Source organism: Gopherus flavomarginatus, chromosome 11, assembly GCF_025201925.1.
Source record: "Gopherus flavomarginatus isolate rGopFla2 chromosome 11, rGopFla2.mat.asm, whole genome shotgun sequence".
NCBI lineage: Eukaryota > Metazoa > Chordata > Testudines > Testudinidae > Gopherus > Gopherus flavomarginatus.
The window spans coordinates 33193931-33482288 of record NC_066627.1 but is presented as its reverse complement, the minus strand read 5'-3'; the positions used below and the strand labels follow the sequence as shown (position 1 = coordinate 33482288).

Sequence of the window (288358 nt, the reverse complement as noted above, 5' to 3'; positions counted from 1 at the left end):
GGACTGGAGACACATCCTCCTTGGATGGCCCACTGCAGTGAGATTCACTTCTGCTGCCAGAAACCTAGTGCCATCTGTAGGGCGACAGACAGCTTTTTGTGTGTGCCTTTGCTTAAATGGGTTTCTGAAACCTCTGTACCAATATCCACCTGTACCTGGTCCCTTCTCAAGTCATGGTGACTCTGGCTGACTGAAGGAAGGAGAGGATGTAGCTCCTTTGATGAGATTTTGAAGCATTATTAATTTATGTACTGCACGCCCGGGTACTTAGGATGACATGCTCTGTAGAAATCCAGTGGTGTCATAGAATCATTGAAGTTAGAGCTGAGGAAGTGTATGTGCAACGTGCCTCAGGTGGCATATGACCAGGATTCATCACTGAATTTGGTCCACTGGTTGGATCATTCACCTCCCCGGCTTGGTCTGGGTGCTGACGGAGTGTAACATGAACACTGATTCATGCCCCCTGAGGAAGCACTATTGGGGTTCATTTAGCATATCCCAGGGGACAGTATGCTCTTATGTGCATGCCTGAGTTCAGGCTTCAATGTCTCAAGCAATGGAGCTTGTACAGATCCCACAGGTAAGCCATTTCTCCCTGCACACTATGGGCCAAATTTTCAGTCCCAACTTCTGTTTTGCACACTCATGTCTGCATGTGCACCTGCAAATAGGGGCACTCCCTCCTGTCCTGTCTGTGTGCACAGACCTGTAGGTGTGGGCACGTCATAGCTGTGCAGATGCCAAAGTTATGCAATAAAATGGGCTGCATGTCTAGTTTGGTGGGCCCATTCAACTCTACGTGCAAAGCTGGCTGTGCATGGAGTCCCCATACAATATGTACTGCACTGTCTGATAAAGCCAACACTGTGTGAAATAATAGCAACAAATCTCAACACAGTTCAAAAAATACAGCCTGATTCTGTATTAAAAGAAGGGGAAGAAAGCATGTCAAACTTTCCTGGCCTGTAGTAATTTATTCAGTCACAGGGAACTGTTACCGTTCACTCTGTTATAGGAAAGCATGTGTGAGGCTCTCCGACCTGATTTATGCAGTGGTTTCATCTAACTGAGCTGGAGATCTAAACTTCTGTTAAGCTGCTCTGGATGAATGTAAGGGTTCTGCAGAAAAAGTTCCTTTCCCTTCCACCTGAGACACCGTGATTAGGCCATTGTCACTGGCATGGATTCATTTCCATCCTACCTCAAATCTATAATACGCCGTGATCAATACCTAGGAAGTGGCTGCTCTGAACACCAGGGTGGCCAGAGAACAGCCCAGGAAAGTTGTTCTCCAGCATGGCTCCGTCACTCATAGGGGGAGGTGGTTTGCCAAGGTGGTAGATTGGGATGCCCATTTGCTCAGTTCAAGCTGGAGTGTTGCAGGCTGGAACTCACAGTCTCTTCTGGGCACCCTTCCACAGGAGTGAGGACAGAATGCTTCATTCTGCTCTATTTCACACCAGTTAGGAGGAGCCCTCAGATTCCCAGAGAGCTGTCAACAGGGTCAACTCACCAGGGCAAAATATGTGCCCCCTACGCCTTTCAAAATTAAAGCAAATTTACTACCAAAGTCCTTTAGAGGGAGGTGAGGTCTCTGGAAATGTCTATTATTAGATGTCTCACAAGCACAGTGCAAGGGTCCCACATGCATAGTGCAGCTAAAGAGAAGCTATGTTTGACTCTGATCAAATAGGCTCCAGTAGATTAATTTTATACTGTTTGCAGCCTTACCAGGTTCATAATACACACCACTCACAACAAGCAGAGAACTCGGCAGAGCGGGGCTGTGTGTACACAGGGAAAAGGCCATAAATTGCCTAGCAGAGCATTTTTCAAACTTTAGGACATTCCCCGGAGGAAGAGTTAAGATGTAGATTTTGCGTCAGATGCTATCAAAGGCTCCTATAACTTGGCTAAGTTAAATCTCTCTGCCACATGTGCCTGAGCAGGTTGTTTGCAAAGGTCAAGCTCCCAGACTGTTGCTGCAGCAGCTAACATTTCTCAGCTGTTCTTGGCTCAGTCCTCAAGGTATGTATGTAGTCTGGGAAATGTCATCTCAGCTTCTTTGGGGAATGTCTTTCACTGATGTTAGAAGGTGCATCTACTAAAAAAGAAAAAGATTTTTTTAAAGCTTGGTTTTGAAGTGGTTGATTTTGCTTCCCCAAAGAAAGAGATTATTTAGACTCTCTCAGTGATCCTTTTAGAACTTGCCGTTTGTTTCTTTATCTGAGTAAGATTTCAGGTTTTTTTAGGGATTTGCTCAACGTAACAAAAGTCTGTGAAATCAGAGGGGCTGGAACCTTAAGCTAATGTAACATCATGTAACATAATGTAATTAATTAGCCTGGGTTTGTGAAAAGTGAAAAATTTGAGGAAGTTTTTGCACTCAAATTGAAAAAAAAAACAACTTTCTGCAGATTTCACAGCTGGTCCCAGGGTATTTTCTCTTATATATGAGCAGGAAATCCAGCTGATGAAAGATACCTTCTTTTTTAATTTAGTTTGTTTGTGGGAAAGCATCTGTCGGTGTTTAATTTTTGTTTTGTTTTTCAACCTGGAAAACCTATTTCCAAGATCTTTGAGGAGGTGGAATTTTCATGTGAAATGCAAAAATAAACTGTGCCTCTATTGTCTCCCTTTTTAGATACACAGTCAGAAGGAAGAAGATTTGCCTGATTTTTTCATTTCTTTTTGTTTTGTTTCATTTGAAAGTAGACAGTTGCAAAGAAAATAAAATAAACAAACAACACCTAAAATGACTTTACTGCACATGCACCTGCATTTCACTGGCTTGGTCTTCTGGATGATACCAAAATCGAGCTCTTTTGTGCTGCCCAATGCCACTGAGCTCCTGTACCCCTCCAGCAACATGCAGGCTGGCTTGGTGTCCGGCCTCGGGGTGCCAAGGAGTCGCCGGAAGCGATACATCTCTCCGCGGGACATGAGTGTTCTTTTGGACTACCACAACCAAGTGCGGGCGCAGGTGTCTCCACCAGCGGCCAACATGGAATATATGGTGAGTTTTAGCCATGCTTCCTGAAGGGAGAAGGGATGATAGTGGGGTCAAGGGCAGGTTTAATGCCTTAGCACCATCTGCTGAGGAAGTGGGTACAAAGGCAAAACTGCAGCGCTGCAGAATGGAGCCCAGCTGGACTGGCAGTGCCCGTTACATCAGCACAGCAGCTGCCATGCTCAGGCACTGGCAATGTTATGATTGTGATCTATTATTTCTCAGCTACAAGCTGTGTGCTAAGCACTGTGCAGCAACACGCAGAGTCACAGCCCCAGTCCCAATGCGCGTCCTACCCAAAGTCAAACTTGAGACAAGTGAGGGTCATAAAGAGCCTAACCAGATGTGGGGAGGGGAGAGGGTGCAGGGAAGTTAACGATAAGCCCATGCTGGGTGCTGTTAAGTTAGTTTTCATTTGTTTTCTATGATTACTTCTTGTGAAACAGCAGAGTTTCTGGGAGGGACCTAACTGAGGAAAGGGAAGGGGGATCTAAAGCCCTTTAATGAGTACAGAGCTTTCCTGTATATATGTTACGCCCAGCCAGGCAGTGCCCATAGGTTCAGTACAGTGTATGCCAGCATTAGCCCCCAGTACTAGCAGTGCCCTCTGGGGCAGTTTGTTAATAGAAGTTCCAGCTCTTAATATATTTCTCCCCCGGTCTACACAATGTTGCACCCATTTAACTAAGGGTGTGATGCTAAAGCGATGCAGCTCTGTGTGTGAACACTATGACATTGGTTTATATCAGTTCAGCTTATGTTCGCACAGCTTTATGCCAGGTTAGCATCCTCCTTTTAGTAAAACCAGTGCAACCTCTGTGTTCAGACAAGCCCTAATTAGTCAGCTGTTTCCACCATGCTGCAGACTGTGGGCACCTGGGGGAGGTTTTATGACCTGCAGATAGAGAGGGGCCCACTTGGTTTAGAGCTTATTTCACAAAGGACCAAGTGAAAAGCTAAGGGAGGGATCCCTGTGTGAGTGGCTGAGCTCTGCATCGGCCGGTACCGTGCAGCCTGCAGAGCCCCATGGAGACAGCCTTTCTGAACTCAGTGAGTTCTTTGTTCATGATAATTGTAGTAGCTGCTTTTTGCTGCCAGCAGAGAAGATGTGACAAGATGGAAGCCTGACGCATCACATTGACTTCCCCAGTTAGGAGCTCTGAGTGCAGTGGTTGGGGCTGGGGAGGTGGTGAGTCCAATGAAGGTAACTAATATTTCACAGCATCTTCTGGGAGGCCCTGGCTTCCTTTCCTTATGCAGTTCCTGGCACACTGATTGCTAATTCAGTAGCTAATGCTAACTGCTGAATCTGTTGGGTTTGTGTCTTTTCTTTTCTTATTCATGTGTCCAAAAAAGGTCAGAGTAGAAACCTGTAGTAACTAAAAAGCAGGAATAAAAAATAACCAAGGTTCTGATCCAAAGCCCATTGAAGTCTGTCCAGGGGGCGGCTGTCCACTGACTTCAGCGGGCTTTGGATTAGGCCCTTGAGGAGAAAAATGCAGCTGTGTTTGCTTGGGAAATGCCAGCTGCTGACAGATACTCTGTAGGGAAAGCGCCAAGCCCTAGATTCCATTCAAGGCTCTGGAAATGGGCACTGGGGATCTGCTGGAAAATCGTCAACAACAGACAGAAAAGACACCTCCCTATGGGCCTGATTCTGCAAAGCGCTGACTTCTTTAACCCTCTGAAGTCAGTGGGAGTCAGCTCCTCCCATGATCAGGCCTGTGCTTGGTCCCACTCTAGAATCCTGGCAAAACTAAACGTCATCTGCTGCAGACATATCCCCCTAAGGTGCAAAGAGCAGCCCTGTCTGTGGGCGCCTTGGGAGATCTGCCCAGGCCACTTCCGCCTGCGCTGCCCAAACAACAATGCTGTCTGCTGGGGTGACCTGCCACATGTGGAAATGTACCATCTTCTCCCCGGAGGCCTGGCAAAGCGATTGTTGGTCATTTCTATTCCCACTCGGCTTTGCTACCGTTAATGTTTGTTGAGTGCTAACAGCATGATTGGCGCTGTATGTACACAGAAGAAGACCTGGCCTCAGCCTCCAGGGGCTTGCAATCTAATCCACACTCCATCCATGCAGGTCTGACCCAGCAAGTGATGTCTGGAGATAACTACAGGCCTAATTTGCAAAGGTGCTGAAGCACCTCCAACTCCCATTGACATCAGCACTTCTGAGAATTAGGCCCCATTTTCTGAAGGTGCAATGGGGGTCAGAGTTACAGAGATCAAAGGCATCTCACATCCAGTTCCAGAGCTAGAGCGTCCTGCTGTAAGTGTGTAACAGCATCCATCAGCTACGTACCAGTATTGCAGTCACAGTCCTTTTGTTATTCTAACTGCTTGGAGCAGCTATTTCCTTTGTCCTCACCCACCCTAAACTGCTTTGGAGACAAGCCCCAGTCATGCCTGGGAGAGAAAAGGGAAGGCGCTGGTCTGATTTTGGAAGCTACCCGTTTAGGCCAAGTATGTGTGAAGCACAGACTGCCCCGCAGGCAAATTTGATCCAATCTGAGCACCATGCAAGCAGAACTATTGTGTATCCCTTATGTATCCCTTATGTATCGACATCTAGAAACAATCCATAGTGCACCCTTCCTGGTAGAGCCAACTTATGTCCTTTACCCACTGGCACTGAGAGCTGACCCTTTGTGTGTCACCCATCTAGTGACACCCAGAATCAACCCAGTGAAATCCAGAATTGGCCTATTGGGAATCTGTTGGCCAGTGGTGGCCACAATTGGCTCACTCTGTAGCCTCAGCCCTGTGATCCTGATGGTGATTCTGAGATGTCTGAGGACAATGGGTGAAACAGGAGTCTTCCCTTCTTTTGTCTAGTATAAACTATAAGTTCAGTATTTCCTGTCACTCCCATCTCTTCTCCTTTTGGGGCTGGCTTCCCTGCTTCCAGACAGGAGAACCCATGTACCATAACTTGTAAGCGCCGTACGCTGGGTCCTGGATTTTCAGCTGTCCACACATGTTATGGAAGCAATGACAGGAAGCGAAGCTGGAACCATTGCTACAGCCTGCATCACAGAGCAGAGAGAAGAGCAGGGGTTCCGCTGTTAAAATTGCTAAGTCTCCATTCAGTGCCCATCCAGCAATGGTGGGGGGGCTTTCATGAGCTTATTGCCTCTGAATTAGTGAAATGTTCATAATGGTTCATCAGAGCTGAATTTCCCCTGGGCCAAACTGCAGGTATGAGATGTATTGGGCTGTGGCACGGTCTCCCTGGGACTCTTAAAAGTTGGCTGAACAAGACACTAGAAAATGGCCTGTAGGGCAGAACCCATGAGAAAGGCTGCATGAGCTGGAGTCTCTGAATATGTCAACACTGCAGTGTAAGCCCAGAGTTAGTACAACTTGAGGTTGCGGACCTTAGGGTTGTTAACCAAGTTCTTGAGCATCTACATTCATTTGTAACTCTGGGTTAGGAATAGTTGAATTCTGGGTTCCAACCTGGGGCTCCAGCATCCATACTACATTATGTGGGCCCAAGTCCAACCACCCATATCCCAGACTTCCAAGTGCCTCCCAAAATAAGGCTGTTCTAGCCCTTTGCTCATAGTGTAATGTGGGAAAACTTGACTGTCCAGAGGACAAAGAAAGTTGGCTAGTGGGATTGTGGAATACAGTTGGCAGGCTTCCAGAGCATGAGTCCAGTGTGGCTGTGTCTTCACTACAAAGCAATAGGAATTGAACCCTAGGTGCTGGCTTGACTAATGCTCAGACCCTCCACGGGTGGGGGGCTCCTGGGACCCCGGATCTGAGCCCTGGGTTAGTGTGATTTGTGTGTAGACGGAACGGGGTTGGGCTTGAGCCTGAGTTCGAACCCTGGCCTTACATTGCAGTGTAGACGCACCCTATGACTCTCTGACCAGCTGGTTTTGAGAAAACCTCCGTCCTTTGGTTTTGCCCACAGCTGAACATCAGGCAGGGTTTGCTGAAAAGTACCCCAAACCTGGCCCATTATATAGAAAGAGAGGTGAAATTCAGGGGCTCTGATCCCAAAGCTCAGTGGGGGTGGGAAGGAACCTGGCCTCCTGTCCCATGTGCCACAGAGCCCAGCAGAGCTGAAGGGTCACCAGGCCTCCACATCAGGCCTGATGCAGACACTGCTTGGCCTGTATTTCATGCTCCCAGATAAGACAGGGCATCTGACACTTTGTGATGGATGCTAGGAAACATTTTCAACCTGTGAGATGATTAAGCCTTAGGAGAGACAATAAAGGAGGTGGCTGAAGCAGAAAGGCTGGGAGAGATGGTGATCATAACAATATAAAGATAATACTTTGCCTTCCTACAGTGACGTCCATTTGAGGATCTCAAGGCAACTTCCAAACACTAGTGAGTTTAGTCTCACAGTTGCCCTGCTCAGTATCTCCAGGCCCATTCGACAGATAAAGCAAGTGAGGCACAGAGTGGGAAATGACTCACTCAATGTCACTTGGTGTGTCAATGGCAGAGCAGAGGCCAGGCCTCCTGATGCCTAGTCATGCGCTTTAGTCACGAGACCACTGCTCCTCTCCGAGCGAGAACAAACACAGGTGGGAATGACGTAGGAAAGTGCCCTGCATAATGGAGGAACCTAAGGGTTCCTGGATTCCAAGGCGGTTCTCCTGTACACGTCATGGTTAAATGTTTCCCTTTCATTCTGCTGGGGAATGAGTCATTCTTTCTTGCTCTGGGCTGTAGCCTAATGACATATGTTGTTGCGCCATCTCTTTTTTCCTCAACTAGGTGTGGGATGAGAGACTGGCCAAGTCTGCTGAAGCCTGGGCTGTACAGTGCATATGGGACCATGGGCCGCCCCAGCTGATGAGATACATTGGTCAGAACCTCTCCATTCACTCTGGCAGGTAAGCGATCCACAGCCATGCTCTGATCTTGCATGTTGCATCAAATGAGGTCAAAGTCCTCATTCTTTGCAGATACAGGAGGAACTGGGGAGTCTGGTTAGAACCCTGCCTAGAACAGAATTTGATCTAGTTCAGTGGTTCTAAATTTTTGCACTGGTGACCCCTTTCACATAGCAAGCCTCTGAGTGCAACCCCCCAGTATAAATCAAAAACCACCTTTCTATATTTAACACTATTATAAATGCTGGAGGCAAAGAGGAGTTTGAGGATGGAGACTGACTGCTCGCGACCCCCATATAATAACCTCGCAACCCCCTGAGGGGTCACAATCTTCAGTTTGAGAACCCTGATCTAGTTCCATGGACTTCATTATTAGCAGCTTCATTACTTAGGGCCTGGTTGTCACCCCTAACTCACACTCAGTAGCACCTTGCTCCACTGTGAGCTAAATGAAAGAAAGCAGCAGGACCCCTGGGTGAGTGAGGTGCTGTCCCAAGGGAGCAAGGGACAAGCCCAGGAGAGCCAAAATGAGTCTGGGCTAGGTTCACTGTTGCTCTGAGGAGATGCAGCTGAACCCATCGCACCAGCAGTGAGTCTGAGTCACAGCCTAGAGAAAACACTCCACATTTGTTTGGGGAGGAGTGTGACTTACCACGGATTGGAAGCTGAAGGGCATGTCTCAGCTTGATCTGCAGACCTTGAGCCGCTCAGCTGTCGGTAGCAGGAAGAGACCATTAATATACAGAGAAACCCACTGGACCAGAGCTATGTTCCTGTTGGCGTTAGTGAAGAGGTTTGTATTTAGAGCCACTGCAGGATGCAACTGGAGCAGGGGATGGGTCGTGAAGGAGAAAAGCCCTGGTTCAAAAACAAAACAATTTGGGTAAATTAGCTAATGTGCAAGAAATGGAGATGAAAGCATCTGGAGATAAATGAGTAGATGTGTGAGTTGGATCAGTTGAGAAGATTTCTCCTTGCTGGGAAAAGTCCCCCTTTTTCTTGCACTGACAACACACAGGGGGGTTTAATGGGAGTAAGGAGTGATTTAATGCAGCCAGAGAGGGCCAGATTTATAGAATCACTGTTGTACATGCCCCTGGCATGCACGCACACAGCTCACAATGCAGCAGAGCAAAATTATGCTGCCCCAGAATCCTTAGCACCTGGAGAGACCCAGGGGGAACTTCCACTCACATTTCAAACCCCTGTCACTCTTGCTCTGTTCCCTGTTTCACTCACTATGAGCACAAAGGGACCTCCTCCTCCTCCTCCACTCTCTGATGTCGCCTCCCCCACTTGGGAACTCAGTTCCATTCTTGGTCCTTGAGGGAGCAAGGCAGGCACATGCTCGCATGGTTCCAACATAGCTAAGAGAAAGCACCTTTCTAGCAAACATACATGAGTGCACCTGGGGGCAAGTCTCTCACAGGCCTGCCCTGGCAGTTCTCCTTGGGGTTTGCTTCCTGGTCCTGGGTAGCGTGGAGGAATAACGGGGATAACGTGTGTAATCTTCCACAGGTATCAGTCAGTCGTGGATCTTGTGAAATCTTGGTATTATGAGAAACAGCATTACTCCTTCCCCAACCCCCGTGACTGCAACCCCAGCTGCCCCTCCAAATGCAGTGGTTCTGTCTGCAGCCATTACACCCAGGTACGAAGCCAGAGTCACGTGGGGCCAGGGTAGTGGTATTACTAAGAATGCTGCCCTGCCCAAACCGGGAGCTAGATGGTAATGTACCAGGATCAGAACACTTTCCATTGCACGGTGGGAGGTCTGGGCAATCCTCTTTTGTGTTGGCGGGATAGAATGCCCTGCAACTCTGACACAATGGGGTCCTGGCCCATGGCGAGGGCTCCCAGTCGCTACAATAACACAAAGCATAAATAATAATAATTCTAATTGTGGCAACCAAGGGGATAAAGACTTTCCAGTGGGGCAAGAGGCCAAGCTTCTCTTGAGTCTGATGCAGAGGCACAAGCTGACAAAATGCAGTGAAATTTAGCAAAAAATCCCAGCAGACTTCCTGGGAAGCCAGTCCTTCTGCCTGACCAAGGTTTGTGTTTTGTGGCAGAGGACAAGAGGCCTGGGGAAGGCAGGTTCAGGCGTTGCTGAGCCCTCTGTAGCGCACCTGGACGGGGACTCAGTGAGCATCAGCGGCATTGTCCTGCCGCTGCAGCTTCTTAGGGCAATGAGTCATATCACCTAAAGAAACCAGCAGAGATCCCCCTGATCTGTCACTTGCCAGGGCTGTCAGTCTGGCACCCTTTGCCAGCACTATATTCATTGCAAACAAGCACATTAAAAAAGCACCATCCAAACACCAGCTCTTTTCCTAGCAGCAGTGGCTGCATTTTCCATTGCTCCATCTGCTGGCTGGGGAGCTGTTGTCTGTCATGGCTGAGCTAGCTGGAGGGAAGGAGGAGGACCAACTCTGGGAGGATATCTGGTTTAAATCATAAAGACGAGGCCAAAGGAAGGTAGGAGTTAGCATTCCTGACAGGCTGCCTGCCCTCGGCAAGATCCATTGTCCTGAGATACCTTGCGGAGCATTTGCCAGCATGAGCATGAGAGGCAGCTATTCACAGAGCTGCTGCCCTGTAACACACACATTGCTTTTAGGCGGATCAGTTTGTTTACATCAAAGAGCTGTGGCTGTATCTGCAGAGAGGTTTCTCTCCACATTCTGGAGCACTGATGGAAGATACAACAAAAATGATTAGTGTGCTGGATCACGTGACTTATGAGGAGTGGCTGAGGGAACTGGGATTGTTTAGTCTGCAGAAGAGAAGAGTGAGGGGGAATTTGATAACTGCTTTCAACTACCTGAAGGGGATTCCAAAGAGGATGGATCTAGACTGTTCTCAGTGGTATCAGATGACAGAACAAGGAGTAATGGTCTCAAGTTGCAGTGGGAGAGGTTTAGGTTGGAGATTAGGAAAAACTTTTTCACTAGGAGTGTGGTGAAGCACTGGAATGAGTTACCTAGGGAGGTGGTGGAATCTCCTTCCTTAAAGGTTTTTAAGGTCAGGCTTGACAAAGCCCTGGCTGGGATGATTTAGTTGGGAATTGGTCCTGCTTTGAGCAGGGGGTTGGACTAGATGACCTCCTGAGGTCCCTTTCAACCCTAATATTCTATGATTCTAAGATTTTAGCCAATTGGCTGGAATGCTCCTTTTTTATTTGGCCTCAGTTTCCCCTCTTTACACCAGTAGCACCTCGAAGTCTCCAAAAGGAATGGGGGAAGCCCCTTCCTGCCTTGCTGATCATGAATCAGCTCCTTCACAACAGAGCGGCTATTTAGTGTGCAGAAATGTCTGGCTGCTCATTAAATACAACCCCCTCATCCCCCAGAGCACATCCAGGAGGAGCGCCGCCAGCACAAGGTGGAAAATGTTCCTTTACTTCCATGGTTTGTGGCAAAGCATTTCTACCCTTTAATTAACAGTGTGCTGCATGGCTCCACTGCTCTGCTCAGTCTGCTTGGCCCCTGGCAATCCCCAGGCCAGTATTTCCATGGGCGTCTGCCACTTACATAAACTTTTCATCCCCTTTCCTTCTGACTTGTCTGAGGGCTTGAATATGTCTCAGTCCCAGTGCAGCTGTTGTTATTGTTGTGACTTAAGCACTGTCTGGATAGTGGCTTTAGGGAATCTGGGAGTGAACTAGAAAAATAACAACCGCTTTTTATGAAGAGTTCAATTCAATGACCTGAGCAAGTTGAATGGTTTTCCTAGTTCTGATCAATGTGTGAAGATGTCCACCCCAAGGATCTCCCAATGGAATACATATTTGAAAGAGCTGAGGCCGGTCCCTTTTTTGTGGGTACAATCCTGCAGTGCGGGCATTGCCAAGTCCTTGCTCTTCTGTTCGATGTGTACCCACAATCAGGTAATTCGGGGAGCAAATACTCAGATTTGAGCAGCTCATTTCAACCTAAGGTGTGACAAGGCAGGTATTGATTTTGCAGGCATGAATTGTGCCCACAGAAGGGAAGTCATTTGACTGGAAAACTGGCCTTACAATCGGTCAGCAAAGCACAAGGCAGATGCAGCAGTAGGTATCCACCAAGACAATCAGCGAGGGGTGTTTTTATTCTCTGTCTCCTGGAAGGGGAGATTCCCGACTGGAATAAACAGAGGTCCATTGGCCTCTGCTTGGCAGGCTCCCTGGTTCTCCACCTCTGATGCTTGTGCTTTGGAGTATGCTGCACAATCCTGATAGCTACCGTTTGACTGTCTCTGATGCAGATGGTGTGGGCCTCCTCCAACAGAATTGGCTGTGCCATCAACACCTGCACCAACATGAACGTGTGGGGCAGCACCTGGCAGCAGGCGGTGTATTTAGTGTGCAACTATGCCATCAAGTAAGTGAGCGAAGGAAAGGCTCCCCCTGACCAAAGGCAACTTCAGAGAGAGGATGGGAGCTGGGGGTTAGTGAGTGCCCCCTCCCCACTCCCAACACACCTGCCTGATTTTGCCATTCACATAAGGAACTTGCCCTGTGGACCAGGTTCCATCTCAGCCTGATCTTGGTTTGCCTGAGGGACCCCTGACAGGAGGAGAGGCAAAATGGAAGCTGGGAATTCTCTCAGCCTTACCTGTGTGCTCACAAACACAGCGCATTGAACATCCTGGCTTAGAAGCAATTGAATTGCCCCAGCCCATCCAGGAGATAGTGTATCATAGAATATTAGGATTGGAAGGAACCTTAGGAGGTCATCTAGTCCACCCCCCTGCTCAAAACAGGACCAATTCCCAGACAATTTTTTTCTCCAAATGCCCCCCTCAAACTCACAACCCTGGGTTTAGCAGGCCAATGCTCAAACCACTGAACTATCCCTCCCCCACACACCCTTATTGCTATCAGCCTTTGCTCAGTCTGGCCTCTCCTTTGGTGCCTGGATTAGCCCTAGAGAGTGTTTTCCTTTGCCTCAAAGGGGCTTAGCAAGTAGCTGCATACAGAGTTCCTCTGGGGAGAGGCAGAGCTGCAAGCACTGACCATGATGCAAAACACCCTTGCTAATCAGCCTCAGGTAACTCTTCCCCATGCAGCTGTGGCTCCCTGGGCACCAGGAGGTTGGACATGAGCCATCCTACACTGGTATGCTGCTGGGACAGTGGAGGTACCTTAGCAATTTGATCATGAGTTAAACTCAGTGTGTGTCCAGCTTCACCTTAGTCCAGTGATCCAGGGTTGAAACTCCTTCACCCCCTCATGCCAGTAAACAGATACACACTCCCACCATTGCATGCACACACGTGCAAACACAGAGAGACACGCCAACCAGACTGCATGTGCACAGGGCATTGTGATGCTTGTTTAGGACTCTGTTACAGAGAGAGCCAAGACCGTGCAACATTCAGGTTTTATTCCTTCCTCCATGTGTGTTGTCCTCTCCCATCAAGCATTCCCTGAAAATGGAGTTACCCTACAGATAAGCATTCGATCAGACCATAGCACCCCCAGCTGGGAAGTTATTTATCGTAACAAGTGCTGTTTGCAGTCACTGGTTTTGTCACATACATCACTAGCTGCACAGACTTCCTGGCTGCTCACTGAGGATAAAAAGCCCAGGATTCTTATACTTCAAAAGTACAGACCTCTCCCATTTAAGGTGGTGAAATTTCCCTGGGCTGCAATGGTGTTACAGTTCATCGCACCTGTCATCGGCAGCACTAGAGGGCAACATGGTCAGACACTGTTGAACAGGTGTGATTCTATCCAGTAGGGGCAGTGTGGCATGTGTGCATGCACACACACACACACACACACACACACACACACACACACGTTCTCTGAGCACACACAAGCACAATCCAAAGCGTGCTGCGACTCCCGTGCCGTGTCTTCCTTTCCAGGGGCAACTGGATAGGAGAAGCTCCTTACAAGGTGGGGAAACCGTGCTCGGCCTGCCCACCCAGTTACAGTGGTGTCTGCAGCAACAACATGTGCTTCACCGGACTGAAATCCAACAAAGTGAGCTGGTTCTGAGCCACCTAGAGCTCTTCCTGGCGGCTGGAGAAGCGGAGCTGCGGTTGGTGACAGGAGAGCGTGGGAAGTGCCATGTACAATGTTGTGTAAACTAGGAGAATTATTTATAACAGTGACATTCCAGGCTGCTTCCTCCTACCCCGCCCCCCCCCAGCTGCATTTAGGAAGCGTTAGTCAGTAACTGCTCTAAAGAGCTGGCAGGATCTTTCCCTATGGTTATTCTGTTCTATCCTGGCTGTAGCCCCCTCCTCTAACACTGTGGAGGGAATGGCTGTGCTGTCACTTTGTCTCTGTGGTACACAGCTCCTGAGGCAGTGCAAGGGGTGGTGTTCCTCTGAGAGCAGTAGGTGCGGTTAGGTTCCCAGGGTAGCAGAGTGCCGAGGGAGCAGTCATAGTGGGATGTATGTCCTCTTCCCAGCTCTGTGGTGCCCCTCCCCCCAGCTCACATGTAAGGCAGATGATCGTTGTCAATAATGCTCCTCTGAGCCAGGGCCGGCTCTAGCCATTTCACTGCCCCAAGCACGGAGGTCCACTGAAGCCGCCTGCTGCCCTCCTGGCAACCAGCACAGCGCCCCCTGTGGCATGCCGCCCCAAGCATGCGCTTGGCGTGCTAGGGCCTGGAGCCAGCCCTGCTTGAGCATCCCCCATAACTGATGGTCCAGGGTGGAGCTGGAAGGGCTGAGCAAGCAGTGGGGAGGACTCTGTGCATCCACGGCCTCCCTTGTCAGTGGCTCCACATTCATCCTCCCCCAACGTAACAATAAGCCTCTTTGTCAGAACTTTACAATAAATGTCTTGGGACCAAAGTGTTTGTGCCTGTCTCTGCTGCTGGCCCATCCCCGGGGAACGCGCCGTTGCAACACAGAGCAACCCCTCGGCTTCGTCTTCCTCTTTGGACCGAGACACCATTTATCGTAGTACAGATGGTGCTGGCAGCCCTGGCAGAGATACAGCTGTTCCTCCATGAGGGGAGGGCTGGGGAGCCAGGAGCAGAGAATCTCCAGCCACACACATGAGGGGAACCCAACCACCGATTTCTTTTGCTAACCCCCACCAGCTCTATTTTCAAAGGTGACTGGTGCAGCGCCCAGGTGGAGATGCTTGTGTAATTTACTCCACCTTGTGGGGGAAGGAGGGTATTGCAGCGAGGTCGATTCAGCCGTGTAGCAAAAGTGAGATTCTTTCCTGAAGTCTCTCATTGGGCTACTACAGCTGGATGGGGGAGAGGATAAGGAGCTGCTCTGCTGGGAAGGGGGCTAATTTGAGAGCCCAGGAAGTCCACACAGAGCAGGAGTAGTTTCTTTCAGGCTGGTGTACCTCCCTCTGCCTTGCCAATGAACTTATCTGACCCAAAGGCCAATCTGCCCATTTGGTTGGGTCAGGGAGGTTTCCTTAGTCTTCAGGTGGAACGCAAGCAGAAAACATGTGGTGCGGGAAGGGGCTGCAAGCGCATTGGGGGACAGGATTGGAATTGACAAATCAGCGGATTGGTCTGAACTCAACAAGATGAAATTCAATAAAGACAAGTGCAAAGTACTATGGTTAGGAAGGAAACATCAACTGTACAACTACAAACTGAGGGATAACTGGGCAGGTGGCAGCACTGCTGAAAAGAATCTGTGGGTTACAGTGGATCACATATTGAATATGAGCCAACTATGTTGCCAAAAAGGCGAATATCATTCTGGGGGTGTATTAATAGGAGTGTTGGGTATAAGACCTGGGAGGTAACTGTCCCTCTCTATCCGGCAGTGGTGAGATCTCAGCTGGAATGCTGTGTCCAGTTCTGAGTGCCACACTTCAGGAAAGATATGGACAAATTGAAGAGAGTCCATAGGAGAGAAATGAAAGTGATAAAAGGGTTTAAAAAAACCTGACCTTTGAGGAAAGGTTAAAAAAATTGGGGCATGTTTCGTCTTGAAGGCACTTAGACTGAGTGGGGACTTGATAATAATCTTCCCATATGTTAAGGGCTGTTATAAAGAGGACAGTGATCAATTGTTTTCTGTGTCTGCTGAAGGTAGGACAAGCAGTAATCTGCAGCAAGGGAGGTTTAGGTTAGGTATTAAGAAAAACTTTCTAACTATTCAGATTGTTTAAGCTCTGGAATAGGCTTCCAAGGGAGTTGTGGAATCCCTGTCACAGGAGGTTTTAAGAACAGGATGGACAAACTCCTGTCAGGGATGATCTAGGTTTACTTGGTCCTGCCTCAGCACAGGGGGCTGGACTTGCTGATTTCTCAAGGTCCCTTCCAGCCGTGCATTTCTTTGAGTCTGTGGGTGGGGGTGAGGGAGCCAGTCCAGCACAGGCTAGTAGCTGGAATAGTTCCCTTCAACCAGAAGCAAGAATGGGCTCAAACATCTGAGATCTGGGCATACGGAGGTGTGCTGTGCAGCATGAAGGCCATGGCAGGGCAATGGTAGGAGGGAATCCAGTGGCATATTGCATGAACCCGCTGGGCTATCCACTGGGAATGTGAGAGCAAATCCTAGGTCATGAGTGAAATGAGAGTGGTGGCTCTCAGCCAGCTCAAATCAAGATCTCTCCTCTATGAAGACACACGGCTAATGGCGAGTGAATCGCCTCGGAGTTGCTGCACAACAACTTCAGGCCTAAGGAACAGTGTCTGGGCAGTGGCCACTGAGGGGAAGATAATGCTGATTCCCTGTGCTAAGCTGCAAACAGAGGGCAGTACCTCTCTTATCTGCACTGACAATGGGAGGATTCAGCCCAGCCGCTTGGGCTTGGCGCTCAATAGAGTCTGGCTTACTTTGGAGGCTGTGGGGAAACCCTTCTATCTCATTCTCTGGTGAAAGACAGACAAGCCAGGTCCCATGCAGGGCCGGCTTTAGGGTGATTCAGCGAATTCCCCGGAATCGGGCCCCTAGCCCCTAAGAGGGCCCCGCAACATCCCAAAGGAGCTGCCGCTGAAGTCCTGCCACTGTTGCTGGCAGCAGCTCAATCATTACCGCTGTCTTCGGCGGCATTTCAGCGGAAGGACTTTCCTCTGCAGCAGCAATTGAGCTGCCACCGAAGAAGCAGCGGGACTTCAGCGGCAGCTCCTTCGTATCGGGCCCTGCGGTGCCTAAAGCCAGCCTTGGTCCCATGGATGGAGCAGAGCATCTGCTTTTCCCTTCTCTCCACTGGACCGGGAAAGCCCAGCAAGAGCATTTCTGGCCACACACACCCCCTTTGCCCCCCACAGGCTGCCACCCTGAAGAAAGGGAAGGGGGACAATAATGCAAAGCAAAGAAAGTAAAAGAACTTGGAGTCATTGTATCAGCCCTGTCCCCCTAATCTGAAGTCCCACATCCTCCATATCACACCTCAACCCCATATTGTGGGGGTCTGCATATCACACAGCCTAGCCCCAAGCTGCAGGAGATGCTCTATCCCAGCCCAGCCCAGCCCATAGGGTCTGGGTAGAGCCCTCTCTCCCAATAGCCACTCCACATCACCCGCCCCCACCTGCACAGGCCTCCAGAGTATCAGACACTCCTGCCTCAAACTTAGAAGGCCCCTCTATCCTTCCCCCGGCCTCAAACTTCAGGTGCCCCGACCTCAGACACCCCATCCCCCAAACTGGCAGTCTCGGCCCCTCTCCCACACCTTGCCCCAAGATGCATGGCCCCTCCCAGTCAGCTGGCGCTGGACATGACTATGCTCGGAAAGTGAACAGCCTGTTTCCCCTCTCTGGCCCCTCCTCATCCTGATGGCCCCCTGCTGAACTCTCCGGGTCATCACCATCGGTCAGCTCAAAGCTGTGGCTACCAAAGTGTAGAAGCAGGGAACGAATCCCATGGTGATTCTTGGTGCCTGGCTCCTGGCACGGGGCAGCTGTGGGGCTGTAGCAGTCTGGACTGCAGGGGACACACAGATGAGCAGAAAGATGCTGGCTGTAGGTACAGATCAGAGATCATGCTGTTGTTTTCCGTGGGGCGAGCACTTGCCACTCTGGCCTGCCATTTGACACTTGGGTGGGTATGGACTCAGCCCTTTATTTGCAAGCTGATTGCTTTCTTAACCCAAGCCTGAACTCCCTATCTCTCCAGCATCATCTCACCACCACCACCACCACCACCAGCATCTACCATACAGCAGCACCAAGCCTGGGTGTATTTGTGCAGCAAACACAGCCCTGCCAGGGTGATGCATCCATGCAAGCTAACTTGGGTGCAGAACACTGGACTGCACCTTCCCAGCTGTCAAGCAAGGTCGTCCTGTGTGGGACATATCCCAAGTCTGCTAGGAACCCACAGATACTGCGCACAAGCCAGATGACACAAGGTGCCCAGCAACTGGTTACAAAGTGTAGCCCAAGGTCCAGTGTGTTTCAGCAGCAACAGTGAGAACTACAAACTACTGAAAGCTGGGTGAACTTCCTGGTCCCTGGGGGGATGTATCCACTGCCAGCCCAGCAGGAAGTCTGAGATGCTGGGAGCAGGCTGCAAGGAAAGGGAAGGTGGCTGGGCTTTAACCCTTTTCTGTGATTCCTTCCAGAATCCTACTTTGTGCTGGTGGCTTTTCTGGGGGGAGGGACAGAGGTGAATACCCACGGGCGCCAACTCAGAGCCCATTGAGGAACCCCCACAGTTGTGTAAAAGCCATAGGCTGGCTTACCTTAGCTAGAACCACCCCATACTGGGATGGTGGCCAGCAGAGGGTGTCCCTCTGTCACACTGAGCACACAGTCACTCTTCTCTGGGGTTGAACTGGGATTTTTACCTCCAGTTTCTACTTCTAATTGGTGGTCCCTGATTCTGTAAGTCAGTCTCTCCCCAAATAGAGTTCCACATTTCCCTGCCCTGAGGTAACCGGCTCATGGGATAGTTCTGTGGTAGATGTGATTTGATTTGCACACACCTGCCTATAAACACAGCCATGTTTAAACACACCCTCATACACAGGACACACATAGGACACATGTCTTGCACCCCCCTCCTATAAATGCACTTATGTGCATACACACATTCACCCCTGTACACATGCAAACACACATTTACACACACACCCGTACTCACAGGCATATGCACCCTCTGCCCCAACACATATATGCCTAGGCTTGTGTCCCTGTGCACACATGCGTGTGGCGTGCACCGGTCTCACCCATGTACACAGACACAGAGCCTTTGTTTTCGCTCTTTGTTTGGCAATGGCAATAAAAAGAGCTGTATCTCAGAGCTGGGAGATTGGGTTGGTTCTCCCCGCCTTCCCCTTTCAGAACTCCCAGCCAGCAGGGCTCTGCCATCAGCCCACTTTTCCATCACTGCCAGGGAGAGTGCTGAGAGAATGGCCATGGCGCTGGGGTCAGCCTGGCGGGAGTGGGAGCCCCAAAAGTGAGCAATAAAAGCCATGTTTGAGTTTCTAGCTTGGCAGCAGTTACTATAGCTACAGCGGCAGCACCTTGCAGATTGGTTTCCATAAGAGCTTGGTTACTATTTAACATCTCCACCCACATTAGCCCTGATTAAGTGAATCAATAAGATAACAGGAGAGGCAGGTTTCCTCGCCCTCCCTCTCCACAACCCCTCCTGCCTTCACCTAGCTCCTTGTACATATATTTATTATTTTACACATTCTCTGTTTTCTGCCTTGAGGGTCCTATAGAATTAGTCGGCAAGACATGGTCAATGTAATCGTCCAGCTAAGCGCTAAGATGGAGGCTTTGTACGGTGAGTATGTGGGTTACCATCTTCCTTGCTGTGACTCTTGGCTCCGGGCAGTTGTTGCTCGTGGGAACAAATGTCAGGGAAGGTAGGAGGCTCTGGGCTGGCAGTGTGTGTGTGGCAGTTACACTTCTGGGGCCCGATCCATAGGGCCCTGCTCAGGCAAACTCCCACTGACTTGAGGAGGAGTTTTGCCTGAGTGAGGACCCTCAGGATTTGGGCCTTTGTGAACCAGGATTTAGGGGGTAGGGGAAGGTCTCCGAGCCTGGAACCTGGCAGGGGGAAGAGAAGCAGGGTTCCTTCTGCAAGTCTCTTCACTCTGCTTTGCGTGAGGCAGGAGGAATCTGTGCCATTGTCGCGCTCGGAGCAGTGCAGCGCAGCGCAGCCGGAGGTGTCCCCTCCCTCACAAAACCTTGGTGTGCTTGGGACAGGGACTGGGTTTCTGTCTGCAAGCCCTGTTGATGTGACGTGTTCATTTCACCAGTGGGAGAACAAATCAAAGTGAAAGCCGGGCCCTGTTGTGGGTCGTGCAGCGCTTGGGTGGCATGCGGCAGGTCAGTAACAACACAGGCTTTCGTCACAACAAGGCCTCATTTCCCTGATAACAGGCAGAGATGGCTGACCATTGAGAGGGGCTGGTTTGTTGGTATTGCCTAGTGAACGGATTCCAGGCTGCGGGCTTAGTCCACAAGCAGAAAATGGCCTGAATGAGGCACACACCAGAAGGTGTGTTATTGGTTAGGAACACTTGGGTTCCGTAGGAGGTGCCAAGAAGGCCCCGCACTGTCCCTGCATGGCCGGGAGGGTGTGACCCTACTTGTGCACACAAAACGGTTAGGAATGAGCAATTCCGCACTATCCCCAGCGCCAGAAGACTGTTTTGCTTTGCCAAATGCTAAATGCCAAGAGTTTCACTTTAACTAGAGGGTGATGGTCACTTTCCTCCTTTGGATGCTGGTATCATTATTATTACTACCCGTTTTTGACCCAAGCAGTGTAGCTAAAATTCAGAGTCCTGTGGATTGTTTCCATTAGGAGAAGAAATTGATGACAGAGGCAGGTATTTCTTCGGTGCAAACCTGTTTATTTACAAAGAATGTACAAAGTTCTGTTACCCAGAACACAGCAGGAGCCAAACAAGAGAAGACAGTTTCTTTACTCACAGTTCCAAGCCTCAGGTCCAAGCCAGCACTCTGCCCAAAAGCTCTCCTCTCTCTTAGCTGTTTCTCAGGATCCTGCTCCCAGTGCTTCTCTGGCTGATTGACCGTGTCTTTGGCTTTCTGCTCCTTCTCTCAGCTTCCCTGTTTTTTCTTGCTGCTTCTCTCACATATAGAGACACTCACAGCACTACCAGTCAATGCCCTAGCCCCTGTGTTTTCTATATTCATTTCTGGGGCAACCTCTTAGGCCACATGATTCAGCTTCTACTCAAACCTTGTTTTGGATGGAGGATCCTATTAGCTCAGCTATATACAAAGGAGCTCAATTGATTTTTTACATTTATCCTGAATACAAAACAACTGTTACACTCACCAGCTTCCATGAAGTTTAACATTATTCATTTGTACTGCAGCAGGGCCTAAGGGAACCAATGTTTCTTTGGCAAAGTTGCCAGGACCAAGGAGGCTGAAACAACCAGTCTGACTGCCAGTTGAGCCTGTCCATCCAGCCATCCTGCCTGTTCCTTGTGGTTCCATGCATATACAAGGATCGTGGCACTAAAGGCTGGTCCTCTGGCCTGGCACTAGCTGGACACTGGGTCTGTCACTTTCCAGTTTGTCCCTGTTCTGTGGAAAAACAGAAGCCTCCAGAGCAGTTCAGTCTGACATCTTGTGCCTGCCCTACAGTCACTAGTAGGAACAAAGAACCAGCACACGCCCATATGCCTACAAACACCTGGAAGCTGTTTATCCAGGTGGGATTTCGATCGCACTCTTTTGACCAGCCTGGAACTGGATGAAAAGACGATCACTTAAATATTCTCCAGATAGATTTTCTCTAGACATGCACAGACACCTCTCCAGGACCTTCTTATTGGACCAGGTCCTGAGTCGGTGCAAATCCCTGTCACTCCATTTGCTTCATAGAGCTATGCCAGTTTACATCACCTGAGAATCTGGCCTATTGTTATACTGTTGCTGGAATAAGTTAAACACCCTCAGTGAGATCTGGTGGAGCAGGAGAACTGAAGACATCTCATAAAGTACGTTTAGGGGGGCTGGTCAGCTTGTCCATCTGTGAGTATCCTGTGTGCGCCTTGGTCAGTGTGGCTGCAGTTTTCAATAGCCAAAAAGCCCAGCTGATTTCACAGAGCTATAGAAGTTAGAGGAGGGAAAGGACCTTCTGGGTAAAAGTGAGCGCTAAATTGGATGATCAGTTTTGCACAAACAGTATTTTGCTGGTAAGCCCCGCTTTTGTGTGCCCAGTCCCGCTGCATAGGCGGATAGGGTCGTGGGATGTTCAGTAACCAGGTCTGTTCTGTGAGCAGCTCAAACAAATCCTGAAACCTCCAGAAACAATGTGCACAAAGGGGCTGATCCTGTAAGGATCCTATTGACCTCCAGAGGGGAAGAGGGCACTGAGCACCCTGCAGGATCAGGCCCGAGCTCATGATGATTCTTGCTGGGCATACAGAACACTCAGTGCCCCCCAAACACCTCCGGAGACATGGCCCCTTCTTCCGAGGAGCTTCCACCCCGGCTCTGAAATGCTGGCCCCATAGGGGGATGGCACAGGCCAGGGTCTGTGCTGGAATCTCAGAGGGGTTATCATTGAAAGGCTTGACATGGCTGGTATGTTTGAGGAGGCAGGAGACAGAGGTGCCCGGGGAGAAGCAGGGTGTTTCAGGCACAAGAGCAGCAAGCAGGAAAGCTGCAAAGATGAGAGCGGCTGAAGGAAGCGAAAGGAGCAGCTAGGAGTGAAGAGTGGACGGCACAAAGGAAACAAGGTGATAACATGTCCTGGGTCTGTCTTGTCCATTTAAACCCTTCGGGCAGGGGCAGGTCTGTTACTGTGTACCCACCTCTAGGTCCTACTGCAACGACAATTCATAACATAGGTAGGAAGCGCTGGGGGGGGGGCAAGCTGAGCACGATGACAAAGCTTGTACTAGCTGTAGAAAGTGGCTGCAGTGCTAGAAGCTGGTTGGATGCCCTCCTGGTATGACCATCTCATTGCCCCCCCTCGCTCCCCCTGGCTAATGCATGATCACTCCCCTTGCGCATCTGCCAATGCAGCTTTATCCATGCTAGTTTTCAATGATTCAGGCAATTTTCTCCCGCCACCTGCTCCTCACGAATGGATCCCCCCATCTGTTTTATCTAGCAGGGCTCAAGGTGTGTATGTCTAGCTGCAGAGCAGGAAGGATTAGAGTGATTCTCCCATGAGGGCCTGTCTGGGAAGCTTGGAGGTGCAAGATATCCCCTGTTTGGGTCTTCCTGCATTCAAAATGTTTATGTGTTTGACTTGGGGTGTGGAGCTCTCTCCCACTCCGTAATGAGCAACTCTGTGCCTTCAGCCCTGCTTAGCTGATAGTATTGCAAAAGGCTGAATGAGCTGTTAAATCACTTATTGATAAAGTCACTGTGTCCCCTTGCATCTGGCTTTAACATGGACAGCGGTTTGCCAGCCTCAACATGTAGAAGATTTTCTGAGAACTTTTTATCAAGCTGAGTCAAATATTGCTGTAGCTAATTTTCTCCTAGAATCCATCCCTGATCAAGAGCAAACGGGAGGCCGAGAAGAGCAGGCAGGTTGCATGCAGGACATATGTGGGAGGAGAATGCTGCCATATCAGCTAGACTTGGGAAGAATTGCTCCACATCCCACCTGCAGGGTTGTTCTGCCCATCTGTTTCATGGATAAACAAAGGAGATCTCGCAGCAGACACTTGCTGTTTGAAAGTCTGTCGCGGGAAAGACCTGCCAAGTCTAGCTGAGTCCGAGACCTTTGAAAAAACAACAAAAAAAGGAGCCTCCGAGACCAAAGCAAGAGGAGCCACTGAATGCTGGAAGAAGGAGGGGAGCCCTAGTACACCGTTAGGTTAAAAAGTTATCCAAATACAAGCGGAGGAAGGTTTGGCTGAGAGCAGGGACCCAGGGAGTGTCTGGCGTGAAATGGAGTTTGGGGAAAGGATTCTTCAGATGAAAGCTGGAGTCTTAATCCTGCATGGACACACTTCAAATGAAGTTTCAGGCTAGCCTTTATGATAGCTAGAGAGAGAGAGAGATGTGCACGTGGTGCACTGGCCAGATATAGCCACAGAAGCAGTGCCCCTGGGCAGGGGAACGCCTTCCCACTATAAAACTGATGAAGGTGGCTTAGCTGGTGAGGAAATGGGCATGTTGGAGGGGATGCAACAGAACGGAGTGCGCTACACTGAGTCTGCACTGGCTCAACTTGGCCACTAGTATAAGTTGGGGCTGTTTCTTAGCAGGGTGGCGCAGGGTCTGGGAGCCACAGCCAGCTTTCCGGCAGCCCACCCTCCACGTTATCCTAGGGGAGTTTTCATTCAGTGGAGATCTGGAGATCTTCTTGGAGACATTTTTAGGCTGTTGAAAGATGCCTCATCCACAGCCTTGATCCCGTTCATCCCCCGAACATGGGCAGCATTGACAGCAGCCACATGCACCAATATGCGCCGAATCGCTCCCCACATCTTGAAGCAATGTCCTGCAGGATGAGAGGTAGGTTCAGCCTCCATGGGTCACTCAGGCCCTGTGCTCCCTTTCTTTTGTCAATTGCAATGGAACTGAGGAAAAATCCCAAAGCAAAGTGTTCCGATAACATCAAAACATCTGGTTCAATCTTCTCAAAATGGAGAGTTTTGATTTTTCATTTCAAAATGACATGTCGGACCAAAATTCAATTTAAAAAAAAATGTTTTAAAAGGCCAAAACTGGGACAAAATGTTTTGGTTTTACATAAACAAAATGTTTCAATCAATTCCAAATTATTCTCCCCCCCGCCAGAATTTGATTTCATAGGAGAATTCGAAGGTTAGTTTGTTTTCTTTCCATTTTGCAATGGCAAAAAATTCGAAATTGGAGAATTTCCTGCAAAATGGAAAATCTGGTTTCTGCCTAGCTGTATTTAAAAGACTCCAATGATGCCCTGGTGCATCTGTTTGGGGGCTGTTTGGTGGGGGACTGGCAAGGCATCTCCTGACTTCTCACAGAGCAGAGCACGCTAGTTTTCCACACATGGCAGTAACTGTTATTGCAGCATCTCTCTGTCCTGAGAGTCAGTGTGGGCTAGTGGTTAGAGCAGAGATCTGCAGCAGAAGTCAAGAGGCCTGGGGTCTGTTACTGATATTGCCACTGCTGAACTTGGCCACATCCATCTGTAATCTGTGTGTAATGCTAAGTGAAAGACTGGGAGACCCTTATGGGAGAGGTGCTAGAGAAGTGCTAAGTATTATTAGGATTGACAGTTATGTCAAGGGTTTTCTTTTCCTTGTACCACAGTGGGAGAGAGGAATAACAAAGTACTAATGATGTTGGCAATTACCCCATTTGCAGGTGCTGACTCAGTAACTGTGCACACAGATTAGGCAAACAATCGCACATGAAGTTGAACACCTAAATTAAAAAAAAATGACTACTATGATTATGATTGATTGAGCGCGTGAGTGACATTATAGTAGTGCCCTGAGGTCATGATGAAGTTCTGGACCATCAGGTGCTATACAAATATAGGGGTGGATATGCTTCCTGCCCTAGATTGCTTACGATCAGTTTCTATTTTCATTCCAAAAAGTCAGCTGTCAAACTGGGAATGAGCACCCCAAGGTGTTAGATTTGTGACTGTCTGGGGCAGGATTTACCTGCCAGAAAACAGCTGATCAGGGTGTCTTACTACATCAAGGAATAAGCAAAGCTACTTAAACACTAAACAAAGGATAGTTCTTTACATAGCTACCGTGCTGTCCCTTGGAGCTCAGAGGCTCTTTATTCATGAAAACATCCACACTGTATAAGGAAATGCCTGGGAGATGGAGCTGAAAACATGCAGTGCCTCTGTACAGGGACACAAGGAGAACTCATTTATTGCATTTGTAGGCGGTGTGGAGATCTTGAGATGAAAGGCGGGTTGCGTGCAGTTTTGTAGCAATGCAGTTGACAATAGTGAGACTGCCATGTTCTGAGCTAGTTCTACACAACTCCATGGCATTTTTATAAGGGGTGAAAGAACAAAGTATCCTGTCATAGACGGTAAAATGTACACATGTACTGCATGAGGCCTGTGCAGCATTTAAAGTCCCATTGCAAGCCTACTTTGAGGTCTTCTTGTCTACACTTACTGGGGGTTCGATGTGTAGCGATTGATGCAGTGGTGGTTGATTTAGTGATCAGCTCACTCTCCCGTCAACTCCTATACTTCACCTGAACGAGAAGAATAAGGGGAGTCAACGGGAGAGCATCTCCCTCTGACATAGCGTAGTGTAGACCCTAAATAGATCTAAGCTACATTGACTTGAGTTACACTACTAACATAACTCAAATTGCTTAGATTAGATCGACTTTCCCACATAGCATAGACAAAAGAGGATCTCACCCTGAATCCGAAGCAATATCTTTTATTCCACCAGTGTCTGTTTTTAAGGGCAGGTCTGCACTGCGGGGTTAAATCAACCCAAGGTACGCAACTCCAGCTACATCAAAAATGTAGCTGGAGTCAACGTAGCTTAGGTCAACCTATTGTGGTTCTACACCATGTTGGGTCAACAGGAGAAACTCTCCCATCGACTTATCTTACACTTCTCATTCCGGTGGAGTACCAGAGTCGAGGGGAGAGCGATCTGTGGTCGATTTAGTGTGTCTTCACTAGACCCACTAAATTGACCCTGGTGGATCACTCGCCACAGCATCAATCCATGGTAAGTGTAGACAAGCCTAAGTATCAGTGAGTTTCATTTGGAAACAACAGCAGTAAGTGGGTGGACAACGTGGCATGCTGCTGGAAGTCCTAGTCAAATAGCTTTTTAAATATAAACTGAATAGCTCCCAGCATCATCCAGAATGGTGGTCCCTCAGTGCACTTTATACTCTATACAGAGAGCCCCCATGAAATGCAGCCCACCTCCGGGACACAGGACAGCATTAGGCACAACAGCAGAGCGGAAATTTGTATTTCAAATATTTTTGCCTCCTAACAATAACATTTCCCTATACCCTTGGTGACTGTCTGACTCCCACTGATAGGCCTTGCTTGGACTGTAAGGCCCTGTCTACACTAGGGACTTTCTCTACAAATGCCTTACCACAGGAGACACCTGCTCAGCACCATTCATGTTAGCAATGCTGAGACCTCTAGTACAGCAGGATCCCCACTTGCCACTTTCATGTAACCCTATTCAGAGCAGGCCTAATCAACATGGTGCTAAATGCTGGCAGTAGCCAGCAGCTCATCTATTCTGGGACTCTTATCATTGCTGACACTGGTGGGTGGGTGGATGGAACCCATCTATTCTGTTTCCCTCTGCCTTTAAATGATGAGTCTCTAGTCTGCACTCATATCCAGTATGTAGGAAAGCTCCCTCAGCCTCCATGTGTCCAGGCACTAATGGGGAACAGAATCACACTCTGTAAGTTATTAAGGCGTTTGGGTGGTTCGGGATATTGGGAATTGAGTACAAAGGTCTCCCTCATAAGTCACCAATGTCAGTCCTGATCCAGCCAAGGCTGACAGTGACTGAAAGTCAGTTCAGTGGCCTGTTTGAAATCATCTGGGAGCTCAAGTCCTGCCTCTAGTGGGCATGTGGCTGAAAAAACCCAACAATGCCACTGACGGTGCTTGTGGCCCTACTTGTCACACACAAGCTGGCAGCTAGTCTGCTGCAAGCCCAAGGACTGAATGATCAGGGAGACAAAACTCCCCTCTGGTGGTCCCAGTGGATCCTGGTGGAGGGCACATTCTCAGGGTGGCATAAAGGAAGCTCACACTGCTGCTGCTTAGCCCTGCTTATTTTGTGGCATGACAGAGGACTTCAACCTGCATTACTGGCAGCCCAGCTGTGGTCTGAGGTCTCTAAATAAAGCTCAGCAGCTGGACCAGGTTGTGCTGCTTAGTGTCCTGCCATATCCGCGCTGTCTTTGTGTTGGTGCTGTGAATACTCCGATAGGCACCTCTCAGTGTGTGTCTCTGTCAACCGCTGCCACACTCAGAACTGGGCAAGTACTAAGGAAAAATAGTGAATATTTTTGTTCAGGCTCCTTTTGTGTTTTCTTTCCTCAAATATTCGAGCAAACAAGTTTCCTGGCAGGAATGTCTGTGGAAAGAGTGAATGTTGTAGAATATTCACAGAAGGCAAATTTAAGGTTTGTGATTGCACCAGAAACTTGATTTGAAACAATACCCTGTCACCTACATGTCCAATCAAACCAGCTGAAATTTTGAGTATTAACTCTTCTCAGGGAACTGCTTATGCACAAGCTTCAGATCAAGAATTAGCCACAGAAAGTATTCAGCAAACCACTTCAGTAATGAAGAAACTTAAAAAACCTGTGATCTACTTTTGGATAATTTGCAAAAATTAAGGGAAGTGACTCCATGCAAAATGATTGATTTAGTGCTAGTTGCTATGTAAAGGGCCATCTGCGGGGAATGGACCCAGCAGCTCTGTATATAAAATCATGAGCCTCTGCTGGATTAGGAAACCTCTGTGACTGGTGTAGCCATTAGAGGGGTACAAGGAGCCATGCTGTGCTAGGGTGGGTCAGGTTACATCTAGGAGTAGAAAACAATCCCAGAGAGACAGGAGGAGAGGCTCCTTTCTAATACACACAATCCCCCCATATCCACAGCAGCCAGATCTCTCAGCAGGACCCACTGTTCTTTTGGGGTGGTTATGAACAGCATCTCCTCCCAGCATCGCAACCGGGATGGGGATTAGAAATGTCCTTCTCCCCTCCCACCTGAGCATTGTGTAAGCGAGGTTCTCCTGTGGCAGCTGTAAATATTGTTGCATAGTGCCTGCTTCAGGTTAATCCATAAATACATACACAAATGGCACAGGAAGGACTTACACTTTATAGCACTTGGTAATCCAGTGAGCCTAACACAGTGTCAACAGCAGTGCAAAGAAGCAGGAGGTGACTCTCTTCTAGGGGAGAGGAAAATAACCAAGAGGTTGGTGAGGCCCAGATGTTAAGAATCATGCACGTGCCGGGAAGCACCTGACACGTCTGTGGAAATACCCTGATGGCATGAGCAGCTACACTAAATCCTCACCCCAAAGGCTTGTTACCCAGCCCATCAGCTTGGGTAGTGTCTACAATGAAGTGCTACAGCAGCGCAGCTGTGCTGCTGTAGGGGTTGAAGTGTAGATATACCATAACTATCAGAGGATGAAGTTTGCTAGGAGTTGTGGGTGCAAAAAACTTAATTAGACTTCAGAGATAGCTGGACCAATCTATGAGTGCGACTGCATGACGAGGTTGCTTGGGATGGGAAAGGGATAGAAAAGGGCAGGACTTAGCAGCCATGGGGCTCACTTCCAGTTTATGTCTTATGTTCCTAAAAGCTCACGCAGGGTCTGAAATTGATTTTCCTCCCACCAGTGTATTTTGGGAAGGTTTTTTTTTTAAATCTCCTTCCTCTGAAACATCAGGGACAGAGGTCTTGGAACAATTTTGGTAGTAGGGGGTGCTGAAAGCCACTGAACCAAACTGTAAATCCTGTATATTATGGAAACCACTTTAAGTCAGGGGGTGCGGCAACACCCTCAGCACCCCTAGTTCCAGCACCTCTGATCAGGGATGGCCATCGCTGGAGATGGGACATTGGCCAGGTGGGCCAGAGCTCTGAGGTGGCACCAAGTATTTCCTGTCTGCAGTGCTTGGCTGGCTGGTTCATGCTCACATGCTGAGGGTCTAACCAATCGCTATATAAGGGAAGTAATTTTCCCCCAGGTCAGATGGGCAATGACCTTAGGGGGTATCACCTTCCTCTTCAGTATGCAGGTGCAGGTCACTTGCCAGGATTATCTGGGTGGATCTTTTCATTTCCCTGCCACTGGGGGGACCTTGGACACTGGGGCACCTCAGCCCCACCTATTCTCTGCCTGTGGCACATAACAGTCGAGTTTCCTGAGGGCTGTAATGCTTTGGTCTCATTTCTGTTGTTGGGGTCAGTGTGAGAGTGCTGGGCTTGTGATATTCAGGAGACTAGACTAGACTAGACAGATCTGCTGGTCCCTTCTAGCCTTCACTCTCTGACACTGCCTGCTTGCAGGTGGCAGGTACCTTTCACCTGCCTTCTGCACAGAAAACCTCCTGTGCCTGAAAATGGGTGTGTCACAGATTTTATAGCCTCCAGGCAAGAGGAAGGTGTTGGGAGAGCCACACATTCAGCTTCTGGCATGGCATTGACACTCTGCTCAGCAGAGCCAGTGTCAACAGAAGGCCTGGAGGAAGAAGGCAAAAACCAAACACATGGGCACTTCTCAGAACAAGAGCTGTAAAACCTGTGCAAACCTGAACAAGTGGCACGACACCCTTTTATATGTTCAGAATCAATAGTCAGGCCCACTAAGAGTGTTTACCGACACATAAACTACATCCACCACACAGGGTTTCCTGAGGTTTATGACTCAAGGCCTGGAGTCTTTAATGGAGTTTGCAGAGCCCAGGTACCTACTTCCACATCTTGCTTTACTGCGGCTCTCAAATCACCAGTCTGCAGCCTCTCCACCATATGCTCTTAAAAGCTTAAAAGAGTGTTTGTTCCACTGCAACCCAAGTGCACTGATAAGCAGCCTGGGCTGCCCCCCACTCCCACCCCCATTCATGGGAGGTGTGGTCAGAGCATGGCATGTGAAATTGGGTGTGCCAGTGCTTGCTACCAACAGCAAGCGTCATGCCCCTGGTTTCTGGCTCGCTGAGTGAGATCTGCCCCAAATCAGTAACGTTCCTGGGAATGCATCCCAGCCACCTCCTGAAATAAACGCTCCAGCCCAGGAAGCGGATTCCTTTCAGGTTAACTTCACTTACCCCCACTCAGCTGGTGGGGGCAGGGAGTGTTAATAGTGGAGATCGGAGTTGGCTGCTGGCAACAGTCACCACTCAGGCAGTGGACACGAAAAAGCAGGTGCCCAGCTTGATGCTGGGCCCACAGTGCTGATGGGGGACAGGAGCAAACCCACCAGTGGGACCCTGGGTCTTGGGGTTCTGTGCAGCTGGGTGTGCTGTGAAGGAGAAGTCAGGAGAGCAGTAGACATGCCATTCCATCTCCACCACAGGCAAGGGAGGCCTCAGCTGGAGCTAGGGTGACCAGACAGCAAGTGTGAAAAATCTGGACAGGGGGTTGAGGGTAATAGGAGCCTATTTAAGAAAAAGACTAAAAAATCGGGACTGTCCCTATAAAATCGGGACATCTGGTCACCCTAGCTGGAGCTGTCTGTGATGGTTGGGTAGCTACAACAGGAAGCAACCTGAGATCAGTGGCATAGTGAGAGCAAGGAGGGGAGTGGTGGGTGCTGGAGACAGAGGCAGTGTCAGGGTAGGAGTGGAAGATGAAGCTGGGAGAGGGAGTGACAGCATGAACCCTGGGCACAGATCCCCTGCAACACACACTGAGTGGTGGGGCTCTAATTCCTCTCCGGATGGTGCCTCAGGCTCCACTCTTGTCGTTTCTGAGGTCACTAAGCTCTAGGTGGAATTACAGCCTCATAACTCCCAGCTGCCTGCTCTGCGCTGTCTGTGCACCTGGGAGCAGTTCCACTGGCTCAGGAAATGCTGTGGGTGTGCAGCATTTGAGCCTGTCCAGAGAACTCTCTGTTGATCTAGGGGCCAGGCACTACATTTCAGTGCAGAATATGAGGGGGAAGGCACTTTCACAAAGCTAAGTTAAATTCACATCTGGGCCCCTCCTCCGTGCCGTACAGGAATGCTGATGCATTCGTCCATCCCACCCCAGCAGGACAAGGGAGTGTAACAGAGCAGGGTGTGGCATGATCAGTCCCAGAGCCGAGCAGGGCTCCTGCCTATCCAGGCCCCCTCAGAGTACACAGCCCAGAGCTGAGCTCACAGGGGGGTGCAGGAGAGAACAGTTCTGGGGACTGACAGCAGGGCTGGGCTGGGATTTATCCATGGTCCTTGCTGTTTATCCCAAAGTGCTGCTAGACATTGCAGAACTGGACAAAGCCCTGGACCCTGCCCCAAAGAGCTACGGGTCCAACCAGAGAGACAAGATGAGGGAACACAAAACAGAGGCAGGAGCTAGGGGAGATGGCAGACAAACCCAGGAGCTGGCCTGGGTGCTCCAGGACAGCTCTACGCCAGCTCCTTCTCCTCTCCTTTGCGCAGGTCGTGATCTGGGGCGAGGAGGGGAGTAAAGCAGGAGTGCAACATGCTCCAGGGATCCTAGGGGGCAGACTGGCTCCTAGAGGACCGTTTTAAAGTAGAGAGACTTTACTGCTGCTCCAACAGGCTCCAAGATCCACCTCTGTTTTCCCCTTCAGCTATGCTGAGCATGAGGACGCAGCACATTCTATAGGCACACAAGCAAAATACTTTGCTCAGCCCCAATTCCCCAGGCACATTAGCCCCATATACCATTCCCCTGACATTGTCTCTCTTTCTGGATCACAACATCTGTATTTATCACAGAACCTAGGGAGCTCCTGGGGGCAGGGACTGGCCTGGCCTAGCCCCATGGGGCCCTCCATCAGGAGAGTGACCCCCATGTCTCTTACACATCACCCCTGCCAAAGGCCATTGCATTGGCCCCGTGGGTATGAGCAGGACACTCTTGTGAGGCATTGAAAGACTTGCAAAGGAAGGACCAGCTTACATTGCTGCAGGAGGCAATAGCAATGGGCTGTGCTCCAGGAACAGTGATGCAGGAGCCATGGGAAGCCAGCCCATCTCTGCTAAGCTTTAATCAGCCTGAGTCATGGGGGTGAGGTTGCGCCGGGTCCTGTTCTGCTCCTGGTACAGGTGTCAGGAGCAGAGTAGGTCTTTCACTCCCCAGAGGTTGGTGTGACAAGCGTGTCCTTTGGCTTCTGTCCTGATGGGTACAATTGGCCCCTCCTTGTCCTGTGTTTCTTGTACCTTCCAGATCTCAAAATCCATCTGGTTTCACACTGATACTGTGGATTCTGTCTGATCAGGGCACAGAACTGTCAAACAGCTCCAGGTCTGTGAATCTCAGGGATCCTCTCTGGGAAGCTGCTCTTAGTTTGGCATTTGTGATGAAATCCAGGAGAGCAGGCAAGAGTCCTGTGGGGTGGGGGCTGAGTGGAGAAGGGAGAGGTTTGGAGCTCCTGAGCCTGCAGACTGGGTTTCATGGTTTCTAGTAACAGGGAAGCCTCTTTACCTGGGTTCTGAAATCCCCATGCACAAGGATGTGACCTTTCAGATTCAGTGACTGGCCACCAGGAGATTAGCAGGCTCAGCAAGTGTAGAAGCGAGTGCTCCGGAGACCTCCTGAGAAGGAAGCATGGTCTAGGCTAGTCCTGGAGTGGGGCATTTCCAGCAGCCCCAGCCCCGGGTCATGCTGAATACAGGGACATTACAAAAGCTTTTGGGTATGAGCATTAAATCCATTGCCCTGAAACACCGTCGCCCACCAGGGGTCTGGGTGACTTCACCGAAGAGCTGCCCTGCTGCCTCTCTCTTTTGCATGGTCTCTCCTTCCTCCAGGAGGGGATCAGCAGGGCTGGCTCCAGGTTTTCTGCCACCCCAAGCGGCAAAAAAAGAAAGAAAAAAAGCCGTGACAGCGTGATTGCGCCGCTCCGCAATTCGGCAGCAATTTGGTGGCAGGTCCTTTGTTCCGACAGGGACTGAGGGACCCGCTGCTGAATTGCCACCAAAGACCCGGACGTGCAGCCCTAGTAACGGCCGGAGTGCTGCTCCCCCTTAGTATTTGCCGTCCCAAGCACCTGCTTCCTTAGCTGGAGCCTGGAGCCGGCCCTGGGGATCAGGATCCCCCTACCACACAAACACCTTAGGCGGTGGACTGTCAGAATTCAGCATTTTCTGCTCTGTCCCACTGTGCAAAGCCACCAGCTTGGAAAGGTCATAGGAGCACTGCCGCCAGACAGGAATAGAAAGATCAATAGAGGCCACGGCACCCCAGTTCCTGAGATAAGGCCGGCAACGGCTCTCTCAAGGTCTTGTTCTGCTTTGCCAGCCAGAAAATCCCCTTATTTGCTATCAGACCTGACCATGCCTGTCTCTCCTGCATGCCACACCACAAAGGGTCCCTGGGGCAGGAACAGCCTGTGATCACTCCAGCTGAAAGCTCTTGATTGTGTTGCATGTTGAAGGACCTGGATTTCAGTTCCACCATCACCTCTGAGAGATTCACTAGGGAAGAGGCTGGTGGTTAAACCAATGCACGGAACTTGCCGACAAATGTCAACCCGATAAGAGTCCCAGCCCACAATAAATACACCCCGTCAGCGAGCAGCCTGGGTAAATAAAGGAGCCTTATTCTGTGCACCTGGCAGGTTGTGCTGAAGCAAAGGGCTAATTCCAGAACAAAAGGTGACCCCCCCTCAAAAGCTCCCTGACCCACCCACCTGGAGATGTTTGGATGCAGGGATTCTTAGCCTAGGTTCCCCTGCTGATTTCACCTGTTACAACAGTGCAGGTAGCAACGGCCACGTATGGCTTCGTAGGTCAATATCAGTGCTTCATATTACACTTGCGAGTGAACAAGAGGAAACCCGTTCAGTGAAACATTCCCCATCTGGCTAGCAGCTCTGAGCTGCAGCGTGTGTAGCTTTCTGTAGTAGTCCCATATAGAGTGCACTGCCACTATAATGAGACCAGGACTGTATAGCCCATAGGAGGTCCCAAAAGTGAGCTTATTAGGTACAGCTAAAGATGGAAAGCTGCATATCAAGCATGCTCTAATGCACTGACAGTTATCGGGCTAGTAATACTGCCCATACAGAGAGCACTCTGCAGCCCAGTGCATTCCATTATTACATCACTCCCTATCCTTTTGTAATGGGAACTGGGTAGGGTGACCAGACAGCAAAGGTGAAAAATCAGGACAGGGGTGGGAGGTAATAGGAGCCTATATAAGAAAAAGACCCAAAAATTGGGACTGTCCCTATAAAATAGGGACATCTGGTCACCCTAGGACTGTGGAACTTGTGCCCCTCTATGTAGCACAGGAGATTCAAGCGCAGGTTGTTGTATCAAGGTATTTTATTATGGATGCTTGTACAGACATATTTTCTAATAAAGGCCTTTCGCTTCCCCCTTATCTTGCAGAGACAGACTCACACCGAGTCATTTTGCTAAACGCAATGTGGCATGTTTTCATAAGCAGGCTCTGCATTTGCACACGTGGTTGTGCACCCCCAAAAGCTGCAGCTGCGTGTGTGCAGATATACGGGTGCCAGATCAGAGGCCAGGGTTAGGAGACTTTGAAAAGGTGGCCCAGAAGGCACAAGGCACCCCTAGGGGCATGGTCGCAGGGTGCAGAGCTCGGGCCACCTTATAATTCATGTTGGAGCATTTGTCAGTACTCTTTAAAAGCTGTAACTCCATTGCATGAACTCCTGCTTCCAATCAAATCTCATTGTGACCAGCATTAAGAGATTATCTTATTCCTGCAGCCCACACTCCGGCTGGCCTCCCGGTTACTTGCGCTGAACATGGCTCCTTGTTCACAGCCTTTGTGGTGCTTGCTGGGTAGAAATCCCTGTCTGGGGGTGAGACTTCTCTAGCTTCTTCCTGGGGCTCAACGGATCCTCTGGAAAATGAATGGCAGCAGCTATAACTTGCTCCAGGAGACGCCAGGTACTGATACTAGGTCTTTAACTTTACAGTCAGCCGAGTGGGGAAAGAATGGTATTTTCATAGCAGGTGTTGTGAAAGTTCATCCAGATGAATTCAGCAGAGCTGTGCTAACGACCCTCCCTTACATCTACTGTCCACATGTCTAACTGCTCTGAAACCCCCACCAGAGAGAACAGGAGAGCACCAAGAAAGCTCCAGGGCAGTGGCTTTGGGAAAACATCCCTCGGGGTCAGCGCAGTAAGGGATCCTTCAGGGCTAGGCAGGGGGGTTCTGCATCTCAGGTACCTTGTGTGTAACTATCATGGCACTGTTCTGGTTTAAGACTCTCCCAAACCAACATTTCTCCTCAGCCCACATCTGCCCTTTCTATTTTTTCAGCTGTTTCCGGGTGACCAGAACTGCTGGCAGCCAGCACTGAATTCTCTCTTACCCTGAAGTCTCTGGGGCAGGGCTTGAATCTAGTGCCACAGCCCAGTCACTAGGCTACTGCCTGGAACTTGTATGGAATTGTCTGTCCCCTGGAGGTCCCCCTGCCACCAGCCAGAAGGACTCCACATTTCCTACTCGTCTGGAGTACCTGAGACTAAGGCATTCTCCCTTATGTAAAGTGACTGAAAAATAGATTTAGGACCTCAGAGAATTCACCTCCGTGTTACTGATCCTATCTCAGGCCTGCAAAGGTATGTCTACATTGCAGCTGGACGTGAGCCTGCCAGCCCACATAGACAGACTCATGCTAGCATGCTAGCAGGGTTCGAGCTAGCATGCATTACCACTCCGGCAGTGACTTGGGCTAGGCACCAGATCCCCTAGGCTCAAGCTCTGGTCTTTAGCCCAAGTCTCTGCCGCACACAGCTATTTTTAGCCTGCTATCTCAAGCCCCAATAGTGCAAGTCTGTCTGGCCAGGCTTGGTGATTCAGTGGCAGCTGCAGTGTAGGCAAAGAAGTCCCTGATTACTCTGCGATGCATTTTGCCTCTTGAGGGTGAACTGTGCAGTGAGATCCTGGCCTAAATTGTGGTGACTGTGATGTCTCTGCTCCTCGGTAATGACGGGACTGCTAGGCATAGCAATACAAAGGTATCAAACCACCAAGCATCTTGGTCAGCCAAGAAGGGACATGTTAGGATTCCCTTTCTGCATAGCGGAAATCGGGGACTCTACTTGAACATCACAAGTCCTGCCAAATGGGTCTCCCATTTCAGATGAACATGTATTGTTTCAAGGTGACATACCATGATGTGTATAGTCACAGAATCTCCTCATATAAGGTGGCATTTTCTTAGGAGAATGTATTTTAGTAACAAGCGGCCTCTTCTCCCCGGGTGCATAGGAAAACATCCTCACACCAACCCGAGAGGCACAGAAGTTACAGGAAGCTGCTCGCTTTTCAACCAACCCAAGGCTGCAGAATTCAGTCCCCACTTACTGAGTGGAAAATGCACCTGTGAAGTGGGACTCTTTTTCACAGGTGCGGCAGCTCTACAGCATGCCTTGTTGGGCCAGACCTGGTACTGCAGACTCTCCCTGCCTTCCCCCACGAGTTGTGGCTGCCTGCTCAGAGCAGGGCAGCCTGGGCCATCAATTCAGCGTCAGGCCCTACGCAGTTACAAACACAGAATTTGGCTGCCTGTATGTTCAATAAACAAACATCAAAGGCTTATGCTTGGTTGCAGCACTTGAAAACAAGGATATGACCTGGCCCTGGCATTTTGGGTTAGCACTGAGTGCTCTTCCTCTGTCCCAGTCTTACCCCACGCTTGTCCTGAGAGGCAGCAGGCAAGCCTTCTTAACTAGCCTGCTGGCTCCAGATTTGTCAGCATCTCCTGGCCCTTCTAGGCCACTAGACGACTAAGTTTTGTTGGTAGCCCAGTCTGAGTCCGTGGGTTCATCTTGAGCGGAGTGTTGTTAGGGTGCAAACATCTCCAGCAGGGGGCAGAGAAGGCCTGAGTGACTCCGTCACACTCCCTCTATAACGCCCATGGGCTGGGATGTCCGCTGAAAGGGAGGAAGACGGGAACGTGGTTGAAGTGAAACTCACCTTTGAATTGAGACTTAGCAATCCTCCCGGTCGTTTGCTCAGCTCTCCTCACCTACACACCACCTCTTGTCTCCAGAACATTCTTCCTGTCTACCGATGACTTGGGGTCAGGAACCTTGCACTCACTCTGGGCCAAACCCTACACAGAACTCCAGGCCCAGAAGCTGGTGGGCAGAGGAAGGCAAACAACCCACAGGACTATGAGGGAGGGTCAAATCAATGCAATAAAAGGGGTTACCTCTAGCCAGTCTCCCATGGTATGTGCACCGGGTGGATAAACTTGTGCTAGCAGGGCTTGAGCTAGCTTACTAAAATAGCTGTGTGGCTGCTGTGGCTTGGGCAGGAGGTGGGGAGGTCCAAAGCCCAAGCTGCAGCCTGAGCTGCAACATCCACACTGCTAATTTTAGCATGCTGCCTCGAGCCTCGTTAGCTTGAGTCCATCTACCCGGGCTGGGAGGCTCGCTCCAAGCTGCAAAGTAGACTTACGCCTATAGGCCCAGGATGGAAAGCAGAGGGCACCCAGTTCCAGCCGAGACAGAGGAGAACTCAAGAGCTCAGTCCTCATTTAGGGCCCAAACAAACTCCCACTGAAGCTACTGAGAAACTAACCCTCAACAGAGCCCAGCCCTGTTTTCCTGGCTGATGTACCTTTAATGAAGCCTGGCATCATGTGCTGAGAGACAAAGCTTCAACCCTTCACCTGCAAGTCACTGGGTGGTGTTTAACTCTTTCTGTACCCTGACATCAGTGTAAAGTTCTGCGCCATTCTCAGTGTCTCCCTGCTCTGCTGAGCCATGCCACTACCACCACATGCACTCAAATCCCCTCTAGCTCTGTCCATATGGAGCAGAGACAGACTTTTTAGGAACCAAGTTGGGCGCTCTTAGTCTAGGGAATATCAGACTCTCCAGATGCAAACTTCATAGGCTGAAACTGGCCAAATCCCTTCTGAAGTCAGAAACAAAGTAGCTGATATGGGATTATTTTTATTAGCCCTTTACACCCTATGCAAGCTGCACAGGGACAATCCTACGGTCAGAAAGCCTGGTGAGTGCCACATACACAAAATCCTAGCTAGCCAAGTCTGAACTAACTAGCCTGTGTTTTCACTCATAGCTCACTAAGGAAAAAATAGTTTTCCTCCAGACAGTGCTAGGTAAATCCCAGGCTGGGGCTCTGCACTCCTCCTGCCAACAACACTTCCTAGCAACATCCCGGAATTTAATTCTGACATTTTGTAGACCGCAAGGCGCATGAACCCAAGACGGACACTAGACCAACGCACATGGTGTAAATTCTTAGATTAGGATAGATCGATCGATCTCCACAACATCCGATAAAGATATTGGTTCTGTAGTCACTGCCATCGAATAATTTTTGATGCCTTTGGTGAGATGGGTTGGTAGTCTCCAGTGCAACTCCTGGTTTGTTGGCACCCTCAGAAGAGAGGCTGAGGATTGAATGGGGCATGGAGATTGAACTCCCCACTCTCCACAGAGGCAGTCTCTCAGGTCAGGGTTGCCTGCATTGCCCGCACTGCAGCTGCAGCTCATGTTCAGTTTTGCGCCTGGTCCTTTGGCTAAAGGGTTCCAGTCTGCAGAGCTAGCAGTGTCCCCCTTTTCAGTGGCACTAAAATCCATTTAAATCAAACAAGAGAGAAAGATATTGTGGAGGGATGTGTTTTTGTAAAACAGTCCCATCTTGTTTCTTCTTCTGACACATACTGCTGCTTCCGAGAAGCAGCCAGGTCTGTGCCCTGTCAGCCATCTCTCTAGATAAAGTCATCCTCTGCCAGCGTGTTTTGATTAAACTTGCTTTGGGGGCACTTGTACTGGGAGTTATACCCAGTTAATCATTGCATTTTTTATCTGTTGATGATTGATTTAGAAAAGTTCATGGCTTCGGTGTTTGAAACATTTAGTTGACTCAATTTATGCAGTTTATGGTCATAATATATTTTAATGCTTTTATGACAGAAAAGGCCATTAGCCCAGGGTGCTGGGGGAACCAATTGTGATAAATAATAATGTTATTCTGCCTTTGAGTTCCGGGTTCAGCTTAAAGGGGAATTAATGATTTGTGGTGACGTGCGTTATCTTGGAAGTTAGCCAGATGGCGCTACAGCATCCACATCTGTGTTGTTAATGTGACTGTTTGGATTATAAACCTCTCCTGTGATGGAATTATTGATGAATCTTGTGCCCTAACATTACATAGATGACATCTTTCTTCAATGAGAGAATCATAAATATTAGGAGCAGGAAATTTGAGGTCATCCAGTGAATCTGCCTGTGTGGAAGAGTGCCTGAGGCATTGTCTATTTTTTACCAATTCTAGAAACCAGGATTATACCAGAATCTCACTTCTGAGACTTTTTTTTAATGTTCAGGCTGATTTTCCCTTTTGTTCTAATTCTGTCAATCTACTCCTCCACCTACACAAGTCTGCTCCCTCCTTGCTACTGATACCCTTCAAATATCTCTGAACAGTTCTTAGTTCCCATCAGACCCTTTCTTGCTCTTTTTTGGATCCTTTACAATTTTCCCATCACTATATCTTGTATTGGGATGCCCCAAACTGCACATGAAATCTTCAGGTGTTTTTGGAGTCAAACTAATACAAAGAGGCTTTGAACAGCAAATTGCACAATGTCATTTCTGCTGGGAACGGTTGGGGAAGATGGATGCAGTGGTAAGAGGTGAAATATTGTTCAGTATCATGGTGCTAGTGTAACCTAGGCTTACTCAGTGGGGGATCTGTTCACCTGTAGTCGTGTCTGGGCCACAGACAGAGTTTGACAAGCCTACTACCATCTTGGATAATAGAAAGAGCGGTACAGAACGCCAGAGCACATCTCATAGACACAGGCTACCACAGCATATAAAGCTTTTCTGTCCTCTACTCCTTACACTGGCTTCCCATCAGGGCCGGCTCCAGGCACCAGCCCAGCAAGCAGCTGCTTGGGGCAGCCAACAGTGAGGGGCGGCAGGTCCAAGTCTTCGGCGGTGGGTCCCTTACTCCCTCTGGGAGCAAAGGACCAGCCGCCGAATTGCTGCTGAAGACTGAAGCGGCGGCGGTAGAGCTGCAGATCGCGATCACGGCTTTTGTTTTTTGTTCTGATTTTTTTTCTGCTTGGGGCAGCAAAAACCCTGGAGCCGGCCCTGCTTCCCATAGAATACGACAACAAGTTCCAGGTCTTGGTCCCTATCTTTAAGGTGCTCCATGGCCTGGGCCCAGGATAGCTAAAAGATTGTCTCACATAAACAAGAAGCAACATGAAAACAAATGTGGCAGATGTTACCCAGTACTGGGAGGCCTTCAATAGACTAGAGCTGGGTCTTTTAGTTCAGGCAGAGAAGTTCATACTTATGACCCAGAAGTCACAGGTTTGATCCACATTGCCAACAACCCACCCAGGGCATGGCATTACACTAGCAGGATAAATTATAGTACAAGGCAGAAACTGTAGTTAAGAAAGGCATTTGTGGTTGTGGCCCCATGGAGTCGTGTGGTGGAATGTGTCAGATCGATCTATCCTTCTGAGTGGCCCCACCCCTGCAGTACTTGAGTACCCCACACATTTTAAATGAAGTCTTACAGATGGGGAACTGAGGCACAGAGAGATTAAGTGACTTTCCCAAAGTTACACTGGTGATCCATGCAGTGCCAGGCATTGAACCTAGCTCTCCTGAATCCCTGTCCAGAACACCCACCACCACCACCATCATAAGACCAACCTTCCTCTCGCATGAGCAAAGAGGCTCTTCCAGCTGAAGCCAGTTCATTACAGCTCCTTATTGGCTCAGACAGGGAGAGGCTGATGTTTAGTTCAACTGGGTGAGCTGCTATTGCGGCCGCTGTCTATGAACCATGGAGGTCTCATTTTTTAGTCTCAGTTGTGTGAAGATGTAGGAGGCATCCAAAGCATTTCTGGGCCCCAGATGAGGGACTCCACTAATGGATTAACTCCATTTGACAGGTCTAGAGTGAATGGCCCAATGCCCAGAAGAGGTCTGACATTCTATGCTATGTGGGACATCCATCAGGAAGGCTTTTGTTTCAGGAAGATGCTTTTTGTCCTTTGGGAAATCTACTATCTAAACAGTGACTTTATCTACTCTTTCCTTGTCCATGCTAGGACTGAGATTCTCAGCAGAACATAGTGGTCAGTGGATCCCCTACTTTCCCACACAGCCCCAGCTCCTAATCCATTTGGGTTTCGGAGCTGTCTACCAACTCTTATGGCCCCTTGCAATTAGCCCCATCTGTCCATTTCCCAGTCCTGGCAATGGATGATGCAAATGGTACCAACAGTGACTCAGGCAGGTCATTCTGAGGAATTGTTTTGCAAAAAACACCAAAAAAATTGCTTTGTAACCTTTGTTGATTTTGGCAATTCTCCTCCTCTGACAGCAGCAATTCTGGTTATCGCTCCACTGGCTGGAATTATCCAGGAGTTTTTTCATGTGTGTACAATGAACATGAAGTATAAGCAAATGAAACCTAAATGAACTGCAAATGGCCTGCAGGGACTAGTGGCAAGGCCCTCCCTGTGTCTGCTGAGCTGTATGCTAAGCAGGGATCCCTGCACTGCAGAGCTGCAGGGATTCCCTGAGTCAGAAGGGGTGGCATTTATCTCCCAACAGGAGTCCCACAGCTCACACACCTGCTGTTCAGTGAAGGGTATTACTGCTAGGGTCATTTCAGACCTTGGAACCAGAGCTGTGCTTAATCAGGGGATGCTTTTTTTTGCTGAATTTTGCACAATAAGGACTAGATTTTTGTGCATTCAGCATTCTGTGCTCCCATGGGGAGGAGAAAAGTGTTTTCTGCTGGGTGCAGAGCTCTTGGAAGAATCTGGCTCCAAACTTGCACCACTTTATTCTGGCCCTTTTGTTCTCCTCAAATTTTCTTTTCCACTAAAGGGGATGAAATGGTCATTTTGAAAGTGAAAATCTGCCAAAATGTATATACTGTATTTTGAATGTTTCATTTCGAAACAACCTTTCCCCTCAAGATGGGCCCTTGCTTTGCTCCAGAATCGGTTCATTTTCACTGCAATCGAGTTTTTAATGAAATATTCACAAATGTGGTGCATTTGGGAGCAAAAATAAGCCCATTTGCAATATTAAAATAAAACATGAAATGGAGTCTGCAGTGTTTAGCCAAGCTGGGGTCCTCTGTATAAAGGTAACATAAGAACATAAGAACGGTCGTACCGGGTCAGACCAAAGGTCCATCTAGCCCAGTATCTGTCTACCGACAGTGGCCAATGCCAGGTGCTCCAAAGGGAGTGAAGCTAACAGGCAATGATCAAGTGATCTCTCTCCTGCCATCCATCTCCATCATCTGATGAACAGAGGCTAGGGTCACCATTCTTTACCCTTCCTGGCTAATAGCCTGGCTAATAGCCATAAATTTATCCAGCTCCCTTTTAAACATTGTTATAGTCCTAGCCTTCATAACCTCCTCAGGTAAGGAGTTCCACAAGTTGACTGTGCGCTGTGTGAAGAAGAACTTCCTTTTATTTGTTTTAAACCTGCTACCTATTAATTACATTTGGTGACCCCTAGTTCTTGTATTATGGGAATAAGTAAATAACTTTTCCTTATCCACTTTCTCTACATCACTCATGATTTTATATACCTCTATCATATCCCTCCTTAGTCTCCTCTTTTCCAAGCTGAAGAGGCCTAGCCTCTTTAATCTTTCCTCGTATGGAACCCTCTCCAAACCCCTAATCATTTTAGTTGCCCTTTTCTGAATCTTTCTAGTGCTAGAATATCTTTTTTGAGGTGAGGAGACCACATTCGTACACAGTATTCGAGATGTGGGCGTACCATGGATTTATATAAAAGGGCAATAATATATTATTAGTCTTATTCTCTATCCCCTTTTTAATGATTCCTAACATCCTGTTTGCTTTTTTGACCGCCTCTGCGCACTACGTGGACATCTTCAGAGAACTATCCACAATGACGCCAAGATCTTTTTCCTGACTCGTTGTAGCTAAATTAGCCCCCATCATATTGTATGTATAGTTGAGGTTATTTTTTCCAATGTGCATTACTTTACATTTATCCACATTAAATTTCATTTGTCATTTTGTTGCCCAATCACTACATGGAACTTTTCAGTTCTCTTCCCAGCTGCGCCATTGACTCACTGCATGATCTTGAGTGAATCATTTCAGCCCAGATATTCAAAGGGCCCACATGGAATTGTGTGCACAAACACATAGAACTGATCTTTTGCACATGCAGTTACCACGACTGTGATGCAGACTCAGTGACTGTGCATATAGATTAGATGTGCAGTTGTATGCAATTCTGAAAACCTGGGCCTTAGCCTCTCTGTGTTAACAGTCCTATTAAAAAAATTCAAACCAACCAACCAAACAAAAAAATGGCAGTAACAATAATTACTTCCTGGGGGTGTTTAGAGGCTTTGTCAGCATTAATAAAGCCCTTTGAGATCCTAGGATGAAAGGTACTGTAAGGGTTAATCTTATAGTGGGATATATTTAAACGGTCGGTGTGTCTAAGCGTTGACAGTTCTCTTTCCCTATCTGTTTTGCATTTCAGCTGTTTATTATAGTTCCTTTAATTAGCTCAGGCTGTCTGAGAATGTCTTTTGCAGCTTCCAGTTCAAATATGTGGATGGAGTTATAGTGGAATCTTTTCCCTACTCCCAAGCATGTCTTATTCCACATGTTACAAGTGCTTTGGAATACTCGATACCCTAACCCATTCCATTCCAGTGGATCCTTGGCAGCAGAGCACATTTTGTGGACAAGTCTGACTGATTTTTCCTGGGCTTGGACATTTTCAGAGAACTCCTCTTGTCTGCAGTGGTGAACTAGCCTGAGGTTGATTGAAGCACCTTGCAAAGCCCCAAATTCCTCTGAACATGTCACAAAATGCACAAGTAATGGCATATCTGCCACCATGCGTGGGCCCCCAAGGAGCCCAGCAACCAGTCTGACTTGGCTGCCTTAACGTGCCATATGCCATCCCCAGGCGATGCAGACATGGCATCATCTCCTGTAAACACCAGCCCCCAGAACCAACCGGTCCAGGTTCCAAAATCAGATCTACAGATAATTCCTAGGAATTTAAATACTGGGGCTACTCTAGGAGTTGGAGTCTGTTGTTGTCCTTACTTGTCACTTTCACCACTTCACAGACTATGTAGCTTTCAGATTATGCCTTAGAGGTCATTTTATCCTCCTCATGATGCCATATATATATATATATATATATATATATATATGTCCTAGTGTGAGTTATGTAAGGAGATCAAGGGGACAATAGACCCCTAATTTATTCTGCTGAAACTTACAGCTCCCTGGAGACTTCTCTCACCTGTCAAGAATATTTCCAGGAAATGTTACTGGGCCAGAGCCTCAGCTGCTGTATGTCAGCTGATCTACATAGGATGACCAGATTTTCCTATTTTATAGGGACAGTCCCGATTTTTGGAGCTTTTTCTTATATTTTTACCTATTACCCCCCACCCTCATCCCGATGTTTCACACTTGCTGTCTGGTCACCCTAGATCTACACCAGCTCTTTACCTGATGCTTGTTTCAATTGGCTAGAGAACTATATAGCTCTCTGCGCCCCGGACTGACTCCAGCCAAATTCCTCAGAGCTGCTTATTAACACACAGAAAACTCTGCTCTGTAATTGTTGATGGGACAAATTCCAACAAAAGGCAAATGGGATTTGACAAAGTGGCCAAAATATCCCTGTTTACAAAAAGTATGACAAAATACAAGCCCTTGGCTTTATCTTTCCCATTTGGAAACAGCCAAAGAACAAATATACTCAGGGCACGGAAGGGGGTGGGAATTTATATTGACTTTAGAAAAACTGTTCTTTAAAAAAATAATCTCTCTAGATACCCAGATTCAGCTGTGGACCCCAAAGTCTTGCATAAGGGTTTAAAGCCTGCCTGCTAGCTTGCAGGGTTTGTGTGTGAGCAAGTCATGCAGTAAACTATTCTCTGTTAATTTTTTAATGCAGGATAAACAGGCCGAGAAATGATTAGCATGCAAGTAAGTTCAGCCGAATTGGGGAAATGAGAGAGTGAGGAGGCCAACTGGAGTTATCAGTTAACCACATGAAGTGCTTCTGCTTCCAAGGGCTAATTCTGCCTGTTGCTTTCTGTACCCTTTTAAATAGACTTTTTTAAAATTTAAGTAATGACCTAAAATGGCTAGTATAAGCACAATGGGAGCCCTTGTTTTCTCTTCTCTTTTTCTGTTCGTAATGGCTGCACACAGGAATTGCAGGTGATAAGGGTCCTACCTGGTTTATTACAGATGATCAGCATCTTCTTCCCCATTCCCAACTTTGAAAGGAAGCTGTTAGATTAAGATGAAAATGTGGAAATCCACTTTGTATGTGCGCAACCGTTCTGGTGAGAGTTTCAGTACAATCCCAGCAGATCCAGCAAGTGAACAGAAGAGACTGCGAGGCAGGGAAAAAGCATAACTAGGTAGTTGCTTGGAATGGAGTTTGGTCAGTGGTCGGAGATCTATATTCTCAGATAGACAGGACTTTGTCCACAAACTGGAATTTGAAATTTCAAAGGGAGAAAAGCAGAAGGGACCTTTCCGGGTGTGGAGATGACTATGCTGACGTTATTTCCCCAGGACTTTTGTTCTTTAGCTTGTAACTCAGGCGGTTTGCGCTTCTCCCTCAGCTCATTTGGTGAAAGAGAGACTGAAAGATCAGACAGAGAGAGAGAGATGTTTGTTGATGACATTCAATGTGGCAATATACACATGTCCCAGCTTCACAGTACAAAACTTTCGCAGTACAGATCCAGTACAGAACTTTTCCAAAATTTGGGGTGGGTTCAGAGCCAGCGTTTTGGGTTTGAACCCAGCTTTGGTTTACATACATTCATGACAAAGCCACTTTGGTCACAGTGGAGGCCTGGAGAATGTAGGCCGAAATGTTTAGAAATGGCGTCTACATTTGCACCAGCTATGAATTATTCCTGCAAATTGTAGCAACTAGATATCTAGCTCTAGACCTGAAGGTGTAATTCAGGATCTTAGATATCCAGTTATTGCCATTTGGGCTTGAAATTTGTTGTGGGTACAACATTGTGCATGAAAAACTAGAGGCCAGGGGAGGCCCAGCTGAAAAACAGATCTTGAAGGTGAAGCATGGATGATTACTGGAAACTTGTATGTGTTTGAGATGCAATGTTCCAGGTACTACTTACCCCAAGCTATATGGCTGCAGCCCTACCTGCTGCTTTGGCAAAACTTCACCAGGGATCTTAAGAATGTTTATTCTAGGTCATCGGTTCCCAAACTGGGAGGTGCGCCCCCCTGGGGGGGGGCGTGAAGAAATTCCAAAGGGGGCGCAAGGCTGTGAAATGTTCATAAAATATTTTTTTTATCAGAGTAAAATTTATTTATTTATTTATTTTACTTATTTACTTAATAGACCAACAGACAATAAATTATACATATTCTGTATACATAATAATAACTATTCAGAAAATTGTCCAATTACAGGCCTATATTATTTAACTACAATAAAGTATAAACAATCTTCTCATTTTTGATTATGAATATAAGTAGACAAGAATAAAGGTATAACAAAGTACAATAATAATAAAAATACAACTACAAATAAAAGTATATAACTGCAATGTTTTCAAATTTCATACCATGAAATGCAAATATTTTTTATTTTTTTGCCTTTCGACATGTAGGAGTGCCGTTTCGGTTGGTGGGGAGGCCAAAGAACGATGTAGAAAGCAATGGAACTTTTAAAAACTTCTTAGCTTGCTTGCGAGAGTGTTAGAGACTGTTCTATCATGGGAGTGGTTACCTCCACCACTCACCGCACAAGACAGCTACTTGCCGGACTGGTGGTGGGGTATATATAGGGCAGCACGCATCCGTACGTAATAGTAGTAGTAAATAAATGTTTGCGATAACTCAAATTAACTTGCATCCATTACTATTCACAAATCAGAAAAAATATTTTTATAGATTTTTTTATTAGTATATTATGGCCGCAATTAAGAAAAGGAGGTACGATGAAGACTACATTAAGTACGGTTTCAACGTCATGGAAAAAAACGGGATTGATCATCCTCAATGCATAATATGCCATGCAGTTCTCAGCAGTGATGCCTTGAGACCTAGACATCCTGAGCCACACTTGACAAGGAACCACAATGCTTTGAAAGACAAACCAAAAGAGTTTTTTGCTGCTAAACTTCAAAATTTAAAAAGCATGAAGCTGGATACTACTGGCACTTTTCATCAAGCGTTGGCCAAAGTGATAGAAGCATCTTATGAACTGTCATTGCTCATCACTTAAGCCAAGAAAGCGCACATAATAGGAGAAACTCTTGTGAAACCTTGCTTGCTGAAAGCAGCTGACATTGCACTTGGTGCCAAAAGCAAGAAAAAAATATCAGAAATTTCGCTTTCAGCAATTCCAGGAAACGTCACATCGATGACATGGCGAAAGATCTGAAACTTCAAGTTGTGGAGGCAGTGAAAACTTCTCCTTTTTTCACAATGCAGCGCGACGATACCACTGACGTAGCACAATGCTGTCAGTTGCTTGTCTACATTTGATTCATTAATGATGGAACTGTGAAAGAAGAACCATTTTTTTTGAAGGAATTGATGAGCACATCAAAGGCTTCTGATGTTATGAAAAGGTTTCCAACTTTTTTGAAGAAAATGGACTTTCATGGGAAAAACTGGTTGGTGTATGCACAGAGCTCCAGCGATGTTTGGCTCTCGCTCTGTATTTGTGACATTGGAGAAAGAAAAAAAGTCCAGCCGTAACCACAACTCACTGCGTCATACACAGACAAGCATTGGCTACTAAAACCCTTCCAGATGACCTACATGAATCATTGAATTTGGCCATCAAAGTTATCAATTTTGTGAAGGACAGCACTTTAAATAGGAGACTTTTTGCAGCTCTTTGCACAGATTTGGGAGTGGATCATAAAATTCTTTTGTTTCACATGAAGGTATGATGGCTTTCCAAAGGGAGCATGCTTTCAAGATTATTCGAACTGAAAGACGAAGTGAAAATTTTCCTCAAGCAACAGAAAAAAGAAGAGTTATATCATGCATTTATGGACCAAACGTTTCAATTTTCAATGGCATACCTCATGGACATTTTTTAATCTTTGAACAATCTCAATTTGAAGCTGCAAAAAAACAACACTGCAAACATTATAGTGCACCACGATGCCATCAAAGCATTTACAGAAAAAATCAAGCTTTGGAAACATCAAACACAAGCTCAGACACCTAACTTTTCATCTTTTCCAACATTTTCATCATTCACTGAAAATGAAGGTTCCAAGAATTTTGTAAAGAGGATGCGAAGAACAAAATTGTGTTTCATCTGGACTGCCTTGCTGACGAATTCATCCGCTATTTTCCAAACAACTTTTCTGGCAGCCTCATTCATAAATTAGCATGTAATCTGTTCAACATTGATGTCGATTCATTGCCAGAAGTATTACAAGAACAAGCACTCAAAATGAAATACAATTCAAGTGCAAAAGATATTTTCGAAAACTTAAGCCTGGAGGAATTTTGAATAAAATATTTCCCAATTTACCCGAAAGTTGGGAAGAATCGCTACTTATTATTCTTCCATTTTTGTCAACGTACCTCTGTGAATAAAGCTTTTCAAGTTTAGTCATAATAAAAACGAAACAAAGGAATCGACTGGATGTCGAAAACGATTTGCATTGCGCACTTTCATCTTTCAAAACTAGAATTTCCCAACTATTGAAGAAAATATAGCATCATCCTTCACATTAAAATTGTTTTTTTTATGCTATATGTTATTTTAAATTACACTTTTGTGCCAAGAAAAACTATTTGTGCTTATTTTTCATTTTAAATAAAATATTGTATACCAACTTTCTGCATTTATTTTTTATTTTAAATTATGAAATGAATTAGATAAAAGGGTGGTTGGATGATGGTAAAGGAGAGGTGGGGGGCATGAAGGTTTCTCAAAAATTAAAAAGGGGGCGTGATGCCAAAAAGTTTGGGAACCAGTGTTCTAGGTCTTTCTGATCCAGGGTCTGCTTTAGGTACAAGCAATCAGGGGTGGCTCCAGGCCCCAGCATGTCAAGTGCGTGCCTGAGGCGGCAAGCCACTGGGGGAGCTCTGCTGGTCTCCGCAAGGGTGGCAGGTAGGCTGCCTTCAGTGGCTTGCCTGTGGAGGGTCCGCCGAAGCCGTGGGACCAGTGGACCCTCTGCAGGCAAGTTGCCGAAGGCAGCCTGCCTGCCGTGCTTGGGAAGGCAAAATGCCTAGAGCTGCCCCTGCAAGCAATGCAACTGACAGCTTGAGGACACACTTTTCTGAGGGCTCTTTGGTCCTATGCTGAGTGTTTTCATGGACTCACCCATCTCCCTCTCCAGTTGTGGGACTGGGGATGCAAACACTCATCATGTCTACCACTCCTTCCGGCAGCCCAGAGCCGTAACTCTTGCCTTGGTCCTTTTCTGATGCCTCTTCACCTAGCTCTCCTGAAGCAGCACAAAGCTTCACTTTTTCTGGTCTGCTAATCTGACTCTGCATGGAAACCTTGCAAATGAACAGGGTGCCTTGGGATGGCCATTGGGGTCTGTAGGGAGTGCAGGACAGAGTGTCTGTCTTCTGTTCCTGAGGAATCAAAGATCACCTTGGGAATCCTATTTTCAACAGATTATGGAGCCTCAATGCAGTGCTTTTGAGCCAATATTCCTCACAAAATTATTCTGCCATATCATTTTCTGCTTCCAATCGCTTCTGCTTACTACATGCCTCAGGCTTCCTGGATGTGAGGAAGGCCATCTCCAAGCTGAATGGAAAGAGAGGCCTGAAGAATTGCTTCCCCTGCATTCTTCGCTGTTACTGATAGCGCTTACTGGATAATAAACTGCCTTGCGTGTCTATCAGCAAATACCTTCAATCAGCCAATGGTTTCAAAGACTTTACAAACATTAATTATTTCAGCCTTTGTCTGTTTTACAGATGATAAATCAAAGCACAGAGGTGAAGTGACTTGCTCAAAGTCACAGAGTAAGCCAGCAGAATGGGAGTCCTAATGCCCAATTCGTTGCTCTCACCACAAGGACACTGCTTCTCATGCCTCTCATCTAGCTATGGCTTCTGAATGGTGACTGATTGTGTTTTAAGAAGTCACTGGGGATTTCCTTTCTCCCTGAAGAACAACAATGATTTTTCAACCCACTTTCAATAACTCCATTAACAGGACAATATATGCAAGTGCTGCCAAAGGTCATATCCCTGAATATCTGCACAAAAGAGGTTTCCAAATTAGTCATAGGGCAGTGGGGGTTATACGGCCGGGGCCATGTTCTCTGCTGGTATAACTCCATTGAATTCAATGGGTTGCCACTTCCACTGACTGTGACGATAGTTCTGCATCCCTTTCCCTTCTTCCAAACTTATTCTTCTTGCAATGTAGAAGGGGGTTGTTACATTTATTTGTAATAGAAGTAACAATCTAAAATGGTCAGTCTATGCCTGTTATAGATTTTGGGCTCCGCCACGCCACACATATAAGCAGGCCAAGTGACCCAGTTACAATTTGCAGTGTGGACAGGTATCATCTATGTTCAATGCTTGTCGTGTTCACAGTATAAATTGTAACTGGATCAGCAGATAGCCATGTTATAACTTCAGTGGCTCTGTGCAGGTGGTACAGACAGACCGCTCCTGTGTCTCTCTGAGTGTGTCTCTCTCTGTCTCTATGCACACAGGAGGACTATATCCTTCCCCTGCACTTTTATTAATTGCCCTGTATCCTGCTCCTCATTTAATGAGGCGTGTATCTTATTTGCTGGGAATCTCCTTTCCTCGTAGAGAAATTGCCAAGCTTGTCAGCCTGTATATGGGGCAGGATTAGTCTCATGTCACCCTTCTGTGAGGAAAAACACAGGAGAATTTACTGCTCTCTGATAAAATCAAATGATTGCCCCATGCGCAGGGTACTCCAGTTCCTGGAACTCTAACAGTTTCCTATCACAGCTGTCTCACATAGTATGAAGTGCTGAGAAGCCAGGTGGAGAAAAAGATTGATGAGGTGGTAGGAGGAAGTTTCCCTAACCAACTGGATTCTGTCTGGGGCTCTGCTCAGTGCATGTGGAGCTGCCATTCACCGGGACTCTCATCACCAGGACAGAACATGGAGAGACCCATTGTCCAGCCCAGTTTCCACCCTTAAACCCTCCATAGCTTCTGCCTTCTTTCCTCCAGCTGCTGCTACTTGCTAAAACTGGGCCATATTCTCCTCTCAGCTGCACTGGTGTCAATGGTCCTGATCCTGGACCCATTGAAGTTGATAAGAATATTTCCTGTGACTTCAAAGGGCATTGTGTCAGCCCTAGTGTGGGGTTTCTCCTCTGAAGTCAGTGGATTTGCTCTGGATTTTTACCAGTGAGATCAGAATTTGTCCCTCCCTCTGACTGGTACTAAAAGGGAAACATCTGCTAAGCGGGGCAGAAAAATTCAAATCAGCCTAAAAAGGAAGAGATTGGTCCATTAAATAATGTTTTAAGGAGTCCCCTCTCAGGCCACCCATTCACTGGTCCTGGTCTATGTGCTTAGCCCAGGATGGGTCAGTGTGTCATTCAAAGATGCCATCACACAGGCACCAAGTTACCACTGATTCATCAAGGGAGTCTCTCCTAAATTCCCAATAGAGAAGTTGTCAGTCTCTCAGGGAGAGGAGAATCCTCTCATACTAAACTGGAGCTTGGGTAACTTGACTAATGAGTAGGATGGTTTATTGTTGATGGGAGCAAAATCAAGCATTCTTGGTAGTGTACCCCATCTCTGCTTTGGTGTGACCATCCTCAAGAATGCAGGAAGTGTGTAGTCTCCTTATCCCAGTCAGTCTTTGACCTCTCTGCTAGGATAAGGGTTTTGTGATATGGGAGTTAGGTGTCTTTGAGGATCTGGGTCTTGTACACTAGGAAATGAACTGAAAACACCAGTAATGGTGGATTGCAGTCACCATCAACCTAGAGGTGAAAGGCTTCTATGTCCTGTTGACAGTTCCCAGCCTCCTGTGCCATCTAATTTCCCACAAATCTCCCCCACTCCCCTTCATATACATCTCTTCATTTTCTGTTCCTAGCATTCTGAATCCTCCCTGACATACGTCCTCCAGACCTAATGGGAGTGAACAAGTATTTCAGTCTCATTTAGTCAGCAGCCTAGTTGAACAAAGACTTGTTTTGCTGAACTAAGCAAAACAGGCCATGCTTTTATGATATTTTACTAGACACTATGGCAAGTCCTGCACATATTTGACTTAGTGTCTGCACCATTTATCTAATCAAAGGGATCACTCTGGCCAAGCCTGGATTGGGACTGAGGTCCCAGGAATGAGGCTGTTAAGGGGCTGTATTCCACCCCCCTCCCCCAACCTCACACACATTGTTTCAAACAAATGAATTCCTGGCTCAGAATCCTCCTTGCTGAAGGGGAAGTGATATACCAGCCATGTGAGTTCAGAGGGGGGTCCTTTGTATTTTTAATGATCCTCCTGCTCCCACCCCAGGGAAGGAACACTAGACATCAAACCCAAGAAAGGAATGTGGGGCTTTCCCATACCTCCAGCAACCAAGTGGAATCAAGGTAGCCTATGGAGCATATAGCAGTAGCCTCAGGGTATAGGTGGTGTCTGTGCCTTCAAATATAGAGACTGTCAGTGTCTTGGGGCACAGACTTTGCAAATCACCATGATTTTCCATTCATGTGTCGAATGTCACGGCCCAATGGCATGTACAATTTCGGAATCTGAGGCCCCAGGATTTCAGTGTTGATCTGCCATTCCTATCAATCAAGTCTTTTTGACACAACGTGGCCCAGTCTGTCCTGTGCGCCTGTGAAGAGTGATCAAAACTAGTTCAAGGCCATTAACTCGCAGGGTGTAGACTAAATCGCCCTGCATTGATTGAGAAATAAACTGGGATGTTTTGATTACACAGAGAGCTGACACTAATCGTTAATTACTGGCCCTTCTATGCAATTCAGCTGATGCTGTTAAGTGATAAATTGATTTCCACTTGTTGATCTTGTGGTGTTGTGCAATGGAAATTACAGTGGATTATATAAAACCTTCCCAGTGCAAACCACTGCCACACACTGGATAAACTGGCATCTCATAAAGCCCACACACAGCAGATGAAACCAGGAGCTCAGAAAGAGACAAAGAAAAAGCTCTATTTTCTGACATTTGTAACATACATTCTTACTGTCCTGTATTGTTTGAAGGTCTGATCCAAAGCCCCTGGAAGTTAATAGAAAATCTCCCATTGATTTCAATGGGCTTTGGATCAGGACTTCATTCTACAGCATGTGTTGCATGCTACAGTATATAAGAAAGACACCCTGCAGAATAAAGTTCTGTTGTATTGTAAAATGACTGGGGGGATTTTTAAAATATAAACACACACGGCAGATTTTTCAGATTGGCCCTTGAAAATCAAATACAGGAAAATGAGCTGCTCTTCCGGGGTGAGATTTTTCAAATATGTTGGGCACAAAAAAAAAAAAAAGTCAGTGCAATTTTATGCCTGATCCACCGTGCACTCAAAATGCACCCAGAATCACACTTATGCTCACCTTTGCCATGTACCTTTGCATGCCTGGCTCTTCAGAAAATCTGTCCCTGAAAGTTGTTGGGAAGGGCTGTGGAGTGAGAGGTGTTTATAGTGAGCTCTGACCCTGTAAAACTCGGTTTATAGGGAAGTAAAATGAAAGTCTCACTTTGTTACCATGTGGAAATGGCAATTCTGGTTAGAGTGACCTTCTGTGAAATGAAAGCGCGAGAGAGAAAAGGGTGTGGGGGACGAGAGGGGGAGAAAGCCAGAGGATACTGAAGGGGAGGGAACAGGGCAAGAACTTCGTTCTCCAGGACGGGTTTTTCCAAGTTCTTACACTTCAGCTAAAATTAAGACCAATAATAATAATTAAGCATCAAGATCAATAGCGCAGCGAATGTACTTCACTCATGGAGAATGCTCCTCTCTCTAAGTACTGCCACCCCGGCATGTGCCCAGAAGCTGAAATCAGCAAAGTGCATGGAGATTCAATAATAAACGGTCAACAAAATTGCTGCTGCCCCACCAAAAAAAAAAACAACAAAAAAAAAACCCAACCATCCAGCTTAGCGTTCACCAGTGGGTGAGATGATTAAAGATTAACCCCCCCCACCCCCGCCTCTTGCCTCCACCCCTCTAGGGAGTATAGGCCTTGAAGCTCAGCAAATCCTTTCACAGAAATATCTGAAATAAAAGACAACAGATAGGGGACACAGTGAAGGCAGCCGGAGGCTGAGGGGCCAATAACCTCCGACGAGTGAATCGCTGCAATCTGGCCCGTGTTTGCTGATGATAATGCGTCTCTCCAAAGCCCTGATAGACATGGAGATGGCAGATTATAGCGCAGCTTTGGACCCAGCTTACACCACTCTGGAGTTTGAGAACATGCAGGTGCTGGCCATGGGCAACGGTAAGTCTGCCTCTGCGTTTGCTTTCACCAGTCGAAGGTGGGGTTGGTGGTAGAACCAGCCAGTGCCTTCGGGAGCACAGGTCATCTGGCAACAGGCATGTAGCTGGTGCAGAGGGCACACGGGGAGCTGAAGCACCGAATCGGAGGGGAATTTTTCCTGCTCCTATAGAGAAGGGTTTCTGTTTAACTAACATGCCACTTGAACTGATCAAATGACATTAACTCAGATACCAAGGCAATGGAAAGAACCTGAACAGAACAGAAGTTTCCTGCTCAACATCTGGCCCTAGCAGACACAGCAGAGGGACTACAAGCCCAAGCTGACAGCAACTCTCTCTTACAAGTCCCTAACCCAAGGAAAAGGAGAAGTGTGGTTCTTTAGCTCCTTGCAAGGCAGGGCTTCCGAGTAAGGAGCTTTCCATGGCTTGACAGAAATACTGTGAAGCCCGAAGTTGGGATAGTGACCCTGGACAGAGAGCAGCCCTTCTAGCAGTGAAGTAGAATGAAAGCCCCAGAAGGTTTCAGTGCATCACGCCACACAGATTGTAATACCTCCACATAGAGAGAAGCTGTTCATGTGCACAGGTGGCATGACATTTCTCTTTACAACAGGCTGACCGTAGCTAGCTTGAACCCCATTGCATGGCATAATTGGTGTGAACTGAAACATATGTGGGGCTCTGAGGGAAAGGTTCAGTTCTTTAACTGGAAATAGTGTCTTATAGCTGTGATAAAAGGGCACTTTCACCCACACACCCCAGGGGAGAATCACAATTCTATCAGGATTTGCAACATTTTCCCACTGGTTATATTTTGGAACTTGTGAGGATTCCTTTTTATTAGACCCTCAGAGACACAATCAATGAAAATTCCTCTCCGGGTCCCCCACAAGTCCTCTCTAAATACTGGTTTAATCGCTAAGCCGAGTATGCTGCAGAAAGCAACTAACTAGCTCTCAGGGCTAGCAGAATGACGTCCCCGCACCCAGGTCAGCTCCCTTAACACGAGCCTGCTCTGGAGACAGAAACAACTTTTACTTACAAAAAGAACAGAACAGGAGTACTTGTGGCACCTTGTATCTTTTTGCAGATACAGACTAACACGGCTGCTACTCTGAAAACTTTTACTTACAGAATCCTGTCACTGATCTAGTCTCACTGTGGCTGCAAGAGAGAACTTCTCCTGCCACAAACCATCTCTATAGAGTTGGGCTCCCCCTGTATATTGTCCCTCTGCTCAGCACTCCATGCGGTCAGCATCTCCAGAGCATATGAACCCAGAGGGAGCAGATCTGAGTGGTGGGTGTAATCTGCCTGAAGTGGGGCATAGACTGTAACTACCATTAACTGCATCAAGGCTGTTCAGTGCATCAAGTCTCAGTATGCAGAGCTCCTCTCTCCAGTGCTGTCTCATGCAGCTTGGCTAAGAACGCTGTCAGATTTTCTAGAAGTGGTAAAGTTTTATTAAATCCCCCAGCCTCTGCCAAGGGGCTCGTTAGGGGCAGAATGGGTGAGAGAGAGAACATAATGGGTTATGCTGTGGAAATTAACTCCACAGCCCTGAAACATCCCTCATCTGCTGTAACTCCTCCAGCCCTTGTTTTGCGTCTTGGTCCCACATTTGCATCTTGGCAAGCTGAGCGATTTGGCTTGGAGAGTTCAGGAGACACAGGGTGGTGGGATGCACAGAGAGGCAGCCGCCTTCATACTCCATCTCCTTGAATTCTGTGGAATCAGTTGACTCGCAGAGAGGTCTGTAAGCTGGGCCTAAGCTTTACTACTAAGCTTAAAGCCCCTCACGTGGCCTTTGTGCCATCCATCTAAGCAGGGCCGGCTCCAGGCACCAGCTGAGGAAGCAGAAGCCTGGGGCAGCACATTATAAGTTTGTCTGCCAGCTTTTGGGGGGGGGGAGGGGGGTTTGGGGGCAGCAAAAAAGGTACAGACAGCCCTTCATCTAATGTATTGAACTCTCTCATCTGTGGGGAGTCATCACAACCTCTAAGGCCTAGAAAGCCTGTTGAAGCTTTGTAGGGCCAGAGTAGACACTATCTGTACCGAGTTTGCTTCAATATGTTTTTAGCAGAAATGGCTGACAAATTCTACAGGGACAGTTCTGATTTTATAAGCTGTAGCAAAGGTGATCACCTTGCAACAGGCCCTGCAAGAGTAGAGTATCAGCTTCATTTCCTGCATCTTTTCTCTTCCAAGAAGTTTGTGTGTTCAGGCCCAGTAGGAAAAATGCCCTAGAAACTCTCTGCTAGTAATCCAGCCAATTCATCTGAACAGCTTCCCTCTTCTTGATATGTGATACTTTGGGGCCTTTGAGCTATAATGGAGAAGATTTAAGTGAAAAGTCTACATCAGTGGCTCTCAATCTTTCCAGACTACTGTACCCCTTTCAGCAGTCTGATTTGTGTTGCATAACCCCAAATTTCACCTCATTTAAAAATCAGACATAAAAATACAAAATACAGCACACTATTACTGAAAAATTGCCGACTTTCTCATTTTTACCATATAATTATAAAATAAATCAACTGGAATATAAATATTGTACTTACATTTGAGTGTATAGTATATAGAGCCGCATGAACAAGTCATTGTATGACATTTTAGTTTGCACTGACTTCACTAGTGCTTTTTCTGTAGCCTGTTGTAAAACTAGGCAAATATCTAGATGAGTTGATATACCCCCTGGAAGACCTCTGCGTACACCCAGGAGTACATATATCCCTGGTTGAGAACCAGTGGTCTACATTTTTAGAAAGGATGAGGACATGAGGGTTAACTCCGATTCTGGCAAAATTCCCACTCAGACACCCACAATCTGCCTACCTAAATAACCCATCTCTTTTGTTTTGTTGTTGTTTTATTTTTGCATTGGACGCAGTCCTCTATATTTCTGATCCAAACCTGCTGTGAAATGTTGCTGTGTGCTGTTAAACAGACATTATGTTCCATTCCAGAGGTGGCCACATTTCAATGGTAGATGCATTTCATACCTTTTTATAGTTTTGATGCTTCTAGTTTTGAAAAATGCTTTGGGATTGGTCAGGATAAAAATTGCTATACAAGTGTTAGATCATTTTCACTGTTATTAATTCCCTGGCTTTAAAAGGGAATTAGCTTTTTCATCTTCCTTGTCCTAACTTCTGACTAATCCCCATTAAACAGGCATTGTTGGGACAGCCAGGGAGAGAGAGGACAGTCATTTAAGTTTCTGACACTATACAAACAATAATAGTTTGAAAATTATCCATCAGCAAATAATTCCATTTCTGTTTCCAGCCAGTGAGAACAGGAGACTGGTAGACAGTAAGCTTTTTGGGGTAGGGACTGTCTTTTTGTTATGTGTGTGTGCACAGGCCCAGCACAAAGGGGCCCTCATCCCTGATTGGGGTCTCTGGAGACTACTGTCATTCATGTAATAAATAATGAGGTGATAGTGTGCAGCACTCTCTGATGTTTTTCTTCTCTGATTCCATATCTTTGTTTTATGTTATATATGTTTGGAGGAAATTGACATATACTCATTTTTCTGACATGATTTCATCTCTGACTGTCTGAGACCCTCTGAACTGTCACACCGAGAGGAGGCATGTTTGTAGGCAGCAGCCTTCCTGCAAAGCATCACAGAAGCTACTAGCTGAAAGCTAATGAGACGTGACTCACTCGCTCAGGGGCAGGTGCCAGATGGGGCAACACAACTTTGAAAGCGACCCCTAAAATCCAGAGTATCAATGAGAGGGAACAAAGCCCAGAAGGGCAGAATTCATGAGGACAGGTAGATATGAGCTCAGAGAAGGAGGAAGTTCCTAAGTGGTATCAAAAAGCAGGAGAGTGATCTGGAATTAGAATCAGAGATGGAAGCCTGTAAAGGAGACAAAGGCTGCAGGGAAGGACAGGAAGGGTGTGTAAAAAAACCGCCTCAGGAGAGATCAAACCAGCTGCAAATTTCTCATCATTAACATGGCAGTGCAGGCTGATGCTACAGCCCCCAGCATATACCTTGATCCAGGGGGCAGGGGACATTGCATGCTCCGGACGGTCACCTTTCGCTACTAGAGATTGCGGGAGGGCTGCAATTTACTCTGTTCTGTGTAAATTCAGTACGGTTCTCTCAATCCTGGCAAGATGCAAATACATCTTGCTGGACTGGACAACAGCCACTTAGAAAGCTTACATCCAAACAGAATCCCCCCCCCCACACACACACACACACCCAGCCTCAGCTGCTACTGCTGCTGTTGCAGAAGATGGATTGAGCAGACCCAAGGCCTTAGGGTTTGTCTGCATGGGAGATTTGCCCAGTTATATCAGTATAATTATAGCGATCTAACTAAACCACTCTGGTTATACCAGTATAACTCCCCCATGCAGACACTCTTATTCTGAAATAGGCTTCTGAGTTTGAACAGCTTCCAAAGTGACATAAGCCACACCAGAAAAAGGCCCTCTGGGAGCAGAATAAGAGTGGCCATGTGGGAAGTAGAACTCCAGTGCTTTAAATTCACACCCCAGTTTATACCAGTATAACTTCCCCTCACAGACAAGCCCTTATTCAGAGGCAAGTGAAGAGATGTTTTGGAGCCTGTGTGTATCTCTGTGCAGTGGATCAGGGGGAACAATTTCCTAGTCTGTAGCAGTCCAGTTCTCTAGCCTCTCTGGAGCCTAGTTAAACAAACAGGCAAACAAAAGAAACTTCCCACAAGCAGGGCTTTAAACAAAGGGCTCACGAGGCTCCTTCAGCCTGGCCTCTAAATGAACTCTACAGCAACAGAGCTTTGCCAGCAGCATTGTCCTACCCTCCTCTCCACCCCAGGATTCTGGCTCCTACTGCCAGCCCCAGATCTTCTGTGCACAGCCCTCTTATCATGTGCTGGTGAAAGGCCTAATTTGCCCAGCCTTGCTCCCAGGTGGATCTCTGCACCGAGGCAGCTGTGGCCTATACTGAGAGAGTGTTAACCCTCTTCCTGCCAGAGCCTGTGTGAGGTCTATACATCTTTTCACAACAGGAAAGGAAATGGTGGGTAGAATATTGGGTTTCTTCCTCTCAGATCAGACAGATTCTTCGTGGGGGTTAGAGCAGAGATTCATTCATAGTGCAAGCCTGAGGAAGCCAATGGAGTTACCTCAAGAATGGGTTTGACCCCCAGACCCCATGAGATCCAGTGTCTGTTGTGAGCAAGGCAGAGGTTCATTCAAACCTTTTTTTAGGATTCCAGGTCATTTTTAGCTTACGCCCCCTGAGTTTTTGCTTTGCAGAGACCATGTCACTCACCACGGATGGTTGATGATGGCCTTCTAGAGTTGCATAGAAATTCCAGCTGTCTCCATTAGAATCCTTCAGGTAGCTTTCTAGGGTTTTCTCGTGGTCTCTCCTAATTCCTACTGGCGTCTATCAGTGTCAGTGTCAGTACAGCAGTGGGACCAGTAGAAATCAGAAGACCAGCAGACTCATTTCTCTGTTTCTATGGCCATGTGAAATCAGTCAATAATTTTCATCTGGAATTTCCATTGAGGAAGACAATGGTATCTGTGCTGATACATGACATATGGAGGTGTCAGTCACAGTTACAGGGTTAGCAACATTCGATGCCATCAGCCTTAAGGTTGGTTGGCTCCCATCCTTCCCAGTCAATGTTTATGCAAAGCCCCTGGGGGAGATGATGTCATAAAAATCATAGAGATGTCAGCCTGGAAGGGACCTTGATAGGTCACCTAGTCCAGTCCCTGGCACTGAGGCAGGACTCAGTACTCTCTAGACCAGCCCTGACTAACCTGTTCACAGAAACCTCCAGTGAAGGAGATTTCACAACTAGAGCCCTGCGCGGATACAAATTTATATCTGTCATCTGTGGATATAAATCAGTATCTGGGGAATCGCCGCCACTCCCAGGAGCCAGCGCCGGCAGTTCCTCCTGTGTGGCTGTACTGCCCCTAGCCCCACTCCCATCCCTTCCATGCAGCTGTCTGCATCACTGCATCTCTTTTCTGGGGTCCATACAGCCACGTCGGAGGACAGGGCTGGGGTGGGGTTCAAGGCTGCCCGGGGGGGGCAAGTGGGGCAATTTGCCCCAGGCCCTGGGCCCCGCAGGGGCCCCCATGAGAGTTTTTCAGGGCCCCTGGAGCAGGATCCTTCACTCGCTCCGGGGGCCCTGGAAAACTGTCACAGGGCCTGGGCCCCCGGAGCTTCTTCTGCTCCAGGTCTTCGGCGGCAGGGGGGTCCTTCTGCCCTGGGGCGGAAGGACCCCCCTGTAGCCGAATTATCACTGAAGACCCAGCACTTCGGTGGCGGGTCCCACTTCGGCAGTAATTCGGTGGGGGGGCCCCCTGCCATGAGTCTTTGGGGCACTTCAGCAGCGGGTCCCGGAGAGGAAGGACCCCCCGCCACCGAAGCGGGAACCCTCTGCCGCCAAAGACCCCAGACCCTCTGAATCCTCTGGGCGTCCCTGGTGGGGTTGAGGGGCAGTACAGCTGCAGTGGAGAGGGCACTGGCTCCCGGGAGCAGCAGCTCCACGTCCTGCTCCTTTCACCCATGCAGTTCCCAGGAGAGCCCTACGTTTCCGCGGATACCGATTTATATCAGTGGATATCCACATCTGCAGATATAAATTTGTATCTGCGCAGGGCTCTATCCACAACCTCCCTAGGTAATTTGTTCCAGTGCTTAACTATCCTTACAGCTAAGAAGTTTTTCATAATGTCCAACCTAAATCTCCCTCGCTGCAATTTAAGCCCATTGCTTCTTGTCCTGTCCTCAGTGGACAGGGAGAACAATTGGCCACCCTCCTTTTTATAACAATCTTTCATGAACTTGAAGAATGTAATCATGTCCTGCCTCAATCTTCTCTTCTCCAGACTAAATAACTCCAGTTTTTTCAATCTTTCCTCATAGTTCATGTTTTCTAGATCTTTAATCATTTTTGTTGCTCTCCTCTGGACTTTCTCCAATTTGTCCACATCTTTCCCAAAGTGTAGTGCCCAGAACTGGACACAGTACTCAAGTTGAGGCCTTATCACTGCTGAATAGAGTGTAGAATTACTTCTTTTGTCTTGCTTACAACACTCCAGCTAATACATCCCAGAATGATGTCTGATTTTTTGTAACAGTATTACATTGTTGACACATATTTAGTATGTGATCCACTATAATGCCCCAAATCCTTTTTCCTAGGCAGTTATTTCCTACTTATTATATGTGCAATTCATTGTTCCTTCCTCAGTGGAGTACTTTGCATTTGTCCTTATTGTATTTCATTCTGTTTATTTCAGACAATTTCCCCAGTTTGTCAAGAACATTTTGAATTTCAATCCTGTTCTCCAAAGCACTTACAAACCCTCCCAGCTTGGTATCCTCTTCAAACTTTATAAGTGTACTCTCTCTATTACCATCCAAACCATTTGTGATGATACTGAATTGAACCAGATCCAGAACAGTTCCCTGGAGGACCCCAATCAATATGCCCTTCCAGCTTGACTATGAACCAGTGATAGCTATTCTCTGAGTATGGTTTTCCAGTTAAGCACTGACTTTATAGTAGGTTTGTCTAGGTTATATCTTCCTAGTTTGTTTATGGGAAGGTCATGTAAGATAGTATAAAAAGTTCTACTAAAATTGAGATATATCACATCTACTGCTTCCCCCCTATACACAAGGCTTGTTACTCTGTCAAAGAAGGATATTAGGCTGGTTTGACAAACCCATATTGACGGTTACTTTTCACCTTATTATCTTCTAGGTGCTTACAAATGGATTGTTTGATTATTTGCTCCATTATCTTTCTGGGTACCGAAGCTAAGGTGTCTGGTCTGTAATTCCCTGCGTTGTCCTTATTCCTAGATGATGGCTTGGGGTCTAATGTTCTCAGAGACTCAAGGATGCCCAGATATGTCTCCCAAGTTCTACAGTCTCAGCTCTCTCTTTCTGGGCTGGAGTGTGCAACCCTTGCTCAGATGGAGGGAGCACTGACTCACACAAGTCAATGGGGCTCATCATGTGGGAAAGGGCTCCCTCATCTCAGTAAGGACAGCCCAATCTATGTCTGACTGCGCTAGGGATCATCATGAAAGTGAACTGGCTGCGGTGTATCCTAACAACCCAGGTGTTGTGCCTGTTGACAGGAAAAAGCATTTAGAGCAGTGGCTGACGCTGCATTTGAGGGAGTTTGTCCACACGATCCACCAAGATGGTTGATGCCCTCAGAGACCCTTTGGATTAATTGCTGCTTCGGGATTGCCAGTTGGAAACAGTGGCCCATAAGGTATTTTTCCATCAGCAGCTGGTCAAGAGGCTCTCATGCAAACCTCACAATAACTATCCCTGTGTTTGTCACCACACTCCTCTAATACATTCTACTTAGGGATAGTCTGGGCCAGTGGTCCCCAACCTTTTCGTCTGGTGGGCGCCAGATGAAGGACTGTGGTGCCGGTGGAGCACTCGCCGAAATGCAGCTGAATTTCAGCAGCATTTCGGCGGTGATGCCTCTCGATGACATCACTTGTTGGCAAGCGGAGTTATCAAGAGGTGTCACCGCCGAAATGCTGTAGAAATTCGGTGGCATTTCGGCGGATGCTCCACCGCCAGCCAGGACGCAGGCGCATTTAGATGCCCCCGCAGGCGCCATGGCTCCCACGAGCACCACATTGGGGACCCCTGGTCTGGGCTCTTTGAAGGCTAAAATGAGTTCAGAATGCAGCTGCCTACCTATTAAATTGGGTGGCCCACACTGAGCACATGACACCTGTGCTCCAAGTACTGTCCTGGCTAGCTGTCTGCTTCCAGGGGCAATTCAAGGGGTTGTGGTCAGCACCACAAAACAGAAACTGAAATGTGAAAATCCCCAGTGAATATCGGCTCTGTGCAGTGCTAGCTGTGAGCTGTGTTGCCACAAAGTTTGAGACTGTGTCTGGATTCCAGACTGTTTGAATGCTAATCATAATGTGTGTGCAGTGACTTTCATCACAGGGTCTTCATGCACTTTGCAAACATGAAGTATTTACTGTCCCCCTTAAACTGAGCCATTGGGTGGCCTGATTTTAAGGGGTATTGAGCACCCAACCCCCTAACTGAAGTCCATGGGAGCTGTAAGTGTCCGGCTCCTTAGAAACTCAGGCCACTTATTTGGGTGCCTAAGTTTAGGAATCCAGATTGGAACATTTTGATCCCAGGGCCAGATTTTCCAAGGAGCCGAGCACCCCCAGTATGTGCATGTGTGTGCATGCATGTGTACGTGCTGTAACTAGAGGTACTGCTGCACCCCAAGGCTTGAAGAGTTTTCCATTATCTACAAAGTTTACAGTCTGATTCAATGGCTTTCAGTACTCTCGTGATACAAATTGTTCCAGCGTCCCTGTGTGTGTGTACGTGCATGCCACAGGGTCCCCCTGGTTACCTCTTGCCTCCTTGGGTAAAGAGCAGCTTCTCTGACTCTTCATTGTCTCCTTCTCTTTGTCCTTCCTGACGTAGACACGTCTCCATCAGACGCGACAAACCTCAGCGCCTCCAATAGCATTGGGGTGAGCGCACTGTGCGCCATCTGCGGGGACCGTGCCACGGGGAAGCACTATGGGGCCTCCAGCTGTGATGGCTGTAAAGGCTTCTTCAGGAGGAGTGTCAGGAAGAACCACATGTACTCCTGCAGGTATGGACTGAGGGCACCAGGACATCGTGCTGTGCAAGGCTCCAGCTGGAGCAAGGCATGTGCCATAGACAAGAGGGGGAACGAGTCTACCAGGAACTGCACTGAGAATCCCCCAGAACTTGGGGTCACTATTTCCTGTTGTCTTCTTTACCCCACATCTCACAGTACTGACCTGTCCCTCCAGCTGAGGAAGGCTGGACACAGCTCCCAGCAGAGCTTCTCACCGGCCTCAAGCCAGCGGTCACTTGAGAGTAGCAGGGAATGACGGCCTCATTCTATGGGACTAAGCACACTTTCTCTGCAACACCCTAACCCCTGCTGGGCTGGGGAGAAAGGCTGAGAGGAGCCGTCATTGCAAAGCAAGATAGAATGTTTCCTACTGCTGGGGGCTGAGCACCTCGCCTCCACCACACTCCTAGTCTGGTGGGCAGGTGTGGTGCTGAACTCCCATTCCTCCATGCGAGGCAGTGCAACAGGCCATTGGGATATTACTCCTGCATCAATCCCAGCAGAGTCTGGTCTGGGGTAAAATTTCCAAAAGCACCGAAATAATTGTAGAAGCCTACGGCCTATTTTTAAAAGTAACTTAGGCACTCAGGTGTGGGGGTGTTCAGATTTTTAAAGGGATCTCGGCATTGCTCAGCTGAGCAGAGCTACGCTTAACCTCTTGGCAGGCTGTTCCTGGTGGAATTTTCAGCCTGGAGTGAGGTCGCTCCGTGCCGCTGAGGCTCCCTATAGAGTGCGTGGGGATAGTCAAGCACCTACGAAAGTAGAAGCTGGCCAGCTGAGCAGGGAGCTGCCTAACCAAGCCAGGAGTGAAATGCTGGAGAGAGGAGAGGGACTTAGGGGTCTACAGGGTTGAGCTGGTGCACCTGGCTGAAGAGCCAGAGATAAACACCTCCTTCTGCCTGGGAATCCCAGCTGTGAACTCTCTCCTGGAGTTATGCACCTAAGCCTAGATAGCCCATGGCCTAGCAGCCAGTACCCCCTCTCTCTGGCTCCTGTTCACGTTCAATACCTCACTCACTCTCGCCCTACGTATATCTGTGACCCTGGCTGTCTTGTGTGCAGATGCTGAGCTTCCCCCACCATCTGCAGCCAGCCCTCCTGCTTAGGGGGTAGCAGACATCAGGTCTTAGGCATGCTCAGAGCATGTCTATGGGATGGGGCCCTACTGACAAGTCAGGCATCCCCCCACCAAGTTTGAGAATCCTGCTTTGGGGCCTCTGGGATTTCAGTTTGAGCTGCAGCTCTGAGCAGCTTGTTAGCTGTGGGGCAGCAGCAGCACTTAGGCTGTCTTGAAATGCTGACAAGCAGAAATGTAGGGACCGTGGGGTTGAGGCAGCACCTAAACTGCAGCTTTGAAAATGTCTGTGGTGCCCCCATGGCGACTGTAGGCACCTAAAACCCTTTACAAATCTGGCCCGTGGGTGCCTAAGTTTCACTGAAAGTCAATGAGGCCTCAAAGTCCCTTTTGAAAATGAGACTGAGGTGCTTTTGAAAATGGTATCCTAGATCTCGGAGAAGCTGGCTGGGGAATGTGCATGGCAGTGTAAATGCAGCACCTGAGGAGCAGAGAGGAGCCCCCGATGTATGACAGAGGTGTAATTTGAAGTGTAGCTTGGAGCCTAGGGCTAAGCTTTTCAAAAATGGGTGCCTAATGTTAGACTCCTGCATCCATACAGGGCTGGTGCAAGGATATTTTGTTCCCTAGGCAAAACTTCCACCTTGTGCCCCTCTGCCTTCCCTCCCCTCCCCCTGGAGCATTGCTTATTATAAACTTTCAAAAATGAATACAGTAGTGTAAAAAAAATTGGGGGGCACTGCTTTTTGGTGCCCCCAAATCTTGGCACCCTAGGTGGCGGCCTAGTTCACCTAGTGGTTACACCAGCCCTGCATCCATACTTAGACATCTAAATAAGTGGCCTGATTTTCCAAAGTGCTGAGCATCCTGCAGCTGCCACTGACTCAGGTGGTCATGGTGACACATTCAGCAGTTTGGAAAAGAAGGCCACTTATTTAGGTGCCTAAACATGGACTTAGAAGGCTACCACCAGGCACCTATCCTGGAAAATATTGGCTATGGGCTTTAATGGAACACTATGAAAACAGCACTCTCAAAAGCTAAACAACTGACATGGCGGGGGCCCTGTGTCCCTTGGGTCCCCCTACATGCCATATTCACAGGTTTAGTAAGCTGACGTGATCAACCAGCTGAAAACTATATAGCGAGCATGAGAAGTGCCAATAAAATCTGTACTGCAAACGACTGTTGACACTGTGCTACACACTAGAGCCATAAACAAGGGAAACAAGGGAGTGTCATGGACCTGGATCTAGCATTGGGGAAGGAAGAAATTGCTGTGGTTTGGATCAGTGAAGATTGGGGGTTATACTGGGAGATGGGTCTGTTTGAGCTTTAGTGCAGTGTTGTGTGGTGATAAAGGGTGGGAACCTGGGGGTCAGGATGTCTCGATTCTAAGCCTAGCTCTGGGAGGGACTGTGGTGTAGCGCAATGGTTCTCAACATATTCCATTCCAGACCACCTATCCTCCAGGATCTCCCTCCTACCTAGCTGTGTTCTACTGGGGACCCTCCACCCATTTAGCAGTATAGGGGGCAGGTTGGTTCTGACCCCCCTGTTGCTTGTGTGTGACCCTGCTGGGGGTTGTAACCCCCATCTTGATCAACCCTTGTCTAGTGGTCAGAGAAAAGGGCTAAGGGTCAGGACTCCTGGTTTGTATTCCCACCTCTGCCATTACCTTGCTCTGCAACCTTAGGCAAGTTTCTTGGCTCCCATAGAAATTAATGGGAGTTCTGTGTCCGAATTCCTAAATTTCCCATTATGATCATCTAGTCTGACCTCCTGCACAATGCAGGCCACAGAATCTCACCCACCCACTCCTGTAACAAACCCCTAATCTATGTCTGAGTTATTGAAGTCCTCAAACTGTGGTTTGAAGACCTCAAGGTGCAGAGAATCCTCTGGTTTTGTGTCTCAGAGCACATGGCCCCTGTGGGCTGCTCTCTCCTTAGACTCTAGGCTGTTGCAGCTGCTCACCTCCCTTTCTCCTCCTCAGGTTTAACAGGCAGTGTGTGGTAGATAAGGACAAAAGAAACCAGTGTCGATACTGCAGGCTAAAGAAGTGCTTTCGAGCAGGGATGAAGAAAGAAGGTAGGTGACTGTGTGCTTTATCTGTTCTAATGCCAGTCACTGGTTGGGTGTGACACCAATTACACAGCCGGTTTGGTCGCCTCTACCCTGCCAACCACAGACACCTACACACAACTTCACACAAATACCAATCCAATTATGTACACTTCCAGAGACACGCCTAGATGCTACAGACTCCAACCTGCGCACCAACATCTACTTGCACTCACAAACACAGAAAATATTTACAGGCAGGCACTCCCTCCCTCCCTCTGACATGCACACGTACCTTGCACTTGCACATCCAGTGTAGCTGTATACATGTGTATAGGACCAATATCGCTGAAGCATTTAGAAAAGCTGCATAATGTTGGCAAAAGAACCAAGCTTCAGAGCCCCAGTTAGTTTGGATACCGAGAAGATCACCACATAATTAAGACCCTGAGTGCATGAATCACATCAGGTTTGATCAGTGTGAAATCAGCTGTCTCTCACTTTATAACAATTATTTTTTAGGGGGTCGGGGTTGGCTGCAAGTTCTCTCCCCCGGAGTATCCGATCATTCTGGAGTCCAGTGAGTAGTCACTGGGAATTGAGTAACCACCAGTGCGTCCCACAAGGCCTAGCAGACTTTTTGGCCTTTCCTCATTCGGCCTGTGCCCTAAACTAGAGGATAGGTTACCTAGTTGATTGCCAACTACTTAAGGCCTTCTCTGCAATGGAGAATTGTTTCAGTAGAATACTACAGAGCCTATACTGGCGTAGCCACCTAGTGTAGAGACAGTGTACACCAACAAGAGGAGTTTTGTTGCTTGGGGGTGTGATTTTTTTCACACTCCTGACTGACACATTTATGCCAATATAAGTTTTAAGTTTAAACAAAGCCTAAGGTGTGACTTTAAATCAATATAGTTATACTACTCTAAATCCCTGTGTGGACACTTTTATTCCAGTGTAAGGGGGTCATCTTTGGTTTAGCTTATGTCACTTGGGAAGCTAAACCAAAAAGGGTACTTCTGTAGTGGAATAAAAGTATCCACAAAGGGACTTATACTTGTATAGCTGTAAAAGCAGCAAAGAGTCCTGTGGCACCTTACAGACTAACAGACGTCTGTTAGTCTATACAGCAGATGACACTAACGTCTGCTAGTCTATAAGGTGCCACAGGACTCTTTGCTGCTTTTACAGATCCAGACTAACATGGCTACCCCTCTGATACTTGTATAGCTTTGTCCAGTAAAACTTTCCCGTGTAGACAAGACCTCAGTAGTGTTTTGTATCTGCTTCTTTCTGGGATGAGTCACTAGTCCTTGCTCTTTGGCACTGAACTTATTCTGCTGATGAGGGAACATGAGGATCTCCATTTGGAGGACACCGACATTTTTGTTTTTCAAAACACTGGCTAATAATTTTTTATGTCATGGCAAAGTTTGAAAACTCTTGATCCTCCTGCCCCGAATGGGGATTGGTGCAAAGGGCTATTTTCAATAAAGAGCATTTCTGAATGAATTGCCTGCTATATTTTTTTATCCTGAGCAAGTGCTGGTGGCTTTTACATAGGAACAAATAACCAGGGACATTTTGCACACTGAGAGAAGTGCCTTTTCACAAGTTTACCAAAAAGCAAAACTCCATTCATTTTTGCTCAAAATTTTCATTAGTACCCAGAGAATTATGCACAGTGTGGGGCATACTGAGGGAGCCAGCAAAAGGCCCATGTACCACTTAAGTCCCACTTAATCCCAAGTGGTGCATAGATCTCAAGATGGTCTTCTGCACAGAGATCAATGTCGCTCTATACACAGACAATGGTAAAATGTCCACTCCAAAATGGTGCATTTCCACCTTTAAGAAAGACTCTGGTGGAAAGTGCTGATAATTCACCCCCAGTAAAATGTGTGAATGGTCATCAAAATATCCACTGCCAGGTGTGGCTACTCACCACAGCCTCGCTTTGCTCCACATGCTCCCTGCACAGCTACCTTTGGGGCCTCTGCAGTGTTTCCTGCATCTGTAACACAGACATGATGGGCCAGTCAGTGGCGTAACATCAGAGATGAATTTGGTTCCTCGAATGCACAACTTAAAACCCAAAGTTCTCCTGATTCCAGCTTGTGTCCTCTCTGCCCTCAGCCCGTTGAATAAAGCAACCTCCCGGGATAACAGACACCTCAAGCTGCTGCAGCCAAAACATAGGCCCTTTGAGAACACCCTAACCCTGCCTTCCATGAGGAACATTTCTCCCCATACTAATAGGGACAAGGCATTGCCAAGAGCTTGCCTTAATTTTGCCTGAAGGACAGAGGAATCCTCTCTCTTTAGAGCCTACTCATCTTGTGCTTGAAGCTCTGCTTGTGTCTGTTAATATTCAATAGAAGTTACATTAGGTCCATGACCAGCTAATACTGAGCAAACATTTAGAAAACATCCTGGTGTGACTGAACCCGGGGCCTGGCCACTGATAATGAGCAACGTAACCTTGAGAGCTCCTATTTACAGCTGCTGACTGCAGGGCTTTTATTTCAGCCGAGCCCAGTTATTGCTTTTTATCAGACTGAATTATACATTCAGAAAATATAAATCCAGGGAGCCACAAGCATTGTGCAGTGATTTTGGTGATACAGTGGATCGATAGCCTCTTCTAGCAGATTGCTCGGATGACTGTATCTCTTCCAGCGTAGTTTGCCTACCATGGGTCACAATCAGCACAAGTACCTTTCAGCAGATGCTGGAATTCACCTCCTCAGCATTATTGCTCCAACAGCAGCAGACACCCCTTAGACTTCCAGCCTAAGCCCTTCAGAGGAACAAACCAACCAGGGAGATGTATGAGAGAGAAACATACCTGTCACTGTGACTCTTCAGTCTCAGATATTCTGTGACATACCTAACTGAGAGCTTAGATACTCAAGCAATAGTCTCTGCAAGATGCACAGTAACTATTGTTTCCTTTATCATTCTAGCATACAGGTGGTTCCCCAAAACACGATTGTACATCTCTATGCTGCATGAACGCAAAGCCGTATTGGCCACATTTTCAAAGGCTTCCGAAGTTATGTCCACAAAATACATTTGCACCCAGCTTTTGTGTGTACAGAGTGAATAGCTGGGTGCATGATGGCCAGTTGTCAGAAGTCATGGGTTTGGGGAAGGTTGTGAGGGTTAACAAGGCACATGGACATTTTTCATGCATGGCTTAAGAGCCCAAAACTGGCACTATAGCATGGGACCAAGTCTGCACTTGGGAGCAGATCCACTACCCATGAGTCACTGGGGGGCTTTCCATTGACCTCAATGAGCATTGGCTCAAGCACTTACACACCAAAATAGTTCAGTACCAAGATGTTTTAGGCCCCCAGGAGAGCCCAAATGTTGAATTATGCCCTACATTTTGGTCACCAATGTTTGAAAATCAGGCTCCCCGTGTTTAAAACTTGATTCAGCTGCATCCTGGCCTGCCTCCCACACTGTGTAGCTGTGAAACCTTGGCTAAGGAAAGCTGAGGATTTAGTGTGTAAAGGTAACACCAACGGAGTGGGAGGGCGTTTGGTAAACACATTCCTGACTGAGCTTTAGCTGACCCCAAATCCTTCCTTGCAGCTGTACAGAACGAACGTGATCGAATCAGCACCCGGCGATCCAGTTATGAAGACAGCAGCTTGCCTTCCATCAACATCTTACTGCAGGCAGAAGTCCTTGCACAACAGGTACCTCTTCTTTCCTGGTAGCCTACTGCTAATGCATCAGGTGCAAAGTTTTCAGTAGAGCCAGGTGAATAATCCATCACTGATTCTAGGGTTACCACCTGAGGAGGTGTGGAGGATTGTTACTTATCTGCAGACTGAACACCATTTTTCTCAAAGGTGGTTGTTACTTGAAACCGTTCATGATATAATTGTTGGTCTGGAGCTGATCTGTGAACAGGGTTGCTGCAAGTGCTTGACATTTCAGCTATGTAGACTGGACACAAAAGGCCACATCCTCAGCTGATGTAAGGTGGTGAAGCTTCACTGAAGTCAATGGAGCCATGCTGACACACACTCAACAAGATTAATAGGCAGCAAAATTAAAATAAATAAAAGGGAGCACTTCACACAATGCACCGTCAACCTGTGGAACTCATTGCCAGGGGGTGTTGTGCCAGCAAAAGGTATAACTGGGTTCAAAAAACAATTAGAGAAGTTAGTGGAGGATAGGTCCATCAGTGGCTATTAGTCAAGATTGTCAGGGATGCAACCCCATGCTCAAGTGTCCATAAACCTCCAACTGTGAGAAGCTAGAACTGGACAAAAGGGGAAGGATCTTCAAAATTGCCCTATTTGTTCATGCCCTCTGAAGTATCCGGCCACTGTCAGACACAGGTTACTGGGTTAGATGGTCTGATAGGTTAGATGGTACTGGGTTAGATGGACCCAGTATGGCCATTCTTATGTTCTTACACCATCTGGCATATAGGTCATATGGTATGTTTCTATTCCCTGTTTAGACGAGAATAAATCTTGGAATTAGGCTTCTGGTTCAAATAGTTGTGATTATGAATTCAAAGTTTGCTTTATGTAAATATTTTCGCTAACGTTTGCTTAAAATTCTTTGTGTCTGTAAACATTCCTGCCAGGACACTCATTTGCTAGAATATTCACAGAAAGGGGCCCAGAAAGAGGAAGCAAATTTGTTTAAGAATTTGAATAAATAGCCATAGGCTTAAAAAATTGACTTTGTCTGGGATGAACTGAGCCCCAGAATTCCAAGAAAGGCAAACACTCGGGATGTTCCTATCAGGCCTCCAGGTCAGAAAGCATTTCACACAATCTCCTCGCCATCAGACAACCTGAATCTAAAGCACTGGCAATATCCAGCGGTGCAGCCTTAAATCCAGTGACATAATGCAAGGAAACCATTCAAACCATTACCACTGCAATGCAAGGAAGGTCATCTTACAAGACCATGCATCACCCAGCCCATCTCAGTCTTGGTCACCTTAAGCACACTCCCTGCTCTCCCTGCTCTGCCAGTGATGCCAACCTCAGTCCATCCAGGGTCTTTATCTCCTTTGATAGGTATCACCATGTCTTGTGCGATGTTGCTGCTTATACTTGGAATGAGCTTCCCAAATCTCCAGGCCAAACCACCTCCCTCACCTCATTCAAATCTCTCCTAAGAAGGGCTGGAGGGAGAATAGTTAAGAAAGGAGAAAGGGGGAAATTAACAGAAGCATTAAGGCATTTCCAAGCACAGCGGGATGACAATTTTTGTCCAAAACTTTTTTTTGCTGATAAATGCAGATTTGGGTTGACTGAAATATTTGTGTTAAATTTGCCATATGGTTTCAGGCAAACCAACAAACAAAAACAACCCTGCCAAAACAAAACCAAAAAATTCTGAAAAAATAGAAATTTTATTTAAATTTTTTTAATTTGAAATGACTTTTTGTTTTGAAATTTATTTCAATTTCATTTAAAACACATAAAAACTTTGTAAACACTTGAAAATGAACAAAATGTTTAATTTGAACTGCAGTTATTTTTTTCCTTACTCTTTGATTTACCAAAAAATTTGAAAACTTTTCATTTCAGGTCAGTTTGAAACAATTATTTGATTTTTTTTTCGAAACGGCCAGCAAACTGGAAAATCACATTATTTACACAGCTCCATGTCCAAGCTCTAGGGCTTGATCCTGAGAAGTGCTGAGCATTCCTGGCTTCAAAGGGATTTGAGGGCATTCAGGATCCCAAAGGAGTGCTCAGCAGCCTACAGGATCAAGGCCCTAGTGAGTAACCATGTGATCTTTTAATTGTCCCCCTTGTCCTTCCTTTCCCCGTCCCCAACCTTCTGTCTGCTGATACTCTCTGTGGTGTATTGGGCCTGGTCTACACTACGCTGTTAAACCGATTTTAACAGCGTTAAATCGATTTAACGCTGCACCCGTCCACACTACGCTGCTCTTTATATCAATTTAAAGGGCTTTTTAAATTGATTTCTGTACTCCTACAAAACGAGAGGAGTAACACTAAAATTGATATTACTATATCAGATTAGGGTTAGTGTGGACGCAAATCGACATTATTGGCCTCATTATTTTACAGTAGCTACCCACAGTGCACCGCTCCAGAAATCGACGCTAGCCTTGGACCATGGACGCACACCACTGAATTAATGTGCCTAGTGTGGACGCGCACAATCGACTTTATAATATCTGTTTTATAAAATCGGTTTAAGCTAATTCGAATTTATCCTGTAGTGTAGACGTAGCCTTGGGTAGAATGTCAGGCCAAGATTTTCTAAAGTCACTAGTGATTTGGGATGTCTCTGTCTCAGCTTCCGGGTGCCCAACGGGAGACAATTTTCAGAGTCGGGTGCCCAACTGATTTTTCTTAGCATAAATCCAACACTACTCAAAACACGAGGCCTTTCTGAAAATCTTGGCCCACGCCTTAGCTCATTCTACGAGGCTCCTAGCACATTTATGGGCCCTGTAAAGATAACATCACACTCTGCTGCAAGGTGAAATAAGGGTCCTCTGGCCACGAGGCTTCCAAGGGAAGAGCATTTTACAATGAGACTGGATGTTCTGAAGCAGCATGCTCCTTTGTTGAGTCAGGTCTCCTGATAAAGCCAGCAGCCCCGAAGAAACTCATCGAGACTGCTCCATTCCAGCAGAGCACACACAGACTCATTAAACACTGGGGATCCTAGCATGCTAATCAGTAACTTATACATGCCTCGCTAATTAGAACAAGATATTGCTGAGGAGCCGCTTTCTCTGGGATCTCAGGTCACTCACCCAGAGGTCTGTGTTTATTTGCTAAGCCTTCCGGGCACCCTGATTAGGGTATTACATGGTGAGATTTTTACAATCTTATTTATTCAATAACAGCTCTAGAGCTGGAGAGGTTCCAAGAAATGCAACCTGGAAAAACTGCTGGTGCCTTTCAAACCAGTGAAGCCGTGAAAGAGGGAGCCAGGGCTGGGTGAAAGTGCTGGGATGCAACAGGACAGGAAGTGCAGGATTCCAGAGGGCAGAAGGAAGAGAGTGGTGGGTCTGGTTAATCACTCACAAAGTCATAAGGAAAAACTGGTGATTAAAGCCAGATTTTGAAACAAGCTGAGTATGCAACCGTGCATGCAATATGTGCACGCACTTGCGCATCTCATTGGCATGGAAGTTTGCTGCACTTTTGCATGAAAATGGGGTCCCTGCACATGAAGACGTGCCAGATCAGTCATTTGCAAGTGAAATGGCACCATTTGCCTTTGCAATCATAGTAATTCTGCATGCAAATTGGACGCATGGTGTATTTTTGTGGGCCTATTTGCACATGTACAGTTTGGCAAAATGTTTCTGACTTTAAACTGGGGCTTCAGCATTTCAAATGGGGATTTTAAATTTAAATGCTCTGGTTCTGATCTCACTTAAGCCAGCTTTAAGCCTGGGTAACTGACCTCAGTGGAGAGACTCCTGATTTATGTCAGCAGGAGTGAGAGGAGAATCAGGCACTATATTCAATATCTTATGAAAAAAGCCTGGTAAAGGCAGTGATAGCTCTGTTTGGTTGGGAGCAGGGTATGGCTGGCATGGAGGTAGGGTAGTTCTCTGATCGCTCGCTGGTGGGGAGAAGTCTTTTCTCTAGCACCAGCACTAGCCTTGATGAGCCTCTGCTGAAGGGAAACTGGGTTTATATCAGTGCCCGTAGTACAGAAAGAAGAAATGACAGACTCGTCTGTGGGCCACATTGGGCTCTGGTGTAAATCCACTGAAACCTGACTTACTCAAACAGAGGAAGAACTCTTGACTCTGGACATGTTTCTCACATGCTTTACAGACCACTCAAGTCTGGTCAGGGAACGACACATTGATAATGGGGGTATCTAGGCTTTGCCTCTGTTTTTCATTCCCTTCCTCCTGTGATAAAGAAAGAAAGCAAATCTAGATCCAACTCCCAAGTTTCTGGGGCTCATATGTACTAATCCAGGCTCTCTGTCCAGACCTAGCTTAGAGATAGCTCAGTTGCTAGTACGGAGCATCATTCCTGACATCTCAGCTATACAGAGGAAAAAGCTCCTGACTCCATTGATACCTGCCTGCCTTTTAATCTGTTCTTTAATTAATCTCTGTAGATCCACAAACCTACATCTTATATCAGAGAAGGCAGAAATGCTGCCCCCACTTTTCATGGGTCTTCCCAGCTTCTGGGACTTTCATATCACTGGCTCTTCCAGCTCTGAAATATGAAGATCCTACATGGGTCCCTTCTCATCATTGCAGATATCATCACCAATTTCTGTGATCAACGGAGACATCCGAGGGAAGAAGATTGCAAACATAACAGACGTGTGTGAATCCATGAAGCAGCAGTTGCTGGTGCTGGTGGAGTGGGCCAAGTACATCCCGGCCTTCTGCGAGCTTCCCTTAGATGATCAGGTTAGTGCCATTTGACCTCCTATGGCTCTTTCCCGTGGAGGGTAATCTGTGGCCAAGAGGAATGGCCCGATCTGCAAAGAAGTTGCACATTGTTTACTCAATTATCATGACTGCACAAGCAGATCAGATAACTGCACGCATACAATACTAGCACTGGCCATTTGCATGTGCAGTTAAGCAGACTGTTTGCACAATCGCTGTAACAATGTGCTCAGCTAGACACATGTAGCGCCCCTCTCCAGCAGACAGAGCTCCAGGAATCTATGTAATCTCTTTGGGGGTTACACGCATAATCGTGCACACATTTTACAAGCAAAATTTTTCATGGACAGATGGTTGGTGAATCATTGGTGAATGCTACTGCGGCACTTTGAAAACCTAAAGTGCTATACAATGCTTAGGATAATTAGACTGATTAGGTACAGTATATTGGCTTAATGTTTGAAGGCCTTTCTGTTGCCTAACATTAAAAAAATCTATCTTTAATTATTCACTGGGCCTTTGGTTTCCTGGTGTCAGTGGTAACTGTTATTGATAGTAATTTATAAATTATAATAAAAACGTGTCTAAGATCCCAAACCAACAGCAGCACCTCTGTAGACTGAAAAGTTGCTCATATATTTGTATTTAAAGCAAGATATTAAAGTAATTTACTTACCAAGACCAGCATAGAGTGCTCTGCATTCCCCTTGTAAGAAGTAAACCATAAGATCTAAGGGTATGTCTACACTGCTGGCAGAGTGTGATTTCAGACATACCCTCGCTAGCTTTAATCTAACTAGCTCAGGTCCGTGGCAGCCTGGGCTTCAGCACAGGCTGGCCACCCAAGTAAGAACTCAGGGTCCCAGGAAGGCTTGCATACCGCTATGCTCCCCATACTAGCTAGATTGAAGCTATCTTTGGCATGTCTACACAAGCTGCATTCATACTTTAGACATGCCCTAACACAGCCCCAGTGGCACAAGGAAGTGCTCAGAGTTAAGGACTGCGTTTCAAAGTTGCGTGCAACTGATGGAAGTGGTGAAAATGCACAACTATCTATGTATAGGTGGTACGCATGCTCAAAATACACACATAAAAGTGGGAGTGTGCAGGGAAAACTAATGAGAATCCATTTCTGCAGAAGGCTCACAGTACCTGTAGTGGGGCAGGAGGATGTTTTCAAGTTGTTTTTTGTTCACAAATTTAAAAAGGGTTCTTTTCATCCAGGATCAGGGAGCAGCCCAATGACCTCCGGATCAGAGGGTAGTTTTTACCAAATCAGAAGATTAGGATATTTAGAAAGTGAGAGTGCCCAGCTAGTAAAGAAAACCCACAGTCATCTCACACTGCAGATCACTGGGAAATCTGCAGCCTTTAGGAATGCTCCCATTTCTATCTATTTGGGTGGTAGCTTTGAATTATTTACAGTGATAAACAGCATGCTAAATTCCTAAAGCAAATACACTTAGAAATCACAGAAAACAAAATGGTGTCCAACGGCACATTGTATTTACCTAGCAAACAGGCTGCAGCATATAGAGGGCTAGATGCAGCTACTGTTCTATCAAGTCTTTCACTGCCACTTGGAATGGATGCTGTAAAACCCAGTTAATGCTTTGTAAGATCTATAACAGTTTGCACATGGAACGTCCTCACCAAGTGTCTTTGGCTCAGTCATGGGAATTTTTTAGAAAGGAAATAACCAAGGAGCAGATTGCCTGACCCCTGTGTTCACACTGAAGAGAGGTTTTTTACATGCTTCCTGCCTCGATGTGATTCGTGGTCTGAGTAACTGCTCGTCAGTGTGAGTAAGGGGCTCACAGTCTGGCCCAATATGTCAGGGAAGAATCCAGGAGAAAAATATTTGCATTTTTTTTCTGAAATGCACATTAAAAAACACCAGAACAATTAGACCCACATTTTCAAAGGAAGATGAACCACATGACAGTGTGGGAGCCACAACTAGAAATGGCAGCAAAAATGTGTGAGTCCCTGAGCCAGCTGCATGGTGGACACTAGAGAAGTTTTCCATCAGAAACTGCAGTTTTGTGGAAATCCAAATGTATTGTGGGAATGCCAGTTTCAGTGAAACTTTCCACAGGAAGATGTCAAAACAAATTAATGTTGAAACACTTTAAGGTAAAATACTTCATTTCAGCTTTCTCATTTTGTTTAGACTTTTATATTCAATTAAACTATTAATCTTAATATTATATTGGTATATGTTATATTTAATATTTTAATAGAATATAAAGTCAAAATGAATCAACATTATCGAAACAAAACATTTCAACATTACCAACATAATTTAACATTATTGAAACAAAATGTTTTGATAGTTGTGAATCAAAACATTTTGGCCTTTTCATTTCACAGGAAATTGTGAAACTTTCGATGCAGAACGATTTATTTTTTAAGTTCAGAATTCCCTGAGGAATGGAAATTCCAGTTTTGACCAGCTCCCGCACACACAGATAGCTGTAGTTACACAACAAACTGGGCGACTGCACACATCTGGCCATCTGCACATGCACTTCACATTGTGTTGCACAAATGAGGGTTTCACAACACCTTGAAGCATTCACCCTTTTTGTAGAAGTCCCTGTTCTATTTATTTGCATAATACCTTTGTCCTCTCAAATATCAGCATCTTTTCTAATCAGAGCTTTGTTCTAGCTCATTTGCATTCTCTTGACACTTATGGTGGAGTGAGGCTTCCCTTGGCTTCATCTGATGCTGAAAGATAACACTCAGGAAAACTGTGATATATTCCTGCTCCTTGCTTCATTCTCCTTTTCACCCTCTGTTTGTTCAACACGCAGAGGCTGGACCATCCCTATCAGGACACACTTTTCCAAGTCTCTCCATTAATGTTTAATAGTTGTTTTCTTCGGCCAACATCCCTGCCTGGCTATTAAGAAGCAGCTGGGCCACGCTGTCCAATAGTTAACCTTTGTTTCTACAAAAGCTTTGAAATTGTTAACAGAATGGGGCAAAAGATCCGGGACATTCTCAGGAACCACTGAGGGGTATAACATGAAGAACATCAATTATTAACGTCAGGGCAGAAAAACATCTCTTTGCCTTCATTGGTCTTAACTGTCCACTGCCACTGGGGAGCAAATGACCAGAAGATGAGCCCACCCGCTGGTGGGATATAGCAAGTGGCGTGGTGACCCCACCTGCTGGTGGGACATAGCACGGCATGGTGACCCCATCCACTGGTGGGATGTAGTGTGTGACATGGTGACCACACTCTGGGTGAGATGTAAGGCATGAGATGGTGACCCCACTCCTGGTGGGACAAAGGGGGGACATGGAAATGATCCTACTTATTGTCATGATGTAGAATGTGAAATGGAAACCGCCCTCTCCCCTGGCATGAATGCATTATGCAGGAGTGACTCTGCTCCCCTAGCTCTCTAGCATGGCACGTATCATGCAGAAGCGACTCTACCCCTCTGGTGTGAGTGTCCAATGCCATTCCAGGCAATGCAATATTATTCGTGTGACAAGTTCTGCGAGGGTTACCAAAGTGTGAGAAAAAGACAGACCCCTCAGGTATCTGTCAGAGGCAGGAAGCCCCCCCACCAGGCTGGGTCACAGACTCTGGGGTTTGTTCCCTGCTTGTCACGACTATCCATTCCTGAGCCACTGGCTGGCTGCTCTGTGGGGTAATGCCGTCTCTCTCTTTTCTCCCAGGGTCAGTCACAGTTTCTCCCACTCACTTTTTGATAAGATGTCTTTTATAGATCCCGACAACCTTCTTGCCTTCCTTATACTTGGGACACTGGAGCAGGATGAGTGTGTCTCTGCTGCCATGCTGAGTGCACAGTTGCTCCTCAGACTGGGCTTTGTACCTCCCGATTTCCATCTTTTGTGCAGAGCCACCCAGAGGCGGGGGCAAGTGGGGCAATTTTCCCCAGGCCCTGGGCCCCGCAAGCCCTGGCCTGACAGTGGTCCAGGTTTTCGGTGGCATTTCGGCAGTGGGGGGCCCTTCAGTTGCTCCGGGTCTTTGGCAGCATTTCGGCGGCATGGGCCTCTTCAGTGCTGTCAAAGACGTGGAGCAACTGAAGGTCCCCCCGCCACCAAAATGCTGAAGACCTGGACTGCCACTGGGTGAGTACAAGCACTGCAGCTCCCCCGCTTTGGCCTAGGCCCCCTGAATCCTCTAGGTGGCCTTACTCTTGTGTGTGGTCAGCAGTTGTGAGAATCTGTCTTAGTGTTGCACATGCCAGTGCAGTGAGGTGGGTGAGAATTCTGTGCAGGGATCTGGACCAGCTCAGGTGCTGGGCTAGTATCTTGAGCATCTTTTGGTTTAGATTGTTGGCTCCCTGGCCAAAGGGTTGGCGATGCTGCACCTGAGGAGTGGTGAGATGTAGGAGAACATTGTGTTTGAACCCCCACATATAACCAGAGCAAGGACCTTATTCCTCTGCCCTGACATGAGCAATGCAAGAGTGGGCACTTCCTCTACATTCTACTTATGTGGAATCAAAGCAAAGCACTCACCCTCCTTCTCCCAGTCACCCAGGTAATACGTCTCTGTCCTTGCAGGTGGCATTGCTGAGGGCCCACGCAGGAGAACACCTGCTCCTAGGAGCTGCCAAGAGGTCCATGGTGTTCAAAGACATCTTGCTATTAGGTAAACCACTTCTCCTCTATGCCAGGATGTTGCTGCTTCCTCTAGTAAAGCAGATACACTCACATGGGATCATCCTCTTTATGGATTTGAAAGGGATGGGCATTTTACCTCGTCCTGTGTCATTTTTGGTGAATGGCGCATTGGGTCGGAATTCTCATGTATCCAGGGAACCTAGCACTGCCCTGGGGTTCAGTTGGTGCTTCTGATCTAAGGGCTTGGTTCACATTTCCACCATAAAGCTCCATTACAGTGCTCCATCAGGGTCGAGGGGCCTACAGGTCATTGACCCGCCCCCGATTAAGACCCAATCACACTGCCAGAGAGGTGACAAGAGGCCTTAGTATAAATGAGAAGCAAAGCCTCCATCTTCTTTTCCTTGTTGCAATGATCTTCCTATGCCCAGTAATAGAGTGAGAAGAGGCTGCTTGGGTAACATAGGTCAGGATTTATGGCCAGCACATCCCTTCTGCTACAGGAGAGGAAGGCAGTGGATGTATATAAAGACAGGCCCATTTGCTGCTCGGGGATGGGTGGAAGAGGCAACTTCACTTGTCCCAGGTGGGTTTAGTCCTGTTCTGAGATAGAGAAAAGCCCAATTGCTAAAGCCCAGGACTGTTGTGCTCATTAGGAAACCACTGGCATGTTGCAGCATCCTGTCCCAGAGTAATGATACCTGTCCCATGCATGGCCCACCCATGGGGAGCAGCTTTGTGAAGTCCTTGAAGTCTACAAAAGATCCCGGATGCTTGTTGATTTAAGAGGCCAGAGTGATGTGTCCCCACTTACACTCAGACCCACATACCACACTTAATTCCAGCCTTGGTCATGTGGGGTGAGGAGTGAATGTGTGAAGCCTTGGTCAGCATTGTAAGGCTTGGTGGATGTAATAAAGTCTGAGGCGCTCAGGTGCCTCCTTGTTGCTGGTTTGATCACGAGCAACAGAGAAAGCTCCTGATATAGTTCTATTGTGTTCCTAAAGGAAATGACCACATAATCCCACGGAACTGTCCTGAGCTGGTGGAGGTGATCCGTGTGGCCATCCGAATCCTTGATGAGCTGGTCCTGCCATTCCAGGAGCTGCAGATTGATGACAATGAATATGCCTGCTTGAAAGCCATCATCTTTTTTGACCCAGGTAGGCCCAAACCTTCAACAATTAATCATCAAAAAAGATCTCCTCTTACAAAACCCAGAGTAGCAACCACACAAGAGCTTCGCCCTGCTCTCACGCTAGCCAGTGCCCCAGCAATTTGGTACAGTGTCGGTGGGATGTACCTGGTTTTCTCAAGGTGGTTTCTCCCGTGCTTTCAGAGCCCTTTCAAGTCTCCAAATCCCTTCTGGGACCCTGTGCCTCCTTGCACAGTGCTGGCATTTGGATACAGCGAGATAGTGCTGGGCCTATTATGATAGAGGAATTTGACCCCCTGGATAAAGTTAAAAAGACAGCAACCCTGGCAGGCAAGACAATAGGATTGTTACTAGCAGAGCTTGGAGCTCTAGGAAGGTGCTGGTTCCACAGTGTTCCTGTGGGATCAATGGCCACACTTCATGCTCATGTACCACAGCAATCCCAATGGAACTGGGGCAGAGCTAATGTCATCCCCCACCTGGACCCCACGTGTCAGGGTCAGCGGATGAGGGGGTGGGGGCTGGGAATGCGGTGGGTTTCCTGAGGAATTCTGAAAGGGCAGAACTATGGATCCATGATGAGGCAATGGCTGAACCATCAGTTTAGGAGACAGATTCTCATAGTCAAGCTGGACGGGCATATCAAGTGGGGTCCCATAAGGTTCAGTTCTGGGTCCAGTTCTGTTCAATATCTTCATCAATGATTTAGATAATGACATAGAGAGTACACTTATAAAGTTTGCAGATGATACCAAGCTGGGAGGGGTTGCAAAAGCTTTGGAGGATAGGATTATAATTCAAAATTATCTGGACAAACTGGATAAATGGTCTGAAGTAACTAGGATGAAATTCAATAAGGACAAATGCATAGTTCTCCTCTTAGGAAGGAACAATCAGTTTTACCCATATAAAAGGGGAAATGACTGCCTAGGAAGGAGAACTGCAGAAAGTGATCTGGGGATCATAGTGGATCACAAGCTAAATATGAGTCAACTGTGTAACTGGAGTATTGTGTCCAGTTCTGGATGCCGCTTTTCAGGACAGATGTGGACAGATTGGAGAAAGGTCAGAGAGGAGCAACAAAAATGATGAAAGGTCTAGAAAACATGACCTTTGAGGGAAGATTGAAAAAAAATGGGTTTGTTTAATCTGGAGAAGAGAAGACTGAGAGGGGATGTAAAAATGGTTTTCAAGTACATAAATGGTTGTTACAAAGAGGAGGGAGAAAAATTAGTGGTTAAGCACTGGAATAAATAGCCTAGGGAGGTTGTGGAATCGCCATCGTTGGAGATTTTTAAGAGCAGGTTAGACAAACACTTGTCAGGGAGGGTCTAGATAATACTTAGGCCTGCTGTGAATGCAGAGGACTGGACTAGATGACCTCTCGAGGTCCCTTCCAGTCCTATGATTCTCTAGGATGGTATGGTCACTTTGCGCTGCTCAGGTGGCACAAAGGGACTAGATCCTGCCCTTAAATAGTCAGCAGAGAATTCCCCTTGTGGAAGGGACCTCTCTTTTCACCTAAACCTGGAGAATGGGGCTCCTGTGCCAGTCCACCCTTTCCTCATTCATGGCGGGAGCGTGCCAGGTGAGGAAGGAGATATGTCGAAGCAGGCCTGGGGGTAACAGAGTAGACCTGTGCTACACTAAGCATCTGCTGCTGATAGCTGCATTAGGGACCTTACACTAGTGGTGTTCGTTAGCACAGTCCTTAGGCAGTGCCAGAGGATGCTGGGGAAGGTTGGTGCAGAACAATGGAGGCATAACTGGCTTACTGATGGCTCCCACCTCTGTGCCAAGCCAAGTTTGGATGCAGGGGAGAACTCAGCCCTAGAAAAAAGAACCACAATTGTCTGTAAAACCAGATTGCAGGGAGCCAGAGAGACTGCCCGGGCCAGGCTGAGCCCACAGCTCATGGCACTGGAGAGGGTCTCTCCCTTGGGAAACAGCCCTCCATTTTTTGTTCCATGATTTGTTTCAGACGCCAAAGGGCTGAGCGACCCCACCAAGATCAAGCGGATGCGGTACCAGGTGCAGGTCAGCCTGGAGGATTATATCAACGACCGGCAGTATGACTCGCGGGGCCGCTTTGGCGAGCTGCTGCTCCTGCTGCCCACCCTGCAGAGCATCACCTGGCAGATGATTGAGCAGATTCAGTTTGTCAAACTCTTTGGCATGGCCAAGATTGACAACCTGCTGCAGGAGATGCTGCTAGGGGGTGAGTATTTGTGCTCAGCCTCTGCAACCCTAATCCTCAGCACAACCCCATCACCCTCTCGTCACAGGGAGGGAAAGAGCCAGGATCAGAATGGGGAGTGTCCTTGATTCCCAGTCCTGTGCTCAGACCTCTGATGCAGGGAGCTGAGCACATCAACCCAAGTAGATCATCTATCTTCATTCAGAAGCTGCAGCTTGTGTGAGATGTAATTCTGTCCCCCCTGCAGCTTGCATCGTGTTTCATGTACTTCATGCTGAGTAATAACAGGAGACCACTCCATTCTTATTAAATAAAACTGGCTGTTTATGCCATACGTATTGACTCCATGGGTGCTCCATGGGTGAAATAGGGTGGGAAGAGGCAAGGTGAGATGGAGCCTTGGGGGAAGGGGTGTAGTGGTGGCAGGGCCTGGGGCAGACTGGGGATTGATCACCCCCAGGGAAACCAGAAAGTCGGCACCTCTGGTTTATGCAACTATTTACAGAGTTTCACGTTAGCATTCCTAGCCATGAGCACACAGACTGACTTCCCTGTGCCTCCTCCAAACCCTTCCATCCTGCAACCTGTGCTCTGCCTCCTCCCAAGTTCCATGCAGGTTGCTACATATAGCAAAGGTGCTGCTTCCCAGCAGGAGCAGCTGCTGAAGGGATGACAAGCTGCCCCTCTGTCCTTACATCATCTCTGTGCACATTCAGAGGATGCATCTCCCAAAAGACAGAGTCAGCTACTTACCCAAGTCTTGTTTCCCCCTAGGAGATTCATGGGAGCAATACATGCACTAAAGGGCAATGGAAAGGTTTGGTAAAGCATGGCCCAGCTTTACCACTAGCTGCTGAAAGCTCAGATAACCTCATGTGATGTATGTAGTGGAGCAGCAGTTTCCCCTGTGCGGCTCCTGCACATAGATCGTCCCCTGAAACCCACGAGGAGAGGAGAGTGACACTGCCACAACCGGTGTTGCTGTGGCAGAGGCAGAGCAGCACTGAGGTGTAGTCTCAGTAGAAGACAGGGAGGGAGTGTGTTCTGATCATTTGCACAATAGTGCACCTGGAATTACTGGTCTGGCTGTGAACATTTGGCCCTCTGGGTCTATACTCTTTTAGACTGTCTAGTGCTTTCCCCTTCTGTCCTGCTCACCATTACTGACACTGAAATGGTTCTAGGCTCATCAAGTGAAACACCTCATGCTCACCACCCTCTGCACCCGCATCTGATCCAGGAGAATCTGGGGACGAACGTCATAGTAACGAACACGATGCCTGCTCAGATGCACAATGGGCAGATGTGTAAGTATCCCTAGTAGGACTGACAGCTGCCAAAACAGACCTTGTTTGTTTGGAATAAAGCTAAATGAAATGAGTAAGAATCAGGCTGGCATTCCAGTGACATCTCTGAGCCTCAAAGGCCGCCCCAGTAGTGCCATATTCTACACTGCAAAGCCACAGTGATGCGAGATGGGTATTACGATGCTAGAAATTCCTCCGCAGAAAGGACAGACAGACACACAAGGTGGCGGGGAGGTTAGAGTAGATTAGATTGAATACATGATTCAACTGAATGCTCCCTAGCAGATGATAGTTTTTACAGTAGCTCTAATTTGGGGACTAATACTCCAATCCAATGCATGATTCCTGAGTGCTGATTTGATCAGGCCCCTAAAGACTAGCCTCATATCTCTGGGGGAAAACCAGTAAAACTTTTGTTAATGTTTTCCCTGTCTTGGCCTCCCCATTGTCCTTCTGTCCAAAGAACCCAGCATGAGGGGGTTGAACACTAGGGTATCACGCTTGGCCACAGCACAAAGCTAGATCTCGGAGATGATATTCAAACGCAACCTACCAGTAGGGTTGCCAGCTGTCGAATGGCACAAACCCAAACACTCTTGCCCTGCCCTCTGAACCACCCTTTCCCCAAGGCCCCACCCTTGCCAAGCCCCTTCTCTGAGGCTCCGCCCTCACTCACTCCAGCCACTATGCCTCTGTCACTCCCTCTCCCCCACCCTCATTCACTTTCACTGGACTGGGGCAGGGGGTTGAGATGCAGGAGGGGGTGCAAGCTCTGAGCTGGGGGGTGGGGGCAAGGGTTTAGGAGTGTAGGAGGTGGCTCTGGGATGAGCTTGGGGCAGGGGGTTGGGATGCAGGGGCTCTGGGAGACAGTTTGGTTGCGGGAGGGGGTGCAGGGCTGGGAGGGAGTTTGGGTGCAGGAGGGGGTGAGGGTTTGGATTCTGGGAGGGAGTTTGGGTGTGGGAGGGGGTGCAGGCTCTAGGAGGGAGTTTGGGTGCAGGTGGGGGTGCAGGGTGTGGGCTCTGGGAGGGAGTTTGGGTGCAGGAGAGGGTGTGAGGTCAGGCTCTGGGAGGGAGTTTGGGTGCAGACTCTGGGCTGGAGCAGGGGGTTGGGGTGTGGGAGAGGGTGCAGGGTGCAGGCTCTAAGCTGGGGCAGGGGGCTGGGGTGAAGAAGGGGGCCAGAGGGTTGGCGCTAACCTCAGGCAACTCTCAAAAGCTTCTGGCACATCCATGCAACAGCGGCTTCTAGGTGCGGAGGCCAGAGGGTCTCCACACCCTGCCTCTGCCTGCAGGCACCACCCCCGCAGCTCCCATTGGCCAATGGGAGCTGTGGAGTAAGTGCTCGGGGCAGGGGCAGCATGCAGAGACCCAGGAGCTACAGGGACAGTGCCAACCACTTCCAGGAGTGGCATAGGACCAGGGCAGGCAGGGAGCCTGCCTTAGCCCCGCTGCTGTGCCGGACCTTTAACACCTAAAATCTCCCAGTTTGGCTGCAGTAGCCTCCAGGAGATAGAGCGTTATTCCAGGAGACTCCCGGTGAAACGGGGAGGGTTGGCAACCCTACCTGCCAAGTGAATCTTCAGTGTAGAGTAAAAAGCAGGCACAGAACCCCTGACCCTGTGCTTCTTGCTGCAGACTCCCCCAGCGACTCTAGTGGCTGTCTGCACTGGAGACTGTACTGCAGCCTAAGTAGCAGCATGTGCACAGCCCACTGGAAACCATGTTTTCACTGAAGAGCAATTGGCCTCTCTGTAACCGTTGTGCCAGGGCTAGAAGGATCCAGCCATACCCGGATCCTTAGCCCTTCCCCAAACTCTGGATTATATGGAATTGGGATCCAGATCTGAATGTTGCCTCTTGAGTTCTGGTAGTCCCGTAGCATCTGCTCCTTCTGCCTTTGTAACATAGTGTTTCTTTCTGCAGCCACTCCGGAAACTCCACAGCCTTCTCCCCCTGCAGGCTCAGGATCTGAGCAATACAAGCTACTCCCTGGGGCCATCGCTACTGTAGCAAAACAGCCAGCCTCAATCCCACAACCCACCATCACAAAACAAGAAGTCATCTAGCATCTCCCAGAGGAAAACCAGCCTGTTTTAGAAAGACTGTGCGGGGGAAAACAGACTGACTGTCCCAGTGAAGATGGACACTATTGGTGGATTCACAGGCACAAACGCATCGGCTTGTTTATTGGAATACAGCAAAAGGCTGTCTTTGTGCAGCTAGAGAGAGCATGTGCCATGGTCCAGCTGAGAGTTACATATCTGGGAGTTAAACTGTAGTGAAATCATTAGTCCTAATACGAAGGGCCAGAACTGAAACTCATGCCTGCTGGTGACTCTTTTGAGATTTGCATTGACTGGCTGTGAGGTTGCATCTGACCATTTCTTTATTGCCTCGAAGTGGGTTCAAAGCAAACCAGACACTACTGGAAAAAAGGACTTGTCCCATAAAGACATTGCATTTGAAGGAAGGGTGGAGATGTCTGCTGCTGTCTTTAAAGCTTCTCAGAATAGTCCCAATTTTCAGCCGACATTAATGGAGCTAAAAATTCTCTGGAAAGCATCATTCTGGGTCAGGGGGTATAATAACCTCTTGTGACAATATTTAGGCAAAGACTGGTCCACATGGTGAGTGAGTTGGGCTGGGAAATCATTGCTGCTTCTGGATTCCCTGCCATTTCAGACTTTCCATGTGTTGGAGTGCTGCTGGAGTTCCTTATCCCAGCACCATTATTCCCTCCCCATGGCAGACACTGAAGGATGCAAAGGCAGCAAATTCTTCTATTATGCTACCATGGCATATTTGCAAATAGGAATGGAATGATGGCAGAGTTGTGGGATTCAGCTAATGGGCTTGGGAAGTACAGATACGGGGACGGGTGATGATATTTGCTCAGCACTCTGAGATATTGCACAGATATCGCTAAGATGATTGCTGGGATCCTGTGCATGTCTGTGCCTCCTAGTGGTACTCACACAGGTTAACTATCAGCAAAAGCTTATCTGCAGCCTGGTCATGGGAGATTATGGTAGGAGGAGACCTGAAGGGGAATGGGGAGGATTCAGAGGTGGAGAGATGAGAGATGGACCCAAGACACAAAGGTTGGACCAGGATCGCATGTTCCTCAAGGCTTGGGAGTGGCTGGACCCAGCTGCTTGATCCAGGCTCATCTTTAATCCCAAATGATGCATTATAGCCCGGCTGGTGCCATGTGGACTTCTCCGTCACCACAGTATAGCTGATCGATCACAGATTTATAGGGTTTTATATCGTGGCAGAGATTAGTCATAACAATCCGAAAGATACAGACTGCCAAAGCATGAAGACAATTAGAAAACCAGGGAACCTCAAACTCTGCTGCGAAGTTCTCAAGGGGTCAGGGAGAGATGTTCTATTATGTAAATGTCCTTCCTAGCCCCTGGCCTGTACCCTCGCCATAGAAGCTCCTGGGTTTTACTTTGCTTGTGTTTTTCTTTTGCTCACTGAAGCCTATTGGTGCTATTCCCTGCAGCTCCCCCCCAGCACAGGGAAAGAAGGCCATGAAGCTAGCAATTTCTCTCTCCCCAAGAACTGAAATCACCTCCGGGGGGAAATACTAGCTTTTCCTGACAACACACTGTATTTCTGCAAGGTCTTGGCCTTGTGGGAATATCAAGAAGTGGTGGAGTCACAACTGCCAAACGGTCTTGAGACAAATCCCCAGCTGGTGTAAATGAGAGCTCCTCTGATTTACACCTGCTGCGGATGTGGCCCCTGGATTTCAAATGCAAAAGCCAACACCCCGCCCCTGCATGCGGGTTTCGAAGTATTGTATTGTCTGTCAGACCTGATGGCATTTTGCTGAGTAATTTATTGCAATGATGAATCTAATCATTTTCTATACATTATTTTGTAAATCACATTGATTATTTATGATCAGGAAATTAAATGCGAACAACTTAATAACGAGACCGTCTTTTTCAAACTGTATGCAGATAGTGTGGGGGGAATATGTCTCAGTGCACATTTCATTCGCACCAGACATCCCCGGTACGGTACATTAATTTTTTGCTGGTTACTGCCTTCCAATGGAAATAGAGGAATATTTCTTCACTAGAGTTTGTATTAATAAAAAAAAGAAATAAATGCAAAAATATTTTCTAACTTTTCCTGGAGAGATGGATTTTTTTTTCTTCTGGGAGGATAGTTCTAAACGCCCAAGCCCTGGTTAACTCTAGCAAAAGGGAGCATGCATACCTTTGTTTTTCCAATTACACCTGGGCTGAATTTGACCCATAAACCAAATGGGCCTTCAGCAGTGTTGCCAGCTCTCATGTTATCACAAGTCTCTCAATATTTGGTATTTTTCTTAAAGCCCCAGATGCTGGAAGCATGATTGCATGAGAATTTCATTTAAAAAAGTAACTTTCTAGACATTGTGGTTGTAGAGAAAAGCTTGAACACATGTAAGTTAACAATTACACTGTGGAGGCTCAGACACCAGAGAGTAAAGAAAAAGAAGCCAAAATCTATTTCTCCTAAATCCCAGGATTTTTTAAAGGAAATCACATGATTCTTGGGGAGACTGACTCATGATTTTTGAACATTTTGAGGTGGCAATGCTGCTTTAGTTCTACATCCCATGTCCACTAGTTCCTGGGGGGTGTAAATGAAGGCAGAGTTGGGCCTACAATGCCCAAAAGGATGACAAAGTGAGTTAATTTGTACCATGTCTAGAAAACATGACCTATGAGGGAAGACTGAAAAAAACTGGGTTTGTTTAGTCTGGAGAAGAGAAGACTGAGGGGGGACATGATAACAGTTTTCAAGTACATAAAAAGTTGTTACAAGGAGGAGGGAGAAAAATTGTTCTTCTTAACTTCTGAGATAGGTCAAGAAGCAATGGGCTTAAATTGCAGCAAAGGAGGTTTAGGCTGGACATTAGGAAAAACTTCCTAAGTGTCAGGGTGGTTAAGCACTGGAATAAATTGCCTAGGGAGGTTGTGGAATCTCCATCCTTGGGGATTTTTAAGAGCAGGTTGGACAAACACCTGTCAGGGATGGTCTAGATAATATTTAGTCCTGCCTTGAGTGAGGGGACTGGACTAGATGACCTCTCGAGGTCCCTTCCAGTCCTATGAGTCTATGATTGTGAAGGTGAAGAAGTACATTGACAATTAGGGAAGGCTGTTAATGACCTGCCTTTCTGATCAGATGAGTTTAATCTAAGTCATAGCATGCACCGTAAGACATACATCCCAACATTTCCAGTGGCTAAAGTAGGATGGGTTCTGCTCTCAGTTCATGGGGTTGGGGCAGGGGTCAGATGCTGCCCCTTGGAGGTGGGGGGAGTTGTAGAGTGCGCCCCCTCTGCACTCACCCTGTAGTGGTAGCCCCTGCAGCTCCTATCCCATGGAGCGGGCACTGGGCTCAGCTCTCTGATTCGGGCATTGTGGCTTGGACCCCGATGCATGAGGTTGCAGCAATGCTCAGGTTTGGCCTAGCCCCTCTGATGGAGTGCAACTGGGCCAAATTTGAGTGAGTGGCATTGCAACCACATGCGCCAAGTCGCAACATCAGAGGGGCTGAGCCAAACCTGAGTGGTGCTGCAACCTCCTGCTAGGGTGACCAGATGTCCTGATTTTATAGGGACAGTCCTGATTTTGGGGTCTTTTTCTTATATAGGCTCCTATTACGCCCCGTCCCATCCCAATTTTTCACATTTGCTGTCTGGTCACCCTACCCTCTGCTCCTGGGGCCAGCTCGCAATTCCTGATGTGGGGAGCTGAGCCCAACCAGCCCTACAGAACAGGAGCCACTCAACCAGACCAGGAGGTTTGGGGGAGCAAAGTGGTGCAATCCTGCAAAATTCAGGGCTAGGATTGCCATCTGTCTAATCGCACAAACCCAAACACCCTTGCTCTGCCCCGAGGCCCTGCCCCTTCTCCAAGGCCCCTCCCCCACTCACTCCATGCCCCTTTCCTCCGTCGCTCACTCTCTCCCATCCTCACTCACTTTCACTGGTCTGGGGCAGGGATGTGGATGGGGGGGGCTCTGGGAGGAAGTCTGGGTGTGGGGAGGCTCAGGGCTGTGGAAGGGGATTGGGGTGCAGGAGGCACCACTCCCACAGTTCCCAGCCAATGGGAGTTGCAGAGTCGGCACTCGGGCTGGAGGCATCACACAGAGGTGGCCACCCCTGCCTGCACCTAGGAGCCACAGGGACATGCTACCACTTCCAGGAACTGCACAGCACCAGGGCAGGTAGGGAGCCGGCCTTAGCCCCACTGCACTGCCCCCTTTGACCGGACTTTTGGCCTATTAAAACTTCCCAGATTGCTTTCAGTAGGAACAAGGAGATTGAGGCTAATTCCAGGAGGTCTGGCAAGCCCTATCCAGGGCTATTGGGAGGTCTGGCAAGATAATAGGGGTTGAGAGATAGAGACTTATATTCCTGTAATGACTGAGACTTTGCCGAAGGAAAGACAATCATGCATTGGTGAGGGGTGACTGAGGCTTTCAGTTGTAGAGATCCCACAGGTAGTCACTGCAAACCATGCCCAACAAAGGGCTGCTTGGTGGCCTATGTGAAATGAGTTGTGGGGTTCTCAGTCTATTTCCCAATGGGGACAGGCACTCACCTCACCTCTGGAGTTGCTTTTGTTGTGAGGCCACCTGGAAACCTAATTCTCTTTTAGGTGGAAAGTTGACAGCAGAAATGAGCCCAGGACCCAAATTCAGAGCTAGCTTCCCCAGACTTTAGGGTTGTTCATGTCCAGAGCTTCTACTTGGACCCATCATAGAGCCAGGGCCTGGCCAAAAGTCCAGGTCCAGTTCAACACATCTTCCAACCTTGGGAGCCCAGCTCTAGATGGAAAATAGACAGTCCTGGAACCTGAACTCCGCTGTTCAGTTACAGATGAGGTTCAAGAAAGGAAGTAGCAGGACAAGTTCCCATCTCCCATCTCCCAGTCAGGCACCTGTGTGGTTAGCCTGCTTTGGTACAAGCAAATGGGGTCAGCTTCTTGCCTCTAATAACATGCAGCTAAGCACAGGCCTCACTCAGTCTGGCCCAGCAAAAGCGTAATGCTGCCCTTGTTTTACCTTGGTATGTGTTCCGTAAATCCATAGACAGCATCAAATCTGTGAAGCAATAAATTCTCCTGGACTGCTGCCCACAAATTGCTCCACTGAGGTTACCCTTTGCCTAGTTAATCTATTTTAGATGAGCGTAGTCCCTACTTTACTAGCTTCAGTTTGTGCTGGAAAAAAACCACAACCTCTCTCAGAAACAACTCTGGCCTCAAGTCAGCTCCACTGTCACAACACTCCCTTCTCTTTCACCCCAGACAAGATACGACCAGGGGAGCTTCAGGCTGTCCCAGGCCCGGCAGGACAATGTTTTACCTTTCTAAGGCTCTTGCCACTAAATGGATCCCATGACCATGGTTCATTTTGTTCTCTCTAAAATCATTTTCTTACACTATCTCTGACCAGGAGTGTTCTTTGTTGCCCTTTACTGGCCCTCAGATTTTAAGCATTTTCTGGACAATAGCAGTAATATCTCCAGGAGCAAGGGTTTACCCTGACGGCCAAGTCACGATGTGAGAAAGTGGGATTTTTAGGTGTAAAATGGGATCTTGTTCATTCCTTATGTCAACTGGCTCTGAAATAGCTAATGGGCCTCGGAACTTTTCCCTTTTCCAATTGCTTTCATCTCTCAGTGGAACACAGGAATGGTAAATTGAGTTTTACAGCCCATAGATCACGCCTGACAGAAGTAACTATTGCTGCTATTAAACCCTCAAGTACACACACAGCACCGATAGCCATAAAAGCAAGAGCCTGCAGGGACAACGTGGCACTGCTGAGACAGGCATTTCCGTGTGCCAGGCTGTACGGTCCTTTCAAGGCTGATGACAAGAATTGCAGCTCGATTTTGAGCTACTCTGTTCTGAACCACAAAGACCCTTTCCATACAGAGAAATGGCATATGTGGCCGGAAGCTAGTGCACGGACATTCCAAATCCGCCTCCCAGTTCCTAATTAAACTGCCTACAAAGATGTGACCCTATCGGTAGTAAACACGGTAAGAGAGCTGCAAATCACCAATAAAACACCACTACTCTGTCAGCCAAGGCAGGTATAGAATAAACAGACGAGCACAGTGCGGTCAGGCTTCATAGTCACTTCCTTTAACTCAGCAAGGCCAGCTCCTCAGCTGGGGTAAAGCACCACAGGCCCATTGAAGTCAGTGGAGCTACGCCAATTTACACCAGTTGAGGAGCTGGATCTGAAAGAGGCCTCTTCTGAGCTTGGAAATGAAGGCAAGTTGGGAACTGAACTTCCAGGGTTTGCCTGCCCAGTCTGTGACTCTTTAGTTCAAGCTGCAGCAGCTGCTGCTTTTCCTTCTGGAGCTCCTAAGTTCCCTCTCTGGGGTGTTGGCTAAAATGGCTGCCATCACAGATGCATGATCTGAGGCTGTGTCCTAAGGGGACATGTGCAGGATGGCAGCAGAGTCAGGACACCATGCCCTGCTCGAAGCATTAGACACTGTTCTCCCTCTGGAGAGTGTCAAGAGATGATAGACAAGACATAAACAGGGGCATTTGAGTCCCTCAGTTCCGTACTGTTCTCATCGCTCTGCAAAAATCACCCTGAGCTCTCACTTAGGAATTACCCCTGGAGTCAGATCTATGTGAGTCTGATTCTCTCAGTCCCTTGGGGTTGTAGTCCACTGCTCTCCCAGAGGCTCCAGGGCTGGAGGAGGGCCGGGCAGCTGGTTACAGGTTTGCAGGCTCATACCTTTGCATCTGAGTGTGATTATTTCCTGTATGAAATGTGGCTCTTTGCCCCAAAGTTCTCAGTACTGCGTAGCTCACAGGCAGAGCATTCCTCAACCCTGAGGCCATGTGAGAGCAGAGATCTTCATTCCAGTGTTGGCTTCTCTCTCGGCACTGAGAAACATGGACCATTTGCCGAGCAGAGGCAACGGCCGAGATATTAATTAGCCGAGATGACAAAGAGCCCAGCAAGTTTCTTGCAAGGCTCTGCTGCTCTTCCCTTTCCAGTGAAATTTGGGCTGGTGAAAGCTGCCAGACTGACAGCCTCAAGCCTCTCTTTTTCAAACCAGTGGCTGCAGTATGGGCATCAGCAGGGCAAGCTTCCCCCTACTTTGCCCCTCTTACTGGAACACTCCCCTCTAGGAGTCAAAACAGAGCAGACTCTGTTTCTCTAGTATCCTGGACCTCTTTGCTGAGGCTTCCATCAAGGTACTGGCAAGAAGCATAGATTCCTGAACAGCCTAGTCATTGCCCCCAAGATGACTAATCTTCCAAGGGATCCACAATACCGTGCAGCTAGCTTTGCTTTCATTCCAGGGTGCTGGGGTATTGGGAAAGACTAAGTCTTAGAGAAGAGTAAATTAAGCTACCAGAATCCTGTAATATTTAAGCTGTTTTGGATTTTCCCACCGTTACTCCACTTATATTCTATTCTCGACCTAATTCTTGCAAAATGCAGGAATTGTTGCAGATCTAGAAGCTAGAAAAAAAGGGGGATGATGATTCTTTTAACAGAATACACTACCCTTTGCATATATGTGCATGGCTGTGTTGCATTGTGCCTTTGTGCATCATGTTTGCTTACGTTGCATTTGTGTTTGCTTACATACTTGACTGTGTAGGGTGACCAGATGTCCAGATTTTATAGGGACAGTACTGATTTTTAGGTCTTTTTATATAGGCTCCTATTACCCCTCACCCCATCCCGATTTGTCACACTTGCCCTTATCCATTCCCTATGCCTTGGGCTCTGAGCAGAGCCAGGTTTACACCAAGAGGAGGCCCTCTGCACTGTGGGAATGATCAGGATCTCTTTCCACCTACTTTAAGCCCTCTTTACATTGCCAAAGTGGTTAAATGCGCCCAGGAATACCTGAGAATCAGGACCATGTTGTGCACAGGGGTTTCCTACCCAAACTACATTCCAGGCTCTGCTGCTTGCAAGCTGGCTTTGCAGGTTGACAGGCGAAGCCAAGAATTTCAGGATGGGCAACTCCCTACTCAAATGCTGAGCAAATTCATGGTGCCTGTATCATTTGCAGGCCCCCAAGGCTCAGCCTGCGTACCTTGGGAACCTTTGGCAGGCCCTCATGTGCTAGACACTGCACGTAGATTATCTTTATTACCGGACTGTTATGTTTGCTCAGTTTAGTGATTAAAAATCAGTTTAAAGCTTTCTCCCCTAGCTCTGCTGTTTGAAGTTGTGCTCTATTTTCGACTTCATACAAATCACCCATCTCACCAGGACTGTAAAATGTTTATTGCTAATGGTGGCAAACTTAAAGAAGCCAAGATAACTTTCCCAGGCTGGGCATTCAGATTGCTTGGATAAGTCAATAAGTGAAGATCATTACATGAAACCCATTAAATATAAACCAGCACCAACAGCCATTTAGTTACAACAAATATCCTAGAGCTGGGGAGAAGCCAGGGGCTGCAGAACTGAGAAAGGCATGAACTGTAAGGTACAGTCATGGCAGAGGACCATGAAATGGGTCAGATACACAAGTGGACACAATGTGTGGCCTCCAGAGTCATAAAATGCAGCCCTGAGCATTCTCTCTCTCACCCCCAGAAGCACAAGCAAGGGGAGAGCGGTTTAGCAACAGGATTTAATTGCTTGGGAGCTAGGAGTTCTTGTCCGTCTGCACAGGGAGACAATCCTGACTGGGCACACTTATATTTGTCAGGCAAATTCTATGTGAAAATTAGTCACGGCCCTTAGGTTCCAGGCAAGTTGCAAAATGTGTTTCTCAGATGATATGAAGCTTGGGTAGCCCTGTCTCACATGACTCTGGGTGAGCTTCACTTGGGGGCTTTGTCACTTACGCCACTGTCTGTCTGGACACAGGGCACCTGGCAGTGGATATTCTGCAAGAAGAAGGTGGCCACAGAAGGCAGCTGCTACCTCTCTGTGCTTAGGGACCTGAAGGGGGCAGCACAGTTGGAAAAGTGTGTGTCCATCCCTTCAGCAGACTCTTTAGATGGGGCTCCCCAGGAGACCTTAGTGTGGGGGTTGGAAAGCTGCCCTTTCTTGGCACAAACTCAGAGGGAGGTTGGGAATAGGAACAATTCCCTCTCCCCCATTAGAATGAAGTTTGCAATCTCCCAGCTGGAGTGAATCTAGTCCTCTGAGTCTAGGCTCACCTGTGTCTCGTAGATTTAGAAATCAGTCTGGAAAACTCAGGAGAACAGATCTCCTAGGGAGATTTCTACTACTTACTATTTAAATACCAGCTGGAAATATCATGGGAGCAGGAGAAGTTTTGACATCCTGGGGCTTCCTAGCACAATGGGGCTTCGAACTGCTTGAGATCTCTCTCACTACTACTGCACCATAAAGGATAAATAACAATGATGAACCAGGCAGTGCTGAGGGGTAGGACAATTCATATTTTGAAATTTACCAAACGTTTTCATACATCATGAAATATTTGGGGACTCAGTGTATGAAATGCTGAGACCATCCACGCTGGCCTGTTCTCAGCGTTGCCACCTCTCGCAGTATTATCCTGTCTCGTGACATTTCATCTCTTTCTGTGTGAGATGTGCCACTTTCATTTAAAAGAAAACATAAAATAGCACAGTCTAGGCCTCACTGTTGGAGATAAATGCTTGGAAAGGTGACCCGAGTGCCCCCACGAGGCTCAGAAAGCAACGAAATGTTGGGTTCTTGTTCTTCCTCATTTTTAACTTCATGATTTTAAAGCCAGTTTCATGATTATACGGGCCTGGCCTCATGAGTTTTGAATGCTTGGGACTAGCAAGATTGCTTTTCAAACCCTGATTTGCAAATATACTGCCTTGCTATCCACAAACTGTGACGGCAAACAGTGAGCAGTCACTGCTAGCCCCAAGGTTAGATTTTTTTTCACAGATGCAGAAGAATAAAATTAAGTACTGCTGGTATGTATTCAAATTAGGGGGAGAAATTCTGAGCTGAACTGGGGAACAGTATTCAGATCCAGGTGAGGCTTAGCCTGGGGTTTGGGAATCAGGGTTAGAATTTGCATTCTTATTCAACAGCCCCCAGATCTCATGAGCTGCTCTTGTCAGCTGTCTGCCATCTTGGTGTAAATCTCGTGCAGCCCTTGTGGTATTTCAGCCCTGGAGGCTGTGCTTGACAGCTTTCAGCCCTAGCTGAACTAGAGGTGGCAAGTACACTCTCTTTCCAGGCTGAGAGGTCACCTAGAACCAGTCACAAGCGTGTGTTCAGATCAAGGGATTTGAAAAGCTCCTCCCACGACATTCAAAATGTTTTGGATTCAAGGAACCAGCTTTGGTCCATCTCTTTGAAACAAATGATGAGTTTTCCCAGCTGCATGAAACAAACCTAATCCATAAACTATTTGGGAGGAAATATCTATATCCATTTATTTATCTGATGTTTTATGACATATTATGCTGTGATATAAGAGAGTAAGACATATAGTACATTAAAAGAGGCCCATTCACTGAAACAACCCATAACAAACAATGCAGACAATCTCTATTAACACCCCAGTGCCTCATAAAAAAATCTGGGAGGCCAGCAACCTGGGTCTTCCCTTTATCACTTTACAGTGATGTCTTGCAATTGCATTAACTCTGCACATCTCCAAATGGCAGCACATGCCTCCATTCTGTTGCTGAAATGTGTGTTTCCCTGTGCCGGGATTGTATTGTAATTGTTTGTAAGATTTCCTAGAATGACAGCTGTGAAAGTAGTTTTTTTTTCATAAGTAGCAACCTACAAAGGTATCCTGTGCATTCTGTCCGCAATAATAACGTGGTTTCAATGTGATGTCATTTTCCAGAAGCCAATCTCAGCAGATTAGACTTTAAGCAAATTTCAGCAAACGGCTCCTGGCCCCAAATGTTTGGTTTCACATAAAGGATGTTGCAGAGGCTGCAGATCTTTTCTCAAAAACCAGTTCATCTTTAAACTGTTTGTTGGACCAGAACTTCCATGGGCTGTATCCAGGATAGCATCGCTATTCAGGAAAGTATTTCAGCCCGGAAACTGTGCTTTCCTGAGTGGGGTCCATAAGGATAGAAAGGAAAAGGATCCAGAGATCCAGATGACTTGTAATGAGATTTACTGTAGATCCCTCAAATGGATCCAATGACTTAGATGATGTGATTCCCCACTTTGTATGCCCAGCCTCAGCAGCTGTGCACCTAACTTTTTTCATGATCAGACCTTAATTTTTCATCTTCCTCTCCAGCCTCGGGTGCAGGTCACTTGCTAGGAGCATCTGGGTATATCTCACCAAATCAATTCCCTGCCATTGGCAGGTTCCTCTGCCATTGGTGCACCTTGCTCCCTCCTATTCTCTGCCAGTGGCACACAACAGTTTAGTCTCAAGAAGGTTGTAATACTTTAGTCTAATCCAAGTTATTGGAATCAAAAGTGGGGTAAGCAGGAGGTGATTAGCGGACTGTGATGTGTAGGAGGTCAGAGTAGATGATCTGGTGGTTCCTTCTGACCTTGAACTCTATGACTCTAACTACAGATTATATTATTTTAAAGTTGTTTTTCAAAAGAATGATCAGCAAGAACAATGCTAGTGAAAGCTGCTGGCTTGACTGCTCTGGAGACTGAAATCCAGAGCAGCTACAGCACAGGCCATAGCAGTGCAAGCTTCCTGCACTCTTGCAATGTCCTGAAACCAGAGATCTGCCTTCTAGCTGATAAGCAGGGCCAGATCCTCAGCTTCCATAAATCAGCATAGCTCCATGGTAGCCTCTCTGCATTCCTTAAAATGTCTCCACTTCCTGCTGGAAGACACCAAATCCTGAACTCAGGGCTTGGCCAAGGAGAGGAAAGGGAGCTGACTTTCAAATTCTTCCTCTTTTAAAAGCATTTTCAGTAATCTTTTCAGCACCATGGATTCTTGTTGCTGGTTTGCAATTTTTTTTTATCGGTTATTATTGCTGGAGAGCAGCATGTGGTCACAGAGCTGTGCAAAAAGTGAACAGCTTGAATGTGTTTACAAAGCCTCTTTGGTCCCTTTTAAAAGCTGACTTTGTTCTTAACGTGCTTTCTAAAGGGGGGTAAGGGACAATTTTCTTTCAATCTAAGAGAAAGTCCTAATAATTACATCGACTGTACAAGTGTAAAAAACAACAACAAGAAGAACAAAAGGCAGTTCAAGTCTATTTAGAGGGGTTGCTACCAGAACAGATCCTGGATCTTTGCTGGTGTTTTTGATTAACCTTGTGGTCAGTAAATGAGTCAGAACTGCAGTGTGCTGCTGTCATGCTTTGCAAGGATTTGGAGTTCTGTCTGGTTTCCAGGGCCGTGTCATAGCAGTGCAAGGACACCTTGTGTCACCCCAGACTGGGTCGGTCCTCTGACTCAGGAGGTTAGCAAATCAATATGTGACTGGAAAAACACTATCATGTACATTTCTTCCGAGAAACATCAGGAGAACGGGCACAGAGGATCCCTACTCCCAAAACACCAGCGTCTCATATTCTGCTAACTGGTCCCAAAGTGTGTTCACACTTGTGGCAAAGGGACTGCAATGAAGCCCCTCCAGAACTCACAATCCACCCTCTTTGCCACACCATCTCCAGGACCCAACACTCAGGAAAGGGTCATAATCCATTTCCAAAGAGATTTAGGGGGGTGTATCTTAGAGTGAGGGTGCTGTACAGGAAGAGTGCAGAAAGTGCACAAGGATTATAATGGGTGTAACTGTGTGGTTAAAAGTACATAAAAATGGATCAAAATACCAAAAAAGCCAAACTTGACTCCAGGCTTAACATTGGCCCCCATTTTTCCAGTGAGCAATTTGGAGTGTATTTAGCTGAGTGGGAAGCTACCACTTCTGGATGCCATTAATCACATAAAATCCTCAGTGCAAAATTGGAGGCTGGCTTGAGCATCTTTAAACCTTCTGTCCTCCGAGCCATGCGCCCAAGAGAAGAAGAGGAAAGATGAACACAACATCATTCTTGCTTTTAGGAGCATCTCCCATTAAGAAACAGCAGTGAGCTGTATAGTTCTTTTATGGAGTAGCAAGTTTAGCAAGCTCTGCTTGACCCCTTCGCTTCACCCTGGAATTGACATGCCTGTAGACTGAAGTGTTCTATTATTTAGCCCAAGAACAAACACAGCATGGGCAGCGGCAGTGCAAACACCCCCCAGCTAAGCCGCCAATATACATAAAACCCTGGCCTGGAGGAACTGAGATAGGAGCTCAGTCTCCATTGACCCATCCTTGTCCTCTAGGCTGAGAGAGCCATCAAAATTGCTGATTATGGTGGGGAGGACTTTCAGTTCTGCATCAGAGTCAGACCTTAATGGCCTATAGATTAGAGTTTCCATACACTCTAAGCCAGCTAGTCCTCCACAAGCCAGATATTTCTTTATTTCCACAAGCCAGACAGCTGGTGACTTTTTTTGTTCTTGGGTAAACAAGAGATATTAGATTTATAGGCCAATGAGGCGTTCTGAAATCTATGCTGACTGCTCAGACAAATTGCACTCACTGAGGTAAGAAATGTCTAAGAGGTCTACTCCCCACTCCCCTCCCCGCGTGCAGTAAGTGCCAGATATATGGAGAAATGTGTCTTGGGAAAATTTCCCAATTCCCATTAAAGCTAAGTTTTAATCAGCTGTTAATATGATTGGCATAAGGGACTGATCCATCTCTCACTGAAGATGAGTCTTTCCATTGACAGGAGTTGGTTTAGGCCCTAACAACCAAAGATCCTTATAGCAGGGAGATCTTGAGAGCTTGAAAATAATGATATGTGATAGGGGAAGCCTGCAAAAAGCCATTGTAGAACCTGGGGGTGGGGGGAAGACAGCGGAAATCCACACAAAATTAGAGATGTGTGAATAACAGATTTTTTTGGTTCACTGGCAATTTTAGAAAATGAGTTTGTGTTGACCCAGAAAAGAAATGTTTTGGAATCTTAGATGAATTGATAAAAAAGTTGATAAAAAATTGTTTTAGGCCCAATGATATATTTTGTTTCAATTTTGACCATTTTAAAGGGGTTTTGATTTTATTAAAATAAATTAAAGGACAGTTCAAAAAGAAGTTATTTTGAACTAAAAATATAAAAAGACTTTGTTTTGAAAATATCAGAATGAAACATTTCAACTTTTTCTGATTTTTTTTTGGTTGGGGGGGTGGGGGCATGACCATTTTGCCAAATTCAACATCAATTTTCAAAAAGCCACTGAAGCTACACCCCTCTCCAAAGAAGTTTCAGCCGAAAAATGTTGCCCAGCTCTACACACAACAGAAACCCTTCAGAAAAGTCCACAGCACAAAGCCACTTAGCTAATAGAGAGACTGTTAGTCTGGAGAAACAGGCTCTCTGCTTAGTGAACTATGGGATTAGCTGCTCCAATCACACAGGCTTTGGAACTTCTCTTTGCTGGTAAACTTCTGAGAAACTTGAAAGTTGCAGCCAGCCTACTATGTATGCATCAGTTTGCAGGCATGAGATTTGCAGGGCAGTGTGTCCTTAGGTTGCCAACTCTCCAAGATTGTCCTGGAGTCTCCAGGAATTAAATATTAATTTTAATTAAAGATCATATCATGTTATGAAACCTCTAGGAATAGATCCAACCAAAATTGGCAACACTAGTGTGTCATTTAATGGAATAGTAAACAGAGTATTTTGGAATGATAAAATCTTGAACTGAAATAAAATGAAATTGAACCAGAGAAACTGATTCTAAGGGAAACTAACCCCATCCCTCCATGGAAGGCTTGGAAGGCCTCCTGCTACAGTATTTGTCAAAGAGCCTTTGACTCCCTCCGCTGGCTGCAGGTATGTATTGCCCTAAAGGAATACAGCAAAGCCCAGCAGAAATGACCCTAATTAGCTTATGCTCCAGCTATCCTGATTGGCAGTAGCAGAGATGGTCCCTGGTATTTTAGATAAGTATTCAATTCTTTTGTGCTTTTTCCAATTGAGACTTCACCTTGTCCCCTGTATTGCAGTGCCACAGAAGGGCATGTCTCCTCCCCTAAATGCTCCTAGTTGTAGCTTTCGAACTCTGGCAGGTCTGGAGACTGAACATATATTACTTATTATTATTTGTGTTATTTTAGCACCCTGGAGCCCCAATCAGGGACCAGGACCCAACTGTGCTAGGTGCTGGACAAACACAAAACAAGACAGACCCTGCTGCAAAGAGGTCACAGTCTAGGTAACAAGGTGAGAAGAAATCAGATGGTCTTAAAGGTGACAGCTCCTGACTGATCCAAAATAATCCTCAGGAATAAACTAATCCACCCAAATGCACCAACCCATGTCAGCACTGCTGGGGGCTCTGAGGTGTAGGTCTCTTGCTGGAAAATATTGTAGCCTCTTTATATAAGGAAAAGACACAGGCTTTCTTTCCTCAGGGAAAAAAACAGTGTTTCCTCCCTCCAAATAAAAGATCATAAAATCATATTTACAGTCCAAACCATAAACGAGTTTGTATTATAAGGAAGTAGCTGACTGTTGCTTATTAAGCACCTGTGCTTGTTTCATTGTAACTGGAGCCTGTGTTCAGTTTCAGCCAGCATCTGTGACTCACATGGTATCAATAATAATCCTTGAAGTTTCTATAAAGCCTGTCAGCACAGGTGTCTGTAATTCTCTGGACGAGTCATTGCTCAATAGGAGACCACGCCTAAATGCTGCAGAAATTGGCAATGGTGGCTCAGTATGGGGGGCTCTTCAATCTGAGCCTGTTTGAGTTAGGGGTGTGATTCCCAGCTTGTGTGGATATACTTGTGCTAGCTCTCACTAAACTAGTGCGCTAAAAGTAGCACCAGCAAGCTATCTAGAGGACATACCCACGGGGTCCAGGCAGGTTTGTACTCAAGGCAGCTAGCTAGTGCCGCTGCTCACGCTACCATGGCTACAATTCTATTTTTAGTGCATGAGCTCATGAGAGCGTGCCAGTGCAAGATAGGAATCACGCTCCAAGTCTGGCTGAAACAACACCCCTAGCAGGGTAATAAGAAGCACTGTGCTACTGGAGGTACCACATTTTGAGATAAGCCATGAAAATGACATTCCTGAATACATAAAGTCATGAAAGACCCTATGCCATTGTCCAGTAAAACTAAAGGCTTGTTAATCCAGGGACCTGGCCAAATTCTAGCTCAGGTGATTGCAGTCTGCTGACCTATATTCCCCCTGAAACTTCATGCAGGTCCAAGTCTTCTGTCCTAACAATGAACCTAGAACCACACTTCCTCACTCCCTCTCTTGAACTGCTGTGTAGCTGTGCTGCATGTTGTTAAACAGCTACCATGCTCCACCTCACAGGTAGCTACATTATAGTAGTGCATTAAACAATCTCTACAAACAGGCTGTCCCTTTCCCACCTTGGTGGAAGCCACTCATGAGGCATGAGTAGTTAAGCACTTGAATTTCCTCACATGAAGAGAGTCAATAGGAAAGGACAAGCTAACTATGTCTCTTGGATTCTACTTCTCACCAGCAATGGCTAGATAGGCTTCCCTGGAGCGTGCAGTAATCCTTTCAGGAATAGTTTTGTGGCTCTGAGGCATCCTTTGCCTTTGACTGGATGATTGAGGTGCAGCTCCCAGCTTCAGTGCACTTTAAGGTTAGTTCTTTTAGGAAAGGACGAATGTCTCTCAGGCCCTGCAGTACTGCTGTGTTCCCAGTTCCGCACTCCAGATGCCTGTTGATAATTTTTAACCCAGAGTTCATAACTCAAAGATGTGGTGTGGCCTGTTTAGATATCCATGCTTGCATTGGAAGGTGCTATAGCCAAATCACAGTGGTTCTGTAAGGAACTCCCCAGCCTCAGCAGCCCTCCTAAAAAGTGATCTAACTAAAAGTGTTCCCTCCACCCCCCAGGTCACAATGTGATTGGCCCCTTTAAGAGAGAGTAGATGTCAGTGCACCTGTGACTGATTATCTACAGCCCCACTGGGCATAAGGTAAGGCACTTGTGCCTCATAAAGTGGAGAGTAGAAACTATTCAGGCTGCAGTGGATGGTGGTTTCTCTCTCAGGCTTCAGGTGATTAGCTTGTCCTAACTCAAACACTTTAAGTTTGGGAGTTCTGCACAGGGTCCTGAAGTGAGGCCCTTATGAACGGATTATTGTAATTACTCCTTTCCTGAAACTTCATTAAAGGTCAAATGCTATTCTGTGAATGTATGTTGGCTCGCTTCTCCTGGCACAGATATGTTAAAGCTGAATTTTATTTTCACCCCAACAGAGGGAAATTAAGGTAGGTTACACCTGCTGTGCCACACTAGGCCACAGTGGGGCATGTGGGGACAGACCATGCTTTTATAGCCCATTTCTGGCATCTGATACCCAAGTCCCTGAAGATCAATTCCAGATCAGTTTCAAGCTAAAAATATCGTCCGTCTAGCAACTTTAATGCACAGCAGGAGGAAACACCCTTGCAAAATATAACTACAAAATAGGGTAAGAAGCATTCATCCCTGGGACAATGGGATTTAATATTTCAAATTCCCTTAAGAGGCTGAATCAGAGACACTAGAGATGGGAAAGACTCATAGACTTTAAGGTCAGAAGGGACCATTATGATCATCTAGTCTGACCTCCTGCACAATGCAGGCCACAGAATCTCACCCATCCACTTCAATAACAAACCCCTAACCTATGTCTGAGTTACTGAAGGCCTCAAATTGTGGTTTGAAGACCTCAAGCTGCAGAGAATCCTCCAGCAAGTGACCCGTGCCCCATGCTGCAGAAGAAGGCGAAAAACCTCCCTATTAGTTTTCCTGGACATCACCCAGAGAAGGGTTGTAATTTATGATATACTTACTAGTGTTTTGTCCAATGAATTTAAAAGACCCCAAGCATGAAGGCTTCCACTGCTTTCCTTAGAGACTATCCCATACCCTGATACCTCTCCATCTAGATCTTCCCGATAGTGAGCTAATCTTTTTCTAATGACATTCCCTTTCTCCTAGGGGAACCCCCCAATTTTCATATACACCCACTAATAATTCCTTCTTAGGGTTCACACCCTTCAGATGCTGCCAGACTGTTAATATGTTAATAACATCTCTCAAGCACCCTGATCAATTTTGTTGCTCTTCACCCAACTCACTCCAATTTGTGTCACTACCCTTCTGGAAATAAGGTGTCCAAGACTGAACAAAACATTCCAGGCACAGCCTCATCTGACCCATATAGAGAGCGATAATCCTCTCTCTGTTCCAGGATACCTTAGAGGTGTAGCCGCAAAATTCCACTGGCTTTTTTTGTAGCCATTTCACATTGCAAACACATTTGATTTGTTGTCAGCTGTGTCCACTAAATGATTGTAAACTTCAGGGACTTTGTCTTCATACCTGCTTGCAGAGTGCACAGCACCAAGAGGGTGCTATAGGCATAATAAATCAAATAATAAAACAATGCATCTGTCGGCTTGGTCTCTTTTAGCATTTCTGCTTCTTAGGTTTCTCCCTGTAACTGAGCTGCCTAAATTATTTTTCCTTGGCTCTTTCAGGTGTGTGTTCCCTAGTTGAATCTCCTTGTTTAAGTGTGATTTGCTTTTACATAAAAGTTATTGCCCCCAGCCAGGGCCAGCTCTAGCCATTTCGCTGCCCCAAGCACGGCGGCACGCCGTGGGGGGCGCTCTGCCGCTCGCCAGTCCCGCGGCTCCGGTGGACCTCCCGCAGGCATCCCTGTGGATGCTCCACCGGAGCCGCAGGACCAGCGGACCCTCCGCAGGCATGCCTGTGGGAGGTCCACCAGAGCTGCCTGCCGCCCTCCCGGCAACCGGCAGAGCGCCCCCCACCGCGGCATGCCGCCCCAAGCACGCGCTTGGCGCGCTGGGGCCTGGAGCAAGCCCTGCCCCCAGCTCAAGGTAAGTCTGTTCTGAATCTCATTATGATAGCTAAAGATGAATTAATTACTGGACTGGAAGTTGGTGGTTACCTAGGGACCAGTGATCATGACCTGACTACATTCAATATTGGAAAACAACAGGACAGTCGTAACTAGTAATATCTTTAAAAGGGCTAATTTTCCAAATTTGAGGAAAATTATGAGCAAAATTGATTGGGAAGACAAATTTAGACAGAAAAATGTGAATAAAAATTGAGAATTCTTTAAGAATAGTTTATTATATGGCTAAAAAGCCATCATTCTACTAGCAAAAAGAGAGAACAGCTTTGGCTAAAACCCATCCTGATTCAGAAGTGAAATGAAGACAGCAATTAAAAATAAATTTTTAATATACATATAATAAATGGAAGAAGGACTAGATAACAATCCGTATATATTAGAATTTATTAAGTGCAGCAAATTGATGAGGGAAGCTAAAGATTTCCCCCCCCCCCAAAAAAAACATAGCTGACAGGGCTAAGGATAAGAAGTTTTTTCATATATAATAGGAATAAAAGAAATTCTAGCAATGGTATAGGGTAGATGAATACTCTAAAATTATTAATAATGATACAGAAAAGGCAGAAGTGTTCAATAAATAGTTCTTTTCTGTATATGGAAAAAGTAGGATGAAGTACTTATATCATAGGAGAATGACAAAGTGCTGTCCAGTTCACTAATAACTGAGACCGATGTTAGACATCTGCATCCAGTTATGAACATTTTTAAATCAGCAGTCCGAGATAACTTGCACCCAAGATCCTAAAAGAGTTGGTTGAGGAGAGCTCTGGTCCACTGATGTTAATTTTTAATAAATCTTGGAATACTAGGAAAATTCCAGACAACCAGGAGAGTGCTAATGTTGGACAATATTCAAAAAAGGGCAAGTGGGATGACACAGTTTGACTGACATCAATGTAGGCAAACTAATGGAAAAGCTAATATGGGATTCAACTGATAAAGAATTAAAGGATAGGAATATAATTAACGCCAGTCAACATGGTATTATAGAAAATAGGTCTTGTCAATAAATCCAATTTCATTCTTTGATATTATAAATTTGTCTGATAAGGATAACCGTGTAGATATAATGTCCTTAGACTTTTATATGGTGTTTAACTCAGTACCACACAACTTTTTGATTTAAAACAGGCACTACACAATATCCATAAAGCATGCATTATATATATTAAGAACTAGCTAACAAGCAGATCGCAAAAAATAGTTGTCAATAGGGAAATAATAGTTGAATATGGATGCTCTGACATGGATGAGTTTGTTGTAGCAAGAAGCAGGGCACTGCTGGGACTAGTCACCCTACAGGCAGCCCCAGTGAGGGCTGGGGACTGTGATCTCTGAAGGGGGTTGTATTGTGATATGCACACCCTGCTATGGCAGGACCTGGAGCTGCTTCCCTAGCCCTAGGAGGGTGAAGGGAAGCAGGTATCAAGGTGTGGAGTGCACAAGGACACACGCACCTGGAAGGTACCACACTGTGTGTGTGGGAGGGGCACATCCTCCCCTCCCCTCAGAAGGTACCACATGTGGGGTAGCAAGACATGGCACATCTTGACCGCCTCCGGGTACACCAGTGGGGGCAGCCTCACCCTCCAGAAGACATACCCCTGTGTATGGGGGCAGGGGAGTGATAGCCTCACACACACCACCAAAAGGACCACAATGTGTTGGGGCCCATCCAGCCACCCCCAGAAGGCTCTACATAGGGTGACCAGATGTCCCAATTTTATAGGGGCAGTCCCGATTTTGGGGTCTTTTTCTTATACAGGCTCCTATTACCCCCCACGCTCTGTCCCGATTTTTCACACTTGCTGTCTGGTCACCCTAACACTACAACATGGGGGGGGCACAATCTCACCCCCCCGGAAGGTACCACAACGGCTGTGGGGAGCCACAATCCGTGCGGGGGGGGGCACATCCTGACTCCCAGCGAAAGTACCGCGGAGCGGAGGAATTAATGAGCCCCTCCCCCCGCGCGCCGCAGCGCAGCTATTCAGCGCGTGACCGCTCCCATCGCCTTTGCCTGACTTCCGGCGGGCCGTGGGCGGTGTGTTTCCGGGGTCACGGTGTCTAATCCCCCCGGAACGGTTCCTTCTGCTCGGAGCCGGCGCTCCGGTAATTTGCATGGGGATAGGCCAGGCCTGGCCCGGGCCCGGGGGGTGGGGCGTGGGGCGTGGCGGCCCGGCGTGAGGAGCGAGACAGTGGGGGAGGGGTCGCCTCTCTCGCCGTGGGACCGAGCGCGTGGAGGGGGCCGGGGGCGCCCCTCCCCCTCGGAGTGGAGCGCGCGGGGCCAGGGCTGGGAGCCCGGGACTCTCCGTGTGGGGGAGGGGGGAGTCTGTGACACTGACACAGGACCTGGGAGGCTGCCAGTCTTGCCCCTGTCGCAGGGGCCGGGGCCTGGCCCGTGTATCTGCTGGTGAGGGTGATGCTAGGCCCCTGCTGCTGCTCTCCAGACTACTACCGAGCGTCCCCGGCGTGTGAGGAGAGGAGACACGTCCCAGGAAATAACCCAGATGCCCATCCTGCTCCCTCGCACCAAGTCCCGAGGGGCTGCAGTGGCAGATGAAAAGATCAATTTATTCAGTTGCATCAGGGAGTTGATCCTGTGCGATGTTTATAGAGAGGGTCCCTACTTAACGCTTTAGGGGAAGGCACAGCCCAGCACATCTCTCAGAAGGTCTCTGTGCGGATGAATGTGAATCACAGTAGCCACAAAACTAATCCTATTTTTTTCTAGTGCCAGCTCCAAATCAGGCTCCAAGAAATAACTCAAATACAGTATTTCATTATTCTCTTCCCCTCTCCCCACCCCTTATGCCTCACAATATGTCCCGAATCTCTGTTTGCCAGACACTGGGAATAGGCAACGGGATGGATCACTTGATGATTACCTGTTCTGTTTATTCCTTCTAGGGTGACTAGATGTCCTGATTTTATAGGGACAGTCCCAATTTTTGGGCCTTTTTCTTATATAGGCTCCTATTAACACCCCACCCCATCCCGATTTTTCACATTTGTTGTCTGGTCACCCTAAGTCCCTCTGAGGCACCTGGCATTGGCCACTGTTGGAAGACAGGGTACTGGGCTAGGTGGACCTCTGGTCTGACCCAGTATGCCCATTCTTGTGTTTATGCAGTAAAGGACATTTACAGTTTGAAGGTATCTGCTGTTTAATCTACTATATATTTGAGGAACTGTTGCAGTAAGAATTTGTTTCTGTATCTACTACACTTCTCCAGTCTCTGCACTGCAGTACTTTCCAGTATAATTAAGACATGTACTTGTGAAATGCTACACATTTGACTGTAAAGTATCTAATTGCCCAAATGACATAAATGTCATAAATGCTAATTGGCAGTTACACACAAAGACCACTTTGTAGGGGAACTCAATGAAAACTTCTTGCTGCAAGCTGATAGAAGAATTTCTTAGGGTAGTGATTGTGACTTGACTAATGCTTTATGCAGAGACTTAGAAAACTTCAGTCAGTTGTACTGATACAGATCTGCTGGTGTAAGAGACCCTAAAAATCCCAGTCAGGACAACTTATATCCAGTTAAAAACTGAAAGTCAATGAGCTAATACAAACTTATTTCTCTTAGATTTACTGTTTGCAGTTTATTGGTGGCACAGCTCTATAACTGTCATCATCAACTGACTTATGTGCAAAAGCTTCTTCTAATATTATTTAATACTGTTTTGGGGCATAAAAATATGACATGGTCTAGTAATCTGATTCTAGGATAGAGAGACAGGAACTCCTGAACGCTAATTCTGGCTCTCATACCAATTCCCATTGTGCCTGTGATTGAGCCACTTAGCCTCTCTGTGCCATAATTTTCCCACCTGTTTATTAGGGATAATACATACTATGTAAACACTGATAGTATGGGGATTATTTGTTGTGTGTGTTTTTTTGGACAGACTTCCTGCTAACTAATGTCAGGAGACAGTGATTGTACCCGAACAAGCCCATCCGTGGGGTCTCCATCAGATAATGAGTTCCTGCCAGATCGGCCAAGGTATGTGTGCTCACTGTCTCCTGACCTTATTGCCAAGGCTCGTGAAGAGCTGCAGGAGAAACCTGAATGGAGGCTTCGTGATGTACAAGCCCTCCGAGACATGGTGTGTAAGGATTACCCTACTCTGGGCACGTGTCTGGACGATGCTTTCTTGCTAAGGTTCCTTAGAGCCAGGAAATTTGATTATGACCGAGCGCTTCAGCTTCTGGTGAACTATCACAGCTGCAGGAGGAGCTGGCCCGAGGTCTTCAATAACTTGAAACCATCTGCAATTAAGGCTGTCCTAGCATCTGGCTTTGTCACTGTGCTGCGTTACCTGGACACTGAGGGACGCCACATTGTCTGCATTCGTCCAGGTATTGTAATGCCTGAATTCCCTGGTTGGAACAAGATTCTGTGTGTGTTTGAGGTATCTCTGACTGTGCCAAAATCTGTTTCTTGTTCCCTTGTGGACACTGGTGACTCTTGCAGATTACATGGCATTGCTTCCTTTTGAAATCTGAAAAGTTACTTGTGAAAGGATTCATGTCTGTTGTTTTCCCAATTTAGATCACTTTTTTTTTCCTTTTTAGCAATAGCTGCAGTTGAGTAAAACCAAAAATACAAAGTGGGTTAATGTGGTTGCCTGATGATTTGAGAAAAATATGAATGTGCAGTCAGCGTGAGATAGCAATTGGTCTGCTGTCTTCTAGATGCAAGTTTATAATAAGCCTCTTCAACCACTAGATGGGGATTCAAGGTGGGGCAAAGAGCGTCTGACATCCTAAATCTGCTTTCAGTGCTGCCAGGTTTGCTGTAAACTGTTTTCATACTTTGCTTTCCTGTTTACCTGCTTTCTTTCTGAGATGAAATGATTTCTCTTCTTGTAATCTGTGCTGGGGAAAGTAGGGTTTTCTGAAGACCAAGGCCTTTGATCCTTGAAGTATATATGGCATCTTGCTTGAGAAATGTTGCTGTGAACTAGGACTGTGGGTATTAAAGAATAACTTAGGAGTTCTGGAAAATAGATCATTTTTGGGCATATTTATATTGTCATTTTATATTTACTTTCCAAATAACCATACATGTTTTGTAACCTTAGACAGATGGACACCAAGTAATTATCCAATTACTGAGAACATTCGTGCCATATACTTAACATTAGAAAAACTCATTCAGTCTGAAGAGACCCAAGTGAATGGAATTGTAATCCTTGCAGACTACAAAGGAGTCAGCTTATCTAAGGCATCTCATTTTGGTCCTTTTGTAGCCAAAAAAGTGATTGGAATTCTTCAGGTAAGACCTGATTTGTGTACTGTAAACTGCTTCTATGTCTAGAGTTCTGCTCGGGCTAACAAAAATATTCATATGTTGGCTTTTACCTGAATGCTTTTAAAATGTGTTTCTGCCTTCTTCCAGCTCTTAACTGGTTGGTGCTGGCTGCTCTGGGTCTGACTTTATATTCCCAGCCTCCCAAAACTACTGCGACTTTGGGAATTTGAAGTTTGAGTTGTTGAGCCTGCTTTCCATCTGGTAGGGGGAGGATACATGAAGTAAGACTAGAGAGAAGAGACCCCCTTGCTGATCTTTGAGTGTTGATAATATGCTCTGCTGTTCAAATGGTTTTTACTAAAGAGCTTCCAATCTAGATGGGACATAGGACCATTCACACACTGAGCCTTGGGTGACTGTGCAAATTTCAAGTGGTGCTGCAGGGATTTGGCAGAGTTGGCTTTTGAAAGGCTTCCCTGAAAGGTGTGTTTTTGAGGAAGGATTTCAAAGGGGAAAGAGGTTGAGGAGAGGCTGCTCCAAGCCTAAGGAGGCAGAATAGAAGGAAGTGCAGAGCAGATACTGGTTACCTTGTCTGAGTGGCAGGAGAGGATGATAATTGTAGCTGTAGCATTTTCTATAGTTTAGAGGAGTGCATGGTAATGTACTGTGGGCAAGTTCCTATTGAATGACTTTTTCTTCTTCCCATAAGCTTTAGTCTAGTCTGAGCTGTGCATGCTTTTTTCCTGGGTCTCTGTAGGGAGAATGGGGAGAGTTCTGTGGAGACAGGACTAGACACTTAATTACACACTGGCTAGTATATCTCACTGTTCTTACAGACGTTCCACAATCTGAACATGATTGTTTTGCAAAGTTCTGTCTGAATCCACAATCAAGAAAATTAAATAGAAAAAGCTGTCCAGTGTTTCTAAACTGCTGTAAAAATCTCCTCCTCCCCCAGGATGGTTTTCCCATTAGAATCAAAGCTGTCAATATTATAAACGAGCCTCGCATATTCAAAGGAATTTTTGCCATCCTCAAGCCTTTTCTGAAGGAAAAGATAGCAAACCGGGTAAGTGATTGTGCCTTTTAATATTGGACCTAATGACAAGCTCTTTGCTGGACATGAAATGTAAAGAATATTGAAACAGATAATAGTTGGGAATGGCAGTGTCCTTTACTCGATGTGACTATATCATCCTTTGTTTCCTGGCTTTTGTCTGGCTCTGTCATAACTTCATCGTTTTGAATGTGCTGAGGGTTAGGGAGACTGGTCAGTAGGATTTCTCAGAAGACTGACAGAAGTGGTTGGCTTTCTTTGATAAATACAACTTGGCATTTTACCTAGTTAAATGCACATTTTTAGGACCTACATTGTGTATTCAGTATAGTAACTTTCCTCTGGAGTTGGGATTATTGGGTTAACAGCATCCTATGCATTAATGTTATGTTTGCTAGAGGAAGTCTTCTGAGTTGTCCTTTCTCAAAGGTCCTGTGTTGTTGTAACTTTCTCATCAGCTAAACAGGTTGGATGCCAGTTCCCCCTGCAGTTGGTTGATTCTTCTTTCACATGCAGAAGAAGAATCCTCTCTCCACAAGGCTGAGTGCTGCCTTCTCTGCACTCCCAGTCCTTGTGAATGAGTTTAGACTCAAACTGAACTGGAAACCTAGTTATTGTGATTAAGATTTACTAGCTGGACCGCCTATAAGGCTAGACTTTCAAAAAGGTATCGAACTGGCTTCTACTCTTGCATGCACAATGTTGTGCACTGTCCTTTGCAAAAAGAAAATGATGTTGCTTGCAATTGTGCATGCAGAGCCAGTGGCCTCATCTTGAAATGTGCCCCTTAGAATTATTTAAAGAACAAAATAGACTCTCCCTTCTTGTCATGTGCTGGTCTTGCTGCAGTTTTAAAATGTTTAATTACAAGCTGGAAAAGTATGTGATACATTTTATTAAAGTATTTTGGGATTTTCTTCCTCAGTTTTTTCTTCATGGCTCTGATTTGAATTCTCTTCATCAAAACCTTCCACAAAGGATCCTTCCTGAAGAATATGGTGGAACGTCAGGAAAACTGGACATCGCTGCCTGGAATGAGTTGCTGCTCGCCTCGGAAGAGGATTTTCTGCATGACTTCTCTCAGCTGGTTCTCCCAGGTGACAGCTCACCATCTGAAGCTCTAGTAAGTGGAGATGCTGAGGAGAAGCAGAGTGAAGAGCCTCTGCGAGGCATGAAACCTCAACTCTACTACTGTTATTAACAAAGCAGTTAAAGGAAGCTTCCTTGCACAGTCAGTCTAGATGCCTTCTCCTGTTCTGAAAGGAATAAGAACACAGTGGGGTTATGAACTCTTCCTTACTCCTAAACTTCCAGTTCGTGAGCAGAGTGCTGAGGCATTTTACACTGTGGAACCAAAGCAAGTTAAAGTGGGTGAGATGGGGGCAAGGCAGAGTTCTCTTTGGAATCTAGGCAGGACACACAATTCCCAAGCCACCTCAAGTATTAAGGTTTGTTAATCTCAGTGTGAAAGATGCCATCTAGCAAATTCCTCTTAATAGTAGTGAGAGAAAAAATATCTCATTAGAGTGAATATCATAAGAGTGTCTTTCAGGGTAAAAGTAGCAGAAAAGATTTGCTAGTTTGGCAATCATCAGAAAATAGCATCATCACTGCACCCTGCAAAGTGAAGCTCTGTCAGTGGAGATTGTCAGAAATGTCCAATTCACAGTCCTGGACCTAATACCTGGTCCTGTCTGTGTAGTAGCATGTTCCAGGAGTATCAGAATGCATACTGGAGCTTCTCCCTGATATTTTGCACACTCTGCGTGTGTGGAATTTCTAACAGATTTGCCCTTTGGATTTGAAAGGAGAAAGTTACCATAACTTTGTAAACAAATTCCACTTCAAAAAAATTGAGCCTTTCAGATCATGGATTGCGTAGCGTTTTTTCCAGAAAGATGCATCTTTGAATATTAACAATATAGACCACCTGAGAAGGAATGAGGTCATTCACTCATATTCAGCATGGCTTAGATAGAATCAGTTGCTCTTTCCTTCAGCTGGTCACTTTGATGCCCTGCCTTACTTTTCAACTTCCCCAAGTAACTTAAATAGAACCTATGTGGAAAGAGTGTGTAGCAGATAGCATCCACAGAAGGCAATATTAAGTAAGAGATAGCACGGTAGTTCTTGAGCTACGTTACTTTGGATAGAATTTTTGAATCAGAGTCGTCATAAACCAAATGCAGATGTATATTTTTAAGAATGTTCAGAGTTGTTGTATTGCAGTTGTTCTCTGTTCACGTCTGTCCTGGTTTAAGTAACAGTGTTGCTATTTGTCATCCCCTTCTCTCTGGATGGCAGCTTCTTTTGTAAAGTTTAGACTTTGGTCAGTTCTGTAGGGCTTAACCTAAGCTTATGTGTTCCAGTGCTTTAGATCCTTAGTTCTAATGTCAAATGAGGTTAACATGTCCTGCATCTGTGTAGGCTCTTCCCCAAGTTCATTTGTGTCATGATATTGAATTTTAAATGAACTCTTTGCACATGTCATGCACTATATAAATGGTGCAAAGGCGAAACCTCATTACAGCCAGGAAAGCACACCCCGTTATTTAAAAGGGTATGTCAGTGGACAAGAACACTGATTATAATCACACACCTCATCTTTATAGCACTTTTAAAATGCCTGGAATTTCTTTTTGGCGGGTGGGGGGAAGGAGAGAGGTTGGGAGTGTGAATCTTTTTACTGAGTGCCAAGTGGGAAACAGGGACCGGTTATCTTACTGTAAATATAAAATGTATGGTCTCAAGGAGTTGGACCATCCTTTTCTCTGAGTGCCAAACTGTGCTTGTTTGAATGTCTCTTCCTAGATTACACCATAGCATGACTTTGTTGCCAAAAGAGTTTGGGAAGGAATAGATTAGGGAAGTCACAGCTCCCTGGCCTGGTAAAATTCTAGCTCTTTTATTTAAGCAATAGAAGAGTGGGACTGGGTTTTGAATGGAATAAAGTCTAACGCTTTTTCCACTTAGCAGTTCATACCTCCAGTGAGGACAAGAAGTTCATATCCTGTCACTTGAACAGAAAGACTTTAGCAGACCACTTTTACTGTTGTGTAGGATGCTGGAGAGCTGGCAGGAATCTATTGAGAGAGAATATAGCTTTCTTCTTTCCTTCCCCTTTTTAGGTATGAAGGATAGTAGGAGAAACTCTTCTGCCTCTAACATCAATGCATGACAGCCTATGCCCCTTTTATACTAGTCTTAATTTTCATGAGGGAAAGTATTTTTAGGTGAGAAATATCATTCCTGTCATAAACCATGTCCGCCCCCAACTTTTGTGCAGACCAGGCAAAAATGCAGTGCTGGCTAGTGTCTCTTCATTTGAGCAAAACTTTCCTCTGAGCTACTGTGCCATGCTTAACCTTCATGTTGCTTGCCTTTACTGTGGAGATAAATCCAGCTCTTCTTCCACCTCGCAAAATAATCGGAAGGTGGCATAGCTTTGCTTAAAACCATAATTGTCAACCCACCTAACTGCCGAAAATGTGTTGGGGTGTCTTGGATGGTTTGAGTGATTGCTGACTACTAATTTCCCTCTGTCCCCTACCAAAAATTTAAAAAAACCTCCAGGATACAGCATTTGTCTTTGAACTGGTTGCATGGCAGGCTTTACTCTTCCTCTTTCACTGTTGGGTGGTTTCTCCTTTACGGCTACCTCTACACTGCATTTCTCCCTAGCACTAGTGTAAAAAGCAGCACATCTGATGAATACTCCTTAGGCGAGGAGAGGAAGGACATGCCTAAAGCTGGTGCATATGTATCCTACTTGCCCACATGGTGCCACCCCACTCACTGCTATTTTTAGCAGTGTAGTGTCCTGCTCCTGGAGTCTTTCCCTAAAGCAGTGACAGGCTTTGGCACGGAGGAACTACCATAGCCTATCCTTGGCATGTGTAGCTGCACACCAGCGTGGATGCAGCCTGCTTTTCTCTGTGGCACATAGCTACCTCTGCTCTGCTATGCCACCAGCGTGCAGTGTAGACATAGCCTAAGTGGAGCTGCTCTCAACCAGTTTGGTAACTGCTGAAGAGGAAAAGCTCCATGTTAGAAAACTTAGCTTCCTCTTTAAAAAGGACTTGTGGGTAGGAAGTCTCCAGCAACCAGGGCAACACCTGATTTTTTTTCAATGCTTTTGCACTGTGGCCTGCCTTAAAATATGATAACCAGACTAGATTTCATGTGTAGCCTCAAGCCAGGTCTTCCTTGGAAGAAAAATTGACAGTCTGTTGTACTTTATCCTTAAACAAAATAGCTTTGCTCATCTTACTTGTAGATGGAGACTTAAGTTTTCCTCTCAGCAGAACTTTTGTTTGAGTTGTTAAAGACTCTTTGGAATCTAGCTTTTAAGTTCATTATAGCTCTATCATCAGTAATACAGCACAAGTAGACAAAGCCAGTATGTTATCCATTACTCTCAGCTATAACTTTTCTTAATTCCCTCATGGGGGGCCAATGCTTTCCTTGTCTTCCTAGCGAAAGTGTAGACTTTCACAAGATGAACTACAGCTTAACATCTGGAAGCTGTTAATATTTTGGTACCTAAAGCACTAATTAAAAAACAAACTTTGTAGAAAAGTTGAGCTGTCAAGCTCTTTAATGATTGGCAGCCCTTTTGTCTCAGCGGCAGGTAGCACATTTGACAACAGGCCCGCAGTTCTAGTTACTCCTTATCTTTAAAGTAGAAGGGAAGGAAGAGCAATGGAGTTAGCTCAAAAAAAATCCCTTTCAGTATTAGAATTAACAATCTGGCTGTTTCAACTAAACTTTTCTAAAAATCAGTTCCATGGGAAGCTTGCTGAGTAAGGACAATGTCAGAAGTAACAATTCTGGCTAGGCAGTAACTGAGAGGAAGGTGCTTAAACTGCCTTGGGCGACCTGGACTGTCTCACAGGAAGTGTGACAACAGTTAATTGCATACTGTAAATAAAATACTTGAATTTATACTAGGGCAAATAGGTGTTATATATACAGAGGTCTTTTTTCAGGGAATGAGGGTGTTTTGGCACAAGTTCTGTAATATACATGATTGTTCAAATGATTATTTTGCTTTTTGGTTTAAGTGGACCTAAAGTTGTTGGGTTTAATATACATCTGTTATTTTGATAAAATGTTTATTTTTATATGGCCTTTTATAAAATGGAGTGGTCAAAGTATGTACTTTTATTATGCATGACTGGGTATTAAATAATTCTACCATAACAGCATTGAGTTCATTTTGAGTGTACATGTACAATACCCTTTTCTAAATTAGGTTAGATGTCACTGCATCACTCCTAACTGATACAACTTCAGGCTTATTTCCCTCTGGCAAATCAGACCCCCTCCCGCCGAGGCTGATAGCAGCTCACGCTGTTTAGTACAACTTAAATATTAATGCCAGACAACTTTACTACATGCCTACACAGGCAAATTGGAAATCTTGATTCTTCAGATATCTTGCTTGAAGCATTGGCCTTGTGTCTGTATGTGTACTATGATGGTTAAAGTTTGAATAATCAAACAAAAAGTATTATCAGCTTGAATGTTAACGTTGGCTTAGTTAGCTCAACTGAAATGCCATTTGGCCATTCTAATTAAACAGTGTCTGGGAATCTTCATAAGTGAGAGATGTGACCTGAATCTGCTGATATGCAAGATGACATGTCTATTCTAACTAATTAACTAAGCATAGTTAAAGTACCATTAATAGGAGATAAAAATCCAACCTTAGTAGACAGCATTTAGTAACTGAAAAAAACTCAAGTAGGCTAGTGAGCATGCTGCACACCATGCACCATCCAGGATAGAATATGAAATGAACAGCTGTAGCCTAATATCTACAGCTACATTAAATAAAAAGGGAGTCCTAACAGCAGTCAGATAACCTTTTAATTTATTGATAATTGTATTTTAGCAGTGGCTGTAGGATACAAGATAGTGACGAGACAAAGGCTACCCTAGCTTTTCCATCTTCCCACTCCTCTTCCTTACCAGCGCACACCCAGTTGTATGTAGTGTCCTTTGTTACAACATACTTGTTGACACCATGACCAGGCCAAATTACAAGAAAGTGGACATGCTGAGAAACTTAAACATACACTTAGGCCTGAATTGTCACTTTAATATTGTACGTGCACTAGGATGCAGTAAAAAGCTAAAAATTTAAGATGCAAGCTTGGATACCTTCCTCCTCCTCGTGAAATAACTAGTGTTAGTAATCTAATTGTAATAGTCCGCAGTAAAAAAAAACAAACCAAATCCACTTTGCTATGTGTTTTGTAAGTGTGCTCATCATAGACTCACCATCCAACATGTGATTCAGCATCAGAGGACTGGAATGAAGGTATAATTACAATGTTCGTTCATATGACACACCACTTGTGCCATTAACTTCTAGGTACTACATATCCTACCACATGACTTGTAATTTCAGCAGCTGTATTAGCTACCCTTTAATTCAAAATATGGTGGGAGACTATGAATTTGCTGCCTCAATCCCTGCACCTACCTGGAACAGTTTGAAAGATGCTTTGAACAGTTAATCTATATTTTAATCAAATGCATTCATCATGCAAATATTGACAATTTCATGTGTATTAACTCCTTCAAGCTCAGACAAATTGAGACTTAATAAAAAAAAACTTGTTTTTCCAGCATAACTTTAATTTGAAACAACAGAAGTATCTGATTAGTTTAGAGTTAAATCAAAGTTAAAATATTTGGCAAATATACTAAATCAAGAAGCACAGTTTTCATAAAATCTAAAAGTAGTATTCTGGGAACAGGAATTAGAGTTAACAGCTACACATCTGTAAGATTTTGGTCTTGCAGTGAATGTATAAGTTTCTGCCCACAAACAGGAGGATGCTCCTTTAGACAATGAAAATGTAGAAACTTACGCAGTATGGCTTACACTTCCACATACTGAAGCATTTAGTGCGTTCTGCTGAACACGGCTTGTTCTTTAAAATACATTACTTTGTGTTTAATGGTTCTCTTCAATATTGTGTTGGAACTAATGGATACTACAAGTGTTTTTCTTCTGTGCTGTAACACTACCACCACAGTGGTGGTAGCTTTCAAAAATGCACTAATAACTAACCTCACATATAGGTTAAAATAAAATAGTATCAAAATTCTAGTTTACATACTGCATCAAGCATTACATAATCCAGCAGTTTCTATCCACATGCATGGAACATGAAAAGATGCACTTTCCTTAGTTTTAAGGAATAACCAAAGCAATACATGACGTTTTGGCTTTCAGCAGAGGAACTTCAGGCATTTTCATAATCCCAGACAAGCACAATCATTTAAGTGAAGTCCCGATTGGTAAGGACAAGAGGAGCCATTAGGGTCCAGACATAGAGAAGGAGGCAGACCCAGCTTGAGGTGATCTTCACCCAGACAGCTGGCCACTTGCTTGTCATAGTTTTGAAGTCTGCATCAGGGCTGTAACAATGGAAAAATAGTTGTTAATGACAAGCCTGCTGCTGCTACCCTCTCTGCACTTTTACTGAATTGAAGATGCAGCATGTTTGGAACTCCACCATCATTTCCAAAAAGGCTCCTTGCCTTATAAGTGAAGACCCTAAACTGCAAAGTCCCTCATTTCAGAACTTTAGAGGTGTCCTGCCACCTAGCCTCAGTATGTCCCAGCCTATGTATGTTTATGCATCACCACTCTTAAAACTGACTCCACAGCCAGTTAACCAACTTCAGTTCTTCATTTCAGGCAGCTGTTCCTCCACTAAATGAGAAAATGCAAGACCATCCCATGTAGTAGGTCAGCCAATCAGAAGAAAAAAGGCAGTAAGTAGGTGGTGGGGGCACAGCCTCAAGATGGATAGTCTCAGTGGCGCTGAGGGAACCCTCACCACGTAAGTGGCTTCCATGTCTGTAGCTGCCAACATTCCTTCTCTTGTTTGTCTTTTCAATCTCACACTGGGCAGAACCAAAAACTTTTCAAAAGGACAGAGTCCCTGACTAACTCATTATGCCAACTGGAGGAAAGATGCACAGCCACAGGAATCTCAAGAAAAATCTGCTAGTCAGTCTGGTACCTGCTGCTCTTACAAATTTGGATAATCCTTTATGCAGGCTCACCGACCCCACTTCTACTGTCAATGCCTTTAATGCTTTCTACTGTTTCTTTACTATCCTATTTCATCAACACAAAAAGCTAACCACCACAACTTTGATGCAACTAGCATGAAGGGAAGATCTCAAACCACAGGACAGATGTCCCAGATTTCGGAGTAGCCTTCAGATTTCGAATTCCTAAACTACCAGAGAACTCACTGGGTATAAGGGGGAATGGGGCATAAGAGTTACTCTCCCAGCAGGAATTAAAGCTGCATAGATAGTCAGATCAGCCACGCAGAGTTGAGGTAGCAGATGCACCTTTCATCCACCTTTGTAAATATATTTTATGTTTAAAAATTTAAACCCATTTTGTTCCTACCTGTACCAGTTAGTGAGTGTCATCATGATATAGAGAGAGGCAAGGAGCAACATGAAGTGAAAGAAAGCATAGCTGTACTGAACTGCCCCTTTCTCATTGTCCATGACCCGACGAACTTCTCCATCTTCCACAGACCCACCATCAGTTCCCGCAGCATCATCCAGCATGACACTATCACTCCCAGACAAAGTCAGCTTGTTCACCTGGCTGTTACTGGAAGAGCGGATGCTGCAAAGTGACCCAAAAAAGAAAAGTTAAAAATCCATCCTATAGAACACGGGTGGGTTTCACTAGTGACTATAACTACTAGTCAAATTTTTCCATCCCCAAAATGTGTTGTGATTGACTGAAATTTTTCCAAAGGGCTAAAAAAAGGAATGCTCCTTAGGAGATCCATTTCCATCCATGTTACATATCAGAGACCCAATCTCTGGAGTAGGAACATATTCCCCCCCTTTCCAGAGACACCTGACACTGCTGTGGAGATCACTGCAGGTGACAGTACCACACCAGGAAGTTAACTCCTAGCGCCTGCTAGAGTTGGAAACTCAAGACACAAATTCCAGTTGCTATCAGTGGAAACAGTGTGCTGCTTCTGAACTTCCAGTCCAGGCAAACGCCTTACCCCAATGTGTTTAGTTTTGCTTTTTTTTTTTTTTTTTTAATTGTGATTGGAGGTCAGTTCAGAAACAACTCTCCTACTATTTACCTACTGACTAAGTAACATCCTCCTCCCCACTTCATGTTATTATGTCCTTTTTTAGCTTAAGACTTCAACTAATTAAGAACAAGGTTGGTGAAGCCTCTACCCTCCTCACAGTTTTACTAGTCTTTCAGATTTTTATTTGCCGACATCATGCTAGACAGAGCCTTATGTGCAAGCCAGGTAGATTTCATACACAAACCCACCCAGTGTCCACAAAAGGAAGGTAAGTGCTGCCTGTTTCTGCTTTGAGTGACTCAGATCTTACCTAGAATACAGGAGACAAAGAACAAAGATACCAAGTCCAACAATACTCTGTGCATCCCACCACTGCAAGGACTTTGGTGGAGATGGAGTAGCAGGTATGACAGTTGCATTAGCTGGAGCTGCTGTGGGTGCAGTTATCTGTGTGATGATGTTCAACAAACTTGGGTTGCAGCTTCTATCTGAAAGAGGTTTACAAAAAAGAGATAAAACAGGCACAAACTTTTTAGTAAAACTCATCCCTGTCATCTTATTGGCCAGGTTTGTAGTCTAGAGTTCCTTCTGGACTTCCAATTGCTCTTGGATTCCCCAGTAGCATCAGTGGCAAGAAGTCTTCCCACCTGCACTTGACTAGATTGGAGTGCACTAATCAGGCCCTCTCTCAGATCTTTGCACAGACACCATCCTTCCCACATTCCAATCCCCCCCACTGCTTGATTCTCAATATATTTAGTTCTGTGGTTCACTAGAAAGGAGTTCAGAGAACGCAATACATAAGCCTGGTATAGAGAATTAACTTCAGTCCAGACCTTGTCCATCAACCAGGTCTTTGGGACCTCCAGAATAGATGGCTGCAATATGCGCCACACAAAAGAAAGCCACAGAGAAGCTGAATATGACTATGTAGCATGTCTACACCTTGAGTATGCACATGTTGCATGGATTCGCAAATGCATCATTTGACCAGCAATCTCAGCACAATGGCTTCTGATTACAGTAAACTCCACTGATATGTTTTTGTTTTAAAAATGGAATACATTACTACCAAGGCAGATAGATGCTTACCAGGTTCATTAGACATAGCTGACCAAGTGAGATACATTGTGTAGAGACTAATAACAGAGGACTGGAGGAGGCCAGAGTGAGGCTGATGTTCCTGTTTAAAGACAAAATGCCCTCCAGAGTCAAAAAAGGCATTTCAGATAGAGCTGGATTTAATCCTAATTGCTGCAGATTTGCCTCACATCTAGTAACTACAATCAAACCCTTTAAAAAAAGTCTTGTCTATGAGTATTTAGTGACTAAAACATTTGCTATAACTGTTTAGGGCCATGTATTACATATATGGCAGCAGATAATTCAGGGGTGAGAACACGCTGGGAGCCTATCTTTGAAGGTTGAGAATACTGGTAATAAACAAGCCAGGGACACAGGTTCATCCCTCTTGACCCAAACGCATGCACTGCACACACCATCTTTGATCAGCAGCTCCTGCTTGATTTAATCGGGACATGACTCTGACTGTAGCAGGCTTGCAAAATACAAGTCTAGCAAATAACTGAGCAATATCTAGTAATCCCCCGATACATATTAGCAGCGGTGGTGACTCAAAATAGATTTGGGGGAAGAGAAGCAACTTTAAAACCCAAGACCTACAGATATGCCCAGTATTCTTCAAAGGATGTTTAACCAGGTGAAGCAAGTGTATTCTACCTGATGCAGAACTATTTTTTGTTTAACAGACATCAAAACAGGTCAAAGAATTCGCCTGTTTATAATCACCCAAAATAGAACAATCCAAATTCAACCCTCAATTTACACATGTGCAATCCTTTTCATTTAATGTGGGTTTCCACAATTATCATAAAGGGCAATATTGTTTATGTTGCTGTTGTAAGATACAATCAGAGCAAAGGAAGACTAATCTATCATCATTCATTGTTTGCTAGCTAGGCCAAGGGTTCTTAGAAATTTTCATAGTACACCATATCTCATGAAAGTATTCAAAAGCATCTTAATGACTTAAGCGCCTAAATCCAATTGATGTGATTTAGGTATGCTGAAAGTTTTACCCATCATCTCTTGGATGCCTCCCCTCTGATCCATGGTAGCTGTAGTATCTTTGAGGCAACCACAGAAACTGCTTTCATTAAGTGCACAAAAAAATAGTTTGGCGCATTGTATTTCAGATGTGTCCAATACGATGCTGATTTCCAGCTGTCATTATGTGACATGCCAGCTTTCTGCGGATGGTCAGTAAATGCTCTAAATGTCCACAGTTCAGGAACTATTGCATTAGGTTGTTTTCTGCATATTTCTAGTTATCCCACATAATCATTAGCATGGTCTCATCCTGTGACAATTTTTTTCTGAATGTGTATCATAAAAAACAGCAAATGTATACTTCAAAGGAGATTTAAAGATATTGCTGTCTGTGTACAAAAGGATTTAACCAAAAATAGAAAATGTAGTACCTGAACTTTTGGAAGGATAGAAACGATGGAGATAACAATGCACAGGATCATATTAAAGCTAATGAAGAACTTGTTCTCAGTACAACCATCAGGTTTCGTATAGAATACATAGAAGAGCACAACAGAAATTATCGACAAGATGTAGTTCAAGCTCGCACAAGAAAATAAAGCTGAAAAAGAAGAGACATGTTAACTCAACACAGGGTGGAAACAAGTACTTCTGCAGGCTCCCCATTGGGGCACTTATCAGCCCTGAATTTTAGAGGCAAGATTTTCTCTCTACCCCACAAAGACTGGGTGCTTTTATAGTGCACTTCTTTCAAGTTATTTATAATATAAGGAGCCACAGAGGTTAGTGTTCTCAGCTAAAATAGTTAAGTTAAACTGTTTATTGTTATGGTTGTGTCACTGGAGCCACTTACAATCACATCAACAGCCTACAAGCATGAGGTGCAGCCACTTTATCACCACTATACAGACAGGGTGACTAAGGAATAGAGCTTAGCTGACTTGCCTGAGGATATTAAGGGAGTCAATGGCTGCTAGCCCTATATTCAGACCATGCTTCTCTACTACGTAGCTGGGCAAGAAATTTAAATTTTATTTCTTATGACCATCAAAATGGACAGTGACTGATAGGTCTACTTACCATTTTAATTAATGAGGCTAAAACCAGCATGTACATAGAGCTATAGTGGAGCAACACTGCGGCTTCTAACTCCCCAGGTAACTATGGAGTTTCAGTTGTAGGATGCAGATCAGAGAACAGCACGTACACAGTGGCAGGGCTGTAAGAGGCTATCCCTTATTTACAACTTAGGCTATGTAGGCATTGTTTGTTTCTTCTAGTTATGTTTTGCATTCTCTGATTTAGATACCTACCCACATACCAACACCTGGAGTTTCCTTCCTCCATTCGCCCAACCCAGGACTCATTCCAGGAGTGAGCAAAGTCCACAAGCAGCACCAGCTGGATGAGGATAAAGCAAAAGGCTCCAAGAGTGCCAATAATAAACCATGCTAGAAAAGACATGAAGGGGTATTAAGTTAGTTATTTCTCATAGTTTGTATTTTACTAGGTAGAAAAACTAGCCTCAGGTTAACCTATAAACTGGCTTATCAGCTTTTAAAAGGAATAGTGAAAATATAGCCTGGAAATTCAGTCCCCTAATACTCTGTGGCATCGATCCTGCAAATACTTACACATGTACTTGGCTCTAGAGCATGCAAGTAGTTTCACTTGCCTAATTTGAATCACACTGAAGTACACGCTAAGTATTTGCAAGATTGGGCCTAAAGTGTTTTCAGAGAGAAGAATTCAGTGTTTAATGTAAAACATTATTTTCATGTCCATAAGTGACCACTGAAGTTTATGAAAGGTGATTTAACTCCTCAACAATCCTACAAAAATGGATGCAAATAGTACTAGTCATAGGTAAACACTTCCTTAGAATAGCTGACTGAAGAGGATAGAAATTCCTAAAGGTCTTTGCAGAAGATCCCTTAAATGTCTCAGGAAACGAAGTCTTTCCTGACATCTAATATGAACAGTGACAGAAGAGAAACGAAGATTTAGTCAGTCATACAAACACTTAACAAAATAATTAAGGTATTTAACTACTGTATAAATATGGAGCTCTGCCCTGTTTATGTGAAACAGCACCTGCAGCTATGCCCAAGGACACATACTGCTTACCTCGTAACTAATTACCAGAACATTCCAGGGAAATAGGGTTGCACTGTATGTACTCTACAATAACCATAACTTGGAATGCACCAACTATAAACTCTGGTAATTTGTGAAAAAGTTTGTATTTTCAAAAGCAATTCCATGACTATATATTAACTTTACCTCTTGTGAAAGGCCCTTCAGGAATGTAAAAGGCTCCAACCATGATACCAACTATGGCAGCTATTTTGAAGAACCAGAACCTTTTTAAAATAAAAAGACAAACATGTTTTACAGTGTTGGTCCTCTATCTGTACAATGAACCCTGTTTTAAGTGAACAAAATATGGCTGATTAATAGACGTGATTGTCTAATAACGATGGAACAGAATTGTATTCAGTCTATTTGGGGACGCTCTGAGATGGTCTTTTTCACACAGGAGACTGCCAAATAAGAGTGGTCTTTTGAAACCTGCACATGCTCGGACAGGGTACATATATACCCAAATGGGTTTTTGGTGATGAAATAATATCTATAACATTTCACAACTGAATAGTGTGAAATAGTGCTTTAGCCTGGAGAGAGAATGTTAAATAAGAAAACATTTAACAAAGTCTCAGTTATTTTAAAAGGTTTCTTTTAATTAAGGTATACTAAAAATATTTGTCAAGAGTCTCCCTTTCCACTCCATCTTTATCTCCCTTTTTAAAAAAAAAAAAAGATGGCAGTTTCAAATGAACGCCACACTCCAGAGAATTATACATGTTTGGGAAAATGACAGAACATACGAGTTAGCTGATTTCAAGGCATAATGTTTCAGCTTGTAATTATCAGTACTTTAGAAATGCAGTGCAAGTAGGTGGCTTCCTAGGGATCTTAGTTACTTACACACTTTCAGAAGCAGTGCTCTAAGCAATCAGCAAAGGAACTAAAGGAATCAATCCAGGCTGTTCATCCACACACACCTTATGAATCTATAGTGACAGATTCCTTGATTCTAGGACTGGAAGGGAACTCGAGAGGTCATCAAGTCCAATCCCCTGCCCTCATGGCAGGACCAAATACTGTCCAGACCATCTCTGATAGATATTTATCTAACCTGCTCTTAAATATCTCCAGAGATAGAGATTCCACAACCTCCCTAGGCAATTTATTCCACTGTTTAACCACCCTGACAGTTAGGAACTTTTTCCTAATGACCTATCTGGGGAAGAAATTGGTAAGAGACAGACGAAGCAAGTTAACAGGCAAGTCAATACAATGCCTACATACCCATTGTGCACTGAGGCTCTCGGATCATTACTCGTTTTCACTTGTATCATAAGAAGAGAGAAAATGAAGAAGAACACTGCCATGGCAAAGCTGATTCGATAGACAGCCCTGTATCCAACCAGCACATCACAGTTGACAAAGCCATTCATGTGTGGTAGCCGGGTATGAAGCCCCTCATCACAAAATCCAGGCACCTGGATAAAAAGAGACTTGTAAACTTGCAGTTCTAAGACTGCAGTCACAAATATGACAAATACAACTAACGCAAGGGTCTCAGCCAGCTTTCCTCTGGTGGCCATTGTGAGAAAAGGCTTTGCATCTGGTCCACAGGCAGAGATCAGATTTGTTCCTAGTGTCACCTTTTCCTCCCCATATCACTGCATAACCAAGACATATAGAGAGTAACTAATTTACCCAAAAGGAAAGAATCAGCGTGGAAGGCTTAGAGCAAGGATGTGAATTTGGTATCCTCATTCTCTAGACCTGAGATGCCCAAGTGTGACAAAAGTTAAACAGATATTTCAAACTAGGAGCCAAACAGAATACCATTCCATATATACTGTGGCAAGTCTCCATTATATTCCTTTGCCCACTCTTGCGTGGCAGCCTCAGTAGCAGCTCACTTCTGAACAGACAACTGGACTTTTTGGCAGAACTCAGACCACACTGGTCAGTTAATATTTTTGTTGCCCCAAGTCTTGGAATACTCTTCTCCAACCACCATCCTAACAGGATTCTGTCTCCAGTTAGGAGAAGTGTTCTTCCTATTCAAGGATTTAACTCAACACAGCAGGAGCATCTGAATTAATGGTGTAACATAAATCCCGTTCCCAGCAACATAAAATCTGAATGAACTGCTCTACAGAGAGAATTTGCAGGACAGTGACAGGCACTCTGAACAGTGCTGTGCTGAGGACAAACAAAAAAAAAAAATGTAATTTATTTACCAGTAGTTTACATTTCAATTATGCACATGGGCGACACTCTTGCAATCCAAAAATTTACAACACAGTTAATTTTGTCTCTGTTTGGGAAATTCCCCCCTTTCAACATCTCCAGTTTATTTGGGCATTTGTGTGTGAGGTAGTCCATGGCTAATAAAATGAACTGGGGGTTACTAGCATAGGTCATAGCTTTGTTACAAAAGAGATCACAAATGTCTTATTCATACCTTTTTGAGCTGCTCTTCCATTCCCGGTGCTAGCATGATACAGGCAACAAGCGTACTGAGAAGAAGGAGGAAGGCATAGATAAGACGGGTCACTGTGGAATTCTTGCTGTTTGGACAACATCGACACAGCAAACATGAGGCACCACTGCACAGACATGGAATCTGGAGAACCAACATGGGAACAGTAAGGTTATTTCCCTATAGAGACCTCACTTTCAAAAGGGCTAATCATCATCATTAAACACAGCCCCCTACTCAGCCAAATACCGCTTCCCTGGAAATTAATAGCTCCAGTCACTCACTTCCTGCAGAAGTTACCACAAAAATTAGAGACCAAAGTAATCAATTTAGACATCAAGATTAACCTTGATGGCATTTTTTTCCTATAGTAAATTCTTTATTGTTTTATCATCTTCACTTAAGGTGTCTCAAGTGATGGCACTCCCATCCTTTTACACGTGTGATTATATTTTTAGTTTTATAACCGCACTCCAAGGCATAAAATCACACACGTACAATACAGTTTAGTTTACAAAACAGAAGATTATAGAAATATGGTATGGTCACAGGGCCTGTAATTACATTAGAACAAGTAGTTCTGCACTTCTCAGCACAAACATGCAAGACTTATTTTGCTTTCTTCTTATTACAAATGGCTACCTGGCTGTAGGGACCCACTAATAGGAAGGAAAAACACAGGTGACAGATTTCACAAGCAACACCACTTCCTCTTTTAGGAAAAAAGGGTTTCTATAATTCATAATGTGCACAAAGTTATACTGGGGCAGCAATGAATGACTTGCTGTGGTCAGGAATTCTATTCCTCATGAATTGTGCATGCTCAAATTTGAAGTTCTTGATTACAGAGAAGCTTTAGGAGATGTTATTTATGAAAGGTTGAAAGTGTTTTCATTTCTCTCTACTGCTATCAGCATTTATCTATTATGGAAACAAGTTGTATTTAAAACCAGTTTCTGAATTTCTTATTTAGAAAGTGGTTTCAAGAGCATCGAGCTTAGAAAAAACCCAACCTAACTGGTTCCAGTGTTTTATATGACACTATATAAAACATACACCTCTACTGTGATATAACACTGTCCTCAGGAGCTAAAAATAAACTTACCACGTTATAGGTGAAACTGCGTTATATGGAACTTGCTTTGATCCGCCGGAGTGCGCAGCCCTGTCCCACCCCCTGGAGCACTGCTTTACCATGTTATATCCGAAAATGTTATATCGGGTCGCGTTATATCAGGGTAGAGGTGTACTAACAGGTTTTACAACTATTGAGCTATATCTTAAAAGTATTTCAAAGGTCACTGTCAGTAATTTACACCCACAAACGCAACACAAAAAATGAATTAAATAAATAATTTCCAGGAAAACAGTTCATGTTTACAATTAGACATACCACTGCAGTATTTGCAATCTTCGCACTGGACTAATACAAGAGAACTAGAAAGTGAAGGTAGCAAATACATTTTCATTGTTTTAAGGCTGATGAACTGCAAGTAGTAACAACAAAGACAACATAAGTGGTGTCACTAGATGTGTAAGATTCTTTCTTATAACAGACTAAGTACCCAGCATTTTTCAAATGCTTCCCCCCCACCCATCTCTCCCCTAGTTTATGGGCTTTGCCCTACAATAACCCAAATGAGCCTCTGCTCTGTCCTCATAGTAATTTGTGTGTTGTTGATAACACAATTACTTCCTGTGTTATGCCTTCTGAAGTTACAAACACAAGGAGGGACTTCCCAGAAATAAACAAACAATGTCTGTAGTATTCGAAATGAGGCAGGAAACCCCCGAGCTACAGCAAGAAGTCCCCTGGATCCCTCAGGACATTTGCCAAACACCACTGATCAATGATCACATCCCCTCCTCCCTCCGCCTGCCTATCCAGCTCCTGAGCCTGGCAGCTCCTGGGGGCTGGGCCTGCCTCTCGCTATGTGACAAATGCCCCCCGGACAGCCGCGCTACGTGGCTCAGCGCCAGACACAGCACAGCCCCGCTAGTTGCCAGCGACACTAGCGCGCAGAGCTCGGGGTGGGGGGGTCTCCGGGCCTGGAGACGAGCGTTAGCGGCGGTAATAAAACCCCCCCACGGGCGACCAGGCCTCACAGCCGCATTCCCCCGGTGGCGGGGGGCAAGAGGGCGGCGCCGCATTGTCCCAGCACGGATCATACGGGGGCCCACGCGGTGGGCGGAGCTCGCACCCCCACCAGTGAGGCCGCCCCGCCACTCACCCAGCTAGCCAGCGAACAGACCCCCAGCACGGCCCCCATGGTAACACAGCAGCTACTCCAGCTTCGGCCTCCGCCACCGCTTCCGACTCCGGCTCCCTCCCCGGAGCGACGCCACTTGCGTCATCACCATGCACCCGCCCCGCAGCCCTGCGCTCATTGGTCGCGTCCCGAGCGTGGTGACTTCGTCCACGCACGGAACGATCTGTGTGGAGACGGGAGTGAGGAGGCGGGTCAGCCAAAGAGAAGACAGAGAGCCCCTTGGAGGGCGGGGCTGAGGCAGCGGTGCTGCAGGGCCTCCAAAGCGGTGATCGGTGACGTTTCGGGTAGCAAGGCAGTCATTGGTCGAAGAGACCAAGTGGGTGGTGCCAGTGTTCGAGCCAACCTATGGGGGCACTTAGCTGGGTGGCAGTTGACAGGCAGGGATGAGGCAGTTCAACCGTCCCCTGAATCTTCCACCCCGTGGGCGGGGCCATTGGCGGCTTCTCTCCCCGTCCCACCAACTGCCATGGCAACCGCCAACAGCCTCCTGAGGCACCAGGCCTCAGCCTCCCGTCAGGGTTAAGCCAGCCCGCCCCACCACGAGGGAAATGTACCCAACCCCCAGCAGCCACGGTGAGTGAGTGGAGAGAGAACAGCGATAAGACCGATAGCATCATTGTCATAAACTGCAGGAGCTGGACCGCTGCAGCATCTTGTGCTGGCCACAGACTCTGAACATTAGCTCTCCCAGTGTATTGTGATAATAATGCAAATCCCTACTGGCAACCGGCAAATTCATAACAAACCCCTCCAGGCGGATCGAGCACCTGCGGGGTGATAAACTTAAGAGGTGAGCCATGCCAGTGTGACGTCACAGTGCTATGATGGCAGAGAGGCACGGTCCCATTATGTCAACACGCTATGTCATCATGGTGTTGCATGAGCATGATGTCACGTCCTGGCCAAACAGCATCACCTTGCATCCTGTTTCGGCGACGCGTCGCAAGTGGACATAATGTCATGTTCTGCTATAGGGAGGGGGCACCCCAGTGGGCAAGCTCATGAAGGTGTCCTGTGAGGGGGGGCTGCCTGGGACTTATTATGCGTGGCTTGAAACAGCCATAAATCAAAACCAAATAATGAATGCTGGTCTGTGCAACCAGATGAACCACGTCAGGGGTCATGTTGTGGCCATCGTTTGTCTTGCCTGTTCTGATGTGGAGAGAAAAGAAAATGACCCCATAAAAACTCAGACAGCCTCCTAAAATACGTCTATCTGTTCACACTGTGTTTTACCATGGTAATAATCTAAAATGATTTTTGAATATGGTTGTAACATACTTTAGTCCCATCAGCACAGGTAAAACCAAACTCTGTTGTAGCACAGTTGGGATTACATCACGTTACCCAACAGGCCATTGTTGGATGTCTTTCATTGTAAAAGTTCCCCCAAAGCTTTACAAACAACATACATTCATCACTGATACAGTCATCACTGGTCAGAATCTGGAAAATCTGACTTGGAAAATAAAAGATTATGGTACTTTTCTAAACTTCAACAACTTGACCTGCCAAAACTAGATGCAGCTAACAGTAGATTGTGCAGATATTCAAATATGATCATGCATATTGTCTGGTCTTTGCTGGTCTTGAACTTGGCTTCTTCATGGGGGTTAAGAGTGAGTAAATGATGATGCTCTCTCAAATCCACCTACTCAATGCACTAAAATGAGCTGTCACTGAGCAGACAACGTGATGCTTCCCTCTCCTTTCTTACATGCTTTGATAAGCAATGAAAATTAACAGTGTTGAACTTTATAGTATCACTACTGGCATTTGAGTTAACAGCCAGTAGAATGGGGCAATTCATACCTCTGAGAACTATTGTTTCCAACTTTCTTCAAACTCAAGACATTGATGCATCAGTTACACTTTTACAGTCACAAAGGAAAGGGCAAAATAAATTTCAAAGCTCCCTTCCCTTATTTCCGTGAATACTCTCTATGCTCCGCCTTACCCGATAGGTGAATGAAAAATAGATACTAACTCTACCTTTGTATGTTGTACCTCTACCTCTTCTCATATGAGTAAAACAATGAAAAGTCAATACCCTTCTCTTGTTAACTTGGGAATGAGCTTTGTGCTATCTTTAAATTTAAACATTGTAAGGAAAAAACGCACACATCTGCTTCCCTGAGCTCCCGTCCCCTTCATCAGCAAGCTCCTCCCTGCTTGCCTACCAGGACTGGCTAGACTCCTGAGTTTCAAATAGGTCCTGGCTCTGCATGGTTGGTGTCCCCTGTTGTATCTCCCCCCTCCTCTTTCTCCTTTCTCCCCTCACGATTCACAGTAGGAGTCACTGTCTTAGGCTCCACCTCCACAGTGGTCTGTGGGGTCTCTGCCAAATATGGCCTGCAGCTCGTAAAAGTGGCAGGTCTGCAGGGCAGCACCACATCCACTGTTGCCTTCTCCAGATGTGGTATCTCTGGCAAAGTTCCTTTGCATTCACCTGGAACTGCTGCTTATCCCTCCTGTATCCCTTTTCCTGTGTCCCCTGTGCAATTTGCTCATAGATGTTCACGTTTTTTATGACTGTTCCACAGCTGTGCTTGCATCACCTCTTCTCTCCTCAGGAGATCCAACACTTCCAGTCTACTGTGGGCAGGAACGCATTTATTACTTTTTGTGTACGGAGCCAGCATTGTTGTTTGGGCAGTTATGCACAACAAGGATCAGCTGCTAGGTGTGCTTACCAAGGTGGGCAATCAGGAAAGGCATTTCAAAAACACACAAGGCTTTTAAAGGTGGAGGGAAGGGGAGGTAGGAGCAGAGGTTTTTGGCCTCTGAGACCTCTAGGCACTGGAGTTTAAAGCTGTAATCAGACCATTGTTGGAAAACTGTTAGGATTGACACAGGTCATGCAGTCTCCACAATCGCACTGTAGGAACTTAAGTAAAGCTCTGTGCCCTTCAAGGGAGGTGGTTTTACTGTGTCACTGTGATGAACTGGGACTGTTCTTAATGTGGTCTTTGAATGCTGAGTGGGGAGTGTTGGCCTGGGAGGATGGTCTGCATTGGGGGATGGGAGACGGGCCTTGAGGGAGGATACCTGAGCATGTAATGTGAGAACCCAGGAAGGGGTTAGAGGCCAGGTGGAGGAGGAGATGCTTGGGAGAGAGAGAGTTTCAGGAACTGGCTGGTGTAATGGAAGGGAGCCCAGATGGGACTCTGACCCCCAAATGGGGCTGTGGTGCCCCTGGGACCCCAAAATGGACCTAATTGGGGGGGATCCTGTTGTCTGTGCCTGCAAAACCTGTCTTGGACTGTGTTCCTGTCGTCTAAATAAACCTTCTGCTTTAATGGCTGGCTGAGAGTCATGGTGAATCGCAGGAAGCCGGGGGTGCAGAGCCTTGTGTCCCGCCAAACTCCGTGACAGTCACCATAATGGATTCTTACATTGTCCGGAGACAAAAGTCAGTGTAGTCACATGCACAAATAGGTTGATGCAAGGTGACTGATATCAACTTAACTTTGTAGTGCAGACCAGGCATCAGTTCACATTTCCAAGGTTTACTTCACAGCTGAAACAGCAAGAGACTTACTCCTTTAAAAGAAAGCTGAGACTGCAAGATAAAAAGCAAACTTGAGAGTGTGTCAGCCCAGTTCATGCCCTGCCTCTAGTATATTGCATCTGGGTAACAACACACAGCAACAATCCAGAATTTAGCAAGGGAGAAGCCCATGTCTGGCTACCTAGATTCCCATATCAAAGCCATCCCTGTAGTATGAGCAAATGAAACTGAAAGGGAGTGAGGAAGGGGCTGTAGTGAGGCAGACTAATTAACATCAGTGGTAAATTAGCTAGGGCACCAGAGTTTACATGCCAACTTCGAGGAAAAGAAACTTGGAATTTTTAACAGATACAAATGGTCAGAACCTCGGTTGTACTTCTCATCTAAAAACTGGCTACCAGATAACCAAACATGCAATAAAGAAGACATTTTCAGCATGCAACTTTAATACTTAGACCTTCTAAACCACTTTACAATGTAACAGCACAGTGGAACAAAGCAGGGGAAATCAACAAAGCAAGCTGAAAACCTAAGCATTTTGTCCACACATGTAACCAGAGCACACCCAACACATTAGATTAGGCTTTGTGTCCTGAGACCCATCATCTCTGGGCCCCTCCTCCAGCTGGATATGGGAAATTGCATGTTGGGACTGGTCATCTCCATGGGCCACACTCTTTGCAATCAGGTCATCTGTGAAAATTAAATGTGCTCCCTGGGACAGGACTCTCAGTAAGTCACTGATATGGTCTGTGCCACGAAATACCCAGACCTTTACCCTATTAGAAGCCTAACTTTCTTATCCTTTTTACATGCACCAGAAAAATCTCTAGGCAGGAAAGATCACAGCTGAATCTCAACTGCTTCATTGCGTATGCATGTGTGTGTGCGTGCACAGTGTCAGGAATTCTGCATTCTCTTCCCAGTTGTATCACTCACTGTGTGAGCGAGTAAGTCACAAGCATTCAGATACCATAGTGATGGATGCTATGAAAAAGTTTTAGCTATAACATGGGGATAAAGATGTCTTCACAGGCCATGTGAGGCTTAAATAATGTTTGCAAAGTTCTTTAGTCTCCTCAGGTGGCATGTGCTCAGGAAAGGCAAATGATCATTTTTAACCTAGAAAGCTTTCCCTTTCAACTTTATTCATCACAAGTGATTTCCAAATGCTCGTTCTATTTTCTAGCATGCATCTGGTTCTGCGTAACATCATTTCAAACCACACATGTCTAACGAGATAAGGATGAAGTCATCCTAGTGCTATCAACTGTGGGAAAAGAAGCAGAAAATGCCATGAGGTTATCCTAATCATTTACAAAAATAAACTGCTATGGTATGTGAATTGGTTGCGCCAGACTGAGCCAATGGTGCATCCCGTGTGTATCTTTGTGTTAGTTGAACGAAGAGGCAAGAATTAAGTCCTTGAAATGTAATCTTGCTTGGGCAGTTTCTAAAGCAAAATGTAGCATATCTGGCCAAGCCTTCTTGGAGACAATTCGGTGCAGTTCTTTGTGCAACACTGCTGGCATGAAGCTATCAGGCTTGTGGATTAGTGCTGTCCATATTAATCACAAGGGTCTCCGTAGATAATAGTGAAGATGTGGAACATTCCTCTGTGTTCACTGTAGTAGATGATGATTCACTCTGCTTGTTTCTGTTTTTTCACAAGTGACAGATAGATCCTGAGTAGAATTGAAGAATTTAGAATTTGTTACTTTTTAGCCAGACATTTAACATATTGGAACTTCAGAATTTGAAAATCTGGGTTGTTGACAAGTCAAGCTTATAATTATAAAATTACAGGTAACGTATGTTTTCCTTTGATCACAGCTCTTTTAACCTGTATACATGGCTGGGCACTGGCCTGTCTTGTGGATTGTATGTGTTTCAGAAACACTGAGGTGCTGTAGTTTGCTCTTTAATAAACCCAATTAATCACTTCTCTGCCTGCTAATAATAATCATTGGACTACTGTTTTGTAAAATGTTTAGTCTTCCCCATTATTAATGATTGCCACGTCAATTGGATCTACTGGGCATAATTAATAGTGGAGTTTTCATTTAAGAGAATTGTTTTCCCAATAGTTTAGTTCAGTTCCTGTAGGTATTTTCTTTTAGGCTGAACTGTATTCAGTTATCCAATCCTTACAACCGGCTTTGAAAACATCACTTGAAGTCATTCATCCCTAAGGAATATTAATCATTAAGTATTGGGCCAAGTTCTGCCTTCAGTTACTCATACATGGCTGTCACTACTGTTGACTTCAGTTATTCTTTAATTGGGCACTCAAATAGTTTCCACAAAATCTAGATGTTTTGTCAAGGCCGGAGAACTCTCCAAATACAAACACCATAACAGCTACAGAGTTCCCAAGTTAGTTTCACTGGAACATGGTCTACTAGCATATAGGTATTCTTAACACATATGGTTTGTCCATAATTCCCCAGTGAAGCACCAGTCAGTCTTTTCAGCTGGGTCTCTTTCCTGCTTACTATCTTTTTCTAGTACCTCAAGAAAGCAGTGTTCGGTGGTGAGTGGAAATCTACAAGGTCCAACTCTTTTCTGCTTGCATTGGACCCACAATGTCAAGATCTTTCTTTTCTTTTTATTTTTTCTTCTTCTCTGAAGCACTTGCTCACTATTTAATAATTTCCATCCTTTCTGACTGTATGTACCATTACTGCATTGTAAGCATCCTTGCCCTTCTGAGACTCTCCACTCTTCTGTCATGTCATGTGGATAAATGACTCAATCTATTTGTGATCTGCTGAGCTGATTGATAGCTAGTCAGGGTAGTGTTTTGCGCTCCGTGGCTGTTACTAATGCTGCTAAACATTTTTTAATACATTTTTTCTCTGTTTAAATCCTTAACAGGTTGAGTCACTGTTTTCATTCCCATCCCCTGAATGAGTGTGCAAGCGTGAGTCACTGTTTTTGATAAAGGGGTTATAATCTCTGTGTCTTTCCAGTTTTGTTTGACCAGTTGGTTCTTTCAGAATTTGTTAATTTAGGATCTCATCTAACCCCCTAGAAATGCCTTTCCACTGACTGCCATGGACTTTGGATCAGACCCATTGTTTCCTGAAGCTGCCAGAATACAGGTTATTGGTAAAACAGTTGGAGAGACATATTAGTATATATCTAACATTCAGGAATTCTATTATTGAGCTATTTCTTCTCATTGTTTATGGAGGCAATAGTAAAATGCAAACATATCAAAGAGTACCAAAAATAACAGAAAAAAGAAACTTTTGAAAATACTTTAAAGACAGACATACTAGTATGAATATTATACAGAACTGCAGTGACATCTGTGAATCAACCTCCTAAGGGACCAGCAAAACTAGGTTGCCAAGCAGAGGCGGGTCTTTAATTAAAATGTGAACATTTCACTGGAAATCAGCTGAGGATCTTAGACTCTGACTTTTGGATCCACTGAGCTGCACTGGGTATAGGACCTGAGAAGGAAGGGCCAGCATGTCTCTCCCAACCCTTGGGGCTGCTGGTGCCTGTTAGAGCCTCAAGGCTGTTCTAACTTGCACTGGTAGTAACAGCCCATAAGGGGGTTATTGGAACCCAGGGCCCACTAGCCAGCCCTCCTCACATCCCAGCACATTGCCAATGCGCACTAGTGCCAGAGATACTATGCTATTAGAAAGTAGCATAAAGGCAGTTTTCCCACCTGGTGGTACTAATTAGAGCTGCTTTATGGCCCTTTGTGCTGCCAGAGCATTGTAAAGCATCTATGTGAGGACTGAGGATCTGGCCCTTAATTTAAAGTGACCACTTCAGACATGGGGTTGCTAATGGAATTTAGGGTGTTTAGTGGGTGCTTCTTTGTATTCTGATATCCCTTTAGAAATAAAAATACCAGACAAGCTCTCAAACAGAGCAGAGTACACATCCACCCATGAACATGTTTCAAATGTGAACTCCATTCACTGTTTGAAATGTTTTTCATCTTTTTTTCTGGACTTCTTCATTTTGGTTCAAATGAGGTTTTGCTGCCTCTCGGCCAGTGCTCTCCCATTGGAGCCTGCACTGAAGTCATGCTGTTAAATCTATGACATCAATTATTCCTAGAGCAATAGGAGAGGCAGCATGACCCTAGTGGAGTGATGTTGGGACTGGGAGACCAGAACTCCCAAGATAATCCTGCCTCTGACAGCAAGTTAAAGAAGTACGGGCTGGATGAATGGACTATAAGGTGGATAGAAAGCTGGCTAGATCGTCGGGCTCAATGGGTAGTGATCAATGGCTCCATGTCTAGTTGGCAGCCAGTATCAAGCGGAGTGCCCCAACAGTTGGTCCTGGAGCCGGTTTTGTTCAGTATCTTCATTAATGATCTGGAGGATGGTGTGGACTGCACCCTCAGCGAGTTTGCAGATGACACTAAACTGGGAGGAGTAGTAGATACATTGGAGGGTAAGGATAGGATACAGAGGGACCTAGACAATTAGAGGATTGGGCCAGAAGAAATTTGATGAGGTTCAACAAGGACAAGGGCAGAGTCCTGCACTTAGGATGGAAGAATCCGATGCATTGCTACAGACTAGGGACCGAATGGCTAGGCAGCCGTTCTGCAGAAAAGGACCTAGGGGTTACAGTGGATGAGAAGCTGGATGAGTCGACAGTGTGCCCTTGTTGCCAAGAAGGCTAACAGCATTTTGGGCTGTATAAGTAGGGGCATTGCCAGCAGATCGAGGGACATGAGCATTCCCCTCTATTCAACATTGGTGAGGCCTCATCTGGAGTACTGTGTCCAGTTTTGGGCCCCACACTGCAAGAAGGATGTGGAAAAATTGGAAAGAGTCCAGCGGAGGGCAACAAAAATGATTAGCGGGCTGGAGCACATGACTTATGAGGAGAGGCTGAAGGAACTGGGATTGTTTAGTCTGCAGAAGAGAAGAAGGAGGGGGGATTTGATAGCTGCTTTCAACTACCTGAAAGGGGGTTCCAAAGAGGATGGATCTAGATTGTTCTCAGTGGTACCAGATGACAGAACGAGGAGTAATGGTCTCAAGTTTCAGTGGGGGAGGTTTAGGTTGGATATTAGGAAAAACTTTTTCACTCAGAGAGTGGTGAAGCACTGGAATGTGTTACCTAGGGAGGTGGTAGAATCTCCTTCATTGGAGTTTTTTAAGATCAGGCTAACAAAGCCCTGGTTGGGATGATTTAGTTGGAATTGGTCCTGCTTTGAGCAGGGGGTGGGACTAGATGACCTCCGGAGGTCTCTTCCAACTCTGATATTCTATGATTCTATGATCTGCTGTGTGACCCTGAGTCAGTCACTTAGCCTGTTAACTGCTCTCTCATCTATAAAATGGAATAATAAAATCAATGCAGCCCAAAGGGGTGTTGGTAACCTTAAGTAACTCCTCTTTGCATATAGCCTGGAAGATATAGATTACTACGCAAGTGTTTACTCTTGTATTTATTAATTGATTCTGCTGTTATAAACTCACAATTATGAATGACTTTGCTCCAGGATTTGGAAGAAGTAGCTGCGAGTCGGGGGTGGGGGCTTATAGGTCTTTATGTAAAACATAAACATACTGGATCTTCAGCTGGTATCAACTGGTATAGCTGTGAGAGCGCTGCTGATTTATACTAGCTGGGGCCCTGGTCCAAATATCTTCAGTGATAGCATATATAGCAATATAGAAAACTACAGCGCATGGCCATTTCTCTTTGTTCTTGACGTCCTCTCTCTTTCTTACCATTGTGCTCTAGTCGCAGACTTTCGCTTTCCAAGGGGATGCTCTGAAGGCAGTGAAGGAGTTAATACTTCTCATAAGTCATGTTAATCATGTAAATCCTCCTGGCCTCATCACTGACATTTTAGATGTCAGATTTTTGTCGCACTGCCAGGAAGTGTTTAACATGTTACAGTTGCTCATGTTGTTTTTGCACTGGTTTAAAAAAAGAGGAAAACAGTCCCCTAGTGTCTCCAGTTAGGAGACTGAATTCATTCCTAAAGGAAAAACACATGATCACACAGATGCCTGAGATAAATCCCAGCCCACTGTTGCCTGGCGTGACTTTTCCAAATCTCTTTCTCCTTCTGTCCAGAAACTTTAAGGGAAGAAAAGCAAAAAATGAATTCCTTCAACTTCTTAAAAAGATTTACTTTCTTGACCACATTATCAACACACACATTTCTCCCTGCAGTTTGTTTATTCAAAGCTGGCTGGGGACCTAGGCTGTAAGTCCCAGAAATAGTTTCAAGATAACAAAAGTGGGCAGCAACCCCCAAAAAGGTTTCAAAGAGACTCACATCTGTATTTAAACTCAAAAATACCATTTACCGGGTTTTGCAGAAGTTTGAGATTATCCAAGTTTCAGTTGATCCTGGTGCACAGTAATTAGTAAAGGTGCTATGGCCAAGAGCTTAACAAATGCCAGAATTAGGCTCCTCAATTCATATTCAGGCATCTAAGTAACTATATGTGCTGAGGAGCTGGCACCTTCCACTGACTTCAATAGTCCATCACTATATCTGTCTACCTCAATTATGTTAGCAGTGGCACAAAAACAAAAGAAAACAACCCCTCTCTCCCACAAACCTCCAAACCAACCCAGTCTTTTGCAAAGTGTCCTTGTTATTGTATTGTGTGCAACCCACTAATTAGCATAACCACAGTATTCCCGGTATAAACATGCATTTCAGAGACTTTGACAGAGAACAGGATTGCAGTGTTTACCATTTTCCTTTCTGTTTACTGGGAGGTTTGATCCCAAGTGAAGAGGGTTTGACTTTTGGGACATTCTTCTTTGTGTGATGAGGATTTAGGAAACATTGCTTTTCTGCCTCTCATTTCAAACCTACAGTTGCATTCTTTTTAGCACAGAAAACTCGTATAGTGTTGAGATCAGGCACTTAAGGGATACAGGATGCTTCATAAATTACTATTAATAATTTGGTCTCTCTCTTCCAAGTCTTGTCGCTCAGGGTGTGTCACTGCATTCCAGCATGTGTGAGTGTTTTTTCCATCCTAGACTTTTCTTTTTTAATGCCCCCCTCCCTAAGAGTCTAATAAGATATCCAGCTCCAGGACCCATCATCACATTCACTGGTGTCATTGCTTGGGAGATGCTGAATCAACTGTTTTCCCCTGAGTAATGTTGGGCAAGTTAAACACGTATATTCAGTGCTCATGAAATCAGTACATACTTTATGCAGAAACTGACCACAGTTTGCAGTGCCTCAGGAGTGGGAAAGTGCGGGCATTGTTACAGGCCCCTATAAAGAATAGCTGCTGCAGATCATGCCTGAGACCACTGGGCCAGTCCAGGAAATTCACACGTTAAGACTTAATAACATTTTTGCAGTCACATTTTTGCAGAGTTGAAAGAGCTCACTGACCACAAAAGCAGCACACCCTGTCAGATTTTTCCTCCATTAACATTTCAGTATCTGAAGCGAAGTATTTTTTCAGCCTTATAAATAGCTCTATTATCAGCTTGCTGTTCTTGTGAAATACAGTCACACTTTGTTTTTTAGATTCCAGGGAACAGTTTACATTTTTCATTGCCCCGATGTAACTATATTTGCTACTTCTTTTAGGACACTTCATTGGGCTTTGGATCAGGCTGTAGTGGATGAACAATTGACACTATAAATGATTCTAGTGGGTATTCCTCTCCATAGATGATTCTACTTCTTCTTACAAACATACCTTTCTGAGTTTTCTCATTTCTTGTGTAATCATATGTATCACATACCAATGGAAGTCAGAATATGGCCTGATGGTACGTGCATGGATTTCAGAAGTTTCCCAGTGTGCTGAGAAATACTAAGACTTTGCAAAAATACAGGATCCGTAGCTAGACACAATGGTATCAAATAGACGCTTCCTCTTTACTCCCGTGTATTCCCATGTACTCACTATGTTTTTTAAATCAAAATCTTGCTGGATGTAGCAGGGATCTCTAGGATTCTCATCTCAGAGGGGAAAAAAAATGGTGACCAAAATATGAAACCTCCTTGTCACTAATGGTAACTGGCAGCATAACCTGTGCTCAGTTATCTGTCAGCAGGTACCGAAATTTGGTTGCCATTTTGTGCAAGGCACCTCACACTTTTAACATAAAGCTGAACAGGGGAGGCTTATTGACTCAGGATATGCCCTGAAGCAGGAGGATTAAAGTTCTGTGACTCAATGACAGCTTAGAAAACATGAGTCGGATGCTAAGGCCTGATTCCGATCTTTCACCGGTATATATCATCAGGAATATTGCCATTAAAGTTTGCGACATTACATTGTCTGGGAGCAGAAATCAGGACCTAAATCTCTACAGGGCTTCTTCAGATCCACAGTGAGACTCATTATTTTAGCCGTTAATAGGGAGGGGAGAGGGATCACAGCCTGTAGCCTTTAGCACCTGCTACACCAGTGTTTCTCAAACTAGAGTTGCCGCTTGTGTAGGGAAAGCCCCGGCAGGCTGGGCCGGTTTGTTTACCTGCCCCATCTGCAGGTCTGGCTGATCGCGGCTCCCACTGGCTGCGGTTCGCTGCTGCGGGCCAATGGGAGCTGCTGGAAGCAACACGGGCCGAGGGACATACTGGCTGCCACTTCCAGCAGCTCCCATTGGCCTGCAGCGGCAAACCGCAGCCAGTGGGAGCCGCGATCAGCCGAGCCTGCAGATGGGGCAGGTAAAGAAACCGACCCGGCCCGCCATGGGCTTTCCCTGCACAAGCGACAACCCCAGTCTGAGAAACACTGTGCTACACAGAGAGTGAAGGACCCCATTTACTTCTGTTTTATTAGCGCTTCATTCCACTCTCCAAAAGTGAGAATGTCAAGTAACAATCTATCTTGCTATCTACTTTCCTGTAACTAGGTCAACTGACTTTTTGGAAGGAAAGGGAAAATCAGAGCATAGCACTTTGAGGAACTCCTGAAAGTCTCTCTGTTGTAAACAACTCAGAGAAACTCACTTACCAGATCTTCCTTGATACTACATTATGCAGGCTCTTATTTTCTGCTCCCGTTGTGTGCTTGGCCCCAGCAGGTAATCAGAAGCCTCCAATAGCCAATCCAACCTAACATTTGATAAAGGCACCATATATTTTTTTTCTCGTTCTGAATTAAGCTGAGAGCTACCCACAGCAGATGCTGATACTCATGTCTGTGTCACACAAACAAGACAGCTTTTGCAAGTAGGATGGTTTTCTGATGAATAGATAGCTGGGTGCATGATCTTTGTCGGCTTACACTGAAGAAACCTCTGGATCCTTTTCGACAAACAAACAAGAAGGATTTATGCTTGGTCTCTCTGCTTTGCGCTGTTAAATGATTGCTGCATTTCATCCTATAGGCAGCCGGTAAAGTGAGTCCTATATCATTATATAGCATGTAAGTTAGTTTGTAACATGCTTTGGGATCTGTCTGGATGAAAGGTGCTATATAGATGTATATCAGGGTTCAAATTAATACCAGATTAAAGGCTTGGAATAAAATTAATGCCAGTCAATGTGGGTTTATGGAAAATAGGTCTTATATAAACCTGACTTCATTCTTTGATGAGATTACAAGTTTGGTTGATAAAAGTAACTGAATAGATGTAATATGCTTAGCCTTTAATAAGGCATTTGACTTTGTACTGCATGACATTCTGATTTAAAAAATAGTACTATACACTATCGATACAGCGCACATTAAATGGTTTTAGAATTGGGTAACTGACAGATTTGAAAAAATAATTGTCAATGCGGAATCATCATTGAATGCGGGTTTTCTAGGAGGGTTCCATGGGGGTCAGTTTTAGGCCTAATGCTATTCAATATTTTAATCATGGTCTGGAAGAATCACTGCGGATAAAATTTATGGTTGACACAAATATTGGTGGAGTGGTAAATAACAATGAGAACAGGGAGGTCGTACAAAGCAATCTGGATCACTTGCTAAACTAGGCCCATTCAAAACATGTGTTTTAATGCAGCCAAATGCAAAGTTCTACACCTAGGAACAAGCAATGCAAGGCATACCTACAGAATGGGGAACTGTGTCCTAGAAAGCAGTACCTCTAAAAAGGATCTAGGGGTCATTGTGGACAAGCAACTTACCATGAGATGCCAGTGAAATGCTAGGGCAGAACAGACGAATGTGATCCTTGGATGTATAAGCAGAGCATGGGGTGATCTTTCCTCTGTATAAGGGCATTGGTGAGACCAATACTGGAAAACCGAATCTAGTTCTGGTGTCTGTATTTTAAAAAGAATATTGAAAAACTGGAGGGAAAAAAAAACCCCAAAATGATTCAAGGGCTGGAGAAAATGCTGTATAGTGGGAGACTTAAAGAGCACAGTCTGTTTAGATTACCAAAAGGAAGACTGAGATGTTTCATGATAACAATGTATAAGTACCTTCATGGGGAGAAAATAGTGGGCACTAAAGGGCTCTTTCATCTAGCAGAGAAAGAAAGGCATAACAAGAACCAGTGACTGGAAGCTGAAGCCAGACAAATTCAAATTGAAAATAAGGAACAATGTTTTAACAGTGAGAGTGATTAACCTCTGCAACAAAATCCCCACAGAAGTGGTGGATTCTCCATCTTTTGATGCCTTCAGATCAAGAGTGGATGCCTTTCTGGGTGTGACGAGTTACTGGGCTCAATACAGGGGTAACTGGGTGAAATGTAATGGCCTATGTTACACAGGAGGCCAGGCTAGATGATCTAATGCAGTGGTTCTCAACCAGGGGTTCAGAGCCCTGTGGGGGGCCGCAAGCAGGTTTCAGGGGGGCTGCCAAGCAGGGCCAGCATTAGACTCTCGGGGGCCCATGGAAGAAAGCTGAACCCCCACCACGCAGGGCTGAAGCCCAGGTCCCTGAGCCCTGCCACTCGGGGCTGAAATCGAAGTCTGAACAACTTAGTTTCACGGGGGACCCCTGTGGTGTGGGGCCCCGGGCAACTGCCCTGCTTGCTACCCCCTAATGCCAGCCCTGGGTTTTACATGCAGAAAATCAGTTGTTGTGGCACAGGTGGGCCATGGAGTTTTTATAGCATGTTGGGGGGGCCTCAGAAAAAAAATGGTTGAGAACCTCTGATCTAATGGATCCTTCTGCCCTTAAACTCTGTGAATCATCATCATCATGTGATAGCATAGCTCACTATTAGATCTAAATCTGAGATCTGTTCACATATGCTGCCTCTCTATATATGCATGCAACTGGCAGTGAATTGTTTTGCAAGACGATTCACATGGAAGATTCTATACAAAAAATGAATAATTGGAGCATATTTTTCCACGGGCAGTGACTTATTTTCATAAAGTAAAAGCAAAGCCTGTTTTATTTAATAGAAAAATACACATTCTCTGGAAAGAGTTTGGGATCAGACTCAAGCAACTAAATAGCTGGGCCAAACATTTAAAGAAGTGTTTGGTTAAACAGCAGAGGAGATAAGATGCCCTGGGACCAGTAGCAGGTCAGGGGAATGATATAAACGTGTGGAGTGAAATTGTCCAGAAGCAAAGCCCCACCACTCACTTTGCAACAAAAGTCTTTCGTGTCACCATGCAGATTATTGGCACTATAAATAGTTTCTGCTCAAAGTAAACATGTTTTGAGAGTACTCTGCCCTGCTGGCATGAGATCCCCAGGCTGAGCAGCTCAGCAGCAGCGTCCCAAGTGTCTCTCTCTCTGCCCGTCCACACATTCCCAGTGACACAAAGCTGCTAATGCCTCTCCCCTCACAAATGGTCATCAGACCTCAGCCATTAATACAGACAATCCTGATGTGGCTTGTTAGTGGATTAGGCGCTTTACAAATTCCTCGATTTTTGTATATTTCACAGCCTGCTGTTGAATATATCTGGTTTTATAGCTTTGAAATTGGCCTGGGAGCCCCAGGATGATTTGTATGGGGACATGTCGATGCTCCTGCATTATCTTAGGACACTGACAAACAGGGCCCACTCTTTTAGATTTCAGGCAGAAAGAAAGAGGGTAAATTTGTCACTAAAACTGCTTTCAGCCAATAGTCTTTTTCTCATCCCAACACTGCCAGCTTTCAGTGTTTTACTGGAAGGTTGCAGACTTCCCCACTTTCCTTAACGAGCCCAGCAGCTTGTTGAAATGAGCTCTGCTTTTTATGACCCAAAGTTTGTTTAAAGTGGGGGGTGGAGGTAGGAAGTCTGGCAAAAATCAGAGCCTGCCACATTTTTTTCAGACCTATATTGTGCAACTCCATATTTCTTTGTCTGTCTCATCCAGTAACATTAATGGAGTCCTTAAGTACAGTTTTATGCTAGTGGAAAACCTAATTTATGCAAGGAACCTAGATAATCCCATGTGTATTGCTGTAAAAATGTCAGTTACCTTTTGTGGAGAACTAAATTCAGACTGCACTTAAATCAGAAGCAGGTCAGGTCTTTCTGAAAGTAGAGATTATTTCCTTGCTGTGCAGGAGTTCCTAACAGTCCTTTCTGCTGTTTGTTTTTCTTACTGCAACATCTAGTGGGTGCACAGTTAAGCAGCACTCAGCTGCTGTGGTGATTGTGTCCCAATGTTATCAGCCTTGAGGATCGGTTCACACAGCCCCTTGAGAATGCCATTTCCCCTGTTCCCTTTGATCACAAGCTAAAGAACAACAATCAGCCCCAGGACACCTTGGGGCTCCTCACTGTCACATGCTTTGTTATCCTTTGCTGCACCAGAGTCCAGTGAAGTCCATGGCTGCAAAATCACAGTCCCGGCTGCGAAGCCTGATAGTTCAGTTAATTCCTTGCAGGGCGGCTCTGAAGACTGTTCCCTGCCACATAATACGTGAGTCTCAAGAAACAAATATTGCAATTCCTTGCAGGCCAGCTCTGGTGGCTCCGTAGGAAATAACAGACAGCAGCAGCATGCTACAGCAAAACCAACATTCCTCTTGTCCAAAGTGGCTATGTCACTTCCCACCTGGCCTGGGCCACGCAGATCAGGCAGCTAGAAGGCAAGAAACAGCAAAACGAACACTTTAGAAAGACGCAGTAGCGAACTGGAGTAACAGTGATATGAGAGGCTTCATGCACTGAGCGTTAAGGCTAGTTGTATCTTTTGCTGAACCAGTTTGCCCAACTTTGTGTTAATCTAGTCTATCAATTTCTTCCTAGCTCTCTGGGCCTATTGATACATGTTCACCATTGTGGCCTGGAAGTTTTTTTTATTTTTTAACCCACTACTTCAGAAAGTCTATGAAACAGAAAGTCTCTGCTCCAAAGATCTTACACTCAAATCCAGTAGAACCATGGTTTTCAACCTGTGGTCCCTGAACCCCTGGGGGTCCGCATACTATGTCTAAGGGGTCCACAAAAGGTTGCTGTTACCATAGAACCATAGTTTTCAATCTGGGGTCTGCGGACCCATGTCTAAGATTTCCAAAGGGGTCTGTGCCTCCATATTGACATTTTTTAGGGGTCTGCAAATGAAAAAAGTTTGAAAACCACTGAAATAGAAAAAGGCAGTTCAAGGAGAGGTGGAGATGAGAACTATTAAGAAAATGTGGACGGAGGGAAGTTTCTTTAGACATTTTTTTACTTTCATCAAAATACCAAAAACTACAATTTTTTGGCCAAACTCCCAAAGTTTTCAGTTTTTGGCCACAAAGATTTGGGTTTCCAGTTTTCAATGAAAAGTCAACATTTTGTTGACTTGAAAACCCATTGAAGAAGAGCTTTGATGAAGAATTTTTGACCAGCCCTAGTGGAGGCAGCATCGGTGAGGAGATGCCCTAGGTGTCTTCAGGGAACACGTGGGTTAGTGGAAGCAAAGGAACACAAGGTAAAGGAGGCTGTTCTAAACATTGGAGGCAGGGAGAAAGAAGGACCAAAGCAGAGAATAGGAGGAGACAAAGGGAGCAGTTAGGAGACAGGATTGAAGATCCCTAAGGAGAAAACACAGTGTGCCCATGATACTGCATCTCTATCATGCTTTATTATTATTATTATTATTGAATATTGGCTCTCTGATGGTAGCTTGTAGGAGCCCCAGAAAAGGAATCTAAAAGTCAGTCTCTGCCCCAAAGGCCTTACAGTCTAAGCATTTGTGTGAGACCTCCTAGTTTTGTGGATTTATTTAACATCAGAGCTGGAGCGACTGCAGGAACTCCAGCCCTCGCTGGATCAGCAGAGCAATCTGTTGGTGCTGTTGCTGGATAATGTATCTCTCAGCAGTCATGCTGCAGAGCCTCCCTCTGCCAATTATGTGTCTCTAATACAGGCATCGCTTTGTGTTCAGAATTTCTTACAGTTATTTTTGGGTAAGTAATAATGTGTGACTCAAAAGTACCATAGAGAGATTGGTTGATGTCAACTGATATGTTTTTGGAAATAAAACTCACTTCCTGAAGTTGGCCTCAGAACAAAAGAGAATCGAGTCAAGATGCTCAGAGATTCTAGGCACTCCAGGTTGGTTTGGGCTCAGAGATTACAAAAATAGAGGGCACACCTGGCTTTGCTGACTGGCTTTTTCCTTCTTCAATGACTTACTGGAATCACCATGGCAATTCTCTTGCTGTCTACCTTTTCTTCTGGGTACTGTTCTCTCTTCTGGCACATGTGGCAGGGGCTAATGTGAGTCTATATCAGACTGAATTGTGTGTTCTTTTCTAATTAACATAAAAAGAGAGTCTCTCTGGAGGAGACAGAGTAAAACAGATTCACAGCAGACCTAGTTAAGCTGCCTTTTCTTAGTATGAAGGGGATTTTCCCAGCTGGTGTGAAGGCAGCTAGTGAGGTTGAGGCTGGATGGCACCAATGGCCATCTGGTACCTTATAGAAGTAGCACAGGATGGGAACATCTCCCAGCTACTAGTCTGATTTGATTTCTATCATGTGTATCGCAAAACTGAAGCTGGAGAAACTAAGTTCACTCCGCTCTGGTTATTCTCACCAAATTGCTCACCTTGGCCCCAGTCCAAATCTCTTAAAGTCAGTGGGAAAGCTCTCATTGTCTCTAGTGGGAATTGGATCAGACCCTGTGAGTATGTAGCACATTTTTCATTTATGCCACACACACTGATTATATTTTATCTTAAACCAGATTGTATACTCTTTGGGGAGGGACTATGGCTTCCTAATTGGTCTGTACAGAGCCTAGCACAATGGGGCCCTGATCCTGATTGCACTAATATAATACAAATAAATAATAATAGTATCTATCTGTCATATCTGGATTTTCACACTGCTTGCCACTATGCTGTCTCTGAGCCTTCAGTCCTTAATTGTTGTGTTGTGCTGTCAATAGTTGCTGCTTTTCACCCCAGAGTTGACTACATTTCAGTGATGTTTGAAGTAAAGTGTGCATGGACTTCAGATAATTTTTTAAAGTATTGTATGCACTTTGAGATCCTTTGAAGCAAAAGGTGCTCTATAAAATTTAAGGCTGTTACTCCACTGGGTTTTTCCTTTTGCTGTCTCCCATAAAATTGTTCTCACTGTGTTGGTTGTTACGGCACATCATACCAAAACACTTAGGAAAAAGGAAAAACACCAAGGTGCAGCTGAGAAGTGAATCTGAACAATATGCAAAGGGAACCTAGAATAGCTGTCCACACAAGGCACTAAACAGGTGGGAGACCTTTAGTAGTTGTTACAGTAAGCAGGAGACCTCTGTGACAAAGGCAACAGTGTTCAAAATTGAAGGAAGGATGTTAAGCCACATGCAGCTGCTGGGAGATGAGGTTACAATGCAAATCTAAACAAAGCTTTTGCTAAAAGGAAATAGATCCTCCTATGTGCAGGGAGGTTGAAACTGAGCAAGTAGCTGCTTGACATCATCAAGCTGAGCATTGGATTACAACAAACAGGGACTTGGAAAGAGAGATAGGACACGCCTCCCAAACCCTTGAAGTGCAACTTCATTTAGCATCTATTAGTACAAGGAAACTGTAAGTCTGAAACTGACTGTGATAAGCTGGCCAGCTTGGCTGCTTGCCATACCAGGCAGGTATGCTGCGGGGGTTAACTGAGCCTGGATTTGGTCGTTAACGGCTTGATTTCTTAACTTGGAGAGCAGTGGGAGCTGTGTTCCGTAAGTACAGTTTTACATGCTGCTAAGAGAATGGGCTGCAGTGAATACAAACGTTAGCAATTTACAGTGCATCAGATAGAAGAGTAGTTATTTTTACACAGTGATACGTATGCGATTACAAGGAAGAGCTGATCTGGTCCAAAGCTCTCAGCATTGTTGTGTGGGAGCCAGAACTGTGACTCCGATGGATTATTTATCTACAGATATATTAAACTTTTGTCTAAACTACTGGGAATGGCAGAATCAAGCTGCCCACAAACCATAGACTAAATAGAATCCCATTTTTCTACATAGTGTTTGTAGGTTGGTTGGTAGGAATGTGGCTACCATTCCACTTGAAAGGAATGCCATTCAGTACTTGCTCCAAAGGGCAAGTGGAGAGAGTGTATTCAGTATTTAGAACTCAAAACGCAACGTGTCTCTGTGACACCAATGGGAACCTCTAGCCTGATTTCTGTAGTCAGTCTGTTTATATCTAGAAAGTGACCAGGCACAGAATATCCTACAGCATTGGTTTACAAATGAAAAAATAATACAAATCCACAAGCTGTCCTGAGGGATTCTGTGAATGGAGCATATACTGTACCAGGCACATAGTGCTGTGATAAGGGTGATCATGTTATAACATGAAATATTATTAAGGACTGCGAGGAATGGCATGTGTAATAAAGGTTCAGTCTGCACCATTGATTTGAATGTGAATTTTGTCACTAGCTTCAATGGAAGCAGAATCAGAGATGCTATAGGGTCAAGCCTCATAAGCAAATGCAAAAAACTCACTGTTTTAAAATGAAGAGCCTTAAATAAAGCCACAGCGAGGTGGGATCAGCAAAACACTTTATAAGCTGTATTGAAAAATCCTCCCTTGTGGATCAGGGCTTTGTGCCCGGAGCAACAGATATGGCTTATGGAGGTGCAGATCGTATGAATCTCACAACAGGTGAAAAGGGGTGGAGGAAGGGAAATGTTTCCATTTGCTCAGGTCCACAAAATGTGAACCAAATCCAGCTTGCCTTACTCACAGGAGCAGTCTCACTGGTGCCTAGATTCTTCTGGGATGGATGAGTTCACAAGTGCACATCAGATAAGACGTAGACCTAGACAGTATGTTGCACCACTGAAATAGCATTTAAGTGAGTCCTTTAGAGAGGGGAAAACTCCAAGCTCAGCCTGCAAGCCAGATGCAGCCTATGGAGTTCTGCACTAAGAATTGAAAGAACCCTCCTGTTTAATAAAGAGATGCTGCTAGTAATGTAGTATGCAGTCCATTCCATGACTGCTGAATGCAGGCCAAGACAGACCTTATGTGGCAACTGTGAAGCACAAGCTACATTTCCCAATCTGTGAACTAGAAAGAGCTACAGAATTATGAGTAACCAGCATCCTGAAGACTCCTCAAGCCTCTTCTCTCTAGTGAGGGACACTACTTTGGTGACAAGGACATATGGGTTGAGGCGCAACACCTGGTCTCATTCATGCTGCAAATGCAGTTTCACTGAAGGTTTCTAGAGCAGTGTTTCTCAAACTGGGGTCGTGGCTTGTGCAGGGAAAGCCCCTGGTGGGTCGGGCCGCTTTGTTTACCTGCGACATCCGCAGGTTCGGCTGATCGCGGCTCCCAGTGGCTGCAGTTCACTGCTCCAGGCCAATGGGAGACAGGGCCGCCCAGAGGATTCAGGGGGCCTGGGGCAAAGCAGGGGAGCAGACATAAAAAAAGGTGCCACCTGCTGTGGCGCTTGTACTCACCGGGCGGCACTCCAAGTCTTTGGCGGCGGCAGGTCCTTCACTCACTTTGCGTCTTCGGCAGTACTGAAGGACCCGCTGCCGAAGTGCCGCCGAAGACCTGGAGCAAGTGAAGGGCCCGCCACTGAAGTGCTGCCGAAGACCCGGACCGCCGCCGGGTGAGTAAAAATTAAAAAGGCACCTCTAGCCAAGGAAGGGATTCTCAGCCAGGGCTCGCAGGGCCTGGGGCAAATTGCCCCACTTCCCCCCCCCCTCCATGGGAGCTGCTGGAAGCGGCCCAGGCTGAGGGATGTACTGGCCACCACTTCCAGCAGCTCCCATTGGCCTGGAGCAGCGAACTGCGGCCACTGGGAGCCACGATCGGCCGAACCTGCGGATGCAGCAGATAAACAAACTAGCCTGGCCCACCAGGGGCTTTCCCTGCACAAGCGGTGGAACAAGTTTGGGAACCACTGCTCTAGAGACACCAGTCATCTATCTCTGTGATACTCAGCCATCTCAAGCACAACAGGAAACGCCAAGTATCCCAGGCAAAGCTCCACGCTGGCACTAATGAGCCAGGCACCCAGTTCTTAATGTTCATTGAGAGATCCCATTTTACATATGAAAGAGTACAGTGAAAGCTCAAGTACCTACGGAAATGGGTATCATGGGTAAGGTAGATGGACTCCAACCATGGAGATCTCTGATAATGAAGGCACCAAAACCCAACAACCCAGATCAAATCAGAATATGAATCTCCCCAAAACTGTGCTCCCCTGGGAATGGCACGACGCACCCAACATTGATGCCACCATTGGTGATTTTGAGGAAACCACAACTTTCTTCTTGTCGATGTCAGTGCTAGATGTCATCAGCTTGAACTTACACTAGAACTGAGCTCTCTCATCATCAGAACTGCTTAGAGTTTTTCAGTTTCAGTGAAATCTGGCTTTTTTAAAAAAAAAAAACCAGACTTTTACACAAAGATTTTCTGGTTTTAATTTTTTATGGTTTTGGAAATTTTTCAAAAAAAATTTCAACAGAATTTTTAAACAAAAAAATTAAGCTTTTGTTTATTCTGAAAAAATGCTTTCTTTTCAGTTTCCATATTGACATGTTCCATTTGAAAATTTTTGATTGGTCATTTTAGTCACATGGTGAGTTGGAATGTTTCAATTTTCAAAATGCGCATATTTCAAATCAGAAAAATTCTGAGTATAATTCCATAGAACATTCTGAACATTAAAACTGGACCATCCTAAAACATAAAATGAAAAATGCGTTCAAATTTCCTGAAATTTCCTGTGTATCTATAGTACTTATATAGTCCTGGTTCTATTCTGAGCACTTAACTGTCTTTAATGTATTTATCCTCAAAACTCTCTTGTGAGTTAGGGCAGAGATATTATCCCCTTTTGCAAGTGGGAAACTGAGGCACAGAGAAACTATGTGACTTGCTCAAGTCATGCAGGAAACCTGTGGAAGAAAGAGAAAATTGAGCCTGAGTCCCAGACTCTTCCTAACTACTGGACCATCCTTCCAATTTCTGTGGAGCTGTGCCCCCCCACCTTTTTCACACAGATCTGATACAATCTCAGCACCCCTTAGACTTCAGCAGTTCACAAGACTCAAACCCCCCAATCCAGCAGTTTCTACAAGAGTGCCTTAGCACCAAATTCAGCAATCAGATCTGATTCATGGGACTCATGGCAAATCAGTCAAAGCCGTCTGGGTATTTGAAAGACTTCACGAGAGGAACCTCACTGTCAATTGGGCTAAGTGGAAATTCCACAAATCCCCAGAATATTTTGTCTGTGTCATTTCTGCGACTGGACTAGTCCCAGATCCTAACAAGGTAGCAGTTATCAGAAGTTCGTCAGTTCCACAGCAAGCCAGTGAGATACACTGCCTCCTAGGGATGCTTAAGAATTGTGTATACAACTACTGAGGAGCATTTCTATACCTGGGTAGTAACATTATTCCAGAAATCAACCAGTCTAGGGCCAGTGGTTTAAGTGCAGGGAAACTTTCCTCCCCCGCTTTAAACTATTTATTCCTTGGCTGAAAACATTTCACTGTGTCTCACCCTAGGGGGGGTGTATTTGTCTGCTTCTCCCCTATACAGTTCCATGGCTTGCACTATGATTTGCTAAATTCCTTATAACACAACCCAGCATTTACATTGGGATGAGGCTTTGAGACCTTTGTGTCACTTCTCTGTGCCCACTCTCCTCTAGAAATGTTACAAATCATAAGTCACTGCGTGAGGGCATTCCCATAAGAGCTCTGTAATACTTGAGATTTGTTGGTGATGGCAGTGCAGGCACAACTTATCCCTGGTGTAGCTCCATTGACTTTGGGAAAGTTGCTTTTTATACGGAGCATAACTAAGCTGTGGAACTCGTGCCACAAAATATCACCGAGACTAAGAGTTTAGTCGATTTTAAAAACGGATCAGGCATATATATGGAGATGAATATCCACAGTTATAATCAGAGGAGGAGCCGTGTTAGTCTGGATCTGTAAAAAGCAACAAAGAGTCCTGTGGCACCTTAAAGACTAACAGATGTATTGGAGCATAAGCTTTTGTGGGTGGCGAAGTGGGTATTCACCCATGGAAGCTTATGCTCCAATACATCTGTTAGTCTTTAAGGTGCCACAGGACGCTTTGTTGCTTTTCACATTTATAATGAATAGGATACACTTTTTGCTTCAGGACAATGACTAACTGTGGGAGGATGGGGATATTCCACAACTGTCCATTGCAAGATTTCTTGCACTTTTATCTGAAGCAGCTGGTGCTGACTATTATTGAAAGCAGGATATAGGACTAGCTGGGTCACTGGTCTGAGCTGATAAGGCAATTACTATGTACATCAGGCTGAATTCAGTCCATTGTTTGCCCATGAATCAAAAAGTGTGAGGCTGACCTTTTCCAAGCGGCTGTCACATGGACTTAACCAAAAGGGATTTCCTTTCTGGATCAGAAGTGATACTAAAGCAACTGTTGTGCAAAATAATGCTGAATTATGGCAGAATAGTTCCAGGACTTTTGGAACATCTGTTCATTTTGAAACTGTGCTGAGATCACTGCATTAATTCCACATGTTCAGCTACCACCCAATAATGTCAGAGAATGGGGCACAAAAAAGATGTGTATTTTGCTGAAGGAAATGCTAGTGTAATTCATTCACAATCGGGTTCAGAAAATCAGATACACTGGAGATGTTCCTCCAGGTGTCCTGAAATAGCTGCCCATTAAATTCACTAGATAAAGGTACACCTCTACCCCGATATAACGCGACCCGATATAACACAAATTCAGATATAACGTGGTAAAGCCGCACTCCGGGGGGGCCTGCGCGCTCCAGCTGATCAAAGCAAGTTTGATATAATGCGGTTTCACCTATAATGCGGTAAGATTTTTTTGGCTCCCAACGACAGCATTATATTGGGGTAGAGGTGTACCAGATAAAGATCTGAAATGCCAGTATTCCTGGATCAGTTACTTTAGCTGCTCACACAAAGCCCAGAATGAGACTCCTATGGTTACAAGGGGAACCCATTGTGTGAAAATCACCCCTGCCTGGAAGGCCTTTGCATCATGTTATTCATAAAATCACAGAACTGGAAGGGACCCCGAGAAGTCATCTAGTCCAGTCCTCTGCACTCGTGGCAGTATTCATTATTCTAGACCATTCCTGCCAAGTATTTGTCTAACTCGCTCTTAAAAATCTCCAATGATGGAGATTCCACAACCTCCCTAGGCAATTTATTCCAGTGCTTAACCACCCTGACAGTTAGGAAGTTTTTCCTAATGTCCAACCTAAACCTCCTTTGCTGCAATTTAAGCCCTTGTCCTATCCTCAGAGGTTAAGAAAAACATATTTTTCTTCCTCCTCCTTGTAACAACCTTTCATATACTTGAAAACTGTATTATGTCCCCTCTCAGTCGTCTCTTTTTCCAGACTAAACAAACCCAGTTTTTTCAATCTTCCCTTATAGGTCACGTTTTCTAGACCTTTACTCATTTTTGTCGCTCTTCTCTTCTTCTAATCCAGCGATAGCCCTGGCTGGGAGGATGAATGAGCCGCACAACCCCAGCAAGGGGCCTCTGCGTGCCCACTTGCTCCAGGGGGGTCTACGTGCCAGGTCTATATGGCTCAGTGTGGAGGGAGCCCTTAGGGACTGGCCCTTCCCAAGCCTCATGTATGCATCTGCAATGGTCCAGAATCCTCCTATAGGGGATTGGGGTGGAACAGTGCTCACTGCTCCAGTTCACAGACTGGAATCAAGGCTATCGATGCCTGTGGGTTGGAAAGTTGAATTCCATCCTCCAGCCAACCAATGAGTTGCCCTCTCAAAATCGATTACTTTCCACCCCAGAAGAGCAGGCCTGCACAATCCTACCTCTTGGCTTGCTAGTTCAGGCGAGCATGCCCTTATGGGTCTTTTGTTCTAAGCTCCTCCTGAGGCAGAGCCACACATGTATACGCAGCAAATCTGAAGCACTGGGCTCTGGCTCTTTGGGCTGCACAGCCAGTGAGCCACAGAAGAGCAGGAGGGCAACGAAGCAAAATAAAAGAGCAGAGACTTTCTAGGTGGGCATCCTTCTTTCCTAGATCCGTGTGCCTGGCTGGTGCCCTACTGGGGACAATGTATTATGCCAGACATGTGGGAATGCTGCTTCGTTTCCAGCCTGGCACGTCAATGGAGCTCCTTATTGTCAAAGAAGGAGATGATGCAGTAAATGGGTGTGGTCAAATTTTCCCTTCTTGATCTGGACACTAATAATAATAATTAGTATTTTGCATTTATATAGGCCTTGTCATCTGACCATCTCAAACTGCTTCCCAAACATTAAATAAGCAAGTCTCCCAACTCCCTCTGTGAGAGAAAAAAATATTAATAATAGTGCCATTCTATTGATGAGGAAACTGAGGCACAAGGAAGCAAAGTGACTTGCTCAAAGTTGCACATGAATCAGTGGCAGAGCCAGTGATGGTCCTCATGAATCATAGAATATCAGGGTTGGAAGGGACCTCAGGAAGTCATCTAGTCCAACCCCCTGCTCAAAGCAGGACCAATCCCCAACCATTTTTTTTTGCCCCAGATCCCTAAATGGCTCCCTCAAGGAGTGAGCTCATAATGCTGGGTTTAGTAGGCCAATGCTCAAACCACTGAGCTATCCCTCCCCCCTTGCCTTATGCTCCAATCACTCAATAATTCAGTGGAAAGCCAAAGAAAAAAATAGAAAGAGCCCAGATTTGCACCATGGTTGCAGTGGGGAGGGATTATGCCTGTCGTAGCAGTACAGTGGACTAATGAATTAAACCAGTTAAAGTTGCTGCACCAGCTAGTTCTTGTTTTCCATTCTGCTAATATTTGCTCCTGGGACAAAGGGAAAAAACAGTCCATGATGTTCCAGTTGGTCTGAAAGCTCAAAGAGCTGCTAAAATAAGTGCCTTGGCTGAATTTTGCAGATCAGGAGATTGCAATCCACCAGCAGTTGTTAGGACTACAGAGGAAATTTATTTGACCGGGGTTCAGGGACATAGGGATAAAATTCAGCTGCAGGCAATGGTGAGTAAACCTAAGAAACACAAGATAAACTAAACAAATAATCTAAAAATACAGTACCAAATTTTCCCTCTGGTCATAAAGCATCTAATAGAGAAGTTTCACTGATTTAAACTCCAGTTTGGCTGGTAACTGAATTGTGTTTACATTCTTGAGGAAGCCAGTGAATCCTCTGAGCCTGCTGGGTTCAAGCTGTCAAAAGTGGAGTTGTTGCACTTCTCCACAGCATGTGCAAATCGGTTTTTTTTTAAAAAAAAAAAAGAAGAGAGAAACCACTTTGAGAAGCAGGGCCTCTTCCTAGGCCTTGTCTGCATTGGGACTATAGCCAGCGGGATTGCTGCAACCCCCTGATGTAGACATCATGATTCACACGAGTGGTTAAATCCCAGTGTAGATGAGTTTCCTGCCTTCGTGTCCATCAAGCCAGGCTCTGGAAAGCCAGGTCCCCAGCCTGCTGAGTAAGGCCCTTTCAGCATGTGCTTTTCCTTGGCAGCTGTGGTCACAGGTAGATTTAAAGAGCGGTCCGCACAGTGAACGTACTAATTAAAGCATAGCCAATTTCTGTTATTTTTCCTTTCTCCTGTTCCTCAGAAACATTTGCTCTGATGTGTACACAGCTGAACATCTGAACACATGGGTAGTAGGAAGATCAACTAAATAAGGTAAGATTTTACATTCTAATTGGTTATCTGGAAAGGCAGCTGCAGGGACTTGATTTTTCATTCACAAGGTGACTTAAAATCACACAAACTGGAAGGATTTCCCTCCCTCCATTTTGTAAACAGACACTTGACTGCTTGCTACGTTGAGAATAACTGCTAGAAGGCTGTTGAATGAGAGCTAAAAAGAAGCTTTAGGAAACACCCATACGTTCTACTGACTGGACTATGTTGGCATCTAATTTAGGTCTCTTCTAACTTCTATAAAGGGTTAATTAGGTAGTGAGACCCAAGCAATGGGTTGAAGGTACAGTAGTCTGGGAAGCTGATCTGGAAAAGGAGATAACATACGCCTTGGGAACTCATTGTGAATAATATGCACAAAACCTTTATGGAGTGGCATAGCTGAGCCATGCAATTAAGGGGAACGGTTGCAAATTCCCCATTTATTTGTATGTGATCCCAGTGTCTGTACACAAACCCCAACTCATGTGTTGTTAGCAAGTGATTTGCCCCTGAAAGTCTGAAACTTAAAGTTTGCATGATCCCTCCTAGACATTGCTGGATGTGCAGAGATTGCACTGCTACGGTTAACATGTACCGCTGTACATGACTTCTTTACAGTATTTCCTATACTTACAACATATGCTATGGCACGGTACTTATGCCAGCCCATGGTGAAATGCTGGCTGCCAGAGCACATGCTAATGCAAACTATGTTCTGCTGTCTCTCAGTTGTTGATGTATTTTGTGTAGCATTTGGGGTATATTTTGAAAACAATGCTTCATACACACACACCCTTCCCCATTGTTACACGTTGCACTTACACATTCATTAAACATTTCTTGCCTATATAAATGCATGTCACAGACCTTAACTCTGTGTTTAGATTAAATCTAAAAATCCCTGGTGAGCCACAAATCCTCACCCCTTTGCAAAGTCTTAGTAAATACACATGGAGTTAAGAGATCCAGTGGACAGAATCCTCTGGCTCTGTAGCCACTGCTTCCCCATTGTGGAGGATAGGTGTTAGTGGATAGATCCATGCAAACAGAGTTCCACTGGCTATGCCCTCTAGTCTTCCCAGATTCAATCCCCCACTCTATGGGCGAGCCATGGAGGCATCAGCTATGCTGTTTCTTGGTACATATTGGCCGATAATGTGGAGCTCTCTGCCATCACAATTGCAGTGTTTGCAGCTTCGGTGATAAAGGACCATAATCCAAAAGGATTCTCTGGTGCATCCAGCCTCATTTTTCCTGCAAATCCTCTCCGTGGTTTGCTATGCACCTGCCGTGCACAGCACTCTGCCCCTCAGGGGTTGAGACAGTGTATGTACAGCCATCCCAGCCTAGTGGGAGACGGGGGGGGGGGTGTGTGTGGAATCTCAGTGGATGCATAAAATATGTCTCTTCTACATGCTTGGGAGCTTTCTCTGTTTTTCTGATTAAATCAGTCAAGTCCACTTGGGGGAAGACTGCTGCCCCTGATTCTGCATGTGCATCTGGCTCTAGTTCTGTAGTTTACACAGAGCAGGATTTAACCTGTCTGTAGGGAGAAGCTGCTGTTGCTTAATACATGTCTGAGAAGGAATTCTCCACCTTTCTTTTCCAAAGCACACAGAGGAAGAGTTGTTTCAGTCCAGCCTGGCCATCACACTTTGGGTGGGAAGTTTTAAGGAGTTTCAATGAGTCAGCATAGCAGGTGAAGATAATTCTAGGCAGATAACAAAAGCATTTGGACAGGGCTTGTGGGTCCCCTTGCACCACAGCAGGACTGATTCTATTATGCCTAAATTGTCCCTAATACATGGGTGTCTAGTCTAGTCTTGCCCAAAACCCACTGATGGCAACTTTGCAACTTCCCCTGGGAGATTAATTCCACAGTCTCATTTTCTCTTATGGCCCCAAAGGCAGGGATTTTCGATCATCATTCAAGGCAAACATTGGCACTGCCCTATTATGGATCACATAAGATGTTTTCTCTTAATGAGAGGGAAGACTATATGAGATGGTACCTTGGGAGCAGACTGGAGCCAGTGTTGCTAATCAGTCAGGCTTTTTCCATAGTAACATTCTCTAGGGCTATCTGCTTTATTTTTGTGCTCTTACTGAGAGCTGCTGGGACCTGACCCACCAGTAAGCTTGCTACCTACTCCCCAGGGCCAGGCCCTTCAGATCATTCCTGTTCAAAAGAAATATTTCTTTGGAAAGCTGAATGTGACTCTCCTAGGCTAGTGGAGGTTTGAATAGGAGGAGAAAGATACAGGTGCCCTGGGGTCTGTGCATGTTGTGCTTACATAGTCTCCCTGAGCTCTTTTATAGTGAGAATTGTATACCCTAGTCTGCAAGGCAGCTCTCTCAGTCTGGGCTCTCCCTTCCTAGTGACATGACCAGTATTCTCATAAAACAAGAGCACTCTAGTTCCTCCCCTTCTCAGGATATAAACAGCAGTCACATCAAATTCATTTCCTTCCCTCTCTGGGTACAAACAGCAGGGCCCTCACACTTCCTGAATTAACTCTGCTTACTCCCTACCCCCATTACCCACAGCTTGTATTTTCCTGCTTCCTTTTATACACGGCAACAGCCGCTGGCCCTTGTTGAAAATGAGCCTCAGCTGTATCTGCTCCCCAGCCATTTAACCCCTCCATGCCTGGTTCCACACCCCTCCAGCCCTGCCAGGAGACATGGAAGCATGGCTTTGAATGGAATGCCCTAGGCCAGCGGGATTAGAAGAAGGGAACTGATGCAGTTTGTATCCTGACCGGTCACTCAGAATTCAACAGCCTGGGAAAAATCACATTGCCCTAATGTGCTGTAGGAGTAGGGGGTAGTTTTCAGCCTTAGTGGAAATACACCAGTGATCAGAGTCTATTTTGTGTAGACCCTCCTTTCAGTCTTTTCCATACTCATTGTTTTATTAACATCTTCCACACAAACAACGCAAAAAAAAAAAAAACCAGGGAAAAATAAAAATAAAGAAAAAATATGCCACCATAATACTCCCTGCTGCTCAGTGATACTCCTCCCTTCCAGCGCTCTCTTAAGGGCACACAGACATAGGTTAGAATCAGCAAGTAGAGGCTAACCGCCATGGAACAGCTCACCCCAGAAATACAAGGCTCCATGTGTTACATCTGTTTGGTGTGTGGCAAGTATAGCACCCTGGATTCCTCCCTGCCCTGGTAGAAAACCTGTCACAGGATGGAGAGGGGTGGTAATATGCCTGCCCTAGCCCGAGGCTCTTGGGAGTCGGCTTGGTCCAAGATGCAGGTCACAGCAGGCCTGAAGGCTGCCTTACATTGCAACTGCTGCAATAGCCTTCCAGGGCCATTGCAGCTCTGCAGAATAGCTAGGGGATAGGCATGCTCTATCCATCCCTGACACCACCCTGATATGCTGCCTGTGTCCATACCTGGTGCCCTACCACTGGGGTCTCCCCACAGGGCCTTGTAGCTGCTTGGGTTAGTATAACCAGCCCAAAGGTGCCAAAAGGCACTGATGGTTTCCTTCCAGCAGAGGCATTTTTATCATTATCACTAATGTACTCATTCGGGTGCTGGATCATCCCAGTTCTGTGGGCTCAGCTCTTGTTCTTTTTAAGCTAGATAGTTAACTTTAACGTGCCAAAACTTCCCTTTCCTAGAAAGGGCTCATATGTAGAGATTGGTACCCTGCAGCACTCTGTCTGCACTGACCCCTGCTTTGCAAGTGGAGCCCGGCTCTTCAGTAATGTGCTTCTTCCCCAAAGGATGTAGAAAGAAAGACCCCTGATTTATTAGCACCTAGAAACTATGGGACGCATAAAACAAATTCATCATGAGAACAAAGCAAAAATACAAACACTGTCATAGCAACTGGCTTATGGCTGAGTGAAGGAACCAATTATTTCCATTAATCAACATGCTGAGAAGGTTTAAAATGCAACTTTGAAAAATCAGGCTAGATCTCAGAAAAAAACTTTATAAAAGCTTGGTTGCCAAGGGAGACTGAATCACTGTCACAGGGGATTTTTCAGGACAGACACTAGACCTGCGTTCCTAAGATAGAATGAAATCAACCCTGCCCTCATGCAGGTAGACAGACTGAAACAGTATCTCTTCCCTCCCCAAGCAAGGGCCAGATCCTCAGCAGGTGTCAGTTGGCATAACTCCATTGAACAGAGCTGCAGTGACTCACAGCAACTGAAGAGCTGGCCTCCCAGCTGAAAGGGAAGCTTAGCCTGGTTTGAAACTGACCCTCAGAGAAGTACTCATACCACAGGGAGGCTAGGCAGGATAAATGCCTATCCAGACAGAGAGATGATACTGAGGACAGAGAGAAAATGAGGAGAGAAGAGGACTGTTGTGTTCAGTTGGCCCTTTTCCTTCCCTCTCCCTCAATCTCCATTAGTTCAGACAGGAACCATGACAGTAACTTGAAGGGGCAGTTCCATTCTGAATGGGATAACTGTGTACAAATGTCATCATAGCCTCTATGTCAATGATTTCTCTGACTCAGGTCCAAAATGCTCCCTTTGCAAGCCCTAGCTGCCCATGTCCCAAATTCAGCCTGGGTCCTGAGAGTCAAGCTGGGTTCGTTCTGAGTCAGGCATCCTCATCACCAGTAATAGAGATTCACTGTCTTCCAAGGTAATGCTCAGGGAGGAATATGGAACCGAGTAACAAAGGTTGTCGGTGTTTTGTGAGTCAGAATAGACTCCAGCTCCTCCTACCATAGGTGGTTTCAGTCCCTCTAGTCAGCAGCTCTGACTCTGGATACTCAGAGGGAGCAGTTTAGTGGAGTAAGAAGGTTTCACATTACCTGTATTGCCAACCCCAAACATTCAAACTAATGATCCAGGCCCCCAAGACTTGAGAGATTTTTTATAAATAAATACATCTGGAGTTATTTTCTTTGCCTTCTGGTTTCTGAGCCTTTAGGGGGCACTTGGGTCAGGTTTTCAGACTTTTCCCTGCTCTCAAAAGGGCAATGGAAGCTGCGATTCTCATGTAACCCCTGACCCTAGAGCTGGGGCTGTAAGAAAAACACCCATTATTGCAAGAAGTGGCCCATGTCACACTGGGGAGCAGAAGCAGACTGTCTGGCTTAAAGCTAGCTCACGTATGTCAACACATTACAATCACACCTCCCATTTCAGTGTAGACACACCCACTGTCTCATAGCCAAGTTTCCCTTCACAAGCTGTGTGATGCTGGTCTGTGTCCCTTGAGGATGCAGACAAGGGAGAACTGTAAGTAACTTATTCTAGCCCGTTTTCATCACTCGATTACTCAGACATGCTTTCTACTGCATGCTACTCTTTATTGCCATTACATGGGATTAGATGTAGCCTTTTGTCACCATCATAAACTGACACTCTGGTGCTGCCAGTAACAGGTGGGACAGGGTCAGAGCTGCTACTGGGGCTGAGAGGTTAAAGCTGGCTAATGCATATGCTATTAAGGCTGTTGCCACAGACAAAAGCAGAACAATATACTCCTGGAAGTCCTGCCACAATTACCTCTTTCATGGGCAATAAGGCGGCACAGCCACAAAAGCAGTTGTTCTATTCAACTGTCCGAGGCCTTGTTTGTTACTGTGCCATCTTGCCTGAATAAGTTACATCTGTTGGGATCTGTGCCGGTGCAATACCAGAGGAATGTACAATGTATTGAGTAGCTGGAGTGGCAGGAGATGCAGTGGCTCAGGAATGAGGTCTGTTGGCAGCCTGGGGGAGTGGACAGTTGAAGGTGCTGCAAGCCAGAACTGAGATGCACTGACAGAGTTTCTGAGGTGCACAGAGCTACAGCAGAAGGGGATGCTGCAGGCTAGGACTGAGGTACATTGAGAAAGCTGTATGGGCGCCCCAGAACTGGGATAACAGGAGATGCAACAGCTCAAGTCAGGATTGAAATACATGGGCAGAGCTATGTAGGAGGAACTCATGAGTGGAGCAGTGAGGGATACTACAAGGTCAGTGCTGAGGTGCACCAAGATACATTGGCAGAGCAGTGTGGGGCCCAAGCTTGAAATAGCAGGGAGTGCAAGAGAACAGGTGAGGACTGAGATGTTTAGACGCTATGCAGGGGAAGTTCACTGGGCCCCTACGCACAGTGGGGCTAGCTCAGGTCACCTCAGATAGTTCTTTAATTCCTTGAGCATGAAATGCGTTTATATTTTAAAACAAATAAAATGTAAAAGCGTTAATCTGTTGATGAGCACGGAGGGTTAGACCCTTAGATCCCCTTCATATGTTACTCCTTTGTGCCCTGTCTTTTTGGCAAATCTTAGAGAACCCTTAAATCCCTCCTCCTCTTGCAATAACCTGGAAGCTGAAGAAGGTGACTGCGTTTAACTTGGTGCAGCTGAGTTTACTGAACTTAGCATGAGAGCCAGAGGGTGCAGTGTTATTTACAGTGACTTCCTTCCCAAAACAGCAGTGTGCTTTATATAACACAGTCCAGCCTGACATCTCATTTGTCTGGACTGCTGCTGGGAGATCCTGGAAAAGCTAGTGGAGGGTCCTGGCAAGTCTTTTCCATTAGGTTCTAGTTAATAGGAGTTACATGCGTGGATGGATCCAAGACTAGAGACCTTCCCTCTGATTGATTTTTCCTTTGCCAGCCAAGGAACGTGGAGCCTTTAAGATGCTGTGCTCCCTGCCTCCCACAACATTAAGTGGTAATAAGAGCTGGGAACACTCAGCACTTTGCAGAAGCCAAGCATGCCAGCAAAGCACATTAAAACTGTGAGCTCTTTGGGGCAGGGACTGTCTTTGTTCTGTGTTTGTCCAGTGCCTAGTGCCATGGAGTGCCATGACTGGGGCTCCTACATGCTACTGCAATACAAATAATAAGCAATAAGAATGACAAGTTTGAGACAGTTATATTAGGGGTAGGGAGGCATTTTCTTGCCCTGACCTTGTTTTCAGGGGCTTAAACCACATTCAAAACCCCCTCGCTCTTTGGGATGAAATTTCTTATGCTCATTCACAGGCACAATGTCCTTGGAACGTTGCTAAAATTCCAGCTGGCTGTTACCAGAGTCCTGGTGAAAACCCCTTGACCCTTCGTGCTAGATCTGCCTTGTGGGTGAAGACTGATTCCCCCTCTGGCTGAGGCTGTGCCGCAGGAGTTTTCCCTGCAGACCTGAAGGAAGCAGAGAAATCCTGTCGCTCCCTTTTCTGTGCTCTAGCAGGCCCCCTCAGAAGGAAACCACCTCACTCTATGAATATTTGAAGAGCTCAGCGGGGCTGGTGCGTGTGCTTTGCTGTTGTTATGGATCTTGCCCCAATAGGAGAGTTCTAATAATAGATTCTGTTCTGTGGAATGAGAGGGCAAGGGGCTGATTCTTAGAAGAAAGCTCTTTGTCTGCACAAGAGATTGTACAAATTCACTCATGTTCCCGCAGGGTATTAAAGGGGAAATGAAGTGGGATGTAATGCCTGTTGAGAGCAGCTGATCACAGGCCCCTTTTCCCCTCCAAACCCACAGTGCTATGCTTTTAAGAAAGCTGCACCTTTTATTCAGACAAATCGGCATCACCGGTTCCTTGGGAATCAAAGCTTCAAGACTTCGTAGAATTTCAGGCCCGAGGGGACCATTAGATCATCTTATCTCCCATGTAGCACAGGCCACAGCCAATTACTGAGCCCAATAATGTGGATGCGCCTGCCCCTTCTGCCTTACTGTCCATGCGTTATTAGTCCTGATCACACTTGGCTCTGATGAAAAGTTGGCCCAGACACAGCCTTTGGGGTCGCATTTTCCTATCTGTACATCCTGGAAACCCCATGTTTCCTCAGGGAGCTCTCCCCCTTTCTGACAGAAAAAGGAGTAGGCAGCCATCACGACCAACATCCCATCCCTGCTGCAAAAAGGAACCATGTTGTAACTGGGGCTGGGGACAACTGTGGTGGAACTCGTCCCCACCCCCATCCCCCAAGATAGCTAAAGTTGTAGTGCAGATGGGATTGTGGAGCAATGCTCTGGGCTGCCTGGGTGAAAGGTGCTAGAGAGGCACAACGTAGGGTTGTTACCCAAGTGATGTGTGGCAGCTCGGGGAGGTGGAGGAGGAGAAGCTTTGGCAGGGGACAAAGCACTATTAAGCCTGGTGGGCTGGAAGTTCAGCTGCAATGATGTTGGGGCCTCGTGTCTGCAGGCGCAGACTAAGACTCCGATTCAACAAAGTCCTTTTGCACGTGTAAGTGCTTTGCTGAATCAGGGCCTAAACAGCACAAATATCAGCCATGGTGACAGTACAAATCAAAGCCTCCCAGCCAGCCGATGCCCCATCAGTCTGTGCTCCTGAGCTCAAGGAAGGCAGCCAAGCATCAAAGCGGGGGACCAAGGGGGTGCTGCCACAAGGCACTTAGCTTCCAACTCTCAAGCCACATAGTGATCCCCTTTTAAAACTCCTCTGCTACCTATACAGCGTATCACCACCCCAGAGCTTGCTGGCTCTTTCCCCAGAACCCTAGCAATCACTGCCCCAGGCAACAGCAGCATGCGTGGGGATTCAGAATGGCCTTTCATCTTGGCTTTTCTAGCTGTCCCAAGGACACTGAACTCAGACCACAGACACCAGGAAAAGCATGTAAGGGGAGGGAACAGGATTTTCCCTTCTTGAGAGAAGTCAGATAACTCATATCCAGCATGGTCTCCATTGGCCAATGCAACTGTTTGGGCTGTACCATCTGCCCCAGCAGGCAGGCAAGAGTTCCAGTGAGAACTTTCAGAGCCAGCAGCAGTTCAAGGGTGGGCCAGGCCTGGCTGGGGAGTTAACTCCCAACTGCCAAGTATTTTAAGGTAGGGGGTAGCTATAGCTCCCCATAATGTTTCCCCAGGTGAAATGAGATGGCTGTATTTGCTTCAGCTCCCATTCTTGACCTAGCCCCTGGAGCTCCATTGTAGTGCCAAAGGGCCCAATTCTCAGTGGCACACAACTCTGACAGTGGAGATGAGGCTAAATATAGGTAGGAAGGCTCCCTTTCTCCCCCGGTAACACCTGCTATGCAGAGGGTCTCCCTGGCTGCTGCACAGCTGACATAAGCCTTGCTTTCAACCTCTTGCACATTGAGTGTGTGTGTCAAGGGTGTGCACTGCCCTGTGGCTACTCTCTGGTTCCCAGGGCCCATGAGAAGCAAAGTAGAAACTATAGCAGCCTGGAGGTTGCTCTAATTTACACCTGGGGCCAGGCAGGCTCCTACATAGCCCCAGAATACAGGAAGCACAAAGGCGGTTTAAAGCCACCTTTCCCCCTCATCCACCCTCCATCCCTGCCCCAAGCACAAGAACAGAGCAGCCAGGTTGAAAGTATCTCCCTTTGTAAAGGAAGGTGGGGTTTTTGTGCCTACCTCTGTGGAGAAATCTAGCGTTGTGTTTAGCTTTTGAACTTCCCTCCTTCCAGTCAGCTGAGGAGCAGCCGCTTGATCAGGGTGGAATGTTTAAACCTGAGAAGAGAAAAGGGAACCCTCTCAAAAAATGCTTGAAGTGCCAGGCAGAGCTGGGCAGAGCCTCCTTCAGTATGCAGGGTCTGTGTCCTCACTGCAATGCCAAGGCAGGAGAGGACCAAAAGAATCAGAAAGGCAAGAGGTAAGGAAGTAAGCTTAACAAGGGGGAGAAACACTAGAGTGCAGTATAGCCATTTTATGCACTGCCGTCTGGCAGCAGCACCTAGGGCTGTGCTTGTATTGGTAACATTGATGGAACCTAGACGTGTACGTGGCTGTTCCCTGCCCCAAAGAGCTTCGAGTGGAAATTCCGCAAAAACAATATAGGCCAGGGACAAAGGCCATGGCCACAAGCTTTGGAACAGAGGCTTTCTGAAAGCAGGGAGATTTGAAGAGGGAGGTGAAGGCTGGCTCATGGAGATGGGCATGTGTTTAGCTACCGTGGGCAGCCTGGAGGCAGGGACAAAGCAGAGAGAGGGATTTGGCAAAGGAAGCAGCTGGCTGAGAGAACTGGGAGGAGCGCAGAGGTGCGAGACAGAGTGAAGGATGAAATAATAATAACGTAGATTGTCAGAGCATGGGATCAACATGAACTAATTTATCCTCACATGCCCCTGCTACGCAACGTCCCCATTCACAGAGGGGGAAGCTCGGGAGCAACGGAAGTGACTTGCCCACAGCAAACCACACCCACACTGGGAGCTCCTAGGCCTGTGCTTAATCCACTGGCCCACACTGCTTCTGCAAATGAAAGCGGGGAGGCAGCCAGGGCCGGAGTTGTGAAGAGCCTTGAGGGGGATGCGTGTCTAAATCCAAAGGTGGAGTCTTGCTTCTCACACGACTGAAGGAGATGAAACACCATCTACGTGTGTGGTGGGAAGGCCTTGCTGAAAGTGGACACCTCTGTTTTACTTTAAAGGTGTATATTGGTACAAACCAGATTTTGCTGGAGGAATCTGTACATTAGTGTGTGCAGTTATCTCTTTGGCCTGATCGGTTAGACAGCATTCAGGGTCTTGCAGATTGTCTCCGTTAGGAGAATAAATCAGAGACAGTCAGACATTTCTTTATGTACACTCTTTGTAAATAAACAGGATTAAATTGCAGCAAGGGAGGTTTAGGTTGGACATTAGGAAAAACTTCCTAACTGTCAAGGTGGTTAAGCACTGGAATAAATTGCCTAGGGAGGTTGTGGAATCTCCATCATTGGAAATTTTTAAGAGCAGGTTAGACAAACACCCGTCAGGAATGGTCTAGATAATACTTAGTCCTGCCACAAGTACAGGGATTGGACTAGATGACCTCTCATGGTCCCTTCCAGTTCTATGATTCTATGATTGCCTCAAAGTCCTATTTCCCTGAACACAGCAGGAATCAAACAGGAGGTTCACAGTTCTAAGTCTCTTTCCAGTCAGCACTCTACCCAAAAAGCTCTCCCTCTTGGCTTTTTCTCAGGGCCATAATGCCACTGCTTCTCTTCCTGTCTGCTTGACTTTCCTGCTGCCTGCTCTGTCTGCTTCTGCTCAGAGGCACATCTACCTCCATCAAATAATACACAGGGAAACCTCTCTGCCCACACAGCTCAGTTTCTGCCTAGCTTTGCATATATGTTGGCGACTCCTATGGTTTCAGCTGTCTTACTTGAAAAAGGAGCTTAGCTGCTTCTCACTTTTATCCTAATAGAAGGGCAGCCGTTACATCCACCAGCTTCAGTGAGGTTTCACCCAACTTCCAAAGCTCTGTCCAAATTGCAGAACTACCAGGCTAGATTCCTCTCCTAGCCAAACATCCTGTCACGGGGTGAAGGCTGAGTGCTGCACAGTTGTTTGAATGGTAATTGCTCTGTAAAAAATCCTGCTTAGCCAGTTCTCCTGCGGATCCAGGGGAGGGTAGTGCAAACCCAGCCATTAAAAGGCAGCTTTTCCAGTCTCATGGGGAGGGAGCCCATCCTGGAAGGCTTAGCCCACATCATTGGCGGATTTCCTGAACAGCTCATCCTGGTGCATGCCAGGAGCAGATGAGTTATTCTCCAAAGCCTCCTCTATACTTCCCAAGGGTGAAATTTGCCCTTTGCAGAGGGCCAGCACCAGTCCTAGACATCCAGTAGCACTTCGGCCCTCTGTACAGGGATGAATAGCACCCAGTGCTAGTATCAGCGAGGCTGCAACAGTGCTGGACCACTGTGGGGAGAATGTCTGAAAACCCTCAATGAGGACAGATACATAGCCCTAGGTAGCACCCGTCCATGGGTGTTAGCTGCTCTTGTCTTGGGCAGAAAGTGGCTCCAGGCTGGGGCAGACAAGATCTGCTGCCTGATAGGACCAGGTCCATCACTGAGCATAGCTCTATTGCTGGGATCCGGAAGGCGAGTTAGACCCGGTGTTCTGGTTCAGTTCCATCTCTGAGTGTTAGCTGGTTTTACATTTACTGTGCAGGCTCCTAGACTTTATGCTGAGTTTAGCCACCTCCTGACATCCAGGTAGATCTCCCGCACATTCTGTTACACCTTAATAAAATTCATTATTTGTTTGTTCTACTACTCTCCCCTCCTCAGCCTTCCTGTCCCCCATGGGATTGTTCTGTTTGGGAAAGCGCTGGTAGTTACTGTTCTTGGAGGATGTGTCATTCATCCATCCATAATCCCAGAAGAAGGTATGAGGGAAAGGGAATTACCTGCTGAGTTGCTACTCTGACTCAGAGAAGGAGAGAGGGTCAGAGTGGATCAACCTAGCAGAAATTGCCCCATTTCAGCCGAGTCTGTGTACCAAAAGAGGCATAGACCACAGGGCAAGAACATTTAACCCTTCATTCACATAAACACTTCAGCAGTGGACTTCAGAGTGCATAGGGATAAATTCAGCCCTGATGCAAGTGCCTGGAGTCCATGGGGATAGCGGAGGGCTGGTTTCTTTAAGCCAGAGAAGTTGGATGCCCAAAAGAACAGGTGAGTTTGGGCTAAGGGGCTGCAAATTCTTAGGCTGCTGTCGTATTTAGGAGTGACACTGGCTGAGGCAGAGCAATGAAACTGCTCAAAATGCAGAGGCTGCATCAGTAAAGGCAGGGAATTATTACTCCAGCTCTGTTGTTTCATGAGTGAGGAAAGATAAGCACATGCCAAAGTGTGTGTTTGTCAAATCAAGATGATCCCCACAGAGCTGGTGACTGAAAAAGGTGGAGGTCTTCACCTCAACTCTCTGCCCCTGCAAAGCTTCTGCTGTCAGCAGTGAAGCCAGATTCACAGGCAGGAAATAATGTCTCAGCTCTTCAGGTGAGAGACTCTCTCACATGTGCCTATATCCCCGGCTGGATAACGTCATCTCGCCAGGGTTGAAGGACTCCTCTGTCCTGGGAAGGTGGAGAGAATTGTGAGAGGTGTTGAATGCTTAGTCTGAGAATCATCCAGACTGCTTTGAGCTCTGTTTCCACTGGAAAGTCTTCTGTGCAGACACTTCCCTTTGACACACTGGTGCACCAGCTGTTTATATGTTACTGTAAATGCCAAATGGGGAAAGAGATGCAGGCAGCGACCCTCCTGGGGTAGTCAGAGATATTTCTTTCTCTCAAAAGCCCAGGGATTTCTATGCACTGATGTGGATTAATAAACTGCTGCACTGCATGCACACTTCCTCATGGAGTTCTTGGCAAGAGTCTGTCTTATTTACAAATTCCCTCCTCCGCCTTGACCTGAAATGAATATTGGAAACAGATGGTAAAAGGTCAGGTTATGATGTGAGACTAGATCCCAGTGTTCTTTGGGTTTCTCTAGCGAGACTACGTTGTTGTTTTCCACATTGGTTTTGGTTCCAATCTCTGCGAGGTAGGAAAGGGAAGTTAGTTCCTTCTAGTGACTGACAGACGTTAAGAGACATATTCAGTGACTGAAATTTACCTATACACTCAGTTAGAAACTCATCTGCACCCACCCAGAGATACAATATGCACAGTTTCTATGCTGCCTTTTGAAAATCAGCCCCTAAGAAAAAAAATGAAGGTGATGTCTCATGGCTCCCCCTGCTTCTCTGTACAACAACAGCTTCCCAATGAGAAGAGGGGCTCAGCCTGAGGCCTTTAAACAGCTAGAAACCATGAAAAGTCTCCAGAGGAATCCCACAGCTTTAACAGATCTCCTGGAAGCTTTCCCCAATAGGCCCATTCGCAGTCGGATCCCAAGGAGCAAGCCTGCCATGCAATAGAAAATGAGCCAAGTGAGCCACCTGCTGGTCAAGACCGGGCATGGCCAAGGACTCTAGGTCAGGAGAGCCTCCTCAGCCCAAGCCGACGCCGCCCATGATTTGCACAGTGTCTTCCCCTTTCCCAGAAATGCTCCAAGAGCAAAGTCTCCACACACCGACCCATTACTTTTCCAAACCGGCAGGACACTCCTGCGTACACTATGAAGCATTGCCACAAATAAGCAGAACTATTCTGCCAGGCGCATCAACCAACTAATGCTACATTATCCTGCCCTTTTTTCTCACCAGCGCCTCGATTTGTGGAATCCAGCCATTCACAACGTGCCATGCAGCCCTCAGTGCAAATAAGTGAAGTTCCATGCTAAAATCAGATTTGGCTTTAGTCTCACATCATGGGCAATTTGTTGAGATCAAGATCCTTCTGTGAAGCCCTCCCATTCCACCACAGTGCCAACCCTGCCTCTCCTTCCAGAAACGACTGCATAGGGCATGCGCACATGGAGAAGTTGTATTGGGAAAGAGCTAAGAAACAAATGGAAATGCAAATGTTTGAATGCACTGTGGGGGTGCTGCATTAGGTTCCCCCCCCCAATTCTGTACCTGGGCTGTTTGCATCCTGTCCCTAGATTTTGGACTTTCCAGGTATTTACCTGCCTGCCTGCTCTCCCACTGCTCTTAGACACCCTCACCCCCCCCCCCGACACTTTGCAGGTTAGCCCAGGATGCTGTGTGTTTGCTTCCCCTCCCCCCTTCAATTTTGGTTTCATATGCAAATATGGATCAGGGTTGAATTTACGCCAAAAGAAATTTGCCTGCCAAGAAAAGAAGTGAAGCTGCTACAGAGGGGGCAAAACAGCCCTTGGAAACCCTTCAGGAATCCTTGCCTGGGCTGCAATCTCTGCTTGAACAATGACAGATGCTTCCCCATCGCAACAGAAGCTATTCTGTGCTCACCAAGAACCACTTGTCTAATGCATTTGGACTCAGTGCCTTTACTATGTAAAGCCAATACTCCGACTGGGGTGAGGCAATAGCTGATTGTGCTTTTCCCAGCCCTCCAACTGCTGGAGGTTGAAGAGGCGGAAGGAGAAAGGAAGAGAAAGATGAGAAAAGTGGCAGCTGTGATCCCTTTCCGGGGGAGCAGGAATGCAGCCCGTTACCTTTCCTCTCCCTGCCTGGAGCACTGTTTTAGAATCCTGGGAACGCCGCTAGCCAGGGAAATCCTGAATGGCGAGGAAGTGAGGGATCCTGACAGGAATTGACAATCAGTTTTGTGAATAGCTCTTGAATCATGTGGTTTCTTTCCGATGCTGACCTCCCACTCCTGCCCAACCCTGTTACTAGCACGCTTGGAGCTCTGCCAACGCTCCTGTGCGATGCTGCACAGGACAGCAGGGCTTTGCACTGTGCACTAATGAGCAAGTCACTGGCTTCTGGGGAAGTGTCACTCGCATGGTTGAGGGTAGAAGCTCTTCATAGGTGAGGCCTGCAAACTGATAGCTATGGGATAACATCATGGCAGCATGCTAGGGGAAAGGCCAGAACTTATCCTAGCTGGAGGAGGAACTTCCTTCCCCGACTACTGGCTGCAGGGAAAGCGATGCTGCTGGCACTGGGGAAACCAGGCAGGAGGTAGAGAATAACCAGAAGCATGAAAACAGTGGTTGCAGAGGCTACATCGGCTGGAGGAAGGTGACAGTGGGGAGGTTCAGAAAAGTGAGCTAAGTTAAAAGGCATCGTATTGTCTTCTCTCCCTGTAGGTGGAGGAGCCAACCTTTGGGCCTCAGCTACAAGATCTCCCCATCAATGTAGTGCCAGTGGTGCAGACCAGTTGCTGGTGCTTTACCAGCATGTTGTCTAGACCTTCCGTGAGCAGGGCAGGATGACAGGAAAGTAAAAACACACAAGTCCAGTCTACACTAGCATCCCTTCCATTGCTAGCATCAGTGCTGGAGCGAAGGGAGAAGAATTTCAGTCTTCAGCATAAAAGCCACCATAAACATAACGCTCGCCATCTTCCCACAGAGGAGTTTTCCTTGTCTGAGGCATATTGGGGTTATGAGATTAGCCACTGCACCTCCCGTTATAAGCCATATTCCAGGGCAGGGATAGTGGCTGTTATTTAAGGAATGGCAAAAGAGCACATAGTGCTTTAATGAGGCGAGATTCTTGCCCTGAGGAGCTTACACCCTAGCCTGACACACAGGACAACACCAAGGGAAAGAGCTGTGGCAATATGACAGTCCCGCTCCCAGCCAGTCCCTCTGCATGCCAGAGCTGATCACTGAAGTGAGACTTTCATTAGCAACGATTTCTGTGAAAAGCACAGGGAAAGGTCTGACTGGTCTCATTCCCTTCACTCAATCTCTCCTTCCTCGAGACTTCAGTCCTGCACTCCTGACTCCATACAAGCCAGTGGGAGTTTCGCCTGATCAGGTGACCAGAATGAGGCCCTCCCCAATCTTCTGTGCTGAACTGCGGGCAGTAGCTTGCATTTCCTGTTTGGAGTATTTGCAGTCTAGGATTTTGAGAAGCAGATTCCACTGTGAAGTGTGCAAAGGCCCTTCTTCAAATCTAACATCCAGCCATTGAGCCATCCCCAGCACTTCCTAAAACGACAATAACACCTGGAATTACATCAGCACCTGAAACGTTCCAGTTTTATAAATATTTCCCTTGAGGTTGTTGGGCCTGAGCCATCCAGCTAAAACTCAGGATGAAGGAGTATTTATCTTCAGTTTCTTCTCCAGCTCTCTACCCAACCTCCCCACAACCATCACCTTACCTTCTGAGGTCACATGATGGGCCTGTGTTCAGAGCAGGACCCAAAGAGAAAGGAAAAGTTGGCTTTTATGTACTCTTGGTAGCTCTGCAATTCTTTGTTCAGCCCCTGGAGTCATTTAGGGCAGCGTTAGAGCTCTCCTGACTCACATTGGGTCACCTATGGCCCCAAGCTAGCACTTGGAAATAGCCAGAGCAGAGACTCTCCTGCCAATCCTTTTCACTGGCCACTCCCCTTCTCAGCTGGCCGGGGCTGCTGAGTTTAAGGCCTGTTCGTCAGTGGAGCAGCACAAAGGGGCTGTATCATACTGAAGAAATAGGCCTTGCATTTCCACAGCCTAAGAAGGTCACTGCAGTGGGCCCTTGGAATGAGCTTGGCAGAGCTAACCCCAGCCCTTGACTACATAGGAGGGGCTCCATTTACTTCAGTGGGGAATTTGGCCCTCAGCGGCTCCCTCAGAGCAGATCTGTCCATTGTGGCAGTAGACCCTGCTTTGTTTATTACAAGCAATAGGGAGCTCTATGGCTGACGGGTATTTTTCTGCTGGCAGGATACATGGGTTGGAGAGAAGAATCTCTCTCTACTGCTGAAGTCCTTTTTGGGGCAGTCAGTTTTCAGCCCCAATGGTGTCCCCTTAAACTCATCAGTCATGATTGTTGCAGCTGCTTTTTGGCTCATGTGCCCACGAAATTCTGTTTAATTCCTTTCTGTGGCTGATAGATCTGAGGAGGGACAGGAGTAAGCACGCTGCTGTGGCCAAAGGCTCCCCTATGGCCTGTTTGCTTTAGAACTCGATACCCTGCCTAGCAGGCTGGACAGATCCTCTGCATAGGCAGAGGTCAGCTCAGTCCCTGAGAGATTGCAGTCCAGGCTCCCTTCTGAGCCAGAATGCAGAATAAACAAGATACGAACGGATTTCGGTATATGGCAACTGTCAAAAAGTGAGTTACAAACAATGAGCAGTTGCATCAGGAGGCAGTTCCTTTTCCTGGATGTCATTTCCTGGCACGGGTCCATCTGAATATGGCATCTTTGGCAGCTCGAAAATTCAGTGCTGAGCATAGTCTGTGAGGGAACTAAATCAGTTTCTGCCTCACACGGCACTTCACCTTAGGGGCATTTAACCACAAGTCATAGAAACAGGTGGGTGCTGAGGAACTGAATTTTAGCTTAAGTCACAAAGGCACTGGTAAGCAGGACCTCGCACACAGCATTTGCAGCGTCAGCTAAGTTAAAGCCGTTGCTTTCAGTGGCTCAGAATCAGAGACAGAAATAACTGATAGTTATGCAAATAAACCAAATAAATGCCTACTAAGCATGAACAGGACTCAAGAGTGCCGGATTTCCAAAGCAAAGGCAGAATTCCAAGTGAATTTCACAGTGAGCTCCGTGCTTAAAGACAGTGTGTCTTTTCCATGGTCTCAGAGTCTCTGAACAGGGTGTACTGTACAAACGCTGGCAAGTTACAGACAACTCAAATACAAACCACACCGGAGAAGGAGCTGGCTCACGGAGTTATTGACATGGCTGAGAAGATCTGACCATTCTAAACAGTTCACAGAAGATGATCACAGAAATAAGCCTCAGAGTTAAATGGCCCAGAAAGCTCATAGAAAGTTTGAATTTCACACCTTTAATTCCTTATCGCCAAGCAGTTTAAATGAACACTTCATTATATACATTTCAAAATGAAACTGACAAACAAATGCCAGCTGAGATCAGTATGGACTCAACGACCTAGCACTGCCCCCTCCAAGGGCCTTTCAGAGGAGACAGAAAGCAGATACCCTGACCATTTGTGGGTCCAAAGTCAGCCATGGCATACACAGGCAGAACTCCACTAGTGCAAGAGCTGAATCTGGCCCAGGATCAAAGATCCCATGATGTTTTTTAGGAACAGAGGAAAGTTAGGGACAGAGTTTGGTAACATTGGAGCTCAAGTCATTAAAATCAAACCAGTTTCCATTCCCTCTGCAGACTCAGGATGAAATCTGCTGTCCTCACATGCCTTGCTCTGACATTAGACCAAATGCTAGCAGGACTTTCTCTTTGCTGCTATCTGTTCCATAACTATCAGAGCAAACACAGCCAAGTTGGAGGTCTTCTGTTGTGTGGTGCTCACAGGCAGGTTGTTCAGGTGAAATTCACCCCCAGCATGATGACTGCTGCACCACTTCAGCCCTATAAGTGGAGCTGGGCAGACAAGGCCATGGGTGAAGCAGCCAGGTGGTGGAGGTGGGGACTCTAGACCTGTTCCACATAGACTGATGTGGGAGATAGCAGGGCAGAGGCACTGTAGTGATTTCATCCAAGGGACATCTCTGTCACAACTCATTGCAGAAGGCTCTTCCCTCCCTACAGCCTAAGAACATAGCTGGAAACAGCAAAGATAAAGCTTTTTCTGCAGAAAAGGGCGCAGCCATTTCTCATTATGATAACTCCTAAAGGAGAGGGCTAAAAAGGGAAAGTCAAGTGCCACATCTTCTTTGCTTCCAACTGCAGAGAGTGTAATAATGGCCGGACCCACCAGATGCTGATAAGAGACTGATCTCTATTGTCTGGCCCCACTCACCAGACACAGGTCAGTGTTACAAGAGATGCCCTTCAACACAACAAAGGGTGTTCTGCAAATCTAGTGGCTGATATTAGATGGGCCAAAGCAAAATTAACCAGAACTGGTTTTTTTCATGCCGCAGTTAAACTTCATGTGATCCTTTAACCTGAGGAGTTTGGAAGAGGATGTAGCGAGGTTTCTCTGATGACCTCTCACCTCAGCACTATCTCTTCCCCACAGGGATTCCTATGCATTTGGAAATGCAAGCGAAGTAATGGAGATTGAGCCCTCGTACTCTGACTTTATTTCCTGTGATCGCACTGGGCGGAGGAACGCTATCCACGACATCCAAGGAGACGCAACCTCCATCAGTATGCGGAAGCTGGCAGGTGACATAGGCGAGCTCTCCATTGAAGGAGCAGGTGAGTGTGCAAGGTGAGGAAATGCCATGGGCCCCCCTGAAACATGGCTCCCTAGGCCTAGCCTGAAAGGCCAAGATAATCAACTCCACACAAATTCAGGGGGTCAGGTGTGACCTGAAACGCTCCCAGTTGGGAAACCCAAGCACATTGAAGAGGAATGGCCTGGTCTTTCCTAGTGTCGCTGCCTTCTTATTTAATGGGCACGTCTGTCTGAACTTGGACTTCCTGTCACTGTGAGCTCCTCACAGCGAGTGTGATGGGGATTCAGGTTCTAACTCGTAATGGGTAAAACACTAACATGCTCCTGTCAAAGCTCTAGTTCAAGCACTGATGTTTCTTCTGTGGGGCATGTAATGGCAAATGGCACTGGCAGGACAAACTCACTCCCACTGTGCTTTAGAATAATAGGCTCTTTGAAAACCTAAATAGCAGTTGTGTTTCCATGATTTTTAATATTTGAATTTTTAATGTAATCTTTCCCCTGCAGCCCAAACATTGCAACCATTCTGCTGCTGCTGTCACAGTCTGCTGCTTTCACACATGCTGACCAGCTGGGTGTACTAAGGCCAGGGAGCCTAAAAGTGAAACCCACTCAGAGCAATGGGAGACTGATTAGTCTACCTGCCTGTTGTGTAAAGAGCACAAATGGTGACAGTAAACTTTGTTTTTAACATTCCTTCCATTTTTATCTCCTGAGCATTGATTTGTAACAGGGATAAAAATGTGTTTTCAAACACTTTACCCTGATAATACCCCTTTAAGCATGTTACTAGTGGATTCTACTGTGATCCAGCAGCCATAGAGCAAATATATTGGCAGCCAGCTACCAGGAGTTTCAGAAGACATCCAAAAGAACTCCCACTGCTTCCTTGTGTGACCCCGTAAGTGCAATGTCCCCCACTTAGAAAGCGATCTTTGCTCTAGCACTGCCGTAAGCATTCCAGTTACGTCATCTCAACCCCCTAAAACCCTCTTTCGCACCCAACCTCCTCCCTCTCTCTTGAATAGCCTTTTGCAGTTTGGTGCATGTTAGAGGTTGCATTCAGCAGCATACAGCCTGCTGCTTTTAGGCCAGTGGTTCTCAAACTTTGGTACTGGTGAACCCTTTCAGATAGCAAACCTCTGAGTGCAACCCCTCCCCCCCAATAAATATATAAAAATGTGTTTTTAATTTAACACCATTATAAATGCTAGATGCAAAGTGGGGTTTGGGGTGGAGGCTGACAGCTCACGGCACCCACATAATAACCTTGCAACCCTCTGAGGGTCCCGACCCCCAGTTTGAGAACTCATGTTTTAGGACCAATATCTGGCCACAGTAAAGTCAGTGGTGGCTTTGCCACTGACTTCTGTGCAATCAAGATTTAGTCATTATTGGTCACTCCTTTAAATTTGGGTACATGGCTGTGTACATAAAACACAGCTGGCTATACAAGCACAGCAGAAGTAGTTTGCTGGTGGTGGCTGGGAGTGACGGAAGGGGTATAAGCTTCAACCTAACTCGTGGCTTCTCTTTTAGTGGAAGTCTTATCAATGTTCCTTTTCATTCGTTAGAAAGGAGAAGGGCATCAGTCTCCTGTAGAGGGGACAGATGTACATCATGCTATTTTGGATCATGAAAGAGGGAGGCTAACGTTTTGGGGCACTCCATCTCCTCTTCCCAAAATGTCTTCTGGAAACAACATGCTTAACTGAAAACCATGGTAGAAGACCACTCTCATTCCCTCTAGTGAAGTTCTCAAGCTTCAGGAGGCAAGTACAGTGGGGTCAGAGCCTACAGCCTACTCCACCAACATCCAGCGAGCAAGAGACAGCCCTGGAGTGGTTCAAAATTGCTGATCCAAGTCTCTCCTTGAAAATAACCCAGAAGCTTGCAAATTCCATCCACTTCTCCAGGACCTGCTCTGGCATGAGCTTGGGCCACTAAACCCAGCATGGGGGAGTCTCAGTGCCTAAGCTCCATCCTGAGTGAGAACGTCTACACTTCTATTTTTAACTCAGTAGGGTGAGCCCCTCACGTCAAGTCAGTTGATGTGGGCTCTGAGACTTGCTGCTGCAGGTTTTCATGTGCAGTGTAGATGTACTCTAAAAGCAGTGGCGTTACAGCTGAAGTGAGTAACCTTTTGTTCTCTTAGTCGCAAGTTTAATCCCTCTTTCTTCCTTTTGGTTTACAGGAAACCAAGCTGCTGCTGCTGCTTCTGAGAAGGAACCTGAAGTGAGACTTGAGGGGCAAGATGGCAGCCCCCATCATGAGCACCACAGGAGTGGGGGGGAGGGGGGAAGGAGGAAAGAACTGTAAACACTAAATGAGAACGTTCCATCAAATTTGCTGACAACTGAGAGCCAAACCAGAACAATGAATTCTCCCTTTTAAATGCCTTTGCTGTGACCATTCTGTTCAGATACCTGTAGGAAGCTCATCAGTAAGTGGTACATCCACGAACTCTGCTCCCATCTAGAACAGCTTAGAACACCACTGCACTGGTGGTTGTCATATGACCCACTCTCAAAGTGCCTCAGTAGCAATTTTCCTCTATAGGAAATTTAAAATATACACTTCAGCCTTTACTGGATAAGGTACATTTTTTACTCTGTACATTTAGACTATTTATTTATTTCCTGTTCCCATAGATTAGAGATTTTGGTGCTTCACTTATTTCACCTTCCTTCTGTATCCAGCTTAGAGGTGAATGGATATTTAACGCTGCCTACACAGACACCTGGAGTCATGGGGATCAGCTGGGGAAGGGTGATGGCAGTTCCTGCTACACTAATATTGAACACTATTAACCTGTGCTGCTGCTTTCTGGGAATCAGAAAAGGACCAAAGCTCACAGGTGCGTGAACAAACTCTATCTGCAGGCTCAGCAGCACCACACATGGGCACCATTTGGCACTGTAGGGTTTTAAGATACTGTTAGAAGAAAGGCAGAAGAGGCTTTCTGTATGTTTTGACAGTTGACAAAATTCAGACTAAGCTCTTCCAGCTTCCATACAGCTCCAAGGTATTTATTTCTGGGAAACTTTCACACACTCTCTCTTCGGAGACATTTTTCATGGTAAAAATTGTTTGATAAACTATAAGCTTCCTGTAATAAAGAACACACAACTCTCAGATAAAGTTGAGTGGGTTTTTTTGTGCAATGATCTTTTCCCTGCCCCCCTTTTATCCCCTGAAATGTGGAATCACAAACTCATCACACTAGATCACATCTACGTTGGGAACAGAGGGCAAGGAGCTATTTCAAATGACATTAGTGCAAATATCCAGCTTCATATACTCCCAAGTGCTGGAACAACTTCCAGCTGAGAATGGACTGGAAGCCGGGCTCAGGAAACGCAAATCACTCCCAGTAGTTTGACACTGATGTAATCCTATTTGCTAGAGAGCAGATCCCCTGGCAGTGGTTATTTATTGTCTCTAGGATTTTAATTTGAACTTTGGAGCACAGGTCCTTCAGGGTTCAACCTCATATGCTCAGCATGATTGGGTTGGCTCAGGACTTGGCTGAGAGACCAACATGCTAGAGAAAATGCTGCTGGTGACGTAAAGTGTCCTTTCCGCTCAGAAGCACTGAGCCTCCCCCACAACACACACACACACACACACACACACACACACACACACACACACACACACACACACACACACACACACACCGCGAGTGTATGACCAGAATTCCATGTGCACCATGAAAGAAAGTGGAATCCGGTTAGGCTCCAGAAGAGCCCAGCTAGAATCCAATGCTGTGTTTTCTTCTCATGTCTCCCAAAGATTAATGAATGGCCCCCATGCCACCTCCAGGAATGGAACAAGCACATTGCATCCCCACACCACCCCAATCCCCCTTCCCACAAAACAGGAGTTGTAATCACTGGGCCACACTAACCCACAATGGCATTTCTCCCACTCTGTAGACTATGGCACTAGCACTAAAGCAGCTGTAAAGAGTGCGACTAGGCTGAGGCAGAAAGGGAGAGAAAAACATTCTCACATGGTGACCCAACACCAAAATCTCCTTCTTGGTGAGAGGAAAATTAGAGGAGAACTTAATGTTATGAGTTCAAATCTTATCAAACCAAACAAGGCCATAAATGAGGTCGTAACGTGCTGCCAGACAGAGCAGGAAACCTCCAAGGAGCCCAAGAAATGAGATGGCTGTGGAGCCAGGATATAGACATTTATGGCTCTGAACCTCCTAAAAACAAGGATTTGGGCAGAAGCTGCACCTGCTTTTTTTTTCTTTGACAATCCAACAACCAACTTCTCTGGATCATGCTGCCAACTTTGCTCCAAGATGGCAAGTAAGAGCCTGCTCTTGTTCCCATTGAAGTCAGCGGCAAACTAGCCACATTCACAGTGACGGCAATAAGAGCAGCGTTGGGCTTTAAATCTCCAAGTCTCCTGTTCTCTAAAGCTCTGGCTGAGTAGAATCCATGTCTCATCCTGTCTCTCACATGCTCACACGAAGGGAGCAGCCAGGCAGGGCAGAGGACAGAATAATACACATCTATAAACTCAAGCACTGCAAGGGATGGGCAAATCTTAGGTCTCTCAGCTCACAGAGTGTGCTTTCAAGTGTTATTTTTAGCCAAAATCAGCTGTTTGCAAACTACAATTGGACAGGAAAGACAGGGGGCATCAGGTTTCCCCTGTGAGTAAAAGACCCATGTCAGCTGCCACCACCAATTGTGCTGAAAGAACAAGCACATCATATTGTTCAGTAACATCCTGGCTTTCAGAGATGCTGGGCCCACAGAGCTCCCACTGACTTCAGTGGGAAGTGCAAGTGAAACTCTGATCACAGACACATAGTGGTGGAAGACCCTTGCAAAAGCAGGTCTCCAAAAGTGAGCTGACACAAGGATCTAACTGGCCACAGAGGGAACAGTTCCAAGTTCAGCTTTGCCTCACAGCTCTGATTAATTCTTCACAGCCCAGAAGGAAAAAAACACCAAACAAAACATTGTTTTTGGACTACATGCCAGAAAAATCACAGCCCAGTGGCCAGTAATAACACTGTCACTTCTGGCAGTGACGTGTCTTTCTTTGAGCACAATGGGGGAAATGATGTGTGAAATTGCAACAGCTCATATCGACAGCGCTGAGGAAGTTGTGAGCCTGCAATGTCTGAACAAGAGACACGTTTGCACTTCAAACAGGAGTCTCCTCCCACATCAGTGTAACTCCACTGACTTCGAGGGAGTTAGGCCCAAAAGTTACTGAATGACATCTGCCATGTCTACACCCAGGGCCTGATTCTGATCCAAGATGCATCCATCTATAATGGTGTAACTCCTGTGATTTCAGTGACATTATTCACAATTTGCACTTCTGCCAAATGGGAGAATAGGTTCACCCTGACCTCTGCTTCCACCCATCCCCCACGAATAGTGGGACTCCCTTCAAGCAACCAGAGCCCGTCTTGTGGCACTTAGGATAACTGCATAGATTCCACCACTGGTTGTGATTGACTGCAAAGGCCCTAGGGATATGGAGGTGAGAGGAAATTTCAAGTAACCCATAAAACTACAGTATGGAAGAATTCACGTTTCTTTTGTGTAGGTGTGATGGGGTAGAGGCTGTCTGTGTGGGGAATGGGAGAGCAGGGGAGGACTTTAGGGGATGAACCACACCGGAGCCTGTAACCTGAGCTAGGTAAGGGAGAGGAAAGGTCAACACCTTTGCCAGGGAAGGGGGAACAAAGGAAGGGAGTGGCAGGAGGGAAGCAGTTTGAGTTTGGGCTTGGGGCTGTGTGGGTGGAATTCAGGGTATCCTAGCTAGGATCCAAGCACGCTGAAAGCCCAGATGGACTCGATGGAGGGGTCCTGACTTGTGCCTGCAAGCTCTGCTGTAACCTGTGTTCCTGTTGTCCAATAAACCTTCTGTTTTACTGGCTGGCCGAGAGTCACTGTGGGTCCCAGGAAGAGGGGTGCAGGACTGGACTCCCCACACTCCGTGACAGTAGGTCCTATCAAAATAGCAGCTAGCAATGATAGTCAGTAGGTAGGTAGATGTTTTATCTTTTTTAATATTTTGGCAACATGCTATTAGATACTTATATATATATATATATATATATATATATATATATATCAGAGCCCATTATCCCCCAGGTTCTAACAATGTGGGTCACATTTGGCTAGAACTGTGGTGCAGAATTTGACAGTTTTCTTTTAGCTCTTTAAGCAGAAATTAGAAATAAAATTAAACCAGAATAACATTTCACTCAGGGTCTCCAGAATGCGAAAAGTGCCTCTACAGTCCTCCTACCCCCGATTTCTCCTGCCCAGAGCAGGGCTTACTCTGCTCAGCCTGTGGGAGAGAGGAGGCTTGCTGGTCCCTCTCCTCCACTGAGTATAGCAGCACCTCCAGGACACTGCCTCCTGTGTCCTAGTGCCCATCGTTGGCATCTTCTGTGGGTCCTGGGTCCTGTTTCTGTACAACCGGTGAGTGCCCGTGGAGGGACAGGGCAAGAGGGTTTGGGGGAAGAGGCAGTGGGGAAGGAAGAAGGATGATATAGGGTAGGGGGAAGAGAAGGATATGGGGGAGGGGGACAGTGTGGAGAAGAAAGAGGATGGATTGGGGAGAGGAAGGGGGAAGGGATGGGACTGGGAAATAGATGGGGATGACAAAGTGCCACCACCAGGGGGAGCACTGCCTTCTTGCTTCTGTAGAAATGGGGAGCATGTGCCCTCCCGACTAACCACAGCTACATGTCACCCCTTGGGAGGATGAGCATGCTCCAGGCTGCAGCATGCCCTGGCATGCCCGCAGCAGACAGCAATCGCCTGCCCATCCACTGCTGGCCATTTCCAGACTCTTTTTTTCCAATAAATACATTGGGCTACTTTTGGGCTAGTTTTAAAGTGGCTTTGGGCAAGAGGTTCTCAACCTGCCTCCCCAATCAGCCCAGAGCTGGGCCCATGTGACATCCTCAGAGCCATACAGGTAGTATTGGATGCTACAATGGTAAATAGGTTGTAGTGCAGAGAGGGACTAAGGTAGATCAGCAAGGGAACGAGAGCACCAAAAAAAATCACATAAAAATGTTGTTACCACCACCACAAAGAAAGAGGGCCTTATTTTGCTCTCATTTACACCAGGATGTAAAACCAGCATAAGCCACAATGAAATTATGCCAGAAAACTCCACCTGTACATTTGTGCATCAGAAATATAGGAAATCAGATATGTATTTAGTACGTGGATGCTGTAGGTAGGTATATATGGTGGGAACCATGGAAATACTGATTCATAGTATATGCCTCGGACTGTAAAGGTCAGCATAATAATACCAGTATTATGCGCTGGTGTCATGGCGTCTCCTCCCCCTATGCTCCCACTAAAATAAAGAGGAGTTGAGCACGCATGGGGAGAGGTGAATGCACCTTGCCGGCTGGTAGAAGCAGGATTAGGATGGGTTGTTCGGGACCATCCCGTAGGCTTCATACAGTTTACTGAGAAGCTCCTTCTTTTCTTTCTCAGGCAGGAAGCTGGACTGAGCTGCATTGCTGTTCTGGGAGGGGGGAAAAAACAGACTGATCTAGCTGGGTAATACCCACACGTGTGAGTGTGGGGTTGTGCGTGCACACATCTTTGTGCATCAGTGAGTGTGAGCTAGTGAGTGAGTTGGTGTAAGTCAAATAAGCACTTTTGTTAGCACTGCTACTCTTGAGTTCTTTTCAGCAGCCTCAGTTTTCAAAGGAACCGGTTCCTACCTAGTGTTTGGAAGGGGCTTAAAAAAATGCAAGAGATAAACAATGTGTCATAAATTCCTTTATCAGGTTCCAGGATGTGCAGTTCAGGGGCCTGATCCAAAGCCTATTAAAGTCAAGGGAAAGACTCTCATTGACGTCAATGAGCTTTGGATCAGGCCCTGACTGATATGCTGCTGTTGTAACAAAGTTCACTACTGGCTTCCCTTAACAATTTACAGAAATGTCTCTCTCCCTAATTTATAAGCTTCTTTTCATTAAACAGAAAGGAACGGCTCGTCTTCTGCATGAGCCTGCAGCAAAACTGCCCATGGATTTAACGGTATAAAGATCAGAGCTTTCTACAGCTGGAAGAAAGGACTAAAGCATAAATCTACTCTCCAGGAAGACAGACTCTTGCTCCTTAAATGAGGCCCCTGATTCAGGCCCAGCGCTTTCTTCTGCAAAGCTGCATTCTGCAAATTCAGCTCCAACAAACAGAAAGGAAATCAGCTGGTTTCCAAGATATGGTAGGATGCATGAATGCCTGGACACTACACATCTCCTTTCAACCCAATGCACCTCTAATGGGGAAACAAGAAAGCATCAGAAGTTACCCACAAACAAGTGAAACTCTATCAGACTATTTTTCTGTCCCTTTATTTTAGGTACAAGGCATATGAAAAACAGAATTATTAAGATTTTCAGGACACCACACATGTCAATCTGCACGCAAAAATGTAATGACGGACACGTGACCCTATAAGTAATGGCAAAAGGAAACAGCCACTTTGTAGTCAGTTGGTTTGCAGATCAGTTACACTGGGCTAACTGCACGCTCCTGTTGAAAACTGCTGTTATGCCCCACATTATTCAGCTTTTTCTCCCCAGAGTTTTTACTGCACTGAACTCTCTTCCGCAGGGCCGGCTTTAAGGCGATTCCCCTGATTCTCGGGAACTGGGCCCCGCATCTAAGAGGGCACTGCACCCTCCACTGAAGTGCTGCCAGAAACAGCAGCAACTGATACAGCTGCCGCTGAATTGCCACTGCTATCTTCGGCGGCAGCTCAATTGCTTCCGCTGTCTTCAGCAGCATTTCGCGGGCAGCTCTTTTGAATCGGGTCCCACACGTCCTAAAGCCAGCCCTGTCCTCCGGTTTCATGTTTAAAAATGAGATTTATCTCAGAAATGATGGATCACGTTAGCCTCCAACACGCAGCTTTGCACAGAACATCCCATGACAACCAGGGCCAGTGCAACCATTTAGGCACCCTAGGCGGTTGCCTAGGGCACTAGGATTTGGGAGGCGGCATTTTCTTCGGCAGCAACCGGATCTTCGGCCGCCCCAGTCGCTGCCGGCATTTAGGCGGAGGGAGCTGGGGCAGGGGGGCGCGGGGAGGGCCGGCTGCAGCAAGTGGGGGAGGGCGGCACTCAAGGGAACTCCCTGCCCCAGCTCACCCCTGCCCCGCCTCCTCCCCGAGCACGCCAGGGCTGCTTCACTTCTCCCACCTCCCAGGCTTTCAGCGCCTAAACTGATTGCTTGGGGAGGAGGCGGGGCAGGGGTGAGCTGGGGCGGGGGGGCGCCTCAGGGCGGAGGTGGGGTGAGGAGCTGCCGTGGGGGGGCACCTCAGGGCGGAGGTGGGGTGAGGAGCTGCCGAGGGGGGGAGCCTCAGGGCAAAGGGGGGAGTGCCTCAGGGTAGGGGCTCGGGGACAGGGGGGGCACAAGGTGGAAGTTTCACCTAGGGCGCGAAACATCCTTGCACCGGCCCTGACGACAACTTACCACTCTCTTGAACTCCTCTTCAGTGAAGTCCAGGAACTGCTTAGCTATTCTGTAATCAGTCTCAATTGTAGAGTTCAAAATGAGCGGGCCATCAGAGTTCAGGGAGTAATTAGCTTTATCATTCATAAACCTAGGAAAACAATTTTAAGAGGGACAAATATTAGAGTTTGCATAGTTTGTGTTTTTCCAAGTGTAAAATACACTGAAAAAACCCCACAGCTTTCACCCAGTTTGGCTACTTTGTATCCAGCTAGATAGATAAATTCCTACCAAAGCTGTAGTCTGCATTGCAAAATTTCACGTTGCTGTTCACCACCCTACCTTTTAAATGCAACAACAAACCGTTTGTTGGACAGACGTTCAAAGTGTCTGGTCCTATTACCCACTCCAGAGCCCACAGCAATGCACTGCAATCCGGGGCTTAGCCTCCTGTCTGCTCAGAGCAGGGGCCTGACACAGGTAGAAAGCTCTCTTGAAGGATAAAAATCTATCAGCATATTTGTTACAGCTCCTCTGAACTGGTCCCTTAGCCAATGCACAATAGGCTGACAAATGGTTAGAACTTGCTTCTCATGTAGGGTGACCAGATGTCCTGATTTTATAGGGACAGTCCCAATTTTTGGGTCTTTTTCTTATATAGGCTCCTATTACCCCCCATCCATGTCCTGATTTTTCACATTTGCTGTCTGGTCACCCTATTCTCATGTGAAGCAATAAGGCTGCTATACGTAAGCGAAGCCTGAGTTAATTACTTGAAAATAATATATTTAAATGTCTTACTGAATTACTGGGTGTTTCCTAAAGTCTGGACCACACGCCCCGGTGAGGACACTGCACAAAAGACAGGTCTATATGTGTAGGGGGGAAAGAAAGGCAGAGTCAGTCTCTTCCATAATAACGCTGCACAGAGAGACAAGTTCTGAAGCTCTCCAGGCAGGGGCTGGGCCTGAAAAGCATCAGGAAGATTTACAGCTCTGTGCAAACAATAATGATCATCAAATCCCAGCCTTTGCAATGAGCATTTACTCCCATGCTAGCTGGATATAAACATTTTTGAACGCTTTTTCTTTTTTTGCTATGTGTTTCTGCCCATGTACAGAATCCCCTTGTCATTCCCACCTCATCCCACTCCAGTCATTCTGGTAGAACCCCCATCGGAGGGAGCAGTGACCTGTGATATTGCCATGTGTAAATGAAACCTTGTCTAGGAAAGTGACTACAGCCATCTGCTCAGGATGGTTCTATTGGTTACTTTACACTAAATACTCCTGGGAGAATTCTGCACCACTGCGCAATGCAGAATTTGCACAGAAATTAATGTTGTGCGTGCAGAATTTCCTTCCCTGTGCCCGCCCCACCCCCGCATAGAAATGAGTTGCAGAGCTGCCGGCCACCACTAGGGGCTGCTGGACTTGGCAGAGCCCAGCTCACAAATAGAAGACACTGCTGGAGAGAGCAGGAGGGAGCTGGAGGGTTTCCCACAGCTGCAGTTCTCAGCAGGACCCAAAGGAAGGAGGCAGCGTACAGAATCAGATGGTTTCTCCCTCTGGATCCCTGGGCTCTGAGGGGTAGGGGATGTGGCTGGGCTATGGGGCGGAGGGGATGCAGGTGACTGCACTAAGGGGGCCTTGCAGCTTGGCTCTGGGGGGACACCCCAGGACTGGGCTCTGCGGGCAAAGGGGCAGAGAAACAGGAACTGGGTTGTTGTAGGGGTTTCTTTAATTCTCTGCTCCACAAGGAATTTTTGTGTTGTCTATATTGTTACAGACATACATGCTGACAGGTATTTTGAAATAAATAACTAAAACAATTGAAATTGACATGATTATACAGTGTTATTTTGACAAATATAGCCCAGAGCCCCAGGCCCTTTAAACTGACGCCGGAGCCCCGGGCGGCGCGGGCCGGGCAGCACTGAAGGTCTCGCTGGGGAAGTCTGGCCCAGCCCCACTCCTTCCGCTTGAGGCCCTGCCCCTTCTGGGGGCCCACAGCCACCCACGCCCCACCTTGCCCAGAAGCCCAGCTGCCCTGCATACTCAGTAAGTCTGTTAAGTTACTTTTACCCCTGCCCAACACTCTGCCCCAGCCTGGTGCCCCCTCCTGCACCCAAACTCCCTCCCAGAAAGAAACTAATGTAACACCCTACTTCTTACCTTAGAACAGCTATTTTGAATTAACTTAACTATATTCTACATGCTTTAAGACTGAAATGTAACCACAGAACGGCTTTATGTTAATTACAAGGCAAGTTTAGTATAGCGTTAATAGCCTTGATGCCATAATTGTGATAATTTTGTTTTAAATTAGGAAAAAGACTTGTATACAGGGGCCCCACAAAATCTAATAGCCCCAGGCAGGCCCACAGGAGAGTTAATCCATCCTGGTGACTCCTGTGAGCCTAACACCATGGCCACTCACCCTCTGCCTGGGAAGGGATAAAGGCATCTCTCTACTCAGAGAGCCAGCACTGCTCCAAGCATCAGCTGAAGATGGACTAGATAATACAGGCTCCCTTTCCCCCAGGCTGAGCATGACATGACCTCTGGCATTCAGCACAGAGAGGGATCCCAATTTGTATGCCCTTGGTGACATCACATTTCTGCTCAACAGCCCAGTTAGCCAAATACTAGAGCCTTGTATGTCTGGTTTCCACCAAGAGCCTCAGATAAATTCAAACTCTGGTGTTGCGGGCAGATTTCACTCTACATGCTGTCAGCACTTGGACTCCAGGAGGCAGCAATTTCACCCCTAGATTAAAGTCATTTATGTCCATGCTCTGTATCCAAAGCGCTGACTTGTCATGCAACTCAAACGAGGGCTGATCTCTCACTGTCAGTCAGAACAAGGTGATGGTTACACAACTGCCACCCCTGCAGAATTAGTCATTATCTCAAAATGCATCTTCCTTCTCAACAGCTCCCTATAAAGGGCTGGGTCTTCCAGGACATGGTAGCCGTGGCCGATCCGTTCTGTCTTCAGGACATTGATTGCCTGTAGAGAACAGAAAACATGTAAAGTCTCTCTTAGCTCTGTGCAAGGGTTTGGCTCCTGCTACCCAGATGATCAGGCAGGCTCACAGGAGTTCGTGAGCCCTCCAAACCCCATACCAAGACTCCAATCCACTCCTGCACGCATGACATGGGGGCCCAGCTCCTAGGAGAGCCTGCTCCTTCCGAGCACTATATGAGGCTCGATCTCTGGCTCCCTCTTTGCATGATACACAGATTCTGCTCCCTTAGAGCAATGGGGGGATTTGGCTCTCAGGGGCTACTGAGTGCTGGGCCAGGATTTGGCCCTAGCTACCTTTGTTCCCTGCAATACAATACAGAGTATTTCGCCGCTCTGCTGTAACTTATTCCACGGCCCTGCCCTGGGGTTTCTTACCTCCTTGATGACAGACGGTGGCCCAGCCTCCCCAGCATGGACAGTGCAATGAATGCCACATCTTTCAGCTTCCTGGAAAAACCCACATGAAGCAAAGAGTGAAAATGCTGTGGAGGGTTTGGGGCGGCACAGAGACAAGGGCAGGAGGGAGAGATGAGAACAAATTATCAGGGCAGCAGCCCCACCATCAACTACTCTCTGCCTTCAAGACAGAGCGAATGCTTTCAACTGACCATTAGGCTGAGAGCTCTAGAGCAGCCAACTGCTCCAATCCCAGGAGTAACGACTGTGGAGCAACACAATCAAAACAAGAAGAAAATCAATTACCAATCTCAGACAGCATAGGAGCTGGGTAGGTGAGTGTCTGGGAAGCCCAGCCAGGACTAGGCAATGAAAGCATTCAAAGGCTGGCAGCTATTCATAGCCCACATGCAGCGAGTTTGGTGAGTCTCAGTCCAGTCCCTGGTGTCCACATCACACAAACAGCCCCACAACTACAATACAACTGTCCTTCTTGCTGGCAGTCTCAGCAGACAGGCCAAGGACTAACTGAGCCATGGAGACCAACCTGTCCTCTCCTCCCCTTGAGGCATGCTGGCTGAGGTGACAGGGAAGGGGGGAAGCTCCCACTGCTGTGGCTTGTGCAGTACCTGTTCTAGAGAGGAGGGCCTGCTGTCTCAGAAGCTCTTAGCTTGGCACCTTTCCTCAGTCTCACTCACACACACACAGGTTGCTGTAGCTGTTTTTTATTTCTGAATTTTTCACATGCTTTGTCAATTTTCTACTTTGTTTGCAGCTACTGCATATCCAGGCTTCACTCTGAACTACTGAATAATACACGGCTCCGCTTGGTATGTTAATAAGAAAAGCCCTAGACATGTCTACCTGAAATTAAATCGAGACTCCTTCTGTCTGCAGTGATAGCTCTGTTTTAACACATACTTGTCATATGTCCTGCACAGAACAGGGACTCAGACCGTTACCCAGAAGGCTGACCATTCAGTCAGGACTACGCTTACCCTCCCTTCCCTTCACACTGGCCTTTCACTTGTGTCAGAAACTGTTAATTTGAGGAGTTCCGAGGATGAACAGATTAATCCAACTCCCCCTCCCCCAATATCTATGGAATGACTCCAGTGGGTTTTGGATTGGGCTCTGAACTATCAGAGCTCCTCCTACTGATCCCTATGTTTGATTAAGTAAGAGTCAATGAGAGTTTTGCCATTGACTTCAATGAAGCATGACAGGGCCTTCAGGTTAGGGCTCTGAGCAATGTGTTTCAGAGAACCCAGAGTCAACAATTTAAGGGTATGTCTACACTATGAAATTACTCAAATTTTACAGAAGTAGATTTTTGGGAACAGACTGTATAAAGTCGAGTGCATGCATCCACACTAAGCACATTAATTCGGCAGTGTGTGTCCATAGTACCGTGGCAAGTGTCGACATTAAGAGCGGTGCACTGTGGTAGCTATCCCACAGTTCTTGCACTGCTCGCTGCCCAATGGAATTCTGGGTTGAACTCCCAATGCCTGATGGGGCCAAAAATTTGTCACGGGTGGTTATGGGTAAATGTTATCAATCAACCCTCCCTCTGTGAAAGCAATGGCAGACAATCATTTCGCGCCCTTTTCCCTGGATTGCCTGAGCAGACGCCATAGCACAGCAAGCATGGAGCCTGTTCAGCTCACCGCAGCAGTTATGAGCATTGTAAACACCTCGCGCATTATCATCCAGTTTATGCAGAAACAGAAGCTAAAAAAATAGGCGAGGAGACGACGGCAGCGCAGTGACGAGAGTGATGAGGACATGGACACAGACTTCTCTCAAAGCACCGAGCTGCTGCTATCAAAGGTACTGACTCTGGGAAATGTGCAGGTCGTAGTAGATGGCTTTGCTGCAATGGGAGTCCCTAAACTGTGGTGGAGCAATAGACGGAACCCATATCCCTATCTTGGACTGGACCACCAAAGCAGCCAGTACATAAACCGCAAGGGGTACTTTTCAATGGTGCTGCAAGCACTGGTGGATCACAAGGGACGCTTCAGCAACGTCAACGTGAGATGGCCGGGAAAGGTTCATGACACTTTTGTCTTCAGGAACTCTGGTCTGTTTAAACGGCTACAAGAAGGGATTTACTTCCCAGACCAGAAAATAACTGTTGGGGATGTTGACATGCCTATAGTTATCCTTGGGATCCAGCCTACCCCTTAATGCCCAGGCTCATGAAACCGTACACAGGCAGCCTGGACAGTAGTAAGGAGCTGTTCAACTATAGGCTGAGCAAGTGCAAAATGGTGGTAGAATGTACATTTGGACGTTTGAAGGGTCGCTGGCGCAGTTTACTGACTCGCTCAGACCTCAGCTAAACCAATATCCCCATTGTTATTGCTGCTTTCTGTTTGCTCCACAATTTCAGAGAGTAAGGAGAAGACGTTTATGGCGGGGTGGGAGGTTAAGGCAAATTGCCTGGCCGCTGATTATGCGCAGCCAGACACCAGGGCAATTAGAAGAGCACATCAGGAAGTGCTGAACATCAGAGAAGCTTTGAAAACCAGTTTCTTGACTGGCCAGGGTACCGTGTGACAGTTCTATTTGTTTCTCCTTGATGAAAACCCATCCCTTTAGTTAACTCTAATTCCCTGTAAGGCAACCGCCCTCTCTACTTCGATCACAGCTTGGAAATAAAGTCACTATCATTTAAAATCCATGTATTCTTTATTAAATTGATTATAAAAATAGGGAGATAACTCATAAGGTAGCCCGGGTGGGGTGTGGGAGAAGGAAAGGAAAAGGCCACTTCAATACTTGTTGAATGACAGCCTTCTGTCCACTGGGATGGAGTGGTTGCGTGCCCGGAGCCTCTCCTCCCTACCCTGCTTTCTTGGGCATCTGGGTGAGGAGGCGGCTATGGACCTTGAGGAAGAGGGAGGGCGGCTAAACAGGAGCTACAGCGGCAGTCTCTCCAGCTGACATTCCTAAACCTCCACAAGACGCCGGATCATGTCCATTTGTACCCGTAGTAGCCCCCACATTGCATCCTGCCTTCTCTGATCTTCCTCCTGCCACCTCTCCTCACGTTCACTGGCAGCTTTCCTGTCCTGTGCTATTGTGTCCCTCCACACTTTCTGCTGAGCTCTTTCAGTGTGGGACGGCTGCATGAGCTCAGAGAACATTTCATCGCGCATGCGGTTTTTTTACCACCTTATCGGAGATAGCCTTTGGGACGGAGGAGGGAGGCTTGAAACATTTGCAGCTGCGGGAGGAAAAAAAGGGAGAGAAGTATTTTAAAAGAGACATTTTACAGAACAATGGGTATACTCTTTCACAGTGAACATAGCGCATGTGATTTCAGTACAAGGTCATTTTCTGCATCTTATATTGAGTGCCCGCGGCTTTGGTGTTAGAGATTAAACATGCCGGGCAACAGAATTCAGCTTGCAGGAGGCCATGATAAGCTATAGGCTTTCGGCTTCTTCAACCTTCGTAACAGAAGTGCCCTCCTTTCCCATACCAAGCAAAGCCTGTTGAGTTGTCCATTTAGGGCTGCAGTTTTCATGTTAACGTGCAGCAGCAAAAACCAGACTAACCCCCACCCCCCAATCCGCTTTGACCCTCCCCCCACTGCACCACGTATCTGGTATCAGGGAAGTTCCCTGCTAGCCAAACATGAACAGCACAGCATGAAGCCCCCTCCTCATCCTCTTCTCTGCAATGATCGCTTCAACCCTTCCCCAACCGCGTGGCTGGTATCAGGGAAGATCCCTGCTAGCCAAACACGAACAGCTCAGCTCCAATGCCCTCCCCCCACACACTGCTTGGCTAACTGCGGGGAGGATTTCTTTTCAGCCACAGGCAAACAGCCCATTAGGAACGGCCACCTATGAATGTCCCCTTAATTTAATTCCCGTATTTCAACCAGGTTACCATGAATGATATCACTCTCCTGAGGATAACACAAAGAGATAAAGAACAGATGTTGCTTGAATGGCAGCAAACACCGAGACCATACGCTGCCAGGCTTTGTCATGCAATGATACCAGATTACTTGCTACTAGCATGGCGTGGTCAAGTGTCCTACCATGGAGGATGGAATAAGGCTGTTCTCCCCAGAAACCTTCTGGAAAGGCTTTTGGAGTACCTCCAGGAGAGCGTCATGGAGATGTCTCTGGAGGATTTCTGCTCCATCCCCAGACACGTTAGCACTTTTCCAGTAGCTGTACTGGCCGCGAATGCATCCCAACTCCTCAGGGCAAATTAATCATTAAAAACACTTGCTTTTAAACCATGTTTTATATTTACTAAGGTACACTCACCAGAGCTCCCTTCTACGGTTTCATGGTCCGGGATACCGCCTTGGGAGGGTATTTCAGTCAGGGTGAGAAAAAGATCCTGGCTGTCAGGGAGAACGATGTGCTGTGTGCTCTCCTCAAACTCCTCCTCCTCCTCATCTCCTGCATCTGCAAAATCCTCAGGCATGGCAACTGAGAGTACCCCATCATCAGAGTCCACGACAGGGGTGGGTAGTGGTGGTAGCCCCCCCTAGAATTGCCTGCAGCTCAGTGTAGAAGCGGCATGTCTGCGGCTCTGTCCCAGAGCATCCGTTTGATTCTTTGGCTTTCTGGTACGCTCGTCTCAGCTCCTTAAGTTTCACGCAACACTGTGTTGAGTCCCTGTTGTGGCTTCTGTCCATCATGGCCTTGGAGATTTTTTCAAATGTTTTGGCATTCCATCTTTTGGAATGGAGTTCTGATAGCACGGATTCATCTCCCCATACAGCGATCATATCCAGTACCTCCCGTACGGTCCATGCTGGAGCTCTTTTTCGATTCTGGGACTGCATGGTCTCCTGTGCTGATGAGCTCTGGTCACCTGTGCTGATCAGCTCTCCACACTGGGCAAACAGGAAATGAAATTCAAAAGTTTGCGGGGCTTTTCCTGTTTACCTGGCCACTGCATCCGAGTTCAGATTGCTGTCCAGAGCGGTCACAATGGTACACTGTGGCATAGCTCCCAGAGGCCAATACCATCAAATTGCGTCCACACTAACCCAAATTCGAACCGGTAATGTAGATTTCAGTGCTACTCTCCTCGTCTGGGAGGAGTATAGAAATTGATTTTAAGAGCCCTCTTTGTCGACAAAAATGGCTTTGTTGTGTTCAATTTAACGTTGCTAAATTCGACCTAAACTCGTAGTGTAGACCAGGCCTAAGACAAAGATTCCATGCTCAAGCAAAACTCCTGCTGAAGTCTATGGGAGCCTTGACTGTGTCAGGACTGCAGTTGGTGACTCTGAAGAGGTATTAAAGATAAAGAACATTTTGTTTTAAACACTATTTTGTTTCCAAAGTGTGTTAAATGCACAGGCCAGCTCTCAGGGCAATGACACCCAGAGCGAGTCTCCCTGTCTGCCCAATTCCCATCATTTTGGCAGCTCCCTTACCAAGGTCACGTGCATGAAGCAAATTAACCTGATCTGCAGCTCGCAGGAGGATTTTTCAGAGAAAACAACTATGTTTATCTCCTCTAACGACTGTGATCAAAGAGTGGCATGGTCTGAGACTCAGGGGTGGCGTACTGCACAGAGACAATTGCAGAGACAACTGCTGCTTTCCAAGATTCTACCTCCAACTCCATAAGGCGCCTTCCATTTCATCAGTTCTAGTTACTTGCTCTTTCATTAAGAGACAGTGTGTCTGCTCGCTTTTATTGTTCATTTACGTATCCCCCTTTGGTGCGCTATGCAGATTAGAAAACAGCAAGATGGGCAGAGATTTCTGTGGGCGTCGGGGTGTGCACTGGGGAGGAGGGAAGCCAGGAATATCTCCCCCACCTCCACTCTCAGGGTATGTCTACACCGCAATCACAGGTGCGACTGGAGCTCAGGCAGACACATAGGCGCTAGATTTAATCTAGCTAGCTCTGGTTCCAGGGCGGTGAAGCTGCAGCAGCACATGCTACAGTGTGGGGTAGCTGCCCAAGAATGACACAGGGTTACAGGAGGTCTCTAAAGTCCACACCAAAGCATGCGCTCTCACACCTTCACTGCTCCACGATCTGAGATAGCTGGATTAAAGCTTAGTTCAAATATGTCTACATGAGCTGCAATCACACAGCCCCCCGATTGCTGTAAAGACATCCCTTCCAAACAGCCTCCTCTGGCTCTAAATAACCCAGAACTTCCCAACCAAGGAGACTGTCCATTCCTCTCTGCATGCTTCTTTGGTTTATAACATCACTTACCTAGGACATTAGCACCAGCTAATTATCTAAAGTCACAGCTTTAAGATCTTTACATGGCTTCCCCCCCATTATCTCCCCACGACCTACTACAGGCGATTCACAAACAGAACTCTCCCTACTATTCCCAACTGTAGTGATACTCATTGACTCCTGCCAGACAGAGTTTAAACAGCAACACAACTGAAAACTGGCAACACCGGTCCAAGGACAGACATCTGATCCCTTCACCATAAGCCTCTCATTTCATAAGTCATATTACTCATACTGCTGTTGCAGTATGAAGCTCCAGTGTGAGGGCAATTTAGAAAAGGAGCACTCTACTTTCATGCCTGGTTGAGAAAGCCTGACAAATTGGAACTTTTGTTCCTTTCGTGTTTCTCTGAGTCTGAATGAGAAGCTGACTTTCAGACAAGAACAATTCAGATCCTTCGGTTTGAGAAATGTGGACTTTGAGACCTCACGCATAGCAAGCTAGATATTAATCAATGAACTGTTATTTTCCATCCTGTTTTATCAGCCTTTAAACTACCTCGATGTAACATGATAAGGAACTAATTGATTCATCTTATATAAAGCAGATAAAACAACAATTGCATGAGATGAAGGTACGGCTGCTTGATTAGTGCTCATGACAAGGAACTTCAGCATATTAGAAAGGAAAAGAAACTGCTACATAAGTAATATCTTATCAACAAGTGGTTAATTGAAAGATGATAGCAAGTGAGAAACTGCATGGATTTAAAAAATGGCTTTGGGTATTTAGGCAAGGAGACACCAATTGTGAAAGTACACGTGCTCAAGGCCATGCAAAACAAAGTACATTTCTTCCAAACTCACACCCTCAAGTTTCTGCCTTGGCATTAGGACATTTATAATGATTTCCACGACAACCACAGATGGTAGCTGAACTATTACCTATAACAATATACCCCTGAGATATCCCTGATTTTACCTCAACCAATCACCTGACACCCAAACTATTTTTAAATCAGGTGTCCTCTCAGGCTGTGTTCCTGAGGCCCTTCAGCTCCCACTGATCTATGCCAATCATGTAACTCAGTGGTCTGAAATGCGGCGGGGCATCTATGTGCGCCCGCGTACTGGCCAGCAGACGAGCATCTGCCGAAATGCTGCCGAGAAGCATCCAGCGGCGTTGCTGCCGAAATGCCGTTGATTTTCGGTGGCATTTCAGTGATGACACCTATTGACGTTGCCTTCTTGGCAGCATTTCGATGGATGCTCGTCCGCCAGCCCTGGTCCTCGGTGGCTCATCAACCAGTGCCTGCCAGACGAAAAAGGTTGGGGACCACTGATGTAACTTCTTAAAATACAATAATCACTAGAGTCCTAAAATCCTTATATACAGATGGGAGATATTTGCAGGGGGCTTCTTTTTTAAGCTACAGTAAAGTAACACAGTCTAGTTAAAAAGAAAAGCTCTCTCTTCTAATACCATCATCTTAGTTTATTACAATGGAAAAAACTTTGAACATATGTTTACACTGTTTATCTGATTGATTTAGTTTCTGCATTTTACTCAGCTGGAGACAGTGAAGAGGGACTAGCCAGCTTCATCTTTGGTATTGAGTTCTGATACTGCAAAGCAACATAAGCAGGCAGCCCAATGCAGTCACTGGAGCAGTCACACAGATCTGAATGCAGGATCATTTTACCATCAATTTCACTTTGTGGTTCTGTGCACTAGCCCAGTGCTGCAGGACCAAGATTGTAAATGTATCAGGAACACATTTAAATAAATACATCTCTTTATATTTAAATCATGTATATACTCTACAATTAATTTAAAAATCAAATTCAAAGTAATATTTCTGATATGCCAATAAAACATGTCTAGTAATTTTAAGACATGATTTTTAAGTCCTACAGGCCATTTTCGGTCTGAACTACTTGCCAGAAAGAATTTGATGCAAGATTTTTCGAGAAGCTCATTGAACAAACCTCATAAGCCTTCCTATGCTCTGGGAAGGTCTCAGACACCAACAACTCATCCCCAGCCAGGTCTATAGCTACCACCGTATTGTTCTGGTATTTCTTACACAGCTCCACCACCTCCAGTGACCAGCCTGGAAAGAAGAGCAGCAGGATTCAGGAAAAACCTTCCACCAGGGTCAACCCTGAGCTCTTGTCCAAACCAATGTGGTTGTTCACCTGGCACTGGACACTATTGGAAGACAGGATTTGGGGCTGGATGGACCATTGGTCCAACCCAGTATGGCCGTTATGTTTTTATGAATAGAAAAATTAAGTTCATTTCCAGGATTTCTCCCAAGTTTGAAGCCCTCTAAAAAGCAACAAAATCCTAGAGCCAGGTTTATAGACCAGAGCCAGAGAGAAAGAGCCCCACCAACAAGCAAGCTCACTGCCTGTAAAGCTGGTAGGCATGACAGGTTTTAGCCCTGGTTATTAGGCCTTCCAAGCGGGAGCCCTTCATTATCATTACAGCCCTTGATGAGAGCAAAACTCCATGAGTCAGGTACATGCATTCTAAAGTGCAAAGTCACAGTGTAATATAATCTACTGGGGCTCTCAGCTGCAAACTGCTGCTTTTTCATTATTACAGGTCAAACAAAAGGGTGGGCAGAGGCTGGGGTGGCAGAGAGATGCTGTTTAAAACGGAAGGGTCATGCACTTGATGGATCTACACCCATGCTATCATCATCTGGAGTCATGCTCTGGGCGTTAAGTGCAATGGCAGAAACATAATAATCCTAAGAGTTAGCTGCTATTGCACTCTTTTCATCTACAGATCCCATAGCGTTAATTCTAAAAGAGGGTAAAAGTATTATTCCTGTTTTACCAATGAGGTACAGAGGAGTGAAGTGATTTGCCCAAGATCACAGAGCAGGTCAGGACAAAAACCAGGATTAGAACCCAGTTCTCCCGATCCCCAGTTGGGTGTGCTAGTTATTTATGTAGTGAGGTTTGTACTAACCATGCAAACAAGCACCCATCCCAAACCCTAGGCACCATTTACAAATCCTTAGAAGAACGATCCATACATTGCATGCTAGTTTTCAACTCAGTGAGGACATTAACCTGGCAACAACATGAACATAAAAATAAAAAATTAACCTGACTAAACATCCCTCCTATACGCAGCTGGGAAGACCAAGACCTATATAAAAACAAGACAGCATTTAGCTGGGCACAGAGCAATCATTGCTCAGAGCAGCAGGGACATTCTGTCTTTTAAATATGTAGAGAAAACGCTACTTTCCATACAAAGGGGCAGCATAAGAAAAAGCATCAAGGGACAGGATTCTATTCCCAAGGCCACATTTGACTATGGATAGGGGTGAGGAAGGCCTTTTCTTCCACAGCAATGCATCTGGAGATGAGATCCCTGCCTACCCCTTTGTAAAAATTCCTCTCCAAGTCTAGATTTCTAGGAAGCAATTAAAAAAAAGACTCATATAAACCACTTTCTGAGGACAACACAACCATCCAGATTCCCTGAGTGAAAATGTAAGCCCATGGACAGCCTGCTGTGAAGATAAGCAAGTTTCAATGATGCCAATGGACGGAAACAAGTGGTTCTGCTTTAGAGATGGAAGAAAATGCCACTCTCTCTTATGAGATAATGAAGGAAAAGATGAAAAGTCCAGAGGTAAAGAATTCGGGAGCTCAAGGCATCTGGCTAATTGGCAGATTTAATTTGGTAATGCTGCCAACACCATGACAGAGTACAGCACTTTCCTCTTAAAACCCTTACTCACTATGCTTTGAGTTTGTTTAATTTTTCTTGGGGGAAGGGAAAAATCAGAGAAAACTTCTAAAAATATTAAACTAAAATACAAAATGGGGAGGGCAGACACAAAGGTGTGGTAGGCTCCAAGATTAAATTCAACACAGGGTTAGATACACCGAGGGTGGCAGCAGCAGGAGGGCAGAAGTTAGGAAAATCTGTTCTAAAAAGAGGGAGGTAGAAGCAGTAACTGATTAGGAAACAGGCTTTTCTAGATGTGTCTGTCATCTCATTTAGTCCTTCTGAGGGACCTTCAGAGTTAAGACAGCAGAGGACACACTTTCTGAAGGCCTCTAATAATACACCTGTAGGACAGCCTGGCTTTCAGGGACAAGGGCTCTGTGGCATAGACACTATAGAGCTTGCATGTAGGCAAACAGAGGAGCTAGCAAACCTTGTGGACGGACATTCATTGGCCCTTTAAAAACACAGCCTGGAATGGCACCTGAAAGGCTCTTCTGTAACTATATGCACTTCGTGGCTTGGAAGATACAGGCTGATCACAGTCACAGGCGAGAAGACTAGAGAATGACTGCATCTGCTCAAGAATCAACAATCCATACTTTAACTGCTCAGAGAAGAGTCTACACACTACCACGCTGAGCATGATGTCTATGATGATAGACAGAGAAACTTATGGAAGTGACCACTCACTAGAGAAACACCAGCTGCTAGTCTGGATCTGTTTCCATTCTAAATTTTTTTGGACTGAAAGCTGCCAGTGAAGCCCTTGGGCTGACAATTTTAGACAAACAGCTCTTAGCCAGCAGCATCCTTTCAAAGGGCAGCTGTTTGGCAAGTGCAATTGCCACTGCAGATTGTTGCTGTTAAATACACAACGTTGCACTACCCTTCAGGGAAATCCACTTCGCAGTTCCACCAGCTCTAGCACAGCCTGGGAGAGTTAGAAAGGGGAAGTTCTCTTCCTCCTGAAAATAAAGACAGATGTGGTTTGTGCTGGAAACAAAGCAGCTCCCAGCCCAAATCCTCAATCACCCTTGAAGTTTGAGACTGAGTTGAACTGGACCCCTGAGCTCACAGCAAGGAAGAAAGGACCTTCAGCTTCTCCAATAACTCCGTCAGTGAGCTGGAGAACTGGAACAGGCAAGTGAGGATCAGAGAAACTCTGTACCAGCCAGAAAGTGACATCACAGTACCCGCAGAATGCTTCACTTGGCAGGCAAATGCTTTGTACAGAGCTGAAAGCAGAAGGGGCTTTTCTGGGAACAGGAATCAAGAGGAAACTGAAAGAAGAAGAGGGATAACAATCCAATATCTAATCCAGGGGTCGGCAACCTTTCAGAAGTGCTGTGCTGAGTCTTCATTTATTCACTCTGATTTAAGTTTTTGAGTGCCAGTAATACATTTTAATGGTTTTAGAAGATCTCTTTCTATAAATCTATAATACATAACTAAACTATTGTTGTATGTAAAGTAAATAAGGTTTTAAAATGTTTAAGCAGCTTTATTTAAAATTAAATTAAAATGCAGAGCCCCTGGATAGGTGGCCAGGACCCGGGCACGGTGAGTGCCGCTGAAAATCAGCTCGCGTGCCGCCTTCGGCACCAGTGCCATAGGTTGCCTACCCCTGATCTAATCTCTCATTGACATAACGGATTATTCTCACTCTGCCCTGGCCTGAGAGAGGAAGGGAAATCAAGAATGCTTTCTGCTCTTAAAGGCAAATATTTAATTCAGACCACATGTATCGCAAGCGGCACCACTCTCTGTAGGGTCTTAGATCCACCATATACCCACAGGCAGGTTTCACAACTCCCATGGCCGTACAGGGCTAAGCTACACCAGCTCACAGGAAGTCTGGCAGGGGATATTAGCATGCCATCATGGACTCTCTGTAGTGCAGATAGAACAGCTATATTCTTCCAGCCACTCAGTATTTCGCCATAAGGGAGAAAAGCCTTGGGAACTATTTAGTGACTTCATTTGGTTTAAGATGTGCAGTGAGGATGGGCTGCATTTCTCAAGCAGAACGGGCTACTGGCCTGGTGCTGAGCACCTACAGCTCCCATCCAAATCAATGGGAATGACGGAATGCCAGGCACCTTTGAGGAGGGGACTCAGTCCACATGTAACCAGGGAATATTGGTCTTTAATGTTTGCCAAGTGCTTGCAACAGATAAGTGTAGAATTTTAATTACTGCTATTTTCTCAGCAGATAGAAATCAACAAGACCCCCTAGTTCACAGCCATTCCTGACTAAGGCCCACTATAGTTCCTGAAGGAGGGTATAGCACTGTGGAATTGACACTGCACTCTACCTTAGCAGAAAGGCCATGAAGCAGAGATAAGATATAGAGATAACAATTAACAGGGTACCTATTGGGCATGTTTTATTTGAAGATCATAAGTACTTACAAGTCAGTGATACTCAGAATACAGCTCAACTGCCTAGGATTTAGTCTAGTTGTTTGATTACTTTTTAGATTTGCATAGTTTGGAGCCATTATTTCAAACACAAGTTTAATATGTGCCAGTTCTCAGATTGATATTTCCATCTTCCTCTCAACTGACTGCAAATGTAGGAGGGAACCTCTCATTGCACTAAGTTGCATCTATTTTAAAAAGGCAGACTCTGCATGACTTAGTACAGTGTTCTCAGAACAATGCCAGTGAAAATACTTCCCTGAGTCAAGTCAATGGATAGTCCCAAACTAGAGTCTGTGGAACAGGTTTTGAGACTAACAAAACTGCCCATCAAGCCCTCATTTTCCAAATTATGTGTACATTCAAATTACACACTTACTCGTCTGTCCAATAGGTAAGTGCAATTACCACAGCTTTGCAAGTGCAACACGTGTGCACACAAGTGATCAGTTAGATATTTAGGCCGTCATTTATGCATGCATTTACTGCCACTGTGCATGTAATGACCGACTGCATGCACAATTGTGATAATTAGACATGTATATATTTTGACAGGCACAAAGTTCTGAAAATTTGACCCTTGGATCTTTCAATTTGATTCTGGGAAATTTTTAGAAATATAGGATCATTTCCCACCTTTTTAGATAGAGGCCTGACAGACATTACTAGTACGCCTTTTCACCACCCATCTACTAGCATCCTGAGGCAACTGTTCAGCAAGGATTTCAAAATGTCAGTACATGCCTTTGTTTATGAAAGGTTAAGTTACTGCAAAATTGTTTCCTAGTCTTCCTGATTGTGCTACTTGTAGAATGCAGCAGGTCAAGATAATATAGAAAATTGGCTGATTTACCACATAACCCCTGTTTTAGATAACTGTATCAGCTGTGGATAAGTGCTTTATCTATAGAAGTCAGTAAGTTTAAGGCCAGATTTTAAAAGATATTTAGATGCCTTAAAATGCAGATAGGCACCTAGTGGGATTTTAAAAAACATTTAGGTGCCTTTCAAAATCCCACTAGGCGCCTGTCTGCATTTTCAGACACCTACATACATTTAAAATTTTGGCCTTTAGTGAACGCGGCTTAGTGTATTTCACCTGTTTTTTGGACCTGGTCCTGCATAGAGTATGGAAACAACAGGTTATTTAGTTAGCCCTTATCATAACCAGGCAATGGAAGTGAAGTCATTTTATAAGTGTTCTCCTTGGCCATGGAATGTTTCCAACTTGGGCATCTACTCTGCAACTTTACCTGAAGTACTGGAAGGTACCTTTGTTACTGCTTTTAACTGATTATCATTTTTGTTCTATCAGTTTACACTGTGTTTTGGATGCTGGGAACAGCACTATATGATACACATTTCCAATCCAACCTCCCAAAGGAGTCTAGAAATTTGTTTCATTCTCAACTAGGAGCTCAAGTTTCCTCATCTTTCTCATGGAAGGGGATAATACTGAACGAGGTTCCAGTATGGACTGAAGCAGTGTATTTCAAATGTTTGGTTTGTTTAATACCAGAATTAGAAGAAGGCATATTATACGTGGTATTTCAACATACAACTAATAGTCTCTTCACAAGCAACCTGTCTGCCCTGAATTCCAGGTATAACAAACAATCCCTTAACCAGGCCACATCTCCTGTAACCCCAGCTGGAGCTGTCCTGCATCACTCTACCCAGCTCTTGGTTTTTAATTTAAAGCTATCTGCAGGAAATGGAAATGAATGATACCCACTCCACTTAACCTCTGTTTTGCATTCACAAATTCATCTCTGCAAGGCAGACCCAATGTTTCTCCCTTTTTCACCCTGTATCTTTTCCTAAGGGGCACTAAACACTAGAAGAGAACAGAGCCAGAGGCAGCCATGTAGTAAACTGTAAAGGCCCCCATGGAACATTTCTCAAAATCCACACTGCCACCACCTGCACATGGGGCCCACCAAAGACACTGCTTCCCTCCTGAGGGGCCCTCTCAACACACTAACAAAAGAGTGCATCCTATTGCGCCGGCACCTCTGATGAAGGCGACATTCAAAGCTTCCCGATAGGAGGAGTGGGGCCACAGAGCTAGAATACATTGCTCTCGGGTTTAAACGCCTGACATGGATTGTGTGTATTTATAAAGTGACATGTCAGAAAAGCCAGAAAGCAGTCTCTGCTGCTCTAAGAGATGCTGCTTCCAACTAATATGCCAGAGCATGTACCCTACCCCATAAAGTGGCTTAGACAAACCTGAGCACAACACTAAGCTGGTTAGAAATTGCTTTTTGCAGAAATAGGAAAAACTGAGCTGGCATCCTTCAATCTTGAGCCTGAGGAGATGTCAGATTTACCCTTTCTCTGGAGATAAAAGAGCTGGAAATCACTGAATGGATATGAAGAGTGGCTTCTCCTCCCTCAGTCTCTCTCTTCCACCAGCATTACATGGGAAATAGCCATCACCTTCCCATGGCACTGAGACAACATTCAAACTGGAACTGAGCAACTGATGCTTCCCTAATATTTCCCCAAAGGATCTCAATTCAAGACATTCCACACACATCTCAAAGGGTCAGGAAAGGAGGGAGTGGAGCAGAGCAGCAGGTGAACTGTAATACATTACTTGGCATATGGCGCATGCAGCATAGAATAGACCTGGCTTTGATGTTGAAATCCCTTTCTCCATCCTGTAATCCCTGATTAACAAGGTGAACCACTTCATCCAGAGTGAGGTCGCCCCTGCGGGAAGAAAACTTCGAAGTTAGCTAGCAAGCTTGTGAGGTTCGGCACCCCAGCAATCCCAGAGGAAGAGAAACTGCTTCCTGAATGGTAACATCACTGGATGGTTGTATTATTGCTATGGGCTGTTAAATACAGGAGAATCCAAACACTGCCCAACCAATGTGACCACACTGGCAAAACGCCAGAAAGCTAAGGGCCACATTTATATCAAAAAAGGAGTATACTGCAGCCACCCTCATGTTGAACACCGGACCAGCCCCCTCAGAGGTAGCGGGAGCATGGTCTGCCAGGAACTGTAGTTTCAGGGTCAGATATACAAAGGTATTTAGGCATCTAGTAACATTTATAAGAGTGTCTAAGCAGGTTAGGCCTCTGACTCCCTTAGGTTCATCTGTGAATCTCCCTTTGTGCCTACATGCAACACTAGCCTCCTCTGTAACTAAAGTCCTCAGTGACTCACATCTGTTTGGAGGATGAAGGAGGTGGCACTGCAGAGCTGCGTGGGATGCAAGTTGGCCAGAGAGACACTTTTACAAACCCCACACTAGATCACCGTATTTCTTTAAGTAAATGAACCAGTTTGCCAAAAGAGGAACCTTTTTTCTTTGGCCAAAACGTCTTAAGATGCAGAGCTTTGCACTATCCTGGCAGCAGTGAGCAGAGTGACATAAAAAGCAGCAAATGCCTCACACCATGTTTTGTGAGAAATCCCAGAGGTCTCCTTGCAAAGCTCAGTGCTGGTTTAATTAGCAACATGCTGTTCTAAAGAGCACAGATGACACCGAAAGATAGACTGAGAGCTACAAGGGCTGCTCCCAAAGGCTCAGCCCACTAACTTTCCTGGCAGAAAATGTTACATTTTGGATGGAGGGTTGGGGTGGGATGTGTATCTGAACTCCGGTGACTTCTTGAAGGGGGAGCAGCTTAAGCCAAAAATCTAACAGCTGTTTCCCACACAGATGGGACAATGCCCTTGGGGCAAGTTACCAGAGGAAGAACATTTTTGGGGGGCGAAGGGGGGGAGAAAAAGTGTATACATGACTAATACTGCATTCCAGATAGAAATAAAAGATGTGCTGTCTCCCTCTGGTCCTGGGAGCAAAACTAAGTTCTTCATTTGCTGGTCAGTGGCTTTCGCGCAGATATCTGCATGCTGTGTTGGCACAGTCTTACACTTTATGGATTTACTCACTCTTTTCGGCCCCATGGAACAGGATGAACTTTGCAGTTGGCTAGGAGATGAGGGCTGTATCTGACCTCAACATAGATGACACCTTCTTTTGCTTTCATTTCTACAAACTCATAGGCTATTCTTCTCACAGCATCACGGTCCCCCCTGTAAGGAAAAGAACAGGATTAATCTGATTTATGGGCTACTGATCAAAACGACCGAGGAGAGTGGACCTGCTGTGGGTCTGAAAACCATACATGCCCCAAATTGACAATTCTAGCTTGCAGGTGCCTGAGACCGATGAGAAACTTGGAGCAGTTACCAGGAAGTAAGTTACTTACGCAATGGCAGACATGTAGAGAGCAAACTTTTCTAGAAACTGGGTGAGAGTGAGTGGCTTCCAGTAACTGATGAGCTCCAAGAGGTCTTCCACAGTGTCATCAGGGGGCGGAATTCCTCTTTTCCTAGAAATCAATACACATTTCACTAACAAGGATTTGGGTTACACCTTCAAATAGAAACAAAGTCCATACTGCTGAACCTGCTTTGAGTCTACGGCACAGGCAAAAGATAGCTCAGTCTTTTAAAAAATGCCTCACATATAAGCCTCAGGAGCCTCACCCGGATAAGGGAGGAGACTGATCTCTAGCAACAATGCAGCAACAACAGACCCAGAATTATCCAAAGAAATTGAGCCAAAACAGAACCTTTCTGTTCCTGGTGTCTTGGTACTTCCTGGTCTTGGAAGCACAAATGCTTAATTATTTCAAGAAAGCAATTTCCAACCCCAATTATATGGAGTCAAGAGTTGCCAACAAACACTGGATTGCTGATCTGAACTGAGCTATGGAACCTTCTCAGGTTTGCCTGTTGCTAGTCTCCAAGAGCCAGCCAATCCTTGACCTTTCTGCTGAGGCTGCCAACAATAGAGAAAAATTGTGATGTGGTGTCTCTAATGTGGAAATCTTTACACTGTGAACCAAGACTGACACCCAACAAGCCCCTTCTCAGAAAAGCCACCAAAGAGCATCCAGATAGGAAAACCCATCCATCTTGTAAGGGAACATAATTCCCCCCCCCCCCCCCCCGTCTCGTTGGATAGAGCTTTGCAACTGTTTATATGGGATCTTGTCTTGCCACCAAAGCATTTTGGAGGTTGCTGTCACTGGTCGGATACTGTACCAGGGCCATGATTGAAATAGTAATCTATCTGTCCCTGCTGCAAGGCCCTGCCATTGATATAAGCATCTGTGATTTTAACATATAATATTGCAACAATTATATGCTTTTAGCTTTATTAGTTTACAGGCCAAGCAAGCTAAATAAATGCAAAATAAAAGCCATGGGTTTAGTTCTCAAAGAAACTTGTTTATCTGCATACTGTGGCACTGGGTGTGCACTGGGTATGGAGAAACTAGATATGAAAAAGCAGGGTATGAAACACTGACAAAAGAGGAACTAGGAGGGGAACAAGGGGCCACTTGAGTGCCAGTTCAGCTTTAGGCAAGTATAATGTAGCAAATATTGCCTGCTTACGGTAACTGCAAGGTGGAGTTACAGAATGACCAACTCACCCACTGCCAAAACGCATGATAAGTGTGGAAATAGCTTGCTCAATTATAGAATGACCAGCTCAATCACTGCCAAAATGCATGATATATGTTAAAATAGCTTGTTGATTTGCAATATTAAAGGACAAATAACTTGTGTAATCAATATGATGTTTTGCGGTTTTAACCTTTATAAACTTGGTAAAAATTGTAAAGGGTAGAGCAGCCTACCTTTTGCATGGGGTTACGCTGTCTCTCCCTGTATGCATACTTGTAATCTTGTTTTATCAATAAAGGTGCCTTCGGCTGTCTGATCCAAAATCAACTGGGTGGTGGTCTTTACCACAACAATCTCTACCAAAAGTGGGCAGTCTCTGAGATTGTGAGCTGGAGGGGAAAGATTCCAGATCTCATTACCCAGGATTTAGCTTCTCCAGTTCCAACAGCCAACTACATAAGCTATCTGCAGGAACAGCCTGACTAATATTGCTCCTCTGCTCAATGTACACAGATGCTTTATGGCTCTATGGTATAAGAAATCTACTCTATGTTCAGAGTTCAAAGGCAAAGGCAGTTACTACAGATTAAGACCCTGGCACTCAGCGTGCGTCATTCATTACTGTTAAATACAGCTTGACCAGACATCACGTGAGAAAAATCAGGATCAGGGTAGGGGGTAATAGGAGCCTATATAAGAAAAAGCCCCAAACATCGGGACTGTCCCTATAAAATCGGGACATCTGGTCACCCTAGTTAAGTGCAATGAAACCCCGCTATAATGCAATGTTTTAGGTCCAAAAAATTCCATCGTGATAAATGCGAGGTCACGGTATAGCAGGGTTTCAAGCTGGTCAGTTTAAGTCAGTGGTCCCCAACGCGGTGCATTGATGTGCGCCGCCTAGTGCCCCTAGTGCCTAGTGCCCAAGCAGGGGAGAGAAGCCGTGGCCCCAAACCTGCCGGGGACAGAGAACTCCGAGGCTGCGGGCGCCAATGCTCTCTGTCTCCGGCAGGCGTGGGGCCACGGCCTCTCTCCAAGCCAGAGAGAAGCCACGGCCCCGCGCCTGCCAGGGACAGAGAACTCCAGGGATGCGGGAGCTGGTGCTCTCTGTCCCCAGCAGATGCGAGGCCACAGCTCCTCGTGAAGACAGAGAGAAGCCGTGGCCCCACACCTGCCGGGGACAGAGAGCACCAGCGCCTGCAGCCCTGGAGTTCCCTGTCCCCGGCAGGCATGGGGCCGCAGCTCCTCTTGAAGCCGGAGAGAAGCTGCGGCCATGCACGGGCAGTTTTGGCCAATCGCAGATCTCACTGATCGCAGTTTGTCCCCCCAGACCAATGCGGGTTGCGGGAAGCGGTGTGGGCTGAGGGATGTGCCACTTGCTGCAACCCCTATTGGCCTGGAGCGGTGAACTGCGGCCAGTGGGAGCTGCGATCGGCTGAACCTGTGGACGCGGCAGGTAAACAAACCAGCCCGGCCCACTAGGGTGCTTACCCTGGCAAACTGCGTGCCAAAGGCTGATGATCCCTGCACTACAACATTGCATTATTTGGATGTAGTCAAACTGAGTCAATCATCGCCCAGCAACTTTATTTATTTGCTGTTTGATCTGTACCAAGCAGTTTTTGTGTCATGATCACTAAGTCATGATCAGAAGCAGCATTCTATGCGTGGGGCCAGATTTTCAAAGCAGACTCCTAGATTGCCCCCACAAAATGCTGCCTCTGCACAAAAACCAGCATGCATTTTTCCTTTACCCTAAACTGAACACTATATGGTGGGAGTGGTAGTTTGTGCAGGCTCCAGCTTTACAGTAGATAAGAAAATAGCTCCAATCACCTCCATTTTATACAAGCGTGGGGCAGCCCTGGGCTCCTGCCAAGTTGCAAGCACAGTTCCTTCAGGTGGGTGAAGTATGGACACTCCCGTCTACAAGAGTCAAAAGAATCCCCCAGGTAACCACAGAACCTGATCACCCACATTGCCATAGGGAAGAGCTCCAGGGAGTTAGATGTGTCAATGAATCCCTCACACATCAGGATACCTATCCATACACTGAAATCTTTAACCCACTCCTTTGCTCCTACAATATGTATAGATGGGTGAAATCTAGGGGAATGCTTACACAACACACCAAAGGGGCATCCAGCAATTAATGAGCTGGATTTTCTTGATGTACCTTCTGAATATTCATCTCGGCTGCATGGCAGAAACTACTGCCAGTTCAGAAGGCACCTTAGCCATGACCTGAGAAGAAATTTTTTTTCCCCACACAAAAATATTTTATCAAACCCTCCAATCCATCCATCTTAGATGATGCCATATCTGTTCCATTTTTACTGGAAATTGCTTTCATGTCTAAAGCCCCCTCAACTATGTTGAAGTGTTATTTATTGGGACATGGGAAAGAACCTGCAAAGGCTGGTTGTTAGAGTCAACCTTATCATGACACTCTTGATAAGAGGGATTTCTGCTACACTTTGGCAAACAATGCCAGATTTCTAATGTCCTTTATCTTTAAATGAAACTTCTTCCAGGTGTGAAAGTTTATGTTTATCTTGTTTAAAATTATAGAGCCAGGTCCTCAAGTTGTTCATTATTTACCTTGCCATTCATCAAGTGTATGTGTCAATTAATCAGAGTTTGCCTCCCCGACAGAGCCCATCTGCTCCTTCTTGCTTAAGCTAGCAATGAAGCCATAGCATTGAAGATTTTTCTTGGCAATAGGTTACATCTAGAGTGAGGCAACTTTTTTTCCACAGAACCTTTTTATTCCTGCACAGAACCCTTTTTTCCCCACTCCAAAACAAAATCAGACCCCACAGAGTCACGTAGAATTTGGTGCGCTGGGGAAAAAAAGTTTCAACTTTTCTTCACTTTGGAATTTCCCTCAATTTAAAAAAAATTTTAAAAATTTCAAAATCAAAACCAAACATTATGGTTGATATAACACAAACCTTTTTTTCCAACATTTTGATTTGGCAAAATTTTCAAAACATTTTCGTTTCAACTCAACCCAAAACAATTTTTTTTCAGACCTGCTCCTGAACCGAATATCCAATTATTTACACAGCCCTAATAGTAACATCTGGTTTTGAGATGGCAAGGCAGGATCAAACAGAAAATTTACACTGAGTGCTAAGGGAGAAAACCCTTGCTGAAAACACAAACACTGGCATTGGTCGTATTGCAAGTACAACTGACGCAGCCAATTGCTTTCTGCAGACCAGGGACTGGTAGCCAACTACAAGGGACAGCCGGTGGCAATGGTGATGCACTAGGGTTGTTTGCGCTTTGCAAAACTCTTGCAGTTATTAATGAGACAGAACACTGTGCTGTTTTATGTATATATTTAGAAATGGACTCATAACTCATTCTTTCTAAACCTGTTTGGAAGCCTGACCACAAAATCTGTTTCCTCATCTAACCTGCTCATGTTGTTCATAGCTCTGTTTGGTTTGTGGCTTGTGAGCATAAGGAGAGTGGCATTAGGTCACTGTTTAGTTACATATTTGAGACTAATTCAATCCAGTTTCCCTACTACACTATTAGAAAGTGGTCAGCTCTGTGCATCATGTACTCAGTCACAGTGTTGGTCTACACTCTGACTAGGATCACGCTAGTGACAGCCGTTTGTTGTTTGCACATTTCAAACACAGTTTCCCTGATGGGTAGGGACAGAGAACTTTTTGTCTGAGAATTAGGTGGAGACATACAGTGATCCAGGACAGTTTGGCTGGCAGGGCTCAGTAAAAAAATAATCCTTATCTTTGTCAGATAAAATCATGCTAATGGAAAGTATTATAAACATAATTGTAGCTAATACTGGACTAATCAGCAAGGACAGGGCCAAATTCTAGGAATTTTCTTTTTTAAACACAGGTGCCTCTGTCCAGGAAATCTTTTCACATCAAAGCACCCAGCTAAACACACTGAAGCAAATTGATATTTTTAAACAACTCACTTGCCAAAGTATAAGATTGTTTCTGGCTTAATGGCTCCATCCAGGTGAACATGAAATTCTACTTGAAATTTAAAAAAAAAAAAAAAAAAAAACGACAAAGAACAATGACACATTCATATAACTGTGAAAGTAATCTCTGGATCAGAAGATGCTACAAACAGCCAGTGTTGTGGAGTCACAAGATGGGAGCTAAAAGAGAAAACATAGAAAGCTACTCAGTATAGAAAAGACACTTGATAAGTGTATTGTGTTTTGTTTTGTTTTTTAATGTCTGAAAATCGACAGAATCGGATTCATTGTTCTTCCTGGAGGTCACATTTTTACATTCCTTTACAAGCAAACTCTATTTCCAGGAACCTTAACACTGCTCAGGAAATTGTCCTACTCATATTTGATTCCATAATGAGTTGGGGCGGGGGGGGGAGACTTTGTTTCTAACCTGCTCCATCTTGATATTCATAACCTCTTAAACCAGTGTCTTTAAGCCTTTCCAGACTACTGTACCCCTTTCAGGAGTATGATCTGACTTGCATACCCTGAAGTTTCACCTGATTTAAAAACTACTTGCTTACAAAATCAGATATAAAAATACAAAAAAGTGTCACAGCAGAGTATTACTGAAATATTGCTTACTTTCTCATTTTTACCATATAATTATAAAATAAATTGGAATATAAATATTGTACTTACATATCAGTGTACAGTATATAGAGTAGTATAAATAAGTCATGGTATAAAATTTTAGTTTGTACTGACTTCGCTAGAGCTTTTTATGTAATCTGTTGTGAAACTAGGTAAATAACTAGATGAGTTAATGTACCTCATGGCAGACCTCTGGGTACCCCCAGGGGTACCTGTACGCCTACTTGAGAACCACTGTCTTAAATGCTGACTAATTCTGATTTCTGCTTGCTGAGAATGCCATTCCATAAGCACCTCAGTTTCTCAACCAAAAGCTACTCTTGCTTTGATCATGTTTCAAAATAGTGTTTTAGTTTAGGCCCATTACACGTGAGACAATAGCCCAAATCACCTTTAATTCTAAACCCCTGCTTGCCACACATGTTCAGAGATAAATAATTTCCGCCAGGAGCAAAACTTCTTGGAAGATGAAAGACTGGTACCTGTTCAACACTTGGTAGATGTTGCAAATTATTTCAGGAGAAAGCTGATAAACATGATTTGCAAAGCACAAAATTAAGAGGAAAAACCCTGATGATAAGATGTTTAAGCAATATTTTGAGTGTGCAAATACAACTGTTCTGGGAGCCATGGGAGAGAATGGTTTCAGAGTAGCAGCCGTGTTAGTCTGTATCCGTAAAAAGAACAGGAGTACTTGTGGTACCTTAGAGACTACCAAATGTATTTGAGCATAAGCTTTCGTGGGATGCATCCAATGTAGTGGGCTGTAGCCCACGAAAGCTTATGCTCAAATAAATTTGTTAGTCTCTAAGGTGCCACAAGTACTCCTGTTCTTTTCTCTGGGAGAGAATGAGACTTGCAAAGGAAAATGGGAAGACTTTCTCAAGTCCATCACAATTACCAAAGAAGAACAGAATGAGATATTGTAATTAACTCCAGGCGTGTGGAAAGGAGAGAGGCATAGCTTACATTTTTCTTTATAATAATGGTTCAGAGTCAGCATACCAGTGCTTGGAAGCAAACGTAAACAAAGACTCTTCTGCACCATGGCCTCCCACGGAGGCTGTTTCTGATAACTCCTGGGATCATGTTCTCCAAAACTGACTTTTTAGAAAGTGAAAGCATTGAACAGATTCATTTTATTGAAGTTGTTGCCACATTTACTAAGTTGTTAAGAGAAATTTCTCATTTTGCTGACTTGCACTGATGGGAGCTGTGCACATAATTCTCTGCAATCTCAAGGAGAAAACGTCCCTCAGTTGTTTTTAAAATGTTATCCAGACCAAATGAATCATTTTTTAAAATCACAACAGGCATTCAGCATGTTGATAAGTGAGGATAGTCATAGTATGAAGAGCACAAGACCTTGGTTATTACATGTCTATTGTGTCCAGGTCTTTCTGACAACAGCACGGATTGCAATGAACCTACCTTGAAACAAAGAGACTATTCTATGAGTAGAGACTTAAGAGATCTAGGCTGTTCAGTTTACAGAACAGATGAATAAGCAGTGGCTTAAGAAAGACAAACAAAATAATGAATGGGACAGAGAAGGTAAATGAGGCACACCTGCTCACTGGTTATTAATAGGAGAGATGAGGACATTCAAAGAAATTTTAAAGGCAATAAATTTAAGACTGAGAAAAAAATGTAATGCAACACAAATTTAACCTGTCAAACTCACTGCTACATGATATTGAACTCAAGAACTTAATAGGATTCAGAAAAAGACTGGACATTTATGATAATGAGAATAAACACAGTTACGTTAAATACTTCAAAAAAAGAAGAGGTATAAAGCCTCTTGGCATCAGAGCATACACCAACCAATAACTGACAGGGGTTAGAAAGAAACTATCCCTAGAGCCAGGTTAGTCCTTCATTGTCCACTTCAGGGTTTCTTGTACCTTCCTCTGACAAAGCTGGTACTGAGCAAAGTTAAAAACAAGAACTGAACTAGCTGGACTACTGGTCCAATCTGGTAATTCCTGTTACTCTGCGTCAAGGTAGTGGGTTTTGGAGTTTGTTCTGCTCATGCCCATCCTGCTGTCTTTCAGGAGTTCCAAATTTGTGGGCCAGTCACTGAGAAAGAGCTGTCTCCTGCATATAGGCGTTGCCATCAGTCCAGGTTTTCCCAAGATTGTCCCTTTTTTGAAGTAGCTGTCCTGGGAAATCTCTAAGAGTGCTTGGTACGCACTGCCAGCTGTCCAGTTTTGCGGGCTAAGGATCATCCCAGATGTCCCTTTTTTTTCCCCCCTTCAGAGGTGACAACTCTATCTCCACAAGTCTGATGCAAGGTCCACAGTCCCATTGGAACATGCCATTGCAGCAAGCCATGATCACATGGAGAGCTTCAAGTGAGACTAAAACCTGGAATTTGAGCCAGTATTACATTAGGAGCCTGGGCAGACAGCAAAATACTGGAATTATGGGTTCTTAGTGGCCCGAGTTGCTGGACGAACAGACTGCTCCATTCAAAACCAACTGCAGCTTTCAGTTATAATCCTCAAGCCTAGATTTCATGGATATATGATAACTGTGATTAAGTACAAAGCATTATATCGCATGGCCCCATACATACTTTATGACCTTGTGTAAGGGAAGGATAGAACTGCTCATCTTTAGCACTGCCCTCAGGAGTACAGGCAATGCTTTTCTCTCTGCCTCGATTTGCAAATCCCTGAATGGGACTGGATCTAGTTACATGAAACACCACCTCTCCAAAGACAGCTTTGAGCCACTGTCAACCACTGGGAGACTCAGGAGGCAGAACTTTCATAGGAGCCAAACCAAGACTATGGAACTCACTGCCACATGAAAAGAAACATGAAATGAAAATAGGATCATAGAATATTAGGGTTAGAAGAGACCTCAGAAGGTCACCTGGTCCAATCCCCTGCTCAAAGCAGGACCAACACCAACTAAATCATCCCAGCCAAGGCTTTGTCAAGCTGGCCCTTAAAAACCTCTAAGGATGGAGATTCCACCACCTCCCTAGGTAACCCATTCCAGTGCTTCACCACCCTTCTAGTGAAATAGTGTTTCCTAATAGCCAGCCTAGACCTCCCACACTGCAACTTCGTTCATTTACTTTTAAAAACACATACAGACAACCTCTGCCAGCAGGCTTTGTTGCTCTTTATTCTAGGGAGGCATTCAGTTTCTATGGAGATGGGTGCAAATACAAGAACCCAGACTGACCAGGTCAAAACCTGGTCATTCACTGGCATGAGATTTCTACCCATGATACATGAATTATATGGTTCTAGTAATCAGGACAAGGATCAGAATAGAATGAGCTGTGAGAAACAAGATGGGGAGCAGAGGACAAAGGAAGCAATAGAAGGAGAGAGGTAGCAGCAGGGAAGGAGGGATGGGAGTCAAGGTGGAAGAAATTAGCAAGAGGGACAGGAGTGAAGGATGTGGATGGAAGAAAGTGCAGCAGCAGGAGGGAGCTGTAGACCATGCAGAGCACAAAGTGATACAGGTCCTGGATCCGTCCTCTTCAAAATGTAAAAATCTGGCAAGTTTTGAATTCTTGGGCTCCAATTTCATTCAATGACTGAGGTTTCACAGGTTTCAGAGTAGCAGCCATGTTAGACTGTATCCGCAAAAAGAACAGGAATACTTGTGGCACCTTAGAGACTGACAAATTTATGCTTACACTCAAATAAATTTTGTTAGTCTCTAAGGTGCCACAAGTACTCCTGTTCTTTCTGAGGCTTCACAGAGGCTTCACTCCTTGGGGGTTTTGGTGACCGCACAACCCTTTGATGGAATTATAGGCTTGAGGCTCACGATCCATATTTATTCCACCTTGTGCCATGTACAAAATCCTATATGTGCAACTATATGCTCCTACCTCATTGCAAACATTTCCTGCAAAAGCGACCCACAAGTGCAGTACTTTCAAGAAAGTGAAAGCAACATTAAGAAGCTTCCTTTAAATTGCGGGCCATCTGCCTTTACCCTCTGTTGCTATTGTAAACAAGACACTTGTAAACTGCAGCAGGAAAGTAACAAGGTTCTACTCCATGACTCCGGGACAGGGTTCGCTCCCCCTCAAATAGCTTGTGATAAAACAGGGATAATGAAATTGGGCAAGGAGCATCTGAGCAACTCCACTCAAAGTAGTGTGCAGCGTGCAAGAAAAAAGCCCAGCACCATCAGGTTCCAGGGCTGTAAGGAACTACTCAAAGCTGAGTGGCGCCTTGTCTCTCCAAATGAAATGGACAAAGTGGGGAACTGGATAAGCACAGGATTTTTCACATTGTTTATCTTTGTTACTTCTTTGTTTCACTCTGCCTCTGTGGGACTGGGGGGAGGGAGCCCTCAGTGGTTTGCACATTGGCCTGCTAAACCTAGGGTTGTGAGTTCAATCCTTGAAGGGGCCATTTAGAGACCTGGGGCAAAAATCTGTCTGGGGATTGGTCCTGCTTTGAGCAGGTGGGTGGACTAGATAACTTCCTGAGGTCCCTTCCAACCCTGGTATTCTATGATTCTAAGTATACAGGGGGTTTATTTGGGGGGGCACCATTCCCTTTCCCAGAAACTCTTCTGCCAGATGCTGTTGGTTCTTGAGGAACTGGATGACTGTTACAAAGATCTAGTTCTTCTCCCACCCTATGCAATCCAGACATCCAGTGATGTCTCATCCACCTTCACCACTGCTGGGTAACCTGGCCCTCATCCACTGGGTTCATCGTTGGCTCTCACTCATTACCCTAGGCAGGGAGCCTTATCAGGTACTACTTCAAACTCTCCATTGATGGGCAAAGGAGTGCACACACTGACCCCATCTGGCACCACCCCAAATATTTGTGGATTCACAGCACTGAGCCACATCTCGGAACTTCACTACACGATGCAACATCATGAACCATGCCACTCTGGCTGGCACAGTGGCCCTCAATAAACTATGCATGTTTGATGATATTTACAATGTATGCAGGGAACACGATCTTTCCAACCATCAGGAACAGTTCTGGAACAGTGTCCCGATAGGAGTGGTGGGGGCAAACAACTTAGTTTTGAGAGAGAACTGGACAAATTTATGAGTGTGACTGTATGACAGGATTGCTTGTGATAGTAGGAGGCAAGGCTCAACAGCCCTGGAGCTCACTCCAGTTTATGTCACTAAATGGTCATGCTTCAGGGTTTCAGCTGGCCACCTGCAGGAGTCAGGAAGGGATTCCAATTGTATTCTGGGGTGAAGCAGGGGTTAAAACTTCTTCCTTGGAAGCATCAGGGATGGCCACAACTGGAATGGGACACTGGAGAGAGTGGGTGTCATAAACAGATAGCTAAGGGTTAATGTCTCTTACACCTGGAAAGAGGTAACCTGAGGCACCTGACCAGAGGACCAATCAGGAAACCAGACTTTTTCAGGTCTGGGTGGAGGGAAGTTTGTGTCTGAGTTCTTTGTCTTGTGCCTGTCCCTCTCTCGGCTATGGGAGGATTTCTGTCTCTTGCTTTCTAATCTTCTGTTTCCCAGTTGTAAGTACAAAAGATCAGATAGTGATTTATATGTTTTTTTGTATTTTACATGTGTGTAGTTGCTGGAGTGTTTTGAATTGTATTCTTTTTGAATAAGGCTGTTTATTCACATTTCTTTTAAGCAATTGACCCTGTATTTGTCACCTTGATACAGAGAGACCATTTTTATGTATTTTTCTTTCTTTTTACATAAAGCTTTCTTTTTAAGACCTGTTGGAGTTTTCTTTAGTGGGGAACTCCAGGGAATTGAGTCTGTGCTCACCAGGGAATTGGTGGGAGGAAGAAGTCAGGGGGAAATCTGTGTGTGTTAGATTTACTAGCCTGACTTTGCATTCCCTCTGGGTGAGGGGGGAAGAGAAATCAGCTCTCGGTACTTCTGTTTTCCAAGGCTGGAAACGGGGAGGGTGGAATCCCTCTGTTTAGATTCACAAAGCTTGCTTCTGTGCATCTCTCCAGGAACACCTGGAGGGGGGAAGGGAAAAGGTTTATTTCCCTTTGCTGTGAGACTCAAGGGATTTGGGTCTTGGGGTCCCCAGGGAAGGTTTGGGGGGACCAGAGTGCCCCAAAACACTCTAATTTTTTGGGTGGTGGCAGCTTTACCAGGTCCAAGCTGGTAACTAAGCTTGGAGGTTTTCATGCTAACCCCCATATGTTGGACGCTAAGGTCCAAATCTGGGACTAGGTTATGACAGTGGGCCAGGGCTTTGAGGTGGCAAAAAGCATTCTCTCTCTCTGAGGTGCTTGACTGCTTGGTTCTTGCTCACATGCTCAGGGTCTAAGCGACCACTACATGTGTAGACTGGAAGGAGTTTATGTTACTGTAAACCATTAGTATTAGAAATATGAGATCTTAACAGCAAGTGTACAGAAAATGCTATTGCTGAGACAGAAGCCAAATACTGCTTTCTCATCTCTCAGATGATACTTCTTGTTGGCTGTCTGTCACCATTTTAAAACAGGCCCCTGTCACACATGTTGAACTTTGGAGGGTTTGGAGTAACACCTGCCCTACATTAGAAGTGCCTGGGATTTATTAGGGTATGATAACTCAACTGCAATGCTACACGGTCTACTGGGCAACATATGTACTCCTGTTCCCTCCCACCATTCCTCCCCCAGAGCCACCCCCGACCACACTGCTCGGGACTGCGAATGCCCTATCCTGCTGTGCAGGGGATGGGAAGGGAGCTGATATTGGGTGCCTCCCTCCCACTGCCCATGTACCTGGTCTCCTCTGAGCAAGGGTGAAGGGTCATGGGGGAAATCTATGCTGCTGCCTCTCCAGGCCCAGAGCTACCAGCAGCTGCTGGCGTCTGAACAAGATCCTGAGTGCTTTCTTAAAGAGACATTTTGCTCATACACTCACTCAGGCACATACACACACCTCTCACTACACACATACAGACTGTTAAACATGAGAACATAAGAACGGCCATACCGGGTCAGACCAAAGGTCCATCTAGCCCAGTATCCTGTCTTCCGACAGTGGCCAATGCCAGGTACCCAAAAGGAATGAACAGAACAGGTTATCATCAAGTGATCCAATCCCCATTGCCCATTCCCAGCTTCTGGCAAACAGAGGCTAGGGACACCATCCCTGCCCATCCTCGCTAATAGCCATTGAGGTATCTATCCTCTTTTTGAACCCTGTTATAGTCTTAGCCTTCACAACATCCTCTGGCAAGGAGTTCCACAGGTTGACTGTGTGTTGTGTGAAAAAATACTTCCTTTTGTTTGTTTTAAGCCTGCTGCCTATTAATTTCATTTGATGACCCCTAGTTCTTGTGTTATGAGAAGGAGTAAATAACACTTCCTTATTTACTTTCTTCACACCAGTCATGATTTTATGGAGCTCTATCATATCCCCCCTTGGTCATCTCTTTTCCAAGCTGAAAAGTCCCAGTCTTATTAATCTTTCTTCATATGTCAGCCATTTCATACCCCTAATCCTTTCTGTTGCCCTTTTCTGAACCTTTTCCAATTCCAATATATCTTTTGGAGATGGGGCGACCATATCTGCATGTGATATTTAAAACGTGGGCATACCCTGGATTTATATAGAGGTGATATTTTATGTCCTATAATCTATCCCTTTCTTAATGATTCCCAACATTCTATTCACCTTTTTGACTGCTGCTTCACATTGAGTGATGTTTTCAGAAAACTTTCCAAATGATGCCAAGATCTCTCTCTTGAGTGGTAACAGCTAATTTAGACCCCATCAATTTATATGTAGAGTTGGAATTATGTTTTCCAATGTATATTGCTTTGTTTCTCTCTCACACACTCTGTGACACACTCGTCTCAACACACCCATACACACAGCCTCTCCTACACATGCACTCTCTTGCACACTCCCCAACACACTCATCATTTTTCACACACTCCAAGCACCAACATGCACACCGTCTCTCAAATACACACAATCTTTCACACACATGCACTCTCACACACACGTTCTCTGCCCCAACACACACACACACACTCACACATACACAGTGTCCCTCACACAGTCCCCCCAACACACCCAAAACCAGCACTCCCTGCATCCAGGTCATTCTCCCCACCTAGGCTGTGCTGTGCCATGAGCAACAGGAGCTGCTGCTCTCCTGCCTTCTCCTTATACAGCCCAGGTGGGGAAAGAGACCTGGATGCAGGGAGCCGTGCTGCCATTCCTCGATGTCCCCCCTCACAGCCCCTTAGGGGTGCGTGGGGCGAAGGAGCAGCAGTTCGAGGGGGAGCGAGCAACAATGCCAGCTGCTCTGTGCATCCAGGCCAGTTTCCCCATGTGGGCATAGGAGAAGGATGAAGGGGTTAGAGGCAAAGGGGGTGCAGTGCAGGTGTTAGGGCTGCTGGAGTTAGGATAAAGGGAGTGCAGGGATTAGGGACATGGGGGCACAGTGTAGAGGTTAGGGCACAGGAGGGGGGCAGGCATTGGGGCACAGGAGGGGGCAGGCATTGGGGCACAGGAGGGGGCAGGCATTGGGGCACAGAGGCAAAGTGCAGGGTTGGGGTGAAGGGAGGGCGGTGAGACTTGGGAGCCCATGGGGGCCCAGGCAAGGGGGGCACCAAAATGCAAGTTCGCCCAGGGTGCCATGTCCGCTAAGGCCGGCCGTGAATCTGGCTCCAGGCAGAGGTGCGAGGGGCGGGAGGCAGACAGGCTCCCCCCACTGCCGGGGGGGGGGCAGGCACGTGCCGGAGTAAGCGAGGGGTGGGCTGCCCCACCGCGCTCTGCTCCCCTAGCCCCATCGCGGAACCGCCCGCCCAGGGGAGGGTCGCAGCCCCCGGCTCGGACCCAGGAGCATCCAGCAGGGGGGAGGCAGCCGCTCACCTTGGGCAGGTCGAAGACAAACGGACCCTACCCCGCGTCCTGCTCCATCCTGCAGCCGCTGCCTCCCTCCAGCCCGCGCTACTGGCGGGACATCGGGGCTGCCCGGACGCTGGAGCCCGGCCCCGCCCAGCTCTCGCGCCGGCCCCGCCTCGCTGACACCCGCCCGCGCCCTTTCCGCGGGGCTCAGCTCGCGGCTCCCCGCAACCTGAGACCCACCGCGCCCTGGCTGCTCCGCTGGGGCGGGGAATCCCTGCAGCCTGGCCCTGCCCCCGGGCCCCGCTCCCCTGTGCAGCCAGGGGCTCCCCCACCAACCTGCCTTGCAAGCAGCTTCCTCCTCTCTCCCCCAAAGACCCCTGGCTGCAACTCCCCACTCCACCCCCCTGGAGACTGTGCAGAGGTGCCAGCTCTCCAGAGACGCTCTGGTTAAGGCTCTGCCCTGAGGTGGGCTGCAGTGAGCGAGGATGGGGGCTGCTGGGTTGAAGGAGAGGAGATGATGCCTGCAGCCAGGGGTCACGATGCCACTGTCGCCAATCCTCAGACCCATCGCACCCTGCCACAATGCAGGGCAGAGAGCAAACCAGGGGTCTATTGCAGCCCAGCAGCCAGTAGCAGCCCCGGGATGGTAGCAGATCCTGGGAGACTTGTGTGCAGGTGCCAAACCACTGGGCGGAAGGAACCAGCACCATTGCGGTTACAAGAGAGCTGGAGTGTTGTGACATTTGCTGCCAACACATTATTCACTCTGCTTGTGTATTACACTCCTCCCCCGCCCTTTTGTCTTTCCTGTCTGTTTATAGTGTAAGCTCTTGGGTGCAGGGCCTGGCTACTGCTCTGTATGGTGTCTAGCACAATGGGGGACACAATTGTGTTGGGCCCTAGGCTTTACTGTAATAAATATGATGAATGATTAATAAATGTTCTCCATCAGAATGTTAGGAACCATTAGGAAAGGCAATAAGACAGTAAATATAATACCACTATAGAAATCAATGGTACACTCAACCCTTGAATACTGCATGCAGCACTGGTCACCTCATCCCAAAAAATATGTATTAGCAATGGAAACAGTACAGAGAAGGGCCACGAAAATGACTAAGGGTATGGAACGGCTTGCATATGAGGAGAGATTAAAAAACAGACTATTCAGCTTGGAAAAGAGATGCCTAAGGAGGGATTTTATAGAGGTCTATAAAATCATGAATGGTGTCGAGAAAGTGAACAAGGGACTGTTATTTATCCAGGGGTCACTCAATGAAATCAGTAGGTAGCAGGTTTAAAACAAACATAAGGAAGTACTTCTTCATACAATGCACCATCAACCCATGGAACTTGTTACCAGGGATATTGCGAAGGCCAGAAGTATAACTGGATTCAAACAAGAATTAGATAAGTTCATGGTGGATAAAGTCTATCAATGGCTATAAGCCAAGATGGTCATAGATGCAACCCCCATGCTCTGGGTGTTCCTGACTGTCAGATGCTGGGAGTGGATGAAAGGGGGTGTCTTTTTCTGACCATTCCCTCTGAAGCATCTGGCACTGGTCACTCCTGGAAGATAGGATACTGAGTTAGATGGACCATTGGTCTGACCCAGTATGGCCATTTTTATGTTCTTAATAAATAACGCACCAAATGTTCTGAAATCTCTAGTGCACAAGACCAGCAGTCCCATGCTACAAACTGATCTATGTGGCTGGACCTCTGTGCTGGCACAGATTCCCACTGAGGTCAATGGGGTTCCCATACAAATGCAGAGGGCTGCCTACGTGAATCAAGTGGCAGGACAGACCTTAGCAGGGACTCATATGCTGGCAAATCTACAAGCCTAGCAGCCTGCTTTCTACAGTGTTTAATGATAATATATGTTCCATGTCATATGTATTATTTATTGCAGCAGCTAACTGCCCCAACCAAGATCAGAACCCTATTATTCTAGTTATGATACAAATATATAGTAAGAGGGAGTCCCTGCCTGGAAGAGCAAGGATATTATTACTCATGTAAGTGCTATTTGCTGCAAGTGTTGAAGATTTGGGCCTTTGGTTAGCAGCAAAACTGCAGCCAGGCACCCTGGAATTATTAATGGGATTCAGCTCTAAAAACAAAGATATCTACCACTTGGGCTGAAGGTGAAGCTCCATCTGCTGCCACATGACCATTCATTTAACTCTGAGTTACAGAGATGACATTTGAAATTGAAGTTCCATGTCCCTCAGTAGATAGAGTGTGCTGGCTCAGTTATCATCAGCTGGTATTGATGTTTTCCCAGTTACTACAGAAAACTTCAAGAGTGGTTGCCATATATATATATATATAGCCTTTTAGCCCATTAAATCAAGGGCTGGGACCTTGTCAGGCATTTACTATTAATAGTAATTAAGAGGTTGCAGCATGAACAGGTATTTTTCAGTCCTGGAGTTGCTGTGTGTCTCTTAGTGGAAGATGGTGAGGCCTCTTTTGGGCTGGCATCTTATTGTTCCCTGCCAGCCATGCTTTACTGCTAAATAAACATAGGTCTAGATCAGGGGTTGGGAACCTTTCAGAAGTGGTGTGCCGAGTCTTAATTTATTCACTCTAATTTAAGTTTTCGCGTGCCAGTAATAAATGTTAATGTTTTTAGAAGGTCTCCTTCTATAAGTCTATAATATATAATTAAACTATTGTTGTATGTAAAGTAAATAAGCTTTTTAAAATGTTCAAGGAGCTTAATTTAAAATTAAATTAAAATGAAGAAGCTCCCCCCCAGACCGGTGGCCAGGACCCGGGCAGTGTGAGTGCCACTGAAAATCAGCTCGCGTGCCGCCTTCGGCACGCATGTCATAGGTTGCCTACCCCTGCTCTAGACTCTTCAGGCCAGATTTTTAAAGATATTTAGGCACTTAAAATAAGCACCCAGAAGGACTTGGAATCAATGGGAGTTAGGCATCTAGGCAATTGTGAAAATCCCAATGGGTGTCTATCTACATCTTTAGGTACCTAATTATCTTTAAAGATCTGGAACTTCATAACAACACTAACCCTTAAAGTCACATTAAAATCAGACTCTGCATTTCCCTTCAAAATGAATCCTCCAGTCTCAGCTGTTTTCTTATTCCTAACCCTCCCCTCTTCCCTTGCCCATACTGTACTGGCAACATCATATATTATAGCTCAGATATCCCTTCTTCCTATCTTTTCTCCTAACTCTGGGCGGGGATAATTTTTCCCCAAACCCTCTCCCTGCAGTCACCAGGAAGCTCAGCACCTGGTCAGGAACATGGCAGCCTCCCTTTGTCACCAGATCACTCTGTTTTTTATGGTGAGGCTTTGAAAGGTGCTCTTAGCAACTATGAGTTTTGTGTGGCTCCCCTTCTCAGAAAGCTGGCCAGCAGCCCCCAGGTGAGGATTTCCCCTTTTGGGCACTACACATCCTGCTTTGGGCTCCTGATCCTGTTTGTGATGCCAATTAAAAAAAGTACTAAAACTGCTAACGGGAGAACTGCCCATAGCTGAGCACTCAAGTACATTATGAGGCAAGGGAGAGGCAGAATTAGATGTGAGACTGAATGGAGCCACTTAGAGGGCAGGACACAGTTTCTCTTTGTCCGTATTGGGACTCCATTTAAGCTGGCATTGAAGAAATACCAAGGAATTATTTTCTGATTCTGCTTTATTAATTTAAGAAGCCAAACACACAGATACTGTCCTGTCCGCACATATGACAGGTAAGTACACACAGGTTCTCAAACCTTTTTCCTTTCTTTCTCTTTATTAACCTTTCACAGGCCTCTAATCCTTAACCACGTGTTACATTTTTTAGACACTATAGGCACAGAAACGTTGCTTGGGCGTGAGTGAGTTACAGGAAAGAGTTCCACTTCTTACTATCTTTCTTTACATGTCAAATTTTAAATGAATATAACAGATTTGTAGATTTTAGCACTGGTGAAATGTGCTGGATTGAAAGCCCTGGATACTGAAATCATCTAACTGCACGCCAGACATAGCATAGCAGTAGTACTGAGAGCTTCCTCACAATGAACAGTAAACCCACAGCATGTGTTAGCTCTAACACATTTAAATCCTTCAGTGCAAACATCTGCTCCAGCTGGAAGGTTTAATTTCCATCTTGAGGAGACAGATTCACAGTGACTCTGCAAGAGCTAATGTGCTAAATACAGCAGCACAGCTGAGGCTGCGCAAGCCAGTTGGAGAGGCTAGCTTTCCTGAGTAAGGTTTTGGAAGGGATCATAGTCAGAGTTGATAGCCCATCCTGCCTCGGCTACACTTCTATTTTTAGTGCACAAGCTTGATCGGAGCTGGCACAAGTACGTCTCCCTGAGCTGGAAATTACATCTTCCAGCTCCAGGATAGACTCATTCTCAACTTGGTCTCATGGCCCTTTCAGTCCTGGGCTTCTCTGTTGAGAGAGTGCCCACAAAAGGGCCCACTGTTTTTTTGCACTCTCACCAGTCTCTTGTGCTCATCTATCATCTATGTCATCAAGTTTTTCCAGCTCTGAAAATCCAACATCCAGCCACTGAGCCATCCCCAGCACTTCCTAAAACAACATTATTGTTCAGAATCACATCAGCAGCTGAAACATTTCAGTTTTATAAATTTTTCCCCTGAGGCTGTTGGGGCTGAGCCATCTGGCTAAAACAGGATGAAGGAGTATTTAACCTTTATCCTCCATTTCTTCTACTTCATCTCTCTACCCAGCCTCCCCACCAACCATCACCTTAGCCTTCTCAGGTCACATAATAATGATTTTGATTTCTCTGTGGGCCTAACTCTCAGGTGTATTCAGGGCAGGACCCAAAGAGAAAGGAAAAGTTGACTTTTATGCACTCTTGGTAGCTCTGCAATTCTTTGTTCAGTTCCTAGAGTCACTTACAGCAGCCTTAGAGCTCTCCTAACTTACGCTATAGCCCCAAGCAACTCTTCTAGCACCAGGAAACAGGCAGGGCAGAGAGACTCTCCTGCCACTCCTTTTCACTGTCCACTCCCCTTCTCAGCTGGCCAGGACTGCCGAGTTTAAGGCCTTTTGTCAGTGGAGCAGCACAAAGGGGCTGTATCATACTAAAGAAATAGGCCTTGCATTTCCACAGCCTGAGAAAGTCACTGCTGTGGGCCCTTGGAATGAGCTTGGCAGAACTAACCCCAGCCTTTGACTACATAGGAGGGGCTCCATTTACTTCAGTGTGGAATTTGGCCCTCAGTGGCTCCTTCAGAGCAGTTCTGCCCATTGTGGCAATAGACCCTGCTTTGTTTATTACAAATAAGGCTGTTGCAGTTAACTCATGTGGTTAACTCAAAAAACTTAATTGCAATTGTGGTGGGGCAGTGCCCCACTCCCTGAGAAAAAGGCTGGAACAGGTCTTTTGAAGCTGCGCAGGCCGGCAGCCAATCAATAGAGGCCTATTAGGAGCCAATCAGGGCAGGGCAGAGGCAGACAATCAGGGCCAGGTTAGGCCCTATATAAAGGCTGTCTAGGAGGAAGAGAGGCAGTCTGTCCCTGACTACTAAAGGGAAGAGGACTGGCTCCTGGGCTGAAAGGTAGTACCTTGGACAGAGTAGTGCTGGGGACCTCCAGCCAAGGAAAACTCTAGGCTGCAGGCCTTGCTACAGAGGATTGAATGGGTGTACAGGGCTGAAGGGTAAGCAGTCCAGGGACAAGTCTGAGAAGGAGAGCAGGGAGGCAGCTGCTAGAGGGTCCCTGGGTTGGGATCCAGAGTAGGGGGTGGGCTTGGGTTCCCCACCCCATTCCCCTTGTACTACATCTGGCTGAACATGAACCACCAAAAAAGAAAATCAACCTTCTGCTGGTGGCATCTGACTCAGATGATGAAAGTGAACATGCATTGGTCTGCATTGCTCTCGATTTGTTATCGAGCAGAACCCATCATCAGCATGGATGCACGTCCTCTGGAGTGGTGGTTGAAACATTAAGGGACATATGAATCTTTAGTGGATCTGGCATGTAAATATCTTGCAACACCAGCTACAACAGTGCCATGTGAATGCCTCTTCTCACTTTCAGGTGACATAGTAAAGAAGAAGCAGGCAGCATTATCTCCTGCAAATGTAAACAAACTTGGTTGTCTGAGTGACTGGCTGAATAAGAAGTAGCCTGAGTAGACTTGTAGGCTCTAAAGTTTTACAATTTTTTTTTAATGAAGGTTTTTTGGTACATAATTCTACATTTGTAAGTTCAACTTTCATGATAGAGATTGCACTACTGTGCTTGGATTAGGTGAATTGAAAAATACAATTTCGTTTGTTTATCATTTTTACAGGATATTTAAATGGTATTCTATTGTTTGTGCAATTAATCCCAATTTTTTAAATTCCTTGACAGCCCTACTGTATACACTAAAAAAGGGAACATTCCATCAACTCTGCTGCCAACTGAGAGCGCCAAACCAGAACAAGGAATTTTCCCTGTAAATGCCTCTGCTGTGACCATTCTGTTCCGATATCTGGAGGAAGCTCATCAGTAAGTGGTACATCCACAGAACTCTTCTCCTATCTAGAACAGCTAAGAACACCACTGCACTGGTGGTAGTCACATGACCCACTCTCAAAGTCCCTCAGTAACAATTTTCCTCTATAGGAAATTTAAAATATTCAGCCTTTACTGGATAAGGTACTTTTTTTAAACTCTGTACATTTAGACTCTCTATTTCCTGTTCCTATATATTAGAGATTTCAGTGCTTCACTTACTTCACCTTCCTTCTGTAACCAGCTTAGCACAGAGGTGAATGGATATTTAGCACTGCCTACACAGACACCTGGAGTCATGGGGATCAGCTAGGGAGGGGTGACAGCAGTTCCTGCTGCATTAATTGAAAACTATTAACCTGAGTGGCTGCTTTCTGGGAATCAGAAAAGGACCAATGTTCACAGGTGCATGGACAAACTCATCTTCAGGCTCAGCAGAACCACACATGAGCACCATTTGAGGTCATAGGGTTTTAAGATACTGTTAAGAGGGCAGAAACAGCTTTGTGGCTTTTATTTATTTTATTCTGGTATGTTTTGACAGTTGACAAAATTCAGACTAATCTCTTCCAGCTTCCATCTGGCTCTGAGATAGTTCTTCCTGAAAAAGTTTCACAGGCTCTCACTCTGGAGACATTTTTCATGATAAAAATAATTGTTTGATAAAGTATAAGCTTGTTGTAATAAAGAACACACAACTCTCAGATAAAGTTGAGTGGGTTTTTTGTGTGCACACAATGGTCTCTTTTCTTCCCCACTTCTATCCCCTAAAATGTGGAATCAACAAACTCATCACACTAGATCACAGGGGTCTGTTTTGGGACTGGCTCTGTTCAATATCTTCATCAACTACTTAGATGTTGGCATAGAAAGTACACTTATTAAATTTGCAGACAATACCAAACTGGGAGGGATTGCAACTGCTTTGGAGGATAGGGTCAAAATGATCTGGAGAAATGGTCTGAGGTAAACTGGATGAAGTTCAATAAAGACAAATGCAAAGTGCTCCACTTAGGAAGGAACTCATACAGAATGGGAAGAGACTGTCTAGGAAGGAGTATGGCAGAAAGAGATCTAGGGGTCATAGTGGACCACAAGCTAAATATGAGTCAACAGTGTGATACTGTTGCAAAAAAAGCAAATGTGATTCTGGGATGCACTAACAGGTGTGTTGTAAACAAGACACGAGAAATCATTCTTCCGCTCTACTCTGCGCTGGTTAGGCCTCAACTGGAGTATTGTGTCCAGTTCTGGGCACCGCATTTCAAGAAAGATGTGGAGAAATTGGAGAGGGTCCAGAGAAGAGCAACAAGAATGATTAAAGGTCTTGAGAACATGACCTATGACAGAACGCTGAAAGAATTGGGTTTATTTAGTTTGGAAAAGAGAAGACTGAGAGGGGACATGATAGCAGTTTTCAGGTATCTAAAAGGGTGTCGTCAGGAGGAGGGAGAAAACTTGTTCACCTTAGCCTCTAATGATAGAACAAGAAGCAATGGGTTTAAACTGCAGCAAGGGAGATTTAGGTTGGACATTAGGAAAAAGTTCCTAACTGTCAGGGTAGTTAAACACTGGAATAAATTGCCTAGGGAGGTTGTGGAATCTCCATCTCTGGAGATATTTAAGAGTAGGTTAGATAAATGTCTATCAGGAATGACCTAGACAGTATTTGGTCCTGCCACGAGGGCAGGGGACTGGACTCGATGACCTCTCGAGGTCCCTTCCAGTCCTAGAGTCTATGAATCTATGTGGGGAACACAGAGCCAGGAGCTATTTCAAATGACATCAGTGCTGTCCAGTTTCATATGCTCCCAAGTGCTAGAGCAACTTCCAGATGAGAGTGGTCTGGAGATAGCAGGCAGGGCAGGTGCCAGACACCAGCTGGTTACATGTTGTCTCTGCTGCCCACCCATTGGCACTTTACATGCTCCCGCTCTCACTGTCCTCCCTGCTTTGCCCCTTCACAACACTCGTCAGCCCCATTGCTCTTGCCTATCTCTCCCCCCCCCCCCCCCCCCCCGCACCCTGGCAGGGCACATCCCGCTCCCAGTGCTGTGCAGAGAACCAGCACCTAGTCAGAGTGCTCAGCTTATCAACCTGGCCAGCAGGCTCCTTCCTTCCCCCGCTGCCTCTGGTTTGGCTGGTGCCCTGGGAAAGCCCGACTCTCTGGCACGGCCTTGCCTGTGCCAAAGCCTCACACAGCGCGGTCACAGGGAAGCCACTCAGTTAAGCTCTGGATTGGCAGGGGGGAAGCGATTTCCAGCCTGTTGATGCCCCAAACCTGCAGGCTCCACAGCAGCCCCTGGGGCAGGGGCTTAGCATCCTCCTCCTCTCCCTGCATCCTAACCCCAGGGAGCCTGGGGCTGCCCCATCCCTAGGCACCCTCCCCTGCTGAATCACCTCTCTGGCCGGGTTTGCTGAACCCCCTGCAGTCAGGTTTCTTGGGCCCCAATACACAATGCATCCTGAGGACTTAACTCCTTCCTGCTCCTGCTGTAGCCAGTGGACAAGAGGCAGGTGAGTTATGTCAGTGGCCAGCAGCAGCCTGGAGGTGTTAGCTGCTTTTCAACACTGTGCAGGCAGGAAGGGACAAGCTGATTCCAGCCACAGGGAACCGGAGATGGAGTAGGGGAGAGATGAGTTCTGCAAAGACACAGGCCAGGTCATCTCTTCCACTGCCCCTCCTTCCCTGAGGCTGGAAGCAGCTCCCATCCCTTCCCTCCCACACAGTGCTGAAAGACTGGTACTGGCCACATTCTGGTGTGAACCCTGTCAGAAACTGGGGTGGGGGGAAATGTGATCCTTCCTCCCCATACGTGTTGCCTTGGGAAGACACAGCGCTAGGTTCCAGGAGAGGCTGGTCCATCTAGAGGTCCAGCCACGCATGGATGGCAGAGAGCACCTGGCAGGGAGGGTTGGCTCAGTCAATCACCCGGTCACCCTCTTCCCCTGCAGTTTGAGAGAGGTGTACGGGAGAGTATGTGTGTGTGTGTGTCACCTCTCCCCATGTGTGTGCGCATGCAGGGGGAAGGAGTGTATGTATCATCTCTCCCCATGTGAACTAGGGATGTAAAAGGTTAACCAGTTCGCAATAGTCTTACTAGTTAACCCACCTTAACTGTTAACCCTGCACCGGCCCCAGCAGGCCTATGCAGGAGGCAGAAGCAGCCCTAGCCCCAGCCGGAGGGGCCCAGACGTTCCAGCAGGATTGGCCCCCGTCCCACCAGCGGGGTCGGCCCCAGTCACTTAATCGGTTAATGCTTTAAATGTCATATTTTTAAATCATTTAAAAGGTTAACTTTTAAAATGGTATTTATATCCCTAGTGTGAACCCTAAAGCCTTACAGATAAGAAGATAAAGAATCCAACTAAGCTGTATTTCTTTTTAATGGGGGCTCAGTCAACTTGATGTTAATCTGAACATTTGTACTACACAGTTCTGACTGATTGCCGTTGAACTCGCTTGAGTGCGAGCAATTTTACCAGGTGTCCCACATTCAGCATAGGGAAGTATGCTAGCCACCCTACAAGTCAGCTGCCATCACAATTGTGCTGAAAGAACAAACACATCATATTGTTCAGTAACATCCTGGCTTTCAGAGATGCTGGGCCCACAGAGCTCCCACTGACTTCAGTGGGAAGTGCAAGTGAAACTCTGATCACAGACACATAGTGGTGGAAGACCCTTGCAAAAGCAGGTCTCCAAAAGTGAGCTGACACGAGGATCTAACTGGCCACAGAGGGAACAGTTCCAAGTTCAGCTTTGCCTCACAGCTCTGATTAATTCTTCACAGCCCAGAAGGAAAAAAACACCAAACAAAACATTTTTTTTTCGACTACATGCTAGAAAAATCACAGCCCAGTGGCCAGTAATAACACTGTCACTTCTGGCAGTGAGGTGTCTCTTTCTTTGAGCACAATGGGGGAAATGATGTGTGAAATTGCAGCAGCTCATATCGACAGCACTGAGGAAGTTGTGAGCCTGCAATGTCTGAACAAGAGACACGTTTGCACTTCAAACAGGAGTCTCCTCCCACATCAGTGTAACTCCACTGACTTAGAGGAAGTTACTCCTGATTTGTACCATTATGAGAAAAGAAAAAAAAAAAAGGTCAGGCCCAAAAGTTACTGAATGACATCTGCCATGTCTACACCCAGGGCCTGATTCTGATCCAAGATGCACCCATTCTATAATGGTGTAACTCCTGTGATTTCAGTGACATTATTCCCAATTTACACTTCTGCTAAGTGGGAAAATGGGTTCATCCTGACCTCTGCTTCCATCCCACCCCCTCGAATTCTGGGACTCCCTTCAAGCAACTTGAGCCCATCTTGTGGCACTCAGGATAACTGCATAGATTCCATCACTGTTTGCGTTTGCCTGCAGATGCCCTAGGTATATGGAGGTAAGAGGAAATTTTAAAAAAGTTACCCATGGAACTACAGTAAGGAAGAATTCATAACATTTTACTTTTTTGTAGGTCCTGTCAAAACAGCAGCTAGTGATGGTGGTCAGTAGGTAGATGTTTTATCTTTAATATTTTGGTGACATGCTATTTTATATATAAATGTAATCACAGAGCCCATTATCCCCCAGGTTCTAACAATGTGGGTCACATTTGGCTAGAACTATGGTGCAGAATTTGACAGTTTTCTTTTAGCTCTTTAAGCAGAAATTAGAAATAAAATTATTTTTTAAATATAAAATTATTTTATTAAACCAGAACAACATTTCACTTAGCCTCTCCAGAATGCAAACAGCTGTTTCTCACAAGCTATTTCTGAAGAGAGATTTCCAAACAAAAAAAGATTGTGGATGACAAACGTTAGAATCATTCTTAACACTGACAAACTTATCATTGACTTTAAAAAAATAATTCATTTATATATTTGTGTATATACGCACAATGTATTTAAGAGAAGAGCATTTTGTATTCATTTATAAAAATCATTATAGCAGCCCATCACTGGCTTGCTGATGTCTGAAATCAGAGCAGTAAATCTCAGCCATCTTCCAACGTCTAGGAGAATGGTGAACGTAGCCCTTTATCAGAGGCAACTTTTTGGTGCTGGTAGCTTTGAGTCCAGTTTTTGCAGCCACTTGTGATACTGGGGTTCTCCCCACTCTCTGCCCCCCCACCAGTTTCCTCAGCCCTATTTACAGATTCTTCAGAGGTAAAAGTATCTGAAACCTACATGCAACCAAACATGCAATCATTTCTTTACATAAAAAGGAGAATAGTGTCATAATGCACCAAAATGGCATTGGAATTATATTAATATTTTCTTTGTAAATTCTCAAACATACTGAAGACAGGACTTCCAGCAAGAATTCTGCTAAGTACCTTCTGAAACACGTGTGGCATCTGGGCCATTTAACTACATATTGGACAGTAGCTCATTAGTTTATTCACTTAGTTCTACTAATAGTGCCTGAAAGTTACCTTATGTCAGAAAGAGGGCTGAAAAAATGAACATAGAAGTTAACCACATTTTTAAGAATCTTAAAAAAAATAGAATAGAATAGAATAGAATAGAGTAAGAACAAAATTCAGCTGCTGGGAGTCTGACTCATATGCGAAGTGCAGAATGCTGGAGTGGAGAATCGGAGAGGAGAATTTTGTCCTGAAATTGTAAACATGTGCACTAACTTTATATGTACATGAAGAAAACCTCTGGAGGTCTCTGGACTCCCCAAACATTCCCTCTGGTGTTCTGAAGCCAAACTATATGCTCTCATCTGCAGTGACATTTTGGAGATTTAAGGTCCTGCGACACAGCTATTTTTTTTTAATAAATAAAAAAAAGTACAAAATAAGTGCTAAATTAAAAAAAAAAGTTACTGTATTTCTGCAACCAAAAAGCCTACGTGCAACCACTGCTGCATTTTCCATCTTGTTCTTAGTCCCCATTTACAATCAAAATAAACCTTGTGTACATACCGTTATGGCCAAACTGTGTATTAACACTGTCTTTTCTATCCATACAAACAAGAATAAACCGTGACTAAACTATTTATTTAGGAATCTACCAGCATCAGAAGAGGGTTCTCTCGCATGCTTATAACATGCACACTACAACTGGGTGAATAATGGATTTTTCGGTTCACTGGCCATTCTGAGACAATTAAAAAAAATTAATTTTGGGTTGAGTTGAAAACAAGTATTTAAAAAAAAATGGTGACTCAAAAAGTTGAAAAGTCAAGCTGAAGCAAAAGGTTTCATTCCAACATGACATTTTTCAATTTGGGGCATTTGTCAAAAGCAAAGAAGAAATCATGAAATGCCGGGTGCGAGTTGTGGGGGGAGGATGACCACCGTACTTCTAACCTTCAGCCCAGTAGTGGGAGACCTGACCTCAGTTCCCCCTCTGTCAGATGTGGAAAAGGGATTTGAATTAGTCTCCCTGAGCAGCAGCAAAGTGCCCTACCCATCAGGATATAGAGTCATTCTAATGACTATGAACTGCCACTTTGAATGACAATGAAGAGTCACTGGGCTAGGAATAAAGTGAAAATAGCCTGGTGGTTAGGGCACTCACCTAGCATGTGGGAGACCCAAGTTGAAGTCCCAGCTCTAATGACTATTTAATTATTTACATACAGTAGAACAGCTTTCACAGGGGAGAGGGAGAAAGCCCCACACCAGAATATCCCATAGCCCAATGGGTAGGGTGGTCTCCTTCATTGTGTGAGACCCATGTTCAATTCTTTCTTCTTCGTAAGGTAGAAGAGTAGGTCTGTCAGGGTCAGATCTGAAAAAACCTGACCCTCGGGGCTGGGCATGCTGACAAATTGCAATACCTCGGCGCAGCAAGGTGGGGGCAGCTGGCAAGGGACACGCAGGCATCACATGGGCAGGAGGTGGCCAGAGGAGGAGTCAGGAGCGACTAACTCCTACCAGGCCGAGCCCTAAGGACAAGGTGGTGGCGGTGATGATGCAGATTGGGATTGGTTCAGGAGGTTCGTTCTGAAAAAGACTTGACACTCTCAGGTCAGCTGTGCTCAGCTTGGGTTCTGGTCCAGTTAGGTCTTTTCAGTAGGTTGAGCAGCCCTTTCCGGGACAGTACCCTAACCAATGGGCTAAAGGCTGTAAAAGGGAGGTCCTCCCTGGCCTCTGCACACTAGACAAATGGCCAAATTTGAAACATTTTGAGTTAGGTCACTGGCATGTTTCAGTTTGCACTCAGCAAATGCAAGGCAAATTCGTGAATGGCTCTGGGGTGACTAAAGCTGTATTTTACCCAGTTCGACGCACACAAACAAGGTGGGAGGAAAAACCTGTCTTCTACCATGGTTTGACCACAGCTGCTGCTCAACATGATTACGTTTGTAGTGCAGAGAGGGACTAAGGTAGATCAGCAATGGAACTAGAGCACCAAAAAGTTGCATAAGAATGTTGCTACCACCACAAAGAAAGAGGGCCTTATTTTGCTCTCATTTACACCAGGATGTAAAACCAGCATAAGCCACAATGGAATTATGCCAGAAAATGCCACCTGTACATTTGTGTATCAGAAATATAGGAAATCAGATATGTATTTAGTACGTGGATGCTGTAGGTAGGTATATATGGTGGGAACCATGGAAATACTGATTCATAGTATATGCCTCGGACTGTAAAGGTCAGCATAATAATACCAGTATTATGCGCTGGTGTCATGGCATCTTCTCCCCCTATGCTCCCACTAAAATAAAGAGGAGTTGAGCACGCATGGGGAGAGGTGAATGCACCTTGCCGGCTGGTAGAAGCAGGATTAGGATGGGTTGTTCGGGACCATCCCGTAGGCTTCATACAGTTTACTGAGAAGCTCCTTCTTTTCTTTCTCAGGCAGGAAGCTGGACTGAGCTGCATTGATGTTCTGGGAGGAAAAGAAAAAAAAAAGACTGATCTAGCTGGGTAATACCCACATGTGTGAGTGTGGGGTTGTGCATGCACACATCTTTGTGCATCAGTGAGTGTGAGCTAGTGAGTGAGTTGGTGTAAGTCAAATGAGCGCTTTTGTTAGCACTGCTACTCTTGAGCTCTTTTCAGCAGCCTCAGTTTTCAAAGGAACCGGTTCCTACCTAGTGTTTGGAAGGGGCTTAAAAAAATGCAAGAGATAAACAATGTATCATAAATTCCTTTATCGGGTTCCAGGATGTGCAGTTCAGGGGCCTGATCCAAAGCCTATTAAAGCCAAGGGAAAGACTCTCATTGACGTCAATGAGCTTTGGATCAGGCCCTGACTGATATGCTGCTGTTGTAACAAAGTTCACTACTGGCTTCCCTTAACAATTTACAGAAATGTCTCTCTCCCTAATTTATAAGCTTCTTTTCATTAAACAGAAAGGAACGGCTCGTCTTCTGCAGAGCCTGCAGCAAAACTGCCCATGGATTTAACGGTATAAAGATCAGAGCTTTCTACAGCTGGAAGGAAGAACTAAAGCATAAATCTACTCTCCAAGAAGACAGACTCTTGCTCCTTAAATGAGGCCCCTGATACAGGCCCAGTGCTTTCTCCTGCAAAGCTGCATTCTGCAAATTCAGCTCCAACATACACAAACGAAATCAGCTGGTTTCCAAGATATGCTAGGATGCATGAATGTCTGGACACTACACATCTCCTTTCAACCCCGTTCACCTCTAACAGGGAAACAGAAAGCATCAGAGGTTACCCACAAACAACTGAAACTCTACCAGACTATTTTTCTGTCCCTTTATCTTAGGTACAAGGGCAGATGAAAAACAGAATTATTAGATTTTCAGGACACTGTACATGCCAATCTGCATGCAAAAATGACAGACACCACGTGGACTCTATAAATAATGGCAACAGCAAATGGCCACTTTGTGACCAAATGCTTTGCTGCATAGCAGTCACATTGGCCTAACGGCACGCTCCCACTGAACACATAATTGTACACATTTTTGCATATGTGATCATAGTCAAATACACAGGGAAGGGCAGCGAGTGACCTGCCACTGACATCCCCACATTCTGTTGCTCAATTCCAGTCTGAGGAGCTATTCAGTGAACAATTTTTGTCTAGCCCCATGCAGTAAGCTAGAGTCAAGTGTGCTGCATCTCTGCAGATCATTCTGATCTAAACATCCACAGAACTTGTACTCGGTTTTCTGCATTCATTCCAGATGGCCATTTGTATGCCTCATGATGACTCAGTGCCTGCACCCCTTCACCCACACCAGCTGAAGCAGACTCAAAAAACTATCTTCACACTGCTGTGGTGCCCCACATAATTCAGCTTTTTCTGCCCCCAGTTTTAACGCCACTGAACTCTCTTCCAGTTTTATGTTTAAAAATGAGATTTATCTCAGAAACGATGGATCACATTAGGCTCCAGCACGCGGCTTTGCACAGAACATCCCACGACAACTTACCACTCTCTTGAACTCCTCTTCAGTGAAGTCCAGGGACTGCTTAGCTATTCTGTAATCAGTCTCAATTGAAGAATTAAAAATGAGTGGGTCATCAGTGTTCAGGGAGTAATTGGCTTTATCTTTCCTAAACCTGGGAAAACAGAATTTAAAGTGGGATAAATATTAGAGTTCACATAGTTTGTGTTTTTCCAAGTGTAAAATACACTAAAAACCCCAAAGTTTTCACCCAATTTGGCTACTTTGTATCCAGCTAGATAGATAAATTCCTATCAAAGCTGTAGTTTGCATTCCAAAACTTCACGTCGCTGTTCACCACCCTACTTTTTAAATGCAACAACAAACCATTTGTTGGACAGATGTTCAAAGTGTCTGGCCCCACTACCTGCTCCAGAGCCCACAGCAATGCACTGCAATCCGGGGCTTAGCCTCCTGTCTGCTCAGAGAAGGAGCCTGATGCAGGCAGAAAGCTCTCTTGAAGGATAAAAATCTATCAGCCTATTTGTTACAGCTCCTCTGAACTGGTCCCGGGCCTTAGCTGATGCACAATACTCTGACAAATGGTTAGAACTTGCTTCTCATATGAAGTAATAAAGCAGCTTTACATAAGTAAAGTCTGAGTTAGTTACTTGAAAATAATATATTTAAACATCTTACTGAATTAGTGGGTGTTTCCTAAAGTCTGGATCACATGCTCCGGTGAGGATACTGGACCGAGGACAGGTCTACATGCGTATGGGAGGAGGGGGAAAAAAAAAAAAAAAAAAAAAGGCAGACTCAGTCTCTTCCATAACACTGCTGCAAACAAATTTGGAAGCTGTCCAGGCAGGGACTGCCCTGAAAAGCACCGTGCAGATTTACAGCTCTGGGAAAACAATAACTATCATTAAATCCCAGCCTCTGCAACGAACATTTACCCCCATGTCTGCTGGATATAAACATTTTTAAGCACTTTTATTTTCCGGCTATGCGTTTCTGCCCGTGCACAGAACCCCTTGTCACTCCCATCCCACTTCTTCCTCCCAGCCCACCCCAGCCATTCTGGTAGAACAGCCCCCATCGGAGGGAGCAGTGACCTATGACTTTGCTATGTATAAAGGAAAGGCTGGCTAGGAATGTGACCACAGCCATCTGCTCAGGATGGCTTTACAGTAGAACCTCGGAGTTCCAGACACCTCCGGAATGGAGGTTATCCAACTCTGAAATATTCATAACTCTGAACAAGACCTTAGGGACTTCAATCACTGGGGAGTTGGGGCTGAAGCTTGGGGGTGGGCAGGGAGGGGAAAGGGTCAGGGCTTCTGACGCTTGGTAGCACCAGGACTTAAGATCTGGGGAAAGCGCTGGGGCTCAGGGTTTCAGTTCCCTGGCTCTGCTCTCGGTTTCTGCCTCGGAGGGGGTGCCTGGGCTCAGGACTTCAGCCCTGCAGCTCTGTTCCCAGCTTTTATCCTGCAGGGAGTTCTGGGGCTCCCCACGGCTTCATTCCCCGTTTCAGCAGGGCAGAAGGCACCAGGGCTCTAGCTGCGGGGGGAGTGCTGGGGCTGAAGCCTGGAAAGGAGCCAGGGGCTGAAGCCCTGAGCCCCAGTGCTCCAGAGGGTCAGAAGCCTTGATACTCACCCCCTGCCTGGAGCCCTGACCCCCACCCCTCACCCTGCGACTGCAGACCTAACCACCTGTCCCCAAGCTGGAGCCTCGAGTCCCAGGGCTAAAGCCCTGGGTGCGTAAAGTATTTGCTTTTTGTGCGTGCATGTCTCTGCTGCTACCTGATTACTTCCTGTTCCAGAGGGTGTCTGGTTGACCAGTGAGCCCATAACTCTGGTGTTTGTATCTTTGAGGATCTACTATACTGGTTAGTATATACTAAAGGCTCAGGCCGGGTTTTGTTCTTTTGCACATCTGAGGAAGACATGCTGCCAAAGCTGGGACCTTTTAGAAGCACCAGGTTCTTCAAGATCTAACCTGCCACCACTCTCCCCACTGTGACTCCTGTGAGCCTAACACCATGGCCACTCACCCTCTGCCTGGGAAGGGGTAAAGGCATCTCTCTACTCAGAGAGCCAGTGCTGCTCCAAGCATCAGCTGAAGATGGACTAGATAATACAAGCTCCCCTTCCCCCAGGCTGAGCATGACGTGACCTCTGGCACTCAGCACAGAGAGCGATCCCAACTTGTATGCCCTTGGTGACATCACATTTCTGCTCAACAGCCCAGTTAGCCAAATGCTAGACCCTTGTATGTCTGGTTTCTACCAAGAGCCTCAAAATGTGGTGTGGCGGGCAGATTTCACTCTACATGCTGTCAGCACTTGGACTCCAGGAGGCAGCAATTTCACCCCTACATTAAAGGCATTTATGTCCATGCTCATTATCCAAAGTGCTGACTTGTCATGCAACCCAAACGAGGGCTGATCTCTCACTGTCAGTCAGAACAAGGTGACGGTTACACAACTGCCACCCCTGCAGAATTAGTCATTACCTCAAAATGCATCTTCTTACTCAACAGCTCCCTATAAAGGGCTGGGTCTTCCAGGACATGGTAGCCGTGGCCGATCCGTTCTGTCTTCAGGACATTGATTGCCTGTAGAGAACAGAAAACATGTAAAGTCTCTCTTAGCTCTGTGCAAGGGTTTGGCTCCTGCTCCCCAGATGATCAGGCAGGCTCACAGGAGCTCGTGAGCCCTCCAAACCCCATACCAAGACTCCAATCCACTCCTGCACGCATGACATGGGGGCCCAGCTCCTAGGAGAGCCTGCTCCTTCTGAGCACTATACAAGGCTCGATCTCTGGCTCCCTCTTTGCATGATACACAGATTCTGCTCCCTTAGAGCAATGGGGGGATTTGGCTCTCAGGGGCTACTGAGTGCTGGGCCAGGATTTGGCCCTTGCTACCTTTGTTCCCTGAGTATTTTGCAGCTCTGCTGTAACTTATTCCACGGCCCTGCCCTGGGGTTTCTTACCTCCTTGATGACAGACGGTGGCCCAGCCTCCCCAGCATGGACAGTGCGATGAATGCCACATCTTTCAGCTTCCTGGAAAAACCCACATGAAGCAAAGAGTGAAAATGCTGTGGAGGGTTTGGGGCGGCACAGAGACAAGGGCAGCAGGGAGAGATGAGAACAAATTATCAGGACAGCAGCCCCACCACCAACTACTCTCTGCCTTCAAGACAGAGCGAATGCTTTCAACTGACCATTAGGCTGAGAGCTCTAGAGCAGCCAACTGCTCCAATCCCAGGAGTAACGACTGTGGAGCAACACAATCAAAACAAGAAGAAAATAATTACCAATCTCAGACAGTGTAGGAGCTGGGTAGGTGAGTGTCTGGGAAGCCCAGCTAGGACTAGGCAATGAAAGCAGTCACCAGCTGGCAGTTATTCATAGCCCACATGCAGCGAGTTTGGTGAGTCTCAGTCCAGTCCCTGGTGTCCACATCACACAAACACCCCCACAACTACAATACAACTGTCATTCTTGCTGGCAGTCTCAGCAGACAGGCTAAGGACTAACTGAGCCATTGAGACCAACCTGTCCTCTCCTCCCCTTGAGGCATGCTGGCTGAGGTGATGTGGTAGGGGGGAAGTTCCCACTGCTGTCGCCTGAGCAGTATCTATTCTAGAGAGGAGGGCCTGTTGTCTCAGAGGCTCTCAGCATGGCACTTTTCATCAGTGACTAAACAGGATTCCACAGATCTGAGAAATCCCAAAGGCCAAAGTCCTGAGCATGGGAATGGACACTGAGCTGATATTATAGGGATCTTACCAGAGGCAGCACAAATGTACACACACACCCTTCAGGAAGTTGCTGTTTTGTATTACTGAATTTTTCATGTGCTTTGTGAATTTTCCACTTGGTTTGCAGCCACTGCATATCCAGGCTCCGCTCTGAACTACTGGGTAAGACACGGCTCTGCTTGGTATGTTAATAAGAAAAGCCTCGTTGTGTCTATCTGAAATTAAATCGAGACTCCCTATGTCTGCAGTGATTGCTTTGTTTTAGCACACCCTTGTCATATGTCCTGCACAGAACAGGGACTCAGACGGTTACCCAGAAGGCTGACCATTCAGTCAGGACTACGCTTACCCTCCCGTCCCTTCACACTGACCTTTCAATCGTGTCAGAAACTGTTAATTTGGGGAGTTCCGAGGATGAACAGATTAATTCAACCCCCACGATATCTATGGAATGACTCCAGCGAGCTTTGGATTGGGCTCTGAACTATCAGAGTGCAATGCTCCTCCTACTGATCCCTATGTTTGATTGAGTAAGAGTCAATGAGAGTTTTGCTATTGACTTCAATGAAGCATGACAGGGCCTTCAGGTTAGGGCTCTGAGCAATGTGTTTCAGAGAACCCAGAGTCAGCAATTTCAGACAAAGATTCCGTGGTCAGGCAAAACTCCCGCTGAAGTCTGTGAAAAAGCTTTGACTGTGTCAGGACTGTAGGAGGTGGTTCTGAAGCCAGAGGTCTTAAAGATAAACAAAGTTTTGTTTTAAACACTATTTTGTTTCCAATGTGTGTTAAATGCACAGGCCAGCTCTCGGGGCAATGGCGCCCAGTGCGAGTCTCCTTGCCTGTCCAATTCCCATCATTTTGCCAGCTCACTTTACTAAAGTCACGCACATGAAGCAAATTAAGAGCCAATGTGTCTGCTCGCTTTTATTGTTCATTTATGTATCCCTCTCTGGTGCACTATGCAGATTAGAAAACTGATTTCTGTGGGCATGGGGGTGTGTGCTGGGGAGGAGGGAAGCCAGGAATATCTCCCCCAACTCCACTCTCAGGGATCACAGGTGCGACTGGAGCTCGGGCAGACATACAGAGCTACATTTAAATCTAGCTAGCTCAGGCTCCAGAGCAGTGAAGCTGCAGCAGCGCACGCTACAGTGTGGGGTAGCTGCCCAAGAATGACACAGGGTTACAGGCAGGTCTCTACAGTCCACATCGAAGCATGTGCTCTCACACCTTCACGCTTCACGATCTGAGATAGCTGGATTAAAGCTTAGCTCAAGTATGTCTACATGAGCTGCAATCACACAGCCCCCGATTGCTGTAAAGACATCCCTTCCAAACAGCCTCCTCTGGCTCTAAATAACCCAGAACTTCTCAACCAAGGAGACGAGCGGCTCTAGACATTTCGCCACCCCAAGCACGGCATCATGCTGCGGGGGGCACTCTGCCGCTCGCCGGTCCCGCGGCTCCGGTGGACCTCCCACAGGCGTGCCTGCGGAGGGTCTGCTGGTCCCGCGACTTCAGTGGAGCCGCAGGACCAGCGGACCCTCTGCAGGCATGCCGCCGAAGGCAGCCAGCCGGCCGCCCTCCCGGCAACTGGCAGAGCACCCCCCGCAGCATGCCGCCCCAAGCATGCGCTTGGCGTGCTGGGGCCTGAGCCGCCCCTGCAAGGAGATTGTCCATTCCTCTCTGCATGCTTCTTTGGTTTATAGCATCACTTGCTTACAACATTAGCACCAGCTAATTATCTAAAGTCACAGCTTCAAAATCTTTACATGGCTTCCCCCGACAACCTACAGCAGGCAATTCACAAACAGAACTCTCCCTGCTATCCCCAATTGTAGTGACACTCTCTGACTCCTGCCAGCCAGAGTTTAAATGGTAACACTGAAAATTGGCAACACCAGTCCAAGGGCAGACATCTGATCCCTTCACCATAAGTCTCTCATTTCATAAGTCATATTACCCATACTACTGTTGGTGTGTGAAGCTCCAGAGTGACGGCAATTTAGAAAGGGAGCATTCTACTTTCATGCTGGCTGAGAAAGCCTGACAAATTGGAACTTTTGTTCCTTTCATGTTTCCTTGAGTCTGAATGAGACAAGAACAATTCAAATCCTTCAGGTTGAAATTTGGACTTTGAGACCCCAAGCATAGCAAGCTAGATATTAACTGATAAACGTATTTTCCATCCTGTTTTATCAACCTTTAAACTGCCCGGACATAACGTGATAAGCACCTAATTGATTCATCTTGTATAATGCAAGTATAACAGTTGCACGAGATGAAGGTACAGCTGCTTGATTAGTGCTCATGACAAGGAACTTCAGCACGTTAGAAAGGATAAGAAACTGCTACATAAGTAATATGTTATTGATAAGTGGTTAATTGAAAGATGATAGCAAGTGAGAAACTGCATGGATTTAAAAAATAGCATTCGGCATTTAAGCAAGGAGACACTGATTGTGAAAGTACAGGAGTTCAAGGCCCTACAAAACAAAGTACATTTCTTCCACCCTCTTCTCCTCGCCCTCAAGTTTTTGCTTTCACATTAGGACATTCGTATTGATTCCCATGACAACCACAGATGGCAGTCAGACTGTTAAGTACAACAGTATACCCCTGAGATATCCATGATTCTACCTGAACCAATCACTTGACACCCAGCACTATTTTTAAATTCAGTGTCCTCTCAGACTGTGTTCCTGAGAACCCTCAGATCCCAATGACCTATGCAAACCATGTAACTTCTTAAATACAATCACCACTAGAGTGCTAAAATCCTTATATACAGATGGGAGATATTTGCATTGGGCTTCCTTTTTAAGCCACAGTAAAGTAACATGATCTAGTTAAAAAGAATACATTTCAGGAAAGAAGTCTCGTCCAATACCATCATCTTAGATTATTATAATGGGAAAAATACCTTTGAACATACATTTACACAGTTTCTCTGATTGATTTCGTTTTTGCATTTTACTCAGCTGGAGACAGTGAAAAGGGACTAGCCAGCTTAATTTTTGGTATTGAGTTATGATCATGCAAAGCAGCGTAAGCAGGCAGCCCAATGTAGAATCACTGGAGCACCCAGGCGGATCTGAAAGCAGGATTATTTTACCATCCATTTCACTCTGTGGTTCTGTGCACTAGCTCAGTGCTGCAGAACCAAGGTTGTGAACACAGCTGGGACACGATAAAAACATCTCTTTATACTTAAATTATGTATACGCTCTATTAGTAATTTAAACACCAAATTAAAAGTAGTATTTCTGCTATGCCAATAAAACACTTCTATACATTTTAAGACATGTATAAGTCCTACGGGCCATTTTGGATCTGAACTACTTGCCAGATCCCCTTTGTACTGTGCTCTGTCTGCATGAACTAGAAAGAATTTGAGGCAAGATTTTTCGAAAAGCTCAATGAACAAACCTCATAAGCCTTCCTATGCTCTGGGAAGGTCTCGGACACCAACTCATCCCCAGCCAGGTCTATAGCTACCACCGTATTGTTCTGGTATTTCTTACACAGCTCCACCACCTCCAATGACCAGCCTAGAAAGAAGAGCAGCTGGATTCAAGAAAAACATTCCACAAGGGTCACCCCTGAGCTCTTGTCCAAACAGATGTGATTGTTCACATGAATACAAAATTAAGTGTATTTGCTTTCTGGGATTTTTCCCTGAGTTTGAAGACCTATAAAAGCAACAAAACCCTAGAGCCAGATTTACAGACCAGAGTCAGATAGGAATAGACCCACTAACAAGTGAGCTCACTGCCTGTAATGTTGGTAGGTGTGACAGGTTTTAGCCCTGGTTATTAGGCCTGCCTAGGTGGAGCCCTTCATTATCATTACAGCCCTTGACAAGAGCAAAGCTCCATGAGTCATCCCCAGTAGATTGTATTGCACTCTTACTTTGCACTTTAGAACGTATGTGCCTGACTACATGGTATGGGAAGAACTCCCAGCTGCAAGCCCCTGCTTTCTCATTATCACGGTATTCACAGAATGTGTCATTTGGCAGGGCAATGCTTTGTACAGAGCTGAAAGCAGAAGGGGCTTTTCTAGTAACAGGAATCAAGAGAGGGCCATGGCTGGGCTCTGGGGAGGGCAGAGCTGGGCTCTGAGGAGGGAGGGGTTGTAGGTATCTGGAACTCTCGGCTGGGCTCTGGTGACGGGGGAAGAGGGTAGAGAAATGGGAACTGGGTGTCACAGAGGTTTCTTTAACTCTATATTCCTGGGGGAATTTTTGTGTTTGTCTGTATTGTTACAGACATACTTGCTGACAGGTATTTTCAAATAAATTACCAAAATAATTGAAACTGGTGTGATTATGCAGTGTTATTTTGACAAATAAAATTTGCAGAATTTTAAAATATCGCATGCAGAATTTTTATTTTTTTAGTGCAGAATGCCCCCAGGAGGATAAAAGCAGATAGGCGACTAGTGGGATTTTCAAAAATGTTTAGGTACCTTTCAAAATCTCACTAGGCTCCTGGCTGCATTTTCAGGCACCTACATGTTTTTTAAGTTTTTTGGCATTTAATAAATATGGCTTAGTGTAATTGACCTGTTTTTTGGACCTGATCCTGCAGAAAGCATTAAGAAACAGTGGATTATTTAGTTAGCCCTCATCATAACCAGACAATGGAAGTGAGGTCATTTTATAAGTGTTCTCCTTGGCCATGGAATGTTTCCAACTTGGGCATCTACTCTGCATCTTTACCGGAAGCACTGGGAGGTACCTTTGTTACTGCTTTTAACCGCTGATCATTTTTGTTCTACACTGTGCTTTGGGATGCTGGGAACAGCAATATAGGATACACATTTCCAACTCCGCCTCCCAAAGGAGTCTAGAAATTTGTTTCATTCTCAACGTAGGAGCTCAAGTTTCCCCATCTTTCTCATGGAAGGGGATAATACTGAACGAGGTTCCAGTATGGACTGAAGCAGTGTATTTCAAGGGTTTGGTTTGTTTAATACCAGAATTAGAAGAAGGCATATTATACGTGGTATTTCAACATATAACTAATAGTCTCTTCACAAGCACTTAATCCCAGGTATAACAAACAATCCCTTAACCAGGCCACATCTCCTCTAACCCCAGCTGGAGCTGGAGTTGTCCTGCGTCACTCTACCCAGCTCTTGGTTTTTATTTTAAAGCTATCTGCAGGAAACGGAAATGAATGACACCCACTCCACTTAACCTCTGTTTTGCATCTCTAAGAGATGCTGCTATCCATCTGATATGCCAGAGCACGTACACTACCCCATAAAGTGGCTTAGACAAACCTGAGCATAACACTAAGCTGGTTAGAAATTGCTTTTTGCAGAAATAGAAAAAACGGAGGTAGCAACCTTCGATCTTGAGACTGGGGAGATGTCAGATTTACCCGCTCCCCGGAGATAAAAGAGCTGGAAATCACTGTGTGGATATGAAGAGTGGCTTCTCCTCCCTCAGTCTCTCTCTTCCACCAGCACTTACATGAGAAATAGCCATCACCTTCCCATGGCACTGAGACAGAATTCAACCCAGAACTGAGCAACTGATGCTTCCCTAATATTTCCCCAAAGGATCTCAATTCAAGGCATTCCACACACATCTCAAAGGGTCAGGAAAGGAGGGAGTGGAGCAGAGCAGCAGGTGAACTGTAATACATTACTTGGCATATGGCGCATGCAGCATAGAATAGACCTGGCTTTGATGTTGAAATCCCTTTCTCCATCCTGTAATCCCTGATTAACGAGGTGAACCACTTCATCCGGAGTGAGGTCGCCCCTGCAGGAAGAAAACTTTGAAGTTAGCTAGCAAGCTCGTGAGGTTCGGCATCCCAGAGGAAGAGAAACTGCTTCCCGAATGGTAACATCACTGAGGGTACGTCTACACTATGGGATTATTCTGATTTTACATAAACCGGTTTTGTAAGACAAACTGTATTATAAAGTCAAGTGCACGCGGCCACACTAAGCACATTAATTCGGCGGTGTGTGTCCATGGTCTGAGGCTAGCGTCGATTTCTGGAGCGTTGCACTGTGGGTAGCTATTCCGTAGCTATCCCATAGTTCCCGCAGTCTCCTCCACCCCTTGGAATTCTGAGTTGAGATCCCAGTGCCTGATGGGGCAAAAATCATTGTCGCGGGTAGTTCTGGGTAAATGTTGTCACTCATTCCTTCCTCCGGGAAAGCAACGGCAGACAATCATTTCGAGCCCTTTTTCCCTGGATTGCCCTGGCAGACGCCATAGCATGGCAACCATGGAGCCTGTTTTGCCTTTTGTCACTGTCACCGTATTTGTACTGGATGCTGCTGACAGAGGCGGTACTGCAGCGCTACACAGCAGCATTAATTTGCCTTTGCATGATAGCAGAGATGGTTATCAGTCGTTCTGTACCGTCTGCCGTGCCATTGTAAATTGGTAATGAGATGACAGTTATCTGTCGTTCTGTACTGTCTACTGCTGTCATGGGTGCCCCCGGCTGAGGTCGGCCGGGGGCGCAAAGACAAAAATGGGAATGACTCCCGGGGTCTTCTTTTATGTTGTATCTAAAAATAGAATCAGTCCTGCCTAGAATATGGGGCAAGTGTACTAGAGAACCAGAAAGCACAGCTGCTCTGTGTCAGATCCCACAGAAATAATGAACTACATGCCATTCTAGGGGGTGCCCCTGCAACAACCCACCCGTTGCTCCCCTGCTCCCCCAACCCTCCTGGGCTACCGTTGCAGTGTCCCCCCATTTGTGTGATGAAGTAATAAAGAATGTAGGAATAAGAAACACTGACTTGTTAGTGAGATAAAATGAGGGGGAGGCAGCCTCCAGCTGCTATTAGTCCAGGCAGGACATTAAGCGGTGCGGGGGAGGAGCCCAGTATCCCGCTGCTATGATAGTCCAGGCAGTACAGAATCTTTTCTTAACACATGAAAGGGAGGGGGCTGATGGAGCTCAGCCCCCAGTTGCTATGATGAAGACGGTTACCAGCCGTTCTGTACCATCTACTGGGAATGACCAGGAATCATTCCTATTTTTATCCAGGCGACCCCAGCCGGCCTCACCTGAGGCCAGCCAGGAGCACTCACGGGCTGATGATGACGACAGATAGCAGTCATATTGTACCATCTGCCACCAGGGAGTGGAGGGGAGCGGATACTGCTCTTCACTGCCGCAGCATCGCGTCTACCAGCAGCATCCAGTAGACATAGGGTGACATTGAAAAAAGTCAAGAAATGTTTTTTTTCCCCTTTTCTTTCATGGGGGGGTGGGGGGGGGAGGGAGGGGATAAATTGATGAGCTATACCCTGAACCATCCCAGACAATGTGTTTGACCCTACAGGCATTGGGAGCTCAGTCAAGAATGCAAATGCTTTTCGGAGACTACTGGGGACTGTGGGATAGCTGGAGTCCTCAGTACTCCCTCCCTCCACGAGCGTCCATTTGGCTTTCGGTTACGCTTGTCACACAGCACTGTGCTGTGGACTCTGTATCATAGCCTGAAGATTTTTTTCAAATGCTTTAGCATTTCGTCTTCTGTAACAGAGCTCTGATAGAACAGATTCGTCTCCCCATATAGCGATCAGATCCAGTATCTCCCATACGGTCCACGCTGGAGCTCTTTTTGGATTTGGGACTGCATCGCCACCCACGCTGACCAGAGCTCCATGCTGGGCAAACAGGAAATGAAATTCAAAAGTTTGCGGGGCTTTTCCTGGCTACCTGGACACTGCATCCAAGTTCGGATTGCTGTCCAGAGTGGTCACAATGATGCACTGTGGGATACCGCCCGGGGGCCAATACCATCGATTTGTGGCCACACTGACCCTAATCCGATATGGTAATATCGATTTCAGCGTTACTTCTCTCATTGGGGAGGAGTATAGAAACCGATTTAAAGAGCCCTTTATATCGATATAAAGGGCCTCGTTGTGTGGACAGGTACAGCGTTAAATCAATTTAACACTGCTAAAATCGGTTTAAACACGTAGTGTAGATCAGGCCTGAGCTGGTTGTATTATTGCTGTGGGCTGTTAAATACAGGAGAATCCAAATACTGCCCAACCAATGTGACCACATTGGCAAAATGCCAGAAAGCTAAGGGCCACATTTATATCAAAAAAGGAGTATACTGCAGCCACCCTCATGCTGAACACTGGACCAGCCCCCTCAGAGCAAGAGGGAGCATGATCTGCCAGGAACTGTAGTTTCAGGGCCAGATTTACAAAGGTATTTAGGCACCTGGTAGTATTTACAAAAAAGTGTCTAAGCGGGTTAGGCCTCTGACTCCCTTAGGCTCATCTATGAATCTTCCTTTGCGCCTACGTGCGGCACTAGCCTCCTCTGTAACTGAGGTCCTCAGTGAACTGCATCTGTTTGGAGAATGAGGCAGGCGGCACTGCTGAGCTGCATGGGATGCATGGTGGCCAGAGAGAGAGACTTTCACAAACCCCATGCTAGATCACCATATTTCTTTAAGTAAATGAACCAGTTTGCCAGCTAGGGAAGAGGAACCTTTTTCTTTTCCTTTTTTTTGGCCAGAAAGTCTTATTAAGATGCAGAGCTTTGTACTATCCTGGCAGCAGTGAGCAGAGTGACACAAAAAGCAGCAGATGCCCCAAACCATGTTTTGTGAGAAATCCCAGAGGTCTCCTTGCAAAGCTTGGTGCTGGTTTAATTAGCAACACGCTGTTCTAAAGAGCACAGATGACACAGAAAGATAGACTGAGAGCTACCAGGGCTGCTCCCAAAGGCTCAGCCCATTAACTCTGCTGGCAGAAAATGTTACATTTTGAATGGGGGATTAGGGTGGGGATGTGTATCTGAACTCTGATGACTTCTTGAAGGGGGAGCAGTTTAGGCTGAAAATCTAACAGCTGTTTTTCACTCGGACAAGACAATGCCCCTGGGGCTAGTTGTCCTCAGAAGAGTGCAGCAGATGAAATAGTTACCAAAGGAAGAACATTTTAGGGAGGGAAGGAAATGCATATACATGACTATTACTGCATTCCAGATAGAAATAAAAAGTGTGCTGCCCCCCTCTGGTCCTACATAAACAGGGATTGGATTATATACCAAGTATCTGACACCAGTGCTAGGCTTCTCCCTGCCTGAGATGAAAACAACAGTGGAACCTCACTGATTTGTACGGATGGGGAGATTCATTGCAAGTTTCAGTGAACTCAGTGATTTACCAAGTGGTGAACGAACAACTTGAAAAAAAAAATCTCAAAATGTACTTGGTTCAATAACTTTGCCTACAACAGTTCAGTTTTGTTTGTAATCCTCAATAGTTAGCATGCTGCGGCATGTTCTGGAAAAAGATAACTGAGACTTCACTACAGCCCTCTGCTAGTAAGACTTTGAGGAAGTGGGAAGGCAGAAGGAGGGGTTACCAAAGCACAGATGAAACAGCTTCTAGTGTACCGTCCTTGTTAAGGCATATTAATGTAACCTAACTTGTGCTTTCCAATGCACCTGTATGGATTCAGCTCTCCATTTTGTTTAAAAGCATAACTGCACATATGAAGTGTGCATAATTGCACACACTAATTTCTATGCACAATTATCAAAATTTGTGCTTGCTCACTGGGTAATTACCAGCAAGAGTGTCTAATTAGTTATGTGCCTATACAACTACTGTAATTGCACATATAAATTAGGCACACAATTATACATCTAAAATAATGAAAATCTGGCTCTCAAGTTATAAATCCTCCTTATTGTCTGCCGGGAGCAAAACTGTGTTCTCCATTTGCTAGTCAGTGACTTTCATGGTTCAAGCAGATCTCAGCATGTTATGTTGGCACAGTCTTAAACTTAATGGATTCACTCACTCTTCTTGGTCCCATGGAACAGGATGAACTTTGCAGTTGGCTAGGAGATGAGGGCTGTACCTGACCTCAACATAGATGACACCTTCTTTTGCTTTCATTTCTACAAACTCATAGGCTATTCTTCTCACAGCATCACGGTCCCCCCTGTAAGGAAAAGAACAGGATTAATCTGATTTATGAGTTCTCAGAAACCTATAGGCTACTGATCAAGACGACTGAAGAGAGTGGACCTGCTGTGGGTCTGAAAACCATACATGCCCCAAATTGACAATTCTAGCTTGCAGGTGCCTAAAACCGATAAGAAGCTTGCAGCAGTTACCAGGGAATAAGTTACTTACGCAATGGCAGGCATGTAGAGAGCAAACTTTTCCAGAAACTGGGTGAGAGTGAGTGTCTCCGAGTAACTGATGAGCTCCAAGAGGTCTTCAACAGTGTCACCAGGGAGCGGAATTCCTCTTTTCCTAGAAAATAATACACATTTCACTGACAAGGATTTGGGTTACACTTTCATTTAGGGCTGGTCCACATTACGGGGGGGAAATTGATCTTAGATACGCAACTTCAGCTACGTGAATAACGTAGCTGAAGTCGAATATCTAAGATCGGATTACTCACCCGTCCACACCGCGCGGGATCGATGTTCGCGGCTCTCCCTGTTGATTCCGGAACTCCGTTAGGGTTGATGGAGTGCCGGAATCGATATAAGCGCGCTCGGGGATCGATATATCGCGTCTAGATTAGACGCGATATATCAATCCCCGAGCAATCGATTTTAACCCGCCGATACGGCGGGTAGTCTGGACGTGGCCTTAGAAACATAGTCCATGCTGCTGAAGCCTGCTTTGAGTCTATTTCTGCACAGAACAGACACAGCACAGAAAAAAGGTACCTCAATCTTTTCAAAAATGCCTCACATATGTACCTCAGCAGTCCCACCCGGATAAGAGAGGACTCTGATCTCTATCACCAATAACAGACCCAGAACTATCCAAAGAAATTGAGCCAAACAGAACGTTTCTTTTCCTGGTGCTTTGGTACTTTCTAGTCCTGGAAGCATAAACGACAAATTTCAAGAAAGAAATTTCCAGCCCCAATTATATAGACTCAAGAGCTGCCAAACATTGGACTGCTTATCTGAACTGAGTCACTGAACCTTCTCAGGTTTGCCTGTTGCTAGTCTCCAGGAGCTGGTCAATCCTTGACCTTTCTGCTGAGGCTGCCAATAATAAGAGAAAAATTGTGATGTGGTTTCTCTGATGTGGAAATCTTTACACTGTGAACCAAGGCTGACACCCAAAAAGCCCTTCACTGAGAAGCCATCAAAGAGCTTCCAGATAGGAAAGCCCATCCCCCATCTCTACCAAAAATGGGCTGTCTCGGAGCTTGTGAGCTGGAGAGGAAAGGCTCCAGATCTCATTACCAAGGGCTTGGCCTTCTCCAGTTCCAAAAGCCAACTACACAAGCTATCTGCAGGAAAACAGCCTGACTGATATTGCTCCTCTGCTCAATGTACACACACGTTTTATTGCTCAGTAGCGTAAGAAATCTACATTACAGTTAGAGTTCAGTGGCAAAGGCAGTTACCACAGATTAAGACCCTGGCACTCAGCATACATCATTCATTACTGTTAAGTATAGGATGACTAGACAGCAAGTGTGAAAAATTGGGATGGGGGTGGGGGGTAATAGGAGCCTATATAAGAAAAAGCCCCAAATACCGGGACTGTCCCTATAAAATCAGGACATCTGGTCACCCTAGTTAAGTATTACTCTTTCCATGTTGCCCTTTCCACTCTGATGACACATCGTTTCTCCAATTTAAATGACAGACATCTCCTTGCCATGCCCTACATTGAATGCTGCAATTAATGAGCTGGATTTTCTTGATGCACCTTCTGAATATTCATCTTGGCTGCATCACAGAAACTACTGCCAGTTCAGAAGGCACCTTAGCCATGGCCTGAGAAGTAATTTCCCCCCTACTCCTCATAAAAATATTTTATCAAATCCTTCAATCCATCCATCTTAGATGATGCCATATCTGTTCCATTTTTACTGGAAATTGCTTTCGTGTCTAAAGCCCCCTCAACTATGTTGAAGTGTTATTAGTTGGGACATGGGAAAGAACCTGCAAAGGCTGGTTGTTAGAGTCAACCTTATCATGAAATTCTTGATAAGAGGGATTTCTGCTACACTTTGGCAAACAATGCCAGATTTCTAATGTCCTTTATCTTTAAATGAAACTTCTTCCGGGTGTGAAAGTTTATGTTTATCTTGTTTAAAATTATAGAGCCAGGTCCTCAAGTGTGTGTGTCATTTAACCAGAGTTTGCCTCTCCGACAGAGCCCATCTCCTCCTTCTTGCTTAAGCCAGCAATGAAGCCATAGCACCGAAGATTTTCCTTGGCAATGGGTTACATCTAGCACAAGGCAACTTTTTTGCCGCAGAACCTTTTTTTTCCTGCACGGAACCCCTTTTTCCCCACTCCAAAACAAAAACAGACCCCACAGAGTCGGATCAAATTTGGTGTTCTGGGGAAAAAAAGTTTCAACTTTTCTTCACTTTCGAATTTCCCTCAATTTTAAAGAGATTTGAAAATTTTCAAATTCAAAACCAAATGTTATGGTTGACATGACACAAACCATTTTTTCCCCCAACATTTAGTTTGGCAAAAATTTCAAAACATTTTCATTTCAACTCAACCCAAAACAATTTTTTTTCAGACTTGCTCCTGAACTGAATATCCAATTATTTACACAGCCCTAATAATACCATCTGGTTTTAAGATGGCAAGGCAGGCTCATACAGAAAATTTACACTGAGTGCTAAGGGAGAAAACCCCTGCTGAAAACAAACACTGGCATTGGTAGTATTGCAAGTACAACTGACACAGCCAATTGCTTTCTGCAGACCAGGGACTGGCAGCCAACTACAAGGGACAGCCAGTGGCAATGGTGATGCACTAGGGTTGTTTGCGCTTTGCAAAACTCTTGCAGTTATTAATGAGACAGAACACTGTGCTGTTTTATGTATATATTTAGAAATGGACTCATAACTCATTCTTTCTAAATCTGTTTGGAAGCCTGACCACAAAATCTGTTTCCTCATCTAACCTGCTCATGTTGTTGTCTATAACTCTGCTTGGTTTGTGGCTTGTGAACATAAAGAGAGGGGCACTAAGTCACTGTTTGGTGACATATTTGGCACCAATTCAGTCCAGTTTCCCTACTACACTATTAGAAAGTGGACAGTTCTGTGCATCATGTACTTAGTCACAGTGTTGGTCTACACTCCGACTAGGACATGCTAGTGACAGCCGTTTGTTGTTTGCACATTTCAAGCAGAGTTTCCCAGATGGGCATGGACAGAGAACTTTTTGTCTGAGAATTGGGATGTCAGAACCCGGGGTAGAGATATACAGTGATTCTATAGGACAGTTTCATTGGCAAACAATAATAAACAAAAAATCCTTGTGTTTGTCAGATAGAATCTTGCAAATAGAAAGCTACAATTATGTTTATACATCCTAACATGGGACTAATCAGCAAGGACAGGGCCAAATTCTAGGAATTTTCCTTTTTACACAGAGGTGCCTCTGTTCAGGAAATCTTTACAAATCAAAGCACCCAGCTAAACACACTGAACCAAAATGGTATTTTTAAACAACTCACTTGCCAAAGTGTAAGATTGTTTCTAGCTTAATGGCGCCATCCAGGTGGACATGAAGTTCTACCTGTTTAAAAAAAAAAAAAAAGACAAATAACATTCATATAACTGTGAAAGTAATCTCTGGATCAGAAGATGCTACAAATACAACCAGTGTGGTGTACAACCAGTGTGGTGGAGTCACAAGATGAGAGCTAAAAGAGAGAACTTAAAAAGCTACACAATATAGAAAAGATACTTGATAAGTTATTTACTGAATGTCTGAAAATTGACAGAATTGGATTCATTGTTCTTCCTGGAAGTCACATTTTTAACATTCCTTTACAAGCAAACTCTGTTTCCAACAACTTTTACACTGCTCAGGAAGTTGTCCTACTCATATTTGGTCCCAGGGCCACCCAGAAGATTCAGGGGGCCTGGAGCAAAGGAATTTCAGGGGCCCCTTCCATAAAAAAAAGTTGCAATACTATAGAATACTATATTCTTGTGAGGGCTCCTGTGGGGCCTAGGGCAAATTGCCCTACTTGCCCCCCCCCCCCCCCCCCCGAGCGACCCTGGGAAAAATAAACTTTTAAAAACCTTCCACATCTCAGCACAAACCCAGTTTTGAGAAAACTTCTTTTCAAGTCATGTTTACAAGGTATCACTGGTTCTCAGCATCAGCTAGTGATAAAAGGCACTAAAGCTCATAAAAAGGGTTGGACAAATATTTTCCATCAAAACTTTTTTTGGATCGAAAATTGGGGTTTTTAAAAAGCAGAAAAAAATCACGGACAATGTCTGCTTTCCTTCAAATTTTGTTGTGTTTTTTTTTTTTTTTTAAATCGAAAAGCTGAAATCAGTCTGCCAAAACCTGAACATGGTTTGGGGCTTCAGAAGTGTGGCCAAATATTTGCTGTTTGCTGTGTTTGATTGTTTAAAGAAACAATAACAAAATTCTGCTTAAAAAAAATCCAAAAAACTTTTGAACCACCTCAGCTTGTGACCAAACGCCTGAGCCCATCCAGTCAGAGATTTTTCCAGGTTTCCGATATTCTGCTGGCTTCCTTGACTCATATATGTCTCCATAACTTTGGGTTCATTTAGGTTAGAACATAAGAATGGCCATACCGGGTCAGACCAAAGGTCCATCCAGCCCAGTATCCTGTCTACCAACAGTGGCCAATGCCAAGTGCCCTGAGGGAGTGAACCTAACAGGCAATGATCAAGTGATCTCTCTCCTGCCATCCATCTCCACTCTCTGACAAACAGAGGCTATGGACACCATTCCTTATGTATTCTAACTAATAGCTATCAATGGACATAACCTCCATGAATTTATCTGTTTCCCAGAGACTGGCTCCATGGGGTCCCTCACAAACTGGAAACGATTACTGTGGGTTTGTCTTTAGTATAGACTATGTACATACTCCACGAACTGAGCATTTGAGCTTGCTCCAGAATCTGGGATGAGCCTATGTTGTGAAAACTGAAATGCTCAAAATAGCACATGCATGTGAATGGACACAGGGTGCTAAAATTAAATTAACCCAGGGGGTCTCAAACTGGGGGTCGGGACCCCTCAGGGGGTCACAAGGTTATTACTGGGGGTCGCGAGCTGTCAGCCTCCACCTCAAACCCTGCTTTTCCTCCAGCATTTATAATAGTGTTAAATATATTAAAAAAGTGTTTTTAATTTATATGGGGGGGGTCACACTCAGAGGTTTGCTATGTGAAAGGGGTCACCAGTACAAAAGTTGAGAACCACTGAATTAACCTCTCTGGAGCCTCGGGGACTGCAGGGGAGGGAGGTCTCCCTTGGTAGGGTTGGGAAGGAAGTAGGTGGTGTAGGATATTGCTCTTCTCATGTGATCCCTCCCCCCGGCTCTTTTGGCTCTATCACTGTTAATCTAAAGTGGCTAATTTTAAACGAAGCTACCCTCCCCTGACATGACTCTCCCTATGGCACTGAAATTAAATGTAGACTATAATTTGGCATTTGAGAAGTGAAAGGGACGGTAGCCCTAAGGGAAAAGATAACAGCTTGGCTCTTTGTATTAAATAGCTGTCTGCAAGCCTCAAACTGCTGAATGAGCTTTAAGGTAGGGAAGGCTATGACTCCCCAAACAGCCTGGCCCTGCCCCCTGTCCAACCCCTACCCACTTCCTGCCCCCCGACTGCTCCCCTCAGAATCCCTGACCCATCCTGCTCCTTGTCCCCTGACCGCCCCCCACCAAGACCCCATTCAACCACTACCCCAGGACCCCACCCCTCAGGAACCTCCCGATCCCTGTCCCCTGACTGCCCCAGGACTCCCTGCCCCTTATCCAACCCCCACAGCCCCCTTACCATGCCACTTACCCGCCTCCCCCCTTTCCAGGAGCCTCAGCGCGCAGCATCCAGGAGTGGCCCTGGACAGTGCTGTAGCAGCGTGGCTCCAGCAGGACCCAAGCTCCTGCTGCTCAACCGCAGCTCACAGCCCCACCCCCTTACCATGCGGCTCTGAGCAGGAGGAGCTCAGGCCCCACTGGAGCCATGACGCTTTAGCTCTGTCCAGGGCCGCTCCTGGATGTGGCGTGCTGAGGCACCAGGGGATGGGGGAAGGCAGAGGCGGGGAGGAGCCTCCGACATTCTCGTGGGGGCCCTTGCGGGGCCAGGGCTGGGGCAAATTGCCCCACTGGCCCCCCCTCTGGGTAGCCCTGTTTGGTCCCCCAATAAGTAGGGGCGGGGGAGCGACATTTGCTTCTATCCTTCTCCATCTTGACATTCATAATCTCTTAAACCTATAGCCCTCGTCCGTTCCAGACTACTGTACCCTTTCAGGAGTCTGATTTGTCTTGTGTACCCTCAAGTTTCACTTCACTTAAAAACTACTTGCTTACAAAATCAAATATAAAAATACAAAAAAGTGTCACAGTGCACTATTACTGAAAAATTGCTGACTATCTCATCTTTACCATATAAATATAAAATAAATTAATTGGAATATAAATATTGTACTTACATTTCAGTGTACAGTGTACACAGAGTAGTACAAATAAAAGTCATTCTCTGTATGAAATTTTAATTTGTACTGACTTCGCTAGTGCTTTTTATGTAACCTGTTGAAAAACTAAGCAAATGTCTAGATGAGTTGATTTACCCCTGGCAGACCTCTGTGAACCCCCAGGAGTATATGTACCCCTGCTTGAGAACCACTGTCTTAAATGCTGGCTAATCCTGATTTCTGCTTGCTGAGAATGCCATTCCACAAGCATGTCAATTTCTCAACCAAAGGCTACTCCTGCTTTGATCATGTTTCAAAATGGTGCTTTAGTTTGGACCACTACAAGTGAGACAATAGCCCAAAATCACCTTTAATTCTAAACCCTTACTTGCCACACACTTTCAGAGAGAGAAATAATTATTGCCAGGAGCAAGACCTCTTGGAAGATGAAAGACTGGTATCTTTTCAACATTTGGTGGATGTTGCACATTATTTAGGATAAAGTTGGTAAACATGATTTGGAAAGCACAAAGTTAAGAGGAAAAAACCTTAATGATAAGAAGTTTAAGCAATATTTTGTGCGTGCAAATACAATTGTACTGGGAACACTGGGAGAGAATGAAACTTGCAAAGGAAAATGGGAAGACATTCTCAAGTCCATCACAATTACCAAAGAAGAACAGAATGAGATATTGTAATTAACTCCAGGTGTGTGGAAAGGAGAGAGGCACAGCTTACATCTTTCTTTATAACAACTGTTCAGTGTCAACATACCAGTGCTTGGAAGCAAATGTAAACAAAGACTCTTCTGCACCATGGGCCTCCCACGGAGGCTGTTTCTGATAACTCCTGGGATCATGTTCTCCAAAACTGAGTTTTTGGAACGTGAAAAGCATTGAACAGATTCATTTTATCGAAGCTGTTGCCACATTTACTAAGTCATTAAGGGAAATTTCTCGTCTTGTTGACTTGCACTGATGGGAGCTGCGCACGCAATTCTCTGCAATCTCAAGGAGACAATGCCCCTTGGTTGTTTTTAAAATGTTATCCAGACCAAATGAATCATTTTTTAAAATCACAACAGGCATTCAGCATGGAGATAAGTGAGGATAGTCATAGTATGAAGAGCATAAGACCTTGGTTATTACATGTCTATTGTGTTCAGGTCTTTCTGACAACAGCACGGATTGCAATGAACCTACCCTGAAACGAACAAAGAGACTATTCTATGAGTAGAGACTTAAGAGATCTGGGCTGTTCAGTTTAGAGAAAAGATGAATAAGCAGTGACTTAAGGAAGACAAACAAAATAATGAATGGGATAGAGAAGGTAAATAAGGCATACTTGTTAGTAATAGGAGAGATGAGGACATTCAAAGAAATTTTAAAGGCAATAAATTTAAGACTGAAAAAGAAAAAAAAATTAATACAATGCAATTTTTACCTCTTGTACTCACTGCTACAAGATATTGAACTCAAGAACTTAATAGGATTCAGAAAAAGACTGGATATATGCCAACCAATAACTGACAGGGGTTAGAAAGAAACTATCCCTACAGACACATTATTCCTTAATCATTCCTTAACTGTCTACTTCAGGTTTACTTCTGGCAAAGTGAAAAACAGGAACTCAACTAGCTGGACTACTGGTCCGATCTGGTAATTCCTGGTACTCTGTGTCAAAGTAGTAGGTTTTGGAGTTTGCTCTGCTCATGCCCATCCTGCTGTCTTTCAGGAGTTCCAAGTTTGTGGGCTAGTCACTGAGAAAGAGCTACTTCCTGCATACAGGGGTTGCCACCAAGGTTTTCCCAAGATTTTCCCTTTTTTGAAATAGCTGTCCTGGGAAATCTCTAAGAGTGCTCGGTATGCACTGCCAGCTGTCCAGTTTTGTGGGCTAAGGATCACCCTGGATGTCCTATTTTTTTTCCACCTCAGAGGTGGCAACCCTATCTGCACGAGTCTGATGCAAGGTCCACAGTCCCATTGGAACATGCCATTGCAGCAAGCCATGATCACATGGAGAGCTTCAAGTGAGACTAAAACCTGGAATTTGAGCCAGTGTTACATAAGGAGCCTGGGCAGACAGCAAAAACACTGGAATGATGGACTCTTGGTGGCCTGAGATGCTGGACAAACAGACTGCTCCATTCAAAACCAACTGGAGCTTTCAGTTACAGTCATCAAGCCTATATGTCATGGATATATAACAACTATGGCTAAGTACAAAGCATTATACATCATGGCTAAGGCTACGTTTTAGTCACAGGTATTTTTAGTAAAGGTCATCAACAGGTCACAGGCAGTAAACAAAAATTCACCTGTCCATGAATTATACTATATACCCTTAACTAAAACTTGGGACAGGGATGGGGGGTAGGGGGTGGGCACAGTTGCTTCAGGGAGGCTGCTAGTGCTGGGGAGGAGGCAGCCCATGAACCCTGCTGGTGCTGGGAGGGAGGGGGCGGGCAGCGGTGTGCAGCCCATGACCCCTTGCTGGTGCTGGGGGTATGGCAGGCTCCCTACTCAGCTCTGCACAGCTTCCCCGAAGCAGCCATCATATCCGTGCAGCCTCAGAATTACAAGAAATGCTTTTCTCTCTGCCCCAATTTGCAAATCCCTGAATGGGACTGAATCTAGTTACCTGAAACACCACCTCTCCAAATATCAGAGGGGTAGCCGTGTTAGTCTGGATCTGTAAAAGCAGCAAAGAATCCTGTGGCACCTTATAGACTAACAGACGTTTTGGAGCATGAGCTTTCGTGGGTGAATACCCACTTCCTCAGATGCATGTAATGGAAATTTCCAGGGGCAGGTATATATATGCTAGCAAGCAAGCTAGAGATAACGAGGTCAGTTCAATCAGGGAGGATGAGGCCAATTACAGAACCAGTTTCTCCTCTCTTGGTTTTCACACCTCAACTGCTAGAACAGGGCCTCATCTTCCCTGATTGAACTGACCTCGTTATCTCTAGCTTGCTTGCTAGCATATATATATACCTGCCCCTGGAAATTTCCATTACATGCATCTGAGGAAGTGGGTATTCACCCACGAAAGCTCATGATCCAAAACGTCTGTTAGTCTATAAGGTGCCACAGGATTCTTTGCTGCTTTTACACCTCTCCAAAGACAGCTTTGCTCCACTGGAGCAATGAAACTGTCAACCACCAGGAGACTCATGACTTCAAGAGGCAGAATTTTCAAAGGAGCCAAACCAAGACTATGGAACTCACTGCCACATGACATGAAATTGAGCACTAGCCTCACAGCATTCAGATCTAAATACACTACAAACCTTTTTATTTCAACAGAGCTTTTCAGCAATAGCCCTCTCTCATGTTCTGGCATTCATGCTTCTTTCATTTACTCGTTTAAAACACATACACACAACCTCTGCCAGCAGGATTGGAAGAGATACATTTTTTCATTCCAGTGAGGCATTCCATTTCTATGCAGAGGATGCAAATATAAGAACCTAAATAGATAAGGCCAAAACCTGGTCATTCACAGGCATGAGATTTTTACCAATACGTGAATTATGTGGTTCTAGTAATTATGACAAGGCTACCAGAGTGAGACCCAGAATGGATTCAGCTGTGGGGGAAGATGCGGAGCAGAGGACAAGAGAAGCACTAGAAGGAGAGAGGTAGCAGCAGGGAAGGAGGGATGGGAGTCAAGGTGGAAGAAGTTAGCAAGAAGGACAGGAGTGAAGGATGTGGATGGAAGAAAGTGCAGCAGCAGGAGAGAGCTGTAGACCATGCAGAGCACAAAGTGATACAGGTCCTGGATCCGTCCTCCTCAAATGTAAAAACCTGGCAAGTTTTGAATTCTTGGGCTCCAATTCCATTCAGTGATTGAGGCTTCAAAGAGGCGTCACTCCTTGAAGGTTTTGGTGGTCGCACAACCTTTTGATGGAATTATAGGCTTGAGGCTCATGCTCCTTATTTATTCCACATTATGCCGTGTACAAAATCCTAGCAACCTGCAGCTATAGGTTCCTAGCTCATCTCAAACATTTCCTACAAAAGCGACCCACAAGTGCAGTACTTTCATGGAAATGACAGCAACATTAAGTAGCTTCCTTTAAATTGTGGGCCATCTGCCTTTACCCTCTGTTGCTATTGTAAACAAGACACTTGTAAACTGCAGCAGTGTTAAGATAAGTTCCTGTCTGCATCCTAAAAGACTTGCCCATACCGGTATTGCCCTGGCCTCTTCCTTTGTCAGTCAGTGTTAAAGGCATTCTGAACTATATGCATTTCCTCACCTTTTGGGGGTGAAGCCAGACTTTCAGGCACCTGCTCCCCTACTTGGTGTAAACTTTGCTTGTACCAATCAGAAACGAACACACACAGTTTTTGGGCCCCGTCCCCTATGACACTTCTATGATGTCTGGTCATCTAGGCTGGTCTGCCATGTGCAGGCAGAAGAGGAGAAAGAAAAACGAATCCTGTGTACCTTGTGCACACCCGTAACCGAGCCTGATCACCTCGAAGCCTCTCTCAGCTCACGTGTTTTAAGCAGAGTTTCTACGTTTGCCGGTCGTTATGAGTTGGTTTGTATTCGTAAGTATTGGTTATTACTAAATGCTGCATTCGTGTTTATAAATATTGTTTACTGCATCTTTGTTTATAAATATTGTTTAATAGTAAATACTTTAGCCATTGTATGTTTTAAGTTCCATTAACCCTATTAGCTAATCATACACTGCTCCCCTACCCCTTGTAACTATCCCCAATAAAACTTTTAATTAATTAATTTTAGTTGTGTGCGTGCCTGCAGTTTGCATCGTGACCCAGACCCTCCTTGCATCCCTTACCTATACAGTCTATTGCCACTTGCAGCCTGGTAAATAACAGCTCTGCATTTTTCTTTCGCCCCTCAAAGTACGTGGCAATCTACAAGCAGGAAAGTAACCAGGTTCCACTCCATGCCTCTGGGAGAGGGTTCTCTCCCCCTCAAATAGCTTGTGATAAAACAGGGATAATGAAATTGGGTGAGGAGCATCTGAGCAATTCCACCCAAAGTAATGTGCAGCTTGCAAGGAAAATGCTCAGCACCCTCAGGTTCCCAGGGCTGTAAGGAACTACTCAAAGCTGACTGGAGCCTTGTCTCTCCAAATGAAATGGACACGTAGTGAACTGGATAAGCACAGGACTTTTCACATTGTTTATCAGGACTGGTCACCTCTTTGTTTCATTCTGCCTCCTGGAGGCTGGGAAGATGTACAGGGGTTTTTAATTTTGGGGGACATCATTACCTTTCCCAGAAACTCTTCTGCCAGATGCTCTTAGTTCTTGAGGACGTGGATGATCGTTCCAAAGATCTAGCTCTTCTTCCACCCTATGCAGTCCAAACATCCAGTGATGTCTCATCCACCTTCACCACCTCTAGGGAACTTGGCCCTCATCCACTGGGTCCATTGTTTGCTCTCGCTCATTACTCTGAGCGGGATCCCTTATCAGGTACTACTTCAAACTTTCCATTGAAGTGCAAAGGGATGCACACATTGACACCACCTGGCATCACCTGCAGGGCCACCCCAGAGATTTGTGGATTCACAGGATTGAGCCAGATCTAGGAACTTCGCTACATGATGCCTGGTGCAATCAGCCATGGTCATTCTGGCTGGCACACTCGTCCTCAGTAGACTAGGCACATTTGGGAAAATCATCAACGTATGCAGGGGACATGACTTTATTTTAGATCAGTGAGTTCTCCAATAACTAAGGGTTTAGATAAATCAGCTTTCATTGAACTATATCTCTACACAGAGAAGTGCAAATAAGCTAAAGCAAACAGAGAACTAAGGAATATATATTATACCCTTAGAAGGCCCAGAACAATGAGAAATGGAAGAGGCCTATGCTCTCAAGTACATTTCCCTGCATGACAGGACAGAGGAAACAGCTACAGTACATACAAAATGACATAGTACTAGTAAGGCCTTGCAGTTTGGACTAAGTTATAATTGTGCTGCAGATCAACTAATTCTCTATCAGGTTTTTGCCTATTATGCAATGTTCCCCCTGAAAGATCCCCTCCATCTGGCCTCCTTGCATAGTAGTGCCAAACAGGCGAAGCCTCCCTTGGCTAGAAGCAAGCTACATCTGCACTGGCAGAGGATAATGGAAGGGATGACCGTGCTTGTTGATTTACAAAACTAACTCCACATTGGGCCAAATCAGATTAAGCTCTCTCTTTTAGACTCATAGACTTTAAGGTCAGAAGGCACCATTATGATCATCTAGTCTGACCTCCTGCATAATGCAGGCCACACAATCTCACCCATCCACTCCTGCAGAAAACCCTTAGCCTATGTCTGAGTTATTGAAGTCCTCAAATGGTGGTTTGAAGATCTCAAGCTGCAGAGAATCCTCCAACCTCAAGCTGCAGAGAATCCTCTTGACTGACTTTGAGTGTTAACTCTTTCAGAGGTGCTTGACAGATGGTGACCTATTGTTCAGTCCATGGGGCGTCATCAGCGTTGTGACCAGTAATATGTTCTTCAAACCAATCTTTAGAGATGGCTGGGTAGGTGGGACATGATGTGCACTTGCTTCCCTTCAGGAGATCTGGCTTCAAATCCTATTTGTGCCCTAGCTGATCGTCAGCTGGTTGGTCCATGTCAAAAATCCACCTTGCAAACTGTCATAATATTCAAGCCTTGTTGAGAAGACAGGTCCAAGACTGGACTAGCTGATGCAATATTGAAGGTCAAGAGGTGTAAATGTGCACGATGCAGGTATCCAGCATACCTGGCTCTCAACAGGGCCACTTGCCCTTCACTTACACAATCAGTAAATTCACAGATGGCTTTTTAAAAAAGGCCATCCGATATGGTGTCCCAGAAAAGTATGTTACTGGCTCAAATGCTAGAGTGTTTACTCGTTCTGTTTTAAGGCCTGATTTTCCTTTTCACTTAGACCAAAGTTAGGGAAAGTTACATGGAAGTTAATACATAGGGGTGGTAAATACCTAGAAGGGCAAAGAGCTATTTAAGCTAAAGAACAGCCTTGGCACAAGAACAAATGGACATGAACTAGCCATGAACAAAATCAGGCTGGAAAGTAGAGGAAGGTTTCTAATCAGAGGTAGGAGGTTCCTGAACAATGTCCCAATAGGAGGGGGGGGGGGGGCAAACAACTTAATTAGTTTTGAGAGAGAGCTGGACAAATTTATGAGTGTGACTGTATGATGGGGTTGCTTGTGATGGTAGGAGGCAGGGCTCAACATTCCCAGGGTTCTCTTCCAGTTTGTGTCACTAAATGGTCATGCTCCAGGGTTTCAGCTGGCCACCAGCAGGGATCAGGAAGGGACTCCAAGTGTATTCTGGGGTGGGGGAGTGGGGTTTAAATCTCCTTCCTTAGAAGTATCAGGGATGGCCACAACTGGAGTGGGACATTGGACAGACTGGGCCAGGGTTTTGAGGTGGCACCAAGCATTCTCCCTCTGAGATGCTTAGCTGCTTGGATCTTGCTCACACGCTCAGGGTCTAACTGATCATCACATGTGTAGTCTGGAAGGGTTTTTCCCCACGTCTGACAGGCACTGACTATGGGGCAGGGATTAGTCTTCCTCTGTAGCATATGGGTGCGGGTCACTTGTCAGTCTTATCTTCGTATAGCTCATTTAATTTCCCTGCCACTGCAGAGGCCTCAGTCCCTCCTATTGTCTGCCTCTGGCTGGACACCTGGGTTGTGGGAGCCCCAGCCCTTCCTTGAGTACCCCTACTGCCTCCTCCACTCCATACACTACGGACAGGGGAATAAGGAAGTATGCGGAAAGCCAGCAGCCGGCAGACTGAGGAGGCTCAGCCAGGTGCTGGGGCTGGCAGCTTGGCATGGGGAGGGGGGCAGGGGTCAGGTCCTTGAGAGGCCAAGGAGATGGCACTTGGGGACCAGCGGCTCGGCCAGTCCCAACTTGGGGGGAGGCAGCACCTTGGCCTAGCAGGCACTTGGGGGGTCAGTGGCTCGGACCGGCGCTCAGGGAGGCCAGCAGCTCGGCCCGCAGCTGGGGGAGGCCCAACTCTGGCCAGGGTCGGGGGTGGAGGACACCCAGCGGCTCGGCCTGATGCTCGGGAGGGGGGGAAGCAGGTTGGCTGCTTAGCTTGATGTGGCTGGGGCTCCTCCTTTTATGGGGTGTGATGGGGGTTTCAGGAATCCAGCGTGCAGGTCCTTGGGCGGAAAGGGCAGGGCCAGCAGGCTAGCCTCCCCAAAGCGCGGTTCACCCACCACCCATGCCTGTGGCACATAATAGCAGAGTCTCTTCTGGGCTACAATGCTTTGGTCTAACGGTTGTTGGGTTTGGTGTGCAGGTGCTGGGTGATGTTGGTGGCCTGCGATATCTATGCAAGAGTTTGGAGTAAATGATCTAGTGATCCCTTCTAGCCTTAAGATCTGTTACTCTAATACTGATTTTTAATAACTGTATAACTTCATTTATTTCAATGGTGGTACTCCTAATTCTGTGTAAATGAAAGGGGAATGAGGCACTATCAACCTTTCCCCTAACAATCTGACTTTCAGTGTTTCCTTAATTCAATCAATGGTTGATTTGATCAAAACCTAAGGATCCAAATAATTTGTATTCATGGTCACACAACTCCACCCATTATGCTAATCAATTCAGGCAGGCATTAACAGACAACCCAGTTAATGACTATTTAATAATTAAAAAGGCCTTTAATTATCAGTGACTTTGCTCAGGTGTATGTATCAGCACATCATCATCAGCATTTTCTAAACCACCATATATTAACATGGACAATAATTGGAAACTACAGTCATTGCACGCTGTATCAGTTGACTCATTCAGTTATTGAATAACTTCGAAAACTTCAAGTAGAAAAAATTAAGAAAGGTCAAAATTCAGCATGTGGTAGGAGAAAGTGAATATTCATGGGTACAGGTCATCCTGTCTGTGAAGCCAAGGGAATGATCTGAAAAGCGAAATTAAATTTTGAAGCTGCATGATAGCATCATCTGCCCATTTTTTTTTTTCCAGTAAACAGTACTTTGTCCCTATGTCAAAAGGCTTTTAGCAAATGAGAAAATTCTGGTAAGTCACAAAAATCTTTCTGTCACAAAAAATACCCATCCTGCTTGCAACCTGTTGCTTCCGGGACAGTGACTAAGCATGTGCAATATATAGCAATAAACTATCAATTCATTCCCAAAAAGCAATTCCCCTATTTAGCATATCACACACACACACTGAGAGAAAACAGTCATCTTATTTGGATACTACTATTTATAAATGGAAGCTCACCCAAAACTATCTAATATCAAGACAGTGGTGAAATTGCTGTGGAAATGGCAACTAGATGCAGTCTCTAGAAGAAAGCTGCCTGTCAGGGGTTGTTAATGTAAATCATCAGTATTAGAAATGTGAGATCTTGACAGGAAGGTTACAGAAAATGCTGTTGATGAGACAGACGTCACATACTGCTTTCTCATCTCTCCTCTGTTACTTCGTGCTGGGTGTCCGTCACCGTTATAAAAAGGCCCATCACACACATTGAACCTTGGAGGGTTCCGAGTAACCCTGCATTAGAAGTGCCTCGGATTTATTAGGTTATGATAACTCAACTGCAATGCTACACGGTCTGTTGGACAGCATATGCATGTCACATACCTTCCTATGTTCTCATCCAACTGTTCTATCTGCTACTACTGAAAGTGAAGAGATTCCTGTTCTCAGAAGCACCTTGCTCAGCTGGTTCAGATGCATGCTGTCAATTAGGAAGTCTCAGGGAAGTTATAAGAGCTATGATGAAAAGCAGACACCTTGATGCTAATTAGAGACAACTCATGAAATGTGGTCCTTGTCAGAGTACTAATGCTGGTCATAAGATTGACAGAAAGGGACAACATTTTTCTACTAAGACACTGGGCCAAAAATTCTATTTTTCTATTGCAGGTAGCATCTGTCCCCTCCCAAAGATTCTGAGCAACAGGAGAAAGTAATCCACTAAAGCAACAAGGGCTGTATCCGTACCACATCCTAGATTATAGCCTGATTGAGTGGAATCCAGAATACTGGTAGCATTAGAGACTGCTTTTTTCTAGCTTCTCATTTAGCTTGCTTAGGAAAAACAGGTTAGCTATCCAAACAGTATTTAGTATAGTCTCAATGCCAAAAAGATAGTTTCTTTGGCATTGTCTATTGCACGTTTCAGAGTGAGTGACAGATCCTTCTTGTCAAAACAAGGGTTGACACTATCTGTTCAGAGGGGTCTCACTCTGTACTCTTTTAGAATCCAGGAAGAGAAGGGGTCAGATACAAAGGCGTTAGCTTCAATTGCTTTCTATGCTTCTTATGAGGTCTTACGTGAATAGGTCGAATTCCTGGGAAAAGGGCATTATGTTTCTAGTCCTGACCCGTGCTTAGCTTGTTCTTGGCAGCCCATGAAGCCAGCCAAGTTATCAGCAAATGTCTCTGTGAAATAAGATGATAGTTCATGGCACCAAAAGGTGCCACAACTGAGCAGAGGCAATCTGGGTTCACTAACTGATTTAGCATCTGGAAGAGTTATGCAAAGCATGACTTGGCTACCTAACAGATTCCAAACTGCACAGCATTTTTTTTTCCTGGTTCATATCTTACTTTACTGTCTCCTGCTACTCCACTGATTTAACAGTCAGTGAGCTGCATAAATGAGAGAAGCTATCATTTATGCTTCAGATGGCAAAAAAATTAAGTAATCACTATGGGTCAACTTCTGCTTTTAATGTCACTGATGAAATGTCACTGATTCTCTGGAGTGCCATCATTGTAACTCCAAGTAGGATTTGGTCCCTAACATCCAAGGATGGCTCGGGTTTGATGGCATGGCTGTAAAGAGGCATCTCCCACTGGAGATGGCACACACATTACTGGAATAAAACATGCATAAGAATACCTGTGTTCAGACTTTTCTAAGTAGCTGTACTTTTCTGATGTCAGCTCAAGCTAAGAGGAGAAAAAACTCAGAATGAAAGAACACGAACCTTGTAAGCATCTAGAGGATAATGGGATGATAAATATTGACCACCATGGATTTATCAAAAATAAATCATGCCAGACCAATCTAATTTCCTTCTTTCACAGGATTACGGACCTAGTGGATGGGAGGAAGCAGCAGATGTGATATATCCTGATTTTAGTAAGGCTTTTAATATAGTCCCACGTTACTTTCATCAACAAACTAGTGAAATGTGGTCCAGATGAAATTACTATAATATGGGTACACAACTGATTGAAAAACAGTACTCAAAAAGTAGTTCCTGCAGGGGTCTGTATTAGGTTTCGTACTATTCAACATTTTTATTAATGACTTGGATAACAGAGTGAAGAGTAGCCTTATAAAATTTGCGGATGACATCAAGATGGCAGGGGTTGCTAGTAAACCGGAAGGCAGGATTAGAATTCAAAATGACCTTGACAAATTGGAGAACCGATCTGAAATAAAAAAGATGAAATTAGATAAAGGCAAGTGCAAAGCACTACACTTAGGGAAGAAAAAATCAAATTGAGAATAACAACTGAGCAGGTGCTGAAAAGTATCTGGAGATTATAATGGATCACAAACTGAATACGAGATATAATGTGATAGAGTTGCAAAAAGAGACTAATAGAATTCTGTGGTGTATTACCAGGAGTATCACATGTAAATATTGGAGGTAATTGGCCTGCTCTATTCAGCACTGGTGAGGCCTCAGTTGGAGTACCATGTCCAGTTTTGGACACAAATTTTAAGAAAGACATGGACAAATTGGAGAGTGTCCACAGAAGAGCAACAAAAATAATAAAAGAGTTAGAAAGCCTGACTTATGAGGAAAGGTTAAAAAAACTTGGCATGTTTAGACTTGAGAAAACAAGGGGCGGGGTGGGACCGGATAACAGTCTTCAAATCTGTTAAGGGCAGTTATAAAGAGATCAGTGATCCATTGTCCTACAATGTCCTCTGAAAGTAGGACAAGAAGTAGTCTGTTTAATCTGAACCAAGGGAGATTTAGGGTAGATATTAGGAAAAGCTTTCTAACTATAAGGATAGTTAAATACTGGAATAGACTTCCAAGAGGTTGTTGAATCGCAATCATTGGTGGTTTTTAAGAACATGCTAGATAAACATCTGCCATGGGTGGTCTAGATATACTTGGTCCTGCCTCGGAGTAGGGGACCGGACTAGATGACCTCTTGAGCTCCCTTCCAGTCCTACATTTCTGAGGAACAGAAAAAGAATAGAGGCGTTTTCAGCTGTTTGAAATTCTAATGAGCTGGCAGATGTATATCTTTTACTTAACTTCCCACCATGTGGAAAAATCAGGAAGATAGCTCAATAATGTGATGTCTCACATCCGCTCTCTTTCCTCCTCTTCTCTTCTTCCTTTCAGTTGAGGATAACTAGCCACAGACTGAGAATTAGCTGTCACCCACTTAGATGAAGTGCCTGTTGAAAGCTGAATTCTGTCTTACCAGCAGCAACCAAAGTAAACCAAAGATTGAAGTGAGTCAAACATGGAAAGAGAGCCAGATACTGATATCATTTATGCCAGGTTTGCACCACAGTAACTGAGATCAGAAGCTAGCCAGGAGGTGGCTTCTTTGGTGATGTTCTCTGCAAGAGACCAAAGACATGAAACTAAGCATCTATTTTTTACTCTTCTCCCCCTCCTTCTTTATGTCTTTTGTTCAAATATAAACACAATGAACACCATGATTTGTATAAGTAAAGTGTAACCTATGACCTTTCTTCAGATGTATTTGTACTGCAAATGCTTAAGTGAAATATCAAAGTACATTTTACAGCTGTGATCTGTGTGATATCTTTGGGCAGACAGACTATCCTCACCAGCAAAGAGCTGAACAAAACATAAGGAAAAAAAATCAGAAACAGAAAGCCTGTTACAACAACGAGGATTCTAAGAGAACAAAAAACACACTATAACCCAAAGCCACTGCATCCTTAGTACATATCCCAAAATCCTATCAATATGTGATTATCAGCACACTGTCACTGAAGCTAATATATATATAAAAAATATAAGCTCCAACGACTCGGCCGCTAGAGTTTCTCCAGAAAGCCTAAGTTTTAGATAATAAGCTATTAAGGAAAGTGGTGTGTGCACATGTGTGTAGTGACCTTTATTTTTCATTAAAGGAGACACACTGAGATCAGCTTAGAACCTATGCTTATTTCTGAACAGTTTAATTTCAAACATATTGCACTTTACACAAAAGATGTATTTATCTAAACTCAATAAGACCAAGCCAACGTTTTGGTCTATGTTCATCTAACACGGAATGTAAATTATTCTTTCAATGTGCTGCAAGAAGAACATTCAATAATATCCTTTGTTTTAAACAGTGGTTATAAAGGTGATGGGAGGCTGGATGACTCAGGGAATTGATAATCTACACGGCATTTCATCTATAGATCAATGGCTCTGCTGGAACTCATAGAGAGTGACCGAAAAGCATCATCTCAGTTATTTTGTGGCCTCCGTTCAGATCAAAACAGACAGGTATCCACCCAAAAATACTACCACTGTTGCCCCTTTTGTTGGCAGTAGCAGCTGGAGCAGCCAAGAGGCAAAGGACCACATTGCATCATGTAGACTGAACTCTCCTCTGATCCTAATGAGGGAATTCCAGTCAGCACTGAGTTACAATGGCAGGATAGCTTGGAGGAATCTTGCACTGCTGCTGCCCATGCTGTACCCCTGGTCTGCCAATAAACAGGACTTCATACTCTATGACCATCAATCTGACACCTTTTCCCAGCACTGATTTCACTAGGAGACTTAATGGGTATATCATAAGCTTGGGTAGTCTACAAATAAAATCTTCCAGGTCATTCCTAGAAGGTCATCTCTCGTCTGCTTTTCCTGCTTTCTCAGATTAACAGAAGGTTTAAATCTCAGTCTCTTAGACTTTTTCTAATATGGAAATTAGTTCTAAAATTGCAAAATTTACCATCAATATTTTGTGATTTTTAGTTGTCTGGATTGAGTCTGAAAAACCATTGTTTGCTCTCCAGTCTTGGATGGTGGGGAGGGGACAGAAGAGAAAGAGGGGGGCGGGGGAACGGAGACAGGATGAATGGATACAACAGACCATGAGCTAAACTTCAAAATCTTACCCCTTACATCATTTTCTTTATAGGCTAGCTTGTACACTGCTAGATACTTTTCACTTCACTGTATTTTTATCAACTCTATAAACTGACAGTACTGCTAGGATATATTTTCTGGTGACTAATGTGAAAAGATTTCATCAATCTCTAGCTCATTTAATGCTTGGTGCTTGTTTTTTTAGTGTTTATTTTTGCCTTAACAATCTTTTTATATGTTGCTTATTTTCCTAAGCCTTGGCTACCCACAAACATCACTCACTGCTACCAAAAGGCATCAACAACTGGTTCAGCTGTAGTTGGAAACTACAAACACTTGCAGTTACGCTGTGTTAGTGCTGTGTCAGCGACTCTCTCAGCAGCAACAGGTGCTGCAGCTCTGCTGTCACAGACCAGGGTGAGAACCGGACAGCGTCTTCCTGCAGGCACAGACAGCGCCTAGCCCAATGTGGGTGCTGCTAATCGCAGTAAAAATAAGAAGTCAGCAGGATGGGCAAGAGAAAGCGGAAGCAACAGAACACAAACTCTTAGCAGCATAATGGGTCGATTCTGGTTGGCAAAGCCACCCAAGGTAAATACAAGCCCGACTCTGCACAATGCGGTGCAGGTGCCTCTGAAGGGAGAGGAACAGCTGGGACTTCCCCGCGTTCCGCGTGTCCCCCGGAGACCTGGGCGGGCTCGCGCCGCCCGTCAGCCGCTGGGGCTCGGGGCTGGCCCGGCAGGCGTTGTGGCCACTGGCTCTAGGCAGGGACCCCCCCCCCCACTGCCCGGGAGCGGCACGTGCCGGGGGAAGGGGAGCCTGCCCCATCGCGGAGCCGCCCGCCCAGGGGAGGGTCGCAGCCCCCGGCTCGGACCCAGGAGCATCCAGCAGGGGGGAGGCAGCCGGCTCGGAGCCGCAGCTCCCGGGCTCGCTGCCCGGCCCGGCGGTGCTGCCCGCTCGCTCACCTTGGGCAGGTCGAAGACGGACGGGCCCTGCCCCGCGTCCTGCTCCATCCTGCAGCCGCTGCCTCCCTCCAGCCCGCGCTACTGGCGGGACATCGGGGCTGCCCGGACGCTGGAGCCCGGCCCCGCCCAGCTCTCGCGCCGGCCCCGCCTCGCTGACACCCGCCCGCGCCCTTTCCGCGGGGCTCAGCTCGCGGCTCCCCGCAACCTGAGAGCCACCGCGCCCTGGCTGCTCCGCTGGGGCGGGGAATCCCTGCAGCCTGGCCCTGCCCCCGGGCCCCGCTCCCCTCTGCAGCCAGGGGCTCCCCCACCAACCTCCCTTGCAAGCAGCTTCCTCCTCGCCGAGGCGACTCTAGGTATTTTGCCGCCCCAACCTGCCTGCCGCCCTCTTGGCGACCAGCAGAGCGCCCCCCAGGCACGGGCTTGGAGTGCTAGTGCCTGGAGCCACCCCTACTCCTCTCTCCCCCAAAGACCTCTGGCCCCTCGGATCCCTGGCTGCAACCCCCTACTCATGTAAGTGTCAGTTACTGCAAGTGTTGAGGATTTGGGCCTTTGTTAGCAGCCAAACTGCGGCCAGGCACCCTGGAATTATTAATGAGATTAATAATTAATTTAGATATCTAAAAACAAAGATATCTACCACTTGGGCTAAAGGTGAATCTCCATCAGCTGCCATGTGACCATCATTTAACTCTGAATTACAGAGATGATGTTTGAAATTGAAGTTCCTTATCCCTCAGTAGATAGAGGGTGCTGGCTCAGTTATCAAAAACTGGTATTGATGTTTTCCCAGTTGCTACAGAAAACCTCAAACTGGTTTCCTCATATTTGTTTTTGTCTTTTAGCCCATAACATCGAGGGCAGGGACCTTGTCAGGCACTTAATAATAATAATAATGAGGGTGAACAGGGTTTTTTTGGTCCTGGAGTTGCTGTGTGTCTCGTAGTGGAAGATGGTGAGGTTTCTTTTGGGCTGGCATCTTATTGTTCCCTGCCAGCCATGCTTTACTGCTAAATAAACATAACTCCAGACTCTTCAGGCCAGATTTTTAAAGATATATAGGCACCTAAAAACAAGCACCCAGTAGGATTTGAAATAAATGGGAATTAGGTATCTAGGCCAGCGGTTCTCAAACTGTGGGTCAGGACACCAAAATGGGTCACAACCCTGTTTTAATGGGGTTGTGAGAGCTGGCTTAGACTTACTGGGGCCCTGAGCCAAAGCCGGAGCCCCATCTCCCATGGCCAAAGCCCAAGGGCTCCAGCTCTGGGTGGCAGGACTCAGGTTACAGGCCCCCTGCCTGGGGTTGAAGCCCTTGATCTTCAGCTTTGGCCCTCCTCCCCCAGCCCAGGGCAGTGGGACTCAGGCTTTGGCTTCTCCATCCCAGGGTGGCAGGGCTGGTGGGGGAGGCAGTAGCATAGCGAGGAGGAGCGGGGGAGAGGCTGCTCCCCTACCTAGCACAAGTGGCGCCTTTTTAATTTTACTCACCCAGAAGTGGGGGGAAAAAAGGTGCCACCAACTGCGGCACTTTTACTGATGGGATGGCACTCCGGGTCTTCGGCGGCACTTCGGTGGCGGGACCTGCACTCGCTTCGGGTGTCTTCAGCAGCACTGAAGCTTCATCGCTGAAATGCCACCCGAAGACCTGCCTTGTATCGGGGATAGGTTATGATCTGCTGAAAGTCATTTCTCTATCCATATATGTGTATCATTAATGCATATAAAGTTTTGAGAATTATGTTGTATGGTGGTCACTAAAGCATGCTGTAAATTGGGGAATCAGCCAGATATTAGCTCCCCAGAAGCAACAGCAAGGAAAGTAACCAACACTGGGTGGGGTGTCAAACAACCCGTCAGCAGCCATTGACCAGCAAGGGAGCTACAATGCAATGACTCATCTGCATGAGGCCACACCAGGGAAATTGCTCAACCTTGCTGGGAGAGACTCAGCAATTCTCCCTAGGCATGCCTGGATTTGTGCTCCCCAAGCACATGGACTGAGAGTATAAAACAGACTGAGTGGACACATACTAGCCCTTTTCCTGCCCCCACCTATGCTGCAAACAACCAAGACACTGAGAAGAAGACAAGACTCCAACACAGGAGATTGGCCCAGGTTTAAGGAACAAACCTATATATTAAGATCTGCAATATCCAATGGGGTGAGAAAAACTGCTTAACCTAGATGCTGCCCTAATAGGGTTGAGAGTTTAGAGTGCGTACTTTAACTGTATTTTCATTTGACCAAATCTGACTTGTTATGCTTTGACTTCTAATCACTTAAAATCTATCTTTATAGTTAATAAATCTGTTTGTTTGTTCTACCTGAAGCAGTGCATTTGGTCAGAAGCATGTCAGAGACTCCCCTTGGAATAACAAGCCTGGTACATATCTTTGTTAAATGGATGAATTCATATAAGCTTGCAGCATCCAGCGGGCATAACTGGAAACTACAAGACAGAGGTTCCGAGGGTTGTGTCTGGGACTGGAGCTATTGGCTAGTGTCATTCGGTGGCACAGTCCAAGGAGCAGCTTACATACCAGAGGCTGTGCGTGAACAGCTCAGGCATGGGTGTTCTCCCAGCACTGCAGGGTAAGGCTGGCTCCCAGAGTCAAGGATTGGAGTGACCTAGCAGATCACTGGTCCGGATAAGACCAGAGGGGAACGTCACAGTCATGTAGTAATTTCTGTTGTCAGAACGGGGTTACTATTCAATTAAATTTGAGAACCCCTGATCTAGGCAATTCTGAAAATCCCAATAAGTGTCTATCTACATCTTTAAATACCTAACTATCTTTAAAGATCTGGAACTTCATAACAACACTAACCCTTAAAGTCACATTAAAATCAGACTCTGCATTTCCCTTCAAAATGAACCCTCCAGTCTCAGCTGTTTTCTCTTTATTCCTAACCCTCCCCTCTTCCCTCTCCAACACTGTACCAGCAACATCAAATATTATTATAACTCAGATGTCCCCTCTTCCTTTTTGCTATCTTTTCTCCTAACTCTGGGAGGGGATAATTTTTCCCCAAACCCTCTCCTTACAGGCACCAGGAAGCTCAGCACCTGGTCAGGAACATGGCAGCCTCTCTTTGTCACCAGATCACTCTGTTTTCTATGGTGAGGCTTTGAAAGGTGCTCTTAGCAACTCTGAATTTTGTGTGGCTCCCCATCTCAGAAAGCAAGACAGCAGCCACTAGGTGGGGAGTGCCCCACTTGGGCACTCCACATCTTGGTTTGAGCTACTGATCCTGTTTGTGATGCCAATAAAAAAACTACTAAAACTGCTAATGGGAGAACGGCCCAGAGCTGAGCACTAAAGTATGTTACTGGGCATAGGAGAGGCAGGATCAGACTGAATGGAGCCATTTTGAGGGCAGGACCATGTTTCTTTTTGTCAGTATTGGGACACCATTTAAACTGACATTGAAGAAACACCGAGGAGTTTTCTTCTGCTTCTGCTTTATTCATTTAATAAGTCTGCATATCCAAACACACACAATGACCTGCCCACACAGGTTCTCAGACCCTTTTCCTTTCTTTCTCTTTATTAATCCTTTCACAGGCCTCTAATCCTTATTTGTGTGTTACAGTTTTTAGACACTGCAGGCACAGAAACATTACAATTGCTTGGGCCTGAGTCAATCACAGGAATGAGTTTCATTTCTTACTATCTTTCTTTACGTGTCAAATTTTAAATGAATATAATAGATTTGTAGATTTCAGCACTGGTGAAAGGTGCTGAATTGAAAGCCCTAGATACTGAAGTCCTCTGTTTATCTGCAAGGCAGATATAGCATGGCAGTAGTACTGAGAGCTTCTTCACAATGGACAGTAAATCCACAGCCTAACACATTGAAATCCTTCAGTGGGTACATCTACTCCAGCTGGAAGGTGTAATTTCCATCTTGTGGAGACAGATCCATGCTAACTCTGGTAGAGCTAATGTGCTAAGAGCAGCATCACTGAGATTTCGCGAGCAGCCAGAGAGACTAGCTTTCCTGAGTATCTACTTAAGGTTTCAGAAGGGATCATAGTCAGGGTGGATAGCCCATCCTACCTCGGCTACACTTCTATTTTTAGTGCACAAGCTTGATCAGAGTTGGTACAAGTACATCTCCCTGAGCTCCCTCAGCTTTGTCTCATGGCCTGGGCTTCTCTGTTGAAACTGCCCACAAAAGGGCCCAGGGTTTTCTTGCACTCTTACCATTCTCTGCTAGCCTATCACCTGTGTCCTGAGATTTTTGCAGCTCCACCTTGGGACCTGTCCCAAGTTCTGCTCCTCTGTTCCCCAGATCTTTCTTTCTTTCTCCTCATTGGGAACACTACACTTAACATTTACAACAGGCTGAAATTGAGACAACAACTTAGCTCATAAAACTGGGTTATTATCTCCCATGGTGATTTTGCTTCCAACCTTGGGCTGATGTGCTCACACTCTTTTAATCTATTCTTAACCCAAAAAGGGCTATTAAATTGTTTAAACTCACTAACAACCCTTGCTTATCACCCTTCCCTGTCTTTGGACTCCACTGCAAAATAATTCAGTTTCACAATCTGTCATTGGACCTTTCTCACACACCCCTCAAAACTGGAGTTCAGAGTTCTAGATCCACCATAGTTCTAGCTTCTCACTTTGCTAACCCACCATGTACCTGGACTTTGGAACATTCTCTCTCTTGTGCAGCCCCATTGCTTTATTTCCTCCTCACCAGAAGTGGCTGGCTGCAGCTTTCTAACTGCTGGCTTCTGTTGTCAGTCACCTGCAGTCACTGAGTAAACTGACAGGTCAGAACTCCAATCTGGTTCTCCCCTTGTGAGGGCAGGACCTTCAAACAGCCTCTAACTTCTTTTTGGTCCTCTAGAACAAGTAATCCCTTGTGACCGCATGTAGAAGGAATAGCTCAGTGACATAAGGCCTTGTTTAAATATAAAGGTGCACCAATTTAGTTAAACTGTGGCAAACTTCTATGCGGACACTCTTCAATCAATGCAAACCTGGCTTATATCAATTTGGCTTAAGTCTATTCCTTACTGAAATAAGTTAAATTGATATAAATCATGTTTAAATTGAGTTAAGAGTGCCCTCACAGGGGTCTGCACCAGATTAGTTAAATTAGTTTTAAAACACACACCTTTAGTTAAACTGCTGCAATTTTGTATTTAGACAACACCTGAGTCTCAGATGTGAAATACCTGCAATCCCAGATGCCAATCTCAGTTTCTGCTTCTAAGGTATTACATTATAGGTGGGGCTGGCAGCACTGCTAAGGCTGCTCAACACTTCCCATTAGAAGATCCTATTTTCAATTGTTTTTAAATTTATGAAATTTTAACCATTTGTGCTGAAATTTTGCATGCCAGACGCCTGCCTTAGACTGAATTTTTCTGCAAATTGTCAGCCAAAACATTTCAGCCATGGAAAAAACACTACATGATCATGTAATTAAAGACTATATCAATGCATATGCACAAGGGAGTCAAATTAAGGTTGCACAGGCAATCTTAATACTGGCATTTCTTAACTTTTGAATGCTTGACTTTGCAAATGTAATAACATTTTTAACATAGTTTTTTGTGCATAATATATATGCAATTTCCTGTGTAAGGATCTTCTGAATGAGATGCATAGCTATTGTAGGTCCTGTGGCAATGGATGCCTTAGTTTGTAAAGAGCTTTGGGATATATAGGACTGCAAGGTGCTATATAGATGTAAAATATTATTATTACTTGCTATGGTATGTAAGCAAAGAAAGAGGTTAACACTTCACACATGTATGCTACCACAAATGTTTGGAAAAATAAAGTTTCCTTAAGTTAAACTGTTCTCCCTCTCCTAGCTGGGTTTACAATGCATGCATAAACACGCACAAATATGGTTTAAAAAAGCTTGTGGCATGGAATCAGAGTCACATCACAGTCATGGAAATGAGGGATGGAGAAGACTTACGAGCGCTTTCTGCCAATGCATTTTACAGTTATGTCATCATCACGTTTCAGATTTATTGGTTCGCTGCTAGAGATGTGACAGGGCATTTTCCCAAAATGTGGGTAGCTCAGGACGTTGCAAAGTTGATACTAGGGAAGATTTTTGGGAATATAAGTGCTTGGGGGAAACCGTGGCCTTATTCTCTCCCATCTCCCCCAGGCAAAAAGGCTCAGGAATCCTCCCTTTGTTCCTCCTGCTATTTTGTTCATAGAACAGATGGCAAAAAATTGCCCTCTAAGCACATGGGCATTGAAACCTTTAATCTGGAAAAAGGCCAGGATGACGTTTTTCAGGCTGCTATGATTTCTAGAGGGTTAGGGAGCCTGCCAACAAAACTGTGGGAACAGAATTAGAAAGGACTTCATGGGAAACATGTTCATCTCCGTAGCCTTTTAAGGCGTTGTTTGTATAGGTTTGAGATTTTCAAAAGTGCCTGACTGAATTCGGTGCAGAAGTCCCACTGAAAGTCAATGAGACTTGTGCTCCTAAATTGCTTAGGCTCTTTTGGAAATCTCATCTATAGTGCCTATATAGTGGGGCCCTGATCCTTGATTGGGGTTCATAATACAAAAAAAAATAGTACTCATGAACATAAAAAGAAGAAAGTGTCAGGTGAAGAAAAGAGAGCCTTTTATACCCACAGTCAAGCCTCTGAAGCAACTCTTGGATGCAGTAGTTGTTGTGGGGAGAGGAGAATGTCTCATCAAAATGTTCTCATTCATTAACTACTCCCTTCCCCACACCTCATTGCAAGCATTTGTTGAGAGCTTTATTTCTGTGTATTGCACAGCACATTATTGGCATTTAACCAATACGCAGCCATAACCTTTATAAAATAATTTCTAACAGAATGTAATTTAGTTGACAACCTGCAAAGAACAATGAAATATATTAGACTGTGGGACAGTTTCTCAAGGGAAGTGGTAAAAGTCACTTGCATGGATCTTACATTGGCCAATGGGAGACGCATGGAATGATGCAATGGGTCCTTCCATCTCTAGTTTCTGTTATTCTCTGAACCATCCAAACATTTGAGGCCACATTTTCCAAGGGGCTCCAAAACTCTGGGTGTCAGATTTGCGGGGTCCTCCATTCACACATGCAAAATCCCACATTTGTGCATGCAAACTTGTGCAAAAATTGGATATCTGAATGTGCAAACAGGCAGCTGAGTGTATAATTCCCAAATCTATGTGCACCAAATGGGCTTTGGCACGTGCTAGGGTGACCAGATGTCCTGATTTTATAGGGACAGTCCCAATTTTTCACACTTGCTGTCTGGTTACCCTAGCACATGCAAACAGTTGCACCTCCAAATTATGCATAAGTATTTTTAAAGGCCCATCAAAAATATAGCTCTGTTTGCTTATATAGTGAGTCTCCCAATTTGGTTGCCATTTTGAGATTTATTTTTCTTTATTCTGTAATATCTCTACTGAAAACAATATTCTCTCCTGAGTGCTCTTACAACACAGTGGCCTAGTACAGACATCTATGCCTGTAAGAGATGCCACTTGATAATGGAAGGAATGTATCTATCAGCAATCTTCTATTTGAGATTTCAATAGGAGCCCCTGTAAATGTAACTTCATGCGTTAAAAAAAAATTATCATAAACTATGTCCCACAAGGATTAAAAATAGCATTGAGGTACCTTTCTGCCAAGAGGAAAGTCATGAATGCAGTGGAAAGCAATGCAAACTGGGCTGAATTACACATTTAGACATAGGCACCAGGGCTGCAAAGATTAAATTTATTTTTTCTGTTGAGCAAATAAAGCATGTGCTGCATATTCAGCCATTTGCAGGAGAATGTAAACATTGGTGCCATTGTTTATAGCACACAACTCGCTAGCGCAATGCTGTGGAAATCAGGTGGATTTTAATTGGCCTGCCCTTGATCCTGCCTATCCATCTTTACCATCTTGACTTAATCAGGTGGTTGCTATGACTGCCGTGCTATTTATATTAAACCAGAGTTTTCCCACTGAAATCCTATTGCTATATGCAAAGCTCAGTGCTGGCATCTCTTAGCAGCAGGAAAGGCTCAAAAGGCAGAAGAGTCTGAGTTAACTAGCATAGTCTGGCACAAATTGATAGTTTGCACCCTAATGCTACAACAGTGTAAATCTGGATCTTCCTCCACGCAGCTGGTCCTATATATGGAGTGGATACACAGAGGGTCTGAATGAGCAGTCATAATTTTGCTCTTTGACTTAAAGACAGTTAATACGTGAACTGGAAACAACAATAATACTTTCTACTTACACAGCCCCATGTTCCAGATATCTCAAAGCAATTAATGTACCTACCTCACTTAATTCCCATAGTTAATATGGGGCAAAACTCAGGCAAATAGTGCCTCTTGCCCAGTCACCGTATATAAACATTGGTTTCACAAGGAGTTTTTATGTATAACAGGTTCTAGTACTGTATAGTCACATTGGTCAAAGGGACTGCGCACCAGTAACTAGGCAGGGTATTTATGTCCTAATTCATCTGTGATGATGGACTCTCACAGTGCTGACATGAGAGGATTCAGCAAACACTATTGGTGAACACGTATATGTGAGGTCAGAACTATGCGAGAACTACAAACATAGTTACATGTGAGGCAGACAAGAATGTCCCTGGCCATTGCAGGCTGTTGTATCTTTTGTGCTGTGCACGTTTTTCACATAAGGTGTTAAAACCCCTGGCTTTAAAACAATTAACAGCGACATGACAAATCTTCCCCCATCCTGCCCTATCATGGGTTGTTACTTCCCAGTTGCTGGGATCAACCTGATATTCTTTCAACTTTGACTTCACTGCTTATGAAGCTGGTCAGGTTTCCTAATATGATGGTAATATGATGTCAGTGTTTCACAACCATATAGAAGCATTGTGAGCATGATTGCCCAATAGACATTTAGGTTAGTGCTTAATTTGATGCCCTTGTCATTCCATATGTGCTGTAACAGCATTCCGAATGCAGAGCTGGCTTTGGTCATGAGAAGGATAATCTTATAATCAATTGTGGCATTCTGTGACAGCACACTCCCTACACAGCAAACTTCTCCATGGACCTGAGAGAAGTGTTATTGATCTTAATCAGGTGTAGACATGAGCTCTCCCAGTACAATACTTCAGTTTTCTTTAGGCTGATTGTGCAACCAAAGCAACTAACTGCACCAGTGAAATGATCAGTTATAAACGGAATGTCATCAACTGAGTAAAAGATCCTTAATGAGTAAATCTGCCACTTTCCTATGAGCAACTTCTCACAAGTGCAGAACTGGGTAACTACTTCTCTGTTAGTGTCATGAAATGCATCCATAAGAGTAACTCAAAAAAGGATGGAAAAGAGTGCAGGAATTAGCACACAACCTTGTTTGGTGCCACTGGTGACTGCAAAGGGGTCTGACCTCTTGCCATTTTCTACCACTCTGGCCATCACGCCATCATGAAAGGACAGAAATGAACATTGCAGGACATCCCAACAATGAACAAAATAGTTGAATAGTTTCCAGATTGAATAGAATTAATGCCTATCTTGTGAAAACCATCTTCTTCGAGTCTCAGGGTAGATTTCAGTCTGGACGAGACACTGTGAACATGATCTTCACACCTCATTAGCTTCAGGAAAAATGCTGGGAACAAAACCATGGTCTTCATATGGTGTTCATCAACTTAGCTAAAGCTTCTGACTCTGTAAATCATGAGGGAATTCATCTGTACTTATGCATATTTTTACTGCTTCCAAAGAGAGAGATTTCAGTGCCTGGTAGAGCTTAGGGGAATAGGTATTTGTAAATATTCTAATGCTAACGGTGATATTTGGTGAGAGAACTGCCTGCCCCCTTCCCTTCTAGAACAACAAATGCTACATGAGACTTCACTCTTAGCAAAAACCGAAAGCAAGTAACAACAAACATTTTATTTTGGCTCTGACTAAATCTGTGGGACGCTGAGGAGCTGGAAATCCATCCGATCTAAACAACATCAGGTAGATTACACATAGGTCAGAGTTATGCTAAAGAAAAGCATGGCAATACAGGCCCTTGGTCTGGCCTTCCTCACACTCCATTTTACATTCATGCCACTCCATTGACTTCATCAGCGTTTCTCCTAATTTACATCTGTGTAAATGGGAGGACAACACAGACTCATAGGGACTAGGTTTTGCAGGTATCTGCATCTGAGTGAGGTTAAGGATTGCTAATTCCACCTCTGGTCACAGGGTGAATCAAAGAGGACCCTTATCTGCTGATAATGCGGGGGCAAAGTGAGGGCAGTGGCTTCAGCAGATGTTACTGAGTATGCTCAGTCTATGCAAGCATGCTCAGTACAAGCCAAGCAGCAACTCTGCAGAGCACATAACCCTGCATGGCCCCACCACATCACCTCCGGGGGGGGGGGGGGGAGAGCTTTTCAGCCCTTCCTGGGCTCTGCTCAGTCCCTCCCCTCAGCCCACTCTCTGCTCTCTTCTAAGCAGACACTGCCAGGTCTTTTTACCTGGAATCTTCCACAGGTTCACAGCGTACAGTCCAAGGGTGTGTCTACATCACATTTTGGAGACTCTCAGCCCAGGTCAACAAAGTTGGGCTAGCAGAGCTTGAGTTAGCACTATAAAAATAGCTGTGTGGGCAGTGCTTTGAACTAGTAGCTTGGGCTGGAGATGGGGTTCTGAAGCCTAGGACTGGGCTACACAGCCTGAGATCCAGCCCAAGCTGCAACTTCACAGCTATTTTTAAGAGCGCTAGCATGAGCCCCTCTAACCTGAGTCCATCGACCTGGGCTGGGAGGCTCACTCCTATAGGCTCAAAAAGGTAGACATATTCCAAGTGGCCCTCCAGGGTCAAAGGTCTCCTGCAGGATCCTCCTGTTCTCTGCAGCTTCTGCCCCAGCTTTGTCTCCCTGTTTCCGTTTCTCCTCTGGCTCTTTGTAGAGACCAGCTGCCCTCTATCAGACCTCACTGAGAGGCAATAAATGAGGCACAGGTGGAGTGGACCTCTTCAAGGGCCCAGTACCCCCTGTGACACCTAGTACTAAAATATTTATAAGTGTTGATACCACTTACAGTGTTACCTTAAACTTTGCTGAGTGAAAATCCTCAGCCACAATTATCAGTTGTTTCTGCAATTTTCCCCTTGAGAATTAAAGCTCTGACTCTAATGGCATCAATTCTCAGCTAACTTCCTCATCTGCTAACTCAGCATGACAGGAGGAGCGGCATCAAGCAGAGAAGCAGACTGCTGATATCGAAACTCCTGTGGCTGACTGACCTGCCAGATAACTGGGCTGTGACTGTCTGACTTTCCTGCTGCATGACATCCTCTTGGTGTCATGAAACTTGTGGTTAATGCAAGGCAAACATAATATGACTATATCCCAGTACTATGTCCATTCCAACAATGATCCTAGTATGTCAAAGGGACAATGGCTCCCCTCCTGCTCCTAGAAAAGTCAAGGCAAAGTTCACAGTGGCTTCAATGTAAGCAGAACCAGGTCCCAAATTATACAGTGGTGCGAGGTGAGAGGTTCACCAGCAGTTGCCTGGGTGAGGGGCATAGGTTGCAAATCAGTTCCCATTTCCCATGCTTTTAAGTGTATTTGCTCAGCCTCTTGCAGGCAGGTCCTCCTCAGACACCAGAAGTGTGGGGTGAACCAGTACATTAATTTTTGCAGCACCTCCTTGCAAAGCTGAAGGTTCCCTGGAGCACATGTGAGGAGAATAGTTATATGTGTCTGAATGTGGGGTCACAGGATGAGGAATAGCTGAGAAGACCTGGAGTTGTTTGTTCTTGACCCTGCCCACGCCCAGTTTTGCAATTTGTATTTGTCCTTGACAGAATGTATTTAGCCATTGGTTGGATTGTTTGGTAAAATCCCAGCAGATCTCAGGGACAGTTTTTGAAGAAATACTTTATTGTGAATCTCCCCCCACCCCACCAGCCCTTTGGCATTTTTAAATCTTAAATACACAGAATAGAGATTAATAGTAAGAACCAATGTTATAGCAAAATTAAGGCGAGGGTTTGAATTGCATAAAGACCAAGATACTGAGAACAGATGTGGTGTGTCCCACTGAGTCACATGGCTGCTGGCACCAAGCCCAACACCTCCATGCAGATAGTCCTTTGCTAGCAGACCTGCGTCGCTTCTTACTGTAGACCCTCTGCCCTGAAAATACTCCTTGAGTCGTCTTATGTATGAAGGTGACAAAGTACCTGTTCCTTCTTTTAGGCAAAACATGCCTCCTATCATCCTGCTGCAGATTACGGCATGAGAGATAGAGCCTAAAGTAAACTAGGTTTGCATCAGTGGGAACCATGAACAATAGATGCCTTACTAGCAAAGGCAGCAAGCCTCTTCTCAGGCCACAAAGTCAACAGTCTATCACCTTGCTGCAGCCTGCAGCTGCCAAGTTGATAAGGGAGGAGGGAAGTATCATGTCTCCCCAGCTGAAGGTGCCCCATGTTTTTCAAACCAGACTCTGCCCTCACCCACAGTTACACAAGGCTATCATGTTTCTGTGCTTTAGGGGAAGGTACTGTTACCAGCACAGGAATCATTCATATCAGCAAAGAGATGTCTGCAGGGTGGGGCCCTAGCTGGCTTCATAGCAGGAACACTCAGGATAATGGCAAAGATACCAGTTAAGTTAGCCAGGTGGATTTTTTTTCCCCACTTTTAGCTGTGTCAGGGTCCAGAGAATATGGACTAACTGAAATCCCAATAGGACCTCAGCTTTAGGGTGGTTGGATGGAGGGTTAATTATTGGATTTTCTTTCTTTGTGGATGTTTCTTTGTATTAACAAAAAAATGAGAGTACATCAACTATTAATGATATTGTCTATTATATAACTGCAACATACAGCAGCACTTGTGTCATCCTTTCCAACATGCTTCCAACTTGCTAATAGCCAGTCCAAACGGAGAGGCCCTGAAGGATCATTATCTCCATTTTACAGATAGGGAAACTGAGGCAGAGAAGTTTAGTGACCCCCCTCACCTTGTCTGCACTAGGGTTTTAGCCACCAGCACATTGATGTAGCTACATTGGGGAAAACCCTTACTGTAGACAGCACACGCTAGCATAAGCCACAACTTACACTGGTGCAGCTTCCTCAGTTCCAACCTAGTGTACCATGTCCCTCCCAACTAAGCTACTGAGGCTGTTTTGGTGATTTTAGCTTTGGGGTAGCTTCACCCTATAGACAAGGCCTCAGTGTCAGAATGGAGAAGTTCCTGAGTCCTAGGCCTGCGCTCAGACCACACCTCCCCCAGATAGTCTGAATATCCTTTCTGGCCCAGACAGGATCAAATGGATTCTCTAGGCTCAGCTAATCACAGCGAGATTGTCTACTGTGCTGCTATTGTCCTGCTAACAGAGTTGGAAAGACATTGGGGCCAAAATCTGCCCTGAATCACAGGGACACCCAGTACATCCCCTATTGAACGCTGGAGGCCTCATGGGAGAGATGTGGAGTTTTCTGATGGTGCTAAAAAGAAGCAAACTAATATTTGTGCCAGATATTGTGCCACCTATTGTATGGCTAGTGGCAATAACTGCACTACAATGGCAAACTTTCATCTTTCCCTAACTTGAAGCGATGGCACAACCGTGGGGCTGTTGGGGGTAAGAAAGGGATGCAGGACATGTTTGCTCCCACAGTTGGGGGGCAGGGAGCAGGAGTCAAAGGAACCAAAGCAGCTGAGAAATGAAATCTTTTGTATTTGATTTTCCACAATCATTTCCCCTCTTCCCTCCCCCAGGAAATTTAATTTCAGAATGATGGATTTGTGACCATGTGGCCATCTTAATCATCATGGGGCTTCGTGGCTTCTCAGCCAGTGGCACACCATCAGGTGAAAACTCATACCAAACTTCCTGATCTGTGCCAGTAACACCACCTCTGAGTATTAAACCAGAAGGAGATAATAAATACCATGGCCCTGATCCTGCAATTGGACTCACATGGGCAGAGCCTCCCATGCCGTCACTGGGTCTCAGCACAGGCAAGGGGTCCAGTCGTGCAGATCCCATGCGAAATCGTGACCCTTGTTTGTTTTTCACCAGTGATGCTGTTTGGTTTACTTTCGGCCATTTACCCAATCTTGGACAGATTGTATGGACCAGACAATACTATGTTTTGGTCCTTCTCACATACCTTGTTAGGTTCCTGACATGACAGAGGAGTAGAACCCAGAGGTTTTGGGTTTGAGGTTTTGGTTTGGCTAACTGAAAAATCCAACACAAAATTTCCATTTGTTTTGAATTAAAGCTGAATGTCTCCCCCCCCCCCCGCTCACTGAAAAAAACTCAGCCTGAAATGGAAAAAAAAGAATCAAAATAATGTTTGGGTTTTTTTTTTTTTAAACTTAGTTTAGTTTGAAAAAAAAAATTCAGCCAAAACTATTTGATGAATTCAACTCACTTGTGAATAGTTTCGGGGCACTGAAAAATGCATTTTTTAGCAAATTTACTATTCACTGAGAAAAAATTGCCTAGCCTTACAGAGGAGTCTAAACTAAAAATAAAACTTTCAAAATTGAATTTAAAAAACAAAACTTGAAAATATTTGTATTGATCTAAAAATTTGTGGAACGGAGGAATTGTCAGACTGATCCAGATCACTGGTCCGTCTAGCCTAGCAACCTGTCTCTCACAATTGTCAGCATCAGATTAGGGGGGAGGGAAGTAAATAAAACCTACACTATCTGTCAGCACCCATTGTAAATGGCTTGAAATATAGTAATCGTGATTAAATCACAAATATGGCCTGAATTCTTAGTTACGCTAAGATGCTCTGAGAGTGTAAAGGGATCAAGTCCCAGAGTGGTGTAAAGGAGCAGAACTGAGAGGCAGGCTCTGTATACTTTACTACATTTTAGTCACACAGAAAGCAGTGTTGCCAACTCCGCTTGATTTTTTTTCTCATGAGCCTCACAATAGCCAATATTTTTCTTAAAGCCCCAGCTGCAGGAATGGATGGATTCCATGAGAAACCAGCTTTCATTTTAAAAATAGCCCTTGTGGTTGTGGAGAAAAGCTGAAGTGAGTGCCCACTAAAGGCTCCGAAACTGCAAAGCATATAAAAAAAACCAAAATATATTATTTTTAAATATCTCATGAATTTTAAGGCAATCTCATGATATTCTGGGGCCTGGCTAATGATTTTTGAGTGCTTGGGACTCAATACTGAGAAAATCCTCTGGACTCTTTAACAAATCTATGATTTATCCCAACGAGGGCAAATAAGCAAAATAAGTACAAGTGCAGATGCCAAAGAAAAGTAGTAACAGGCCACGCTGTCAACATATGCTGACTAGTGGCAGCATGGGGGCTGTCCCTAGAGTTAGCATTCCTGAAATCAATGTTGGGAGCTCCCCTTGCCAGCTCTCTAGCAGCACTGCCACTAATTCATGCGTCCCAGAGCATAGCTAAGGCCTGGTCTACACTAGGGTGGGGGATTGCAGACGGGTCGGACTCACCCCCGCGGCACCTCCTGCTGGTTACTTCTGGGAATTAACTCAGTTCCAGCTCTGGAGCGCCCTCTGCAGGCCGGTGATCCACCTGTCCTCTGGCCCTGTATCCCTCCTTGGACCCAGTGCCTTTTTACATGGAGTGCTGCCCCCAAGCAGTCACCCCTTTCTCTGAGGGTTTCCCCTTCCCAGGGAACC

At 45.8% G+C, this 288358-nt stretch overlaps 7 protein-coding genes across 10 annotated transcripts; 4 read left to right on the top strand and 3 right to left on the bottom strand.

The window, feature by feature from the left end:
• The first annotated feature begins 2758 nt into the window (after nt 1-2758).
• On the top strand, nt 2759-13986 carry R3HDML (R3H domain containing like). The gene is made up of 5 exons (XM_050917471.1): nt 2759-3019; nt 7760-7878; nt 9397-9529; nt 12127-12242; nt 13738-13986. The coding sequence occupies exons 1-5, from the start codon at nt 2759-2761 to the stop codon at nt 13868-13870; spliced, it is 762 nt and encodes a 253-aa protein (XP_050773428.1). The 3' UTR covers nt 13871-13986.
• A 40781-nt stretch (nt 13987-54767) lies between these two features.
• Nucleotides 54768-87419, top strand: HNF4A (hepatocyte nuclear factor 4 alpha). 2 transcript variants are annotated; one of them, XM_050917399.1, is made up of 11 exons: nt 54768-54882; nt 54986-54988; nt 64351-64525; nt 67606-67700; nt 71280-71386; nt 75943-76098; nt 80638-80725; nt 81705-81860; nt 83835-84071; nt 85235-85357; nt 87277-87419. In XM_050917399.1, exons 1-11 carry the CDS (start codon nt 54768-54770, stop codon nt 87417-87419), a joined length of 1398 nt encoding a protein of 465 aa, XP_050773356.1. The 2 variants fall into 2 exon arrangements, with proteins under 2 accessions (XP_050773356.1, XP_050773355.1); XM_050917398.1 differs by lacking the exon at nt 54986-54988.
• Nucleotides 87420-108292: 20873 nt separating this feature from the next.
• Nucleotides 108293-117790, top strand: TTPAL (alpha tocopherol transfer protein like). 2 transcript variants are annotated; one of them, XM_050917450.1, is made up of 5 exons: nt 108293-108373; nt 110183-110636; nt 111362-111555; nt 112490-112600; nt 113514-117790. In XM_050917450.1, the coding sequence occupies exons 2-5, from the start codon at nt 110198-110200 to the stop codon at nt 113787-113789; spliced, it is 1020 nt and encodes a 339-aa protein (XP_050773407.1). In that variant the 5' UTR covers nt 108293-108373; nt 110183-110197; the 3' UTR covers nt 113790-117790. The 2 variants fall into 2 exon arrangements, with proteins under 2 accessions (XP_050773407.1, XP_050773406.1); XM_050917449.1 differs by lacking the exon at nt 108293-108373 and having other exon boundaries at nt 108389-110636.
• Nucleotides 117791-119212: 1422 nt separating this feature from the next.
• SERINC3 (serine incorporator 3) lies at nt 119213-130679 on the bottom strand. The gene is made up of 10 exons (XM_050917397.1): nt 130558-130679; nt 128309-128470; nt 127138-127331; nt 126049-126128; nt 125079-125216; nt 124197-124366; nt 122788-122878; nt 122006-122183; nt 121035-121262; nt 119213-120022 (listed from the first exon to the last, which is right to left on the bottom strand). Exons 1-10 carry the CDS (start codon nt 130594-130596, stop codon nt 119884-119886), a joined length of 1419 nt encoding a protein of 472 aa, XP_050773354.1. The 5' UTR covers nt 130597-130679; the 3' UTR covers nt 119213-119883.
• A 19266-nt stretch (nt 130680-149945) lies between these two features.
• On the top strand, nt 149946-180589 carry PKIG (cAMP-dependent protein kinase inhibitor gamma). Its single transcript, XM_050917504.1, has 4 exons — nt 149946-150126; nt 158020-158090; nt 177293-177474; nt 179649-180589. The coding sequence occupies exons 3-4, from the start codon at nt 177327-177329 to the stop codon at nt 179771-179773; spliced, it is 273 nt and encodes a 90-aa protein (XP_050773461.1). The 5' UTR covers nt 149946-150126; nt 158020-158090; nt 177293-177326; the 3' UTR covers nt 179774-180589.
• A 3229-nt stretch (nt 180590-183818) lies between these two features.
• On the bottom strand, nt 183819-272800 carry LOC127030714 (adenosine deaminase-like). Of its 2 annotated transcripts, XM_050917439.1 has the most exons (13): nt 272703-272800; nt 270111-270242; nt 254685-254742; nt 251352-251474; nt 251014-251157; nt 246854-246969; nt 244623-244744; nt 240421-240492; nt 239939-240040; nt 238121-238188; nt 237467-237596; nt 235819-235946; nt 183819-183913 (listed from the first exon to the last, which is right to left on the bottom strand). In XM_050917439.1, the coding sequence occupies exons 2-12, from the start codon at nt 270169-270171 to the stop codon at nt 235842-235844; spliced, it is 1101 nt and encodes a 366-aa protein (XP_050773396.1). In that variant the 5' UTR covers nt 270172-270242; nt 272703-272800; the 3' UTR covers nt 183819-183913; nt 235819-235841. The 2 variants fall into 2 exon arrangements, with proteins under 2 accessions (XP_050773396.1, XP_050773395.1); XM_050917438.1 differs by lacking the exon at nt 183819-183913 and having other exon boundaries at nt 232646-235946.
• On the bottom strand, nt 184800-273941 carry LOC127030984 (adenosine deaminase-like). The gene is made up of 12 exons (XM_050917664.1): nt 273905-273941; nt 272703-272936; nt 212134-212191; nt 206966-207088; nt 206646-206789; nt 205335-205450; nt 198541-198665; nt 190339-190410; nt 189823-189945; nt 187735-187802; nt 186955-187084; nt 184800-184993 (listed from the first exon to the last, which is right to left on the bottom strand). Exons 1-12 carry the CDS (start codon nt 273939-273941, stop codon nt 184889-184891), a joined length of 1335 nt encoding a protein of 444 aa, XP_050773621.1. The 3' UTR covers nt 184800-184888.
• Between the last annotated feature and the right edge of the window lie 14417 nt (nt 273942-288358).

Excerpts from the sequence above, each read along its gene's own strand:
- R3HDML (XM_050917471.1), top strand. The coding sequence starts at position 2,759 with ATGACTTTACTGCACATGCACCTGCATTTCACTGGCTTGGTCTTCTGG. Across the intron at positions 3,020-7,759 it reads CGGCCAACATGGAATATATG|GTGTGGGATGAGAGACTGGC; the intron begins GTGAGTTTTAGC and ends TTCCTCAACTAG. Across the intron at positions 7,879-9,396 it reads CTCTCCATTCACTCTGGCAG|GTATCAGTCAGTCGTGGATC; the intron begins GTAAGCGATCCA and ends AATCTTCCACAG.
- HNF4A (XM_050917399.1), top strand. The coding sequence starts at position 54,768 with ATGCGTCTCTCCAAAGCCCTGATAGACATGGAGATGGCAGATTATAGC. Across the intron at positions 67,701-71,279 it reads AGCAGGGATGAAGAAAGAAG|CTGTACAGAACGAACGTGAT; the intron begins GTAGGTGACTGT and ends CCTTCCTTGCAG. Across the intron at positions 80,726-81,704 it reads CAAAGACATCTTGCTATTAG|GAAATGACCACATAATCCCA; the intron begins GTAAACCACTTC and ends GTGTTCCTAAAG.
- TTPAL (XM_050917450.1), top strand. The coding sequence starts at position 110,198 with ATGTCAGGAGACAGTGATTGTACCCGAACAAGCCCATCCGTGGGGTCT. Across the intron at positions 110,637-111,361 it reads CATTGTCTGCATTCGTCCAG|ACAGATGGACACCAAGTAAT; the intron begins GTATTGTAATGC and ends TTGTAACCTTAG. Across the intron at positions 112,601-113,513 it reads AGGAAAAGATAGCAAACCGG|TTTTTTCTTCATGGCTCTGA; the intron begins GTAAGTGATTGT and ends TTTCTTCCTCAG.
- SERINC3 (XM_050917397.1), bottom strand. The coding sequence starts at position 130,596 with ATGGGGGCCGTGCTGGGGGTCTGTTCGCTGGCTAGCTGG. Across the intron at positions 125,217-126,048 it reads TGAAGGGCCTTTCACAAGAG|CATGGTTTATTATTGGCACT; the intron begins GTAAAGTTAATA and ends TGTCTTTTCTAG. Across the intron at positions 121,263-122,005 it reads CTTTGTCTCCTGTATTCTAG|CATCCGCTCTTCCAGTAACA; the intron begins GTAAGATCTGAG and ends GTCACTTTGCAG.
- PKIG (XM_050917504.1), top strand. The coding sequence starts at position 177,327 with ATGGAGATTGAGCCCTCGTACTCTGACTTTATTTCCTGTGATCGCACT. Across the intron at positions 177,475-179,648 it reads GCTCTCCATTGAAGGAGCAG|GAAACCAAGCTGCTGCTGCT; the intron begins GTGAGTGTGCAA and ends TTTGGTTTACAG.
- LOC127030714 (XM_050917439.1), bottom strand. The coding sequence starts at position 270,171 with ATGATATCAGTATCTGGCTCTCTTTCCATGTTTGACTCACTTCAATCT. Across the intron at positions 246,970-251,013 it reads GTTCCATGGGACCAAGAAGA|GGGCGACCTCACTCCGGATG; the intron begins GTGAGTGAATCC and ends TTCTTCCTGCAG. Across the intron at positions 244,745-246,853 it reads CTGCATGCGCCATATGCCAA|GCTGGTCATTGGAGGTGGTG; the intron begins GTAATGTATTAC and ends TCTTCTTTCTAG.
- LOC127030984 (XM_050917664.1), bottom strand. The coding sequence starts at position 273,941 with ATGGGAGATGGGGCTCCGGCTTTGGCTCAGGGCCCCA. Across the intron at positions 212,192-272,702 it reads CCGTCTTCGACCTGCCCAAG|AATTTCATGTTCACCTGGAT; the intron begins GTGAGCGAGCGG and ends AATTTCAAGTAG. Across the intron at positions 205,451-206,645 it reads GTTCCATGGGGCCGAAAAGA|GGGCGACCTCACTCTGGATG; the intron begins GTGAGTAAATCC and ends TTCTTCCCGCAG.